Consider the following 275648-nt stretch of genomic DNA (forward strand, 5'->3'; position numbering starts at 1 on the left):
CTGTCCGCCACCGCCACGTTAACAATGACTGTAGCTGAACGAGAGGGCTGCCCGTTGTCCTCCACTATAACAGCCAGTCTTTGCTTCACAGCATCTTTATCAGACACTTGGCGGATAGTTCTGATTTCTCCATTCTGTAAGCCCACTTCAAACAGCGCCCTGTCTGTGGCTTTCTGCAGTTTATAGGAGAGCCAGGCATTCTGTCCAGAGTCCACATCAACAGCCACCACTTTGCTCACCAGGTAGCCCACATCTGCTGAACGAGGCACCATCTCAGCCACCAGAGAGCCTCCAGTCTGGACCGGGTACAGAACCTGAGGAGGGTTGTCGTTCTGGTCCTGGATCAGTATTTTCACACTGACGTTACTACTGAGTGGAGGGGAGCCTCCATCCTGCGCTTTGACGACGAACGCCACCTGTTTCATCTGCTCATAATCAAAAGAGCGCACTGCGCGTATCACTCCGCTTTCTGCATTTACATTAATATATTCAGAAATCAGAGACTCGCCGATTTTCCCGTCTTCCAGAATATATGACAAACGAGCATTTTGGTTTTTATCAGGATCTCTAGCGTTAACGGTGAGAACAGAAACACCCGGAGAATTATTCTCTGCAACGAACGCGCTGAATTCATTTTGTAAAAACACCGGAGCATTGTCATTCACATCGGAGACCTTTAAATTAAAGATCATTTTTGTTGAGAGAGGAGGGATTCCTGCATCTGTCGCAACTACAGTAATGTTATATTCAGATACACGTTCCCGATCTAACCCAGCATCCGATACTAAAGTGTAATAATTTCTCAGATTGGATTTAATTTTAAACGGTGCGTTTTGTTCTATTCTACAGTTCACTTGTCCGTTATCGCCTGAATCCAGATCTTTCACGTTGATGATGCCGATAGTTGTACCAGGAGGAGAATCTTCTGACACGGGACTAGTGAACGACATGACGCTGATTACAGGAGCGTTGTCGTTTACGTCAGTAACGTCGATTATGACTTTACTCGAATCTGTCAAACCTCCTTGATCTCTTGCATCGATTCTCAGTTCATATTTTTTGTCTCTTTCAAAATCTATTGTGCCTGAGACGGACAATTCCCCGGTCACTTGATCTATGGACAACAAATCAGCTACATTGCTCTTCACGTTTGAAAATGAATACGTGATGTAACCATTCGTTCCTCTATCTGCGTCTGTGGCATTAACAGTAATGATATTTGTTCCCTTTGCTGCATTTTCGATCACCGTTGCTTTATAGACGGACTGAGTAAAAGTTGGCGCATTGTCATTAACATCTAAAACATGAATGTGTATATTAACAGTCCCAGATCTAGGTGGAATACCACCGTCTACTGCGATGAGCTTTAACGAGAGGCGGGGAACCTCCTCTCTGTCCAACTGCTTATCAATCACCATCTCTGCGTACTTACTGCCGTCAGGATTTACGCGCTGCTTTAAAACGAAATTACTGTTTGAGGATAAAACTAAATTCTGCAGGCCATTTAAACCAACATCAGGATCCTCTGCGCTATCCAGCACAAATCGCGCACCAAGTTTAGCCGACTCGCTTATGTCTAACATAATATCAGCTTTTTTGAATATCGGAGGATGATCATTGACGTCTAACACTTCTATCGTTATGTGATGCAGCTCCATGGGGTTTTCTAAAATAATTTCGAAGCTGAAGCTGCACGGCGTCACGTCTCCGCAAAGCTGCTCTCGGTCTATTCTGTCCTTCACCACCAGAATCCCTTTGTCTGTCTTCAGCTCGGCGTACTGGATGTTTTCTCCCGTCACGATACGAGCCCGACCAGATCGAAGCCTTTTCAGATCCAAACCAAGATCCTGTGCTACGTTACCGATATGAGAGCCCTTCTTCATCTCCTCTGGTATGGAGTAGCGGATCTGGCAAGCGACGATATTAAAAAAAGAAAAAAAGAAAAGAGACGTTGAAAGATGGGTTCCAAAATTCGAAAGCCATTTGCAGCGAGACTGCTGAAACGCCATGTCAGAAAGAGATATATTCCAAGGAAAATGAAACAAAAATCCTCCCGTCTGGATTCAATAATATCCTGTCTTCGAGATATTATTTGTTAACACGAAATACACGAGCCGGTACAAATCAAACACGCCTTTTCTCTCCGTGGTGTGTTCTCCCGAACAGTGCGCGGATCCTACTTCAATGTGACGTCTAAATATCTGTTCTGCAAGGCAGAGGGAGTGAGCCAACATTTTATTCTTGTTCAACAGCGTCACTTAGAGTCCAAAATGTGAACAATAAATGGAGCTGAATAATGAAAAATATCTAAAAAAAAAAGGTAAGTCAAAACCAAGATGATTACTATTTCTATTTGCAACATTAAAGTTCCATTTTAAACTGACTGTTTGTTATAGTATACTTAATATATTTCCAATAGAAACCGACAACATAACGCATAATAGTACTACTACTATTAATAATAACAATTATTAAAATTATTGTTGTTATTATTGTTATTAATATATTTTTTTTGTCGATAGGATTATGAAAACAGTAATATTCGGAAAAATAAAAATGCTTTTTTTAAAGCAAGTTATGAGAAAAGTGTAGTGGAGCAGCCAGATAAAGAAGAGCTGTCCGTTCTGAAAGAAAACAACAAACGGATCTGCTACCTGTAAGACATTTAAATAACAAAGCAAATTACACCGAAGCTCCGAGTAAATATATTGTGTACGATGGAAAATATATATATATATATATAACAGCTCACCTCTCGAGGAGAGTCTGCTTCATCCAGGATGTTCTTTTCACTCTGTATCCGCTGCATCGTTCCTGTAGAACTGGGGTCCATTATCAGCACGTTCTGACTACCAGCTGTGCCGAACTTACAGTCACTCTTTCTGGAGTCAGTCGTCCTGCACACCTCGTAATTGTACACGTGTGGGAGAGTCCCTGTCCCCAAAGTGTCCGAGTAACGTGGAGGATAATATGGAATGACAGGGAGACCGGAGTGATACAGGATGCGAGACTGTCTCCACCTGTAGATCTTCACTGATATAATAACCACCAAACAGGTGATGAAGAGGAAGGAAACTACAGCCAGAGCCAACACCAGGTAAAAAGTCAGGTTGTCATTGTACTCCTTGTCGTGTGGAAAGTCAGTGAACTCCGACAGCACTTCAGGGAAGCTGTCCGCCACCGCCACGTTAACAATGACTGTAGCTGAACGAGAGGGCTGCCCGTTGTCCTCCACTATAACAGCCAGTCTTTGCTTCACAGCATCTTTATCAGACACTTGGCGGATAGTTCTGATTTCTCCATTCTGTAAGCCCACTTCAAACAGCGCCCTGTCTGTGGCTTTCTGCAGTTTATAGGAGAGCCAGGCATTCTGTCCAGAGTCCACATCAACAGCCACCACTTTGCTCACCAGGTAGCCCACATCTGCTGAACGAGGCACCATCTCAGCCACCAGAGAGCCTCCAGTCTGGACCGGGTACAGAACCTGAGGAGGGTTGTCGTTCTGGTCCTGGATCAGTATTTTCACACTGACGTTACTACTGAGTGGAGGGGAGCCTCCATCCTGCGCTTTGACGACGAACGCCACCTGTTTCATCTGCTCATAATCAAAAGAGCGCACTGCGCGTATCACTCCGCTTTCTGCATTTACATTAATATATTCAGAAATCAGAGACTCGCCGATTTTCCCGTCTTCCAGAATATATGACAAACGAGCATTTTGGTTTTTATCAGGATCTCTAGCGTTAACGGTGAGAACAGAAACACCCGGAGAATTATTCTCTGCAACGAACGCGCTGAATTCATTTTGTAAAAACACCGGAGCATTGTCATTCACATCGGAGACCTTTAAATTAAAGATCATTTTTGTTGAGAGAGGAGGGATTCCTGCATCTGTCGCAACTACAGTAATGTTATATTCAGATACACGTTCCCGATCTAACCCAGCATCCGATACTAAAGTGTAATAATTTCTCAGATTGGATTTAATTTTAAACGGTGCGTTTTGTTCTATTCTACAGTTCACTTGTCCGTTATCGCCTGAATCCAGATCTTTCACGTTGATGATGCCGATAGTTGTACCAGGAGGAGAATCTTCTGACACGGGACTAGTGAACGACATGACGCTGATTACAGGAGCGTTGTCGTTTACGTCAGTAACGTCGATTATGACTTTACTCGAATCTGTCAAACCTCCTTGATCTCTTGCATCGATTCTCAGTTCATATTTTTTGTCTCTTTCAAAATCTATTGTGCCTGAGACGGACAATTCCCCGGTCACTTGATCTATGGACAACAAATCAGCTACATTGCTCTTCACGTTTGAAAATGAATACGTGATGTAACCATTCGTTCCTCTATCTGCGTCTGTGGCATTAACAGTAATGATATTTGTTCCCTTTGCTGCATTTTCGATCACCGTTGCTTTATAGACGGACTGAGTAAAAGTTGGCGCATTGTCATTAACATCTAAAACATGAATGTGTATATTAACAGTCCCAGATCTAGGTGGAATACCACCGTCTACTGCGATGAGCTTTAACGAGAGGCGGGGAACCTCCTCTCTGTCCAACTGCTTATCAATCACCATCTCTGCGTACTTACTGCCGTCAGGATTTACGCGCTGCTTTAAAACGAAATTACTGTTTGAGGATAAAACTAAATTCTGCAGGCCATTTAAACCAACATCAGGATCCTCTGCGCTATCCAGCACAAATCGCGCACCAAGTTTAGCCGACTCGCTTATGTCTAACATAATATCAGCTTTTTTGAATATCGGAGGATGATCATTGACGTCTAACACTTCTATCGTTATGTGATGCAGCTCCATGGGGTTTTCTAAAATAATTTCGAAGCTGAAGCTGCACGGCGTCACGTCTCCGCAAAGCTGCTCTCGGTCTATTCTGTCCTTCACCACCAGAATCCCTTTGTCTGTCTTCAGCTCGGCGTACTGGATGTTTTCTCCCGTCACGATACGAGCCCGACCAGATCGAAGCCTTTTCAGATCCAAACCAAGATCCTGTGCTACGTTACCGATATGAGAGCCCTTCTTCATCTCCTCTGGTATGGAGTAGCGGATCTGGCAAGCGACGATATTAAAAAAAGAAAAAAAGAAAAGAGACGTTGAAAGATGGGTTCCAAAATTCGAAAGCCATTTGCAGCGAGACTGCTGAAACGCCATGTCAGAAAGAGATATATTCCAAGGAAAATGAAACAAAAATCCTCCCGTCTGGATTCAATAATATCCTGTCTTCGAGATATTATTTGTTAACACGAAATACACGAGCCGGTACAAATCAAACACGCCTTTTCTCTCCGTGGTGTGTTCTCCCGAACAGTGCGCGGATCCTACTTCAATGTGACGTCTAAATATCTGTTCTGCAAGGCAGAGGGAGTGAGCCAACATTTTATTCTTGTTCAACAGCGTCACTTAGAGTCCAAAATGTGAACAATAAATGGAGCTGAATAATGAAAAATATCTCAAAAAAAAAGGTAAGTCAAAACCAAGATGATTACTATTTCTATTTGCAACATTAAAGTTCCATTTTAAACTGACTGTTTGTTATAGTATACTTAATATATTTCCAATAGAAACCGACAACATAACGCATAATAGTACTACTACTATTAATAATAACAATTATTAAAATTATTGTTGTTATTATTGTTATTAATATATTTTTTTTGTCGATAGGATTATGAAAACAGTAATATTCGGAAAAATAAAAATGCTTTTTTTAAAGCAAGTTATGAGAAAAGTGTAGTGGAGCAGCCAGATAAAGAAGAGCTGTCCGTTCTGAAAGAAAACAACAAACGGATCTGCTACCTGTAAGACATTTAAATAACAAAGCAAATTACACCGAAGCTCCGAGTAAATATATTGTGTACGATGGAAAATATATATATATATATATAACAGCTCACCTCTCGAGGAGAGTCTGCTTCATCCAGGATGTTCTTTTCACTCTGTATCCGCTGCATCGTTCCTGTAGAACTGGGGTCCATTATCAGCACGTTCTGACTACCAGCTGTGCCGAACTTACAGTCACTCTTTCTGGAGTCAGTCGTCCTGCACACCTCGTAATTGTACACGTGTGGGAGAGTCCCTGTCCCCAAAGTGTCCGAGTAACGTGGAGGATAATATGGAATGACAGGGAGACCGGAGTGATACAGGATGCGAGACTGTCTCCACCTGTAGATCTTCACTGATATAATAACCACCAAACAGGTGATGAAGAGGAAGGAAACTACAGCCAGAGCCAACACCAGGTAAAAAGTCAGGTTGTCATTGTACTCCTTGTCGTGTGGAAAGTCAGTGAACTCCGACAGCACTTCAGGGAAGCTGTCCGCCACCGCCACGTTAACAATGACTGTAGCTGAACGAGAGGGCTGCCCGTTGTCCTCCACTATAACAGCCAGTCTTTGCTTCACAGCATCTTTATCAGACACTTGGCGGATAGTTCTGATTTCTCCATTCTGTAAGCCCACTTCAAACAGCGCCCTGTCTGTGGCTTTCTGCAGTTTATAGGAGAGCCAGGCATTCTGTCCAGAGTCCACATCAACAGCCACCACTTTGCTCACCAGGTAGCCCACATCTGCTGAACGAGGCACCATCTCAGCCACCAGGGAGCCTCCAGTCTGGACCGGGTACAGAACCTGAGGAGGGTTGTCGTTCTGGTCCTGGATCAGTATTTTCACACTGACGTTACTACTGAGTGGAGGGGAGCCTCCGTCCTGCGCTTTGACTACCAGCTGAAGTTGTTTGATTTGCTCATAATCGAAAGAACGAACTGCACTAACAACACCAGTTTCAGAGTTTAAGGACACATAAGTCGAAACTGAACTTCCACTAACCTGCGTGTCCTCCAAAAGATACGAAACTCTGGCATTTTGATTCCAATCAGAGTCTTTTGCACTGACAGTAAATATGGAAGTGCCAGGAGAATTATTCTCTGTGACGGAGGCAGAATAACTGTTTTTATCAAATACTGGAGCGTTGTCATTTACATCAGAAATTTTAAGGTTTAGAGTTGCTGAGCTGGAAAGAGGAGGGGAGCCAAAATCAGTGGCTGTTATTGTGATGTTATATTCTGAGACGGATTCTCTATCAAAATGCTGATCTGAGATCAAATTATAATAGTTTGGCAGCGATGATTCGATCTTAAAGGGAAGTTTTCCAGCAATGGAACATTTTATTTGACCATTTTTCTCAGAATCTACATCTTTTCCGTTGAAAACAGCGATTGTTGTTCCAGGGGGCGCATCCTCAGAGACAGGATTGGAAAACGACATGACATTTATGAGAGGGGCGTTATCGTTTACATCGATGACATCAATTATGACTTTACTAGTCCCTGTAAAGCCACCTTGATCCTTTGCCTCAACCCTCACTTCGTATTTTTTGTTTTTTTCATAATCAATTTGACCAGAAACGGAAATTGTTCCGGTGTTTTGATCAATACTGAATATATCGACTGCGCTTCCTTTCATTTTAGACAAGCTATAAGTAAAGACGCCATTTGAACCGCTGTCAGCGTCTGTGGCGTTTACTGTAACCACAGCAGTGCCTCTCATTGTGTTCTCCGTCACGGATGTTTTATACACCGACTGATTAAATACGGGAGCGTTGTCGTTAATGTCTAACACGGTGATGTCTATATTCACCGTTCCAGATCTCCGAGGAGTTCCTCCGTCAACTGCGATTAGTTTCAGAGACAAACGTGGATGCCGCTCTCTGTCTAAAGGCTTCTGCAGCACCATTTCTACATATTTACTCCCGTCTGGATTTGCGTGCTGCCTCAAGATGAAGTTTTCGTTTGGTGACAAAATATAATCTTGCAACGCGTTTTGCGCCACGTCGAGATCCTCCGCGCTCTGCAGTGGAAACTGTCCTCCAATCAGTGCTGACTCGCTAATTTCTAGGCTGATAGGTTTGTCTTTATTCGGGAAGACAGGAGCGTGATCATTAATATCTAGAACCTCAATCGTTATTCTGTGCAGTTCCATTGGATTTTCAAATATCACCTCGAAGCTGAAGCTGCATGGCGTCACGTCTCCGCAAAGCTGCTCTCGGTCTATTCTGTCCTTCACCACCAGAATCCCTTTGTCTGTCTTCAGCTCCGTGTAGTGGATGTTGTCTCCGTTCGCGATACGGGCCCGCCCCGAACGGAGCCTCCTTAGATCCAAGCCCAGATCCTGCGCTACGTTACCAATGACAGAGCCTTTCTTCATCTCCTCGGGGATAGAATAACGAATCTGGCCACCTACCATGTTAACACAAAGAAGCAGCACCACAAGCAGTCCAAATTGTCGTCGAAATCCGGAATATAATGGCCATTGTGCGGAGTGATATGTACGCAATCTCCGGGCGAACATCGTGCCACAAAAAATAAAAAATAAAATATAAATCCAGTCAATATCCAGGTAATTAGTGATGTGATATATTTTCACTGCATGAGTTGATCTTCACATCTGATCATATCCTGGTCCGTGTGAGATTGCTGGTCCAACTCCTCGATTTAAATACAGAGAGCATTCGTCACAGCGCAGTCAGGCAGAGAATGACTGGATGACGACGCAGAGGAGGAGATCTTTCATTGACCAACAGCGTCCCTTAGAGTCTAAAATATTAAAATGAATCGAGATCCGTACACACCAACACTCTTATTAACGAGGAAAATAATACTACAGCTCTACCTGGAAAACACCATGCAAATAAAATGCTTAAAAAAAAAAAAAATCAAAATCACAACTGGACTGAAGATGAAGCCATGTCATTTTTTGTAAAACGAACATGTCAAGTCATAAATAACAAACACCAAAACCTTATTCTGAAAGAACCATTCCAGCGTCAGAGTTCTGTGTGGTCACGCCCAGCAACTTCCCCGCCCCGATATACACAAATTAGATTTAATTAGAATGAATACAATCGTCAAATTGGAATCTGTCAGAAAACACAATCTATTTAAACGTTCAGATATATGATGACACCATTGTGTAACATGTTGTCAATTTTTACAGGTTAAAAATGATGTGGATATTAAAATATTCCCTCCTAAATATTCCCTCCTATATTCCCTCCTAGAAAAGCGCTATATGAAATCAAGCATTATTATTATTATTTATTTTGCCTTCCAAAGCGCCTGTATTAAGAATTGTAAAAAAAGAATGGTGTGAAAATATGTCTATAAAAAAGCTACCGGTACATGGATCACTTGAAAAAAAATAATGTCAAGAATTCAGCTGCAACACAATACAATTCATCTGTGGAGTTGTCATTGTTGCAATGTGCTTTTTTTTCTTTTTCTTTTTTAAAGATATACTGTGCAATATAAATCCATACTGGATCTGTTATGATGGCAAGATCATATTGTACTGACATCATAAAATGGTAAAAAATAAAAACAACAACAGTGAGGTTAAAAATTTTGGATTTGTTCTTATACATCATTATTAATTTCCAAACTAATGCACACACATGCAGCATTCAAAATCATATGGCATGGATGTGACCAGAGGGCTGAACAGGTTTCACAGATTCCAGAACCTCAGCAGGAGCAGGATTACAATCATACCAGGCAAAGGGGGACACTGTACGTGGTGCTGAAATTGATTTACAATTAATCAAGTAATTTTAAGGATTCAAAACTCACCTCGAGAGGAGAGTCTGCTTCATCCAGGATGCTCTTTTCACTCTGTACCCGCTGCATCGTTCCTGTAGAACTGGGGTCCATTATCAGCACGTTCTGACTACCAGCTGTGCCGAACTTACAGTCACTCTTTCTGGAGTCAGTCGTCCTGCACACCTCGTAATTGTACACGTGTGGGAGAGTCCCCGTCCCCAAAGTGTCCGAGTAACGTGGAGGATAATATGGAATGACAGGGAGACCGGAGTGATACAGGATGCGAGACTGTCTCCACCTGTAGATCTTCACTGATATAATAACCACCAAACAGGTGATGAAGAGGAAGGAAACTACAGCCAAAGCCAGCACCAGGTAAAAAGTCAGGTTGTCATTGTACTCCTTGTCGTGTGGAAAGTCAGTGAACTCCGACAGCACTTCAGGGAAGCTGTCCGCCACCGCCACGTTAACAATGACTGTAGCTGAACGAGAGGGCTGCCCGTTGTCCTCCACTATAACAGCCAGTCTTTGCTTCACAGCATCTTTATCAGACACTTGGCGGATAGTTCTGATTTCTCCATTCTGTAAGCCCACTTCAAACAGCGCCCTGTCTGTGGCTTTCTGCAGTTTATAGGAGAGCCAGGCATTCTGTCCAGAGTCCACATCAACAGCCACCACTTTGCTCACCAGGTAGCCCACATCTGCTGAACGAGGCACCATCTCAGCCACCAGGGAGCCTCCAGTCTGGACCGGGTACAGAACCTGAGGAGGGTTGTCGTTCTGGTCCTGGATCAGTATTTTCACACTGACGTTACTACTGAGTGGAGGGGAGCCTCCGTCCTGCGCTTTGACTACCAGCTGAAGTTGTTTGATTTGCTCATAATCGAAAGAACGAACTGCACTAACAACACCAGTTTCAGAGTTTAAGGACACATAAGTCGAAACTGAACTTCCACTAACCTGCGTGTCCTCCAAAAGATACGAAACTCTGGCATTTTGATTCCAATCAGAGTCTTTTGCACTGACAGTAAATATGGAAGTGCCAGGAGAATTATTCTCTGTGACGGAGGCAGAATAACTGTTTTTATCAAATACTGGAGCGTTGTCATTTACATCAGAAATTTTAAGGTTTAGAGTTGCTGAGCTGGAAAGAGGAGGGGAGCCAAAATCAGTGGCTGTTATTGTGATGTTATATTCTGAGACGGATTCTCTATCAAAATGCTGATCTGAGATCAAATTATAATAGTTTGGCAGCGATGATTCGATCTTAAAGGGAAGTTTTCCAGCAATGGAACATTTTATTTGACCATTTTTCTCAGAATCTACATCTTTTCCGTTGAAAACAGCGATTGTTGTTCCAGGGGGCGCATCCTCAGAGACAGGATTGGAAAACGACATGACATTTATGAGAGGGGCGTTATCGTTTACATCGATGACATCAATTATGACTTTACTAGTCCCTGTAAAGCCACCTTGATCCTTTGCCTCAACCCTCACTTCGTATTTTTTGTTTTTTTCATAATCAATTTGACCAGAAACGGAAATTGTTCCGGTGTTTTGATCAATACTGAATATATCGACTGCGCTTCCTTTCATTTTAGACAAGCTATAAGTAAAGACGCCATTTGAACCGCTGTCAGCGTCTGTGGCGTTTACTGTAACCACAGCAGTGCCTCTCATTGTGTTCTCCGTCACGGATGTTTTATACACCGACTGATTAAATACGGGAGCGTTGTCGTTAATGTCTAACACGGTGATGTCTATATTCACCGTTCCAGATCTCCGAGGAGTTCCTCCGTCAACTGCGACCAGTTTCAGAGACAAACGTGGATGCCGCTCTCTGTCTAAAGGCTTCTGCAGCACCATTTCTACATATTTACTCCCGTCTGGATTTGCGTGCTGCCTCAAGATGAAGTTTTCGTTTGGTGACAAAATATAATCTTGCAACGCGTTTTGCGCCACGTCGAGATCCTCCGCGCTCTGCAGCGGAAACTGTCCTCCAATCAGTGCTGACTCGCTAATTTCTAGGCTGATAGGTTTGTCTTTATTCGGGAAGACAGGAGCGTGATCATTAATATCTAGAACCTCAATCGTTATTCTGTGCAGTTCAATTGGAATTTCCAAAATCACCTCGAAGCTGAAGCTGCATGGCGTCACGTCTCCGCAAAGCTGCTCTCGGTCTATTCTGTCCTTCACCACCAGAATCCCTTTGTCTGTCTTCAGCTCCGTGTAGTGGATGTTGTCTCCGTTCGCGATACGGGCCCGCCCCGAACGGAGCCTCCTTAGATCCAAGCCCAGATCCTGCGCTACGTTACCAATGACAGAGCCTTTCTTCATCTCCTCGGGGATAGAATAACGAATCTGGCCACCTACCATAAAACAATGAAGCAGCAGCATAAGCAGTCCAATTTGCTGTCGATATCCATGACATAACCGCCATTGTGCGCATTGAAAGGCGATAGATCCTCGAGTGATCATCGTGACAAAAATAATCACAGATAGTTTCTTATCAGATATAATAAAAGTACTTTGGTTGTTAAATCCGATTGATTCTTCGATAAAAAAAATCCTTTGACGCTTACAAGAAGGTCCGCATGGAGATGTCCACTCTAAACCTCAGTAAAACGCAGATAGCCTTTTTCACTGTGTCTGTCGGGGGTGGACTGAATGACGGCACAAAATAAAAATGTTTCGTTGACCAACAGCGTCTCTTAGAGTATAAATAGTGAACATGAAATGAGGCGCCTTTGGCAGCAACACTCGTCAGCAGAACACTTATTCTCTTCAGGATTTCTATTTCAGTATTTCTCAAAAATAAATTATAGTAACGATAATAATAATTTCACCAAGCTTTTTTTTCAAGCAAAGAATACATGCCGGCTATTAGATAAAACATTTCCAGGCTCAAATCCAACAAGGGCAACGATTCATGACTGCAGTTAGTCAGGAGGTTAAAAGGTCTTGGCAATTCATGGCTTTAACGGTATAGATATATTTTTGCCTGCATTTACTAAATGAGAGTTGTCACGAGTTGTGACATTGTTTAGATGATTGCTGTTTGTTAGTAAGCACATGATTTTAAATGTGTATTATTAATAAAAGTTCAACAGACTCAGATTATAAACGACGAAGACTGATACGCTGTCCATGGTGCTGAAATAATAAATTCCATCTGGTTAGATTAATGCAAGTACTGTAACGAATACTACTATTTTAATTTATAATGTGACCAAAATAAAACTGCTCTTTCATGAAAAGACGAAGTGAGCCAGTGACAGTTTCAGCACCATGGACAGCATCTCTGAGTACCAAATTTAAACAATGCAGCAAAAACTTGAAAATAAAATACATAGAAAATCGGTGAATAATAATAATAATTTCACTCACCAGAGTTGACATTTTTGAAGAGTTGCCTGTCAGTTGCTTTTCCACCTGTGGTGTATCAGCCCCATCTCCATCCACACTGATTAAACTTTGAGTCATCGGTTGCATATATTTCACGCCACTCTTTCCGGAGTCAGTCGTCCTGCACACCTCGTAATTGTACACGTGTGGGAGAGTCCCTGTCCCCAAAGTGTCCGAGTAACGTGGAGGATAATATGGAATGACAGGGAGACCGGAGTGATACAGGATGCGAGACTGTCTCCACCTGTAGATCTTCACTGATATAATAACCACCAAACAGGTGATGAAGAGGAAGGAAACTACAGCCAAAGCCAACACCAGGTAAAAAGTCAGGTTGTCATTGTACTCCTTGTCGTGTGGAAAGTCAGTGAACTCCGACAGTACTTCAGGGAAGCTGTCCGCCACCGCCACGTTAACAATGACTGTAGCTGAACGAGAGGGCTGCCCGTTGTCCTCCACTATAACAGCCAGTCTTTGCTTCACAGCATCTTTATCAGACACTTGGCGGATAGTTCTGATTTCTCCATTCTGTAAGCCCACTTCAAACAGCGCCCTGTCTGTGGCTTTCTGCAGTTTATAGGAGAGCCAGGCATTCTGTCCAGAGTCCACATCAACAGCCACCACTTTGCTCACCAGGTAGCCCACATCTGCAGAACGAGGCACCATCTCAGCCACCAGAGAGCCTCCAGTCTGGACCGGGTACAGAACCTGAGGAGGGTTGTCGTTCTGGTCCTGGATCAGTATTTTCACACTGACTTTACTGCTGAGTGGAGGGGAGCCTCCATCCTGCGCTATGACGCGGAAGTGGAAATCTTTGATCTGCTCGTAGTCAAAAGAGCGCACTGCGTGTATGACTCCGCTTTCTGCATTCAAAGAAACGTAGTCTGAAACCGGAGACCCGCTAATATCGCAGTCCTCCAGAATATATGAAACACGAGCATTCTGGTTTTCATCAGGGTCGTTACCATTAACGCGCAGTATCGACGCACCTGGCGAGTTATTTTCTGAAATGGAGGCACTGTATGAGCTTTGTGGAAATATCGGAGCGTTGTCATTGACGTCAGAGACCTTAAGGTAAAACGTTCTTTTAGTGAAGAGCGGAGGCGATCCTGCGTCCGAGGCAATTACAGTGATGTTACATTCTGACATATGTTCTCTGTCTAATGCAGCATCAGTCATCAACACATAATAATTCCTGACGTTGGATTTAATTTTAAAAGGAACGTTACCTTCAACTGTGCACGTTACATGTCCGTTTTGACCGGAATCAGTATCTCTAACATTAATTATTCCAATGGTGGTACCAGCAGGGGAATCCTCCGACACGGGACTTGTGAATGACATAACGTTTATCACCGGCGCGTTATCGTTTACGTCAATAACCTCGATCTCAACTTTGCAGGAATCCGTCAGACCACCTTGATCCTTAGCTTCGACCCTAAACTCCACTTTCTTGTCTTTTTCAAAATCAATTTCCTTTCCGACATATATTTTACCAGTCGCTTCATCTATATCGAACAAACTAGCTATACCTGCTTTAGATTTTGTAATTGCATACGTCACTCTTCCGTTTGAAGCGCTGTCTACGTCGGTTGCATTCACAGTTAGGATGAATGTGCCTTTTGGCGCATTCTCAATCAACGCCGCCCTGTACACCGACTGATTAAAGACAGGAGCGTTATCATTAGCGTCGAGAATATTCACATGTATATTCACTGTACCGGATTTCTGAGGAGTCCCTCCGTCCACAGCCAGCAGTTTTAGAGCCAGGCGTGGCTCTGTTTCTCTGTCTAAGTGTTTCTGAAGCACCATCTCAGCATATTTGCTGCCGTCCGGATTAACATGCTGCTTCAAACCAAAATTGTCGTTCGGAGTTAAAATGTAGTTTTGCAGCCCGTTCGCCCCGACATCAGCATCATCCGCGCTCTCTAAAACGAAACGGGATCCAAGCGTCGCAGATTCGCTGATTTCAAAATGCAAGCGGCTGTTCTGGAAAGTGGGAGCGTTGTCGTTTACATCCAATACCTCAATTGTCACCGGGTGCAACTCCATTGGATTTTCCAATAAAATCTCAAAGGTAAAACTACACGGAGTCAGATCTCCACAGAGCTGCTCCCGATCGATCCTCTCATTCACAACCAAAATCCCTTTGTCTGTCTTGAGCTCCGTGTACTGGATGTTTTCTCCAGTCACGATCCGGGCCCGGCCAGAACGGAGCCTTTTCAGATCCAAACCGAGGTCTTGCGCGACGTTTCCGACAAGGGAGCCTTTCTTCATCTCCTCTGAAATAGAATAACGGATTTGGGCCTCAGCTTGTTGGAGAAAAATAAAAATAAAAATAAAAATATGCACTGTCCCTATCAATCGCCATCTTACGCCACTGACTCGACGATGTTCCTTAAATTCCATGTGAAAAACGGGATCAAGCAAGCTGGACAAAGGAATCAAGGATTCAGCTCTTTCAGGAGGAAAACTTCCAACTCGATTTAGATTCGTCTGAGGTGTAAATTAAATATTTTTCCGATCAGCTCCAGCTTGTATGAAACACAGACTATGTGCTATCCATAAACGCAGTAAGGGAGGGATGAGTACAGCCTCACAGGGTACTCTCGAATTCGTTTGCCAGGCAACAGCGTCACTTTGAGGATAAAATATGTAATCTGTATTCAACATATCCAACTCAACGAGCTTGGCATTTAAAATTGATAAAATCAATTTAGAAAATGGCACATTTGTCTATACAGATAAAAAAGGAGCACATTTAATACTATAGACAATATATTTATTTTCAATAATTGATTAAAGAAATTAATACATTAAAGTTTGTGTGATTAAGAGAGATCTATACTTCGTATATAAAAATCAGATATTTTTGCCTGAATGATCAGTAAAAGTTAAATAAAAAAGTGAGAGACAATACGGAATTCAAATGAACTAACATCTCTTTTAAAACAAAAATGATCGTGCACATTGGTAATGTTTCTATGCTTATATTCATACCATACCAAAATAAATATTACCCTTCGAATAGTGCAGTACAATAATCGAACATAGAAAATTCACTAATTTACTAATTTCTAGCAAGTCAGCGAATGCCTCACAAATACTAAATATTTATTCTTATTATTATTATTTAGTAACAATAGTATTAATAGTACTTGAATTTTTTTTTTACCGTCAGTTTAATTTAAAACAAATTTCAGCACCAGGGACAGCAAAGCAGAGCTCCTACCAATCTTTATAAAATGACTTTTAGACACCAATACAGTAACAATTACTGACATCAACATCAAAAGATGTTGCGTTGTCATTAAAATCAGTAACATCTAAAATGACAGCATAATAAGGTAGGCAAGCTATGGTCGATTATGAGAGTGATATTATACCTTGAATGCTTTTTGCGATGGTCCATGACCAATGGATAATGTTTTCTGAGACTTTATTTTATTTTTAATGGCAGAATTTCATCCATAATTAAACTGACTTGAAGCTTTTTTTTTCTCCCACTTAAATCTTTATCTTGGACACTCATCAATGCCGCCACGACTAGAATCATCTGATACGTTACAATAATATGAAGCCATTGCAATTACTGGATTGTTACTATTAACATATCCTATTTCAATTATTAATATGCTGGCGCCGACCACACACCAATGATCCTTTGCTTGAAGATTTATTTGTTAAATTTGGAGAAACCTCGTAATCGATGTAACCAGTGCGTTTAACTTCTCCGACAATGATGAGAAGTAAAACGGAGACTCTCCAATCCATTAAGGATAACCATTTCATCCCATAAATATCCAATCCACAATCGTAGAGCTATCGGTAAGAAATGCCAGACATATTTTGATAAATACACCAACAGATGGTTATTTTCTTCAGTCAGATCCAAACATATGGACAATATCACTGCTGTTTTCCTCTGAATGGAGGAGAAATATTCTGCTGAGGCACCAGCACCACCATCAGATAGAAAATAGGGCAGACAAAGAGAAAGACAGATAGATAGATAATTTATCTGTTTGCTCCTGAGCTAATCTGACTGATACATTCAATGACCTACATTTGAGCAGTAGAATCTACCACAACAGCCATCTCTATTTGAGCATGGTAATACAGATATATTTGTTATCTATTGCAGGTAAAGCATGATGTCTGCACATGAAGGACATGCTGTATAAAACATTTGTTGAATACATTGAATATGAACAAAATATCTGTTAGTACTGCTGCAGAATATGACATTCTGCACATCATGGGTATGTATTATTCAGTTGATGACGGCATGGCTGCAGTCAGCTTTGTAATATTTATGAGGTGTAAAGCCCAGGGTAGAATCATGAAACGCAGAAAAATAAAATCAGTAGCATGAAAGTTCAGACCCAGCATTTGGAAAGATTTGACTTCTATACATCCATCCATTTCATCCATCCATCCATTTCAGTTGGTTGCAATAGATTTTGTTTGTTTTGAAAAAGAGATAGCCAGAGAAAAGAATATAGATCTGTCAGCTGTGCCCATATTGATATTAGGAATTGACTGTGGTGTTGATGAGGCTGTAATACCAAGATGGTGAATTGATGCAAAGTAATGTACTGTGTGAGAAAAAAGGGAAAACATTTAATTATCTTACCTGATGGACCAAAATGGACATTGCATTCCAGGGGATCACATAGAAAAGAGAGAAAAGAATAGACAGTCAAGAGCACAGTTAGTCAAAATGTTCTACGTTTAAATATTGGGTGAATTATTAATTGAATAGAGGTTTGATCAATGTTTTGGACAGAAGTCAACATCAATAAAATCCTCTATTCTAACTGAATAAATATTTCTCTTTCTTAAAATGAATATGCCTAACTTTGCTTTTGAAATACCTACCATATATGCAGTTTTGTTTCATTTTTTTAAGCATACGTCATGTTAGCACACCAAAAACGGAGCCACGTTTTCCTCTGTTAATTGTGTTCAAAAAAGCAAATGTGAATATTAGCAGTGTGTTACCATAAAGGTTTTCACAAGAAGTTAATAACTTTTTAGATATCATCTTATAGGTGAATTTTAGACACCACTTGGATGGTGCTAGCCTTATTATTGTAACTTTTATTATTAAAGCAAGAATCTATGTAGAAACATGAAGTCACATTTTCAGATTAAGAGACCAACTAAACATATTATGACTTTCAAATAAAAATGAGAAGAGATCGATGTCGACATAGCTACCATGTCAGTGATACTAAAACAAATACACCAAAGGTGGTAAAGATTAAACACCCCACTCCTCCGGTCAAGCAGCTTGTGGTCATGTGCATTTCAGCATTTAATATGTATCTAATAAGAGAAAACACACAAAAAAAGCATTCCTTTCAAAATATGTGTCCTATATTTGACAATCAAACATATTGCTGAAATCCTATAATGTGTTATTGTGTCTCAGATAATAAAATAAGAACGCAGTCACAGTCACAGTCACACACACACACACAAAATAATGCGTATTGCATAAGACCACTGTGCAGTCCCACACTAGTGTTTCTTACATTCAAGGTGCATTAATATTTCTCTTTCTATTCATGTAAATTCCGATATGTTTTTCTGTATTGTAAAATAATGTGGATGAATGAGAAATTGATTATTATATACAGTACAATTATTTATTCAAATTAATAAAAAAAAAACTAAATAAAATGTAATTTTCAATTATTTAAATATAATGTTTTTCAATGAATTGTGCAAGATGTATGATTCAATGAAACAGCTGACACTTTAAACTCAACTCTGGAGTAGGGCCATTAGATTTGAATATGGTGCAGGTGCAAGTCTGTGTAAGAATGCAATGATCATTAAATATATTCATTTATGTTGAGGTTATGTCATACTTGAGTCACGAGATCCGGGCCGATCAAAAATCAAAAACAATGTTCTTCAAAGGTTTATTTTTCATCAGCTCACATTCACGGTCTGCTAACAAATATTTTTCAACTCATACCTTACAAGGAAAACCTTTTAGTTTGATGCTTCCATATTTCAAATCAAGTATTATTTTGTGAAATATATTTTCAGTTTGAAGAAACTTGGTTGCTTGACATCAAAAAAGATAAATGCCCATACAAAACCTAAAGTGGTGATGACAATTAAACAAATAGCAAAACTGCTTCTTATAAAGAGGTATACTAAAAGATACAGTGCATGCTGCACATCTAAGTACTTCACAGCTGCAATCGTAGCTGGATAAAACAATCAAACACAAAACAGGTAAGAGATTGACAAGATAAATGGATTTGACACCATCATGGCAACAATGTTCATGCACAGCCATATCGGTCGAAAAAAGGTTCACATTGTAAACAGAAACATCCACAATATTTATTTTCAATGTAACGACCGTGATGAAAACAACTGCAATATCTGACCGAGGATAGTTGAATTCACGCAGGGATCATTTTACAATACATTTAAAATAATGTCATCACCGCTCAGGTGATAACGTAACAAGGTTGTGGTGCACCTGCCCTCACCTTTAAAGTAGCTCGATCTGCACTCGTGCGTCTTAGGGCGCTTTTCTGATACGCAGCGCTTCTTTTCTTTAGCGTGTCAGTGTCTGTGTTTGCGCTGAACCGAAAATCACCTCTCCAAGACCCAGTGGTCAGGAAGGAATCAAAGCGGTCATCGTTCAGTAGAGTGCCACAACGGCTAGCATCAGTGAAAGTAGAGGGGCAGTAGGTCGGGGGGAAAACGGGGAGGGAAGAGGAAGGAGACCGGTAGACATAATTACGCCGGCAGAAGTTACAATAAAGCAGTCCACTTATTAAGAGGATGAAAAGGGAGCAGACGGCGGCCAGGGCTGTCATCAGATAGAGCGTGACGCTGTCGCTGTCCTGTTCTTCGTCTGTAAACTCAAAGAGTTCGTTTAAAACGGGCAGCCCGTCTCCAATTGCAATGGTGACTGTAACAGTAACGGAGAGAGATTCGGGCCCATTGTCAGTCACTAAAACGGAAACAGTTTGTTTCGGGTCATCGTCCTCCTCGAAAGGGCGCACAGTTCTGATTTCGCCTGTATGCAGACCGATCATAAACAGATTGGGCCTCGTTGCTTTGATTATTCTGTAGGACAGCCATGCGTTATGGCCGGAGTCTGCGTCCACAGCAACCACCTTAGTAACCAGGTATCCTCTCGGCGCTTCAGCAGGCACCATGTCTTCAGCCGTGAACCCTGCACTGCTTTGAACAGGATACAGGACGACGGGTGCATTGTCATTTTGATCCTTGATGAAGACATTTACAATACAGGTGCTGGAGAGGGAAGGTTCGCCTCCATCTCGAGCCGTCACTTGGATTTGGAAGTGAGCTGACAGCTCGTAATCCAAGAGACGCGATGTGGAGAGCTCCCCGGTTTCTGAGTGTATAGTAAGGAATGAAGCCGTTTCTGAGTTTGTATCTCCAGATATCTCGTACAGTATTTTAGCATTAGGCCCATCGTCAACGTCCTCTGCTTTCACTTGCATTACAAACGTGCCAACGGGTTCGTTTTCCAAGATGTTGGCAACGTACTCGCTGCGCGTAAAAGTCGGGGAGTTGTCATTTATATCATCAACCACTATGATGAAAACTTTCATGCTGGAGAGGGAGGGGGAACCCGCATCGAAGGCAGTAACCGTGATGTTGTACCCGGCCTGATATTCTCTGTCAAGCACCCCGTCAGTCACAAGCATGTAATAGTTTTTGACATTTGACGCACATTTAAACGGCACGTTGCCGGAGACTGTACACGTGACGTGCCCACTGCTGCCCGTGTCCAGATCGTAAACATTCATCAGAGCAACCATCGTTCCTGGATTGGAGTCTTCAGCCACATTGGTGGAGGCTGACTTTATCTCTATCACTGGCTTATTGTCATTTACGTCAATCACGTCGATTATAAGTTTGCAGTGGGAAGCCTGACCCCCTCCGTCTTTAGCCTGCACATCCAGCTCGTGCGTGCTAACGCGCTCATAGTCAATGGCACCTGCCACCCGAACCTCTCCACTCAGAGGATGAATTGCAATAACTCCCCCCATCTTGTCTGACGAATGAGTGAACGAGTATGATATCTCTCCATAAACACCTTCATCCAAGTCCGTGGCATTCAGTGTTGCTACGACGGTCCCAATGGGCGCGTTCTCACGCACAGTGGCTTTGTACACTCGTTGGCTAAAAACTGGGACATTATCATTGGCGTCCAAAACACGGACATGCATAACAGCTGTCCCTGATCTGACTGGACTCCCGCCGTCAATTCCAATGATTTCCAGTACATGTTCAGCTTGTGCCTCCCGGTCCAAGGCTTTTTTAAGAACTAGTTCAGGATAAGCGTTGCCGTTTATTTGGGTTCCCATTTCAAGTGAAAAGTGATCGTTGAGGCTCAGTTTATATTCACGAACTGAATTCGTTCCCAAATCAGGGTCATGCGCGCTCTCCAACGGAAAGCGTCTCCCCAGAATAGTGGATTCGACTAAATCGAGTTTTATCTGGTCTGCAGCGAACGACGGGCTGTTGTCATTTATGTCAGCAATATCCAAAACTAAGCTGTATGCTTGAAGGGGGTGTTCGAGCAAGAGTTGATACTGCAGGATGCAGACACCGGATTGCGCGCAGAGCTCCTCTCGGTCTATCCGTTGGCTGATCAAAAGATTGCCTGACGCAGTATCCAGTTCACACAGCTGGCGGGTTCCTTCTGCAACAACATGGGCTCGCCGAACGTCAAGCTCCCTCACTTCGAGCCGCAGGTCCCGTGCGACATTCCCGATAACCGAACCCCGCTGCATCTCCTCTGGAAGGACATAACGGACTTCTCCAGACGAAACGCCAAGAAGGAGAACGAACAGCAAAAAACATTGCGACCATTTTAACTTTAAGCGTTGTTCCATTATTAAATAGGTTTTCGAAAACAGATGCAACATCGACATTTACGGCTAAATTCTAAACTATCGACTGAAAATGCGGCTGTAATCTAACGGTTTTCTTCGTCTCCAGCCGTGTTAATCATGCTCTGTTAGAAAAGATGTCAGCTTGGATTCCTCTTTCTCTGTGCCCATTTCAGCACTACTCTCTCTCTCTCGCTCTCCGTCACACGCACACACACACACACACCCACACACAGAAAGAGAGCGAGAAACAGCACCCGCGTACACACCCACGCCTTTCACGATTGCGCATGCCTGCACAGCCCCCGGCACTAATCCAATACTTCAGTTCTGGCACAGTTTCCCGGCATAGAATTAACGAGTCAGGCATTATTAAAGAGCGTCACCAAGAGACATGGGACGATAACTGCAACCACGACCAACAACATCTGGACAAGGAAAATACAGTCCCGTTGATTGGTATGCTGATTTGAAGCTTGATTAAAAGTCTTCTCGTGATATATGTTACAGCTGCGCACAACCCACTAACCAAATTACCGAACATCCACCGACAGCCATGCAGGGTTTAAACAATCTGCATTATTCTTGCAAATTAAATGACCACACTGTTCTTTATATTTCAGTTTCCCTTTGATTTGTGCGTTAAGGCTGTAACCCTGTAACGTGAGGTTAATATTCCTTGGATGTCTTTTTTAATGCATTTTCGTTGTGAATGCAGGCAGTTGCGTGACGTTTATTTTGAAGTGTGCGCTCTTATTTTGTAGTGCAAGGAGAAGTTGCTGTACGCGAGTTAGCGGCATGCAGAGATGAACTGAGCCACACCGTGCTTAGGTGCAACGCTGTTAGTTCTTTGATTTATGTTTCATTAGTCGATCTAATGAAGAGTACAGGAATAAAATTGCCTCTTGATCGTGTTGAAGCAGGCCAAAGTGGTCAGTATTGTTTCTGTTGTCAGTTAATTGCGTTAGCGCGAGTATTATTAATTTATTTTCTCACAATAATGTTGCCTTTCTAATTTGTCTATTTTAGTTATACGGTGTATCAACGAATAAAAAACATCTGTAAAAAGAACTGGAGTCTGAAGTTGAATGAGACGGCGGTCGGACCCGTGTCTGCATGACTGCTGAGATCGTTACGCATGAGGAGCGAGGCCACACACAAGCGGACAGCGCGGTACACGCGGAGGTCCCTCTGTATCTGGAGTTCATCACTGGCCATGTTTGTTAATAATACATAATTACTCAAGTGTTATTGTGAGGAGAAACTCCATAAAATCTTGTATTTTGTGTGAAATCAAATGCATGCTCATGAGGGTCTAGTATTGATTTAAAAAGGCAAATATGATTTTCTCTAGGAAATAAAACATAAAGGCAAAATTTCGTTATCATTTTCTTCATAAATAATTTAGCAATTGTTTTTTTTACAAGAAATGTATAGAAATGGAGACAGTGTTTGATAAAGAGATTAGAGGACAACCAATATCTGAAGAAAACATTGATCATTAACATCGGCAAAAAACCACACACACGGTGGGACATTAAGAAACAGGTGTTCAGAACCAAGAACAGTGAAATGAGGATGACGGACACACAATATTGTGTGTGTGCGTGTGTGTATGTGTGTGTGTGGAACATTCAGACCATCAAATTTCCTGTTTTGACATTTTTTTAAAATGCAATAAAATACTCTTTGCAGTTTAAAAATGTTTCCTCATGTTTAAAAACTCATCTATAATGAAACAGCTAAACAGAAAACGTACACCATAGTAGATGCTATGGGTATATATAGGATAAATAGTGTAGTGGTTTTACATTACATTTGATAGATTTCAGGAATATGCCTACCTGGAATGAATCATGAGACTCATCAAAAGCCTCAGCAAAGTCTGTTGGGCTTTTCCTCAGAGTCTGGTCAGCAGGCAGTGTGTTGTCATTGTATGACGTCACAAACTTGAAGTCACTGGTTCTAGATCCTGTTGTCAGGTATGCGTCATAATTGTAAGCGCTGCGTAAAGTTCCTGTGCCGTCAACGTCTGCGTAATTAGGAGGCAGATAAGCGCCGGGGATGGCGACTGCTCCATCAAACAACAGTCTGGGCTTTCTCCTGTGACAGAACCTCACACCGAGGATGATGATGATGAAGGTCAGAAAGAAGGTGGACACACACACCAGAGCGATGATCAGATAAGACGTCAGTTTGGAATCCTTCTCTTCATAAGAAATGTCCTTCAGTTCTGGCACCTCAGCCAAGTTATCAGAAATCAGTAAATACATGGAGCAGGTGGCGGAGAGAGAGGGCTGTCCGTTATCTTTCACTGACACGATAAGGTTCTGTTTCATGCCGTCAGATTCTGAAATGTCCCGCTGGGTCCTGATCTCTCCGTTGTGGAGGCCAATAGTGAAAAGTCCCGGATCCGTGGATTTGACGATATGATAGGACAGCCAGGCGTTCTGTCCGGAGTCCGCGTCCACCGCTATCACTTTGGACACCACAGAGCCTCCGTTTGCAGCTTTGGGGACCAGCTCGGTCATGAACGAGCTGCCCTCCGGGGCGGGGTACAGGATCTGAGGACAGTTGTCATTCACATCCGATATGAACACACTGACGGTCACGTTGCTGCTGAGCGGAGGAGAACCGTTGTCTCTGGCCGTCACGTGGACTTTAAAACTCCTCAGCTGTTCATGATCAAACGACCTCACAGCGTGGATCACCCCCGTGTCTCCGTTAACGGATACGTAGGAGGACACCGGGGCACCGTTCACCTCACCGGCTAATACAGAATAAATGACGGTACCGTTCTGCCTCCAGTCGGGGTCTCGAGCAGTAACGGAACATAAAGTGGAGCCAGGTTTGTTATTTTCACTCACATATGCGCTGTAGGACTGTTCCTCAAACACAGGTGGGTTGTCGTTGATGTCTGCTACAGATAACTGGACACTTTTAGAGGAGGACAGAGGTGGAGAGCCCTCGTCAGTGGCAGTGATTGTAATGTTGTAATCAGACACTACTTCACGGTCCAGTTGTCCTGTGGTCACCAGAGAATAATAGTTTTTAATGGACGGTACCAACTTGAAAGGGACGTTCTGCTGAATAGAACAGCGGACCTGTCGGTTATTCCCAGAGTCTCTGTCCTGCACGTTAACCACGCCCACCTCTGTACCAGGTGACACGTTCTCAGGTACGGGATTGGTCAGTGACTTCAGGTTAATAACAGGAGCGTTGTCATTCACATCAGTAACGGAAATAATGACTTTAGAATAAGATGAAAGACCTAATCCATCTTTAGCTTTAACGCGGATTTCAAATGATGAAGTACTTTCATAATCTACAGCACCAATTAATTTTATTTCTCCCAATTTACGATTGACACTGAAAACTTTCTTTAAATCTTCAGAAACGTGGACAAATTCATACGTCACATCTCCGTTGACTCCCTCGTCTGCGTCCGCAGCGTTCACTGTGACCACTACAGTATCCAGAGGAGAGTTTTCAGGCAGACTGGCTTTATAGACGGCCTGGCTGAACACCGGGGCGTTATCATTAGCATCCAGCACAGTGACGTGAATGACTACAGTACCTGATCTCTGAGGAGAGCCGCCATCCAGAGCTGTGAGGAGTAAATTAATCTCTTGCTGATTTTCTCGATCAAGCTCTTTATCTAGAACGAGCTCGATTGTGTTTTCATTAGCAGCCAAAATAAAATGATCATTTTTCTTGAGGTTGTACTGCTGAACTGAATTTTTTCCAACATCCGCATCGTGCGCATCCTCTATGACAAAACGAGCTCCCTTTATTGCAGACTCACGAATTTCTATATTGATTAGCTCTTCGTTAAATTGTGGCGAGTTATCATTGATATCTTGAACATGAAGAGTGATGCGATGGAGCTCGAGAGGATTCTCCAGCACAAGCTCGTGTTTCAGGACGCACGAAGCTTTCTCTCCACAAAGCCCCTCCCGGTCAATCCTGTCGGCGACAATCAGTTCTCCGTTACTGAGGTTGATGTCACAGAAACGTTTGTCCGTCCCCTCGGCGTCAATGCGGGTTCTTCTTTTGGAGAGAGCGCCCGTCTCCAGCCCGAGATCCTTGGCAAGGTTTCCAACAACTGATCCTCGTTTCATCTCCTCTGGAAGCGAATAGCTCAGGTCTCCATATGCAGCATCAAAATAAAGGAGGATAAATCCGCACGTTTGGAGCAAAATTACTTTCGATTCCATCATCAATTATTTTCCAAAAATGCACGCAAAAATAATTCGAACCACGACGTAAGGCGAATGGTAGCCGGGACTGAAGGGAGGTTCTCCTTGTAAACGCATAAAATGCAGCCACCGTCCCTTTGCAGCGAGTTCAAACTAAGACGGGTGTATAGCGCCACCGCGAGCCCAACTTACCAATAGCACCAATTAACATCAATATATTTCAAATTTGGTAGCATATATGGATAACTATAGTGCTTATATGAAACACATGTAGCATGGTGTATACGTTTTCTGTATAACTGCAGTTATAGATGAATTTTCAAACATTTAATCAACTGAAGAATATCAAATATAATATTTTACAGCTTTAAAAAAAAAACACATGAGATTTGAGGGTCTAAATCTTTTACACACACACACACACACACACTTTGCCTTATGCTCATTATAACAATGCTGAACTCAAGGAAGGCACATCAGCAGGTGAAGGAATTCCCTGTGATGCTGGGAGCTACAGTGATCCAGTATTTTTGTACTGTAATAATATCCTGCTGCACCAGGTGAGTATTTCCACACCTAATTTCTTATGAGTTAAATGATTTGTTGCTACTCCTCATGAACATTAATATAGAGTCTATACATCAATTTAGATTACATCTAATGGATAGATCGATGTCCATAATCCACATATGAACTGGAACTGAAAACATATTTTTGTTGTATTTTTTCATTTGATATTATCCCTCCATCCATCCATCTTCTTTTAGATGTGAGGACTTCAATCATGTCATCTAAAGCCTTGCAGGTCACGGGTGTTGCTGGAGCCTATCCCAACTGACTATGCGGGTGAGGGGTACACCCAGCATGCGTTGCCAGCGCATTGCGGGACATTTGTTTTTGTATTTCTGTTTTTTGTCTTCATTAAAAAAAAAGGTCAAATTGCGCCGATTACATTTCTGTCATAGTGATTGTACATCTCTGGGCTCATAAACGTTTGAAATATTGAGCGCCTTGATTATTATCAGGACTTCTGATAGTTTACTACAACATAAATACAAATCAAACTGTTTTACTGACTTTCAACAAGACAATCCCAGGTGCATTTAACACTTAGAACAGCACAAGCATTAAAACCACCAGATGAGTAGCATTGCAATATCCAGATGTGCATATTACACGCATGTTAAAGCCCAAAAAATGAGCCCATTGAGCTGTTAAAAACAAATACCTTTGATCACCTGTTGTGGACACTTTCCTCCAATGGATATTGAAATCAAAGGCGACTGATGTCAAGTAACAGCCAAACAAAAGTTGTGCAATCCAGTTCATAATGAAACCGGAACTGAATTAAACACTGCTATGATTCACAATGTTATGAATCAATCAAAGGTCAATCATCCCATCAAGATACTGATGCAGCATAATTAATGCAGATATGCCCACACCATGTCCAAACTAGCAAACCACAATTTCAATCAAATTGTTTTCTGCAAACATTTGTTACGTGCATTTTATAATCACAGCGGTAAAACCAGGAAACAGTGGTAATGACTAAACCCAAACAGAATTTGATCCAAAGAATCACTTCCAAAAAAGGACTTCTTTCAGTGTTTGTAGGTTTTCAACAATTCATCTTTCAAGGTATTAACAAGTTTATGAAACAACATTGCAGTGATAGTCCAGAGATTTACTTTCAAGTCACAAGAATGAATGAACAAATCAGGAGCAATTTAAGCAGCAGGAAGTCAACAACTGATGAAACTCAATCTCCAAATCCTTCCAAAGCAGGTGATACCAGATCGGAGCAAAGCGCTAAGAAAGACACTGATATTGAGAGGCATGCATGGATATATCATGTCAGAGCACAACCTTTCACAGATGTTTCCTCTATTATATGACTTGATAATACACTTTAGCATTAAACACAATTCAAGGCCAATTGCACATAAATCTGTGACTGTCTGACTATATCTCAGTCAAAGAGAAACATGCGTGCTTCAGGTGATGAGTACTTTGCATTCATAATTAATTAATTTGAGTATTCATACCTCAGAACAATCTTCTATGTCTCCAAACACATCAGCAAAGCCTGTTGGACTTTTCCTCAGAGTCTGGTCAGCAGGCAGTGTGTTGTCATTGTATGACGTCACAAACTTGAAGTCACTGGTTCTCGATCCTGTTGTCAGGTATGCGTCATAATTGTAAGCGCTGCGTAAAGTTCCTGTGCCGTCAACGTCTGCGTAATTAGGAGGGAGGTAAGCGCCGGGGATGGCGACTGCTCCATCAAACAACAGTCTGGGCTTTCTCCTGTGACAGAACCTCACACCGAGGATGATGATGATGAAGGTCAGAAAGAAGGTGGACACACACACCAGAGCGATGATCAGATAAGACGTCAGTTTGGAATCCTTCTCGTCATAAGAAATGTCCTTCAGTTCTGGCACCTCAGCCAAGTTATCAGAAATCAGTAAATACATGGAGCAGGTGGCGGAGAGAGAGGGCTGTCCGTTATCTTTCACTGACACGATAAGGTTCTGTTTCATGCTGTCAGATTCTGAAATGTCCCGCTGGGTCCTGATCTCTCCGTTGTGGAGGCCAATAGTGAAAAGTCCCGGATCCGTGGATTTGACTATATGATAGGACAGCCAGGCGTTCTGTCCGGAGTCCGCGTCCACCGCTATCACTTTGGACACCACAGAGCCTCCGTTTGCAGCTTTGGGGACCAGCTCGGTCATGAACGAGCTGCCCTCCGGGGCGGGGTACAGGATCTGAGGACAGTTGTCATTCACATCCGATATGAACACACTGACGGTCACGTTGCTGCTGAGCGGAGGAGAACCGTTGTCTCTGGCCGTCACGTGGACTTTAAAACTCCTCAGCTGTTCATGATCAAACGACCTCACAGCGTGGATCACCCCCGTGTCTCCGTTAACGGAAACGTAAGAGGACACCGGGGCACCGTTCTCCTCACCGGCTAGCACAGAATAAATGACAGTACCGTTCTGTCTCCAGTCGGGGTCTCGAGCAGTAACGGAACATAAAGTGGAGCCAGGTTTGTTATTTTCGCTCACATATGCGCTGTAGGACTGTTCCTCAAACACAGGTGGGTTGTCGTTGATGTCTGCTACAGATAACTGGACACTTTTAGAGGAGGACAGAGGTGGAGAGCCCTCGTCAGTGGCAGTGATTGTAATGTTGTAATCAGACACTACTTCACGGTCCAGTTGTCCTGTGGTCACCAGAGAATAATAGTTTTTAATGGACGGAACCAACTTGAAAGGGACGTTCTGCTGAATAGAACAGCGGACCTGTCGGTTATTCTCAGAGTCTCTGTCCTGCATGTTAACAACGCCCACCTCTGTACCAGGTGACACGTTCTCAGGTACGGGATTGGTCAGTGACTTCAGGTTAATAACAGGAGTGTTGTCATTCACATCAGTGATAGAAATAATGACTTTAGAATAAGATGAAAGACCTAATCCATCTTTAGCTTTAACGCGGATTTCAAATGATGAAGTACTTTCATAATCTAAAGCACCAATTAGTTTTATTTCTCCCAATTTACGGTGAATGCTAAATATTTTCTTCACATCATCAGTCACGTGTCCAAATTCATACGTCACATCTCCGTTGACTCCCTCGTCTGCGTCAGCAGCGTTCACTGTGACCACTACAGTATCTAAAGGAGAGTTTTCAGGCAGACTGGCTTTATAGACGGCCTGGCTGAACACCGGGGCGTTATCATTAGCATCCAGCACGGTGACGTGAATGACTACAGTACCTGATCTCTGAGGAGAGCCGCCATCCAGAGCTGTGAGGAGTAAATTAATCTCTTGCTGATTTTCTCGATCAAGCTCTTTATCTAGAACGAGCTCGATTGTGTTTTCATTAGCAGCCAAAATAAAATGATCATTTTTCTTGAGGTTGTACTGCTGAACCGAATTTTTTCCAACATCCGCATCGTGCGCATCCTCTATGACAAAACGAGCTCCCTTTATTGCAGACTCACGAATTTCTATATTGATTAGCTCTTCCTTAAATTGTGGCGAGTTATCATTGATATCTTGAACATGAAGAGTGATGCGATGGAGCTCGAGAGGATTCTCCAGCACAAGCTCGTGTTTCAGGACGCACGAAGCTTTCTCTCCACAAAGCCCCTCCCGGTCAATCCTGTCGGCGACAATCAGTTCTCCGTTACTGAGGTTGATGTCACAGAAACGTTTGTCCGTCCCCTCGGCGTCAATGCGCGCCCTTCTCTTGGAGAGAGCGCCCGTCTCCAGCCCGAGATCCTTGGCAAGGTTTCCAACAACTGATCCTCGTTTCATCTCCTCTGGAAGCGAATAGCTCAGGTCTCCATATGCAGCATCAAAATAAAGGAGGATAAATCCGCACGTTTGGAGCAAAATTACTTTCGAATCCATCTTCAATTATTTTCCAACACGCTATAAATGCACGCAAAAATAATTCGAACCACGACGTAAGGCGACTGGTAGCCTGGACTGAAGGGAGGTTCTCCTTGTAAACGCATAAAATGCAGCCACCGTCCCTTTGCAGCGAGTTCAAACTAAGACAGGTGTATAGCGCCACCGCGAGTCCAACTTACCAATAGCACCAATTAACATCAATATATTTCAAATTTGGTAGCATATATGTATAACTATAGTGCTTATATGAAACATACGTAGCATGGTGTATACGTTTTCTGTATAACTGCAGTTATAGATGAATTTTCAAACATTTAATCAACTGAAGAATATCAAATCGAATATTTTACAGCTTTTAAAAAAAAACACAACAGGAGATTTGAGGGTCTAAATCTTTTACACACACACACACACTTTGCCTTATGCTCATTATAACAATGCTGAACTCAAGGAAGGCACATCAGCAGGTGAAGGAATTTCCTCTTATGCAAAGGGAGCTACAGTGATCCAGTATTGTTGTACTGTAATGATATCCTGCTGCACCAGGTGAGTATTTCCACACCTAATTTCTTATGATTTAAATGATTTGTTGCTACTCCCCATGAACATTAATATAGAGTCTATAAATCAATTTAGATTACATCTAATGGATAGATCGATGTCCATAATCCACATATGAACTGGAACTGAAAACATGTTTTTGTTGTATTTTTTTCATTTGATATTATCCCTCCATCCATCCATCTTCTTTTAGATGTGAGGACTTCAATCATGTCATCTAAAGCCTTGCAGGTCACGGGTGTTGCTGGAGCCTATCCCAACTGACTATGCGGGTGAGGGGTACACCCAGCATGCGTTGCCAGCGCATTGCGGGACATTTGTTTTTGTATTTCTGTTTTTTGTCTTCATTAAAAAAAAAGGTCAATTTGCGGCGATTACATTTCTGTCATAGTGATTGTACATCTCTGGGCTCATAAACGTTTGAAATATTGAGCACCTTGATTATTATCAGGACTTCTGATAGTTTACTACAACAGAAATACGACTCAAACTGTTTCACTGACTTTCAACAAGACAATCCCAGGTCCATTTAACACTTAGCATTAAAACACCCAGATGAGTAGCATTGCAATATCCAGATATGCTTATTACACGCATGTTAAAGCCCAAAAAATGAGCCCATTGAGCTGTTAAAAACAAATACCTTTGATCACCTGTTGTGGACACTTTCCTCCAATGGATATTGAAATCAAAGGCGACTGATGTCAAGTAACAGCCAAACAAAAGTTGTGCAATCCAGTTCACAATGAAACCGGAACTGAATTAAACACTGCTATTCACGATGTTATGAATCAATCAAAGGTCAATCATCCCATCAAGATACTGATGCAGCATAATTAATGCAGATATGCCCACACCATGTCCAAACTAGCAAACCACAATTTCAATCAAATTGTTTTCTGCAAACATTTGTTACGTGCATTTTATAATCACAGCGGTAAAACCAGGAAACAGTGGTAATGACTAAACCCAAACAGAATTTGATCCAAAGAATCACTTCCAAAAAAGGACTTCTTTCAGTGTTTGTAGGTTTTCAACAATTCATCTTTCAAGGTATTAACAAGTTTATGAAACAACATTGCAGTGATAGTCCAGAGACTTACTTTCAAGTCACAAGAATGAATGAACAAATCAGGAGCAATTTAAGCAGCAGGAAGTCAACAACTGATGAAACTCAATCTCCAAATCCTTCCAAAGCAGGTGATACCAGATCGAAGCAAAGCGCTAAGAAAGACACTGATATTGAGAGGCATGCATGGATATATCATGTCAGAGCACAACCTTTCACAGATGTTTCCTCTATTATATGACTTGATAATACGCTTTAGCATTAAACACAATTCAAGGCCAATTGCACAGAAATCTGTGACTGTCTGACTATATCTCAGTCAAAGAGAAACATGCGTGCTTCAGGTGATGAGGACTTTGCATTCATAATTAATTAATTTGAGTATTCATACCTCAGAACAATCTTCTACGTCTCCAAACACATCAGCAAAGCCTGTTGGACTTTTCCTCAGAGTCTGGTCAGCAGGCAGTGTGTTGTCATTGTATGACGTCACAAACTTGAAGTCACTGGTTCTCGATCCCGTTGTCAGGTATGCGTCATAATTGTAAGCGCTGCGTAAAGTTCCAGTGCCGTCAACGTCTGCGTAATTAGGAGGGAGGTAAGCGCCGGGGATGGCGACTGCTCCATCAAACAACAGTCTGGGCTTTCTCCTGTGACAGAACCTCACACCGAGGATGATGATGATGAAGGTCAGAAAGAAGGTGGACACACACACCAGAGCGATGATCAGATAAGACGTCAGTTTGGAATCCTTCTCGTCATAAGAAATGTCCTTCAGTTCTGGCACCTCAGCCAAGTTATCAGAAATCAGTAAATACATGGAGCAGGTGGCGGAGAGAGAGGGCTGTCCGTTATCTTTCACTGACACGATAAGGTTCTGTTTCATGCTGTCAGATTCTGAAATGTCCCGCTGGGTCCTGATCTCTCCGTTGTGGAGGCCAATAGTGAAAAGTCCCAGATCCGTGGATTTGACTATATGATAGGACAGCCAGGCGTTCTGTCCGGAGTCCGCGTCCACCGCTATCACTTTGGACACCACAGAGCCTCCGTTTGCAGCTTTGGGGACCAGCTCGGTCATGAACGAGCTGCCCTCCGGGGCGGGGTACAGGATCTGAGGACAGTTGTCATTCACATCCGATATGAACACACTGACGGTCACGTTGCTGCTGAGCGGAGGAGAACCGTTGTCTCTGGCCGTCACGTGGACTTTAAAACTCCTCAGCTGTTCATGATCAAACGACCTCACAGCGTGGATCACCCCCGTGTCTCCGTTAACGGATACGTAGGAGGACACCGGGGCACCGTTCACCTCACCGGCTAACACAGAATAGATGACGGTACCGTTCTGTCTCCAGTCGGGGTCTCGAGCAGTAACGGAACATAAAGTGGAGCCAGGTTTGTTATTTTCACTCACATATGCGCTGTAGGACTGTTCCTCAAACACAGGTGGGTTGTCGTTGATGTCTGCTACAGATAACTGGACACTTTTAGAGGAGGACAGAGGTGGAGAGCCCTCGTCAGTGGCAGTGATTGTAATGTTGTAATCAGACACTACTTCACGGTCCAGTTGTCCTGTGGTCACCAGAGAATAATAGTTTTTAATGGACGGAACCAACTTGAAAGGGACGTTCTGCTGAATAGAACAGCGGACCTGTCGGTTATTCTCAGAGTCTCTGTCCTGCACGTTAACCACGCCCACCTCTGCACCAGGTGACACATTCTCAGGTACGGGATTGGTCAGTGACTTCAGGTTAATAACAGGTTCATTGTCGTTTATATCAGTAATTTCGATTATTAAAGTGCCATATGACCCCAATCCCAGACCGTCTTTAGCGCTGATTTGCATTTCATATAATGATTCTTTCTCATAATCAATAAAACCGACTACTTTAACCTCTCCTGTTTTAGGATTCAATGAGAATACTTGGTCTCCTGAAAAGTGATTAAAACTATATGCTACCTCACTGTTCACTCCCTCGTCTTCATCAGTAGCACTGACTGTAATCACCAACGTATCCAGAGGAGAGTTTTCAGGCAGACTGGCTTTATAGACCGTCTGACTAAACACTGGAACATTATCGTTAGCATCCAGGACAGTGACGTGTATGACTACAGTACCTGATCTCTGAGGAGAGCCGCCATCAAATGCTGTAAGCAGTAACATAATTTCCTTTTTCTCTTCTCTGTCTAGTTCTTTTTCTAAGACTAATTCTGCGCGCCCGCCTGTTTTGGATTTTGCGTTTAATTTGAAATGATCATTCTGCTGCAGTGAGTAGCCCTGAACGGCATTATCTCCGATGTCTTCATCGTGCGCCTCATCCAGGAGAAAACGCGCACCCTTGACAGCAGATTCACGGATCTCAATTCTCAGGGATTCCTCTTGAAACTGCGGTGAATTGTCGTTGATGTCCTGAACGCGGATATTAATGCGGTGCAGTTCTAAAGGATTTTCCAACACAAGTTCCTGCTTTAAAACACACGAAGCCTTTTTTGAACAAAGCGCTTCTCTGTCAATCCTCTCTTGAACGATCAAGTCTCCGGTGTTGAGCTTCACAGCGCAGTAATTAACACCGTTATCCTCCGTGTCGACGCGGGCCTTGCGAGCAGAAAGTCTGGACAAATCAAGTCCCAGATCCTTGGCGATATTTCCAATTACAGATCCACGTTTCATCTCCTCTGGCATCGAGTAGCTGACATCTCCGCATACGGGGTGGAGGACGAGAAAAATAGACGCGAGGCCGCAGAGCAGCGCAAATCCATTACATCCCATTGTTCCTGACGAAGAATAATAAATAAAAAAAACGTCAAAGTATATTTAGATCTATCAATCTAGCGATGAGGTCAGAATATAGAACCTTCACACCGTGGCCATTATTCGACTAGTTCCTCTTAGCTGTGGTACAAAAGCAGACTCAGGCTCTCAGATTGCTGAGACAGAAAGGGCGAGTTTATTTCGGGTTTCCTCGTTTCGTGGTACACACTGACACCATGAGTATTTGCTAAGGTACAACAAATGTCCATCGAAGAAAAATAAACGCGTGTAAATCCTGCTAAGAATAATACTATACGATTAATAGTAATTATAATAATCGTTTTATGATATCAGGTCGATTTCATTTCCCGTTTGTGGCTATAAAAGCACTTCAAAAATGGCATTGAATACATTAAAAGTGTGTCTCAGAAAATACTTTAATAAGCAATTTCTGGATTTTTATAGTTTAGACAGAAGCGAACATTTAACACGTGAATAAACTCTTATCGTTATTTTGTCGTGCTTATTATTGTTATTTTTTTTGGAAAACTAAAATCAAGCGACATCAAAATTAGAGCACATCTTGTAAGATTTTGTCTGTTAGAGGAACTTTGACCGTTCTGTTTCTCCCTCTTCATACCTGATGTCCGCGCAAGCGCCTCAGGTGTGATAGTCGAATACAGAAAATGTTTACTGTACTCTAGCAAATGTGGCGTTGTGGTATTTGGGGCAACACGATCGGGTCTTTGCCAACAACGCCACTGTAGGACTTTCCACCTAAAGATCTATTTTTTTCATTCCTTTGGTCCCCAGCTCGTTTTAGCGGGTGTCCCACCCACAGGTCCGCTCACAGTGACGACCAGCACGGAATTTAATAATTCAAAAATCTTTATTTAATCCTCTAAAACAAGCTTCCATTAAAAAACACTCTAAAATCGAATTAATCAACAAAACTAACAAAAGAAAAGGAGAGACAAGGCAGTGACCCTCCACGGCCAACCTGCCTTCGAGACGGGGAAAACACAGATGAGGACGCTGGAACGAGGGAGGGGAAGCACCTATACACGCCCCCCCCCCCCCCCCCCCCACCCCAATCAGTGGCAAATGGGCCACAGGTGCTCTCTCCCACACCTGCCTGCCCAATTAACGCCAATCATCCGGTTACACACATGTTCTGTGCTGACGTCCAATAAAGTCGTTAAATATCCAGTGATATAAAATACAATAGATATTGATTTTAATGTGTGATTTCACAACGACCATGAACTTTACATTACGAAACACCGATCCGTCCGTCCGTTGACCCATAGTATATTAATGGGTAGACGCTACCATCAACATAATTGTTTAACTGACAATTTAAGTTGACATTTCGTCAAAGCAATATTTACAAAGGCGCCTCTTTCTAAGAGACAAACTGAATATTTTTTTTGTTGATATTTGTTTTTAATGTTCAACTCAAAGGTACAAACTGATTACACACAAGCTGCACTATTATATTACATGCACTGCTGTGATACGGTGTCGCACTATGCCTTAAAATGAACAGATAATAAGTATCAATAAAGAGACGGGACTCGCACTGAAACCAGATTTAAAGTAAAGCGGCTACAAAATGAAACAAATGCATCGTAGCGAAACTGGTTACTGAAGTAACATCTGCAGATAATCTCCTGAACCAAAACTGAGTCCGGTGGAAAATGAAAGGCGCAAATCAAGAAGAATGAACAAGACTGCCTGAACAAAACAACCACAGTTCAGAACCAAAGAGAGAGAATCATGGAACAGCAGACGAAACAGAGTGAAAGACAAATCGAGCAAGCACACGCTTTGATGAAAATAAGGCAACACCAATGAATGACAAAAAACGATGTTAACCATCTCAAACCATGACGTAAAAAAACGTATGTTTTACTGTAGTAAGCGCTGTGGTATATGTGGTTGTGTAATTATCGACAGACCTGGTTATTTCACCACCACAAAAAATATATATTTAATATGGGTTCCGCTTTATCTTTTATCATTTTAAATATCTAAAAAAAATATTGTCAAAGGACAGCAATATCCGAAATTATAACTTTTGCAATTCTAGATTTCTTGAGAACAAGTTTCACCTCATACAAATATAGTTAATCCCCCCAAAAAGAAGAATACGGTACAGGGAAAAGGAAACATTTTCATGAAATTATTGTTTCATAAGGATGTTAAAAGGAATTTAGTCGATTTCCTACCTCGGGAGAAACATCATTATCTCCGAATACATCAACGAAGTCGGTTGGGCTTTTCCTCAGAGTCTGGTCAGCAGGCAGTGTGTTGTCATTGTATGACGTCACAAACTTGAAGTCACTGGTTCTAGATCCCGTTGTCAGGTATGCGTCATAATTGTAAGCGCTGCGTAAAGTTCCTGCGCCGTCAACGTCTGCGTAATTAGGAGGCAGATAAGCGCCGGGGATGGCGACTGCTCCATCAAACAACAGTCTGGGCTTTCTCCTGCGACAGAACCTCACACCGAGGATGATGATGATGAAGGTGAGAAAGAAGGTGGACACACACACCAGAGCGATGATCAGATAAGACGTCAGTTTGGAATCCTTCTCGTCATAAGAAATGTCCTTCAGTTCTGGCACCTCAGCCAAGTTATCAGAAATCAGTAAATACATGGAGCAGGTGGCGGAGAGAGAGGGCTGTCCGTTATCTTTCACTGACACGATAAGGTTCTGTTTCATGCCGTCAGATTCTGAAATGTCCCGCTGGGTCCTGATCTCTCCGTTGTGGAGGCCAATAGTGAAAAGTCCCGGATCCGTGGATTTGACTATATGATAGGACAGCCAGGCGTTCTGTCCGGAGTCCGCGTCCACCGCTATCACTTTGGACACCACAGAGCCTCCGTTTGCAGCTTTGGGGACCAGCTCGGTCATGAACGAGCTGCCCTCCGGGGCGGGGTACAGGATCTGAGGACAGTTGTCATTCACATCCGATATGAACACACTGACGGTCACGTTGCTGCTGAGCGGAGGAGAACCGTTGTCTCTGGCCGTCACGTGGACTTTAAAACTCCTCAGCTGTTCATGATCAAACGACCTCACAGCGTGGATCACCCCCGTGTCTCCGTTAACGGATACGTAGGAGGACACCGGGGCACCGTTCACCTCACCGGCTAGCACAGAATAAATGACGGTACCGTTCTGTCTCCAGTCGGGGTCTCGAGCAGTAACGGAACATAAAGTGGAGCCAGGTTTGTTATTTTCACTCACATATGCGCTGTAGGACTGTTCCTCAAACACAGGTGGGTTGTCGTTGATGTCTGCTACAGATAACTGGACACTTTTAGAGGAGGACAGAGGTGGAGAGCCCTCGTCAGTGGCAGTGATTGTAATGTTGTAATCAGACACTACTTCACGGTCCAGTTGTCCTGTGGTCACCAGAGAATAATAGTTTTTAATGGACGGAACCAACTTTAAAGGGACGTTCTGCTGAATAGAACAGCGGACCTGTCGGTTATTCCCAGAGTCTCTGTCCTGCACGTTAACCACGCCCACCTCTGTACCAGGTGACACGTTCTCAGGTACGGGATTGGTCAGTGACTTCAGGTTAATAACAGGAGCGTTGTCATTGACATCAGTGATAGAAATAATGACTTTAGAATAAGATGAAAGACCTAATCCATCTTTAGCTTTAACGCGGATTTCAAATGATGAAGTACTTTCATAATCTAAAGCACCAATTAGTTTTATTTCTCCCAATTTACGGTGAATGCTAAATATTTTCTTCACATCATCAGTCACGTGTCCAAATTCATACGTCACATCTCCGTTGACTCCCTCGTCTGCGTCCGCAGCGTTCACTGTGACCACTACAGTATCCAGAGGAGAGTTTTCAGGCAGACTGGCTTTATAGACGGCCTGGCTGAACACCGGGGCGTTATCATTAGCATCCAGCACGGTGACGTGAATGACTACAGTACCTGATCTCTGAGGAGAGCCGCCATCCAGAGCTGTGAGGAGCAAATTAATCTCTTGCTGATTTTCTCGATCAAGCTCTTTATCTAGAACGAGCTCGATTGTGTTTTCATTAGCAGCCAAAATAAAATGATCATTTTTCTTGAGGTTGTACTGCTGAACTGAATTTTTTCCAACATCCGCATCGTGCGCATCCTCTATGACAAAACGAGCTCCCTTATCTGCAGACTCCTGAATTTCTATATTGATTAGCTCTTCCTTAAATTGTGGTGAGTTATCATTGATATCTTGAACATGAAGAGTGATGCGATGGAGCTCGAGAGGATTCTCCAGCACAAGCTCGTGTTTCAGGACGCACGAAGCTTTCTCTCCACAAAGCCCCTCCCGGTCAATCCTGTCGGCGACAATCAATTCTCCGTTACTGAGGTTGATGTCACAGAAACGTTTGTCCGTCCCCTCGGCGTCAATGCGCGCTCTTCTTTTGGAGAGAGCGCCCGTCTCCAGCCCGAGATCCTTGGCAAGGTTTCCAACAACTGATCCTCGTTTCATCTCCTCTGGAAGCGAATAGCTCAGGTCTCCATATGCAGCATCAAAATAAAGGAGGATAAATCCGCACGTTTGGAGCAAAATTACTTTCGAATCCATCATCAATTATTTTCCAACACGCTATAAATGCACGCAAAAATAATTCGAACAACGACGTAAGGCGAATGGTAGCCTGGACTGAAGGGAGGTTCTCCTTGTAAACGCATAAAATGCAGCCACCGTCCCTTTGCAGCGAGTTCAAACTAAGACAGGAGTATAGCGCCACCGCGAGTCCAACTTACCAATAGCACCAATCAATATATTTCAAATTTGGGAGCATATATGTATAACTATAGTGCTTATATGAAACATACGTAGCATGGTGGATACGTTTTCTGTATAACTGCAGTTATAGATGCATTTTCAAACATTTAATAAACTGAAAAATATCAAATAGAATATTTCACGGCTTTTAAAAAAACACAACATGAGATTTGAGGGTCTAAATCTTTTACACACACACACACACACACACACACGCACACACACACTTTGCCTTATGATCATTATAACAATGCTGAACTCAAGGAAGGCACATCAGCAGGTGAATGCATTTCCTGTTATGCAAAGGGGGCTACGCTACGGTGATGCCAGTATTGTTGTACTGTAATACTATCATGCTGCACCAGGTGAGTATTTCCACACCCAATTTCTTATGAGTTAAATGATTTGTTGCTACTCCTCATGAACATTAATATAGAGTTTATAAATCAATTTAGATTACATCTAATGGATAGATCGATGTCCATAATCCAAATATTCACTGGAAGTGAAAACATATTTTTGTTGTATTTTTTCATTCGATATTATCCCTCCATTGATCCATTTTCTTTTAGATGTGAGGACCTCAATCATGCCATCTACAGCAGCTTTATCTGCCTTGCAGGGGGTGTTGCTGGAGCCTGTCCCACCTGACTATGCGGGTGAGGGGTACAGGATGCGTTGCCAGGGCATTGCGGGACATTTGTTTTTTGTATTTCTGTTTTTTGTCTTCATTAAAAAAAAAGGTCAATTTGCGCAGATTACATTTCTGTCACAGTGATTGTACATCTCTGGGCTCATAAAAGTTTGAAATATTGAGCACCTTGATTATTATCGGAACTTCTGATAGTTTACTACAACAGAAATACGACTCAAACTGTTTCACTGACTTTCAACAAGACAATCCCAGGTCCATTTAACACCTAGAATAGCACAAGCATTAAAACCACCAGATGAGTAGCATTGCAATATCCAGATGTGCTTATTACACGCATGTTAAAGCCCAAAAAATGAGCCCATTGAGCTGTTAAAAACAAATACCTTGGATGACTTGTTGTGGACACTTTCCTCCAATGGATATTGAAATCCAAGGCGACTGATGTCAAGTAACAGCCAAACAAAAGTTGTGCAATCCAGTTCACAATGAAACCGGAACTGAATTAAACACTGCTATTCACGATGTTATGAATCAATCAAAGGTCAAGCATCCCATGAAGATACTGATGCAGCATAATTAATGCAGATATGCCCACACCATGTCCAAACTAGCAAACCACAATTTCAATCAAATTGTTTTCTGCAAACATTTGTTACGTGCATTTTATAATCACAGCGGTAAAACCAGGAAACAGTAATGACTAAACCCAAACAGAAATTGATCCAAAGAATCACTTCCAAAAAAGGACTTGTTTCAGTGTTTGTAGGTTTTCAACAATTCATCTTTCAAGGTATTAACAAGTTTATGAAACAACATTGCAGTGATAGTCCAGAGATTTACTTTCAAGTCACAAGAATGAATGAACAAATCAGGAGCAATTTAAGCAGCAGGAAGTCAACAACTGATGAAACTCAATCTCCAAATCCTTCCGATGCAGGTGATACCAGATCGGAGCAAAGCGCTAAGAAAGACACTGATATTGAGAGGCATGCATGGATATATCATGTCAGAGCACAACCTTTCACAGATGTTTCCTCTATTATATGACTTGATAATACACTTTAGCATTAAACACAATTCAAGGCCAATTGCACAGAAATCTGTGACTGTGTCTGACTATATCTCAGTCAAAGAGAAACATGCGTGCTTCAGGTGATGAGTACTTTGCATTCATAATTAATTAATTTGAGTATTCCTACCTCAGAACAATCTTCTACGTCTCCAAACACATCAGCAAAGTCTGTTGGGCTTTTCCTCAGAGTCTGGTCAGCAGGCAGTGTGTTGTCATTGTATGACGTCACAAACTTGAAGTCACTGGTTCTAGATCCTGTTGTCAGGTATGCGTCATAATTGTAAGCGCTGCGTAAAGTTCCTGTGCCGTCAACGTCTGCGTAATTAGGAGGCAGGTAAGCGCCGGGGATGGCGACTGCTCCATCAAACAACAGTCTGGGCTTTCTCCTGCGACAGAACCTCACACCGAGGATGATGATGATGAAGGTCAGAAAGAAGGTGGACACACACACCAGAGCGATGATCAGATAAGACGTCAGTTTGGAATCCTTCTCGTCATAAGAAATGTCCTTCAGTTCTGGCACCTCAGCCAAGTTATCAGAAATCAGTAAATACATGGAGCAGGTGGCGGAGAGAGAGGGCTGTCCGTTATCTTTCACTGACACGATAAGGTTCTGTTTCATGCCGTCAGATTCTGAAATGTCCCGCTGGGTCCTGATCTCTCCGTTGTGGAGGCCAATAGTGAAAAGTCCCGGATCCGTGGATTTGACTATATGATAGGACAGCCAGGCGTTCTGTCCGGAGTCCGCGTCCACCGCTATCACTTTGGACACCACAGAGCCTCCGTTTGCAGCTTTGGGGACCAGCTCGGTCATGAACGAGCTGCCCTCCGGGGCGGGGTACAGGATCTGAGGACAGTTGTCATTCACATCCGATATGAACACACTGACGGTCACGTTGCTGCTGAGCGGAGGAGAACCGTTGTCTCTGGCCGTCACGTGGACTTTAAAACTCCTCAGCTGTTCATGATCAAACGACCTCACAGCGTGGATCACCCCCGTGTCTCCGTTAACGGATACGTAGGAGGACACCGGGGCACCGTTCACCTCACCGGCTAGCACAGAATAAATGACGGTACCGTTCTGTCTCCAGTCGGGGTCTCGAGCAGTAACGGAACATAAAGTGGAGCCAGGTTTGTTATTTTCACTCACATATGCGCTGTAGGACTGTTCCTCAAACACAGGTGGGTTGTCGTTGATGTCTGCTACAGATAACTGGACACTTTTAGAGGAGGACAGAGGTGGAGAGCCCTCGTCAGTGGCAGTGATTGTAATGTTGTAATCAGACACTACTTCACGGTCCAGTTGTCCTGTGGTCACCAGAGAATAATAGTTTTTAATGGACGGAACCAACTTGAAAGGGACGTTCTGCTGAATAGAACAGCGGACCTGTCGGTTATTCTCAGAGTCTCTGTCCTGCACGTTAACCACGCCCACCTCTGTACCAGGTGACACGTTCTCAGGTACGGGATTGGTCAGTGACTTCAGGTTAATAACAGGTTCATTGTCATTTATATCAGTGATATCAATAATTAGAGTTGAGTATGACACTAATCCCAAACCATCTTTTGCGCTTATCTGCATTTCATATGACGATTCTTTCTCATAATCAATAGTTCCAGATACTCTCACCTCTCCTGATTTAGAATCCAAGGAAAACAAGTTACTTTCATCAAAGACATGATCAAAGCCGAAGGTAATTTCACTGTTCACTCCCTCATCTTCATCAGTAGCACTGACTGTAATCACCAACGTCTCCAGAGGAGAGTTTTCAGGCAGACTGGCTTTATAGACCGTCTGACCAAACACTGGAACATTATCGTTAGCATCCAGCACAGTGACGTGTATGACTACAGTACCTGATCTCTGAGGAGAGCCGCCATCAAATGCTGTAAGCAGTAACATAAGCTCTTTGTTGTCCTCTCTATCCAATTCTTTATTTAACACTAATTCACAGTGTTTTCGTCCAGCTGCTTTCGTATTTACGTTTAATTTGAAATGATCATTCTGCTGCAGTGAGTAGCCCTGAACAGAATTATCTCCGATGTCCGCATCGTGCGCCTCACCAAGAAGAAAACGCGCACCCTTATCAGCAGATTCCTGAATCTCAATTCTCAGGGATTCCTCTTTAAACTGCGGTGAATTATCGTTGATGTCCTGAACGCGGATATTAATGCGGTGCAGTTCTAAAGGATTTTCCAACACAAGTTCCTGCTTTAAAACACACGAAGCCTTTTTTGAACAAAGCGCTTCTCTGTCAATCCTCTCTTGAACGATCAAGTCTCCGGTGTTGAGCTGCACAGCGCAGTAATTAACACCGTTATCCTCCGTGTCGATGCGGGCCTTGCGAGCAGAAAGTCTGGACAAATCAAGTCCCAGATCCTTGGCGATATTTCCAATTACAGATCCACGTTTCATCTCCTCTGGCATCGAGTAGCTGACATCTCCGCATACGGGGTGGAGGACGAGAAAAATAGACGCGAGGCCGCAGAGCAGCGCAAATCTGTAATATTCCATTGTTCCTGGGAGACCGACCATACACGCATGAAAACTATAAAATATAACAATTACCAGTGGTTCCTTCCATTCAACCAAAAATGTGAGACTGCAGTTCTTCACGAAGACGTTATTGTCTGCTGCAGTTCAGTGGGAGAGCCCGCACCTCAATTCGTTGAGATAAAAGGGTGAGCATAACCCGTCCTCTCGTTTATTGGTACACACTGACACCATGAGTATTTCATAAGGTACAACAAGGACATGTTTGGCACGATATTTAAAAATTGTAGACCGATGTGTTTATCTTAATATGTCAGGAAAAAAAAAAGATTTCATTAATTATTTTGAATTTTGTTATTGTGACTGTTGTGTAGAGATACAATTGAACGGTGATGCAAGCATTTAAAGAAATAAGTAGAATTATTCATTTGTCGTCAGTACGTGTTGAGAATGGCTATTTAATTAATTTAAATACTATAAAATTATAATTCAAATATTATATTAATTCAAAATGATGATTAGAAAACGAAAACAAGGCTTGTTTGTTTTTAAAGGGAAAATATTGTTTGTTAATTAGCATTACAAGATGGCTAAGGAGTGAACCTTGCATGGCGCAACATGCTGCCGCTGCTCGCCGGTAACCTTTTTATTTATTTCACTGGAATACGTTTACGATCTCCCGGCACTACAGTCTGTGTGGTCGTTAACCAGCGTTAACCAGCGTTAAGCAGCGTTAACCAGCGTTAACCAGCGTTAACCAGCGTTAAGCAGCGTTAACCAGCGTTAACCAGCGTTACTGTCCTGTTCACCTGCAGTGACGGGCTTACTCCAATACTCGGCTGCTGACCTGCTCCGGCTGCGCTGTCACCTGCCTGGACCTGCGGCCAGCGGCACCCCGCCTCCACCCGGACGTCACCTTCCAGCCCCGCCGGCGATGCATCCACCATAACAGCTCAACAGCAATACAGTCCATCTGGTCCAGTCCCCGACGCCCTCCACGCTCCACCAGCCGGCGTGTTGGCCACAGCGTGTTAGCCCGCCGAGCTCGGTGGGCGAGGCCACCACGACGCACTCAACTTTCTTCGCTCTGCTCAACATCCGCGCACTGACGAGCAAGGGGACATCTCATCCAGGACCTCCGCACCGACCGTAAACTAGACTGTCTCTGTTTAACCGAGACATGGAAACAGCTGAATGAATCCACACTCCGAATGCGTTGATTTGCATACGTCAACCAACCCCGTGGCTACGGTCGAGGAGGATGTCTCGCGATAATTCACCGAATTGCCTCTGCCTATTCCTTTTTTGGTTGTGATATATATTTTGTTTTGTTTAAGTTATATATTTGTTTGTCTCAATCTGACAACCAAAATAAAAAAAACTAATCAAGTGGAAAGTCTCTCCGGTGTCTGAAACTGTGCATGTCTTCAGCTCGTTTGAATCCATTCTCTGCGAGTTGTCTGGTCCCACTCCAACCATCATTGTCTACCGTCCCCCTAAAGTCAATAGTGGTTTGTTGCTTTCCTCACCATCTCCTCTCTCTCAATATCCACATGGACAATATTAACCTGCCTCTCACCAAAGACTTCATGTTGGTAGAGTGGGTCGTCCAGTGATCAGAGAGTCGGTGGTTTGAATCCCAGCTCTGACGGTCTGCATGTCGAAGTGTCCTTGGGCAAGACACTGAAATTACTCCCAGTGGGTCTGGCAGCACCTTGCATGGCAGCAGTCGCCCACTGCAGTGTGAATGTGTGTGTGAATGGGTGAATGTGAGGCCTCATGTAAAGCGCTTTGAGCACCGCGAAGCGGTGGAAAAAGCGCTATATAAGTGCAGTCCATTTACCATGTCTTGCTTAGATCATTTTGGATGTCAGCAGCACACTACTATTCCCACACACTCCAAAGGACACATTTGGACCAATAATTTGTTGCTCTGGTGTCACCCCTCTCAACATTACTGATGTACTATCCACAAGTGCATCACTTTATCATAACATTTAAAGTGAAACTCACTCTCTCCATCTCTTAGCCACCCCGTCTCATTTCATTCAGGAATATAAAGAACATTAACTCTGCCACTCTCACTTCAGTATTCACTCCTCCTGCATCCCAGACATCTCCAATCCATCCACTCCTGATGATCTGGTCTCTCATTAAAACACTGGACTCCATAATATTCTCAATTATCTTGCTCCGTTAAAAACCAGATCTGTTTCTTCAAACTTGTCCTAAACTTCCAGTTGACTTTATTGAACACAAGAACCAACATGACCTGGATATCTCAAAATATTCTCAGATATATCTAAAACTGCATCAACAAAAAAGTATAACAATAAGATCATAAAAACAAGAAAGTTAACCTGGGAAAGAGAACACATACGAGCAGTAGACACAATCAGTTCCAGATCGATCGCTGAGTAGGCTCAGCTGGAATTTAATGATATAATGTATTTCCTACCTCAGGAGAACTGTCACGACCTCCAAACACATCAGCAAAGTCTGTTGGGCTTTTCCTCAGAGTCTGGTCAGCAGGCAGTGTGTTGTCATTGTATGACGTCACAAACTTGAAGTCACTGGTTCTCGATCCCGTTGTCAGGTATGCGTCATAATTGTAAGCGCTGCGTAAAGTTCCTGTGCCGTCAACGTCTGCGTAATTAGGAGGCAGATAAGCGCCGGGGATGGCGACTGCTCCATCAAACAACAGTCTGGGCTTTCTCCTGCGACAGAACCTCACACCCAGGATGATGATGATGAAGGTCAGAAAGAAGGTGGACACACACACCAGAGCGATGATCAGATAAGATGTCAGTTTGGAATCCTTCTCGTCATAAGAAATGTCCTTCAGTTCTGGCACCTCAGCCAAGTTATCAGAAATCAGTAAATACATGGAGCAGGTGGCGGAGAGAGAGGGCTGTCCGTTATCTTTCACTGACACGATAAGATTCTGTTTCATGCTGTCAGATTCTGAAATGTCCCGCTGGGTCCTGATCTCTCCGTTGTGGAGGCCAATAGTGAAAAGTCCCGGATCCGTGGATTTGACTATATGATAGGACAGCCAGGCGTTCTGTCCGGAGTCCGCGTCCACCGCTATCACTTTGGACACCACAGAGCCTCCGTTTGCAGCTTTGGGGACCAGCTCGGTCATGAACGAGCTGCCCTCCGGGGCGGGGTACAGGATCTGAGGACAGTTGTCATTCACATCCGATATGAACACACTGACGGTCACGTTGCTGCTGAGCGGAGGAGAACCGTTGTCTCTGGCCGTCACGTGGACTTTAAAACTCCTTAGCTGTTCATGATCAAACGACCTCACAGCATGGATCACCCCCGTGTCTCCGTTAACGGATACGTAGGAGGACACCGGGGCACCGTTCACCTCACCGGCTAACACAGAATAAATGACGGTACCGTTCTGTCTCCAGTCGGGGTCTCGAGCAGTAACGGAACATAAAGTGGAGCCAGGTTTGTTATTTTCACTCACATATGCGCTGTAGGACTGTTCCTCAAACACAGGTGGGTTGTCGTTGATGTCTGCTACAGATAACTGGACACTTTTAGAGGAGGACAGAGGTGGAGAGCCCTCGTCAGTGGCAGTGATTGTAATGTTGTAATCAGACACTACTTCACGGTCCAGTTGTCCTGTGGTCACCAGAGAATAATAGTTTTTAATGGACGGAACCAACTTGAAAGGGACGTTCTGCTGAATAGAACAGCGGACCTGTCGGTTATTCTCAGAGTCTCTATCCTGCACGTTAACCACGCCCACCTCTGTACCAGGTGACGCGTTCTCAGGTACGGGATTGGTCAGGGATTTTACATTTATCACCGGTGCGTTGTCGTTCATATCAGTGATGTCAATGGTCACCTTTGCTTCTGACGAGAGACCGTAACCATCTTTAGCTTCAACAAACAATTCGTAACTGTTTCCCTCTTCATAATCTATGCCACCTCTCACACTGATTTCTCCAGTTTTCTCATTTAATGAAAAACGCTCTTGTGATTTTTCAGAGATTCGACTAAATTCATATGTCACGTCTCCATTGACGCCTTCGTCTGCATCTGATGCACTTACTGTAATAACAGGGGTATTTATCGGGGAGTTCTCTGCCAACGTGGCTGTATAGACTGCCGCAGAGAAGACTGGGGCGTTATCATTAGCATCGAGGACAATGACGTGTATGACTACAGTCCCGGATCTCCGAGGCGAACCTCCATCCACAGCTGTCAGTAATAATTTTATATCCTGTTTCTCCTCTCGGTCTAATTCCTTGTCTAAAACCAAATCTCCATATTTGGTGCCTGCACTTGTCGTCTGAATACTGAACACAAAGTGAGGGTTTTCTTCCAAAATATACGTCTCAACGGAATTCGTTCCTACGTCAGCATCGTGTGCTGCGTTAATGCGATACCTTGCTCCTTTTAATGCCAACTCGCTGATCTCCAGTTTCATCACATCTTTTTGGAAAATCGGAGCATTGTCGTTTACATCTTGCACTTGCAGGGACAATCGGTGTAACTCCAAAGGCTTCTCTAGTAGGAGGTCGAATTTGAGAACACACGAGGGTTTTTCTCCACAGTGCTCCTCTCGGTCTATTCTTTCCGCAACGACAAAATCACCGCTTTGAAGGTTGATCTCGCAGTATTGTCTGTCGTTACCTTCCACATCTACCCGCGCTTTACGAGAAGACAGTCTGCCCAGCTCCAGCCCGAGATCCTTGGCGATGTTTCCAATCACAGATCCGCGTTTGAGCTCCTCCATTACCGAGTAACTCAGGTCTCCGTGTGCGTAAAGCACCACGATAAAGAAAAAGACACAGCCCCGAAGGACGCCGCTTCCAAACATGGCTCTCAGTATTGAATTGCGTCCTTGGCGATTTTAAAATATATATTCCCACGTATGGAACAGACGCTTTTCGAATTGTGGATGACGTGAATGCTATTTTTTTTCCATCGGCGTGGAATATATGCGGAAAACAAGGGCGGTATAATGGTTGCGCTGCAAAAATGGCTGCATGGACATTTTACTCCTTCGCTGGTCTATAGTGACACCCGCTGTAAATAATACGATACAGCAGTTATACTGAAGTTCTGAAAGTTTTATTTTTTTAGGGATACGTTGCCGAAATGTCAAAATAGCAACATGTTATATGATGTAATAATTAGCTCATTGTATAGCTATAACGTCTCTCTCTCTCTCTCTCTCTCTCTCTCGCTCTCTCTCGTAAAAGGAATGTTCGAAATGTATTCATGAAATAAGTAAAAAGCTCCCCTTCATCAAAACTTCGATACGAAAATGCTTTTGTTATACGGGAATCATTCCAATCTAACCAATCAGCGACTGATCACGAGAATGGCTTCAATATTACACAGCTAACATTTAGCGAATTATTTAATTGTTTTGCTTTTAAAAAACATTAAATCAAAGTATATGTATGATTCAGAGTTCGAATGTTAGATATGAAACATGCTCTTTTCTTGAAAGTAAATTCTTACATCGAACAAAAATCTAAAACGGTTGTTTCAACTGATAGACAGGACGAATAAAAGTGTCAGCATCGACACATGAAAAGAGAAAGCTGAGAATCAGCACCAAGGACAGAGACATGAGAAACAAACGGCACCTCAGGATACAGCGAAACATGCTGCTGTAAACGGTAAAAAAAAAAAAAAAAAGAAACACGGACGAGAGAAGTTTCTCCTCCGGTATCGGCACAACTCTAGAAGATAGGATTTGCATACATGATAGGAAATAGTCATCTGAACAATGGAAGGATAGGAAGTGTGTCAAATTAGAACATTTGAAGCTTTCAACGGGTGAACAATGAATGGAAATTATATCAATGTAAGTGAAATTCAGGCAATTCATCTCAAAGCGATATTGCATTGGCTCTATCGTAAAATAATTTAAAGCAGAGTGTATCATATTTGATACAATCGGCCTTTCAGGATGTTGAAACTTTGAAATCGGAATAATTATTATTTTCTCATTATAATGACGCGTTCAGACGCATCTGAACTTTCGATGCGAACAAATTCCAGATTTAGCCCAAATTATAAAAATGAAAGCACAATTTGATGATTATTTTTTTGACAAAGTTTTCAGAGGGTTTCACGAAGACCTGATTTTATAAAAACAAGATTTTCGTGGCAATCGTTTCATGTCTCAGGCTCCTTAAAGGGTTAAATTAAAAATTGCACTTGTTCCTACCTCAGGCGATCCATCACCACCTCCAAACACATCAGCAAAGTCTGTTGGGCTTTTCCTCAGAGTCTGGTCAGCAGGCAGTGTGTTGTCATTGTATGACGTCACAAACTTGAAGTCACTGGTTCTCGATCCTGTTGTCAGGTATGCGTCATAATTGTAAGCGCTGCGTAAAGTTCCTGTGCCGTCAACGTCTGCGTAATTAGGAGGCAGATACGCGCCGGGGATGGCGACTGCTCCATCAAACAACAGTCTGGGCTTTCTCCTGTGACAGAACCTCACACCCAGGATGATGATGATGAAGGTCAGAAAGAAGGTGGACACACACACCAGAGCGATGATCAGATAAGACGTCAGTTTGGAATCATTCTCGTCATAAGAAATGTCCTTCAGTTCTGGCACCTCAGCCAAGTTATCAGAAATCAGTAAATACATGGAGCAGGTGGCGGAGAGAGAGGGCTGTCCGTTATCTTTCACTGACACGATAAGGTTCTGTTTCATGCCGTCAGATTCTGAAATGTCCCGCTGGGTCCTGATCTCTCCGTTGTGGAGGCCAATAGTGAAAAGTCCCGGATCCGTGGATTTGACTATATGATAGGACAGCCAGGCGTTCTGTCCGGAGTCCGCGTCCACCGCTATCACTTTGGACACCACAGAGCCTCCGTTTGCAGCTTTGGGGACCAGCTCGGTCATGAACGAGCTGCCCTCCGGGGCGGGGTACAGGATCTGAGGACAGTTGTCATTCACATCCGATATGAACACACTGACGGTCACGTTGCTGCTGAGCGGAGGAGAACCGTTGTCTCTGGCCGTCACGTGGACTTTAAAACTCCTCAGCTGTTCATGATCAAACGACCTCACAGCGTGGATCACCCCCGTGTCTCCGTTAACGGATACGTAGGAGGACACCGGGGCACCGTTCACCTCACCGGCTAACACTGAATAAATGACGGTACCGTTCTGCCTCCAGTCGGGGTCTCGAGCAGTAACGGAACATAAAGTGGAGCCAGGTTTGTTATTTTCACTCACATATGCGCTGTAGGACTGTTCCTCAAACACAGGTGGGTTGTCGTTGATGTCTGCTACAGATAACTGGACACTTTTAGAGGAGGACAGAGGTGGAGAGCCCTCGTCAGTGGCAGTGATTGTAATGTTGTAATCAGACACTACTTCACGGTCCAGTTGTCCTGTGGTCACCAGAGAATAATAGTTTTTAATGGACGGAACCAACTTGAAAGGGACGTTCTGCTGAATAGAACAGCGGACCTGTCGGTTGTTCTCAGAGTCTCTATCCTGCACGTTAACCACGCCCACCTCTGTACCAGGTGACGCATTCTCAGGTACGGGATTGGTCAGGGATTTTACATTTATCACCGGTGCGTTGTCGTTCATATCAGTGATGTCAATGGTCACCTTTGCTTCTGACGAGAGACCGTAACCATCTTTAGCTTCAACAAACAATTCATAACTGTTTCCTTCTTCATAATCTATGCCACCTCTCACACTGATTTCTCCAGTTTTCTCATTTAATGAAAAACGCTTTTGTGATTTTTCAGAGATTCGACTAAATTCATATATGACGTCTCCATTGACGCCTTCGTCTGCATCTGATGCACTTACTGTAATAACAGGGGTATTTATCGGGGAGTTCTCTGCTAACGTGGCTGTATAGACTGCCGCAGAGAAGACTGGGGCGTTATCATTAGCATCGAGGACAATGACGTGTATGACTACAGTCCCGGATCTCCGAGGCGAACCTCCATCCACAGCTGTCAGTAATAATTTTATATCCTGTTTCTCCTCTCGGTCTAATTCCTTGTCTAAAACCAAATCTCCATATTTGGTGCCTGCACTTGTCGTCTGAATACTGAATACAAAGTGAGGGTTTTCTTCCAAAATATACGTCTCAACGGAATTCGTTCCTACGTCAGCATCGTGTGCTGCGTTAATGCGATACCTTGCTCCTTTTAATGCCGACTCTTGGATCTCCAGTTTCAACACATCTTTTTGGAAAATCGGAGCATTGTCGTTTACATCTTGCACTTGCAGGGACAATCGGTGTAACTCCAAAGGCTTCTCTAGTAGGAGGTCGAATTTGAGAACACACGAGGGTTTTTCTCCACAGTGCTCCTCTCGGTCTATTCTTTCCGCAACGACAAAATCACCGCTTTGAAGGTTGATCTCGCAGTATTGTCTGTCGTTACCTTCCACATCTACCCGAGCTTTACGAGAAGACAGTCTGCCCAGCTCCAGCCCGAGATCCTTGGCGATGTTTCCAATCACAGATCCGCGTTTGAGCTCCTCCATTACCGAGTAACTCAGGTCTCCGTGTGCGTAAAGCACCACGATAAAGAAAAAGACACAGCCCCGAAGGACGCCGCTTCCAAACATGGCTCTCAGTATTGAATTGCGTCCTTGGCGATTTTAAAATATATATTCCCACGTATGGAACAGACGCTTTTCGGATTGTGGATGACGTGAATGCTATTTTTTTCCATCGGCGTGGAATATATGCGGAAAACAAGGGCGGTATAATGGTTGCGCTGCAAAAATGGCTGCATGGACATTTTACTCCTTCGCTGGTCTATAGTGACACCCGCTGTAAATAATACGATACAGCAGTTACACTGAAGTTCTGAAAGTTTTATTTTTTTAGGGATACGTTGCCGAAATGTCAAAATAGCAACATGTTATATGATGTAATAATTAGCTCATTGTATAGCTATAACGTCTCTCTCTCTCTCTCTCTCTCTCTCTCTCTCTCTCTCTCGCTCTCTCTCGTAAAAGGAATGTTCGAAATGTATTCATGAAATAAGTAAAAAGCTCCCCTTCATCAAAACTTCGATACGAAAATGCTTTTGTTATACGGGAATCATTCCAATCTAACCAATCAGCGACTGATCACGAGAATGGCTTCAATATTACACAGCTAACATTTAGCGAATTATTTAATTGTTTTGCTTTTAAAAAACATTAAATCAAAGTATATGTATGATTCAGAGTTCGAATGTTAGATATGAAACATGCTCTTTTCTTGAAAGTAAATTCTTACATCGAACAAAAATGTAAAACGGTTGTTTCAACTGATAGACAGGACGAATAAAAGTGTCAGCATCGACACATGAAAAGAGAAAGCTGAGAATCAGCACCAAGGACAGAGATATGAGAAACAAACGGCACCTCAGCGAAACATGCTGCTGTAAACGGTAAAAAAAAAAAAAAAAAAAGAAACACGGACGAGAGAAGTTTCTCCTCCGGTATCGGCACAACTCTAGAAGATAGGATTTGCATACATGATAGGAAATAGTCATCTGAACAATGGAAGGATAGGAAGTGTGTCAAATTAGAACATTTGAAGCTTTCAACGGGTGAACAATGAATGGAAATTATATCAATGTAAGTGAAATTCAGGCAATTCATCTCAAAGCGATATTGCATTGGCTCTATCGTAAAATAATTTAAAGCAGAGTGTATCATATTTGATACAATCGGCCTTTCAGGATGTTGAAACTTTGAAATCGGAATAATTATTATTTTCTCATTATTATGACGCGTTCAGACGCATCTGAACTTTCGATGCGAACAAATTCAGATTTAGCCCAAATTATAAAAATGAAAGCACAATTTGATGATTATTTTTTTGACAAAGTTTTCAGAGGGTTTCACGAAGACCTGATTTTATAAAAACAAGATTTTCGTGGCAATCGTTTCATGTCTCAGGCTCCTTAAAGGGTTAAATTAAAAATTGCACTTGTTCCTACCTCAGGCGATCCATCACCATCTCCGAATACATCAGCAAAGTCTGTTGGACTTTTCCTCAGAGTCTGGTCAGCAGGCAGTGTGTTGTCATTGTATGACGTCACAAACTTGAAGTCACTGGTTCTCGATCCTGTTGTCAGGTATGCGTCATAATTGTAAGCGCTGCGTAAAGTTCCTGTGCCGTCAACGTCTGCGTAATTAGGAGGGAGGTAAGCGCCGGGGATGGCGACTGCTCCATCAAACAACAGTCTGGGCTTTCTCCTGTGACAGAACCTCACACCCAGGATGATGATGATGAAGGTCAGAAAGAAGGTGGACACACACACCAGAGCGATGATCAGATAAGACGTCAGTTTGGAATCCTTCTCATCATAAGAAATGTCCTTCAGTTCTGGCACCTCAGCCAAGTTATCAGAAATCAGTAAATACATGGAGCAGGTGGCGGAGAGAGAGGGCTGTCCGTTATCTTTCACTGACACGATAAGGTTCTGTTTCATGCTGTCAGATTCAAAAATGTCCCGCTGGGTCCTGATCTCTCCGTTGTGGAGGCCAATAGTGAAAAGTCCCGGATCCGTGGATTTGACTATATGATAGGACAGCCAGGCGTTCTGTCCGGAGTCCGCGTCCACCGCTATCACTTTGGACACCACAGAGCCTCCGTTTGCAGCTTTGGGGACCAGCTCGGTCATGAACGAGCTGCCCTCCGGGGCGGGGTACAGGATCTGAGGACAGTTGTCATTCACATCCGATATGAACACACTGACGGTCACGTTGCTGCTGAGCGGAGGAGAACCGTTGTCTCTGGCCGTCACGTGGACGTTAAAACTCCTCAGCTGTTCATAATCAAACGACCTCACAGCGTGGATCACCCCCGTGTCTCCGTTAACGGATACGTAGGAGGACACCGGGGCACCGTTCACCTCACCGGCTAACACAGAATAAATGACGGTACCGTTCTGTCTCCAGTCGGGGTCTCGAGCAGTAACGGAACATAAAGTGGAGCCAGGTTTGTTATTTTCACTCACATATGCGCTGTAGGACTGTTCCTCAAACACAGGTGGGTTGTCGTTGATGTCTGCTACAGATAACTGGACACTTTTAGAGGAGGACAGAGGTGGAGAGCCCTCGTCAGTGGCAGTGATTGTAATGTTGTAATCAGACACTACTTCACGGTCCAGTTGTCCTGTGGTCACCAGAGAATAATAGTTTTTAATGGACGGAACCAACTTGAAAGGGACGTTCTGCTGAATAGAACAGCGGACCTGTCGGTTATTCTCAGAGTCTCTGTCCTGCACGTTAACGATGCCCACCTCTGTACCAGGTGACACGTCCTCAGGTACGGGATTGGTCAGTGATTTTAGGTGAATCACCGGGGCGTTGTCGTTTACATCAGTCACGTCTATGATCACTTTGGCATAGGATGTTAAACCCAAACCATCTTTTGCAGTTACACGTAGTTCAAATGATGACGCCGTTTCAAAATCAACGGTGGTGGCCAATTGTATTTCCCCCGTCTTATGGTCAATTGTAAACTTTGACTTTACATCTTCTGATATGTGTCCAAAATCGTAAATCACGTCTCCATTCAGTCCCTCGTCGGCGTCAGTAGCATTGACTGTTAATACCACTGTATCTATTGGAGAGTTCTCAGGCAGACTGGCTTTATAGACGGCCTGGCTGAACACCGGGACGTTATCGTTAGCATCCAGCACGGTGACGTGTATGACTACAGTACCTGATCTCCGAGGAGAGCCGCCATCCACAGCTGTGAGAAGCAGATTGATTTCCTTCACGTTTTCGCGGTCGAGCTCTTTGTTCAGCAGAAGCTCCACAGAATTCGTCCCGACGCCCAGAATAAAGTTATCATTACTCTGTAGGTTGTACGTCTGGACGGAATATTTGCCGATATCTGCGTCATGCGCCTCTTCCATTGGGAAACGGGCGCCTTTGTCAGCCAACTCGCTGATATCTATATTCATTAATTCTTTTTTAAACCGAGGAGAGTTGTCGTTTACATCCTGAATATGCAGATTAATTCGGTGCAATTCTAATGGGCTCTCTAACATGAGTTCCTGCTTTAAGACGCATGCTGCTTTGTCTCCACAGAGGCCTTCTCTGTCAATCCTTTCGGCTGCAGTCAGATCCCCGTTATAGAGGTTCAAGTCACAAAAACGGTTGCCGCCTCCTTCGGTGTCGATGCGGGCCTTTCGAGCCGATAGTTGGCTTGTTTCAAGACCCAGAGCTTTGGCGATATTTCCGATCACTGATCCGCGTTTCATCTCCTCTGGGAAAGAAAAGCTAATATCCCCTCTCGCACGGTGAAAAGAGAAGAGCATCGAAAAAAGCGCACAGCTGTGCAGGAATCTTGGGATGGTCATGCTGATGCCGGTGCATGTGAAAGGGTCCAGCTTTGCTTAGTCCTTTATAAGTGGAGCGAAACAAATGAACGGCTTAAGAAAAAAAATTAACCCGATTCAAACAGATTTCTGCCTCTCTCGTCAACCGCAGCACCTTCGGTCAAATTATGCGTCGACGAATGTGGGTTGATGTCGAGACACGGTCTGTAACATCTGGTGCATGGCGACATCATGAGTTTCTTTCAGAAACTGCATTCTTCACTCATAAAACTGTACAATTTGTACAGTTAAGAATAAGACATATTTGGACAGTAGAAATGTACATGGAAAAGGATTCAGTGTAGTCGAGGCGTGCTAAGATCAAGAAATTCCAAATTATTATTTCGCCACACTCTATTCTCAAGGAACACAAAATAAACTGATATTTGTGTGATTATTTATCTGCATATTTGGAAATAAATATGTGAATCACTAATTGTTTGGTGAACATCGAACCATAACTCATAAAAAACAGAATTATTTTCCACTGAAGACAAATATGCTGTGATTTTTGCAAGGTATTGTTTGGAATGTTTTAGAAAACTATAAATAAAAGTACAATGTCTACTATAAATATAGGCCACAAAAAAGAACATTTCTGCATAAAAGTGATATTCAAAATACTTCAATGAACATAATACAAAACAGAGATGAGTTTTACTGCTGCAATACACAAATGAAGCAGTGGTTGAACATCAAGGACCGAGACACAAAAACCTATGTGTGAGTCTATCCTGTAACTCTGTAAACTGATGGAAGAGAATATCGTCAGTCTAAACTTTTATAACTGCATGACTCTGGAAAATTTGTAAATGGGTTTCTTAAAACAGTCAAGAGTTAAGGATGAATGAAGCTAGTGTGTTTTTAATGGAAAATGAAAAATGACATCCTATAATGCATTGTGTGAGATGCTCGTTTTAAAACAACACAACACAACAAAAAAATAATATATTAACGTATTGGTCTGAATCATGAAGGGGGAGCAACTGAAACTGCAAAATGGCATGTGTTCCTACCTCAAGAGAACCATCACAATCTCCAAAAACACAAACAAATACCGTTGGGATTTTACTCAGAGTCTGCTCAGCAGTATGTCTAAAAACAACAACTCGGTAATGATGTAATAAACAGTGCACTGAATGTTGGCAAGATGTATACGTCATTTATGTAACGTTAGATGCAACACGCATAAAAGTTGAGGGAAGATTGTCCTCGTAATGGTAAAGATGATACCAGTATGATGCGACATTATGCAACAATTCATTCCAAATTCTTGAATGGATATTTCCACAAGTGTTCAAGTCAAACCTGTTGCTAAAACTAAACCATTCACACGTGAATAAAGACAGCAGTGGTTTAGCACCAAGGACAGATACACAAGCACAAAGTGAAACTCAGCAGAACGCACCCAAACATGCTTCTGCAATGCAAGCAGATAAAAACCAAGCATGGACAACAGAACTTCATCTTCCAGCATCGGCACTAATCGAGAATATTTGCTCACGTTACGCAACAGTCATCTGAGAGACAGAAGGTATACTCAACGTGTAAACTGAGAACAACTGAAAGTAACAAAAAGGAACCTTTGAATGAAAATGCTATTAATTGTTAATGTGAAATTCATAAAATACAAATCAAGGCATGTGCTGCATTTTTTAGTTGGTGGAAATAGGCGGAACGTAAACAAGATTTTTTTTTAAAGCAATGCTTTGAGCATTTGCCTTCATCATAAATGTGCTACAATTTGAATAGAAAATTGGACGTGGCCCTACCTCAGGCGATCCATCACGATCTCCAAACACATCAGCAAAGTCTGTTGGGCTTTTCCTCAGAGTCTGGTCAGCAGGCAGTGTGTTGTCATTGTATGACGTCACAAACTTGAAGTCACTGGTTCTAGATCCCGTTGTCAGGTATGCGTCATAATTGTAAGCGCTGCGTAAAGTTCCTGTGCCGTCAACGTCTGCGTAATTAGGAGGGAGATACGCGCCGGGGATGGCGACTGCTCCATCAAACAACAGTCTGGGCTTTCTCCTGCGACAGAACCTCACACCCAGGATGATGATGATGAAGGTCAGAAAGAAGGTGGACACACACACCAGAGCGATGATCAGATAAGATGTCAGTTTGGAATCCTTCTCGTCATAAGAAATGTCCTTCAGTTCTGGCACCTCAGCCAAGTTATCAGAAATCAGTAAATACATGGAGCAGGTGGCGGAGAGAGAGGGCTGTCCGTTATCTTTCACTGACACGATAAGGTTCTGTTTCATGTTGTCAGATTCTGAAATGTCCCGCTGGGTCCTGATCTCTCCGTTGTGGAGGCCAATAGTGAAAAGTCCCGGATCCGTGGATTTGACTATATGATAGGACAGCCAGGCGTTCTGTCCGGAGTCCGCGTCCACCGCTATCACTTTGGACACCACAGAGCCTCCGTTTGCAGCTTTGGGGACCAGCTCGGTCATGAACGAGCTGCCCTCCGGGGCGGGGTACAGGATCTGAGGACAGTTGTCATTCACATCCGATATGAACACACTGACAGTCACGTTGCTGCTGAGCGGAGGAGAACCGTTGTCTCTGGCCATCACGTGGACTTTAAAACTCCTCAGCTGTTCATAATCAAACGACCTCACAGCGTGGATCACCCCCGTGTCTCCGTTAACGGAAACGTAGGAGGACACCGGGGCACCGTTCACCTCACCGGCTAGCACAGAATAAATGACGGTACCGTTCTGTCTCCAGTCGGGGTCTCGAGCAGTAACGGAACATAAAGTGGAGCCAGGTTTGTTATTTTCACTCACATGTGCGCTGTAGGACTGTTCCTCAAACACAGGTGGGTTGTCGTTGATGTCTGCTACAGATAACTGGACACTTTTAGAGGAGGACAGAGGTGGAGAGCCCTCGTCAGTGGCAGTGATTGTAATGTTGTAATCAGACACTACTTCACGGTCCAGTTGTCCTGTGGTCACCAGAGAATAATAGTTTTTAATGGACGGAACCAACTTGAAAGGGACGTTCTGCTGAATAGAACAGCGGACCTGTCGGTTATTCTCAGAGTCTCTGTCCTGCACGTTAACGACGCCCACCTCTGTACCAGGTGACACGTTCTCAGGTATGTAATTGGTCAGTGACTTCAGGTTAATAACAGGTTCATTGTCATTTATATCAGTGATATCAATAATCAGAGTTGAGTATGACACTAATCCCAAACCATCTTTTGCGCTTATCTGCATTTCATATGACGATTCTTTCTCATAATCAATAGTTCCAGATACTCTCACCTCTCCTGATTTAGAATCCAAGGAAAACAAGTTACTTTCCTCAAAGACATGATAGAAGCCAAAGGTAATTTCACTGTTCACTCCCTCGTCTTCATCAGTAGCACTGACTGTAATCACCAACGTCTCCAGAGGAGAGTTTTCAGGCAGACTGGCTTTATAGACCGTCTGACTAAACACTGGAACATTATCGTTAGCATCCAGGACAGTGACGCGTATGACTACAGTACCTGATCTCTGAGGAGAGCCGCCATCCAGAGCTGTAAGCAGTAACATAAGCTCTTTGTTGTCCTCTCTATCCAATTCTTTATTTAACACTAATTCACAGTGTTTTCGTCCACCTGCTTTCGTATTTACGTTTAATTTGAAATGATCATTCTGCTGCAGTGAGTAGCCCTGAACAGAATTATCTCCGATGTCCGCATCGTGCGCCTCACCAAGAAGAAAACGCGCACCCTTGACAGCAGATTCCTGAATCTCAATTCTCAGGGATTCCTCTTGAAACTGCGGTGAATTATCGTTGATGTCCTGAACGCGGATATTAATGCGGTGCAGTTCTAAAGGATTTTCCAACACAAGTTCCTGCTTTAAAACACACGAAGCCTTTTTTGAACAAAGCGCTTCTCTGTCAATCCTCTCTTGAACGATCAAGTCTCCGGTGTTGAGCTTCACAGCGCAGTAATTAACACCGTTATCCTCCGTGTCGATGCGGGCCTTGCGAGCAGAAAGTCTGGACAAATCAAGTCCCAGATCCTTGGCGATATTTCCAATTACAGATCCACGTTTCAGCTCCTCTGGCATCGAGTAGCTGACATCTCCGCATACGGGGTGGAGGACGAGAAAAATAGACGCGAGGCCGCAGAGCAGCGCAAATCTGTAATATTCCATTGTTCCTGGGAGACCGACCATACACGCATGAAAACTATAAAATATAACAACTATCAGTGGTTCCTTCCATTCAACCAAAAATGTGAGACTACAGTTCTTCACGAAGACGCGTTATTGTCTGCTGCAGTTCAGTGGGAGAGCCCGCACCTCAATTCGTTGAGATAAAAGGGTGAGCATAACCCGTCCTCTCGTTTATTGGTACACACTGACACCATGAGTATTTCATAAGGTACAACAAGGACATGTTTGGCACGATATTTAAAAATTGTAGACCGATGTGTTTATCTTAATATGTCAGGAAAAAAAAAAGATTTCATTAATTATTTTGAATTTTGTTATTGTGACTGTTGTGTAGAGATACAATTGAACGGTGATGCAAGCATTTAAACAAATAAGTAGAATTATTCATTTGTCGTCAGTACGTGTTGAGAATGACTATTTAATTAATTTAAATACTATAAAATTATAATTCAAATATTATATTAATTCAAAATGATGATTAGAAAACGAAAACAATGCTTGTTTGTTTTTAAAGGGAAAATATTGTTTGTTAATTAGCATTACAAGATGGCTAAGGAGTGAACCTTGCATGGCGCAACATGCTGCAGCTGCTCGCCGGTAACATTTGTATTTATTTCACTGGAATACGTTTACGATCTCCCGGCACTACAGTCTGTGTGGTCGTTAACCAGCGCTAACCAGCGTTAACCAGCGTTAACCAGCATTAACCAGTGTTAACCAGAGTTAAGCAGCGTTAACCAGCGCTAACTAGAGTTAAGCAGCGTTACTGTCCTGTTCACCTGCAGTGACGGGCTTACTCCAATACTCGGCTGCTGACCTGCTCCGGCTGCGCTGTCACCTGCCTGGACCTGCGGCCAGCGGCACCCCGCCTCCACCCGGACGTCACCTTCCAGCCCCGCCGGCGATGCATCCACCATAACAGCTCAACAGCAATACAGTCCATCTGGTCCAGTCCCCGACGCCCTCCACGCTCCACCAGCCGGCGTGTTGGCCACAGCGTGTTAGCCCGCCGAGCTCGGTGGGCGAGCGCCACCACGACGCACTCAACTTTCTTCGCTCTGCTCAACATCCGCGCACTGACGAGCAAGGGGACATCTCATCCAGGACCTCCGCACCGACCGTAAACTAGACTGTCTCTGTTTAACCGAGACATGGCAACAGCTGAATGAATCCACACTCCGAATGCGTTGATTTGCATACGTCAACCAACCCCGTGGCTACGGTCGAGGAGGATGTCTCGCGATAATTCACCGAATTGCCTCTGCCTATTCCTTTTTTGGTTGTAATATATATTTTGTTTTGTTTAAGTTATATATTTGTTTGTCTCAATCTGACAACCAAAATAAAAAAAACTAATCAAGTGGAAAGTCTCTCCGGTGTCTGAAACTGTGCATGTCTTCAGCTCGTTTGAATCCATTCTCTGCGAGTTGTCTGGTCCCACTCCAACCATCATTGTCTACCGTCCCCCTAAAGTCAATAGTGGTTTGTTGCTTTCCTCACCATCTCCTCTCTCTCAATATCCACATGGACAATATTAACCTGCCTCTCACCAAAGACTTCATGTTGGTAGAGTGGGTCGTCCAGTGATCAGAGAGTCGGTGGTTTGAATCCCAGCTCTGACGGTCTGCATGTCGAAGTGTCCTTGGGCAAGACACTGAAATTACTCCCAGTGGGTCTGGCAGCACCTTGCATGGCAGCAGTCGCCCACTGCAGTGTGAATGTGTGTGTGAATGGGTGAATGTGAGGCCTCATGTAAAGCGCTTTGAGCACCGCGAAGCGGTGGAAAAAGCGCTATATAAGTGCAGTCCATTTACCATGTCTTGCTTAGATCATTTTGGATGTCAGCAGCACACTACTATTCCCACACACTCCAAAGGACACATTTGGACCAATAATTTGTTGCTCTGGTGTCACCCCTCTCAACATTACTGATGTACTATCCACAAGTGCATCACTTTATCATAACATTTAAAGTGAAACTCACTCTCTCCATCTCTTAGCCACCCCGTCTCATTTCATTCAGGAATATAAAGAACATTAACTCTGCCACTCTCACTTCAGTATTCACTCCTCCTGCATCCCAGACATCTCCAATCCATCCACTCCTGATGATCTGGTCTCTCATTAAAACACTGGACTCCATAATATTCTCAATTATCTTGCTCCGTTATAAACCAGATCTGTTTCTTCAAACTTGTCCTAAACTTCCAGTTGACTTTATTGAACACAAGAACCAACATGACCTGGATATCTCAAAATATTCTCAGATCTATCTAAAACTGCATCAACAAAAAAGTATAACAATAAGATCATAAAAACAAGAAAGTTAACCTGGGAAAGAGAACACATACGAGCAGTAGACACAATCAGTTCCAGATCGATCGCTGAGTAGGTTCAGCTGGAATTTAATGATATAATGTATTTCCTACCTCAGGAGAACTGTCACGACCTCCAAACACATCAGCAAAGTCTGTTGGGCTTTTCCTCAGAGTCTGGTCAGCAGGCAGTGTGTTGTCATTGTATGACGTCACAAACTTGAAGTCACTGGTTCTCGATCCTGTTGTCAGGTATGCGTCATAATTGTAAGCGCTGCGTAAAGTTCCTGTGCCGTCAACGTCTGCGTAATTAGGAGGCAGATAAGCGCCGGGGATGGCGACTGCTCCATCAAACAACAGTCTGGGCTTTCTCCTGCGACAGAACCTCACACCCAGGATGATGATGATGAAGGTCAGAAAGAAGGTGGACACACACACCAGAGCGATGATCAGATAAGACGTCAGTTTGGAATCCTTCTCGTCATAAGAAATGTCCTTCAGTTCTGGCACCTCAGCCAAGTTATCAGAAATCAGTAAATACATGGAGCAGGTGGCGGAGAGAGAGGGCTGTCCGTTATCTTTCACTGACACGATAAGATTCTGTTTCATGCTGTCAGATTCTGAAATGTCCCGCTGGGTCCTGATCTCTCCGTTGTGGAGGCCAATAGTGAAAAGTCCCGGATCCGTGGATTTGACTATATGATAGGACAGCCAGGCGTTCTGTCCGGAGTCCGCGTCCACCGCTATCACTTTGGACACCACAGAGCCTCCGTTTGCAGCTTTGGGGACCAGCTCGGTCATGAACGAGCTGCCCTCCGGGGCGGGGTACAGGATCTGAGGACAGTTGTCATTCACATCCGATATGAACACACTGACGGTCACGTTGCTGCTGAGCGGAGGAGAACCGTTGTCTCTGGCCGTCACGTGGACTTTAAAACTCCTTAGCTGTTCATGATCAAACGACCTCACAGCATGGATCACCCCCGTGTCTCCGTTAACGGATACGTAGGAGGACACCGGGGCACCGTTCACCTCACCGGCTAACACAGAATAAATGACGGTACCGTTCTGTCTCCAGTCGGGGTCTCGAGCAGTAACGGAACATAAAGTGGAGCCAGGTTTGTTATTTTCACTCACATATGCGCTGTAGGACTGTTCCTCAAACACAGGTGGGTTGTCGTTGATGTCTGCTACAGATAACTGGACACTTTTAGAGGAGGACAGAGGTGGAGAGCCCTCGTCAGTGGCAGTGATTGTAATGTTGTAATCAGACACTACTTCACGGTCCAGTTGTCCTGTGGTCACCAGAGAATAATAGTTTTTAATGGACGGAACCAACTTGAAAGGGACGTTCTGCTGAATAGAACAGCGGACCTGTCGGTTATTCTCAGAGTCTCTATCCTGCACGTTAACCACGCCCACCTCTGTACCAGGTGACGCGTTCTCAGGTACGGGATTGGTCAGGGATTTTACATTTATCACCGGTGCGTTGTCGTTCATATCAGTGATGTCAATGGTCACCTTTGCTTCTGACGAGAGACCGTAACCATCTTTAGCTTCAACAAACAATTCATAACTGTTTCCCTCTTCATAATCTATGCCACCTCTCACACTGATTTCTCCAGTTTTCTCATTTAATGAAAAACGATCTTGTGATTTTTCAGAGATTCGACTAAATTCATATGTGACGTCTCCATTGACGCCTTCGTCTGCATCTGATGCACTTACTGTAATAACAGGGGTATTTATCGGGGAGTTCTCTGCCAACGTGGCTGTATAGACTGCCGCAGAGAAGACTGGGGCGTTATCATTAGCATCGAGGACAATGACGTGTATGACTACAGTCCCGGATCTCCGAGGCGAACCTCCATCCACAGCTGTCAGTAATAATTTTATATCCTGTTTCTCCTCTCGGTCTAATTCCTTGTCTAAAACCAAATCTCCATATTTGGTGCCTGCACTTGTCGTCTGAATACTGAACACAAAGTGAGGGTTTTCTTCCAAAATATACGTCTCAACGGAATTCGTTCCTACGTCAGCATCGTGTGCTGCATTAATGCGATACCGTGCTCCTTTATCAGCCGACTCTTGGATCTCCAGTTTCAACACATCTTTTTGGAAAATCGGAGCATTGTCGTTTACATCTTGCACTTGCAGGGACAATCGGTGTAACTCCAAAGGCTTCTCTAGTAGGAGGTCGAATTTGAGAACACACGAGGGTTTTTCTCCACAGTGCTCCTCTCGGTCTATTCTTTCCGCAACGACAAAATCACCGCTTTGAAGGTTGATCTCGCAGTATTGTCTGTCGTTACCTTCCACATCTACCCGAGCTTTACGAGAAGACAGTCTGCCCAGCTCCAGCCCGAGATCCTTGGCGATGTTTCCAATCACAGATCCGCGTTTGAGCTCCTCCATTACCGAGTAACTCAGGTCTCCGTGTGCGTAAAGCACCACGATAAAGAAAAAGACACAGCCCCGAAGGACGCCGCTTCCATACATGGCTCTCAGTATAGAATTGCGTCCTTGGCGATTTTAAAATATATATTCCCACGTATGGAACAGACGCTTTTCGGATTGTGGATGACGTGAATGCTATTTTTTTTTCCATCGGCGTGGAATATATGCGGAAAACAAGGGCGGTATAATGGTTGCGCTGCAAAAATGGCTGCATGGACATTTTACTCCTTCGCTGGTCTATAGTGACACCCGCTGTAAATAATACGATACAGCAGTTATACTGAAGTTCTGAAAGTTTTATTTTTTTAGGGATACGTTGCCGAAATGTCAAAATAGCAACATGTTATATGATGTAATAATTAGCTCATTGTAGAGATATAAAGTCTCTCTCTCTCGCTCTCTCTCGTAAAAGGAATGTTCGAAATGTATTTTATGAAATAAGTAAAAAGCTCCCCTTCATCAAAACTTCGATACGAAAATGCTTTTGTTATACGGGAATCATTCCAGTCTAACCAATCAGCGACTGATCACAAGAATGGCTTCAATATTACACAGCTAACATTTAGCGAATTATTTAATTGTTTTGTTTTTAAAAAACATTAAATCAAAGTATATGTATAATTCAGAGTTCGAATGTTAGATATGAAACATGCGCTTTTCTTGAAAGTAAATTCTTAAATCGAACAAAAATGTAAAACGGTTGTTTCAACTGATAGACAGGACGAATAAAAGTTTCAACATCGAAACAAGAAAAGAGAAAGCTGAGAATCAGCACCAAGGACAGAGACATGAGGAACAAACCGCACCTCAGCGAAACATGCTGCTGTAAACGGTAAAAAAAAGAAAAGAAAAAGAAACACAGACGAGAGAAGTTTCTCCTCCAGTATCGGCACAACTCTAGAAGATAGGATTTGCATACATGATAGGAAATAGTCATCTGAACAATGGAAGGATAGGCCGTGTGTCAAATTAGAACATTTGAAGCTTTCAACGGGTGAACAATGAATGGAAATTATATCAATGTAAGTGAAATTCAGGCAATTCATCTCAAAGCGATATTGCATTGGCTCTATCGTAATATAATTTAAAGCAGAGTGTATCATATTTGATACAATCGGCCATTCAGGATGTTGAAACTTTGAAATCGGAATAATTACTATTTTGTCATTATTATGACGCGTTCAGACGCATCTGAACTTTCGATGCGAACAAATTCCAGATTTAGCCCAAATTATAAAAAATGAAAGCACAATTTGATTATTATTTTTTTGACAAAGTTTTCAGAGGGTTTCACGAAGACCTGATTTTATAAAAACAAGATTTTCGTGGCAATCGTTTCATGTCTCAGGCTCCTTAAAGGGTTAAATTAAAAATTGCACTTGTTCCTACCTCAGGCGATCCATCACCATCTCCGAATACATCAGCAAAGTCTGTTGGGCTTTTCCTCAGAGTCTGGTCAGCAGGCAGTGTGTTGTCATTGTATGACGTCACAAACTTGAAGTCACTGGTTCTAGATCCCGTTGTCAGGTATGCGTCATAATTGTAAGCGCTGCGTAAAGTTCCTGTGCCGTCAACGTCTGCGTAATTAGGAGGCAGATACGCGCCGGGGATGGCGACTGCTCCATCAAACAACAGTCTGGGCTTTCTCCTGTGACAGAACCTCACACCGAGGATGATGATGATGAAGGTCAGAAAGAAGGTGGACACACACACCAGAGCGATGATCAGATAAGACGTCAGTTTGGAATCCTTCTCATCAAAAGAAATGTCCTTCAGTTCTGGCACCTCAGCCAAGTTATCAGAAATCAGTAAATACATGGAGCAGGTGGCGGAGAGAGAGGGCTGTCCGTTATCTTCCACTGACACGATAAGGTTCTGTTTCATGCTGTCAGATTCTGAAATGTCCCGCTGGGTCCTGATCTCTCCGTTGTGGAGGCCAATAGTGAAAAGTCCCGGATCCGTGGATTTGACTATATGATAGGACAGCCAGGCGTTCTGTCCGGAGTCCGCGTCCACCGCTATCACTTTGGACACCACAGAGCCTCCGTTTGCAGCTTTGGGGACCAGCTCGGTCATGAACGAGCTGCCCTCCGGGGCGGGGTACAGGATCTGAGGACAGTTGTCATTCACATCCGATATGAACACACTGACGGTCACGTTGCTGCTGAGCGGAGGAGAACCGTTGTCTCTGGCCGTCACGTGGACTTTAAAACTCCGCAGCTGTTCATGATCAAACGACCTCACAGCGTGGATCACCCCCGTGTCTCCGTTAACGGATACGTAGGAGGACACCGGGGCACCGTTCACCTCACCGGCTAACACAGAATAAATGACGGTACCGTTCTGTCTCCAGTCGGGGTCTCGAGCAGTAACGGAACATAAAGTGGAGCCAGGTTTGTTATTTTCACTCACATATGCGCTGTAGGACTGTTCCTCAAACACAGGTGGGTTGTCGTTGATGTCTGCTACAGATAACTGGACACTTTTAGAGGAGGACAGAGGTGGAGAGCCCTCGTCAGTGGCAGTGATTGTAATGTTGTAATCAGACACTACTTCACGGTCCAGTTGTCCTGTGGTCACCAGAGAATAATAGTTTTTAATGGACGGAACCAACTTGAAAGGGACGTTCTGCTGAATAGAACAGCGGACCTGTCGGTTATTCTCAGAGTCTCTGTCCTGCACGTTAACGATGCCCACCTCTGTACCAGGTGACACGTCCTCAGGTACGGGATTGGTCAGTGATTTTAGGTGAATCACCGGGGCGTTGTCGTTTACATCAGTCACGTCTATGATCACTTTGGCATAGGATGTTAAACCCAAACCATCTTTTGCAGTTACACGTAGTTCAAATGATGACGCCGTTTCAAAATCAACGGTGGTGGCTAATTGTATTTCCCCCGTCTTATGGTCAATTGTAAACTTTGACTTAACATCTTCTGATATGTGTCCAAAATCGTAAATCACGTCTCCATTCAGTCCCTCGTCGGCGTCAGTAGCATTGACTGTTAATACCACTGTATCTATTGGAGAGTTCTCAGGCAGACTGGCTTTATAGACGGCCTGGCTGAACACCGGGACGTTATCGTTAGCATCCAGCACGGTGACGTGTATGACTACAGTACCTGATCTCCGAGGAGAGCCGCCATCCACAGCTGTGAGAAGCAGATTGATTTCCTTCACGTTTTCGCGGTCGAGCTCTTTGTTCAGCAGAAGCTCCACAGAATTCGTCCCGACGCCCAGAATAAAGTTATCATTACTCTGTAGGTTGTACGTCTGGACGGAATATTTGCCGATATCTGCGTCATGCGCCTCTTCCATTGGGAAACGGGCGCCTTTGTCAGCCAACTCGCTGATATCTATATTCATTAATTCTTTTTTAAACCGAGGAGAGTTGTCGTTTACATCCTGAATATGCAGATTAATTCGGTGCAATTCTAATGGGCTCTCTAACATGAGTTCCTGCTTTAAGACGCATGCTGCTTTGTCTCCACAGAGGCCTTCTCTGTCAATCCTTTCGGCTGCAGTCAGATCCCCGTTATAGAGGTTCAAGTCACAAAAACGGTTGCCGCCTCCTTCGGTGTCGATGCGGGCCTTTCGAGCCGATAGTTGGCTTGTTTCAAGACCCAGAGCTTTGGCGATATTTCCGATCACTGATCCGCGTTTCATCTCCTCTGGGAAAGAAAAGCTAATATCCCCTCTCGCACGGTGAAAAGAGAAGAGCATCGAAAAAAGCGCACAGCTGTGCAGGAATCTTGGGATGGTCATGCTGATGCCGGTGCATGTGAAAGGGTCCAGCTTTGCTTAGTCCTTTATAAGTGGAGCGAAACAAATGAACGGCTTAAGAAAAAAAATTAACCCGATTCAAACAGATTTCTGCCTCTCTCGTCAACCGCAGCACCTTCGGTCAAATTATGCGTCGACGAATGTGGGTTGATGTCGAGACACGGTCTGTAACATCTGGTGCATGGCGACATCATGAGTTTCTTTCAGAAACTGCATTCTTCACTCATAAAACTGTACAATTTGTACAGTTAAGAATAAGACATATTTGGACAGTAGAAATGTACATGGAAAAGGATTCAGTGTAGTCGAGGCGTGCTAAGATCAAGAAATTCCAAATTATTATTTCGCCACACTCTATTCTCAAGGAACACAAAATAAACTGATATTTGTGTGATTATTTATCTGCATATTTGGAAATAAATATGTGAATCACTAATTGTTTGGTGAACATCGAACCATAACTCATAAAAAACAGAATTATTTTCCACTGAAGACAAATATGCTGTGATTTTTGCAAGGTATTGTTTGGAATGTTTTAGAAAACTATAAATAAAAGTACAATGTCTACTATAAATAAAGGCCACAGAAAAGAACATTTCTGCATGAAAGTGATATTCAAAATACTTCAATGAACATAATACAAAACAGAGATGAGTTTTACTGCTGCAATACACAAATGAAGCAGTGGTTGAACATCAAGGACCGAGACACAAAAACCTCTGTGAGTTTATCCTGTAACTCTGTAAACTGATGGATTGTTATGATTAAAGAGTGACAGAAAAGAGAATATCGTCAGTCTAAACTTTTATAACTGCATGACTCTGGAAATTTTGTAAATGGGTTTCTTAAAACAGTCAAGAGTTAAGGATGAATGAAGCTAGTGTGTTTTTAATGGAAAATGAAAAATGACATCCTATAATGCATTGTGTGAGATGCTCGTTTTAAAACAACACAATACAACAAAACAAATAATATATTAACGTATTGGTCTGAATCATGAAGGGGGAGCAACTGAAACTGCAAAATGGCATGTGTTCCTACCTCAAGAGAACCATCACAATCTCCAAAAACACAAACAAATACCGTTGGGATTTTACTCAGAGTCTGCTCAGCAGTATGTCTAAAAACAACAACTCGGTAATGATGTAATAAACAGTGCACTGAATGTTGGCAAGATGTATACATCATTTATGTAACGTTAGATGCAACGCGCATAAAAGTTGAGGGAAGATTGTCATCGTAATGGTAAAGATGATACCAGTATGATGCGACATTATGCAACAATTCATTCCAAATTCTTGAATGGATATTTCCACAAGTGTTCAAGTCAAACCTGTTGCTAAAACTAAACCATTCACACGTGAATAAAGACAGCAGTGGTTTAGCACCAAGGACAGATACACAAGCACAAAGTGAAACTCAGCAGAACGCACCAAACATGCTTCTGCAATGCAAGCAGATAAAAACCAAGCATGGACAACAGAACTTCATCTTCCAGCATCGGCACTAATCGAGAATATTTGCTCACGTTACGCAACAGTCATCTGAGAGACAGAAGGTATACTCAACGTGTAAACTGAGAACAACTGAAAGTGACAAAAAGGAACCTTTGAATGAAAATGCTATTAATTGTTAATGTGAAATTCATAAAATACAAAACAAGGCATGTGCTGCATTTTTTAGTTGGTGGAAATAGGTGGAACGTAAACAAGATTTTTTTTTAAAGCAATGCTTTGAGCATTTGCCTTCATCATAAATGTGCTACAATTTGAATAGAAAATTGGATGTGGCCCTACCTCAGGCGATCCATCACGATCTCCAAACACATCAGCAAAGTCTGTTGGGCTTTTCCTCAGAGTCTGGTCAGCAGGCAGTGTGTTGTCATTGTATGACGTCACAAACTTGAAGTCACTGGTTCTAGATCCCGTTGTCAGGTATGCGTCATAATTGTAAGCGCTGCGTAAAGTTCCTGTGCCGTCAACGTCTGCGTAATTAGGAGGGAGGTAAGCGCCGGGGATGGCGACTGCTCCATCAAACAACAGTCTGGGCTTTCTCCTGCGACAGAACCTCACACCCAGGATGATGATGATGAAGGTCAGAAAGAAGGTGGACACACACACCAGAGCGATGATCAGATAAGACGTCAGTTTGGAATCCTTCTCCTCATAAGAAATGTCCTTCAGTTCTGGCACCTCAGCCAAGTTATCAGAAATCAGTAAATACATGGAGCAGGTGGCGGAGAGAGAGGGCTGTCCGTTATCTTTCACTGACACGATAAGGTTCTGTTTCATGCTGTCAGATTCTGAAATGTCCCGCTGGGTCCTGATCTCTCCGTTGTGGAGGCCAATAGTGAAAAGTCCCGGATCCGTGGATTTGACTATATGATAGGACAGCCAGGCGTTCTGTCCGGAGTCCGCGTCCACCGCTATCACTTTGGACACCACAGAGCCTCCGTTTGCAGCTTTGGGGACCAGCTCGGTCATGAACGAGCTGCCCTCCGGGGCGGGGTACAGGATCTGAGGACAGTTGTCATTCACATCCGATATGAACACACTGACGGTCACGTTGCTGCTGAGCGGAGGAGAACCGTTGTCTCTGGCCGTCACGTGGACTTTAAAACTCCTCAGCTGTTCGTAATCAAACGACCTCACAGCGTGGATCACCCCCGTGTCTCCGTTAACGGATACGTAGGAGGACACCGGGGCACCGTTCACCTCACCGGCTAGCACAGAATAAATGACGGTACCGTTCTGTCTCCAGTCGGGGTCTCGAGCAGTAACGGAACATAAAGTGGAGCCAGGTTTGTTATTTTCACTCACATATGCGCTGTAGGACTGTTCCTCAAACACAGGTGGGTTGTCGTTGATGTCTGCTACAGATAACTGGACACTTTTAGAGGAGGACAGAGGTGGAGAGCCCTCGTCAGTGGCAGTGATTGTAATGTTGTAATCAGACACTACTTCACGGTCCAGTTGTCCTGTGGTCACCAGAGAATAATAGTTTTTAATGGACGGAACCAACTTGAAAGGGACGTTCTGCTGAATAGAACAGCGGACCTGTCGGTTATTCTCAGAGTCTCTGTCCTGCATGTTAACAACGCCCACCTCTGTACCAGGTGACACGTTCTCAGGTACAGGGTTTGACAGTGATTTCATATATATAACTGGAACATTGTCATTCACATCAGTGATGTCAATCATTACTTTGGAATCAGATGAAAGTCCATAACCATCTTTTGCATTGACTCGCAATTCAAATTTAGAATTACTCTCAAAGTCAAGAGCCCCGATGACTTTTATTTCTCCTGATTTACTGTCGAGAGAGAAAACCTTTTTCGCCTTGTCCGAAATTCGGCTAAAATCATACGTCACCTCACCATTAACTCCGTCGTCTGCATCAGTAGCACTTACTGTAACGACTACAGTATCAATGGCAGAATCTTCAGGTATAACGGCTTTGTAAAGGGCTTGGTCAAATACAGGGGCGTTGTCATTAGCATCCAAGACAGTCACAATTATATTTACGCTCCCTGATCTTTGTGGATTACCTCCATCAGCAGCAGTCAGCACGAAATTAATATCGTGCTCTTTTTCACGGTCAAGCTCTTTGTCTAACACTAACTCGACATGCTTTGATCCATCAGAGTCTTCTCGGACAGATAAAATAAAATGTCCATTCTTCTCTAACGCATATTGTCTTACTGAGTATTGTCCGATGTCGTCGTCATGCGCTTCGTCAACACGATATCGAGCTCCCTTGCCGGCTGATTCGCGAATTTCCAATTTAACTGCATGCTTTGGAAAACTGGGCGAATTATCGTTTACATCCTGGACGTGCAGTAAAATGCGATGCAGCTCCAAAGGACTCTCCAGGACTAATTCAAACCGAAGTAAACAGGACATTTTCTCCCCGCACAGCTCCTCTCTGTCAATTCTTTGACTGATGACAAAATTTCCCGTTTTGAGATCGATGTCACAATAGCGTTGATTGTTTTCCTCAGTATCGATTCGGGCTTTGCGAGTGGACAATTTCGTTACCTCCAAACCGAGGTCCTTGGCAATATTTCCAACAATAGATCCGGGTCTCGTCTCCTCCAGAACAGAGTAGCTGAGGTCTGCATTTGTAATGTGGACAATGAAAGCAAAGCCACATATTAAAATCCAAATTAATGTCCCGTTGTCGTCCATTGTTTGCTCCGAAAGAAACGATTGATTAGAGGCTGATAAAAGGAAAACCTTGTCATAGAATTATGATTCGCCGTTGCTGCAACAATGGCTGCTCTGGGTGTAACGCTCTATGTCTCTTTTGCAGTCGGTGAAGAACAAACCGGCTCACGTCTGCAAGCGAGCAGCGACGCCACGAGTTAAATTGTAATATTACAAATCAAAAACTGAAAGCATTTAAAAACATTCAAGGGTGTGAACACTTCAATGCCACACATGTTCGGACACGAAGTTCAAAGATGTCACGATAATATTATGGGTTCATTTGACGGTAGTATAATATTGAAGCACCAGGGACATCGACTGAATGGCGAGACGCAAATCTGAGAGGGATCTTGTTTGTAATTATCATTCAGATTTAATAAGACTTACTCAATATAGACAATACATATCTTTAAAATTAAGGGTTGATTACATAATTGATTAAATTAAGATATATCGTTCAATAAATATATTTCAGGAACTTCAGTGAACGTTTGGATTTTATTCTTACAGTAAATTAATATCTAAAATCCGGTTGTTTAATTTATTCATTCGTAATTCGTTAGTTAACAGTTTGCTGAAACGAAATGCTGCAAGAAAGCAAATATATGTAGGTCGCATCAACACGTTCAGAATTCAGCGAATTCATTCACAGCATGAAAATTGTATCCATTTATCATCAGGAAATGGGCGAAACAGATCAAGCACCCATTTAGAACATTTATAAATAATCCAGACGGAGTAAAACTTTCTTGTTTCCACCGCCAATTCCAAAAACAATTTGTAGCTCCCGGGTCAAGAAAATGGCTCGTTTACGTCGATATTTTACCAATAACCCCTTGAATTATTAGAGAGCTAAAAAAAATGACAGGGAAAGATATGAACAATTAAGATTAACGTATTAACGAATTAATTATGACATGTTTGTATGCAAAGATACTTCGTGCATGGCCATACGCTTCAAAATAAAGTAACGATCAAATGTTAGATATGTCCTACCTCTGGAGAGACATCTGGTTGACCAAACATATCATCAAAGTCTGTTGGGCTTTTCCTCAGAGTCTGGTCAGCAGGCAGTGTGTCGTCAGTGTATGACGTCACAAACTTGAAGTCACTGGTTCTCGATCCTGTTGTCAGGTATGCGTCATAATTGTAAGCGCTGCGTAAAGTTCCTGTGCCGTCAACGTCTGCGTAATTAGGAGGGAGATAGGCGCCGGGGATGGCGACTGCTCCATCAAACAACAGTCTGGGCTTTCTCCTGCGACAGAACCTCACACCCAGGATGATGATGATGAAGGTCAGAAAGAAGGTGGACACACACACCAGAGCGATGATCAGATAAGACGTCAGTTTGGAATCCTTCTCCTCATAAGAAATGTCCTTCAGTTCTGGCACCTCAGCCAAGTTATCAGAAATCAGTAAATACATGGAGCAGGTGGCGGAGAGAGAGGGCTGTCCGTTATCTTTCACTGACACGATAAGGTTCTGTTTCATGCTGTCAGATTCTGAAATGTCCCGCTGGGTCCTGATCTCTCCGTTGTGGAGGCCAATAGTGAAAAGTCCCGGATCCGTGGATTTGACTATATGATAGGACAGCCAGGCATTCTGTCCGGAGTCCGCGTCCACCGCTATCACTTTGGACACCACAGAGCCTCCGTTTGCAGCTTTGGGGACCAGCTCGGTCATGAACGAGCTGCCCTCCGGGGCGGGGTACAGGATCTGAGGACAGTTGTCATTCACATCCGATATGAACACACTGACGGTCACGTTGCTGCTGAGCGGAGGAGAACCGTTGTCTCTGGCCGTCACGTGGACTTTAAAACTCCTCAGCTGTTCATGATCAAACGACCTCACAGCGTGGATCACCCCCGTGTCTCCGTTAACGGATACGTAGGAGGAAATCGGGGCACCGTTCACCTCACCGGCTAACACAGAATAAATGACGGTACCGTTCTGTCTCCAGTCGGGGTCTCGAGCAGTAACGGAACATAAAGTGGAGCCAGGTTTGTTATTTTCACTCACATATGCGCTGTAGGACTGTTCCTCAAACACAGGTGGGTTGTCGTTGATGTCTGCTACAGATAACTGGACACTTTTAGAGGAGGACAGAGGTGGAGAGCCCTCGTCAGTGGCAGTGATTGTAATGTTGTAATCAGACACTACTTCACGGTCCAGTTGTCCTGTGGTCACCAGAGAATAATAGTTTTTAATGGACGGAACCAACTTGAAAGGAACGTTCTGCTGAATAGAACAGCGGACCTGTCGGTTATCCTCAGAGTCTCTATCCTGAACGTTAACCACGCCCACCTCTGTACCAGGTGACACATTCTCAGGTACGGGATTGATCAGTGACTTCAGGAATATGACTGGTGCGTTATCATTCATGTCGGTAACGTCTATAACAAGTTTTGCGTAAGAAGTGAGTCCCAAACCATCTTTAGCTTGAATTCTCATTTCAAACGATCTGCTTTCCTCAAAGTCAATTTCACCAGTTACTCTGATCAGTCCCGTTTTAGGATCAATTGAGAAAACGTGTCCGTCTTCATCAGACACGTGACCGAAATGATACGTCACATCTCCATTCACTCCTTCATCTGCGTCTGTCGCACTAACACGAACCACTACAGTATCTAAAGGAGAGTTTTCAGGCAGACTGGCTTTATAGACGGCCTGGCTGAACACCGGGGCGTTATCATTAGCATCCAGCACGGTGACGTGTATGACTACAGTACCTGATCTCTGAGGAGAGCCGCCATCCAGAGCTGTGAGGAGCAAATTAATCTCTCTTTGTTTCTCCCGATCTAGTTTATTCTCCAGCACTAACTCAACCTTGTTGTTGTCAACAGCGAGAATAAAGTTATCATTTTTTTGAAGGTTGTACCTTTGAACAGCATTTTGACCTACATCTGCGTCATGGGCTTCCTCCATAGAGAAGCGGTTCCCTTTTTCTGCCGACTCCCTTATTTCCATTTCAATCAAATTGTCTCTGAATTTTGGAGAGTTGTCGTTTACATCCTGAATGAGAAGACTGATTCGATGAAGCTCGAGAGGATTCTCTAAAACCAGATCCACGTTCACGACACACGATGGTTTCTTTCCACAAAGGCTTTCTCTGTCAATTCTCTCCGATGTGATCAAATCTCCAGAACTCAGATTAATGTCGCAGTAGTGTTTCCGAGATTCCTCAAAATCAGTCCGCGGATTTCTTGAAGATAATGTCCTCAGATCAAGACCAAGGTCTTTGACTGTATTTCCAATGATAGAATCTCGTTTCAGCTCTTCTGGGATCGAATAGCGCAGGTCTCCATTGACGAGGTACAGCGATACAATAGAGGCGAGGCTGATGATCAAAAGCATAGTTGATAATCCTTTGTCTTCCATTCCGAGTCAAAAGGCATCCGCAGCGTCAACAACGTGTGTAATGCGAAAACGATTTTGTATAACTTTAATCCAATAATTCATACAAAAAAAAAACGGCACCGCCTCGCCGAAAAATATCTGCAGCATATGTCTATGTCGTGGTCGTGGGTGGAGTGGTGAAAATCTATTTTCCGTCGGACAACAGCGACATCGTGAGTAATTGCATGTATTTATTTTTTCAAGCCGCACAGTTAAATATAATAAATTATGTTTCACGTTGTCTACACTCGCAGCCCTGTGATATTCACCACCGTTAAAATCTATTTTATATGTATGGGGAATATTCCATCCTTAAAAACACACTTAAAATAATTTAAAAAACAAAATGGACCAATCTTGTGAACGCAGCGTTTTTTTTATTTTAGTTTACATAAGAAAGAAGTATAAAGCCGATAAACTATCAACTGTTCGGGATCAATACAAGTGGGGATAGTATATAAACGCAATACTGAATCATTCACTGACACAGTTTAATGGATATATATTGTATGAACATCAGGGAATAATTTCCCGAAAAAAAATTAAACACCAAACTGATGAGACGCAAACTGCTGCAGTGAATTGTTTTGCCAGAGCATGCGAGGACCGATTCAGCACCATGGACAGAGACGTCTTAACACGAGTGAGCACTAATAACAAAAAGGTTAAAACGTTGTGTTTTCAATTGCCATGTATTTTTTCGAATGGGTTAATAACATTCAGCAATATGAACGAAAGACCAATGATACATATATGTATAATGGTGGTGGGATATACCGTATTCCAATATGATTACGATGTCGATGATCAATATAAAATAAAAAATAAAATTAAGAACAACACAAACAAACAACTTCACGTAAATTTAATTAAATGCGTGATTTCCAACTATGCGTCATGTGTCGCTCGTATCACACAGTCCAAGTAAGGAAATTTCACAATAGGGCGAACTAAGAAGAAGTGCAATAAATTATGCTTAACTGGTGACATGTTTATTGAAAAATATATTGTGTATATAAAAATCAGCTACAAAATAATTAAATCCCTTGTCTTTACTTCATTGTTAGATATAACTAATGGTATCATAAACAGTCAGGGCCTTCTACATGATTCGCTTACAGATGTAACTATATAGAAATGTACTCAAAAACTAAACATCACTCTCCTGTAAATTTACAAGACTACAAAAATGAGCTGCACTTTTCTGTAAAGTCATTTCCCGTAATTTTAAAATGCCACAAGGAACTACAAAAATACAATATTTTACTTTTGAAGCAGCTGCCAGGAAAATATTGCAAATGTACAGGTATAAGGAGTATTACTCAGAAAAGGTCAACGAAATGTTATAATTTTAAGATCAGACATTGTGTAAAACGTTATATTAAATATCCAACAGAAAAATGCATGTCAATTGATGTTATTGTAATAGTTTTAGGTTTACAACGGTGAAATATAATAATCACGCTTCAGACCAAATGCAGAACTCTCGTAGCACTGAGGCGCTAAGACTAAACATTGAAAGCGATTAGTGATATACAGTATTACAAAAAGTAAAAAAGAGACCTCTTTTCCCTGATACTTTACTTCACTGACAAAACAGTCAAAGAAAACGAAACGTATTCTGCACCAACGTGATTCAGTGGGAACAGATATTATTGTGGGACCGGACAAGTATGAAAGGTTCCTACCTGTACAGGCGTCTGTAAATCTTCAAAAGGATCAACGAAGTCTGTTGGGCTTTTCCTCAGAGTCTGGTCAGCAGGCAGTGTGTTGTCATTGTATGACGTCACAAACTTGAAGTCACTTGTTCTCGATCCTGTTGTCAGGTATGCGTCATAATTGTAAGCGCTGCGTAAAGTTCCTGTGCCGTCAACGTCTGCGTAATTAGGAGGCAGATACGCGCCGGGGATGGCGACTGCTCCATCAAACAACAGTCTGGGCTTTCTCCTGCGACAGAACCTCACACCCAGGATGATGATGATGAAGGTCAGAAAGAAGGTGGACACACACACCAGAGCGATGATCAGATAAGACGTCAGTTTGGAATCCTTCTCGTCATAAGAAATGTCCTTCAGTTCTGGCACCTCAGCCAAGTTATCAGAAATCAGTAAATACATGGAGCAGGTGGCGGAGAGAGAGGGCTGTCCGTTATCTTTCACTGACACGATAAGGTTCTGTTTCATGCTGTCAGATTCTGAAATGTCCCGCTGGGTCCTGATCTCTCCGTTGTGGAGGCCAATAGTGAAAAGTCCCGGATCCGTGGATTTGACTATATGATAGGACAGCCAGGCGTTCTGTCCGGAGTCCGCGTCCACCGCTATCACTTTGGACACCACAGAGCCTCCGCTTGCAGCTTTGGGGACCAGCTCGGTCATGAACGAGCTGCCCTCCGGGGCGGGGTACAGGATCTGAGGACAGTTGTCATTCACATCCGATATGAACACACTGACGGTCACGTTGCTGCTGAGCGGAGGAGAACCGTTGTCTCTGGCCGTCACGTGGACTTTAAAACTCCTCAGCTGTTCATGATCAAACGACCTCACAGCGTGGATCACCCCCGTGTCTCCGTTAACGGATACGTAGGAGGACACCGGGGCACCGTTCACCTCACCGGCTAGCACAGAATAAATGACGGTACCGTTCTGTCTCCAGTCGGGGTCTCGAGCAGTAACGGAACATAAAGTGGAGCCAGGTTTGTTATTTTCACTCACATATGCGCTGTAGGACTGTTCCTCAAACACAGGTGGGTTGTCGTTGATGTCTGCTACAGATAACTGGACACTTTTAGAGGAGGACAGAGGTGGAGAGCCCTCGTCAGTGGCAGTGATTGTAATGTTGTAATCAGACACTACTTCACGGTCCAGTTGTCCTGTGGTCACCAGAGAATAATAGTTTTTAATGGACGGAACCAACTTGAAAGGGACGTTCTGCTGAATAGAACAGCGGACCTGTCGGTTATTCTCAGAGTCTCTGTCCTGCACGTTAACGACGCCCACCTCTGTACCAGGTGACATGTTCTCAGGTACAGGGTTTGACAGTGATTTCATATATATAACTGGAACGTTGTCATTCACATCAGTGATGTCAATCATTACTTTGGAATCAGATGAAAGTCCATAACCATCTTTTGCATTGACTCGCAATTCAAATTTGGAATTACTCTCAAAGTCAAGAGCCCCGATGACTTTTATTTCTCCTGATTTACTGTCGAGAGAGAAAACCTTTTTCGCCTTGTCCGAAATTCGACTAAAATCATACGTCACCTCCCCATTGACTCCGTTGTCTGCATCAGTAGCACTTACTGTAACGACTACAGTATCAATGGCAGAATCTTCAGGTATAACGGCTTTGTAAAGGGTTTGGTCAAATACAGGGGCGTTGTCATTAGCATCCAAGACAGTCACAATTATATTTACGCTCCCTGATCTTTGTGGATTACCTCCATCAACAGCAGTCAGCACGAAATTAATATCGTGCTCTTTTTCACGGTCAAGCTCTTTGTCTAACACTAACTCGACATGCTTTGATCCATCAGAGTCTTCTCGGACAGATAAAACAAAATGTCCATTCTTCTCTAACGCATATTGTCTTACTGAGTATTGTCCGATGTCGTCGTCATGCGCTTCGTCAACACGATATCGAGCTCCCTTGCCGGCTGATTCGCGAATTTCCAATTTAACTGCATGCTTTGGAAAACTGGGCGAATTATCGTTTACATCCTGGACGTGCAGTAAAATGCGATGCAGCTCCAAAGGACTCTCCAGGACTAATTCAAACCGAAGTAAACAGGACATTTTCTCCCCGCACAGCTCCTCTCTGTCAATTCTTTGACTGATGACAAAATTTCCCGTTTTGAGATCGATGTCACAATAGCGTTGATTGTTTTCCTCAGTATCGATTCGGGCTTTGCGAGTGGACAATTTCGTTACCTCCAAACCGAGGTCCTTGGCAATATTTCCAACAATAGATCCGGGTCTCGTCTCCTCCAGAACAGAGTAGCTGAGGTCTGCATTTGTAATGTGGACAATGAAAGCAAAGCCACATATTAAAATCCAAATTAATGTCCCGTTGTCGTCCATTGTTTGCTCCGAAAGAAACGATTGATTAGAGGCTGATAAAAGGAAAACCTTGTCATAGAATTATGATTCGCCGTTGCTGCAACAATGGCTGCTCTGGGTGTAACGCTCTATGTCTCTTTTGCAGTCGGTGAAGAACAAACCGGCTCACGTCTGCAAGCGAGCAGCGACGCCACGAGTTAAATTGTAATATTACAAATCAAAAACTGAAAGCATTTAAAAACATTCAAGGGTGTGAACACTTCAATGCCACACATGTTCGGACACGAAGTTCAAAGATGTCACGATAATATTATGGGTTCATTTGACGGTAGTATAATATTGAAGCACCAGGGACATCGACTGAATGGCGAGACGCAAATCTGAGAGGGATCTTGTTTGTAATTATCATTCGGATTTAATAAGACTTACTCAATATAGACAATACATATCTTTAAAATTAAGGGTTGATTACATAATTGATTAAATTAAGATATATCGTTCAATAAATATATTTCAGGAACTTCAGTGAACGTTTGGATTTTATTCTTACAGTAAATTAATATCTAAAATCCGGTTGTTTAATTTATTCATTCGTAATTCGTTAGTTAACAGTTTGCTGAAACGAAATGCTGCAAGAAAGCAAATATATGTAGGTCGCATCAACACGTTCAGAATTCAGCGAATTCATTCACAGCATGAAAATTGTATCCATTTATCATCAGGAAATGGGCGAAACAGATCAAGCACCCATTTAGAACATTTATAAATAATCCAGACGGAGTAAAACTTTCTTGTTTCCACCGCCAATTCCAAAAACAATTTGTAGCTCCCGGGTCAAGAAAATGGCTCGTTTACGTCGATATTTTACCAATAACCCCTTGAATTATTAGAGAGCTAAAAAAAATGACAGGGAAAGATATGAACAATTAAGATTAACGTATTAACGAATTAATTATGACATGTTTGTATGCAAAGATACTTCGTGCATGGCCATACGCTTCAAAATAAAGTAACGATCAAATGTTAGATATGTCCTACCTCTGGAGAGACATCTGGTTGACCAAACATATCATCAAAGTCTGTTGGGCTTTTCCTCAGAGTCTGGTCAGCAGGCAGTGTGTTGTCAGTGTATGACGTCACAAACTTGAAGTCACTGGTTCTCGATCCTGTTGTCAGGTATGCGTCATAATTGTAAGCGCTGCGTAAAGTTCCTGTGCCGTCAACGTCTGCGTAATTAGGAGGGAGATAGGCGCCGGGGATGGCGACTGCTCCATCAAACAACAGTCTGGGCTTTCTCCTGCGACAGAACCTCACACCCAGGATGATGATGATGAAGGTCAGAAAGAAGGTGGACACACACACCAGAGCGATGATCAGATAAGACGTCAGTTTGGAATCCTTCTCCTCATAAGAAATGTCCTTCAGTTCTGGCACCTCAGCCAAGTTATCAGAAATCAGTAAATACATGGAGCAGGTGGCGGAGAGAGAGGGCTGTCCGTTATCTTTCACTGACACGATAAGGTTCTGTTTCATGCTGTCAGATTCTGAAATGTCCCGCTGGGTCCTGATCTCTCCGTTGTGGAGGCCAATAGTGAAAAGTCCCGGATCCGTGGATTTGACTATATGATAGGACAGCCAGGCATTCTGTCCGGAGTCCGCGTCCACCGCTATCACTTTGGACACCACAGAGCCTCCGTTTGCAGCTTTGGGGACCAGCTCGGTCATGAACGAGCTGCCCTCCGGGGCGGGGTACAGGATCTGAGGACAGTTGTCATTCACATCCGATATGAACACACTGACGGTCACGTTGCTGCTGAGCGGAGGAGAACCGTTGTCTCTGGCCGTCACGTGGACTTTAAAACTCCTCAGCTGTTCATGATCAAACGACCTCACAGCGTGGATCACCCCCGTGTCTCCGTTAACGGATACGTAGGAGGACACCGGGGCACCGTTCACCTCACCGGCTAACACAGAATAAATGACGGTACCGTTCTGTCTCCAGTCGGGGTCTCGAGCAGTAACGGAACATAAAGTGGAGCCAGGTTTGTTATTTTCACTCACATATGTGCTGTAGGACTGTTCCTCAAACACAGGTGGGTTGTCGTTGATGTCTGCTACAGATAACTGGACACTTTTAGAGGAGGACAGAGGTGGAGAGCCCTCGTCAGTGGCAGTGATTGTAATGTTGTAATCAGACACTACTTCACGGTCCAGTTGTCCTGTGGTCACCAGAGAATAATAGTTTTTAATGGACGGAACCAACTTGAAAGGAACGTTCTGCTGAATAGAACAGCGGACCTGTCGGTTATCCTCAGAGTCTCTATCCTGAACGTTAACCACGCCCACCTCTGTACCAGGTGACACATTCTCAGGTACGGGATTGATCAGTGACTTCAGGAATATGACTGGTGCGTTATCATTCATGTCGGTAACGTCTATAACAAGTTTTGCGTAAGAAGTGAGTCCCAAACCATCTTTAGCTTGAATTCTCATTTCAAACGATCTGCTTTCCTCAAAGTCAATTTCACCAGTTACTCTGATCAGTCCCGTTTTAGGATCAATTGAGAAAACGTGTCCGTCTTCATCAGACACGTGACCGAAATGATACGTCACATCTCCATTCACTCCTTCATCTGCGTCTGTCGCACTAACACGAACCACTACAGTATCTAAAGGAGAGTTTTCAGGCAGACTGGCTTTATAGACGGCCTGGCTGAACACCGGGGCGTTATCATTAGCATCCAGCACGGTGACGTGTATGACTACAGTACCTGATCTCTGAGGAGAGCCGCCATCCAGAGCTGTGAGGAGCAAATTAATCTCTCTTTGTTTCTCCCGATCTAGTTTATTCTCCAGCACTAACTCAACCTTGTTGTTGTCAACAGCGAGAATAAAGTTATCATTCTTTTGAAGGTTGTATCTTTGGACAGCATTTTGACCTACATCTGCGTCATGGGCTTCCTCCATAGAGAAGCGGTTCCCTTTTTCTGCCGACTCGCTTATTTCCATTTCAATTAAATTGTCTCTGAATTTTGGAGAGTTGTCGTTTACATCCTGAATGAGAAGACTGATTCGATGAAGCTCTAGAGGATTTTCTAACACCAGATCCACGTTCACGACACACGATGGTTTCTTTCCACAAAGGCTTTCTCTGTCAATTCTCTCCGATGTGATCAAATCTCCAGAACTCAGATTGATTTCGCAGTAGTGTTTCCGAGATTCCTCAAAATCAGTCCGCGGTTTTCTTAAAGATAATGTCCTCAGATCAAGACCAAGGTCTTTGGCTGTATTCCCAATGATAGAATCTCGTTTCAGCTCTTCTGGGATCGAATAGCGCAGGTCTCCATTGACGAGGTACAGCGATACAATAGAGGCGAGGCTGATGATCAAAAGAATCGTTGATAATCCTTTGTCTTCCATTCCGACTCAAAAGGCATCCGCAGCTTCAACAACGTGTGTAATGCGAAAACGATTTTGTATAACTTTAATCCAATAATTCATACAAAAGAAAAACGGCACCGCCTCGTCGGAAAATATCTGCAGCATATGTCTATGTCGTGGTCGTGGGTGGAGTGGTGAGAATCTATTTTCCGTCGGACAACAGCGACATCGTGAGTAATTGCATGTATATTTTTTCAAGCCGCACAGTTAAATATAATAAATTATGTTTCACGTTGTCTAAACTCGCAGCCCTGTGATATTCACCACCGTTAAAATCTATTTTATATGTATGGGGAATATTCCATCCTTAAAAACACACTTAAAATAATTTAAAAAACAAAATGGACCAATCTTGTGAACGCAGCGTTTTTATTTTATTTTAGTTTACATAAGAAAGAAGTATAAAGCCGATAAACTATCAACTGTTCGGGATCAATACAAGTGGGGATAGTATATAAACGCAATACTGAATCATTCACTGACACAGTTTAATGGATATATATTGTATGAACATCAGGGAATAATTTCCCGAAAAAAAATTAAACACCAAACTGATGAGACGCAAACTGCTGCAGTGAATTGTTCGGCCAGAGCATGCGTGGACCGATTCAGCACCATGGACAGAGACGTCTTAACACGAGTGAGCACTAATAACAAAAAGGTTAAAACGTTGTGTTTTCAATTGCCATGTATTTTTTCGAATGGGTTAATAACATTCAGCAATATGAACGAAAGACCAATGATACATATATGTATAATGGTGGTGGGATATACCGTATTCCAATATGATTACGATGTCGATGATCAATATAAAATAAAAAATAAAATTAAGAACAACACAAACAAAAAACTTCACGTAAATTTAATTAAATGCGTGATTTCCAACTATGCGTCATGTGTCGCTCGTATCACACAGTCCAAGTAAGGAAATTTCACAATAGGGCGAACCAAGAAGAAGTGCAATAAATTATGCTTAAGTGGTGACATGTCTATTTAAAAATATATTGTGTATATAAAAATCAACTGCAAAATAATGGAATCCCTTGTCTTTACTTCATTGTTAGATATAACTAATGGTATCATAAACAGTCAGGGCCTTCTACATGATTCGCTTACAGATGTAACTATATAGAAATGTACTCAAAAACTGAACATCACTCTCCTGTAAATTTACAAGACTACAAAAATGAGCTGCACTTTTCTTTAGAGTCATTTCCCGTAATTTTAAAATGCCACAAGGAACTACAAAAATACAATATTTTACTTTTGAAGCAGCTGCCAGGAAAATATTGCAAATGTACAGGTATAAGGAGTATTACTCAGAAAAGGTCAACGAAATGTTATAATTTTAAGATCAGACATTGTGTAAAACGTTATATTAAATATCCAACAGAAAAATACATGTCAATTGATGTTATTGTAATAGTTTTAGGTTTACAACGGTGAAAAATAATAATCACGCTTTAGACCAAATGCAGAACTCTCGTAGCACTGAGGCGCTAAGACTAAACATTGAAAGCGATTAGTGATATACAGTATTACAAAAAATAAAAAAGAGACCTGTTCTTTCCCTGATACTTTGATTCACTGACAAAACAGTCAAAGAAAACGAAACATATTCTGCACCAACGTGATTCAGTGGGAACAGATATTAGTGTGGGACCGGACAAGTATGAAAGGTTCCTACCTGTACAGGCGTCTGTAAATCTTCAAAAGGATCAACGAAGTCTGTTGGGCTTTTCCTCAGAGTCTGGTCAGCAGGCAGTGTGTTGTCATTGTATGACGTCACAAACTTAAAGTCACTGGTTCGAGATCCTGTTGTCAGGTATGCGTCGTAATTGTAAGCGCTGCGTAAAGTTCCTGTGCCGTCAACGTCTGCGTAATTAGGAGGCAGATACGCGCCGGGGATGGCGACTGCTCCATCAAACAACAGTCTGGGCTTTCTCCTGCGACAGAACCTCACACCGAGGATGATGATGATGAAGGTGAGAAAGAAGGTGGACACACACACCAGAGCGATGATCAGATAAGACGTCAGTTTGGAATCCTTCTCGTCATAAGAAATGTCCTTCAGTTCTGGCACCTCAGCCAAGTTATCAGAAATCAGTAAATACATGGAGCAGGTGGCGGAGAGAGAGGGCTGTCCGTTATCTTTCACTGACACGATAAGGTTCTGTTTCATGCTGTCAGATTCTGAAATGTCCCGCTGGGTCCTGATCTCTCCGTTGTGGAGGCCAATAGTGAAAAGTCCCGGATCCGTGGATTTGACTATATGATAGGACAGCCAGGCGTTCTGTCCGGAGTCCGCGTCCACCGCTATCACTTTGGACACCACAGAGCCTCCGTTTGCAGCTTTGGGGACCAGCTCGGTCATGAACGAGCTGCCCTCCGGGGCGGGGTACAGGATCTGAGGACAGTTGTCATTCACATCCGATATGAACACACTGACGGTCACGTTGCTGCTGAGCGGAGGAGAACCGTTGTCTCTGGCCGTCACGTGGACTTTAAAACTCCTCAGCTGTTCATAATCAAACGACCTCACAGCGTGGATCACCCCCGTGTCTCCGTTAACGGAAACGTAGGAGGACACCGGGGCACCGTTCACCTCACCCGCTAACACAGAATAAATGACGGTACCGTTCTGTCTCCAGTCGGGGTCTCGAGCAGTAACGGAACATAAAGTGGAGCCAGGTTTGTTATTTTCACTCACATATGTGCTGTAGGACTGTTCCTCAAACACAGGTGGGTTGTCGTTGATGTCTGCTACAGATAACTGGACACTTTTAGAGGAGGACAGAGGTGGAGAGCCCTCGTCAGTGGCAGTGATTGTAATGTTGTAATCAGACACTACTTCACGGTCCAGTTGTCCTGTGGTCACCAGAGAATAATAGTTTTTAATGGACGGAACCAACTTGAAAGGGACGTTCTGCTGAATAGAACAGCGGACCTGTCGGTTATTCTCAGAGTCTCTGTCCTGCACGTTAACCACGCCCACCTCTGTACCAGGTGACACGTTCTCAGGAATTTGATTGGTCAGTGAATTTATATATATAATTGGAGAATTATCATTCATGTCGGTAACGTCTATAACAACTTTTGCATAAGAAGTGAGTCCCAAACCATCTTTAGCTTGAATTCTCATTTCAAACGATCTGCTTTCCTCAAAGTCAATTTCACCAGTTACTCTGATCAGACCCGTTTTAGGATCAATTGATAAAACATTTACGTCTTCATCAGACACGTGACCAAACTCGTACGTCACATCTCCATTCACTCCTTCATCTGCGTCTGTCGCACTAACACGAACCACTACAGTATCTAAAGGAGAGTTCTCAGGCAGACTGGCTTTATAGACGGCCTGGCTGAACACCGGGGCGTTATCATTAGCATCCAGCACGGTGACGTGTATGACTACAGTACCTGATCTCTGAGGAGAGCCGCCATCCACAGCTGTGAGGAGCAAATTAATCTCCCTTTGTTTCTCCCGATCTAGTTTATTATCCAGCACTAACTCAACCTTGTTGTTGTCAACAGCGAGAATAAAGTTGTCGTTCTTTTGAAGGTTGTATCTTTGAACAGCATTTTGACCTACATCTGCGTCATGGGCTTCCTCCATAGAGAAGCGGTTTCCTTTTTCTGCCGACTCGCTTATTTCCATTTCAATCAAATGTTTCTTGAATTTTGGAGAGTTGTCGTTTACATCCTGAACACGGAGACTGATTCGATGAAGCTCGAGAGGATTCTCTAAAACCAGATCCACGTTCACGACACACGATGGTTTCTTTCCACAAAGGCTTTCTCTGTCAATTCTCTCCGATGTGATCAAATCCCCAGAACTCAGATTAATGTCGCAGTAACGCTTTCGGGTTCCCTCAAAATTGATACGGGCCTTTCTTGAAGATAATGTCCTCAAATCAAGACCGAGGTCTTTCGCAATATTTCCAACGACAGAGTCCCGTTTCATTTCTTCTTGGACAGAATAGCTCAGCTCCCCATTAACGAGGTGCAGCGTTGACATAAAGGAGGCGACGCAGAGGATCAGAGGAAGAGCTAAGGCTCCTTTGTCTCCCATTCTTAGAAAAAAGACTCGAAAATAAAAACAATTAAAAGTCCTCAAGATATATTCCAAAATTGAATGCAATCGTTCAACGTTTCCGACAGTGAACAAAAGGAAAATAGCCGTGGACTGACGGTAGTCTCCTCCACCAATGCGTAAATAGAGGGTGGATATGTCTGTGTTGCCTTTGTGCTGGCCTACAGCGGCACCATGAGTCCCATTTTGCGTTTATTTATTTATTTATTTGAATTTGAAATTGGCGTCCATGCAGGCTGCGACCTTTTTACTCTCTTCCCCACTTAATGCGCCAAACCTATCCGACCGATGGATAATGGGGTGGTGGTGGTGCTGCTGAAGGTCTGGCAGCGTCGCACCTTTTCAAACTTTAAACGTGACAGACGCTTCCATGTGTTACAAGACATATTTGTTGCCGCGCGTTGATTCCGAAGGTGATGACGTCATTAATACTCGAGTATGACGTTCATTGCTGCATGAGCCTTCATTTCATCTTAAACAAAAAATAATAATAAGCACAATAATACTAAAAATACTTGACGGGACAAGTTGTAGTTAGTACACAACAATTTATTGGAGCAGGAGTGGGAGAGTTATAACATTATACACATTTCACAATTCAGGGCAAAGAAAAGATTATAAAGTCACAATTTACTTCCTGCCGGACACCACATTATGTTTTTGCTACAGCAGATGCATGCAAGTTTAGAGTAAACAAAACTTACATTTCTACTTTTAAATAACTGTCCCTGTATAATTAGATTTAATTACATCATCTATGTTAATTCAAACATGGAACAATTTAATTTTACTGAGCTAAACAATGGCTGTCAGGTTGGGGTGGGTTGTCACAAATCATTGAAGATGTTTTAACAATCCCTGCAGGAACCTGGTAAATATGCATATTCATTGGGTGCGCACAGTATCAGGCGATTGACGAGTGTGTGTTGTTGCCGTGTGCGTGTGTCTCACGAGGCGCGGTGCACGTCCTATCCGGTGCATATATGGACGAGGATGTGTCGTGAGCTCGGTGGTAGTCATGCATATTTTCTGTTGATCGTGGGTCGTGTAATTGGGATAGGATTCTGTTTCAATTCGCTGTCGCTGTATTCGTTACATTATAATTGGTGTATTATCGCTTCTGACACAGAAGTGCTGGTTTTTTGACATTGAACCCCGAATTTAGCCCACATCGGCCCTACATTTAGTCCCCTCCGTGAACCGCAACAATTCCCTGACATGCAACTTAGACCAACTCAATGTTATTATGATTTCTTTTTTACAGAATATCTGTGCAGTGTACAGCATAGACGAGATATATGTGCCTGCCATACTTTAATAAATAAAATGAAAATGTTTAATTTACCACATTCCAATTCTTAAAATAACATATATCCCTGTATTGTAAGTTCAGAATATATCAATGTAAAGTTTTTTCGCAAAAATATTAAATAATGACTGCTCATTTGAGCTGGATTTTAAGACATCTAAAAGGTTCTGAAGATGGACTGCATTTATTTTTACTTATCTATATACCATTAACACTGTTGATTATTATATCACAATTAATTTTGGAACAAGCCAACATCCTACATTTGATGTCCATACTATTCATTATATTTATCGACTGAGTAAAACATCAAAGCTATGAATATATTACATTGCATTTTAATAAATATACAATTTTTCTTTTACTGTTAAATTGTAGTATATGTGCTGTGATACACAAACCAGGAGATGGCGCCTTTGGTCTAGCACTCGAACGGAAAGAACAAGCGCCAGGTGAGAGTTAAATGTTCTTTTCCGTTTTAGAAGGGGGTTGTAATGATCCCATTTTTGCTGCAGGTTCTCCAAATTGTGTTGTGGCGCGGGAGGATTGCTGATGGTGGATGGAGGGGATGGTGAAGAATCCATTGGGTTCACTGGCAGACAAACGGGCTGCTCGCATGCGGTATTTTATTTTCAGTCCTGGAAAAGTCGAGAATTGAAAACGCACCACCGCTACTAAAATTAGTGCGTAAACACATGCATACATCGAGCCAGGTTATTAGAATGGAGGACATATTGTTGTGGCATCTCGTTGTGCTTTCATGTGCAGACTGTCGCCACATAAATTGCAGCGTGCGTTTACAGCCCGCATTAGAATCCATGCATTATTTTGTACTCTGCAGTTCATTTCAAACTTGGCTTTTCAGTGGTAAATACTCGTGATTGTTTTAATATTATAATGTTACATTTCAATAGTATTGCTCTAATTGTTGAAATGTTATTGCTCAGGGCCACATATTCTCATCATCATTACTGTTTCCATTCCACAACATGGATGATGTTTTCAGAGTCACCGGGGCTGGTGAAAAAAAAAAAAAAAAATCAGCCTTGCAACACCCGCAGAGACAAACACATGCACATTCAGTTCTCGTGTTTCCTGTTTATCCTAATATACCTAATCATATCGCATGCATTAAAATTGGCTTCTGCAATTCACAACATAGTGTATGTTCAGAACATATTTAATTGTGTCTTAAAAACGCTGTGACCCTTATATGACCCTGCCCTACCATGCAGTATCCACAGAGATTCACTGTTCTGCAGACCTGCTGGCAGCTCTTCTGATCTGAATTGGTTTGCTTGTTTGTTTACTTGCTTGTATAATTCAAACGAACCAAAATTCACCAGGACATAGAGAACGTTTAAATAATTATCATGGGAATATTGCTGGAGGCATTATCTCTATGTGTTAATGTTTTTTGTTAAATTGTTCTCACACAGATTTACAGTTAAATCAGTGAGGGTTCAGATATAATGTGTGCTATTGCAGTGTTAAATCGGCAACATAGACAATTGTATAAAATATTACATTTTATATAGGTCAGCGTGATGATGTATCTCGATTATGACTTTTTTTATTTTTTACAAACTCACCCACAGGGATACGATAAATCTACTTAGCTACTCTATTAAATTAGATATAGGAAGCTTCCATTCACAAGGGACTGCATGTCTGGACCATCTGCAACCAAAGCTTTCAACAAGGACAAATAGGACATCAGTGCTGGATGGGTCATTCTCATTTGCATTATTGATGAGTTTAAAAGGACCTGCAAAATACAAACATTATGCTAAAACAAAATTTTAATTTGCTTCATAATATACACTATTTTACATTTCTATATTTGTTACAGAATTTAGAAAAGAACGCACTCAAAGATATAATCGCAACAGAAATCTGGATTTTACTCATCTCAATCTGTAAACCTGTTAACAATCCATCAGATAATTTAATAATGCATTTATTGAATGAGAGGAAATGAGCTCCATTACACAACAGTTAAATCAAGACATTCAATTCACATGTTTTATGAAAGAAAACTTTATTGGTGATTTATAAAGAAAACACATTACAACTGTTTCCGTTTACTTAAAATAAAAACAAAGTCAGAAAATAAATGAAATTCACTACTTCACTGTTACAGCTGATGAGCGAGCATACTAAAAAAGGATTTACAACATATCTGGGCCAGTCCGTTTAGGACAGCACATCGCCACCATTGTTCACCACCATACACTGGGAAAGAATGACATTATGAATGCTCACTAAACACAAGTATACACTACATATAGGATGTTTTATACACTGGATTTTTTTTTCAGTTATTTTGTCATTTTTAGAGTGAAAAGGAAGTGATATCTCACCATAGGATCATACATATTTCAGTTACAATATTACAGTGTTAGTTAGATCAACATGTTAAAGCTGGACACAGATATTTGTTATTTTTTGTCTGCTTTTTTTCAATGCAAAAAATCATACCCGTTAAAAGGAAAATAGTAAAACCTGCATTGAAAGGTATCACACTATATAGCATTTACAAATATCTTAACTGGTTTAGTGGATGCCATACAATGTGAAGTGTGAAGATTGAAGTACATAGATGTTTGGCAGACAGAATTACAGAGAAATATCTCCTGTGTAAGTAATGAAGAAAAATGATAATAGAAAATAATAAAATCATAGCCATCTATCTATTTATATATATAATTCTCTATATAGTATGAGTTTCCTTAGAGCAGTACATGCAGCAGCCACTTACTGGACTGACATCATACTGAGTTGCAAACCTTTGGGGACGTGGCAACAAGATACAGGCAAGGGAGGGAAAACAACAAAAGCAGGTATTGAGGGATGTTTGCACCCTGTTTTAAGAACATTTTAAGAGAGGACTGGTGGGATGCAGCTGCAAGTTGGGGATCTAAAGATGACCATATTTTTTTTTTTAACAACTTCAATTAATAGCATAGACATAATATGATGAAGTGCATGAAAAGCCTACACTTGCAATGTACCTGAAGGACCTAAAAGCTAAATCTATAACTGAAGGATCATTAGCAATTATGTTTGTGTAGATGGAGGAGGGGCAATCCATGGCTCCTCTTTTAATTCTAGTCCTCCATTCTTGTATTGTGCCTCATCCCACCTGGTCCCCTCACATCAGTGGCATCAAACACAAAAATAAACAGTGTACAGAGCAGTTAAAAGCAGTAAAGCTTTGTGCACATAGAGAGACATCTGATAAAGGTTCAGGCATTGACCCCAGACTGAGCTTCCCCTGGTCTCATCCACATTACTCCATGCTGTTCCTAGCACACCACAATGTTCAGAGTAGACCAGTCCCAGGATCGATCCTGAGCGGGGGGTCAGTGTGGCGGTTAGGTGCAGTGTCTGAGGGTAAATAGGGGTGGGCATGACACACAAAAAGAAGTTAAAGCTATGAGGAAGAAATGAGAAAAAAAAGCCACAGTATGTAACATTAAATCTCTTTAGAGAATGAATCAAAACAGAACTTCATAATGACATGAAGAGGCAGTCATGTGAGTGGGTGACCATGGAGGAAAAAAAGGTGGTTAGGGGAGGAGAGGTCGGCTTGTGGCAGCTTGGGGCAAGTACAAGCGGGTGAGCAGTTGCAAACTCAAGGTAAGGACCGTTTGTGACTAAACATTCAAAGCGAAAAGCATTAAGCTTTTGCTGCAGCAAGGGGAGAAGAGATGGCGTTATACAAAATCTCAAGATTCTCCTCATATACTATAAGGTTTCATCAAAGTCCACGGACAGAAAGCAGAGTCACATGCCAGCTTGGCCGGACTATCCTGATCCCCAGGACAATGTGACATATCTTCTCATCCCTCCAACTTTCCAGCGTACGCTGCATTCCTCAGTTGGGGCTTTGGTTGGAGATGAAGCGCTCTGTGTCCTTCAAATGCAGTGAGAAAATACAGAGTGATTGCAAATGATGCTTCCACCCTGAGAGAGTCAACATACACATGTGCACCACATCGGTGACTGTGCAGGGACAAAAGCCTTTAGTGTCTAGTTTTAAGCACATTTAGTTGATGTCCGTTGATCGTCTTCTTTTGATTTGCCTATCTGTCCCTAGGTCTCACGTGCTTTCCATTTCTACTTTGCCATGGGAAGTGTATGTATGCATATGAAATATGTGCGCATGCGTGTCTGTGCATGTAGTTGTTGTTGATATGAGGAAAGAGTCTCTGTAATTACCAGAGTTTTCTGAAGCAGTGTCATGTTAGCCATAGTATCAGCAACTCCCTCCCTATGCTATTTACAATTAATGTGTGTCCAGCTGACGTGCATCTGTCTCCGTCTTTGCTGCCTTTCTTCTTTCCCAAAGCTGGCACAGACCATTTTCTAGTTCTTGTACAAAGTAGTTTTCTTCTCTCAGAGAACATCGTAGTCGGGGACGGTGTAAGACAGAGGTGCCAACAAGCCCAGTCGGTTGAAGGAGGAAAAAATAAAAAATAAGACAAGGGCAAAGAGGGCTATTTTTCTTTTTTGAGAGTGTTGACTAACATGAGCAGACTCATGGCTTAGAGGCACAGTGGGGCGAGGAGATGAATAAATTGTTTGTCAAGACAAAAATAAATAATTTACCTCAGAATGGTTCTGAAGTTAAAAAAGAAACTTGATAAAATGTCAAGTTCACTTCAGAAAGCATTTTAAAATGTTGCCAGTGGAAACAGGCAAGGAATTTGGGAAAACAATATGTAATAGCTTTCATGTTTTCATTTTGCTCCATGGACTTTGGTTGGTACCTCTGTTTTCTTTTCTCCCTCTCTGTTCCTCTACTCATCTCCATCATCCTTCCCTTTATCCTTCTTGTCCTTCTTGTCCTTCTTCTTCTTCTTTTTCTTCTTTGCCTCCTCTTTCTTCCCAAATGTGATGAAATCACTCTTGTCATCCTCTCCTCCCTGGTTTTGTCTGATGGATATTATGGCGGGGGAGCCAGGGATGATGAATGCTTCTGGGGGAACCTCACCAGGTTTCAGGTGCTGTGGGGGTGCACCAGGACCGCCGGGACCGTAACGAAAGTGCCAGCTGTTGCTGTCTACACCTGCACCCATTGGAGGGGACACCTCTCCTCCCTCAGCATCTGAAATGAACACAAAGAGATTGGGGTTGGCTCGTTATTTGATATTTATGTTTTATTTACATATTTGGTAATTATAGAGATATCTTAAATACATAAAACATTAGGTTTGTATGCGTTATATTCATCATAAACTGAATGCAAAAGCAAACACACTAAGATTTATGAATCCCTTTGCCTCTCATCTGATGCAGTCTGCAAAATGTTTGTTATGTAAGAAAGATATAATCATTGCAAAAATAATTAAGTGTGGATATTGGAATTATATACTCTAATTTAAATTTGAACTTGGAGTTTGCTGAGCTGCTGTTTTACAAGTTGGGCCACAAGCATAAACAGTGATATAAAGGACAACATAAGAAAAGTGGACACAGAACAAGTTCATCTTAATGTAGTAATGATAGTAACAAACAAACTTACATTGTAAATGAAATATCTTTGGTTTTTGGACTGTTATTAAAAAATAAATAAATAATGAATTTAAAAACGCTACTCTGGGATTTGAGAACTTGTGAGCGCTTTTCACAATTTAAAAATTACGAACAATTTGACCTGAAATGTCCTTATTTTCGCCGACTGACAACACAGCTGCAAGAGCTACGGAGAGAAGACATAATTTGACATAGAGATTCAGAAGATTTGAACAGGACAGACTCGATCCAGTCACTGCATCCTCCACATGTAGACACAGAGACAGCAAGAGTCACATTGAATAACAAGACAAGAGTCTCCTCACAGCTGATAAGCCCTCCTCTGACTTCCCAAGCAGAAACATAACCCTAATTCTATGATCTTAAAAGGAAGGCATAAACAAGACAATGAGCGGAGAGTACAGGTATAGAACGAAAAATGGAGACTAAGCCAGTACAGTCAATCTTTAGAGAGATAGATATAAACTTTATTTATCCTGAAGGAAATTTTGTAAATGTTTCAAGTGCCTCAAGTCTCTTAGACATTACCCGTCAATGCACGATACAATGCAGAACCTTAATGAGACACAAGTGTGCATTTAAAATGTTTCATCCATTAAAAAAATACTACACCACAGAGAGTGATGAGTCATACTGCGAGTAGACAGAGAGCATGCAGTAAAGAAGGGCGAGGTAGCGCTCCCGAAATGGTCCATTAAAAGGAAAATACAAACCATGGAGGCTGGCAGACAACATCAAAGTCTGATGTAACTAAAAAGCTCCCATCATAATATTCTATATAGTGCACTTTTGTGTAGTAAAAAAAGAAAACATAATATAATCCATTAACTGTCTCAAAAATAGAGAAATGTGCAAGTTCTAACAACATATGGAATTTGTACATAAAGGACAACCTTGAGAATATGAGCTACAAATGCATTCCCTCTCTGTTTAGCCCATTTTCCACTCACGTCTGTGTCTCTTCCATCGTTATCACCACACCCACTGATCTCCTCAAGCCAGTCCGGTTTGCCACTGCTTGCTGTCGGCATTACCCTCTCTATTATTCCCTGACCTTTGAACTGATCTCATCTTAATTGTGCCCATAACCGTTCATGGTTCCATTAACATGATTGGGTCCTTCACTGATAATGACCAGGCATGTTAGAGTTGAGGATGGTTTATTTGCTTTATAGTAATATCAGTTATCCTCAACTCTAACTCCCCCCATGCGTCTGTTACTTACATAGTTTTAAACCCCCAGTATTTGACAAGAGTGACCTGAGCAACTCCAACCTATCATTTTGAGATATACAGACTGTCCCTTTCTCACCATCTCCCTCCCTTTTCATCTCTGGAGTCTTCTGTCCACATTTTCAGCATGTTGATTCCATTTGACTCCTCTGTGCTGAACAAGGATTTCACAGCCTCTTAAATCACCCAAGTTTAATTTTGCCACATCTACTTTATTCACCATCAGCCTGTTGGGCAGAAGCGCAGTGGAGTGCAATGCAGTGTTACATAATAAGTCAAGGAGAAGGAGGAGGAGGAGGAGAAGGAGGGGAAAGATGAGGGGCCAGAATGTTCAAAAATCCAGAAATGAAATGCACCACTCACCACCGAAACGGTGGGGGGGAAGACTAAAATTGAATAAAAGATCCTGAAGGTGTGACTCGGGTTTTTCCACATTGCAGTGGGAGGCCAACAGTCAGCCTGGAAACACACTTCTTAAAATATAGCACATATGTGTGCTATCTTTTATGTTTTTGTGAGAGCTGAAAAACGTTTTAAAGAGTCAGTGAGCTCAGGATGGGAGAAATTATAATAATAAAGGCAAGAAAAAAGCTGAGAATAGGAAGCAGAAGGGGCAGTGGCTTTCAGAAACAGTCAGTCCCTGTCAACTTCCAGGCTTTTCTACATTGTCTTTGTGATTGTGCAGTTTTGAAAGAAGATAATGATTCAAACTGCTTGTTTTATTTCTTTGTTAATTGCATCTTTGTTATTTCATTCATCACATAGAGAAATTGCTCAAAATGTGCATCTAAAACCTTTTCCTATTGTGCGTGATGATGCAAACACATCTAAACAATGAGGCTCTGCTGCTAAATGCTACATAGCTTTAAGGGTTCACAGTTAGAGCATTAGATGATAAAACAAAAACAGAGAAAAGACATATTCCTCCAACATATGCTACATTGCTCACCTTTATCCAACATTTTTCCACATATCCTCGGATCTATTTTATATTCCACCTCTGCCTTACCCCTCCACCCCTGTGAATGTTTAATTCACTCTGTCCTCCATCCTGCTCGCTCCTCCATTTTGCCCTACTCTACTCACTATCAGTTCCTCCTTCCATAGTCTGTCACCACTTGGGCTCATGTACACGTCAGTTAACCTATCCCTTTGTCTTGTCCTTCAGCTCCCCATGCCACAGTCACCCTCCCCGGATCCCCCCCCTTCACCACACCATATGTTTGCACTACTCTCAGAGCACCACCCTTTTCCTCTCCCCTGCCGATATTAGGGGCCATGAATGGTTACCATGGAAACTGCATCCTCCTGTGAGCCAGTAGGACGTTAGTAGAGGCATGGTGACAGTGCTTGTGTTGAACGAGAATAATGCTGCAAGCACTCTCCTACTTTCTCTCTCTCTCTCCATCTCGTCTAACCAATCTACCCTAGCAACAGCAACCTAATCCGGCTTCCTCTAGTTCATTTTCTCCAGTCAGTCACTCTGATACACTCCCTCCCTAACAACCTTTGTGTTTTTACATTCTCATCCACCTTTAACATTTAATGCATTCACTCATCTTTTTTGCATTCCCTCACTTTTCAACCAGTCCAGCCCATTCCTGCCTGTGTCTGTCCAGTTATCCAGGGGACGTGGTTGCAGAGGGAGTATAAAAAACAACAACGACAGAGGGAGAGTGTTAGACAGCAAGCACAACCCTGATTTCATTAATATGGGTCTGTTAATCTGGGCGTGGGCTGTGCTCCATCTGTCGCAGCAGGAGCGGCACACAAAGCAGGTTAGACGGGGACTATAGCATCATATGCGATCATATTTCAAAGTCCAAAAACTGTCATCTAACATCGGGTACGCTGTCATTTAGATTTCTCTCATGCTCTAATATTCCTGTCCTGAGTCATCTTTGACTGTTTTCTAATGAGCTCTTTTTTTTTTTTATTGTTATTTTGCATTAATTGAGTAATTTAATATTGGTTTTATTTTTAGTTTTATTTGTATTTTTAAATGTCGATGATAAGGACTTTCAACAGAAACAAGACCGCAAGGGCTTTTTTGAAATGCTCCTCTTAGACAGGATGTTTGACTGTATTTGTACTGTAATACATGCTACTGTGTGACTGTACTTGTACTCCAACATTTTATCTAATAAATATATTCTTCATCATCATGTATGCAAAGCAGGTCACTCGCTCGACTTAAAATAATTTTAACTGTGCATAACCCACTTTTTCAGTGAGACGTGATTTGTTTAAGTAAGTGATTCATGAAACATTCTTACCGGCAGCGCTGGATGCAGTAGGCCAGTTTTGAACCAGGACTCCTTGAGCTCCCTGCATCACTGATGATTCCTCCATGTGCACTGAGCTAGAACAAAAAAAAACATGCCTATATTACAAACTGGAAAGATCTTCTCCCACAGACCTACTTACTAAGTAATGGTAAATTAAACACCATCCATACACAAAGTAATACTTTGTTATACTCAATGTTATGACTGTTTCACATAATCAAACTATCCCATATATTGCTTTTCCATCTCCATGCTCTCGACATGTCAAAATGCTGAAAAATCAAACTCCCTTTTGTGTGGAGTTTGATTTGAGCTGTAGCAAATATAATCCGAGAAAAATGCAATGTTCTGATGAGGATTACAGTATTTTGCCATGCTCTGGATTATGGATTACAGATGGTCGTTTTTAGATTTTCACACTAATAATGTGGGACCTCACTACTGCCCTAATAAAACAGCAACACCACTAAAAAAAAAGGGGGGGGGGGGAACCAATTATAACCACTACACTACCAACTGCCAATCATTTCTTTTTTTAAAGGGAAACAGTATATTTTCTCATGCTGATGATGACATTTTAGCCATACAGATCCAAATCTAAGAATAATTATTAAGGGTCAAAGCTTTTAGATATGATCAGAGCAAAAGCAAAATGTCTAAACGTTTTGTTTTACCAAAATTTCTCCACTTCCAAGTAATAAAAATAAATTAAACAATAGGGATATGCTTACCTCTGCATCACTCCTCCAGCTCTCAGGGAGGTTGAATATCTCCAATCTCCACTCGGCCCTTTAGGCTGCAAAACAGAGTGAGGCAAATTCAGTATTTAGTGAAGGCTAAAACCAATAGAATCTCATTAATAAGTCACGACAAGAACTGCTAATGTATGCCTGTCTCACACATACACACGAAAGCACACAGGCACACATACACACACACAATCATAGCAGTGACATCTTGGGTCTCCAAAGCCCCTCAATGGGAGCCATATGAGGAATTAAAGCACAAGATGCACTCAACCACACCTATTAAAACACCTTCTTCTCATCCTCCACATCCCCACGTCCATACATGTACTTTAACAAAACAGTCTCAGAGAGATTTTTGGGAGGGCTGAAGTCAAACTACTACCTAATCTAAAACCGGACACATTAAAATAGAGGGAAGAAAATGGACAACGCATCACAACAACTGACATATTGTCAGACTTCACCGTCTTTGCTTCTTGTAAATCCTGTACACAAATATGCACGATGCATACAACTTTACAAAATGTTCCGAAATGAAAATCATAATTCAAATATTTGACATTCAGAGAAATTAGATGTAAAACTGAGTGTATAACTAATATGAGGCTATATTTGTTTCTAATACCAACCTGAAGAACTATACCAATCAAAACCAGAACCATACATTTCTCCTGCTCAGCCATGCAGTTAATACAAGATCAATATATAATCCAATTTCCTTTCATACATGAGAGAAGCTCACTTGCTGCTCAAACTGCATTGACCTCTATGAGGCTGCAGTAAACATCCATCACTTTCTAAATCCAATATGTAGTCATAATAAGAAAAGCCTGCTTATTCCTCCTGCAGTCAATCAAACAGAGCTGAATGTGGAGATACAGAATGTTGCAGCATCAGAGACACGTCTTCCTCGACAATGAGGGTGTACTTGATTATTAGAAGACAATCGCACAGCAAGCAGTCAATGTCTTGATCCATGGTTTAGATTCATATTGTGATGAAGGCATTGGTACACAACTAAAAACACAATTTTCTAAAAGCATTTTCTCTAATTTTACCTTTCACACACACAATAAAGAGAAAGAAGAAAACAAACAAAACCGGACTGTCCACAAATGACACAAAATGCCTCTAAATGTCTGCCCTGTTGTGGTGTGCCAGTGACTAAATAGAGCAGCCATTCTCAGCTTACTGGGAGAAATAAAATAAAAAATCACACACACACACACAAACAAACGGATCTGAAACCTAAGCATGTTTGTAGTCTGATATATTGTAAAGAAAATATGTGCATGCAAAGCCAGATTCAGCTGTGATCACACAGTAAAGGTTGACAAATAGGTTGTGAGGGAAATGAATCGTATTGCATGCATGCATTGTATTTTGTCATTAGAAGGGCGTAAATGTCATTAGGCAGAGACAGAAAAATGAATTATGTTGAATATATTCAATTCCTGGCCTTTTACAATGGATTGGTTAATAAAGGCTTCCTGTTTCTGCACTCAAACCTTTTCTCGCCCTATTCTCCATTCTTCCCCCTCCCTCTAACTAAAAAATCCTAGCATGGATACAGAGCTCACACCTCTGCCATCAACACTCGGTCCAATCACCTTTCATCCCCCGCCTCATGTTTGCAGAACAAGCCAATCCACGCACAATACTGATAAAAACATTGCTGCCTGTTAATTATGAAGAAAGAACAAACAGTACTGTGATTTAACAAGGAACGTGTCAAGTATGAACAGAAAACACCTTAATTTCTCTTATCTTCTTAGATAGGATTTTTCTTGCTGCAGACACACCCAGAGAAGGTTTGAGGCAGACACTGGGATAATGTTTGTTTTATCCTAATAGTACTGTTTGTTCTGCTACATGTTAAAAATAAAAATCAGTGTCACTTACGCTTGTGAAAAAAACATGAAACCATGTTAAGCAGCTCTAATGTATGTTAAACTCCAAATCCCCGTTGCATTTACCAATTCTACAACTCTGGCTTACTGCTCAGTACCAGACATGTACGTGATCAGAAGTGGAATAGGATATTTTGGTGCAGTGGGACTGGTGGCCCTTGTCGCTGACAAAGTCTGCACTATTTCCCTAGATGACCACTGTATGCCCTCTGGGCCATCTGGTCTTGATTATTGTGGCACACAGCCCATATCTGACAAATGACACTGGCTGTCTAAAATCACTGTTGCACATTGATTTGAAATATATGGTTTTGGTTTGAAAAGATTGAGGACATAGACATAGAGCTACAGCACTGAACTCACACATCCAGGAAATCATTGTGAGACCACCGGCCCAATCAGACACCCAATTCAAAGTAACCCACAGTTAGGTTTGCCAACATGAGACACAAATGTCCAGATAAATCAACTGCAGCAATCGCTACAGGTAATACAAGGAATATATACAGTATATTAAGTATCTGATATATGTTCACATGGCACAAAAAACAGTCTATCTGAAAATAGCAGAACAAATAATAATAATTATAACACGTTAAACACAAGAACAGATGAAATGTTTCCGCAGTTTCAGAGTCATAAATATCAACTGTAATCCTACATTTAGAAAACCACCCTAGAGCAAAATCCCGACCATAGATGCCAGCTGTGCCTTGTGCATCATTTCCAGTTATGATGCAACCTAAAATAGCAAACACATTGACAAGACCAGACACACACCTGAATGGTAGTTGCATCTGGCATACTGAGACGACGTACAAATATCTGGCTCTGTCCACTGTGACAGGTGACGTAGCCTGAGCCCCAGGTGCCACTGTGCGGCCGTCCGGTGTTGTAGAACATAAAAGTATCGCTTCCCGATGTCGCCGTCAGGCAAGTCTTGTAACAGTACGTTTTGGTCAAAGACCCATTTCCCCGGACTTCAATATAATGTGGCTCCACTTTGAGGTCACGCCGCATGGCCACATTATTGTTTGGTTGGCCTCCACCTCCTGCACTTGCAGCTCTTCCTCCGCCTCCACCACCTGCTGAGGTGCCCCCTTCTGTAGCACTCTTCTTGGATACACAACATGGGGAGCATGAGCCGGGATGTGTGCAATAATCATGGCAACGCACAATAGCCAGCACAAAGACGGTCACCAGAAACACAAAGGTTGTAGCACACAGGGCAATGATGAGGTAGATAGTGACATTGGAAAACATTAGGGGGCTGTTGGGCCTTATGATCCGCTTGGGATCAGGGCTGAACTTTGGCGGCAACTCCATAACATGCACATGGATGGTGGCTGTAGCCGAGAGAGGAGGGAAACCGTTATCCCGCACCAGCACTGTCAAAGTAAAGGAGGTTGTGTTGTCCTCAATGACACGCCTTGTGGTGCGGATCTCACCCGTGTACTCATGCACCTTAAAGAGGTCAAGGTCTGATTCGGTCTGCTCCAGGGAATAGAGCAACCAAGCATTGTGGCCAGCATCACCATCCCACGCCGTCACTTTGCTAACCAACACTCCTGCTTCAGTATTTTTCGATAGTGTCTCTGTAGTGCGGCTCCCGTTGGCATGTGGGTGGACTATCCTGGGAACATGATCATTCTGATCCATAATATAAACATACACTGTGGCAACACGGCTGAGTGGAGGCACACCGTTGTCCTGGGCTTTAACCTGAAAGTGAAACTCTCTGAGCTTCTCAAAGTCGAAGGCTTGCAGGGCGTAGGCCTCACCTGTGCTAGGTTTGATGCTGACGTAGCTGGCTACTGGGATGCCGTGGTTGTTGTCATTGAGGACAGTGTAGGTGATGCGTGCATTCTCTGCTGCATCAGCATCCGTGGCCTTGACGATACACAGTGGTGCACTGGGAGCATTGTTTTCAGCAATGTACACAGTATAGGATGTCTGTTCAAAGCGAGGTGGGTTATCATTCACGTCTGCAACATCCACCTTAAAGGTCATTTGAGATGACATGGGTGAGGTGCCTCCATCCACAGCATTGACAGTGACATTGTAAGATGAAATGGACTCCCGGTCCAGGAAAGCAGATGTCACAATGGTATAGTGGTTCCGGAAGGATGTGATCTTAAAAGGTAATTTCGGGATGATGTCTAGAGTAACTTGTTTATTTGGTCCAGAGTCACGGTCATTCACACTGATTAATGCTACAACCGTGTCAGCCCGGGCATCCTCCCGCACAGGACTTGAGAGTGAAGAGAGCACAATCTCTGGAATGTTGTCATTGACATCCAAAACCTCTACAAATACTTTGCAGTGGACTGCCACAGGTGCAGGGCCCTTGTCCATAGCCTGGATGTACATTTCATAGGAGTTTGTGTCCTCATAGTCTATATTATTCTTCACACGAATTTCCCCCGTCTCTGTGTCCATGGAAAACATATGTCTGACTCTCTCTGGCGTGTAACTACTGAAGGAGTAAAATACATCCCCGTTTGAGCCCTCATCTGGGTCTGTTGCATCTAACTTGATAACAAGTGTGCCCTTTGGAGAGTTCTCGGTCAGTTTGACTTTGTACACTGGGCTGTCAAAGGCAGGCACGTTGTCATTGGCGTCAAGGATAAGTATGTTGACCTTGGCCGTGCCACTTCGCTGCGGGGTGCCTCCATCCATCGCTGTCAGGATTAGCTGATGAGAAGGCATCTGCTCTCGGTCAAAGGGCTTTTTCAGAATAAACTCGATGTGCTTATTATGGGGGAAAGGCTTAATAGACTCCAGGGTGATGTGGTCGTTAGGGCTGAGGAGGTACTGCTTCACGGAGTTGAAACCATCATCTGCATCCTGAGCTCCCTCGACGTGGAACCGCGACCCGGTGAGGGCGGACTCAGACACCTCGAGGTGATACTCTTCTCGGGGGAACTGTGGCGCGTTGTCGTTCACGTCCAAAATCTCCACCTCCACGTTGTGCACCTCCAGCGGGTTCTCCAACACCAGCTCCAGGTTGCGTGAACAGGTGCCACTGGATTCACAGAATGTCTCTCTGTCAATGCGGTCACTCACCACCAGCTTCCCGGTTTTGTGATTGATGGTGAAATATCTCCGGCCGCTGTCCGAAGTGAGTTTGATTCGTCGGGTGGAAAGTTTTCTCAGGTCCAAACCCAAATCTCGGACAATGTCACCAACAAAAGCTCCATTATCCAGTTCTTCCGGAATGGAGTATCGAACGTGTGCATTCGTAAGGCCACTGACGACGACAATAAACAGACAGAAGGAAAAACGCACGTTCACCTTTACGCTGCAACAGCATCGCGCCGTCACAGCCATCCCTGGCAGGCGAAATTTGTAGACGCCGGGTTTGAGAAATCTTTCCACCTTTTCGGCTTGCTGATTGTAGCCCTCCCACCTCATTCAATATGTGGAGGTTGACCACCGCATTCTCTCATGTGCCTGGATAAATTAAATATGCTCCCCGCGCATCCATGTTTTCCTTTGTCTGTACGGACGCTGTTTTTAAATTGATCTCTCATTTGAGCGACGCTGGCTTTCACTTATGCTGCCTGGTCGTCTCTCTATCTCTCTCCATCACGCCCTCTCTCTTTCTGCGATTGCAGATGGCGAAAGGGGAGGGGAGGGGAGAAGAGGAGAGGGGAGGGGAGGGGGGGGAAGGAGAAGAGAGGAGAGGAGAAGAGAGGAGAGGGGAGGAGAGGGGAGGGGGGGCCACTCGATCAAACTGCGCTGGCTGCATTTCAGCACCTCCAATAGAATGATCGAGCACATTCTAATAAAATAAAATAACACTTTGAAAGAGGAAAACACCAGCGATGTGTTTGCACACAGATCCGGATGCCGCACACGGAGCGGCCAGCGTCATCTGCACACCGAGTTCGTTTTAACACAATCGTTTTTCCTCTTTTTTTTTGTGAGCGCCACCGCCCTTTTCATAGTGCGCTGAAAGCTGATTTATGAATCTGCCTGGCCACCGCGTCTTCACTGATCACGTGGGAGTCCTGTATCAAAATCTAAACGATTTCAAGTATAACAGACTATATTTGTTTAAAAAAGACAATTTAAGTGAAGCAACTGTCGGTAATGTAAAGCATTAGTGCTTTTTTTTTTCATTACAGTCTTAGTTTGCATCACTGCAATGCAAATGTGACTACTAAAAAGAGTTGTGTGTCTGATGGGTTTGTCATATTTTCAATTACACTCACTTATTCGACCAGCAGAGACCGGTTGATAATTTATGCTAAAATGAATACAAATAAAAATAATAATCCTTCATAACAAAGCCGGAATTAGTGAGAGAGAGAGAGAGTCCTTTGCTGCACAAAAAAAACAAACATTTTGTGTCATGATTACACAAACAAACTGGGACTGACATTGCAGAAAGGTTTGAAGATGTTAGGGCAGGTGTCAAATTGAATACCAAACTCAACATGCTGTGCTTCAATTGAAAAACGTACTATAAAAAAATAATGAATTGAATTCACTTAAAATCAGGCCAACATGAAAGACGGAAACACAAGTCTGTTGACAAGCTCATCAGAGCAGTGGAGATGCCATATGGGACACATAATCAAGTCAAGCTCAATTTCCCGAAGCCAACAATAATATAAATACTAATTATTCCCAGGAATAATATAGCATACTATCATTAGCATTGCAATATATTCTCTAACCAGGTCAGGCTGCAGAAATCCTGAGCCTTCTTGTTTCAACCTCGCCACTGAATCAAGATTGTCCAACGCCCACAATGTCTTTTTTTTTACCCCTCTCCTTGCGCACTGCCACTCTCACCCACACCCAGTCAGCCCACGGCAATGACAGTGCTTGGCAGGCCGTGAGATGTGGAGAAGACAGTGACTCACTCGGATGCTGCTCATGAATGGCTAGATAAAGTGATTCTTCACACTCTGAGGTGACGAGGAGGAGGTGGTAAAATGTTAGAGTTAGAGAAGCAGCCAATTCTTGGTTGAAAGGACACAAATTGTGATTACGTAAAAGTACCTGATGTTCACAAAATAATCACTTTCTATAGCATTCCTAAGAAGATGGGTGTATTTTAGACTAATCATATAATCTATTTTGCAGTATTTGTGGAAGCATATACTGCAACACTTAATATTTTGCAAGGGTTTCTTTCTCCGGCATGTTTACCTGACTGTGGAGTGATGTAAAAACATTCCCTTGCTAAAGTCTGATGGTCTGCATGTGTAATCTGTAACTGTGACATTTAGTCAGTCTCCCTACGAAGCTGAACTCTGTGTGTAGGTAAAACATCCAAAAAAGGAAATAGGCAATGTTTATCCCATCAACAACAAACACAGGGCTGGTTTTACATCTGACCTTTCCACCTGTCTATCACATTCATCTCACTCCCTCCCCCCTTTCATCTGCGGTGACGTATGCTGCAGCTCTGGAATACCTATTTCAAAGGCATCCATTAAGGGCATATTCCATGCTGCTGAGCAGTGGGTTATTTAATGTTTCACTCAAGGGTGCTGCAGATAAAGTCATCATCATAATTCCTGTCTGTCATGCATAAATGCACCACATTCCATGGTGGTAATTGACTGGTTGGAGTTTACTTGCACTATCTTGTCTTAAAAACAATCATTATATTGATCATCATCATCTGATGACATAGTTTTTTTAACACATTGAAATTCATTAAATGTTTTGCCCAGTAATCTCTCACCAACTCTTTGAAATTCCTACAGCTGTCCATGAGACAGAATCTGCAGATGCAGCTGAGAGGACACAGAGGTCATAACAATGTCATCAGTGGAAACACAAACGCTCATTTATTTTACAGGCTCAGGCAAAACGAGGCTTGGAACTGATAAATATGTGATAGATAAGGGAAAGAGAGATACTTCTAATTTTAACTATTAAAGCTCTTTTTTTCATTCTTTGTCCCATTTTCTGTCATTAGTCCAACATGATCACCATATTAATAACATTTTCTTCAGTAAGAGTTAACCTCATTAATAATGTAAGTGGGCACTCTAAAACCATTCACATTACATCCCCCAAGAGTCTGCTATTTGGAATCCATCCAATTTCTAATGAGTCAAATGACACCAGAGATCCGCAGAGTACTGGATCATAGGTGGGCTATTATGAAGCAAGACTTCTTACTTCACCACCTAAATTACCACATAAAGACAAAAGCACACAGAATACAAACTGAACTAGAAAGACAATCAGAGATTGCAGACCCTCGCCTCCAAAAGACTATTCGATCTTGTGAGACAGTAAACAGGACTTCCGGATCAGAGGGGCCAAACCTGCTCTAGCTTGCTGCTCCGGAACGTACTACAAGACTCCTTCTGGACTCTTTTTCCCATCATGCCATTCGTGTCCCTCCCTCTTAAAGTGACACTTTGCAGCACAGGCACAATTCCAGATGTAAAAATAATTCTAGAATCAACGCCATTCTCGGGGAGGACCGAGCCACGGACAGAACCTTGCTTGTGTAAAAATTTCAAGTCGATTGGGTTACTAGTTTTTGAGTTATGCGCGTGGACAGACAAACATACAAACAAACAAACGGACCCAATTGCAATACCCTCGCCTCCCCTTCGGCGAGGGTAATAAAGGGAGGGAGAGTAATGCTGTATCCCAGGACACAGATAGAGGTGGGGCAGACAGTGAAATTGGTCCCTCTATTGGAATAAATCGGTAGTACAAGGGTTGGACACGTGAGCCTCTCCTCACCGCCCTAGAACGAAACGAAAGCATAATCCAATCTCTCTCTCTCTCTCTCTCTCCATGTGTGTGTGTGTGTGTGTGAGAGAGAGTGAGAGAGAGTGAGAGAGAGAGAGAGAGAGATCACTGCGGTTCTAATCCGTAGCAAGGCACCCACCCGAGTTCAGAGGAGACAAAGCAGTTTGAAGATAAATGATAGTTCAGTTTATCTCTACATGTACACGGTGATTGCCATGCGTGCCAATACCACGTGCTGTAAAGATAGTTGAACTTAATTATTTTATCACAGATATCATTCTTTAATCCATCCAAAAAAGAAAAAAACAAACTTCAATCCCAGCAAAGGTTTTGCAACCACTTTATAACCTTACTGTCAGTCTGGTAAAAACCAATTCAGATTAAACAGACTCTATACTGCAATATATTTAACAAGACAAAATGTTTGTGAAAAGGGATTTGATTGTCCATTTCTATGTCTTCACTTTTCTCATGTACAAGAACTTTCTCAGTTTTAATCCTTTTACTCAGCGGGTGGAGGAAACACCCTCTGGGTATGTTAGTTTGTGATGATCCCATGTGTGCACGGCTATTATAAAAAATAAAGGGCATGAGAGAACTTAAAGCAGCACAAATCCTTCCTTCTGTGCCCCTGCAAGGGTTGAACAGTCCCTTAGTTGTCCTGGTTCATCCTATGAATAAATCAAACTCATTCTTATTGGAGTGCAGAACAATACTATCAGGGAATGCAGGCAGGCTTTCCATACTCCCCTCTTAGGGATCCTCTGGCTTTGTATCCTTGCCGAGAAGGAAAGGCTGGATCCTATGTGGCTGAGCATGACAAAGCTATTCTAATGTTTGCAACACTATCCCAATACAAATAAGAGGGGACATGGATAGAGGGCACTTGGGTTGAAGTGGGGGATAATTTCTTTCTTTATATGTGACCAATTGTAAGCTTGTGATGCTTTCACTCTGCTGCAGGGCAAGCATTGAATGTGTTTTTGGTTCATCTCATCCTCATGAGCTCTAGTTTTGTCACTATCTCATGCTCAAGCCTTCAGTCTGAGCTTTCATATTTGAGACTTCATCTAAACCCCCATCCATTTTAAAATGTATTCACTATGCGCACCACAATCTCTCTCTCTCTCTCTCTTTCTCTCTCTCACCTCCCATTGTGTGCATCCATGTTTCCTTCCTATAGTTGCATATGTGCAGTGTATGCTGGGATGGATAGCTGGGTGGGGGTGGGCATATACTGGCAGCTCCCTGGAAACAGACTAGATCATCATTTCCCTTTGGCTCAGAACAGTCTCCATGGTAACCACGGATAGCAGCACTCACCCCGTTCACACAAAGGACACACCCTTGCGAAGGAGAAAAACAGGAAGTGCTACATAAGATGTGTGTGACAGAGACATAAAGAATAACCAAATTTCCTTTATTCCTGATTCACCATGGTGCTCATATTAAATCCAATGACCTGCTTTTGATCCATCTGCAGAACCCGTGTACATTATCCAGCGAAATTACTGTATAGGTTTTACTGACGGTCTGCAATGCATTGGCTGCAAACCACTCAGCGTCTGCTTCAACCTGGATACTGTAGATAGATTCACAATTTCTTCATGTGTATTTTTATTATTATTATTACTTAAAACGACCAGTCAAAGCACATTAATCTTGGCCAACCCCCCCCACGCTGACACACGATGTTCAAATGATAGCACGAACAGGACAATCCGTGGCTGGGCTGTGACTGACGGGGGGGGGTGCTGGCGGCCCCGCCCAGCCGCAGAGCAGAGTGGAGCGGAGCTGTTACCGAGATCGGTGCTGAAAGCCCCTGCTGCTGCAGCAAGGAGCGGAAAATTACCTGCCCCTCCCCCGCTCACATTCACAGAGAACTGCAGCGTACAGAAGCCATTTCCAACCAGTTTTATGCAGAGACAGCTCCAGGCACTGTTTCAGGAACCACATAGTAAGGAGAGCTTGTATGCATCAGAGACTGTACCGGAGAAAGAGCGAGGTTGCTATGAACAACTGACGTGGCGCATGCTGCGCGCTGCCATCTTTAAATCGCCACCCTGACAAAGATTCACACAGCTCAACCCACCGACGGCAATGTGGAACGTGTCTTTGAAAGCAATGATAAGCCCTGGTTCGATCTCACTGACGCTGACCCATCACCGAATACATGCAGTTATGACAGCTCTGGCTGCGTTTGCTTGGGCTGTACCACTCCCTGAAATGAGGTCACGCCGTCTCGGTGATACTAAGCATCATAGATTCACCACAAAACACTGCACAGCGAGCGACACCGGCAACGTGGACGCATCCCACGAGTGTCAGGAGTGAAAATTGCACATATGGCAGGAAAACACCAATAAGAAGCCATAGATTAAACACGACAAATTAAATCAAAAGAAAATACACGAGTCGCATCTTTGTAATTTGTCAATAGCAAATCGGAATAGCATCGAATCTTCCCATGCGGAAAATTAATAGCGATATATTGGATCGTGTTTACCAGTGGCCTAACATATAGCAATCATGCCTGCAGAGACGAAGTTAATTCCTTGTTAGTTCTCTCAGCTGCTCCCCTTCGCAGGAGTGGCGATGACAGAGAGGGGGAGGGGAAAGAGGTCTGACAACGTGCTGGTGGAGGAAAAGAAAAAGCACCAGGTGCATGGAGCGTATCGTGTCTATGTTGCAAATCTTCACAAATGAAAAACAGAGCCAATAATAATCGAATTACATCAAGCAAACATTACAGGGTGTGTGCAGGCTAAATTTGATAAGGAAAGGGAGATAGGAGTGGAAAAAACGAACAGGTTTTGAGCATTTTTGAGCCGGCAATTTTGCAGTGAGATGAAAGTGCTGGCTTAACCTCAGCATGCAGTCCAAATATCTTGGGCTAAACATCAGAGCCTATCAGACAAACGTGACTGTTGCTGTTCATGATGTTACTCACAAGATTATTTCCATTATATTTTTACTACTTTCTATTCGTGCCATTTATCTGATGTGCTCTGTGGAACGGTGGACTAAAGACTGCACCATTGTGACAAAGAAGTCCATGGATAGAGCCCATGCAAAGAAGACACACAAGTGTAAAAAAGCAGGCTGCATGAGGCACTTATTACACAACTCAACAGAGCTGACAGCTTAACTTTCACTCCGTGTGAGGAGGATTGCATCTTACCTTTTCTGAATTAGGTAAAGTCTGTGTTCTGCTAAAAGTGTCTCCTCCGTTAATACTGATGAGATCACCATCAACTGGTGGAAACGGTGCGGGGAAAACCACTACGTCACTCTTCAGCGTGTCTGAACTGAAACACACGTCATACTGCTGAGTAGATTTCGAGTAGGACCAGCTCCCGTCAGGGTGGGTGGTGATCATGGGGGCGCTGTAGCTGCTGAAACTGTCTGTCCTGTGGCATTTGACAGCTATTAACGTGATGAGGCTCAGCAGAAAGATCACGGACACCGACACAATGGCGATCAGCAGATAGAGGTTTAAATGAGAGAAGCTCTCCTCCTTTACGGGCACATGTCTGAACGGAGTCTGGATGTCAGCTGTGCTTTCAACCACCATCACATCAATAGACACAGTAGCTGACAGGGAGGGTTCTCCGTTATCAGAGACCAAAACCACCAAGGGGTGACTTTTCAGGTCATTGTCACTCATCCTCCTCTTAGTCCTGATTTCCCCGGTGCTGGTTCCGATCCGGAACAGCTTGTTTCCGTTGGGCTCAGACAGGTGATAAGAAAGCAGCGCATTGTATCCAGAGTCTGCGTCCACAGCCCTGATCTTTGCCACAAAGTATCCCACTTCAGCAGAGTAGGGGATGCTCTCACTGTTCACGGAGCCGTGCTCAGAATATGGAGGAAGGATCGCGGGACTGTTGTCATTCTCATCCAGGATTAAAACGTTGACGGTCACGTTGCTGCTGAGCGGAGGAACACCAGAGTCTGTGGCCTGAACTTTAAACTGGAACGTTTTTAACTCCTCGTGGTTAAAAGACTGCAGGCTGACTATATCTCCTGTCTCTGAGTTGATGTTTACAACAGACCCAATCAAACTGTATTTCCGATTATTGTTAATGACTGAAAACGTTAATTTCGAATTTTCATCTACATCGGGGTCATCTGCAGTTATAGCATATATAACGGCGCCCACGGGACTATTCTCCTTGAGGAAAACGTTTATCACAGGATCTTTGAAACGTGGTGCGTTGTCATTAACATCAGAAACGTGCACCGTGACAACACTTGTGCCAGAAAGAGGCGGGTCCCCCTCGTCGATCGCTGTTATTGTTACATTGTAGTGCGACGCACCTTCTCTGTCTAAAGTCCCGTCTACGACCAAAGAATAATGATTCTTGTATGTGTTCTTTATTTTAAACGGAACAGGATTCACTATTCTAACCTGCACGGCGCCGTTTTTATCTGCGTCGTTGTCTCTCACCGTTATAAGTCCGACCATCGTGTCTAGCGGCGCGTCTTCCCTCACTACGTCCACTAACGATGTTACTGTTATTTCTGGTGGATTGTCATTAACATCAATGATTTCAACGAGCACTTTACAATGAGATGCTCTTGGACTTGATCCTTTGTCTTTTGCCTGAACCCGAATTTCAACTGCGTTGCTTTTTTCGTGATCTAATTCACCGTTTACCGTAATCTCTCCCGTCGTAGGGTTAATGGAAAATATATCAACACTATTATCATTGTCTTGGTTAATAAAAGAATACAATATTTCACCATTTACACCCTCATCTAGATCCCGAGCATGCAGAGATATGACAGTCGCGCCATACGGCGTATTCTCGGGCACTACGGCTTTGTACAGCGCCTTGTCAAAAATTGGAATATTATCATTTACATCTTGGACATTGACTGTGATACGCAACGTTCCTGATTTAGGAGGTTTTCCACCATCAACAGCTGTCAGCGTCAATCTGATAACGGACTGTTTTTCACGGTCTAAGCTTTTACGCAGCACCATTTCAGCGGATATTGTCGACTCTCCGCCATTCTGTACGTCCAGGGTGAAATGCTCGTTTGGACTCAGTTTATAGCCCATAACCGCATAGCTGCCGACATCTGCGTCAAATGCTTTCGGTAGCGCGAATCTTTCACCCGAAAAGGCTGATTCAGAGACGTTCAGAATAATTCCGGGTGTCCGAAAAGCCGGCGCGTTGTCGTTTATATCCAACATTTTAACCTCAAAACGATAGAGGTTCAGCGGAGACTTCACAATGGCTTCCAATTCGAGAGAACACTTCGCATTCCGAGAGCAGATCTCCTCTCGGTCTATGCGGTCTTTCACTAAAAGTATCCCACTCTGAACATTCACTTCGAAATATCTTGTATTCGGTCCTGAAATATGAAATCCTCGAGTTTCCAGTTCCTGCATATTTAGATGTAAGTCCTTGGCCAAGTTACCCACAGTGGTACCGGGGCTCGATTCCTCCATAACAGAATACACAATCTGCGCTGCTCCGATACTCCATATGTGAGATAGGTGGAAGAAAAAATAAATCCACTGCCGAAATATAGCGTCTTGTTGCATTGTGTTGGTATCCTATTTGTCACGCTATAGGAGAGGCAATCACCCAGACAGTAACATGACCCTTAAAAAATAAGAATGCTCTGTCCTTCTATACGACGAACAAAGAAGTGCAAACCTTTTCCAGAAGAGAGGAGAGTCACAACGAATCAGTATTTGACCGCTGTGAGCTAATAGCGACATCTTGTGGTAATGTTGGCGTAAGAAGCAAGGAAATCTAAAACAGGGAATATTATTTGATTTGATTTTACACGTATGAATAAATAACTCAGAAATATTTATTTTATACCCAACAACTGAAAAGCAAATATCTGAATGCACTTAAATACAGAATAAGGAGAGACATGGTATTAAAAATTAAGTGTGTATAGATACACAAATGTTGCAAAGGGTTTGAAATTGTTCTTCAACAAGTCACTTATTAACACACACACACACACACACACACACCTGCATCATTGTTAATGACAACACAATAATAGAAGATGTTCAACAAGGCCCCTTGACAATAACACATAGCACCCAAAGTCATCGTACAAGCAAGAACAAGCAGGCTGCAAAGACACTTCTTCCACTATTCTAAAGGACTGCTGAACTGATGTTGATACATTAAGAGAGTCTGCCATAATTTGAAAAGTAATAATAAGAAAATATTGGCAATGATTGCATCTTACCTTTTCTGACTTAGGTAAAGTCTGAGTTCTGCTAAAAGTGTCTCCTCCGTTAATACTGATGAGATCACCATCAACTGGTGGAAACGGTGCGGGGAAAACCACTACGTCACTCTTCAGCGTGTCTGAGCTGAAACACACGTCATACTGCTGAGTAGATTTCGAGTAGGACCAGCTCCCGTCAGGGTGGGTGGTGATCATGGGGGCGCTGTAGCTGCTGAAACTGTCTGTCCTGTGGCATTTGACAGCTATTAACGTGATGAGGCTCAGCAGAAAGATCACGGACACCGACACAATGGCGATCAGCAGATAGAGGTTTAAATGAGAGAAGCTCTCCTCCTTTATGGGCACATGTCTGAACTGAGTCTGGATGTCAGCTGTGCTTTCAACCACCACCAAATCAATAGACACAGTAGCTGACAGGGAGGGTTCTCCGTTATCAGAGACCAAAACCACCAAGGGGTGACTTTTCAGGTCATTGTCACTCATCCTCCTCTTAGTCCTGATTTCCCCGGTGCTGGTTCCGATCCGGAACAGGTGGTTTCCGTTGGGTTCAGACAGGTGATAAGAAAGCAGCGCATTGTATCCAGAGTCTGCGTCCACAGCCCTGATCTTTGCCACAAAGTATCCCGCTTCAGCAGAGTAGGGGATGCTCTCACTGTTAACGGAGCCGTGCTCAGAGTATGGAGGAAGGATCGCGGGACTGTTGTCATTCTCATCCAGGATTAAAACGTTGACGGTCACGTTGCTGCTGAGCGGAGGAACACCAGAGTCTGTGGCCTGAACTTTAAACTGGAATGTTTTCAACTCCTCGTAGTTAAAAGACTGCAGGCTGACTATATCTCCTGTCTCTGAATTAATATTTATAACAGATGTTATGGGAATACCCTTTGAAATGTCATTTAATGATGAGTATGTTACTTTAGCATTTTTTTCTACATCAGGATCAACTGCAGTTATAGTACAGACAGTACCTCCAACTGCACTATTTTCTTTTAAATATACATTAATTATAGGCTCTGCAAATAGAGGGGCGTTGTCGTTCACATCAGAAATATGGAGAGAGATAACACTTGTGCTCGAGAGAGGTGGAGTGCCTTCATCGGTGGCCATAATCGTTACATTATACTGGAAATCCTTCTCTCTGTCAAGGGGTCCATCAACTGTTAATGAATGGTAATTTTTATAATTAAGTTTGAGTTTAAAAGGCACAATTCCAATAATGTTAGCACTGGTGATGCCATTTTTGCCCCCATCTCTGTCCGTCACAGTGACCAAAGCCACCACTGTCCCTATATGAGCATCTTCTTTAACTGGACTCATAAGAGAGGTGATCATGATTTTGGGTGTATTGTCATTTAGATCAATCACCTCCACTAACACTTTACCATGCACACGTTTTGAAGGCGTACCCTTATCGTTTGCCTGTATTCTAATATCATACGCTGTATTCTCCTCATAGTCTATGTTTCCTTTCACAGATATTTCTCCCGTGTCTGGATTAATGGAGAAGACATTTTGTGGATTAAAATTCCCCCTTTCAATAAATGAATACACTATTTCCCCATTTATTCCCTCATCTAAATCTGTCGCACTTACACTCAGTATGGATGTCTGAAATGGAACATTTTCAGTAACCGTGGCTTTATACAGAGGCTGACTGAATACTGGGGCATTGTCGTTTGTATCCATTACATGCACCACTATTTTTAATGTCCCTGACCGGGTGGGTTTTCCTCCATCCAGAGCAGTTAACGTAAGGTGAATAACAGACTGTTTCTCCCGGTCTAAATATTTTTGGAGCACTAATTCAGCAGACTCACTCTGTTGTCCGTCTAATGAGAAATATTCATTAGAGCTGAGCTTGTAGCTCTTTACCGCGTTGCTGCCCGTGTCTGCGTCGTTTGCCACAGGAAGAAGAAACCGCTCCCCGAGAACAGAAGACTCCCAAATATTGAAAATATTCTCTTTTTCAAGAAAATATGGCGAATTGTCGTTAATATCAATGATTTCCACTTCTATGCGATGCAGATGAGGCGGATGGCTCAGAATGGCTTCGATATTCAAGGCGCATTTTGCCGAATTCGGACACAGCGCTTCGCGATCAATCCTATCGCAGACATACAGAGCACCGGTCATTAGATCCACGTCGAAGTATTTCTTAGAATTCCCAGATGCAACTCGTAAATCCCGTTTTTCCAGCTCCTGCACATTGATACGTAATTCCTTAGCGAGATTCCCGGCGACCGTTCCTTTGTCAACCTCCTCAGAAACGGAGAACGAGAGCTGCGCCGATGATCCATGCCATATACAAAGCAAAAATATTAATTGTATCCACAACGGAAATAATAGTCCTCCACGTCCCATCACTGCTATCGAAATAAAACGACATTCGCTTCGAAACATTTCCACTCTTTACGGGAAGAGATGCAGCCTTCGCTGTCCTGTGGCCATTGTGCGTGTGATTCCTGAGAAAGCACGGCGGGGACGTTTCGCTCGGGGAGGAGTCTGGATGATAAAACGAGCTGCACAAATAATACGGTGTCCAGCGACACCGAATGCAAGTCTAGTGTTTCATTATTAAAAATAATAATGTTTTATATGTTCATATGATTAAATGCGTAAAACCTGCAAGATTGGTAAACGGTTTCTGGAGCATACGTAAAAAAATATATATAATCTGCTTGCTACTAGAGAAAAACATAAAGAAAAAATGAAGCATTTTCTGCTATTCAGATATAAATACGAATAAATTATATTCAGACCCGCCACTATAGCACAAAAACATGTCACCAAGATTTCAGCGCCGTGGCATTTTCAGTCTCCTGCAGTACAACGCGTTTACCGTAACTCGAACGTAACTTCTTTCGTGCAGACGACTATTATTCGATTGTTTCGAATTATATTACACACAGAATCGCTATTATCTTTTAAAGAAACATATAATGGATGTAGATGCACTCCACATAAAATCGCTGTTATCTAGCATCAATCTAATTAATATATTATTCAGTGACTTAAATTAAGAGAAAACCTAGATGAGAGATTTACATCCACCAATGTTAACACGCTGTATCACAACCTTATCCGACCATCCAAGAAAAAAAAAATCAGCATTATTGAAAAACACTCGGATATTATAACTCAATAGAATATCTAATATGCTACATGCCACGATAGCGGTCAATCGGTTAAAATCAACTCACCTTTTCTTTATTCGGTAAAGTCTGAGTTGCGGTAAAAGTGTCTCCTCCGTTAATACTGATGAGATCACCATCAGCTGGTGGAAACGGTGCGGGGAAAACCACTACGTCACTCTTCAGCGTGTCTGAACTGAAACACACGTCATACTGCTGAGTAGATTTCGAGTAGGACCAGCTCCCGTCAGGGTGGGTGGTGATCATGGGGGCGCTGTAGCTGCTGAAACTGTCTGTCCTGTGGCATTTGACAGCTATTAACGTGATGAGGCTCAGCAGAAAGATCACGGACACAGACACAATGGCGATCAGCAGATAGAGGTTTAAATCAGAGAAGCTCTCCTCCTTTATGGGCACATGTCTGAACGGAGTCTGGATGTCAGCTGTGCTTTCAACCACCACCACATCAATAGACACAGTAGCTGACAGGGAGGGTTCTCCGTTATCAGAGACCAAAACCACCAAGGGGTGACTTTTCAGGTCATTGTCACTCATCCTCCTCTTAGTCCTGATTTCCCCGGTGCTGGTTCCGATCCGGAACAGCTTGTTTCCGTTGGGCTCAGACAGGTGATAAGAAAGCAGCGCATTGTATCCAGAGTCTGCGTCCACAGCCCTGATCTTTGCCACAAAGTATCCCGCTTCAGCAGAGTAGGGGATGCTCTCACTGTTCACGGAGCCGTGCTCAGAATATGGAGGAAGGATCGCGGGACTGTTGTCATTCTCATCCAGGATTAAAACGTTGACGGTCACGTTGCTGCTGAGCGGAGGAACACCAGAGTCTGTGGCCTGAACTTTGAACTGGAACGTTTTTAACTCCTCGTAGTTAAAAGACTGCAGGCTGACTATATCTCCGGTCTCTGAGTTGATGTTAATTATTGAAGAAATCGGAATATTTTTCGAATAATTATCTAATAATTTGTACGACAATTTTGCGTTACTGTCCAAATCAGAATCAAATGCATTTACAGTGTGAATAACAAATCCTGTTGGACTGTTTTCTTTCACGTAAACATTAATGACATAATCCATAAATCGAGGTGCGTTATCATTAACATCAAACACGTGAACAGTAACGACCGTGGTACTGGACAGAGGTGGATTCCCTTCATCCGTGGCAGTAATGGTGACGTCATAAAGATCAATGTTTTCTCTGTCCAGTGGACCATCGACTACCAATGAATAATCATTCTTGTAGTTGGACTTCAGTTTAAACGGAACAGACCCAACAACATTACAGTGAGTTACACCATTGTTTCCTCCGTCTTCATCACTGACGGTAACCAAAGCAACGATTGTCCCCAGCTCTGCGTCTTCTTTTACTGGGGTCATCAGTGACGTCACTGATATTTCTGGCGCATTGTCGTTCACGTCAATTATCTCTATTAGTAGTTTAGCGTGTGCGCTACGGGGAGTGATTCCTTGATCCATTGCCTGAACTCTAACTTCATAAGCAGGTGTCTCTTCATAGTCTAAAGTCCCCTTCACGCTGATTTCTCCTGTTTCTGAATTTAGACTAAACATATTCGATGGATCAATATTTCCTCGTTTGATAAATGAATACATGATCTTACTGTTCATGCCTTCATCTAAATCTGTTGCATTCAATTTAATGACGAGTGTTGCTGGACTTGTATTTTCTCTGACACGGACCTTATATAGAGATTTACTGAATATTGGTGCATTGTCATTTACATCTAACACATTAATATTTATCTGTAACGTACCGGATTTAGCAGGTTTTCCTCCATCCACGGCGGTGAGAATGAGCTTAATTACTGGCTGTTTCTCTCGATCTAATGCTTTCTGCAGCACCAACTCGGCGGACACTCCGTGTTCTCCACCGCTCTGTACATCCAGAGAGAAATATTCATTTTGGCTCAGCTTGTAGGTCTTTACTGTGTTGCTGCCCGTGTCTGCGTCTTCTGCTATCGGGAGGAGATAACGATCCCCTGTTAATAACAATTCAGTAATATTATATATATACGATTGCTCAGTGAAAACGGGATAATTATCATTTATATCTAAAACATGCACTTCAATCCTGTGTGCGGTCATTGGGTTGTCCAGAACTGCTTGCAATTTCAATGAACATTTTACCGTATTAGGACACAACTCCTCTCTGTCTATTCTCTCGTTAACAAAGGTGTTTCCGGTCCGCAAATCCACGTCCAAGTATTTGTGGCTGTAGCTCGAAACAATCCGTAGATTCCTTGTATCCAGATCTTGGACATTTAAATTCAAATCCTTCGCGATATTGCCAACAACGGAACCTTTGTTCATCTCCTCTGAAATGGAGTAAGAAATCTGCGAGGCGCAGCAGTCACAAAGACAAAGCAGCGCAAGAATAAGAATCCAGGCTTGTTCTTGTTGTCTTCGTTTAGACATCCTCGGTGCAGTAAAGGAGTAAAAGCGAATCAGTCATTAATCCCCTGAGAATTTGATTGATATTAAATCTGATCGCTCCGTCTAAAATCCAGCCGTCCTCCACGCAACGCCGTAAACAGAATGGCGCTTTCAATGGTCGATGCCGATTTCACGTCTCCAAATCCGAAATGAGGAGATTTTCTAGAAATATTCTGATTCATGGTCTCCAACGACATCTTGTGTTGATTCTAAGCAACTACATTCTAAACTAAAGTGTCCAAACACAGTCCAGCTCCTCGCATGCAGTTCCCGGCAAAAACATTCAGAGTGCAGGGAACATACATTAAAGCCAGAAATTAAACACTTAAAAGTCACCACAATGTATCCACAATGACATAATAAATAAAGCAAAGTCGTTTAACGTTGTCCTGCAATAAAAAAAAGTCATGTAATGTGTAATATTAATAACAACAATGTCAACACCAACAACACAACCACCAGTATCACAACGGCGTATAACCTATATTTAGATTTCAAGCCAATCTAAATCTGTGTCGAGGGAAAATTAAGATTTGCTGAGGCAGAAATGAAAGCGAAAGTCAAAACTGGTCTCGACAGCACAGGCGTCATGAATCGTTACTGCAGATCAGGACCCTGGCCAGCGCTCTTGAGTTTCACTCTGCGTGGGAGTGACGCTTTCACAGGAGATTTATTGTCTTTTCCGTATTTTGCACATTCCCTATTTAGAAGTTTTCGAATCTATGTGATAAGAGATTCATAAAAATGTAGATTGTAAACTAGCATCATATATATATGCTTCATATATGCATTTTTTTAATCTTGTTTTTATTCTATATATTTTTTTGAATGGACACGTGTACCTTTGGGACCAACGCAATCAGAACGCAATGCATTCTTCAAAGATTTATAATATTTGTCTTGCTGTATCGAAAAAAACTTCCTCAGCAACTTCAAAGGACAGTGGTGTTCAGAAGAAGCAACATGATCTGATCAAATGAGTTACAAGTGGAACGTAAATGTTTCAATTCTTATAGATGCAAAGTACGTTTAATATTATGTTAAAATAATTTGCATTCTTAAACAACTATTGGAGCATTAGCAAAGTATAGCCTACCTTATCCTGGTTGGGTAAAGTCTGTGTTCTGCTAAAAGTGTCTCCTCCGTTAATACTGATGAGATCACCATCAGCTGGTGGAAACGGTGCGGGGAAAACCACTACGTCACTCTTCAGCGTGTCTGAACTGAAACACACGTCATACTGCTGAGTAGATTTCGAGTAGGACCAGCTCCCGTCAGGGTGGGTGGTGATCATGGGGGCGCTGTAGCTGCTGAAACTGTCTGTCCTGTGGCATTTGACAGCTATTAACGTGATGAGGCTCAGCAGAAAGATCACGGACACTGACACAATGGCGATCAGCAGATAGAGGTTTAAATGAGAGAAGCTCTCCTCCTTTATGGGCACATGTCTGAACGGAGTCTGGATGTCAGCTGTGCTTTCAACCACCACCACATCAATAGACACAGTAGCTGACAGGGAGGGTTCTCCGTTATCAGAGACCAAAACCACCAAGGGGTGACTTTTCAGGTCATTGTCACTCATCCTCCTCTTAGTCCTGATTTCCCCGGTGCTGGTTCCGATCCGGAACAGCTTGTTTCCGTTGGGCTCAGACAGGTGATAAGAAAGCAGCGCATTGTATCCAGAGTCTGCGTCCACAGCCCTGATCTTTGCCACAAAGTATCCCGCTTCAGCAGAGTAGGGGATGCTCTCACTGTTCACGGAGCCGTGCTCAGAGTATGGAGGAAGGATCGCGGGACTGTTGTCATTCTCATCCAGGATTAAAACGTTGACGGTCACGTTGCTGCTGAGCGGAGGAACACCAGAGTCTGTGGCCTGAACTTTAAACTGGAACGTTTTTAACTCCTCGTAGTTAAAGGACTGCAGGCTGACTATATCTCCTGTCTCTGAGTTGATGTTAACAATTGTTGAGACGGGAACACGTTTGGGATAATTGTCTATTAATGAATAAGTCATTTTAGCATTTTGATTTTTATCTGCATCGTGTGCTCTTGTTTGTGCGATAATCTCTCCTACTTTGCTGTTCTCTTTCACGTAAATAATCATTTTGGCATCTGCGAATCTCGGCGGGTTATCATTAATATCAGATATATGCACTGTGACTACAGCTGTGCTGGAAAGAGGCGGGTTACCTTTATCGACGGCAATAATGGTGACGTTATACTGTGACACAGTCTCTCTGTCGAGGACGCCGTCAACGACCAACGAGTAATATTGTTTGTAGTTCGACGTAAATCGAAAAGGGAGCGGAGCTGTGACGTCACAAGAGAGAATGCCATTCTGCCCTCCGTCTTTGTCAGTCACCGTCACTAACGCAACCACCGTTCCTGCTTCGGCACTTTCCTTTACCGGACTCATGAGTGAAGTTATAGAGATCTGCGGTGCGTTGTCGTTCACATCGACGACTTCCACGAGCACTTTAGAATAGCCGCTGCGCGGGGACGCGCCTTGATCCGTTGCCTGCACTCTCAATTCATAGGCATTGTTTTCCTCGTAATCCAATTCAGCCTTAACAACGATCTCACCGGTTTCTGGAATTACAATAAATTTCTCAGCGGAGTTCACATTTCCTCTTTTCATTAAAGAATATCTGATGTCTGAATTAGAACCTTCGTCCAAATCGGTCGCATTAAGTTGTAACACCGTTGTGTGAATGGGCGCGCTTTCACTTACTCTTATCTTATAAAGCGACTTGCTGAAGGAAGGCGTGTTATCATTGACGTCGATCACATTTACAAGAATCTGCATTGTGCCAGACCTCGCTGGCTTTCCTCCGTCTACAGCTGTCAGCGTTATTTTAATGATCGCTTCTTTCTCTCGGTCGAGGGCTTTCTGTAACACTAACTCCGCTGACGCACCGTCTCCTCCGCCACTCGCATCTATGGAGAAATGCTCGTTCGGACTTAATTTGTAGGTTTTCACTGAATTACTGCCGGAATCTGCATCTTGAGCCACCGGGAGCGGATACCGCTCTCCCGAGGAGGACGACTCGGATATATTAAAAACGTGGATTTGCTCAATAAATGATGGCGCATTATCATTTATATCAATCACGGCTACTTCAATTCGATGAATATTCATAGGATGGCTCATAAGTCCTTCTATATTTAAGGAACATTTAGCGAGATTGGGACAAAGCTCCTCGCGGTCTATCCTTTCATGAACAAGCAAAGCGCCTGTTCTTAAATTCACCTCGAAATATTTCTTGCTGTATCCCGATACAATCCGAAATCCTCGTTGCTCCATTTGCTGTGTCGGAATATTTAAATCCTTAGCGATATTTCCCACCTCGCTTCCTTTGTCCACCTCCTCGGAAATGGAGTAGGAGATCTGTGCTCCACACCAGTCAGTAAAACAAAGCATAATAACGCACAGCATCCATTTGCCGTCTCTGTGTCGTCGAATACGCATCCTCTTGTTCAGGCAAACAAACAGCATGTATCCTTTAAAACGGGGGAAATATCCAAGAGACAGTAAAAACCCTCTCCGTGTCAGGACCGGTCTACCCCAGACGAAGTGGACTTCTTACTGAATCCCGACGAAAAGTACAGCCTGTTTCTTGTTTCAACCACAGCATTGGAGTTTTACGTCATAATTGAACACAACTGAACGTGTGGTCTCGAGCGACATCTTGCGGTTCTGTATTAGATCAAAATAAAATATTTAACAATATCTCACGACTCACCACATATTCAGCATTTATTATCGGTTCGATTGAAATAGTGGCAATAAAAGCAGCCTATAATTTTGAGGCTAAATTAAAGAGAGATTAATTTGATCAATGACAACAGCTGGGATGATAATAGCCGAAGGCATGTTGATGTTTATTGATTAAATAAATTACACCAGATAAGACAGTATTTTTAAATAACTGTTTGTGACTTTCGTTCCTGAGTAAAGACAATAATATGCTTCATCTGCCAGAAATCGTTATATAATTTTTTTTTTTTTTTTTAATCTATACTAATATTTAAGAAATAGCGCGAATTTCATACTCAGTATTTACCATCGCATGAACAACGTCTTGTCGACAATGCTGAAACTATATGAAGCGTTTTACCGCGTTTCTTTGAAGACTTCAGAGTTCAGACCAAGCAAAACGTGTATTGAACTCGATCACCACAACAACAAGAGGTCAAACATGCGCCACGAAAAACCAGAGAGCGATCAGCACCATGGAAAACGCCTTTCACACCATGCAGCACCATCCGCTCGTAACGCGGTCTTTCAGGCTTTTTGTGTTAGCTTTAATTAATAAGAATGAGCTCTTTTCAATTGCGGAGGCGACGACACGTGCATCACATTCAGCACATTTTTGAATTGTTAAGAAAAAAACAAGGGAAATTTGCATTGCAAACGGTTTCGAAAAATAAAGAGTGCATCAAAAAGAATAGTTTATGTCTCTTACCTTTTCTGAATTAGGTAAAGTCTGAGTTCTGCTAAAAGTGTCTCCTCCGTTAATACTGATGAGATCACCATCAACCGGTGGAAACTGTGCGGGGAAAACCACTACGTCACTCTTCAGCGTGTCTGAACTGAAACACACGTCATACTGCTGAGTAGATTTCGAGTAGGACCAGCTCCCGTCAGGGTGGGTGGTGATCATGGGGGCGCTGTAGCTGCTGAAACTGTCTGTCCTGTGGCATTTGACAGCTATTAACGTGATGAGGCTCAGCAGAAAGATCACGGACACAGACACAATGGCGATCAGCAGATAGAGGTTCAAATCAGAGAAGCTCTCCTCCTTTATGGGCACATGTCTGAACGGAGTCTGGATGTCAGCTGTGCTTTCAACCACCACCACATCAATAGACACAGTAGCTGACAGGGAGGGTTCTCCGTTATCAGAGACCAAAACCACCAAGGGGTGACTTTTCAGGTCATTGTCACTCATCCTCCTCTTAGTCCTGATTTCCCCGGTGCTGGTTCCGATCCGGAACAGCTTGTTTCCGTTGGGCTCAGACAGGTGATAAGAAAGCAGCGCATTGTATCCAGAGTCTGCGTCCACAGCCCTGATCTTTGCCACAAAGTATCCCGCTTCAGCAGAGTAGGGGATGCTCTCACTGTTCACGGAGCCGTGCTCAGAATATGGAGGAAGGATCGCGGGACTGTTGTCATTCTCATCCAGGATTAAAACGTTGACGGTCACGTTGCTGCTGAGCGGAGGAACACCAGAGTCTGTGGCCTGAACTTTAAACTGGAACGTTTTTAACTCCTCGTAGTTAAAAGACTGCAGGCTGACTATATCTCCTGTCTCTGAGTTGACGTTCACCATTGTAGATAATGGCACTAACTTATTATCGGTGATCAACGAATAGCTCACGTGACTATTTTCACCAACGTCAACATCTGTAGCTGACACTGCCTTCAGTGCTCTTCCTACTGGACCATTTTCTTGCACATACATGTTAATTACAGTTTCTGAAAATCTAGGCGTGTTGTCATTAACATCAGAAACTTCAATTGTTAGGAAACTGGTGTTAGAGAGTGGAGGTTCACCTTCATCCACACATTTTATAGTGATATTATAGTGAGAAACGAGTTCTCTGTCTAAAGGTTCATCAATAATTAAAGAGTAATAATTTTTATAATTTGTCTCCAATTTAAATGGAGCTGAATCCAGTATTTCACATTTCACGACACCGTTTTTGCCCCCATCTTTATCAAAGACTGAAACAAGTGCAATGGCAGTACCGACTTCTGCATCCTCCTTTACTGTCGTCAGCAGTGACGTCACTGTGATGTCAGGCGCATTGTCATTCAGGTCCACCACCTCCACGAGTACTTTACACTGCGCTGTTAATGGAGGCTGGCCTTTGTCGGCAGCCTGCACACGAATTTCAAAGGCAGGACTGGTTTCAAAGTCAATTTTTCCTTTCACTGTTATGATTCCAGTTTCAGAATCGATGTCAAACATGTCTAATACATGATCCTGATCTTTCGCATTCAGAAAATACACGACGTCTTTGTTTGCGCCTTCGTCAGCGTCAGTGGCAGTCACTGCGACGACTGTAGTGCCAACTGCTGTGTTTTCTGCAATACTTGTTTTATACAAGGTTTTTGTAAAGGTTGGAATATTGTCATTTGCGTCCAGAACGTTTATAATTATTTCTGACGTGCCTGATTTCGCTGGTGTTCCTCCATCTACAGCGGTCAACGTGAGTTTAATTAAAGGCTGTTTTTCTCGATCTAATAATTTCTGAAGAATTAATTCTGCTGATACGCGCTCTCCTTTGTGCACCGCTAAAGAAAAATATTCAGTAGGATTTAGTTTGTATGTGCTAATGCCATGTTTCCCTACGTCAGCATCGTAGGCTGACAACACAGGGAATGCAGCGGCGGGCAATATACTCTCGGCTATGTCGATGGTTTGAGATTTGGCACTGAAAGACGGCGGATTATCATTTACATCTACGATATTAACCTCAATTCGGTAAAGTTTCAGAGGGTTACTGATCACAGCCTCTACATTCAATTTGCATTTTAAAGCTGCTGCACAGAGCTCTTCTCGGTCTATTCTTTCAGCCACGTAGAGGAAACCCGACTTCAAATTTACATCGAAATACTTTTTATTTGCTCCAGTTACGATCTGAAACATACGTGACTCCAGCTGTTGCGGATTGAGATTTAGATCCCTGGCGAGATTTCCAACGGATGTTCCCAGGTTTACCTCTTCTGACACGGAATAAGACAGCTGCCCAGAAACCGCCCCCCATAAATCCTCCAAGACAAAAATCACAAGATAAATCCCAAAATAGATTTTTCTTCCTGGCCGATGCATAATTCCAGACAACGGGAACACGGCATCTATCCTCGCGTCGACCTGGTGTACGTAATACTGCGGAAATATCGTTGAATGAGCAAACTATGTCAGACTGTGTTTTCTATTGTCGTTTCAGTTCGCTCCGTGCCTCATTCTAACAAAGCAAACGAAAAAACGATGAACACTTCAATATGGGAGTTTTTTTTTTTCCCGACGTCACCGACCCGCCGCGGTGTTACGGTCCACAGTGTCGCCCCATGGCCGGTAGAAATCACTGCACTGGTTCGAAATGAACAGCAAAACAATTCATACTTGAAAGTTGAAACGATTGGCATTAATCCGTGATCAACAACAAAAACAACGTCTCTTTCATGGCATTACGGCGATGATTTTATACAATTATACTTATTCAATTTTATTATACTTTTATAATGTACAATAGAGTAATTTATTTTAGAAGTTCAGCACTATGGACAGAGTCTGATGTGGCTGGGAAGAGGAATATTCAAAATACATAAGGAGCAACAGTTTGAGCTTACACCTAAAAAATACTAATGGTTATCTTAGTCTAAATAAGCACCAACAATCATTTTCACCTTATTAAATACAGCATTGCATTTAGGCAGGCAAAAGCGCGACAATGACGTAAGTAAAATAAAATGTTTTTTTTTTTTTAAGCGCAAAATAAATGTACCGCTATAGGCTGAATTTCAAGTCGGTATATACGCATGCAGCAGCTGAGATTGTTTTTCAGAAAAAAGCACACAAAAAAGGTGAGAATCTTACCTTTTCTGAATTAGGTAAAGTCTGAGTTCTGCTAAAAGTGTCTCCTCCGTTAATACTGATGAGATCACCATCAACCGGTGGAAACGGTGCGGGGAAAACCACTACGTCACTCTTCAGCGTGTCTGAACTGAAACACACGTCATACTGCTGAGTAGATTTCGAGTAGGACCAGCTCCCGTCAGGGTGGGTGGTGATCATGGGGGCGCTGTAGCTGCTGAAACTGTCTGTCCTGTGGCATTTGACAGCTATTAACGTGATGAGGCTCAGCAGAAAGATCACGGACACCGACACAATGGCGATCAGCAGATAGAGGTTTAAATCAGAGAAGCTCTCCTCCTTTATGGGCACATGTCTGAACGGAGTCTGGATGTCAGCTGTGCTTTCAACCACCACCACATCAATAGACACAGTAGCTGACAGGGAGGGTTCTCCGTTATCAGAGACCAAAACCACCAAGGGGTGACTTTTCAGGTCATTGTCACTCATCCTCCTCTTAGTCCTGATTTCCCCGGTGCTGGTTCCGATCCGGAACAGCTTGTTTCCGTTGGGCTCAGACAGGTGATAAGAAAGCAGCGCATTGTATCCAGAGTCTGCGTCCACAGCCCTGATCTTTGCCACAAAGTATCCCGCTTCAGCAGAGTAGGGGATGCTCTCACTGTTCACGGAGCCGTGCTCAGAATATGGAGGAAGGATCGCGGGACTGTTGTCATTCTCATCCAGGATTAAAACGTTGACGGTCACGTTGCTGCTGAGCGGAGGAACACCAGAGTCTGTGGCCTGAACTTTAAACTGGAACGTTTTTAACTGCTCGTGGTTAAAAGACTGCAGGCTGACTATATCTCCTGTCTCTGAGTTGATGTTAATTATTGAAGAAATCGGAATATTTTTTGCATAATTATCTAATAATTTGTACGACAATTTTGCGTTACTGTCCAAATCAGAATCAAATGCATTTACAGTGTGAATAACAAATCCTGTTGGACTGTTTTCTTTCACGTATACATTAATGGCATAATCCATAAATCGAGGTGCGTTATCATTAACATCAGACACGTGAACAGTAACGACCGTGATACTGGACAGAGGTGGATTCCCTTCATCCGTGGCAGTAATGGTGACGTCATAAAGATCAATGTTTTCTCTGTCCAGTGGACCATCGACTACCAATGAATAATCATTCTTGTAGTTGGACTTCAGTTTAAACGGAACAGACCCAACAACATTACAGTGAGTTACACCATTGTTTCCTCCGTCTTCATCACTGACGGTAACCAAAGCAACGATTGTCCCCAGCTCTGCGTCTTCTTTTACTGGGGTCATCAGTGACGTCACTGATATTTCTGGCGCATTGTCGTTCACGTCAATTATCTCTATTAGTAGTTTAGCGTGTGCGCTACGAGGAGTGGTTCCTTGATCCTTTGCCTGAACTCTAACTTCATAAGCAGGTGTCTCTTCATAGTCTAAAGTCCCCTTCACGCTGATTTCTCCTGTTTCTGAATTTAGACTAAACATATTCGATGGATCAATATTTCCTCGTTTGATAAATGAATACATGATCTTACTGTTCATGCCTTCATCTACATCTGTTGCATTCAATTTAATGACGATTGTTCCCGGACTTGTATTTTCTCTGACACGGACCTTAAATAGAGATTTACTGAATGTTGGCGTATTGTCATTGACATCTAACACATTAATATTTATCTGTAACGTACCGGATTTAGCAGGTTTTCCTCCATCCACCGCGGTGAGAATGAGCTTAATTACTGGCTGTTTCTCTCGATCTAAAGCTTTCTGCAGCACCAACTCGGCGGACACTCCGTGTTCTCCACCGCTCTGTACATCCAGAGAGAAATATTCATTTTGGCTCAGCTTGTAGGTCTTTACTGTGTTGCTGCCCGTGTCTGCGTCTTCTGCTATCGGGAGGAGATAACGCTCCCCTGGTAACAAGGATTCAGTAATATTATATATATACGATTGCTCAGAGAAAACGGGATAATTATCATTTATATCTAAAACATGCACTTCAATCCTGTGTGCGGTCATTGGGTTGTCCAGAACTGCTTGCAATTTCAATGAACATTTTACCGTATTAGGACACAACTCCTCTCTGTCTATTCTCTCGTTAACAAAGGTGTTTCCGGTCCGCAAATCCACATCCAAGTATTTGTGGCTGTAGCTCGAAACAATCCGTAGATTCCTTGTATCCAGATCTTGGACATTTAAATTCAAATCCTTCGCGATATTGCCAACAACGGAACCTTTGTTCATCTCCTCTGAAATGGAGTAAGAAATCTGCGAGGCGCAGCAGTCACAAAGACAAAGCAGCGCAAGAATAAGAATCCAGGCTTGTTCTTGTTGTCTTCGTTTAGACATCCTCGGTGCAGTAAAGGAGTAAAAGCGAATCAGTCATTAATCCCCTGAGAATTTGATTGATATGAAATCTTATCGCTCCGTCTATAAATCCAGCCGTCCTCCACGCAACGCCGTAAACTGAATGGCGCTTTCAATGGTCGATGCCGATTTCACGTCTCCAAATCCGAAATGAGGAGATTTTCTAGAAATATTCTGATTCATGGTCTCCAGCGACATCTTGTGTTAATTCTAAGCAACTACATTCTAAACTAAAGTGTCCAAACACAGTCCCCCTCCTCGCATGCAGTTCCCGGCGAAAACATTCAGAGTGCAGGGAACATACATTAAAGCCAGAAATTAAACACTTAAAAGTCACCACAATGACATAATAAATAAAGCAAAGTCGTTTAACGTTGTCCTGCAATAAAAAAAAAAAGTCATGTAATGTGTAATATTAATAACAACAATGTCAACACCAACAACACAACCAGCAGTATCACAACGGCGTATAACCTATATTTAGCTTTCAGGCCAATCTAAATCTGTGTCGAGGGAAAATTAAGATTTGCTGAGGCAGAAATGAAAGCGAAAGTCAAAGCTGGTCTCGACAGCACAGGCGTCATGAATCGTTACTGCAGATCAGGACCCTGGCCAGCGCTCTTGAGTTTCACTCTGCGTGGGAGTGACGCTTTCACAGGAGATTTATTGTCTTTTCCGTATTTTGCACATTCCCTATTTAGAAGTTTTCGAATCTATGTGATAAGAGATTCATAAAAATGTAGATTGTAAACTAGCATCATATATATATATATATATGCTTCATATATGCATTTTTTTAGTCTTGTTTTTATTCTATATTTTTTTTTTGAATGAACACGTGTACCTTCGGGACCAACGCAATCAGAACGCAATGCATGCTTCAAAGATTTATAATATTTGTCTTGCTGTATCGAAAAAAACTTCCTCAGCAACTTCAAAGGACAGTGGTGGTCAGAAGAAGCAACATGAGCTGATCAAATGAGTTACAAGTGGAACGTAAATGTTTCAATTCTTATAGATGCAAAGTACGTTTAATATTATGTTAAAATAATTTGCATTCTTAAACAACTATTGGAGCATTAGCAAAGTATAGCCTACCTTATCCTGGTTGGGTAAAGTCTGTGTTCTGCTAAAAGTGTCTCCTCCGTTAATACTGATGAGATCACCATCAGCTGGTGGAAACGGTGCGGGGAAAACCACTACGTCACTCTTCAGCGTGTCTGAACTGAAACACACGTCATACTGCTGAGTAGATTTCGAGTAGGACCAGCTCCCGTCAGGGTGGGTGGTGATCATGGGGGCGCTGTAGCTGCTGAAACTGTCTGTCCTGTGGCATTTGACAGCTATTAACGTGATGAGGCTCAGCAGAAAGATCACGGACACCGACACAATGGCGATCAGCAGATAGAGGTTTAAATCAGAGAAGCTCTCCTCCTTTATGGGCACATGTCTGAACGGAGTCTGGATGTCAGCTGTGCTTTCAACCACCACCACATCAATAGACACAGTAGCTGACAGGGAGGGTTCTCCGTTATCAGAGACCAAAACCACCAAGGGGTGACTTTTCAGGTCATTGTCACTCATCCTCCTCTTAGTCCTGATTTCCCCGGTGCTGGTTCCGATCCGGAACAGGTTGTTTCCGTTGGGCTCAGACAGGTGATAAGAAAGCAGCGCATTGTATCCAGAGTCTGCGTCCACAGCCCTGATCTTTGCCACAAAGTATCCCGCTTCAGCAGAGTAGGGGATGCTCTCACTGTTCACGGAGCCGTGCTCAGAGTATGGAGGAAGGATCGCGGGACTGTTGTCATTCTCATCCAGGATTAAAACGTTGACGGTCACGTTGCTGCTGAGCGGAGGAACACCAGAGTCTGTGGCCTGAACTTTAAACTGGAACGTTTTTAACTCCTCGTAGTTAAAGGACTGCAGGCTGACTATATCTCCTGTCTCTGAGTTGATGTTAACAATTGTTGAGACGGGAACACGTTTGGGATAATTGTCTATTAATGAATAAGTCATTTTAGCATTGTGATTTTTATCTGCATCGTGTGCTCTTGTTTGTGCGATAATCTCACCTACTTTGCTGTTCTCTTTCACGTAAATAATCATTTTGGCATCTGCGAATCTCGGCGGGTTATCATTAATATCAGATATATGCACTGTGACTACAGCTGTGCTGGAAAGAGGCGGGTTACCTTTATCGACGGCAATAATGGTGACGTTATACTGTGACACAGTCTCTCTGTCGAGGACGCCGTCAACGACCAACGAGTAATAATGTCTGTAGTTCGACGTAAATCGAAAAGGGAGCGGAGCTGTGACGTCACAAGAGAGAATGCCATTCTGCCCTCCGTCTTTGTCAGTCACCGTCACTAACGCAACCACCGTTCCTGCTTCGGCACTTTCCTTTACCGGACTCATGAGTGAAGTTATAGAGATCTGTGGTGCGTTGTCGTTCACATCGACGACTTCCACGAGCACTTTAGAATAACCGCTGCGCGGGGACGCGCCTTGATCCGTTGCCTGCACTCTCAATTCATAGGCATTGTTTTCCTCGTAATCCAATTCAGCCTTAACAACGATCTCACCGGTTTCTGGAATTACAATAAATTTCTCAGCGGAGTTCACGTTTCCTCTTTTCATTAAAGAATATCTGATGTCTGAATTAGAACCTTCGTCCAAATCGGTCGCATTAAGTTGTAACACCGTTGTGTGAATGGGCGCGCTTTCACTTACTCTTATCTTATAAAGCGACTTGCTGAAGGAAGGCGTGTTATCATTGACGTCGATCACATTTACAAGAATCTGCATTGTGCCAGACCTCGCTGGCTTTCCTCCGTCGACAGCTGTCAGCGTTATTTTAATGATCGCTTCTTTCTCTCGGTCGAGGGCTTTCTGTAACACTAACTCCGCTGACGCACCGTCTCCGCCGCCACTCGCATCTATGGAGAAATGCTCGTTCGGACTTAATTTGTAGGTTTTCACTGAATTACTGCCGGAATCTGCATCTTGAGCCACCGGGAGCGGATACCGCTCTCCCGAGGAGGACAATTCTGATATATTAAAAACGTGGATTTGCTCAATAAATAATGGCGCATTATCATTTATATCAATCACGGCTACTTCAATTCGATGAATATTCATAGGATGACTCATAAGTCCTTCTATATTTAAGGAACATTTAGCGAGATTGGGACAAAGCTCCTCGCGGTCTATCCTTTCATGAACAAGCAAAGCGCCTGTTCTTAAATTCACCTCGAAATATTTCTTGCTGTATCCCGATACAATCCGAAATCCTCGTTGCTCCATTTGCTGTGTCGGAATATTTAAATCCTTAGCGATATTTCCCACCTCGCTTCCTTTGTCCACCTCCTCGGAAATGGAGTAGGAGATCTGTGCTCCACACCAGTCAGTAAAACAAAGCATAATAACGCACAGCATCCATTTGCCGTCTCTGTGTCGTCGAATACGCATCCTCTTGTTCAGGCAAACAAACAGCATGTATCCTTTAAAACGGGGGAAATATCCAAGAGACAGTAAAAACCCTCTCCGTGTCAGGACCGGTCTACCACAGACGAAGTGGACTTCTTACTGAATCCCGACGAAAAGTACAGCCTGTTTCTTGTTTCAACCACAGCATTGGAGTTTTACGTCATAATTGAACACAACTGAACGTGTGGTCTCGAGCGACATCTTGCGGTTCTGTATTAGATCAAAATAAAATATTTAACAATAGCTCACGACTCACCACATATTCAGCATTTATTATCGGTTCGATTGAAATAGTGGCAATAAAAGCAGCCTATAATTTTGAGGCTAAATTAAAGAGAGATTAATTTGATCAATGACAACAGCTGGGATGATAATAGCCGAAGGCATGTTGATGTTTATTGATTAAATAAATTACACCAGATAAGACAGTATTTTTAAATAACTGTTTGTGACTTTCGTTTTTGAGTAAAGACAATAATATGCTTCATCTGCCAGAAATCGTTATATAAATGTATTTATTTTTTAAATCTATACTAATATTTAAGAAATAGCGCGAATTTCATACTCAGTATTTACCATCGCATGAACAACGTCTTGTCGACAATGCTGAAACTATATGAAGCGTTTTACCGCGTTTCTTTGAAGACTTCAGACCAAGCAAAAACGTGTATTGAACTCGATCACCACAACAACAAGAGGTCAAACATGCGCCACGAAAAACCAGAGAGCGATCAGCACCATGGAGAACGCCTTTCACACCATGCAGCATGCAGCACCACCTGCTCGTAACGCGGTCTTTCAGGCTTTTTGTGTTTGCATTTAATTAATAAGAATGAGCTCTTTTCAATTGCGGAGGCGACGACACGTGCATCACATTCAGCACATTTTTGAATTGTTAAGAAACAAACAAGGGAAATTTGCATTGCAAACGGTTTCGAAAAATAAAGAGTGCATCAAAAAGAATAGTTGATGTCTCTTACCTTTTCTGAATTAGGTAAAGTCTGAGTTCTGCTAAAAGTGTCTCCTCCGTTAATGCTGATGAGATCACCATCAGCTGGTGGAAACGGTGCTGGGAAAACCACTACGTCACTCTTCAGTGTGTCTGAACTGAAACACACGTCATACTGCTGAGTAGATTTCGAGTAGGACCAGCTCCCGTCAGGGTGGGTGGTGATCATGGGGGCGCTGTAGCTGCTGAAACTGTCTGTCCTGTGGCATTTGACAGCTATTAACGTGATGAGGCTCAGCAGAAAGATCACGGACACCGACACAATGGCGATCAGCAGATAGAGGTTTAAATCAGAGAAGCTCTCCTCCTTTATGGGCACATGTCTGAACTGAGTCTGGATGTCAGCTGTGCTTTCAACCACCACCACATCAATAGACACAGTAGCTGACAGGGAGGGTTCTCCGTTATCAGAGACCAAAACCACCAAGGGGTGACTTTTCAGGTCATTGTCACTCATCCTCCTCTTAGTCCTGATTTCCCCGGTGCTGGTTCCGATCCGGAACAGCTTGTTTCCGTTGGGCTCAGACAGGTGATAAGAAAGCAGCGCATTGTATCCAGAGTCTGCGTCCACAGCCCTGATCTTTGCCACAAAGTATCCCGCTTCAGCAGAGTAGGGGATGCTCTCACTGTTCACGGAGCCGTGCTCAGAGTATGGAGGAAGGATCGCGGGACTGTTGTCATTCTCATCCAGGATTAAAACGTTGACGGTCACGTTGCTGCTGAGCGGAGGAACACCAGAGTCTGTGGCCTGAACTTTAAACTGGAACGTTTTTAACTCCTCGTAGTTAAAAGACTGCAGGCTGACTATATCTCCTGTCTCTGAGTTGACGTTCACCATTGTAGATAACGGCACTAACTTATTATCGGTGATCAACGAATAGCTCACGTGACTATTTTCACCAACATCAACATCTGTAGCTGATACTGCCTTCAGTGCTCTTCCTACTGGACCATTTTCTTGAACATACATGTTAATTACAGTTTCTGAAAATCTAGGCGTGTTGTCATTAACATCAGAAACTTCAATTGTTAGGAAACTGGTGTTAGAGAGTGGAGGTTCACCTTCATCCGCACATTTTATAGTGATATTATAGTGAGAAATTAGTTCCCTGTCTAAAGGTTCATCAATAACTAAAGAGTAATAATTTTTATAATTTGTCTCCAATTTAAATGGAGCTGAATCCAGTATTTCACATTTCACGACACCGTTTTTGCCCCCATCTTTATCAAAGACTGAAACAAGTGCAATGGCAGTCCCGACTTCTGCATCCTCCTTTACTGTCGTCAGCAGTGACGTCACTGTGATGTCAGGCGCATTGTCATTCAGGTCCACCACCTCCACGAGTACTTTACACTGCGCTGTTAATGGAGGCTGGCCTTTGTCGGCAGCCTGCACACGAATTTCAAAGGCAGGACTGGTTTCAAAGTCAATTTTTCCTTTCACTGTTATTATTCCAGTTTCAGAATCGATGTCAAAAGTGTCTAATACATGATCCTGATCTTTCGTATTCAGAAAATACACGACGTCTTTGTTTGCGCCTTCGTCGGCGTCAGTGGCAGTCACTGCGACGACTGTAGTGCCAACTGCTGTATTTTCTGCAATACTTGTTTTATATAAGGTTTTTGTAAAGGTTGGAATATTGTCATTTATGTCCAGAACGTTTACAATTATTTCTGACGTGCCTGATTTCGCTGGTGTTCCTCCATCTACAGCGGTCAACGTGAGTTTAATTAAAGGCTGTTTTTCTCGATCTAATAATTTCTGAAGAATTAATTCTGCCGATACGCGCTCTCCTTTGTGCACCGCTAAAGAAAAATATTCAGTAGGATTTAGTTTGTATGTGCTAATGCCATGTTTCCCTACGTCAGCATCGTAGGCTGACAACACAGGGAATGCAGCGCCGGGCAATATACTCTCGGCTATGTCGATGGTTTGAGATTTGGCACTGAAAGACGGCGGATTATCATTTACATCTACGATATTAACCTCAATTCGGTAAAGTTTCAGAGGGTTACTGATCACAGCCTCTACATTCAATTTGCATTTTAAAGCTGCTGCACAGAGCTCTTCTCGGTCTATTCTTTCAGCCACGTAGAGGAAACCCGACTTCAAATTTACATCGAAATACTTTTTATTTGCTCCAGTTACGATCTGAAACATACGTGACTCCAGCTGTTGCGGATTGAGATTTAGATCCCTGCCGAGATTTCCAACGGATGTTCCCAGGTTTACCTCTTCTGACACGGAATAAGACAGCTGCCCAGAAACCGCCCCCCATAAATCCTCCAAGACAAAAATCACAAGATAAATCCCAAAATAGATTTTTCTTCCTGGCCGATGCATAATTCCAGACAACGGGAACACGGCATCTATCCTCGCGTCGACCTGGTGTACGTAATACTGCGGAAATATCGTTGAATGAGCAAACGATGTCAGACTGTGTTTTCTATTGTCGTTTCAGTTCGCTCCGTGCCTCATTCTAACAAAGCAAACGAAAAAACGATGAACACTTCAATATGGGAGTTTTTTTTTTTCCCGACGTCACCGACCCGCCGCGGTGTTACGGTCTACAGTGTCGCCCCATGGCCGGTAGAAATCACTGCACTGGTTCGAAATGAACAGCAAAACAATTCATACTTGAAAGTTGAAACGACTGGCATTAATCAGTGATCAACAACAAAAACAACGTCTCTTTCATGGCATTACGGCGATGATTTTATACAATTATACTTATACAATTTTATTATACTTTTATAAAGTACAATAGCGTAATTTATTTCAGAAGTTCAGCACTATGGACAAAGTCTGATGTGGCTGGGAAGAGGAATATTCAAAATACATAAGGAGCAACAGTTTGAGCTTGCACCTAAAAAAATACTAATGGTTCTCTTAGTCTAAATAAGCACCAACAATCATTTTCACCTTATTAAATACAGCATTGTATTTAGGCGGGCAAAAGCGCGACAATGACGTAAGTAAAATAAAATGTTTTTTTTTTTAAGCGCAAAATAAATGTACCGCTATAGGCTGAATTTCAAGTCGGTATATACGCATGCAGCAGCTGAGATTGTTTTTCAGAAAAAAGCACACAAAAAAGGTGAGAATCTTACCTTTTCTGAATTAGGTAAAGTCTGAGTTCTGCTAAAAGTGTCTCCTCCGTTAATACTGATGAGATCACCATCAACCGGTGGAAACGGTGCGGGGAAAACCACTACGTCACTCTTCAGCGTGTCTGAACTGAAACACACGTCATACTGCTGAGTAGATTTCGAGTAGGACCAGCTCCCGTCAGGGTGGGTGGTGATCATGGGGGCGCTGTAGCTGCTGAAACTGTCTGTCCTGTGGCATTTGACAGCTATTAACGTGATGAGGCTCAGCAGAAAGATCACGGACACCGACATAATGGCGATCAGCAGATAGAGGTTCAAATCAGAGAAGCTCTCCTCCTTTATGGGCACATGTCTGAACGGAGTCTGGATGTCAGCTGTGCTTTCAACCACCACCACATCAATAGACACAGTAGCTGACAGGGAGGGTTCTCCGTTATCAGAGACCAAAACCACCAAGGGGTGACTTTTCAGGTCATTGTCACTCATCCTCCTCTTAGTCCTGATTTCCCCGGTGCTGGTTCCGATCCGGAACAGCTTGTTTCCGTTGGGCTCAGACAGGTGATAAGAAAGCAGCGCATTGTATCCAGAGTCTGCGTCCACAGCCCTGATCTTTGCCACAAAGTATCCCGCTTCAGCAGAGTAGGGGATGCTCTCACTGTTCACGGAGCCGTGCTCAGAGTATGGAGGAAGGATCGCGGGACTGTTGTCATTCTCATCCAGGATTAAAACGTTGACGGTCACGTTGCTGCTGAGCGGAGGAACACCAGAGTCTGTGGCCTGAACTTTAAACTGGAACGTTTTTAACTCCTCATAGTTAAAGGACTGCAGGCTGACTATATCTCCTGTCTCTGAGTTGATGTTAATTATTGACGGTAACTGTGCGTTCTTCGGGGAACCCTTCATTAAGTGAAAGGTTGATTTAGCATTTTCCGATGAGTCGGAATCAAACGTCGTTAATGTAGAGATAATAGTATTGATTGGATTATTTTCTTTCACATTTACATTAACCGTAGTTTCTGTGAATCGGGGAGGGTTGTCATTGACGTCAGAAATCTGTACAGTAAAAACGCTTGTGCTCGACAGAGACGGCTCCCCTTCATCTGTAGCTATCACTGATATATCATACACGGAGACACTCTCTCTGTCGAGAGGCCCATCAACCAGCAGAGAATAATAGTTCTTATAGTTCGATTTTAATTTAAATGGCACAGAGCCCATGACGTTACAGCTGGTCAACCCATTTTTGCCTCCGTCTTTGTCCGTGATCGTGACCGTCGCGACAGCTGTCCCTATTTCAGCGTCCTCTTTCACTGGACTCATGAGCGATGAGACGTATATTTCCGGAGCATTATCATTGACATCAATTACTCCGACTAATATTTTGCTATATCCAAAACGAGGAGGAGTGCCTTTATCGCTCACTTGAACACGAATCTCATATGCTTGATTTTCCTCATAATCAATTTGGCCCTTTACTGTAATTTCTCCCGTGTCATCATTCAATGCAAACGTTTCGTCATTATTGGATCGGCCCCGTTCCGTGAAGGAGTACACAAGATCACCGTTAACACCGCCATCTAAATCGGTAGCTGTCAGCGTCAACAAAGATGTGCCAATATTTGCATTTTCAGCAACGTGGACCTTGTAAAGGGATTTACTGAATACGGGTGAATTATCATTCACATCCAGCACGTTAACGAGGATTCGTAACGTCCCTGCTTTGGAGGGTTTTCCTCCATCTATGGCCGTCAGAGTGAGTTCAAGAACAGCCTGCGTCTCTCTGTCTAACGATTTCTGCAGCACCAACTCTGCAGACGCACTCAGGTCACCGGAGCTCTGTGTGTTCAACGAGAAGTGCTCGTTCGGGTTTAATTTGTAGCTCTTTACCGAATTAGCGCCGACATCTGCGTCATGAGCAATCGGCAACGGATGCCTTTCGCCAACGTATGAAGATTCGGACATGTTTATGGTTCTCATTTCTTCCAGAAAAGACGGTGCATTATCATTAACATCGGTAATCACGACTTCAATTTGATGGAGGCTGCGCGGGTTACTCAATATGACTTCGATGTTTAACGAGCATTTTACCGTCTGGAGACAAAGCCCTTCCCGATCTATCCTCTCGCCAACAAAGAGTACTCCGGATTCACGATTTATGTCGAAATACTGTTTCCTGTATGAGGATGTAATCTGAAGATTGCTGGAGTGGAGTTGTTGTACGCTGAGATTTAAATCCTTTGCAAGGTGTCCCACCGATGTCCCTTTGTCCACCTCCTCGGGAATAGAGTACGATATTTGAGCCACGGTCCGGTCGCAGAGACAAAGCACCGTGAATAACACACCCACGACGTAACACCGTTGTTCCGGTACATCCATAGCTGATTTGGCTGAAGCGACAAATCCTGGTTTCTGCCTCTTGTCTTAGCGACATAAAAAAAACGCATAAAAGTCGTTGTTTTATGTGTCCATCCTCGCTTATAGGTCCTCTCTCTATCAGGGTTCGCTCGGCTGTTCGCTTTTTTTTTTTTTTTTTTTACAAAGCACTGTGATGATGACGTTTTCTTTTGGTCATAAAATAAGGAGGGGTATATAGACAAAACATTTGCGTGGTCTACAGTGACATCCCGTGGTACATTAGTGTAAAAAACCCCGACCCAACAAGAGAGACAACATGTTCTTCCTAAGACGGTGGTTTTTCCCGTCGCATTATCAGCACCGCGGACAGCGGTCGGGTTTCGTTACACATGCAGAGGAAAGTAAAACTGTTGGACAGCGATTTGATGCCGTTTTTATGGACTGCATGCCATTTTATAAATACAAGATTGTATCAAGAATTCTACAAAACGCCGTGTAAACATTTGATTATTGTCACAATAAGAAAAAGCCACACTTCGCCGCCAACATCGTAAATGCAGTTAACACGTCACAACCCGAAGCTTTGTCCTATATAACAGGAAACAAACTATTGCGTGCAAAGTATTGCTTGGCAAATACATTTATTTAATCATTCAATCATTTATTAATTTTCTTAAACGTTTATATTTTTCAAGCAATCCCAGCTGAGATAGTAGGCGGAGTATCCACAATTAAAAAAAAAACTCGTCAGTTTATCTCAAGGCCACGTGAAAGACCAACAGCCAATCACATTCAAATTTAGGCAATTAAATGTCAGCAATGTGGCAGAGATATCTGGAAAAAATAATTCTGACATGCTATTTTATGTCCCTAGACCTAGAACCGAACTGTTTCTAAGCTTCGGATAAATATCAAAGGTTGAACTACACAAAGCCAAATATTCGTCCATACGATCTGGAAATATGTAAGTAATTTTGAGAAGATTGTATGTATGTGTGTCACAAAGGTAATTTATTCACTGAATGACCGAAATAGGGAGGAAATCTGAGAGGCTTACCTTTTCTGTGTTTGGTAAAGTCTGAGTTCTGCTAAAAGTGTCTCCTCCGTTAATACTGATGAGATCACCATCAACTGGTGGAAACGGTGCGGGGAAAACCACTACGTCACTCTTCAGCGTGTCTGAACTGAAACACACGTCATACTGCTGAGTAGATTTCGAGTAGGACCAGCTCCCGTCAGGGTGGGTGGTGAGCATGGGGGCGCTGTAGCTGCTGAAACTGTCTGTCCTGTGGCATTTGACAGCTATTAACGTGATGAGGCTCAGCAGAAAGATCACGGACACCGACACAATGGCAATCAGCAGATAGAGGTTTAAATCAGAGAAGCTCTCCTCCTTTATGGGCACATGTCTGAACGGAGTCTGGATGTCAGCTGTGCTTTCAACCACCACCACATCAATAGACACAGTAGCTGACAGGGAGGGTTCTCCGTTATCAGAGACCAAAACCACCAAGGGGTGACTTTTCAGGTCATTGTCACTCATCCTCCTCTTAGTCCTGATTTCCCCGGTGCTGGTTCCGATCCGGAACAAGTTGTTTCCGTTGGGCTCAGACAGGTGATAAGAAAGCAGCGCATTGTATCCAGAGTCTGCGTCCACAGCCCTGATCTTTGCCACAAAGTATCCCGCTTCAGCAGAGTAGGGGATGCTCTCACTGTTAACGGAGCCGTGCTCAGAGTATGGAGGAAGGATCGCGGGACTGTTGTCATTCTCATCCAGGACTAAAACGTTGACGGTCACGTTGCTGCTGAGCGAAGGAACACCAGAGTCTGTGGCCTGAACTTTAAACTGGAACGTTTTTAACTCCTCGTGGTTAAAAGACTGCAGGCTGACTATATCTCCTGTCTCTGAGTTGATGTTGATCATTGTTGATAACGGCAATGAGTTCGTGTTACTTTGTAAAAACGAGTAACTCACCTGACTGTTCTGATCAACGTCAGCATCTGATGCTGTTACAGATTTGATAATTACTCCTGTTGGACTGTTCTCATTCACGTACACATTAATTGTTGACTCTGGGAATGCAGGTGGGTTGTCGTTCACGTCTGAGACGTGTACGTGAATAACGCTCGTGCTGGACAGTGGCGGGTTGCCCTCATCAACAGCAGTGATGCTGATGTTGTACTGAGATTTCCTCTCTCTGTCTAGAGGACCGTCCACCACCAAAGAATAGTAATTCTTGTAGTTTGACTCCAATTTAAAAGGAACATTGTTCGATACTTTACAGGTCACGATGCCGTTTTTACCGCTGTCTTTATCAGAGACTGAAACAAGAGCAACAGCTGTGCCAATGGAAGCATCCTCTTTTAATTTGCTAAGCAGGGACGTCGCTGAAATTTCAGGAGCATTGTCATTGACGTCTAAAACTTCAATGAGTAACTTGGTATGTGAAGTCATCGGAGAGGAAGCTCCGTCACTGGCTTGCACTCGAATTTCAAAAGCATTATTCTCTTCAAAGTCGATGTTCTTTTTATTTGTTACAGTCCCTGTTTTTCCATCTATATCAAACAGATCCGTTAGTTTTCCTTTGCCCACTTTACTAAATGAATAAAACACTTGTCCATTTTGTCCTGCATCTAAATCAGTTGCATTTAACTGTAGGATCGATGTCCCAATCTTCACATTCTCAAACACACTGGCTTTATAAAGCGTTTGACTAAAAACCGGAGCATTGTCATTAATGTCTAACACATTTACCGTTATCTTCATGCTGCCGGATTTAGCAGGTGTCCCTCCATCAACAGCGGTCAGAATGAGATTAATCACGGACTGTTTTTCCCTGTCTAACAATTTTTGAAGCTGTAATTCGACAGTTAAACTCTCTCCTTTATGTGGAGCGAGAGAGAAATGCTCGTTTGGGCTGAGCTTGTAGACGGTGACAGCATTCTTACCGACGTCAGCATCATCAGCAGGATGCAGGGGGAATTTAGAGCCTATTGCTACGTTCTCACTAATGTTGATTATCTGTAATGTGCTGACAAAGGAAGGAGAATTATCATTAACATCAAATATTACAATTTCAACCCGATATATTTTAAGTGGATTATTAATTACTGCTTCTACACTATGTGAACATTTGGGCTCGTCGCCGCAGAGTTCCTCTCGATCTATTCTTTCATTAACATATAGCACACCCGTCTTTAGGTTTACCTCCAAATATTTCCTATTTGAATCCGCAACGATTTGAAACATGCGGGGCTCCAAATCCTGCACATTGATGTTCAGATCGTTGGCGATATTTCCAACAACAGTCCCCAGATTTACCTCCTCTGAGACGGAGTAAGAGAGCTGCCCAGACACCGCTTCCCAGAAACAATCCAGCACGACCAAGAGATAAATCCACGCAAAACCGCTTTTGCTCGGTCGATGCATTATTCCAGAGAGCGACAAAAAAAACAAAAAAATCATGCGTTTAGTTATATCCTTCAGGTAATCCACAACAAAAAATGAAATGCTACACAAAATGGTCCTGCTTTGTTCTCTGTCACCATCTCCCTCTCTTTGTTTCAATCGTCTGAGAAATATTATCTCAATCTGGGAGGAGCCCGGCGCCGCTGAATAAGACATTTAAATGTGAAGGTCTATATTGTCCTCATGTGGACACTTTCAGAACTGCAGCCACCACCAGATACTGAACAAAATAATAATAATAATAATAATAATAATAAATCAAATTACAATTTATAATAACTACTGGACCCTGAAAATGTTAGATCCATCAACAGGAAACGTTAATATTATCACAATGTTCCTATATTTATTTTTTCAAGGCTTGTGAAATTTCTTGAAAAAAACTTCAAAATGACAAACTCCTGAATCGTTCTTGTATTTACATATGATTGTAATAATTTCAACCGTGCATATGAAATCAACAATTCACGGCAGCGTTTCACACCTGGACCTGGTACACAAATGTGCTCTCATGCAAAAATAACTAAAATATTTTATCATCGTAAATCTAATAAAGGGTTGTGATTAATGTACATATTGTCTGTATAGCTTCCACAATAATGACAAGATCTGAGCGAATACACTTGTAAAGCTATTATCAATGTGGTCTAGACATATCGGAGTGAAGGGACCACGGAGAAGCAACATTAGGTTCAGCACCACAGACAGCGATATGTCCATGCACAAGAAGCCTTTGGTTAAAATGTCAAATACATTTATCTGGTGTGTCTCTTCAACTATATCCGAAATTGATCATGATGAAGTGATCTAAAAACCTTTAGTTCAGCGTTGCAAATAACAAATGCAAATGTAAATTGAGAGTATTCAAAAAATAGTTTTGAAACAACACGAATCCAGCAATTTCGATTCACATTCACTCAATAAAATTTTAAATTAGCAGTTAATAATGACGGAACTGTTCAAAGACGATAATTTAAAAAAATATACAGCGGGTATAAAAATTTGTTCCAGTAATTCAAATGGAGGAAAGTTTTTGTCTTCTCTGTTCGCATACATTTCTGTAAACGCGAGATTAGCGCTGGATTGCGGATCAATTCTATGCATTAATACTGTAAACATGTAATTTAGGTTTATGTTCTTACCTTTTCTGTGTTGGGTAAAGTCTGAGTTCTGCTAAAAGTGTCTCCTCCGTTAATACTGATGAGATCACCATCAACTGGTGGAAACGGTGCGGGGAAAACCACTACGTCACTCTTCAGCGTGTCTGAACTGAAACACACGTCATACTGCTGAGTAGATTTCGAGTAGGACCAGCTCCCGTCAGGGTGGGTGGTGATCATGGGGGCGCTGTAGCTGCTGAAACTGCCGTCTGTCCTGTGGCATTTGACAGCCATTAAAGTGATGAGGCTCAGCAGAAAGATCACGGAGACCGACACAATGGCGATCAGCAGATAGAGGTTCAAATCAGAGAAGCTCTCCTCCTTTATGGGCACATGTCTGAACGGAGTCTGGATGTCAGCTGTGCTTTCAACCACCACCACATCAATAGACACAGTAGCTGACAGGAAGGGTTCTCCGTTATCAGAGACCAAAACCACCAAGGGGTGACTTTTCAGGTCATTGTCACTCATCCTCCTCTTAGTCCTGATTTCCCCGGTGCTGGTTCCGATCCGGAACAGGTTGTTTCCGTTGGGCTCAGACAGGTGATAAGAAAGCAGCGCATTGTATCCAGAATCTGCGTCCACAGCCCTGATCTTTGCCACAAAGTATCCCGCTTCAGCAGAGTAGGGGATGCTCTCACTGTTCACGGAGCCGTGCTCAGAGTATGGAGGAAGGATCGCGGGACTGTTGTCATTCTCATCCAGGATTAAAACGTTGACGGTCACGTTGCTGCTGAGCGGAGGAACACCAGAGTCTGTGGCCTGAACTTTGAACTGGAACGTTTTGAACTCCTCGTAGTTAAAGGACTGCAGGCTGACTATATCTCCTGTCTCTGAGTTGATGTTGATCATTGTTGATAACGGCAATGAGTTCGTGTTACTTTGTAAAAACGAGTAACTCACCTGACTGTTCTGATCAACGTCAGCATCTGATGCTGTTACAGATTTGATAATTACTCCTGTTGGACTGTTCTCATTCACGTACACATTAATAGTTGACTCTGGGAATGCAGGTGGGTTGTCGTTCACGTCTGAGACGTGTACGTCAATCACGCTCGTGCTGGACAGTGGCGGGTTGCCCTCATCAACAGCAGTGATGCTGATGTTGTACTGAGATGTCCTCTCTCTGTCAAGAGGACCGTCCACCACCAAAGAATAGTAATTCTTGTAGTTTGACTCCAATTTAAAAGGAACATCGTTCGATACTTTACAGGTCACGATGCCGTTTTTACCGCTGTCTTTATCAGAGACTGAAACAAGAGCAACAGCTGTGCCAATGGAAGCATCCTCTTTTACATTGTTTGACAGTGACGTCACTGAAATTTCAGGAGCATTGTCATTGATGTCTAAAACTTCAATCAGTAACTTGGCATGCGAGATGAGAGGAGAGGAAGCTCCATCACTGCTTTGTACTCGAATCTCAAAAGCATTATTCTCTTCAAAGTCGATGTTCTTTGTATTTGTTATAGTCCCTGTTCTTTCATTGATTGAAAATAGATCATTTCTGCTGAAATGGTCTATTTTACTAAAAGAATATGAAATTTGTCCATTCACGCCTGCATCAAAATCAGTTGCATTTAAGGTTAATATTGATGTTCCAATCTTTGCGTTCTCAAACACACTGGCTTTATAAAGCTTTTGGCTGAATATCGGAGGATTGTCATTAATGTCCAAGACATTAACAGTTATATCCATCGTGCCTGATTTAGAAGGTGCCCCCCCATCAATGGCCGACAATTTGAGATGGATAACAGCTTGTTCTTCTCTGTCTAAAGCTTTCTGCAATAATAATTCGGCCGTTACACTTTCTCCTTTATGCAATTCCAGAGAGAAATGTTCATTTTGGCTGAGCCTGTACGTTTTTATAGCATTTATGCCAACGTCAGCATCATGAGCTCGTTGCAGGGGGAATTTGGCCGCTACAGCTGTGCTCTCGGTTATATCAATAATTTGTGATGTGCTGACAAAGGAAGGGAAATGATCATTTACATCTAAAATTATAATTTCAATCCGGTACATTTTCAGTGGATTATTAATTACTGCTTCTATGCTAAAGGAACATCTGGGCTCGTTGCCGCAGAGTTCCTCTCGATCTATTCTTTCATTAACATAAAGCACACCCGTCTTTAGGTTTACCTCCAAATATTTCCTCTTTGATCCCGCAACGATCTGAAACATGCGGGGCTCCAAATCCTGCACATTGATGTTCAGATCTTTGGCGATATTTCCGACAACAGTCCCCAGATTTACCTCCTCTGAGACGGAGTAAGAGAGCTGCCCAGACTCCGCTTCCCAGAAACAATCGAGCACGACCAAGAGATAAATCCACACAGAGCTGCTTTTTCTCGGTAAATGCATTATTCCAGACAGCGACAAAAAAAACAAAAAACTCATGCGTTTAGTTATATCCTTCAGGTAATCCACGACAAAAAATGAAATGCTACACAAAATGGTCCTGCTTTGTTCTCTGTCACCATCTCCCTCTCTTTGTTTCAATCGTCTGAGAAATATTATCTCAATCTGGGAGGAGCCCGGCGCCGCTGAATAAGACATTTAAATGTGAAGGTCTATATTGTCCTCATGTGGACACTTTCAGAACTGCAGCCACCACCAGATACTGAACAAAATAATAATAATAATAATAATAATAATAAAGCAAATTATAATTTATAATAACTACTGGACCCTGAAAATTTTAGACACATCAACAGGAAACATTGATATTATCGCAATATTTCTTTATTTATTTTTTCAAGACTTGTGGAATTTCTTGAAAAAAACTTTGAAATGACAAACTCCTGAATCGTTCTTGTATTTACAAATGATTGTAATAATTTCAACCATCATATAAAATCAACAATTAACGGCAGTGTTTCACACCTGGACCTACATAAATGTGCTCTTATGCAAATATAACTAAAATATTTTATAATCGGAAATCTAATTAAGGGTTGTGATTAATCTACATATTGTCTGTATAGCTTCCACAATAATGACACGATCTGAGCGAATACACTTGTAAAGCTATTATCAATGTGGTCTAGACATTTCGGAGTGAAGGGACCACGGAGAAGCAACATTAGGTTCAGCACCACAGACAGCGATATGTCCATGCACAAGAAGTCTTTGGTTAAAAAGTCAAAGAAATTTAACTGGTGTGTCTCTTCAACTATATACGAAACAGAATTCAAATCCAAAAATGAAAACACCTTTAACATTACCCTCCAGGAACACCAATAACATACATTTTGTCATCTCGCCTCGGTTTGATCAAAGCCTGAGTCCGATTAAAATTCCGCCATCGCGCTAAACTGCAATCCTAATCTAAACATATATTTTGAAGATGCCAGCATGTACTTTGAAAGTTGATGATGATGAAGTGATCTAAAAACTTTTAGTTCAACGTAGCAAATAACAAACGCAAATGTAAATTGAGAGTATTCCAAAAATAGTTTTGAAAAAACACGAATCCAGCAATTTGAATTCATTTTCACTCATTACAAATTTAAATTAACCGTCAATAACGACGGAACTGTTCAAAGACAATAATTTGAAAAAAATAACAGCGGGTATAAAAATCTGTTACAGTAATTCAAATGGCAGAAAGTTTATGTATTCTCTGTTCACATAAATCTCTGTAAAACGCGAGATTCACGCTGGATTGTGGATCGATACTGTGCATTAATACCGTAAACATGTAATTTAAGTTTATGTTCTTACCTTTTCTGTGTTGGGTAAAGTCTGTGTTCTGCTAAAAGTGTCTCCTCCGTTAATACTGATGAGATCACCATCAACTGGTGGAAACGGTGCGGGGAAAACCACTACGTCACTCTTCAGCGTGTCTGAACTGAAACACACGTCATACTGCTGAGTAGATTTCGAGTAGGACCAGCTCCCGTCAGGGTGGGTGGTGATCATGGGGGCGCTGTAGCTGCTGAAACTGTCTGTCCTGTGGCATTTGACAGCTATTAACGTGATGAGGCTCAGCAGAAAGATCACGGACACCGACACAATGGCGATCAGCAGATAGAGGTTTAAATCAGAGAAGCTCTCCTCCTTTATGGGCACATGTCTGAACGGAGTCTGGATGTCAGCTGTGCTTTCAACCACCACCACATCAATAGACACAGTAGCTGACAGGGAGGGTTCTCCGTTATCAGAGACCAAAACCACCAAGGGGTGACTTTTCAGGTCATTGTCACTCATCCTCCTCTTAGTCCTGATTTCCCCGGTGCTGGTTCCGATCCGGAACAGCTTGTTTCCGTTGGGCTCAGACAGGTGATAAGAAAGCAGCGCATTGTATCCAGAGTCTGCGTCCACAGCCCTGATCTTTGCCACAAAGTATCCCGCTTCAGCAGAGTAGGGGATGCTCTCACTGTTCACGGAGCCGTGCTCAGAATATGGAGGAAGGATCGCGGGACTGTTGTCATTATCATCCAGGATTAAAACGTTGACGGTCACATTGCTGCTGAGCGGAGGAACACCAGAGTCTGTGGCCTGAACTTTGAACTGGAACGTTTTTAACTCCTCGTAGTTAAAGGACTGCAGGCTGACTATATCTCCTGTCTCTGAGTTGATGTTGATCATTGTTGATAACGGCATTGAGTTCGTGCTACTTTGTAAAAACGAGTAACTCACCTGACTGTTCTGATCAACGTCAGCATCTGTTGCTGTTACATATTTGATAATTACTCCTGTTGGACTGTTCTCATTCACGTACACATTAATAGTTGACTCTGGGAATGCAGGTGGGTTGTCGTTCACGTCTGAGACGTGTACGTGAATAACGCTCGTGCTGGACAGTGGCGGGTTGCCCTCATCAACAGCAGTGATGCTGATGTTGTACTGAGATGTCCTCTCTCTGTCTAGAGGACCGTCCACCACCAAAGAATAGTAATTCTTGTAGTTTGACTCCAATTTAAAAGGAACATCGTTCAATACTTTACAGGTTACGATGCCGTTTTTACCGCTGTCTTTATCAGAGACTGAAACAAGAGCAACAGCTGTGCCAATGGAAGCATCCTCTTTTACATTGTTCGACAGTGACGTCACTGAAATTTCAGGAGCATTGTCATTGATGTCTAAAACTTCAATCAATACTTTTGTAAGTGAGGTTAGTGGAGATGAAGCTCCATCACTGGCTTGGACTCGAATCTCAAAAGCATTATTCTCTTCAAAGTCGATGTTCTTTTTATTTGTTACAGTCCCTGTTTTTCCATCTATATCAAAAATATTTGTTTGTTTACCTTTGCCCACTTTACTAAATGAATAAAACACTTGTCCATTTTGTCCTGCATCTAAATCAGTTGCATTTAACTGTAGGATCGATGTCCCAATCTGCACATTCTCAAACACACTGGCTTTGTAAAGCGTTTGACTAAAAACCGGAGCATTGTCATTAATGTCTAACACATTTACCGTTATCTTCATGCTGCCGGATTTAGCAGGTGTCCCTCCATCAACAGCGGTCAGAATGAGATTAATCACGGACTGTTTTTCCCTGTCTAACAATTTTTGTAGCTGTAATTCGACAGTTAAACTCTCTCCTTTATGTGGAGCGAGAGAGAAATGCTCATTGGGGCTGAGCTTGTAGACGCTGACAGCATTCTTACCGACGTCAGCATCATCAGCAGGATGCAGGGGGAATTTAGCTCCAATTGCTGCGTTCTCACTAATGTTGATTACCTGTGATGTGCTGGAAAATGACGGAAAATTATCGTTTACGTCTAAAATGATAATTTCAATGCGGTATAATTTCAGTGGATTTTTAATAACTGCTTCTATGCTCATTGAACATTTTGCTTTGTTGTCGCAGAGTTCTTCTCGATCTATCCTCTCATTAACATAAAGCACACCCGAGTTTAGGTTTACCTCCAAATATTTCCTCTTTGATCCCGCAACGATCTGAAACATGCGGGGCTCCAAATCCTGCACATTGATGTTCAGATCTTTGGCGATATTTCCGACAACAGTCCCCAGATTTACCTCCTCTGAGACGGAGTAAGAGAGCTGCCCAGACACCGCTTCCAAGAAACAATCCAGCACGACTAAGAGATAAATCCACACAGAGCTGCTTTTGCTCGGTAAATGCATTATTCCAGACAGCGACAAAAAAAAAAAAAAAACTCACGCGTTTAGTTATATCCTTCGGGTAATCCACGACAAAAAATGAAATGCTACACAAAATGGTCCTGCTTTGTTCTCTGTCACCATCTCCCTCTCTTTGTTTCAATCGTCTGAGAAATATTATCTCAATCTGGGAGGAGCCCGGCGCCGCTGAATAAGACATTTAAATGTGAAGGTCTATATTGTCCTCATGTGGACACTTTCAGAACTGCAGCCACCACCAGATACTGAACACAATAATAATAATAATAAAAATAATAATAATAATAAAGCAAATTAAAATTTATAATAACTACTGGACCCTGAAAATGTTAGATCCATCAACAGGAGCCGTTAATATTATCGCAATATTCCTTTATTTACTTTCTTCAAGACTTGTGAAATTTCTTGAAAAAAACTTCGAAATGACAAACTCCTGAATCGTTCTTGTATTTGCAAATTATTGTAATGATTTCAACCGTGCATATGAAATCAACAATTAACGGCAGCGTTTCACACCTGGACCTACATAAATGTGCTCTTATGCAAAAATAACTAAAATATTTTATAATTTGAAATCTAATAAAGGGTTGTGATTAATCTACATATTGTCTGTATACCTTCCACAATAATGACAAGATCTGAGAGAATACACTTGTAAAGCTATTATCAATGTGGTCTAGACATATCGGAGTGAAGGGACCACGGAGAAGCAACATTAGGTTCAGCACCACAGACAGCGATATGTCCATGCACAAGAAGCCTTTGGTTAAAATATCAAATACATTTAACTGGTGTGTCTCTTCAACTATATACGAAATTGATCATGATGAAGTGATCTAAAAACCTTTAGTTCAGCGTTGCAAATAACAAACGCAAATGTAAATGCAGAGAATTCAAAAAATAGTTTTGAAACAACACGAATCCAGCAATTTCGATTCATTTTCACTCATTACAAATTTAAATTAGCAGTTAATAACGACGGAACTGTTCAAAGACGATAATTAAAAGAAAAATACAGCGGGTATAAAAATCTGTTACAGTAATTCAAATGGCAGAAAGTTTTTGTCTTCTCTGTTCGCATAAATTTCTGTAAACGCGAGATTAGCGCTGGATTGCGGATCGATTCTATGCATTAATACCTTAAACATGTAATTTAGGTTTATGTTCTTACCTTTTCTGTGTTGGGTAAAGTCTGAGTTCTGCTAAAAGTGTCTCCTCCGTTAATACTGATGAGATCACCATCAACTGGTGGAAACGGTGCGGGGAAAACCACTACGTCACTCTTCAGCGTGTCTGAACTGAAACACACGTCATACTGCTGAGTAGATTTCGAGTAGGACCAGCTCCCGTCAGGGTGGGTGGTGATCATGGGGGCGCTGTAGCTGCTGAAACTGCCGTCTGTCCTGTGGCATTTGACAGCTATTAACGTGATGAGGCTCAGCAGAAAGATCACGGACACCGACACAATGGCGATCAGCAGATAGAGGTTTAAATCAGAGAAGCTCTCCTCCTTTATGGGCACATGTCTGAACGGAGTCTGGATGTCAGCTGTGCTTTCAACCACCACCACATCAATAGACACAGTAGCTGACAGGGAGGGTTCTCCGTTATCAGAGACCAAAACCACCAAGGGGTGACTTTTCAGGTCATTGTCACTCATCCTCCTCTTAGTCCTGATTTCCCCGGTGCTGGTTCCGATCCGGAACAGCTTGTTTCCGTTGGGCTCAGACAGGTGATAAGAAAGCAGCGCATTGTATCCAGAGTCTGCGTCCACAGCCCTGATCTTTGCCACAAAGTATCCCGCTTCAGCAGAGTAGGGGATGCTCTCACTGTTCACGGAGCCGTGCTCAGAGTATGGAGGAAGGATCGCGGGACTGTTGTCATTCTCATCCAGGATTAAAACGTTGACGGTCACGTTGCTGCTGAGCGGAGGAACACCAGAGTCTGTGGCCTGAACTTTGAACTGGAACGTTTTGAACTCCTCGTAGTTAAAAGACTGCAGGCTGACTACATCTCCTGTCTCTGAGTTGATGTTGAACATTGTAGATGAAGGTAATGAGTCTGTCCTACTTTGTAGAAATGAGTAGCTCACCTGACCATTCTGACTAACGTCGGCATCCGCTGCTGTCAGTGTTTTAATCACCGATCCTATTGGACTGTTCTCCTTCACATAAACATCCACTATCGGCTCTGAGAAGTGAGGCGGGTTATCATTGACATCAGAAACATCAACAGTCACGGTGCTGCTGCTGCAAAGAGGTGGGCTCCCTTCATCAGTCGCTACTATAGTTATGTTGTACTGGGCTGTAGTTTCTCTATCTAGTGGGCCATGAACTACCACCGAGTAATAGTTTTTGTAGTTTGTCTCTAATTTAAAGGGTGAAGAATTTACAATTACTGCTTTTGCTGCGCCGTTTTTCCCTCCATCTTTATCCAGTACAGAAACAAGAGCGATAGCTGTACCGACTTCAGCGTCCTCCTTCACTGTGTTTAGTAGTGACGTCACAGTGATTGCAGGAGCATTGTCGTTCCGGTCCACCACCTCGACCAGCACCTTACAATCAGTAGACATCGCGGGCTGGCCTTTGTCACTTGCTTGCGCGTGAATCTCAAACGCGGGATTTTCTTCATAGTCGATCTCACCTTTTACTGATATTGCACCCGTTTGAGAGTCAATCTGAAATAAATCGATAACACGATCCTGACCTTTACTTCTTAATGAGTACTCTATTTCAGAATTCAGACCGTCATCAGTGTCGGTCGCGTTCAGAACTATAATAGTTTTACCTACCGGTATGTTCTCAAAAACACGTGTCTTGTATAAAGGACTGCTGAATACCGGAGCATTGTCGTTAATGTCTAAAACATTTATACTGATCTGAGTCGCGCCCGTTTTTGGTGGATTTCCACCGTCGCTTGCCGTCACTGTAAGCGTTATTGTCGGCTGCTGTTCTCGGTCTAAAGCCTTCTGGAGCACAAGCTGCGCCGATACACTCTCTCCTCCTTTAAGAATGTCCAAAGAAAAATAATCATTCGGACTAATCTTATATGCGTTCACACTATTTTTACCAACATCGAGATCTGACGCCCCGATAAATCCGAACCTCCCTCCTGGCGCTGTACTTTCAGCAATATTAAGAGACTGCCATTTCTCAGCGAAATACGGCGCATTGTCATTTATATCAAGTATGTTGATTTCTAAACGGTACAGCTTCAGCGGACTATTTATCACAACCTCTACATCGACAGTGCATTTCACAGACCTCATACAGAGCTCCTCGCGGTCTACCCTTTCGTTGACGTAAAGGACGCCCGTTCTTAGGTTGATATCAAAATATTTTCTCCTTGCTCCGCTGACAATTTGAAGCCTCCGTGCCTCCAAAACGTGAACATCAAGATTTAGATCCTTAGCGAGATTTCCCACAGACGTCCCAGGGTTAACTTCCTCTGGCACAGAATAAGAAAGCTGCTCACATACTGCATCCGAGCAACAATTCAATAGAAGGACGATTAGATAAATCCAAAAAGAGATCTGTGTCCTCCGCGTCGACATATCTCCAATCAATATGAGCAGTGTGCATCGGGTCTCCAGAAACCAGCCTCACACCAGGGTGACGGACAAAGAGCCAACATCCAGTTCCCTTATCTCTTTAACTACCAACAGACAAAATGTATTCTTGCACTGCATCTCCTTGTAACAAAGCCTCGATGAGGATGATCGTCCTATAAAATTGGGAGGAGTCCAGACCAACCAAGAGGATCATTAAAATGTGATGGTCTACAGTGCCCTCGAGTGGTGACTTGAAAAAACTGCATTCACTATAAAAAAATATAATCACGGCCTCAATCACTTGCATTTATCTGAACATGAAAGTCAAAATGCTTTAACAAATACACCTTCTATTTATTTATATTAAAGTCTCCAATTTAGTATATGAGTATTCACATTATTCAGAACAAGCCATCCATCCAATATCCAATAAAAATAAATAAATAATCGGAAAACCATAGCATATAACACAACTGAAGCGTGACATGGAATATTTTGGCACCTTTTAAACAAATGAATGACATAAAATAGGTGTGTGTTCTCCAGACAGCACGCAACACAGTTATTTCAGCTCCTTGGAGAACGACATGGTTCAAATGAACAAAAGGAAACTTCAGTACTGTCACTAATTTATGTACTGTGCCAACACACGTGTAGAAATGTATTTAGAAATGCAATGTGTACAATTGTTACAAGTTAATTTAATACCATGTAGGGAAAAATATGAAAATGAAATGCATCCGTTATTCAAAACTACCTTTTTTGGTTGGGTAATGTTTGAGTTCGACAAAGAGTGATCCTTTAAAAATAAGGCTTCACCAGGACGACAAGCAGTGAGGCCAACCTGAATAGTAACATTTATGTTCATAGAAGACGGCCTCCATGCAGCCGAGAAACTGCGGACGATGACAGATGTTCCAAATCACTTTTGACAAAACTAACTGCTCCGACACAATTAAAAATACAATATGAATTTAGCCAAATAAGAAAGGAAAAAAAACAACAACTAATTAAAAGATAACCATGTGAAACAAGACAGCATCAGGCTAACGTTTATACATTTTAGGGATAAATACCGGAAACTGAAAGTCATTTTAAATGCGTTGCCTTACCTTCTCCTGGTTGGGTAAAGTCTGAGTTCTGCTAAAAGTGTCTCCTCCGTTAATACTGATGAGATCACCATCAACTGGTGGAAACGGTGCGGGGAAAACCACTACGTCACTCTTCAGCGTGTCTGAACTGAAACACACGTCATACTGCTGAGTAGATTTCGAGTAGGACCAGCTCCCGTCAGGGTGGGTGGTGATCATGGGGGCGCTGTAGCTGCTGAAACTGTCTGTCCTGTGGCATTTGACAGCTATTAACGTGATGAGGCTCAGCAGAAAGATCACGGACACCGACACAATGGCGATCAGCAGATAGAGGTTTAAATCAGAGAAGCTCTCCTCCTTTATGGGCACATGTCTGAACGGAGTCTGGATGTCAGCTGTGCTTTCAACCACCACCACATCAATAGACACAGTAGCTGACAGGGAGGGTTCTCCGTTATCAGAGACCAAAACCACCAAGGGGTGACTTTTCAGGTCATTGTCACTCATCCTCCTCTTAGTCCTGATTTCCCCGGGGCTGGTTCCGATCCGGAACAGCTTGTTTCCGTTGGGCTCAGACAGGTGATAAGAAAGCAGCGCATTGTATCCAGAGTCTGCGTCCACAGCCCTAATCTTTGCCACAAAGTATCCCGCTTCAGCAGAGTAGGGGATGCTCTCACTGTTCACGGAGCCGTGCTCAGAATATGGAGGAAGGATCGCGGGACTGTTGTCATTCTCATCCAGGATTAAAACATTGACGGTCACGTTGCTGCTGAGCGGAGGAACACCAGAGTCTGTGGCCTGAACTTTAAACTGGAACGTTTTTAACTCCTCGTAGTTAAAAGACTGCAGGCTGACTACATCTCCTGTCTCTGAGTTGATGTTGAACATTGTTGATAACGGCAATGAGTTTTTGTTACTTTGTAAAAATGAGTAACTCACCTGACTGTTCTGACCAACGTCAGCATCTGTTGCTGTTATAGTTTTAATAATTACTCCCACTGGACTGTTCTCGTTGACGTACACATGAATGATCTGCTCTGAAAACAGAGGTGCGTTATCATTCACGTCAGAAATGTGCATAGAAAGTAAACTCTTGTTCGAGAGTGACGGTGTTCCTTCATCAGCTGCCACTATCGTGATGTTGTAGCTCGAGACGGTCTCTCTGTCCAGCGGTCCGTCAACTAATAATGAATAATAATTTTTGTAGTTCCTTTCAAGTTTAAGAGGAACGTCATTCTTAATTTGAACATTCACGTCACCATTTTTCCCACCATCCCTGTCAAGGACCGACACGAGAGCAACTACGGTTCCTACATTCGCGTCCTCTTTCATTGACGCATGTAGTGACGTCACAGTGATCTCGGGAGCATTGTCATTTACGTCCAACACCTCTACCAAAACCTTACAGTGAGCAGCCATCGGAGGCTGTCCTTTATCACTGGCCTCGACCCGGATCTCAAAGGCTTTTTTGTCTTCGTAGTCTACTTCTCCCTTAACCGTAATGACGCCTGTTTGACGTTCAATGTCAAAGACATTAAGTACGTGATCCTGATCTTTGCTTCTTAATGAGTACATGATGTCGCCGTTTGAGCCGTCGTCTGCGTCGGTGGCGTTCACAGCCAAAACTACCGTGCCGAGTGGCGCGTTTTCGACAATTTGTGTCTTATACAGTGCTTGGCTGAATATCGGAATATTGTCGTTAATGTCTAACACAGTAATGACGAGCTGAGAGGTGCCTGATTTCGGAGGCGATCCTCCATCCACAGCCGTCAGCGTGGCGATGATCACAGACTGCTTCTCCCGGTCTAATGCTTTCTGCAGCACCAACTCAGCAGACACGCTGACGCCTGATTTATGAACTGCCAAGGAAAAATGCTCATTTTGGCTTAATTTGTAAGAGCTGAGTCCGTTTCGCCCCACGTCTGCGTCAGTTGCTTCAGATAATGTGAATTTCACTCCCGGTAACGTATTCTCTGCGACATACAAATGCTGTTGTTTGGTAGAAAATAACGGGGCATTGTCATTTACATCTGCAATGTCTATTTCAATGCGATAAAGCTTCAAAGGGTTATTTATCACGGCTTCTAGACCCACAGAGCATTTAGGTTCCTCTGCGCAGAGCTGCTCTCTGTCTATCCTCTCACTGACATACAAAACACCCGTCTTCAAATTTACCTTGAAATAATTCTTCTTCGACACGGTCACAATTTGAAACATGCGGAGTTCCAATTCCTGAAACTTAATGTTTAGGTCCTTTGCGATATTTCCAACAGGAGTCCCCGCGATCACCTCCTCTGAGACAGAATAAGAGAGCTGGCAAGACACGGTTTCCCAGTAACAATCCAGTAGAAAAACCGACAGACAAAAACAGAAATAGCTCCATCTCCGTGGCAAAGGCATGTTCCCGTCCCGACGAATGCCGACTCCCAGACACGGCCGATATTTTAGATAATGTAGCAGATGTGAGTTTTTAATAGCAAAAGACACTGCTGTGTTGGCTCCATAGTGCTCTCTTTCTAACAAAGACCGAGAAAATGTACTGCAAAGCCTGTAAAGCAAAGGTGGGGCCTCGCTGGAGCCAGGCGGATGCGCTGACTCTTGTCTCTGATGGATCAACAGCGACGCCACGTGAGAAAATAAGCAACATGCAGATCTCATTTATGGCTGTTAAAGAACATGTACTTCACCATGAAATATATGGATAGTAATTTGTTGCACTGCTGAAGAGCAAAAAGAGTTGTTCCATTTTAGCACCATGGACAGCGCTTTAACGCATGACCTGAATGTTCAGCACCTTTTTCTTCTCATTCCAAATCTCTTTATTATAGAGGCAGTCCTTTGCACGACTGAACCACGGTTCTCTATAACAAACTGTCTGCATAGCCATTTGTTTTTTTATTTGTTGTTTAGTAAAATTTAAAGTCGAAACATACAAATATAAATGTAATAAAAAAAAAAAACTATTAGACTACATTGCATATTTCCCTAGTTCCAAAACAGAAGAGCAGAAGTCCACATTATCATTTTATTCTTAGTTTTCTATAGCAAAAAACGATATAAATTGGACTATGTTGTTCTCCTGCAGAACACATTCATCTGATGTGGTGTAATCACGTACGTTTTTGTATCAATCCACATTTCCATAGAGACAGAAGTCATGCGTTTATGGACGGTCCCTCTTTTGTAATCTGAGGATTAAACCCTGGATTCCAAAACCCCTGTCCTAGTTCCATTCTGCAGAAAACATGATTTGATTTGAAAGTATTAATAATCATCACACATTGAGCCACAGTCATCTGTCCAGAATGCAATAACAACAACAACAACAACAAATAATATTAATAATAATTATAAAAGGAGGACCCTTGTGTTCCCAATTATCCTAATGCAAGGCAAAATAAAATATTACATCACACTGCGAATACACACGAACACACACACGGCCCATGCCTACGATCCAGACAGCCCAGGATGAAATTCAATGATTCATAGTTCATTAGGTAGGTCACTGTTTATACTCCACTCGCCTCTGGGAGTTAGATTCTGGATCATCACTGTTTCATACCCGGTGACACACATGGACCACTGATGCTACACAGTTCATCCAGAACTGCAGAGATAATTTATCTTTGAAGGCCATAAAGCAAACCAGGGATTCTGCTTCACATCCTGCTAACTGCTAATTAATGTTACTTTATTTTAAAAACCACTCCTTTAAAAGAATGAATTACAAAAGTCAAACAAGATTTACAATCAGCACCTGAGAGGAAAGTGATGTCTCTTTCTGAGACCATTCGAAGGAAGCACACTGTCTTATGCTGATGTATGAGATGTTAAACAAACACCTCCTCCTCCTTGATAACCAAATACTGCTCCACTGGGAAGCATCTGCAAAGGAATCAGCTCAATGATCAATAACAGTAGAAACAACAAACCATAATTGCCACACACAGACACATTATTATTACATTTTAATCAAAATTAACTAAATCAACTAAGCTAGGCACAATTTAACGCTTTATTTATAAATGTCATAATCATAAATTAATTTTAAATTCCCTGAGGTTATGATAATTTAATTTGCTAAATAATTAATAGTTAAAGTAAATAGTGGTTATCAGATCCTTGAACACAGGGAACTGTGTCCAATAGATCTAATGGTCAAAAACAACTGTGTCCTCTATTCAAGGTTTCTGTGTCATGTGATAAAGTCCACGCAGGAGCAGCAGGGATGTACCAAGTGCAACGTGATAAAAGGGGACAGAGGGAGTAGGGTGTGGTAAGAGATGGGAGGGGGTAGTACGTATTGGGGGAAGCAGTCAACAGCACTGTTTTATGCACAATCACAGCAACACCAAAGGAATAATACAACATGTCGTGTTCAAATTCAATGATCATTATATTATAACATTCTGAAAAAGAGTGTATTAATAGGCTTATATTGATCATATCCGTGTGAGTTGATGGGGGGAAGGGTGCAATTTGAACATGCTGCAAGGCAAGCGTACTCCTCCCTTCCTCCTCTCCCCTTCTGCACAGTCCTCTTATTTCCATGGAAACGCCATCTGAAGCACATGATGCATGTGTGTGCAACACACACACAGTGTCTCACAAAAGAAGCTGGATAGTGGCTTCATTTTTCCAAAGGAATGAAATAACATCTAAAATGGAATGCAGTGGATTCTGAAAAAAAGAATTATGTCCGTGTTGAATGAATCAAGTGAAATATTTGTGACAATTCCAAACATACTCCGATGCATATACCCTACGAGGCTGTCCTCAGTCAGGCTGCTCATGCGTTTGTAATGTAGCACTGCAGAGGCATATTCACTATGACAGATTGACTTCAGCAGCAGCGCCTGCTTCTCTTTCCACCCCAGAGCCCCACGAAGCGCCTGACCTTTGCAATCAGCCAGAGAGGGTATAGTGGGTTGGGCACTATACCCTCTCTGTGGTAAACGTCTCAGGAGACTATACTCACACATCTACAGTCCACATATTACATGCAGCTTCATGTGACAAGATAGATATGTCAGTGTGCCGTTTTTGTGTGCACAGGCACGGATCATAGCACAAGGGCGGCCTACTAGGTGATGAATGTAGTTAAATAAGTAGCTGTATTTGCTGTAATGAAACAGGAACACATTCTAGTGTGTTTGCATATGATTAACTCAAACTAAGTAGCACACAAAGAAGTGATGGAGATGACACTTTAAAGAGAAAGTCTAAAAAGTGAGAGGAGAAACTGGGAGATGAAAAAACACTGCAACACAGAGGAGCTTGATTGACACACACACAGTTATTTCATTAAGACCGCACAGACAGGGTGTGATATTGAAACTAGAATGGTTAAAAAAGCATTGATTAAAAATCTATTCAGCTTTTCAGATTGTGTCTGGATAAAAATAAACCTTTAAATGCAGGAAGGAGTAATAAGCATTTGTGTTATCTACGTGCAAAAGAGATATAAGCGATGTGAGAGAGAAAAACAGAAAGTCTGTTTGATAAAGTCCATCGTAGCTCACTGAGAATGTCAGGTATAACTAAATCCATGAAAAAATCTGGCCAAATCAAACAGATAACCGTTTTAGTAACATAATCAATATGTTAATAAAACAGGAGGCACACCCAGCTCTGGCAACAGCAAATATAGCAGGAAAATCTGATTGGTCAGCTAGGAAAAAAACGTGACCGTAATAGACACTCTGATTGGCTCAATGTTGTGCCTGGAGACAAAGGCAGGGTCCCATAGACCACCCCTTACACAGGGAACACCCATAATTCAATCACTATATCCTGCCTTGTATCCATGGTGATGCAGCTGCAGCATCTGCCACTGCCCCTCTCCTAACCCCTTTTTAATGAACACAGACACATTATACTGAGAACCGACATTTGTTTCTTCCCCAAATCACAACCAAAAAATAAATAAAAACAAGTTTAAAATTCAACTACATCTCATTATTTTTCTCTGTCTTTCTTCCTTATATTAACAGAAAAAGAGTGAAAATAATAATAGTAATAATATTTTGACAACAGTAACCTAGATTTGTCATTTCAGCAGAGAAGAGGGTTTGAACTCTGACTATTATCAGAATGTAAAATAGGACAGAACCCACTATCTGACTATCTGAGGATCGATACTGACACATGAGTCAAATAACAATACCAGTCAATACACTATACCACACGGGGCAACATGCTAAATGATTGAATATATTGACACACAGACGCACGTACAGCAGTAGCAATTCAATTCCAGTTTTCAGCCACAAGAGGGCGCCTTTTGATTTTTCTTATCAAAAGCAGTATCCATATAAACAGACAGATACACGTTAATGACAGAGGCATAAAATGTTACACAGTCTTACTTTAGATTACTATGCTTGCCTGCTGCATGTGTTCAATCAGTAGTACAGAAGCGCCTGCAGCCTGAGTGCCTGCCACACATTTCCTCTGCATGTGGAAATTAAACCGTCACCTCTCCCAGGTGGGAGAGGATATGTGTATGTGCCTGCACATTTTCAACTACACTGATACATATCAAAACAAAGAGGCAAATACACAGATATATTTCCATATGTCAGTATGCTTCATAGAGCTGCTTCATATGCTGCTATTTACAGGGACAAACTGCACAAACACATGACATGCCTAAACCATTGGTTATCAACACTTTCACTTATTTATGTTTTCCATACATAGGTAAACTATTCATTTTATGAATGTAGTATTGTGGGGTTTTTTGCTGCGTATTAATCATGCTGTGCTGCATAAGAAGTGCACTGCAGATGCAGGTCTGCTGCGTTGGGTCTCAGCACATTTATTTAAATATATATGAAGGGGTCTGAATAATACAGGAGAGTGCTGGTCTGCAGAGAGTCTAATGTTGGATACATGGTGTTGTGAAGTTATTCTGCTTTCCAAAGAAACCTAACTATATATATTTATATTTTATTTAGAAAAATAATGACTTGCCTACATGCTGTTGCTGCTGTTGGAATAGCAAACACCATATGTTATGCTCATGAGATTCAAAACATAAACAGCTGGAAGAAACACTAATGTGCATGCATGAAACAGCCCTGTAATAAATATTGCTTTTATGATGTCATAATAATATAATCAGTTGTTGTTGAAACCTTTTAGATATATGTTACTCTATTTGAATAAGCCTTTGGAAGTCGTCATGTGGGATCTTCTTGAGTTGCTCAACATCTCACTATATAAATGTAGAGGAGAGAGCACATTTTAGAACACCCCTCACATATTTTAACATTAAGTGGAATATATTACAACTTACAACAGACCATATATTGCATTTGCAAAGATTGCTTTCTGTGCTGTTGCCCTTTCAAAGCTACTCTTCATAGCATCATTAAGATTATTCCACCTAATCGCATTAGAGGAGCTTCATAGTAGAATTATCACCTTACACACTTTGTAGAATACCAAATTCAGGACAACTGATAATATTGAGTGTGATGGAGGTGTGGAGGGAATGTTCTGACATGCTTTTCTTATTTAAAACACTTGACAGATTCGTGATAATGTTTAGACGTTTTGAAAACATTGGGTGCAATTCATAAATACATTATATGGATTTAAATCTATTGTAATGGGATCAAAAAGCTTACATTCACGTCAATTTGATTGTACAAACATGCCTATTTTACTGTTCACTAAGCATATTCCTAACAACTCACACATACTTTTGTTCCATACTGACTGACAGTATCAGTACTGTCAGTCCGGCACACAACTCCATTTCACAGCTGGATGACAATCCAAAATGAATTAGGATTAAGATGAGCATCAGTGAGAAAACAAGGATTTAGGAAGCAATTATACTGCAGTCTTATCACAAAAACCTCATTTACATGAATATGCAAACAAGCAAATTAAACTATGCTCATTATTCTGGAATCATCTCTTCATTCCTTTGTTTTTGCACAGATTTTCTCCGTTACAAACTAAAAACTTATTTTACCTTCATTAACTATAATGTGATATTTAGTGCATTCATTCATATATCTACTGTAGGCAGTCCAGTTAGGTGTGTATGATAAATGTATTTTTGATGTTCTTTTAATTATCATTTAAAATAGGACACCATGTCTGATCCATTTATCTGCTATTAAAAGTATGATATCTAAACTTTCAGGCTAAACACATAAATCATGATGGAAAGGTACCGGTAAGGCCCTGATCCCTAGACTACATCTCTTTACAAACTTACATTAAAAGAATGACTCATTCATATAAATCCAAAGCACAGTAGAACACAATCGTGCATTTTCCATTAATCAGTATGCAGTTCTACCCAATCATCATTACCGTATTACCATAGTATGACCTGAAATAAAAATACTCAAACTGATGCTTGCATAAAGCCCAAGGCAACACTCCAAAAATAATAGAGCTTCAAGATATAAACAGACATGATAAAATAAGTGCTGTCAATTAAGCAGTTAACAAAATGTGATAAGTGGCATATGTCAATCCTATAATGAGTGCATACAATATGATATCAACTCAACAAAGCATACAGCCAATACAGTATTGTAAATTATCACCCCAGAATACAATCAGTCATCACCTCAAATCCTATTTTTAAATCAGAGTAAAAATACCTGAAACAACCACCATCTTAATAAACTGAACTGAGCAAAATAGGTCACTTTTCATTTTATTTAATTATTCATTGATTTCAACACAAAGGTAAATATGGATAATGTTGTTCTTCTCAGCAACACATATGTGATATCATGTATATATGAGCATGGAATATCTAAGTGCAAAACAGGCACCAACTGATATGTAAACTAAATGGGAGTGAACGTTGCAAATGAATTAGTCTATTCTCTGAATAAGTCATATTCTGAGTTCACATATAGGACATGCACACAGGCACACTGTCACTCCGATTGCTGATTGCTTTGCCTTTAGGCTTTTAGCCAGTGGCCTTAAATCATTGCATCCCACAGTGTAAGGATTAGACAGAGAAAGGGGAAGGTCCTTTGACATATTAATATTTACTCACAGCTCCATAAAGTGGAATAGAGGAGTATCTGTTCTTCGTAAGAGAGGGGAGACTATGAACAGACTGAAAAAAAAAAAAACAACAACAAGGGAGCAGGATTAAAACAGGTCTGCCATTTTCTACTACCTTGCAGTAGCATACAGACAGAAGGGGGCATAAACTCAAGTATATTGGCAGAGGACATCAGGAAGAGGAGAGGGATGAAGAACACCAGAAAAATGAAGCTATCGGTGTCAGCATGAGAATGAAGGTATATGAAAACAATAAGCTGAGTAGTAGATGTAAGTAAGGAAAGAAAAAGTACATGATGAAGATGAGAAGGAAAGCATATGAAGCTGGAGGAGAGTGGGGTAAAGATAACAAGAACAAAGGCAGACTAAGAACGAGAGTGAGATTCAGTCGGTGGGAGGACAGAGTAAGATATGAGTCAGAGTTACAGCAGCACTCATCTTCCACGCCCATGTCTCATTGTTTTATTCATACACTGCACCCACTAGATCATGAAACATGTAGGACAGTCACCAACACAACACATTTCATTTCATTTGTCTGAGATTCCAGGGCATCACTTAACCAAATCTCCCTAATAAAAGTATAAAGTAAAATCGTAAATGCTGTGGTTTCTGGTTTCTTCTTTCGCTGACAGATGGTTCAACTAAAAATAAAACCAGCAGGCCAACTTCACACACACACACACACACAAAAGAAATGCTGTGAGTGGGAGATGAGAAGAGTCACACTGCAAGCAGCTCACTTAATCAAAATCACATGAATGACCAGAGTGAGACTCATGGGATTCAGACCATTTTAACTCTAAGAAGAATGTTGAGAAGAAATGTCAGGCAGTGGCCTCAGTGTAAAAAACAGGCTCTCTCTCTCTCTCTCTCTCTCTCTGCATCTACGTTGCAGTCATGTCACAACACATATGCTAACAGTACAGTTGTTCCTCCAATGTCCTCTTATTTACATACATAAAGAGAAATAGCTTTAAAAAAGAAACTTAATGATTCATAGAGGGCCAAGCATGTCATCCTTAAAACTCAAGGTGAAACTTGAAATTCCCCTCGAAATCCATACAGTTCCGTCAATACCACGTATACACAGCTTATTGTTTCAACAGTCAGAAAGTCAAAGCCATGAGACTGCACTTGTTAAATCAAGGCCAAGCAATTATCCAGCATGATTAGTGAGGGCATTAGGCTCGGGGGGGAATAGCCACAGGGGAGGAGGAGCCCTGTGACTAGAGCCTGGGTTCCTCTCACAGCCAACATCTGATCCAATCCAAGTGTGAACAGGCATAAATACAGCATGCACCACGAGTGGATGGCGACTGTGACCATATCACGCATCTCCCCCACAGCGAGCAGTGTAGGGATACCACTGCAAGAGGACAATCCTCTTACCATGGCTGCATCCAAAATCTAAGCCACTGGGTCTAGAGTTCCCTCAGTCATTCATACATTCATTAAATCAGACGTAACCTCTAACACATGCATAACCTATAGCATCCCTTAAATCTGCGTCTGAGGGTGCTGGACATGTTAAATTAGGTGAATTTAAAATGGATATTAACCAACTGTGTGTTGATTATTTTTCCACTTAATGACAGTCTGTCTTTTCTCTGACCCTGAGTCAAGTTCAATCCTGCAGACATGCAGTGATGCCTCAAGTACAGTAGCAGATGTTATGGCTGTGAGCACTGGCTTTGAACATGAGCAGTGCAGACGCACATCTGGTCAGATCCCTGTTGATTCAGAAACAACAACAAAAATAATAATTATGTGAGTTATAGCGGTAGCTGCATGGTTGTTATACTTGCATGTAATTAATCATCATTTATAGGCTCAGTCGACATAAGGCAGGACAGGAAATTAACATAACACAGCACACTGAGCTGAACGCATGTTAAACAGCAATACGTTACAATGACACAGGAAGCTCATGCGCACAAATGATTTTCATTAATTATTAGTGCTCATATAGGACTCGCCCTTGTTAACATGCTGGAAGAAGGTCTCGTGGCTTCAATTCAGCTACAGTGGATTCTCAAATGAGGGTAGCAATGTCTAATGTATAGGGTGCATCCGCACCGCCATGAGTCAATGGACTGACACATCATGAAGTGGATGGCTTATATAATGGAGTGGTGGAGAGGACAAAGGGTCAAACCCACTCACATGATATCAGGCTTGAAAGGGAGAAAAGGAGTAAGACAGAAAGATGTAGTGATTTCAAAGATAAATAGAACCTATTGAATTACAAGCCTGTCTTTTACTTGGGTTTATGCTCTGGAACCACAGAAGCCAGAGCTGCTTCTGGGACATGTCCACAAATAATCTATGTATTTATCTCTTTTTTTCTGATATCCAGGTTTGATCCATATACTTATAAGAAATGACTAACGTTTATCAGTTCACACCAGAGCTGCACTGAATTACGTCGTAGTGTTCTGTGATTGCAAAACACTCCGCGTTCACTGTCCAGAACCTCCCAGATATGTACAAGCAGTCCATTGAGTATGTGCTCTATGAAAGCTCCTCTGTATGCTGTCATCTGTGTTGACAATATCCCAAGTCACAAGGAAGTCATCCCATAAACAGGAAAAGTTGAAAATAGACACTTAGTCATTAATGATCTCTATGTATGCATCAATAGATGCAGATAGATCATTAGTAAACTATTCTAAATCATTGAGGCAAATACAGATCTTATTTGGGACAGTAGAAGAGAACTAAATACAGCAGTTTGTTTAACTACATTACAATTTCAAGATAATATTGAACAAATAAAGAAGATAAGTCACTTCCCATCCTCCATATTCACTTATCCGTATCTGCTTGATTCGTGAAAATTAACACCCATGTCAGACTTCCCAAATGTAAGTGATAAAGAGACAGCAAAAAGAGGAGCAGAATAGATGGACACTTAGAGCATGCAATGGCCAATATCAGAAACAAGAGTGCTAAAAACAATGGGCCAACATATTGGCAGAAACAACCATAGATTCATTAAATATAATAAACAGTACAATGAGCTGGAGAGACTGGACTCTCAGTAGTTTTATTTAGTATCAGTATTGTGCAATATTAAACATATTTATTAGCGTTTTAATTCCAAACAGTCAAAGAAAAGCAAGTGGCAATCATGAAATAAATTGACTTCCTACATATTCTCTTCATGCATTTTTTCTTGTCCTTTACATGTCTCCCCCTCTCTATCCACCCACCGCTTTTCTTCTGTGAAAGTGCCTTACAATAAGGTGGATTAGCCCTATGAGAGTATGTGTGAAGTGTCGTGTTTCTGCACAGCTATGAGCACAAGCATGTGTGTGCAAAGTGTGGAGATTAAGATAGTAGCTGTTTTGCTTTTGCACTGCTGTGTACCGAAATTAGATTAACATCATTGCTGCTGACCTCAATGTGAGCGGCACCATCCTCCAGTGAAACTGCGGCAGTAAGAGAGAATGTGCCCTACTGACACACAGCAGCAAGCTGCAGCGTCCACTGCCACAACCCCACAGGCATGAAGCACAGCAATGTGGAGGAAGAGAGCATGCGGCGGAATAAGACAGCTAGACTGCAGAACAAAAGATGGAGGATGATGGTGAGACAAAAAAAAGGCAGCGTATGAAAATGGAAACAAAGTATAGAGACATATCAGCGTAAAAAGGAGGCCAATAGTGGGAAGGGGGAGGGGAAATTGAGAGGAAGAGAAGAGGAATGGTGGAGGGAAGGGATGTGGAGATCAGTAAAACAGAGCAGGCAGAATACAAGTGGAACACATTGTTCCAGACTGACTTTCATATTGCAGCATCTATCCGAAAAGATATACTGCATACGGGACACATTAAAATAGAGCATATCCAGAAATTTGGATAATGGAGTTAGGTATGTGCATTTAGAAAAAAACTGAAATTAAGAGAAAGAGTGGCAGGAGAACCAACAGCACATATATGCACCCCTGCTGTACCAGCTGTGTCTCCTCTCTTTGACACACTGCTTGCCCTGTTATTTTCCCTCCTGATGCCTCTGCATGCAGTTCAATAAGGAAAACACTCTTACCCATGCAACGACTACACACCCAGACACACAAAACAAGGGGCGTGGCACTGGGAAGGTTTTCAGTGGAGACACTCGGCATGCAAACACAATTGCACTGATCCGCTGAACCACCCAAGCAGACAAAGAAACTGGAGCAAACAGCCACACCCCCCCCCCCCCCCCCCAACGGATGCGAGCAGGCAGAGTGAATTTATATTATGATGCTGTATGTACTGTACAGTGGTCCTCTCATGCAGCGATGCATTGATTCAAGCCACCTCCCATGTGCTTGCATTGTGACTGCAGCTGCTCCGCTTGTATTTCACATCACCCCTCCTCTCTCAATAAAAATATCACGGCAATGTAAAAGCAGAGTGATATACAGTTCAGTAAAGACAGCTCTTTGTCACAGTGAAATGGGAGAGGATCAGTGTTTACCAACGTCACCAGACACTTTTTAGGTTCAATGTGATGCACTCATGTTTCATCACATCATTATATATTGTTTTGGCATCTGCTGTCCAGGCACAGCTTAGCACTGCGAGATGCTTCACACACATGCACACGTGAAATAAGTGTGAACTTACAGAGGCAGTCATTGCTGTCTAATATAGCAGTGAAAAAAACTGGATCTAGGAGGTACAGAGACACCGCTCATCTTCTTCACGATGCACAACTACTGTCTTACTGAGCTGATCCTTTTTCTTCTTACATTTACCCCACTCTGGTCTGCAGCTTGTGCTCAGTGGGTCAACATATGCATTCAGCCTTTCAATAAAGGCACATTTTATGACAATCTGAAATACATGCTCGCCTCAGACTGATTTTTTAGATGCAAAATCAAATGTTGACCCAGTTATTTGAGAGAAAAGATCATCCCCATGCTAAAAAAATATCTGATTGGAAGCTCAACATTTCCTGCCTTGGCTTCGGCTTTCATTTCTGCACCATCTGCTGCCTGATTTATTATAGAGACTTCGCTCACATAATCCATGTATTTCTTTCTCAATAAACCCATTTCCATTAACTATTGTGAGGTGTCTATATATGAACCATACAGAAACCGCTTCCCCTTCCCCCCATTCGACGGCTCCCTTCCTCCTCTTCCACTGCTGTTGCTAAGACGGCTGAGAGCAAGCAGAGAGGAGGATCTTCTCATGTGTTGCTATGGGCAACACATGTGTTCAAGAGAGAGTCAGCCCATATACCAAGCATGCAGATCTTCATGTTAGAAAATGTGACCTATTTTTTAGTCAGACGGAAGGAAACTGTTTGCATTCTATTTTTTTTTAATCAATGCTTTTTTTTTATATCACTGTTTCTTGTTTTTCATATTCAAAGCACAAACAGCCATTTGAAATAAAAAAAATACTGAAAATCAATTGTTTGCAGTGTAGCTTAGCTTCTCAACAATGTAGATGAGAAGCTAAATATCCAAACTCCACCTGAGTAGCTGTATATTGTTATTCACGGCACACCAGCATCTCTTTCTATGTTGTGGCTGCAGTCATTCATGGCCCACCAAAGCATTTCAACCACACCAGCGTGCCCAGACCTCCATCAGTAAGTCTCTTGACATGCAACAACCCTAATAGGCAGATGACGAGAACAATAGCATGCACAACTTTGTGAAACACAAAAATCTTCATTTCAATATTGAGAGTTTGAAACTTGAGAAATAAATTATGTTAATTGTAGTAAAACTAAGCTCAGGCTGTTTGTGAGCAGATTCATAGCTCAAATAATTCAAGCTTCAAACTTACTTCTGGGAACAACAAATCACGTACATAATGATAGCAAAATAGTGTGTGGGGGAGTTTAGGTCAGTAAAAAATACCACTTGCCACTGGATATGCTTGCTTATTTCACAGTGTCAGCCACCAAACGAATTAGGCATTTATAATCTATAACAGCCAAGTTTATCATCAATGATGACAGCACCATATATAGCATGCAATATGTACAGTGCAGTTTAAATTATCAACAGCTAAAGTCAGTCAGTGAACTGAGGACATTGTTCTCAGTTGTCTCACTGTAAGGGAAATACAGTAACATTAAGTAAAGTAATCCTCCAATATAATCAGTATAAAGTCATCTATTTACTTAAGAAGAAAAAAATCACAATATTTTTTGTTCCAAAATGCAACTTTGTCGTCACTGTCACAAGAAAGGTATGATTTATCTCGATGTCTGAAGGCCTAATTTAACATATATTTCACAATACTTTTAACCACATTTATCCATATCCACAACAAAATAACTATATTTCACGAGGCTGTAATGGAATTTTTGTATTCTTTTTTTTAGTAGATTTGGATAATGGCAGCACATGAACTTGCAAACTGCAACCCATTATATTATATTACCGGTGTAGATCATGCAGTATATATTATATTATATTATGACTCAATTACATCCCCGGGCTCAGTGTGAACAAACCATATTAACACCTGTGAACCAACAACTTGACTCAAGTCTCATAACACTCAACCTGTTCATTTTTACAGCTTTATGAGATACAGATCAGGTTCTGTATCTCATGTGTCACAAGCTCTCATACCAAAACTGTATTTCAGCATTGCTGACATAGATTATCATTAATTCCAGTGATCTTTCTTACCTCTTCAGAAGTGAGTCTCCTGTCAGGGAGCACCAGAGTGTTAGCCTGGCTGCCCGGTACAATCGTAGATCCAACACTCATCCTGGGTCCAACTAACATGTAGCGTTTGTCTCCAGATCTGTACTGGATGCTGTGACACATTGTCCCATCATAATTAGTCTCTGGGAGATATTTAGAAGTATAGTCGGTGCTTTTTGAACACTGCATTGCAATCAGCACGATGATACTGATGAGAAAAAGAACTGAAACTGAGCCCAAAGTTATCATCAGATAAAGAGTCACATTATTCTCCTCCTCATCCGTTGCAGAACTTTGAACATCAGAAGCAGCAAAAGGCTCTTTGGGCTCCACAACTTTGACAATCACAGTAGCTGTTGCTGAGAGGGAAACGTTCCCATTGTCTTTCACCAGTATGACCAGTTTGTGCTCGGCCTCGTCTGTCTCTGTGAGTGAGCGAAGTGTTCTGATCCGTCCTGTATAGCGGTCCAGACCAAAGAGACTGTGGTCAGAGACCTCCTGCAGTGAAAACAGCAACCAGCCGTTATATCCTATATCAGCGTCGTAGGCTCTGACTTTAGTCACCAAGTGTCCTGCGTTCACGTTGCGGGGAATCTCCTCCACACCTTCAGCAGAACCGTTGGAGCTGACTGGATACAGGATGACTGGAGCGTTGTCGTTCTGATCCAGAATGAACACGTTCACTGTGACGTTGCTGCTCAGTGACGGAGTTCCAGAATCCGTGGCGACAACTTGGAACCGGAACGTTTTCAGGGTCTCAAAGTCAAAACTTTTTAGTGCAAAAATTTCACCATTTTCAGAGTTGATGTTCAGAAATGATGTAATTGTTTTGTCTTCAGCTCGGTCTCTCAGAATGTTATACGATATGAGAGCATTATCACCCTCATCATAATCCTGAGCACTCACCGAAAACAAAGGGCCTCCTGCAGCATTATTCTCACTAACATAAAACGCATGCAACCTTGATGGAAAGTCTGGACTGTTATCATTCACATCTGATATGGTTACACTTATTATCCTCTGAGATGACAGCGGTTGTTCATTACCGTCTTTAGCTATTATTGCTATATCATAGTAAGACTGACGTTCTCGATCCAGCACTGATTTGGTGACTATGGAATACATATTTTCTTGTAAAGACGGTGCTAAAATAAAGGGTCCATCTTCACTTATGTAACAGATTACTTTACCATTTACACCTGAATCATTGTCATTCACACTTATCAATGCTACCGTTGTTCCAGGTTTGGAGTCTTCAGGAATTGCTTTTGAAAAGGACGTCACCTCAATCTCAGGTGCGTTATCGTTCACGTCCACAATAGTTATTAAAACACTTTTTTCTGTTGCTAGGGGGACTGTCCCTTTATCAGACGCTTTTATATCAATTTCATACCTGTCTTTTACTTCAAAATCAATCAACCCTTTAACAATAATCTCGCCCGTTTTAGCATCAACTTCAAAAAGTTTGCGTAATTTATTATTCACATTATTGCCGAATGAATAAATCACCTCCCCATTCATGCCATCGTCTAAATCTGTAGCGTTGACTTGCATGATAGTTGTGCCAATTGGTGCATTTTCATTAAGAACTGCTGCGTATAAGTCTTTAGCAAAAACGGGCATATTATCATTCACATCTAAAACATTAACAATAATTGCCATGGTTCCTGAGCGGGCAGGTTTGCCTCCATCAACGGCCGTCAGCAGTAAACTGTGACTTCTTGCGGTCTCTTTGTCCAGCGCTTTATGCAAATACAGACCAGGAATTTTCCCATCTTCTCCTCTATCCTTCACCTCGAGGCGAAAATGATCATTTTGACTGAGCTTGTACAGCTGAATAGAATACATGTTACTGTCTGGATCACGGGCGCCTTCGAGCTGGAATCGCGCTCCGGGTAAAGCGGATTCTGATATCTCCAAAGTCGTTTCGTTGTCAGAAAAGGTGGGCGCGTAATCGTTCACGTCCAAAACCTCAACGGCGACGTAATGCACCTCCAATGGGGTTTCCAGAACAGTCTTTAAGTTGATAATGCAGGTACTGGTCCGTTCGCACACCTCTTCCCTGTCTATTTTCCGGTTAACGTGCAAGATGCCATCGTTATTCATTCGAAACAGCTGGGGCTCCGTGGACCCTGAAACAATGCGAAATCCTCGCGCATTTAAAGCGCTGACGTGCAGCCCTAAATCCTTAGCGATATTTCCGACAACAGCTCCCACCGCTTGCTCCTCGGGGATAGAATATCGTAGCTGCGCCGAGGCAATGTTAAAAGTCAGGTTGAAGGAAACAATGACAAAGACGAGACGCTCCAACCAAGCTCTTCGTCCTCGACGTGCCATATTGGATGAAAAAAAATAATATATGGATTTCAGGGGCAGGAATTACTCTAGAACCATTATCTTAAACCAAAGATAACAAATGCCCGATATCACACAAAAGCGCAAAAGATACCGACGGCCGAATCAAGCGCTTCAAGCCGCAACGCCTGAAAGCGCAAATCGACCCTGTTTTTTCGATAGAGCTGCAAAAGACTGACGTATAAAAGGAGAATCGAGGGTCGTTCATTTTCAAAAGCAGTGACACCACGCGAGCTGACGGTACAATGCAGAAACAAATGTCCACATATTCATATTTTCTGTGGCTGCCGCAGTGACTGAAAGTCGTCACTATACCTGCTCATTGTGAAACATTAAAGGAAAATGTGAACTCTGTTTCAGAATCATGGAATGGGCAGGCAATATACCAGGTTAAGTATAATAGTATGTTTTTTTTTATTCTAGCTTCCTAAATAAACATGACAGAAATGACAAATGATTGAGAAATATGTGTTAACCAATGTTAGCAGCTGTTGGATTTGTTCATATTTTTAAAATTCAATTTGCTTTAATTAATACTGGATTTGAGGCAGACAGATTTGTGTAGGTGCTTGATGTACAGATAAATGCAGTGTGTGGATTTAAAGTTTTAGTGAGCAAATAATTAACAATATTTTACATACACCAGTGAAAATGTTTTATTTTTTTTTAGAAATACCTTACCTCCTCAGAAGTGTGTCTCCTGTCAGGGAGCACCAGAGTGTTAGCCTGGCTGCCCGGTACAATAGTAGATCCAACACTCATCCTGGGTCCAACTAACATGTAGCGTTTGTCTCCAGATCTGTACTGGATGCTGTGACACATTGTCCCATCATAATTAGTCTCTGGGAGATATTTAGAAGTATAGTCGGTGCTTTTTGAACACTGCATTGCAATCAGCACGATGATACTGATGAGAAAAAGAACTGAAACTGAGCCCAAAGTTATCATCAGATAAAGAGTCACATTATTCTCCTCCTCATCCGTTGCAGAACTTTGAACATCAGAAGCAGCAAAAGCCTCTTTGGGCTCCACAACTTTGACAATCACAGTAGCTGTTGCTGAGAGGGAAACGTTCCCATTGTCTTTCACCAGTATGACCAGTTTGTGCTCGGCCTCGTCTGTCTCTGTGAATGAGCGAAGTGTTCTGATCCGTCCTGTATAGCGGTCCAGACCAAAGAGACTGTGGTCAGAGACCTCCTGCAGTGAAAACAGCAACCAGCCGTTATATCCTATATCAGCGTCGTAGGCTCTGACTTTAGTCACCAAGTGTCCTGCGTTCACGTTGCGGGGAATCTCCTCCACACCTTCAGCAGAACCGTTGGAGCTGACTGGATACAGGATGACTGGAGCGTTGTCGTTCTGATCCAGAATGAACACGTTCACTGTGACGTTGCTGCTCAGTGACGGAGTTCCAGAATCCGTGGCGACAACTTGGAACTGGAACGTTTTCAGGGTCTCAAAGTCAAAACGTTTTAGCGCAGATATTTCACCAGTTTCTTGGTTAATATTTAAAAGCACATCAATTCTACCTCCTCTAATATCCCTTGGAATGTAATATGAAATGTGTGCATTATCACTTGCATCAAGGTCAGATGCTTTAACCGAAAATATTGGCTGTGTTAAATCATGGTTTTCAGTAATATAGAAGGTATATGGGCTGAGTGAAAACTGTGGTCTGTTATCATTTACATCTGAGACAACCACACGTATTATCTTTTCAGATGACAATGATGGGTCTCCAGTGTCCTTTGCAACAATTGCAAGTTCATACAAAGATTGCTGTTCTCTGTTTAGTTGTAATTTGGTCACGACAATAAACATACCATCTTGCAAGGATGGAGATATTGTAAAAGGAGCTTCCCGTAGTATAAAGCAGGAAACCTTTCCATTTGGGCCTGAATCCAAATCATTGACACTGATCAAAGCTACTGTTGTTCCAATTCTGGAATCCTCTGGAACTGATTTAGAATATGATGTAACTTCAATCTCTGGAGAATTATCGTTCAGGTCTATTACAGTTACCATCACAGTTCTGTCTGTGGATAAAGGAATAGTTCCCTTATCTGAAGCTTGTATATCAATTTCAAAGCTTTGATTTTCTTCAAAATCAATCAGACCATTCACCTTAATTTCACCTGTGTTTGGGTTTATGCCAAATAAATTTTGTAAATTATTATCCACTTCTTTTCCAAATGAGTAAACAATTTCTGCATTTGCACCCTCATCCAGATCTGTAGCATTAACCTGAATGACTATTGTGCCGGGGGCCGAATTCTCTTTTAAAACAGCAGAATATACATCCTTTGTAAAAACTGGTGAATTGTCATTGACGTCAAGTACCCGAATTAGTAATTCTATTGTTCCAGTCCTCGCTGGTTTCCCACCATCAATAGCTGTGAGCATGAGCTTGTGCTCCCTCATGACCTCTCTGTCGAGCTGCTTCTGTAAAACCAGAAAGGGCATCTTACGGTCTTCGCCTCTCTCCTTTACTTCTAAACGAAAGTGATCGCTGGGGCTTAATCTATATTGCTGAACCGTGAACTGAGCGCCATCGGGGTCACGTGCAGGTTGGAGCTGGAACCTCGCTCCGGGTAATGTCGATTCAAATATCTCGAGTCGTTTCTCCTTCTCTGGGAAGACGGGGGGGTGGTCGTTCACATCCAGCACCGCTACAGACACGTAATGGATTTCCAGCGGATTTTCTAGCACCGTTTTAAGGTTCAGAACGCACGCGTTACTCCGTTCGCAGATCTCCTCCCTGTCCACTTTCCGACTGACATACAGGACGCCGTCGTCTCTATTCAAGCGAAACAGAGGTTCTGTGGAACTGCCAACAATACGATAGTCTCTATCTTTCAATGTCGCCATATCAATTCCTAAATCTTTGGCGATATTTCCAACAGCGCTTCCTTCTTTTACCTCTTCCGAGATGGAATATGTGATCTGGGCGGAAGGTCCGCTCCAAAACGTTACCAAAGCCACCGCGTAAGCGACGCATCGCCATCCCTCTATCCTCGCCGGGCGTCCGTTCCGTCCCATTGTGTAGAACGCCGAAAAATAATGAGAAAAATAGTTCCTGGATTTTATAATTGCATGATCCAGATATCGACTTCGTTCATTTGCAAACTGCGGTCCACTGTGGAGACAGATGTGGCAGAGATTTGTGTTCGAGCCCTTTCCAAGCGTTTACGCGTATCGACACAATGCAGGGTCGGACCGAACGGTGATGACGACAACGCCAAAAGACACACAATTTGCTACTATATCGACACCATGCGATCCAGAACAGAACTGCCAAAACAAAATAAAAAAATAGATCGAAATAAATCAAAATTCTCAGAATGAGGGGAACAATTTGACTATTCTGAGTATTAATACTGAAAGGTAATGTTAAGGATTTTTTTTTCAGCAATGGAATCCAGTCACAACCAACAATCATTTGAAGAAGCCGAACTGACGAAGTATCTAATTATGTGACAGTTCAAGACAAAACGGCCGCACTTAAAAAAAGAAAAAGAGACTCGATTGGCGCTCGGGCCTAAAAAAGAAATCAGCACCACAGACAGCGACATGTCCCACGTCACAGAGGCTTGTGATCGTACTTCAATTTTGTGGAAAACTACATCAGACCGTAGGTTATCTGCATTCCCACAACAACTAAAGTGCCTTTTTTAATATGCAAACAAACAAATGCGTTGTGACGTTGATAAAATGATGTATTTTAATGCAGGCCGACAATAACGAACAGCCCTTGAAATGAAACAAGTCATAATTTCAATGATTATTGCTTGACAGCTATACTCCATTTTTTAATAAGTTAAATTGTCAAGAACAGTCTCATCACCTGAAGAAAAATGTATGTGCGTATGCAATAAATAATAAACTGTTTGTTTCGTTCTGGGTGCAGCGAACAGCTGCTGCTGTCTGGATGTTTTAGCCTAACATTTAAAGTACCCGGTAGATGTTTAGACTGTGGTACAATTTCAAATATATAGAGTGTAGTTAATAAATATTGCATTGCAATAAACGAATATTTATGTCAAAAATGTTGTGAACAAAGCATTCTGCAACATTCCTTTGCATAAAGCCATAAACAATTATATATGCAGTATACCTATATAATTGTTCATATATTTATTGTAATCAATATTGTTTTCAAAAACGAAAGATTAATGCAGCGATGCAACACAAACTATGGCAATTGATTATTAGTAACCAAATATCATTGGTCATACATATTCCTAACCAAAACTGCCTGAAATTAAAGTATCTTCTTACCTCTTCAGATGCGCCTCTCCTGTCAGGGAGCACCAGCGTGTTAGCCTGGCTGCCCGGTACAATAGTAGATCCAACACTCATCCTGGGTCCAACTAACATGTAGCGTTTGTCTCCAGATCTGTACTGGATGCTGTGACACATTGTCCCATCATAATTAGTCTCTGGGAGATATTTAGAAGTATAGTCGGTGCTTTTTGAACACTGCATTGCAATCAGCACGATGATACTGATGAGAAAAAGAACTGAAACTGAGCCCAAAGTTATCATCAGATAAAGAGTCACATTATTCTCCTCCTCATCCGTTGCAGAACTTTGAACATCAGAAGCAGCAAAAGCCTCTTTGGGCTCCACAACTTTGACAATCACAGTAGTTGTTGCTGAGAGGGAAACGTTCCCATTGTCTTTCACCAGTATGACCAGTTTGTGCTCGGCCTCGTCTGTCTCTGTGAATGAGCGAAGTGTTCTGATCCGTCCTGTATAGCGGTCCAGACCAAAGAGACTGTGGTCAGAGACCTCCTGCAGTGAAAACAGCAACCAGCCGTTATATCCTATATCAGCGTCGTAGGCTCTGACTTTAGTCACCAAGTGTCCTGCATTCACGTTGCGGGGAATCTCCTCCACACCTTCAGCAGAACCGTTGGAGCTGACTGGATACAGGATGACTGGAGCGTTGTCGTTCTGATCCAGAATGAACACGTTCACTGTGACGTTGCTGCTCAGTGACGGAGTTCCAGAATCCGTGGCGACAACTTGGAACCGGAACGTTTTCAGGGTCTCAAAGTCAAAACTTTTTAGAGCCAAAATATCTCCATTTTCACTATTTATATTTAGAAATGAAGTTATTTTATTTTGCTTGCTTCCATCTCTGAGGATGTGATATGAAATGAGAGCATTGTCATTCTCATCACAATCAGACGCTTTAACAGAAAACACGGAGCTTCCTGGATCGTTCCCCTCGGTGACATAGAAAGTATAAGGACTCAGTGAAAACTCTGGACTGTTGTCATTCACATCTGACACCACAACACTGATTGTCTTTTCAGATGATAATGGAGGATGACCAGCATCTTTTGCTTGTATTCTCAGATCATATTGTGACTGTTTCTCTCGGTTCAGAGGAGATTTAGTGACTAATGAATACATTTTGTCTTCGAAGGATGGTGTTATCATGAACGGAACATCCTCATCCATAGAACAAATAATTTTTCCATTAGGACCAGAGTCCAGGTCATTTACACTGATGAGAGCAACTGTTGTTCCAGGTCTGGAATCTTCAGGGATGGAGTTTGAGAATGAGGTAACTTTAATCTCAGGTGCATTATCATTAATGTCAACTATTTTAATAATGACACTTTTCTCTGATGTAAGAGGAACCACACCTTTGTCTGATGCTTCAATTTCAACTACATATATATCTTTGTCCTCATAATTCAATGACCCTTTAACAATTATCTCGCCTGTAAATGGATTTACATCAAAAATATTTAATATATTTTGATTCATACTGTTACTGAATGAATAAACTACTTCTCCATTCAAGCCTTCATCTAAATCAGTTGCATTCACTTGTATGACTGTTGTCCCTACTGGAGCATTTTCGTCCAGCATAACAGAATAAACGTCTTTAGTAAAAACAGGAGCATTATCATTAACATCTAAAACGTTTACTAGAATATTCAGATTACCAGATTTTGGAGGTTTACCTCCATCCAGTGCGGTCAGAACTAAGGAGTGACTTCCTGCTGCTTCCCTGTCTAAAGATTTTTGAACAACCAATATCGGTATTCTGTCACCGTCCCCTCTGTCCTTAACTTCCAATCGGAAGTGATCATTCGGGCTTAGTTTATATTGCTGCACAGAGAAAGGACCGCTGTCTTGGTCGCGTGAAGGTTTCAGCTGAAATCGCGCTCCGGGGAGAACAGACTCCGAAATATCCAGTCGTTTGTCTTCTTCCGTGAATCTGGGAGGGTGATCATTTATATCAATCACTTCCACTCCGACGTAATGGACCTCCAGTGGATTTTCTAGCACGGTTTTCAGATTGATTAAACACGCACTGCTTTGCGCGCACACCGCTTCTCTGTCAATCGTTCGACTCACGTAAAGGATGCCGTCGTTTTGATTCACATGAAAAAGCGGATCCGCAGAATCGGAAACAATCCGATACTTCCTGTCCTTCAGAGTGTTTTTATCTATTCCCAGATCTTTCGCGATATTTCCAACAACAGTTCCTTCATTCACTTCCTCAGATATCGAATATCTGATTTGCGCCGAAGCAACGCTCCACAAAAGCACCGCAGCGACGCAGCCGAGCAAAGATCCACGCGCCCTTCGTGGATTCAATCTCCTTTGTTCCATGGTTAAACCCGAACACATCAGTACTCCTTTAGTGGGATAAAATAAAGGTTGAAAAAACGGAATCTAACAATTTCCAGAATATTAATGCACATTTTTTCCTACATATTCATTATTCGTTGCAAACGAGGTATTCACGAAGACCAGCTGTCCAAATATCGAAGCGAGGACGTCAAGAGGCGGAAACAAAATGCAGTGACGACAAGATTGTCGGCTCCTGACATTCTATATTACACTGACACCGTGCGACAAAGCAGGCTGCCGAAAGCGCAATGAGTTATTTTTTATTTATTTTACGGTGCACTTTTACGCATCGCAAATCACTGAAAAAATTCGACTGGGGTCATTAAAAAGAGATGAGGATAATGTCTTTAGGAGACAAACTTTTCCTTTGAACAAAACTGAAATATAAAGTCTTTTTTAAATGGTGTAGATTGCATTTATTCCCAGTATTGTGTTTGTTCCATCATGCATGGAGCTTTACCAATTACATCACTGGGTTTTTTTTATTTTGAGATTAAATGTTTGCTCTCGTCTGAGAATCGAGGCAAGAAAACCAGACTACATAGGTTCAGCACCATTGGCAGCATCTCAGTTCAGCTGTATTGAGAGAATATATTTTTATGTCTGCTATCAGCAGAGAAATCGTGAACCTGACACTTTAAAATAATTTCTTATGATGTGATGCTGCAGCCACTCAGCAGAGAAACGTTATATTTTGTTCTGTCGTATATGAAGAGCCAATCATTCCCAGACTTATGACATTTTACAGCGATCTTCACTCAAGTTATTACGGCTAGCTTTATTTGTTGTTAATTTTATTTTGTTAATGTTTTACATGGGGGGGGGGGGGGGGTTATCTCTTGTTAACGAGGTGAATTAAGTGTCCATCATGGAAGGACTTTCAATGGAAACAAGACCGCAAGGGCTTTTTGAAATGTTCTTCTTAGACATGGTGATTGACTGTACTTGTACTGTAATACATAGTATTGCTTGACAGTAGCTGTACTGCTCTAACATTCTCTCTAATAAATATTTCATCATCATCAATATGGAAGCAATTTGTGGTTTGACTCGAATCACTATTGTGCAATGTCAATGCTGAAGAACTACATTAATTTGGAGTGATATGTTCTGCATATATCACTTTTAAATTCTGCTGACATATTAAAAAAAATGTCATTTTTTTTAAAGTATTTATTTAGGAGTAAAATAGGTAAAAACGTCAAGCTTTCTTTATTATTGGCTGCAACCATGTGAGGCTTTGTAAGAAAAGGTGTTGCATGTATTTTTAATGTCATTGCATCTCTATTTTGTTGCTGCTGTTTATAGCTTGAGGCAATTTTAATCCATGTGTGTTCAGTATGACAGTCACATTTGTAATACTGTATTTGAAATGTAGCCTCTTATAATGAAACATACAAGTTTTGAGGAACAAAAATATATTCAACAGACTTGCTTAGATGAATCTTACCTCCTCAGAAGTGTGTCTCCTGTCAGGAAGCACCAGAGTGTTAGCCTGGCTGCCCGGTACAATAGTAGATCCAACACTCATCCTGGGTCCAACTAACATGTAGCGTTTGTCTCCAGATCTGTACTGGATGCTGTGACACATTGTCCCATCATAATTAGTCTCTGGGAGATATTTAGAAGTATAGTCGGTGCTTTTTGAACACTGCATTGCAATCAGCACGATGATACTGATGAGAAAAAGAACCGAAACTGAGCCCAAAGTTATCATCAGATAAAGAGTCACATTATTCTCCTCCTCATCCGTTGTAGAACTTTGAACATCAGAAGCAGCAAAAGCTTCTTTGGGCTCCACAACTTTGACAATCACAGTAGCTGTTGCTGAGAGGGAAACGTTCCCATTGTCTTTCACCAGTATGACCAGTTTGTGCTCGGCCTCGTCTGTCTCTGTGAATGAGCGAAGTGTTCTGATCCGTCCTGTATAGCGGTCCAAACCAAAGAGACTGTGGTCAGAGACCTCCTGCAGTGAAAACAGCAACCAGCCGTTATATCCTATATCAGCGTCATAGGCTCTGACTTTAGTCACCAAGTGTCCTGCGTTCACGTTGCGGGGAATCTCCTCCTCTTCAGCAGAACCGTTGGAGCTGACTGGATACAGGATGACTGGAGCGTTGTCGTTCTGATCCAGAATGAACACGTTCACTGTGACGTTGCTGCTCAGTGACGGAGTTCCAGAATCCGTGGCGACAACTTTGAACCGGAACGTTTTCATGGTCTCAAAGTCAAAACTTTTTATAGCCAAAATATCTCCATTTTCACTATTTATATTTAGAAATGAAGTTATTTTATTTTGCTTGCTTCCATCTCTGAGGATGCGATATGAAATGAGAGCATTGTCATTCTCATCACAATCAGAAGCTTTGACAGAAAACACGGAGCCTCCTGGATCGTTCCCCTCGGTGACATAGAAAGTATAAGGACTCAGTGAAAACTCTGGACTGTTGTCATTCACATCTGACACCACAACACTGATTGTCTTTTCAGATGATAATGGAGGTTGACCAGCATCTTTTGCTTGTATTCTCAGATCATATTTTGACTGTCTCTCTCGGTTCAGAGGAGATTTAGTGACTAACGAATACATTTTGTCCTTTATGGAGGGTGATAACATGAACGGAACATCCTCATCCATAGAACAAATTATTTTTCCATTAAGATCAGAGTCCAGGTCATTTACACTGATGAGAGCAACTGTTGTTCCAGGTCTGGAATCTTCGGGGACGGAGCTTGAGAATGAGGTAACTTCAATCTCAGGTGCATTATCATTAATGTCGACTATTTTAATAATGACACTTTTCTCTGTTGTAAGAGGAACAGAACCTTTATCTGATGCTTGGATTTCGACTACATATCGGTCTTTCTCTTCATAATCTAAAGAACCTTTAACAGTTACCTCTCCTGTTACTGGATTTATCGCAAAAATATTTAATATATTTTGATTCATACTGTTACTGAATGAATAAACTACTTCTCCATTCAAACCTTCATCTAAATCAGTTGCATTCACTTGTATGACTGTTGTCCCTACTGGAGCATTTTCATCCAGCATAACAGAATAAACGTCTTTAGTAAAAACAGGAGCATTATCATTAACATCTAAAACATTTACTAGAATATTCAGATGACCAGATTTTGGAGGTTTACCTCCATCCAGTGCGGTCAGAACTAAGGAGTGACTTCCTGCTGCTTCTCTGTCTAAAGATTTTTGAACTACTAATATCGGTATTTTACCGTCTTCTCCTCTGTCCTTAACTTCCAATCGGAAGTGATTATTGTGACTCAGTCTGTACTGCTGTACAGAGAAAGGACCGCTGTCTGGATCGATGGAGGGTTTCAACTGAAATCGTGCTCCGGGCAGCACGGATTCCGAAATTTCGAACGTTTTTACTTTTTCCGGGAAAACTGGAGAATGGTCGTTAATATCCATCACTTCCACTTCCACGTAATGGACCTCCAGTGGATTTTCTAGCACGGTTTTCATATTGATTAAACACGTACTGCTTTGCGCGCACACCTCTTCTCTGTCAATCCTTCGACTCACGTAAAGGATGCCGTCGTTTTGATTCACAACAAAAGGCGGATCCGCTGAACTAGAAACAATCCGATACTTCCTGTCCTTCAGAGTGTTTTTATCTATCCCCAGATCTTTCGCGATATTTCCAACAACAGTTCCTTCATTCACTTCCTCAGAGATTGAATATCTGATTTGCGCGGAAGCAACGCTCCACAAAAGCGCCGCAACGACGCAGCCGACCAAAGATCCACGCGCCCTTCGTGGGATCGCTCCTCTTTGTTCCATCGTTAAACCCGGAAAAAATATTATTCCATACACGAGGATAGTGCACAGTACACGTTATAAAAACTGTACCCAGCAATCTCCTCAAAGTGAATATCGACTGTATGTCTCCATGTCCATCATTTGACAAAAAAAAAGGCATTCACAATGGCATGAGCGCAAAAATGTCTGTGCAGATATCGAAGCGGGGATGTTGTGAAGAGGTGGAACGAAAATGCAGTGACGACAAGCTCGTATGCTGCTGACTTTACTTTACACTGACACCATGCGACAAAACGCATTGTTGCTGAAGACCAGATCGTTTTTGGAGTGTGTTTTATACATAGTACAATATTTCACATCTAGAAACAAAAAGGAAAACTCGGGGACTCATTAAAAATATAGCTGAAAGAAGTGCTCAGTAAACAACAACGAAAGTCCTTCAGTTAAACCTCAAAAGATAAAACCATTCGGGATGTTCAGAATAATAATATTCGTCATTATTTCGTTTCTCATATAATGGTTTAATATATTGTACTCAAGAACCGACTTTTTCTGAGGTTGAATTAATGTTATAATCTGCATGTATTTATTTTTAAATAATGCAGCTCAGAAAGTAGCATCGGTAGTTTCTCCCTTGAGCCGGTCCCAAGCCCGGATAAATGCAGAGGTTTGCGACAGCAATGCCATGAGGCGTTAAACTTTCAGAATGAATCATGCAATCGGCTAAAGGTTGATTTGCTGTGGCGAACCCTGATAGGACAAGCCGAAAGAGGAAGAAAAATAAGAAGAATATATGTTATAATGTGTTACCCACGTAAGGAAAATGGGAACCGATAAGAGGCTCAGCACCATGGACAGTAATTCCTTGTAAATCACATCTCCAAGAGTATTACCCAATCATTAGGCAATACATGAGTAATAAAGATAAATGGTACCAGTCAAAAAACCTCAAAAATATATTTTCATCTGAAGAAAAAACGTTTTCCAACAATTTAACAAATATATATATATATATATATTTTTCCAAGTTCAACAAAGTAATGCATCACACTATAAGGGAAGATTATTTAAAGTTTAAATTTCCTGTTGCTATCTTTAAGATCTGAAATACTTATTCATATATCAATACAGAAAACACAATTTTAAGTGAAAATAAGGCAAGACAAATATTTAGGTGCGGCTTACCTCCTCAGAAGTAAACCTCCTGTCAGGGAGCACCAGAGTGTTAGCCTGGCTGCCCGGTGCAATAGTAGATCCAACACTCATCCTGGGTCCAACTAACATGTAGCGTTTGTCTCCAGATCTGTACTGGATGCTGTGACACATCGTCCCATCATAATTAGTCTCTGGGAGATATTTAGAAGTATAGTCGGTGCTTTTTGAACACTGCATTGCAATCAGCACGATGATACTGATGAGAAAAAGAACTGAAACTGAGCCCAAAGTTATCATCAGATAAAGAGTCACATTATTCTCCTCCTCATCCGTTGCAGAACTTTGAACATCAGAAGCAGCAAAAGCCTCTTTGGGCTCCACAACTTTGACAATCACAGTAGCTGTTGCTGAGAGGGAAACGTTCCCATTGTCTTTCACCAGTATGACCAGTTTGTGCTCGGCCTCGTCTGTCTCTGTGAATGAGCGCAGTGTTCTGATCCGTCCTGTATAGCGGTCCAAACCAAAGAGACTGTGGTCAGAGACCTCCTGCAGTGAAAACAGCAACCAGCCGTTATATCCTATATCAGCGTCGTAGGCTCTGACTTTAGTCACCAAGTGTCCTGCGTTCACGTTGCGGGGAATCTCCTCCACACCTTCAGCAGAACCGTTGGAGCTGACTGGATACAGGATGACTGGAGCGTTGTCGTTCTGATCCAGAATGAACACGTTCACCGTGACGTTGCTGCTCAGTGACGGAGTTCCAGAATCCGTGGCGACAACTTGGAACGTGAACGTTTTCAGGGTCTCAAAGTCAAAACTTTTTAGAGCCAAAATATCTCCATTTTCACTATTTATATTTAGAAATGAAGTGATTTTATTTTGCTTGCTTCCATCTCTGAGGATGTGATATGAAATGAGAGCATTGTCGCTCTCATCACGATCAGAAGCTTTGACAGAAAACACGGAGCCTCCTGGATCGTTCCCCTCGGTGACATAGAAAGTATAAGGACTCAGTGAAAACTCTGGACTGTTGTCATTCACATCTGACACCACAACACTGATTGTCTTTTCAGATGATAATGGAGGATGACCAGCATCTTTTGCTTGTATTCTCAGATCATATTGTGACTGTTTCTCTCTGTCCAGAGGATATTTAGTGACTAATGAATACATTTTGTCCTTTATGGATGGTGATAACATAAACGGAACATCCTCATCCATATAAAAAATAACTTTTCCATTCAGACCAGAGTCCAGGTCATTCACACTGATGAGAGCAACTGTTGTTCCAGGTCTGGAATCTTCAGGGATGGAGTTTGAGAATGAGGTAACTTCAATCTCAGGTGCATTATCATTAATGTCGACTATTTTAATAATGACACTTTTCTCTGTTGTAAGAGGAACCACACATTTATCTGATGCTTCAATTTCTATTTCATATATATATTTGTCCTCATAATTCAATGACCCTTTAACAATTATCTCGCCTGTAAATGGATTTACATCAAAAATATTTTGTATATTTTGATTCATACTGTTACTGAATGAATAAACTACTTCTCCATTCAAGCCTTCATCTAAATCAGTTGCATTCACTTGTATGACTGTTGTCCCTACTGGAGCATTTTCATCCAGCATAACAGAATAAACGTCTTTAGTAAAAACAGGAGCATTATCATTAACATCTAAAACGTTTACTAGAATATTCAGATGACCAGATTTTGGAGGTTTACCTCCATCCAGTGCGGTCAGAACTAAGGAGTGACTTCCTGCTGCTTCCCTGTCTAAAGATTTTTGAATGACTAATATCGGTATTTTACCATCATTTATTTTGTTCTTGACTTCCAATCGGAAGTGATCATTCGGGCTTAGTTTATATTGCTGCACAGAGAAAGGACCGCTGTCTGGGTCCCGTGACGGTTTTAACTGAAAGCGTGTTCCGGGTAGAACAGACTCCCAAATACCCAGTCGTTTGTCTTTTTCCGGGAAAACTGGAGAATGGTCGTTAATATCCATCACTTCCACTTCCACGTAATGGACCTCCAGTGGATTTTCTAGCACGGTTTTCAGATTGATTAAACACGTACTGCTTTGCGCGCACACCGCTTCTCTGTCAATCGTTCGACTCACGTAAAGGATGCCGTCGTTTTGATTCACATGAAAAAGCGGGTCCGCAGAATCAGAAACAATCCGATACTTCCTGTCCTTCAATGTGTTTTTATCTATTCCCAGATCTTTCGCGATATTTCCAACAACAGTTCCTTCATTCACTTCCTCAGAGATTGAATATCTGACCTGCGCCGAGGCAACGCTCCACAAAAGCACCGCAGCGACGCAGCCGACCAAAGATCGACGCGCCCTTCGTGGATTCAATCTCCTTTGTTCCATTGTTAAACACGAAAAAACGTCTACTCCACGCACCAGTATAGCGCACACGTTCCAAAAACGTAATCCAGCAAAATCCCGAAAGCGATTTTTTCACATTTTCCTACATAATAAATTGTTTCCAAAAAAAGGCATTTACAATGGCACGATCGCAAAAATGGCTGTGCAGATATGGAAGGGGGGATGTTGTGAAGAGGTGGAACGAAAATGCAGTGAGGACGAGATCGTGTGCTGCTGAATTTTAAGTTACCCTGACACCATGCGACAAAAACTCAGCTGGCTTCGTGGTATGTTTCATGAAAGGAAAATTATTTCACAGCTAAAATCAAGGACGATATTGGATTATTCAGATAAAAAATATTTAGAGAGGGAGTTCTCAATAAACAAACACCCATTCGTTCCTTCAAACAAACTTCAAAATGAACGCCTTCCCAGATGCAGTATGTTAGTATTGTGTTTTCACATCTCAAATCACGGAAATTACGTCAATATATGAAAGATTAAATACAAAAAAACCGAAAAGGGAGGAAAAAAGTCAGCACTAAAGACAGAAATTGCCACCCTCTGACCTCATCATATTTGTTAAACGATAATACTAACTGAAAACAAGTGTGCAGTCATCCACCTTCAACCAGCAAATCTGCTCAAACTGCCACTCAGCACCGTTGACAAAAAACCGAAACAAAAACGTTTTGTTGTGTATAATAAATAAAACATGTGTAATTCCAAGAGATGGCAGATTAAACACAAGTTACTGAAATCTGAACAGAGCCCAATGAAATAAAGCATGCCATGAATGTGGCAATAATAAAAACGAATTCATCATGTTATCATACTTCCAAATATGTCAAAAATACTTTTTACTGCAATACTTGTCATTCACATGCAATTAAAAATAAATTACTTACAAGCTGTGATTTCTCCAAACACTTCAGACACATTTATATTTTTCCTAAGTTTAAAAATGCCAGACAGTACTGATAACACATGGTTTATCATTCAAAATCATACAAAGGTTTGGGGTCACCCAGGTCAGTTCCAGAGCTTCTCGTACCAGCTAAACTGTTTTCAGCTGTGCTAACATGATTGCACAGGGTTTTCTACTCATGCATTCGGCTTCTGACAATGAGCAAACACATGGTGCAATCAGAACACTGCAGTGAGAGTTCCTGGAAATGGGCCTTGATACACCCACGTAGATATTGCACCAAAAAACAGACATTTGCAGCTAGAAAAGTAATTTACCACATAAGCAATGTATAGAGTGTATTTCCAATTACTTTATAGTTATCTTCATTGAAAAACAGTGTTTTTCATTCAAAAATAAGGGAATTCCGGAGTAACCCCAAACTTTCAAATGGTAATGTATATCTGAAATACATTTCCTATTTTTTTTTTAAAGCTGAAATATAGTGCTTTAGCTCAATGCAGTCCTTGTGATTGTTGGCATCAAATCACAGCACACATGTTAGTTTGTTTCTTACCTCTCCAGATGCGCCTCTCCTGTCAGGGAGCACCAGCGTGTTAGCCTGGCTGCCCGGTACAATAGTAGATCCAACACTCATCCTGGGTCCAACTAACATGTAGCGTTTGTCTCCAGATCTGTACTGGATGCTGTGACACATTGTCCCATCATAATTACCGTAATTCTCGGTGTACAAGCCGCTACTTTTTTCCAATATTTTGAACCTTGCGGTTTATGCAACGACGCGGCAAATTTACGTATATTTTCCCACTTTCTTTACGAGCCGTGTTTCGTTAAAGACTATTTATTTTCGTTACAAAATTAACGCCCGCCCGCCCGGAGGGAAAGCCCCGCTTGCGCGTAGCTGGGGAGATCTGCGAGAAGGGCCCGGCGCTCGTCCAGAGTCGCCGCCGCCGGACCGCCGTACCCGGTCCCCGCCGCCTGTCCGCCATCCGCTACGCGGCGTCGGACGCGCCGCGTAGCGGGGAAGGAACCCACCCCCTCGACCTCCCGGGCGTCCCCACCCCTGCCGCACCACGCTCCCGCGGACGGAGGATGAGGGGCACGGGGGCAAGGGGGACGGGGACACCCCGCCAGGCGGGCGCGCGCGCCGCGCAGCCTCCGACGGGCGGAGAGGGGAGGGCGACGGGGCGACTGCTCCCCCAGCCGCGGCTCGAGCCCAGCTCCGCTTCGCACCCCAGCCCGACCGACCCAGCCCTTAGAGCCAATCCTTATCCCGAAGTTACGGATCTGATTTGCCGACTTCCCTTGATCTAACATGCCAGAGGCTGTTCACCTTGGAGACCTGCTGCGGATATCGTTACGAGCCGTGTTCCGTTAAATATCATTTGTCTCAATGCACTTGCGGCTTACGAATATGTGCGGCTTATTTTAGTACAAAATATATATTTTTTTTAATTCAGTGGGTGCGGCTTTTTCACAGGTGCGCATAATAGTTCAGCAATTACGGTAGTCTCTGGGAGATATTTAGAAGTATAGTCGGTGCTTTTTGAACACTGCATTGCAATCAGCACGATGATACTGATGAGAAAAAGAACTGAAACTGAGCCCAAAGTTATCATCAGATAAAGAGTCACATTATTCTCCTCCTCATCCGTTGCAGAACTTTGAACATCAGAAGCAGCAAAAGCCTCTTTGGGCTCCACAACTTTGACAATCACAGTAGCTGTTGCTGAGAGGGAAACGTTCCCATTGTCTTTCACCAGTATGACCAGTTTGTGCTCGGCCTCGTCTGTCTCTGTGAATGAGCGAAGTGTTCTGATCCGTCCTGTATAGCGGTCCAGACCAAAGAGACTGTGGTCAGAGACCTCCTGCAGTGAAAACAGCAACCAGCCGTTATATCCTATATCAGCGTCGTAGGCTCTGACTTTCGTCACCAAGTGTCCTGCGTTCACGTTGCGGGGAATCTCCGCCACACCTTCAGCAGAACCGTTGGAGCTGACTGGATACAGGATGACTGGAGCGTTGTCGTTCTGATCCAGAATGAACACGTTCACTGTGACGTTGCTGCTCAGTGACGGAGTTCCAGAATCCGTGGCGACAACTTGGAACTGGAACGTTTTCAGGGTCTCAAAGTCAAAACTTTTTAGAGCCAAAATATCTCCATTTTCACTATTTATATTTAGAAATGAAGTGACTATATTTGCTTTGCTTCCATCTCTGAGGATGTGATATGAAATGAGAGCATTGTCGCTCTCATCATGATCAGAAGCTTTGACAGAAAACACAGAGCCTCCTGGGATGTTATTTTCAATTATATAAAATGTGTAAGGGCTTGATGAAAACTGTGGTTTGTTGTCATTCACATCTGATACGGCAACACTTAACGTCTTTTCAGTTGAAAAAGATGGTTGACCAGCGTCTTTGGCAGTAATTGTGATATCATATCGGGAATCCTGTTCCCTATCTAATTGTGATCTGGTGACAACAGCATATATATTTTCTTGTAATGATGGAGATAAAGTGAAAGGGACATCATCATTGATTGTACAAATTACTTTCCCATTGATTCCAAAGTCTACGTCATTGACACTAATCAGGGCAACTGTGGTTCCTATCTTGGAGTCCTCATTAACAGTGCTAGAAAAAGATGTAACTTCAATCTCAGGAACATTATCATTAACATCAATAATATTAATCATAACACTTTTGTCTGTTGTGAGTGGAGCTGAGCCTTTATCAGATGCCTGAATGTCAATTTCATAACTTTTACTCTCCTCAAAATCAATCTGTCCAGCTACGTTAATTTCCCCAGTGTTTGCATCAATACTAAATAAATGCATTATTTTTGAATCAACTTCTTTGCCAAATGAGTATATTATCTCACCATTTGCGCCCTGGTCCATATCCGTTGCATTTACTTGAATCACTATAGTTCCAACGGAAACGTTTTCTTTGAGCGTGGCAGAATAGAGTTCTTTGGCAAACACTGGTGAGTTGTCATTTACATCAAGAACTTCCACAATTATTTCTATAGCGCCAGATTTCGCGGGTTTTCCTCCATCAACGGCAGTCAGACGCAGCTCATGCCTGCCAGCTGTTTCTCTATCCAGCTGCTTCTGTAGAACCAAAAACGGTACTTTACGGTCTTCGCCTCTGTCTTTCACTTCTAATCTGAAATAGTCGTTAACGCTGATTTTATATTGTTGAATGGAGAACTGGCCTACATCCTGGTCTCGCGCAGCCTGCAGCTGAAATCTTGCTCCCGGCAAGGCCGACTCAGAAATCTCAAGCCTTTTCTCTTTTTCAAGAAAAACAGGATTGTGGTCATTTATATCAAGTACTTCCACGGCCACGTAGTGGATTTCTAGCGGGTTTTCTAGCACGGTTTTTAAATTGAGCAGACATGGAGTGATCCGGTCGCACACCTCCTCCCGGTCTATTTTTCTCTTCACAAACAATACGCCATCGTTTTGATTCACCTGGAAAAGGGGATCAGTCGAGCCCGTTACAATACGATATCTTCTGTCTTTTAGTCCACTCTTATCAAGTCCCAAATCTTTGGCTATATTTCCCACAATCGTTTTTTCCGGAGCCTCTTCGGATATTGAATATCTGATCTGCGCAGAAGCTCCGCTCCACAGAATATCCAAAGCAACCATGAAAGCAAACCAACGCCGCCGCTCCCACCCTGATATGCGTCTTCTTTGTTCCATGATTTAAAAGCGATGGGAAGCAGTCCAGTAACCCCGTCGATACACGAACGGGATTCCGTGCTTCTTGACTCACAAAAATGCCCAAGATCCTTCGAAACAAAAAACGCCTACAATATAATGTGCGCTTTGCTGCCCACCGCGATCCTGCATGCGCTCAACTACGCTCCATGAGAAAAATGCAAAAGCCTTGGTTCACATAAAGCTTCTGACGTAAAATGCAGCCACACAGAATCATTGAACGACACTGGCACCAAGTGTCCACTTTGTTGACAACATGCAGTTTCGGTACAATATGTAAACGATCAAAGCGAATTAGAAAATTCGGTCCATTTATGGGCAAAGATGAGCCGCACATTAGGACCTGTCATAACATTGAGCTTTACATGAGCGTTTCAAGCAATGAAACATAGGTTCGTATTTATCTAGAATATACGTGTATTATAAAGTAGACTCACATTGTGTGAATCTTGAATTTACATAGTTTTATTTTTTTCAATTGACTGGATTTTATTATAATAAAATAATTATGAATAGTTTCCCATTATTGTTATTCTGTTTTCCACATTATTTCGAAATCAACATCATCTTTCCCCTATATTATACTTGATGTTGGTTAAGTTTTTATTATTGTTATATATTTGTTGTGTTTACTCCTGTCTGTTTCCTTATCTTAACGCCCCTTTTAATTTCGTTTTCTCCGTGAGTGCAACTTTTTTCGTTTCATCCAGCTCTTGTAAATTACAAAGTCGGCATATGAATTAGTCGCTTGATGGTGAAAATAAATAATAATAATAAATACTGCTTGCTAATGTAAAAAAAAAAAAAAAGAAAAACATTTGTGTAAATACGGAGAAGGGAGGATGAATGTGTAGATTCGCTGCCAATCCAATAGAAAATTGTCATCACTTACATTTAAAAAAATAAATATGGTGGAAATGGGAAAATATAAAAATATTTAATATTAATCTTACCTCTCCAGATGCGCCTCTCCTGTCAGGGAGCACCAGAGTGTTAGCCTGGCTGCCCGGTACAATAGTAGATCCAACACTCATCCTGGGTCCAACTAACATGTAGCGTTTGTCTCCAGATCTGTACTGGATGCTGTGACACATTGTCCCATCATAATTAGTCTCTGGGAGATATTTTGAAGTATAGTCGGTGCTTTTTGAACACTGCATTGCAATCAGCACGATGATACTGATGAGAAAAAGAACTGAAACTGAGCCCAAAGTTATCATCAGATAAAGAGTCACATTATTCTCCTCCTCATCCGTTGCAGAACTTTGAACATCAGAAGCAGCAAAAGCCTCTTTGGGCTCCACAACTTTGACAATCACAGTAGCTGTTGCTGAGAGGGAAACGTTCCCATTGTCTTTCACCAGTATGACCAGTTTGTGCTCGGCCTCGTCTGTCTCTGTGAGTGAGCGAAGTGTTCTGATCCGTCCTGTATAGCGGTCCAGACCAAAGAGACTGTGGTCAGAGACCTCCTGCAGTGAAAACAGCAACCAGCCGTTATATCCTATATCAGCGTCGTAGGCTCTGACTTTAGTCACCAAGTGTCCTGCGTTCACGTTGCGGGGAATCTCCTCCACACCTTCAGCAGAACCGTTGGAGCTGACTGGATACAGGATGACTGGAGCGTTGTCGTTCTGATCCAGAATGAACACGTTCACTGTGACGTTGCTGCTCAGTGACGGAGTTCCAGAATCCGTGGCGACAACTTGGAACCGGAACGTTTTCAGGGTCTCAAAGTCAAAACTTTTTAGCGTTAAAATATCTCCACTTTCACTGTTAATATTTAGAAACGAGGTATGTAAATGTTCCCTGCTTTTGTCCCTGACTATGTGATATGAAATGAGCGCATTACTCCCATCGTCGTCATCACGGGCTACCACTGATAAAACTGACGCTCCCGGGTTGTTGTTTTCAGTAATATAAAAAGAGTATGGGTTCTGTGAAAATACCGGACTGTTATCGTTTACATCTGACAAGGCGATGGTTATCGTTTTTTCTGACGTTAAAGATGGTTCACCTGCGTCTTTACCTACTATTGTTACGCTGTATTCCGATAACTGCTCTCGATCCAAAACCAATTTGCTGACCAAAGAATAAAAATTATTTTGTAAAGAGGGTGTGAGCATGAAGGGCATATCTGGACTTATGTAGCATAGAATCTTTCCATTATCACCGGAGTCAAAATCTTTAACACTAATCAAGGCCACTGTGGTTCCCGGTTTTGAATCTTCCGGGAGCGCGCGCGAAAAAGACGTCACCTCAATCTGTGGTGCGTTGTCGTTTACGTCATCAATCTGTATTACAACGCTTTTCTCTGTAGCAAGTGCTGCCACCGCTTTGTCGGATGCCTGAATATCAATTTCATATCTCCTGCATTCTTCAAAGTCTATAGATCCCGCTACTGTAATTAATCCAGTCAGTGAATTTAAATCGAAATGCGCGCGTGCTCGTGCGTCCACGTCGTTTCCAAAAGAATAAACGACCTCGCCGTTTGAACCGTCGTCCAGATCCGTTGCATTAACTTGAATAACAGTCGTACCCAGAGGAGAATTTTCTTTTAGCCACACGGTGTACGACTCCTGGCTGAAAACAGGAGGATTATCATTGACGTCAAAAACCTCGACAATGATGGTCATGTTGCCAGACCTCGGCGGCTTTCCTCCGTCAATGGCTGTCAGAAACAACACGTGTGATTTATGACGTTCTCTATCAAGTGGCTTTTGAAGAATTAAACTCGGGGTTTTACGATCTTCACCACGAGCCTTCACTTCCAAACGGAAATGTTCGTTATGGCTCAGTTTATACTGCTGAACAGATAACGAGCCACTGTCAGCATCACGAGCAGCTTGTAACTGAAATTTTGCTCCTGGTAATGCAGATTCGAAAATTTCTACTGTCTTTTTTTTCTCAGGGAAGATCGGCGCATGATCGTTTACATCCACAATCTCTACTATCACATAGTGAACCTCCAGTGGGTTTTCTAAAACGACTTTTATATCGATCAGACAAACCTTGCTTCGATCGCACTCTTCCTCCCTGTCAATTTTTCTGTTCACATATAAGATACCGTTGGCCTGATTAACGCCAAAGGGAGGTTGTGCCGATCCGTCGACAATACGGTACCCTCTTTCCTTCAGCGTCGTCTTATCAAGACTCAAATCCTTAGCAATATTCCCAACAGCAGTGTCTTCGTCTACTTCTTCGGAGACAGAATATCGAACTTGTCCCGAAGCTCTGCTCAATAGCAAAACCATCATATACACAATCCATGTTGTCTGTTGTCTCCGTCCCTCGCGTCGTCTTTGTTCCATGATAGCAGGGTGAAATATAAAAAAAAAGAAAAAAACAGAAAGCGGATTCAAAGAGCTGTTGTCGTATATTAAAACGAAAAGTCCCCCCGTCGGATTCGTTAACGTCCTTCATCCATTATTCCACACAGAATAAAAAAAATCGAAAATAAATGGTGTATTCAAGCGGTCAATGCGTAAAATGCTCCGTTTGGGATGGGTTTGAATGGACGCTTCCTCTCGGTATGACAAAAATACACGGACACGTTGTCGTTATACTGACACCAAGTGATAGAGAATCACACTGCAATACGGAAATGTATATACAATAAATATATATTATATTATATTATATTAATTTTTTTAACTTTGCACTTTGAACCACTTTTTTAGAAATTGCCATGATCAATATACGCGTATAAGAAAACAAGAAAAAAGGCCAATAAGTGTGCAACACTTTAATTGGGTTATATCATGCATGCTTGCTTCAAATGACAGCGTGTCTTTATGATCCACAAAGAAGACTTGTCAGTGAATGTTTCAGCACCAAAGACAGCGACGGCCGTCACCGAAACCACAAGAGCTATTTAGAAGAACATAAAAAAGGAAATGGATGACATAATAATTCTGAATATTTATTTTGGCAAAAATAATTTAGCAAATTAACTATGAAGCACATCATTAAGCCATCTGTATCGAAATTAAAATTCGGATATGTGAATTTATCTGATATTCAGCTTCCCTTAATTGCATGCTTATCACAGATCAAACTTCACTCCAAAATTACTGAGGTGCATACAAACGAAATCCAATGACCTCTCGGTATCAATTAAACGAAAACAATTTAACAAAAAGGACGAAATACTTGTTTTAATATAATCCACAGAAAAGCTGAATCTGCTCAAAGGACCAATCCAAGAATCTATAAAGCAGCCAGTATAGCTGTAGCTATAGTTTCGTAGCCATCTTATATACATTGATTATAGATTATTGAAAGGAAAAGATAAAAAAAATGATATCGTGTGTAACAGGTGTAAAGGAAACACACTTTGCATGCAGTAAGACATTGCAGATAAAATTAAGATAAAAACGTACAAGCGTGATATTTCTTACCTCCTCAGATGCGCCTCTCCTGTCAGGGAGCACCAGCGTGTTAGCCTGGCTGCCCGGTACAATAGTAGATCCAACACTCATCCTGGGTCCAACTAACATGTAGCGTTTGTCTCCAGATCTGTACTGGATGCTGTGACACATTGTCCCATCATAATTCGTCTCTGGGAGATATTTAGAAGTATAGTCGGTGCTTTTTGAACACTGCATTGCAATCAGCACGATGATACTGATGAGAAAAAGAACTGAAACTGAGCCCAAAGTTATCATCAGATAAAGAGTCACATTATTCTCCTCCTCATCCGTTGCAGAACTTTGAACATCAGAAGCAGCAAAAGCCTCTTTGGGCTCCACAACTTTGACAATCACAGTAGCTGTTGCTGAGAGGGAAACGTTCCCATTGTCTTTCACCAGTATGACCAGTTTGTGCTCGGCCTCGTCTGTCTCTGTGAGTGAGCGAAGTGTTCTGATCCGTCCTGTATAGCGGTCCAGACCAAAGAGACTGTGGTCAGAGACCTCCTGCAGTGAAAACAGCAACCAGCCGTTATATCCTATATCAGCGTCGTAGGCTCTGACTTTAGTCACCAAGTGTCCTGCGTTCACGTTGCGGGGAATCTCCTCCACACCTTCAGCAGAACCGTTGGAGCTGACTGGATACAGGATGACTGGAGCGTTGTCGTTCTGATCCAGAATGAACACGTTCACTGTGACGTTGCTGCTCAGTGACGGAGTTCCAGAATCCGTGGCAACAACTTGGAACCGGAACGTTTTCAGGGTCTCAAAGTCAAAACTTTTTAGAGCCAAAATGTCTCCATTTTCAGAGTTGATGCTAAGAGTTGAAGTCATTTTATTGTCATGGTTTGCATTTCTGAGAATATGGTACGAAATAACGGCATTGTCTCCCTCATCACGATCAGACGCACTGACAGAAAATGCACAAGCTCCTGGGGGATTATTTTCCATGATGTAGAAAGAATATTGTTGCATTGAAAATACTGGCCTGTTATCATTCGTGTCTTGTACAAATACACGGATTGTCTTTTCGGATGTTAAGGCTGGTTCGCCTGCGTCCTTCGCGATTATTGTGATATTATATATGGATTGTTGTTCCCTGTCCAGCTCTGATTTCGTGACGACAGCAAACATATTCGCTTGAACTGAAGAAGTTAATTTAAAAAGGCTCTCTTGGACAACATAGCTCATTACTTTCCCATTCACTCCAGAATCTAAATCAGTAATGCTGATGAGCGCAACCGTCGTTCCTGGTCTCGAGTCCTCTGCAACAGCGCCTGACAACGATGCGACTTCTATCTCTGGAGGATTGTCATTTATATCACCAATTTCAATGAGAACACTCTTATCCGTTCTGAATTGAATACTTCCCTTATCAGAGGCCTGTATGTCAACGTCGTAGCTATCTTGCTCCTCGTAATCCACGCGGCCTGTCACAATTATCTCCCCAGTGACAGAGTCGATGTTGAACAGCTCGAGAATTTTACCTTTAACATTAGCTCCAAATGAATAGACAACGTCTCCGTTCGGACCGTCATCCAAGTCGGTGGCGTTAACTTGAATGACTGTGGTGCCGACTGGGGCGTCCTCTCGTAGCACGGTTGCGTACGTGTCTTTGGTAAACACTGGCATGTTGTCATTTACATCGAGAACATCCACGTATATTTCAACCGTACCGCTCTTCGGCGGGTTTCCACCGTCTATAGCCGTTAACACCAGTCTGTGACTGTTTTTCGCCTCCCTGTCGAGCTGCTTCTGCAACTGTAAAATCGGAGTTTTACCAGTTCTTCCACGGTCTTTAATCTCCAAACGAAAATGCTCGTTCTGGCTGATTTTATACTGTTTGACGGAGTTTGTTCCACCATCCGGGTCGTACGCGTTTTGCAGCTGATATCGCGCCCCGGGCAGCGCAGACTCCGAAATCTCTAATCTCTTTGTTTTTTCTGGAAATGTGGGGGAGTGGTCGTTCAAATCAGTTATCTCCACGGTAACGTAATGCACCTCGAGAGGGTTTTCGAGAACCGTTTTTAGATCGATTAAACACGTAGCGCTCTCCTTACACACCTCCTCTCTGTCGATTGCATATCTGGTATAAAGCGCACCGTCGTTTTCATCTACCTTGAAAAGCGAATCGGTTGGACCGGACATAATGCGAAATCCTCTCTGCGTCATCAAATTCAAGTCTATTCCCAAATCTTTAACGATATTTCCGACAAAACTTCCCTCTTGCAGCTCTTCGGGTATCGAGTACCTCAGTTGTGCCGAGCCTCCTTTGAAAAATAAAAGCAAACCCAAAACGCAAAATAGTCGCTGTAGCCATGTCTCCCATCCTCTTTGTCTCATGCTTCGAGGTAAAAATCCCAATCCAAATGCGTCCATAATTCTCTTCTTGTCTAAAACGCAATCTCCATCAGAGCAGTAAGAATACTTATATCTTCCTGCAAAATGATTATTTTAAGAGACGCTCAACAATCAGCGCTTCGTTATTTGCAGCGTGTAAGCCAATTCATTTCTCAGCAGACTGGATGTACATGCAGGGACCGGTTCATTGGACCTGAGATGATGAGGCGCCATACTGATAAGGTACTGCCACCGTGTGAACGTGCGTAATAATGCATCTATCACGTTAAAGTGAGCAACAATAATTATCACAAATCATTTATAAAATAAATTCTTCATATGGTTCCAGTTTGTTCAACATTAAGCACCATGTCAGAGAATTAGCGGCAAATGAACTACGGAATTGAACATAAACAAGAACTATGTCTCCAGATGTTCACCTTGTTACCATTATCATTTCTTTCATTATCTGTAATGGTTTCTGTGACACTTTCTTATATATTACACGTATCATCTCTATATTTCAACCACTGCATTGCAATCATATAGTGATATTGATTACATAAAGTAATGAAAAGTAACCAAAACCCATGAGCAGAAAAAAAGTCATGATATTATCCGCATCATCTGTTGCTGCACTTTAAATTAACAGAAGTTGCAAAATAGATTTTGGCTCAAAAAGAACTACAGTAGCTGCTGATTTCCATTCTCTTTGACCCGTATGAGCAGTTTATGCTCAGCCGGGTCTGTGTGTGAGTATATTAACTGTTCTGATCTATTCATAATATGATAAATTAATGTTTCAGCACTAAGGACAGAAAAAACCACATTCAGCAAAATCACTATATAGCAACATTAACAATGAATATTGTCACATTGTTAAAGCCAATCCACACTTGATTCATTAAAAAATAATTTGCTTAAAGATGTATGGACTGAAAAGTAGGATTTTGTTTTATGAAAGAAGGCCATTGCTGCACTTTTTGTCTTAACAGAGCCCTTAGTATTCGGAATCCCATGATGATGATAAAGAAAATTATTCAGTTATTCAGTAACAAACAACATATATTAGTGAGATGCACAAAAAAATATAGGCCAGAGCTATATAATAAAAATATATGTTTAATGTGTGGTTAAATTATAATCAGGCAATGTGAGAGTCTTACCTCCTCAGTAGTACACCTCCTGTCAGGGAGCACCAGAGTGTTAGCCTGGCTGCCCGGTACAATAGTAGATCCAACACTCATCCTGGGTCCAACTAACATGTAGCGTTTGTCTCCAGATCTGTACTGGATGCTGTGACACATTGTCCCATCATAATTAGTCTCTGGGAGATATTTAGAAGTATAGTCGGTGCTTTTTGAACACTGCATTGCAATCAGCACGATGATACTGATGAGAAAAAGAACTGAAACTGAGCCCAAAGTTATCATCAGATAAAGAGTCACATTATTCTCCTCCTCATCCGTTGCAGAACTTTGAACATCAGAAGCAGCAAAAGCCTCTTTGGGCTCCACAACTTTGACAATCACAGTAGCTGTTGCTGAGAGGGAAACGTTCCCATTGTCTTTCACCAGTATGACCAGTTTGTGCTCGGCCTCGTCTGTCTCTGTGAATGAGCGCAGTGTTCTGATCCGTCCTGTATAGCGGTCCAGACCAAAGAGACTGTGGTCAGAGACCTCCTGCAGTGAAAACAGCAACCAGCCGTTATATCCTATATCAGCGTCGTAGGCTCTGACTTTAGTCACCAAGTGTCCTGCGTTCACGTTGCGGGGAATCTCCTCCACACCTTCAGCAGAACCGTTGGAGCTGACTGGATACAGGATGACTGGAGCGTTGTCGTTCTGATCCAGAATGAACACGTTCACTGTGACGTTGCTGCTCAGTGACGGAGTTCCAGAATCCGTGGCGACAACTTGGAACCGGAACGTTTTCAGGGTCTCAAAGTCAAAACCTTTTAGAGCAGTGATTTGTCCATTATCAGAATTTACATTTAAGAAAGACTTTACGTCATTTTGACTCCCTTCTCTCATGATTTGATACGAAATAGCTGCATTGTCATTCAGATCTTTATCCGTTGCACTTACAGAGAATATTGGAGCTCCAGCAACGTTATTTTCGACCAGATAAAACTGTAATGGACTTTGGGAGAATTGTGGTCTGTTGTCGTTTACATCTGATATCTGAATATTGAGACTTTTAAAAGTCAATAAAGGAGGTTCACCACAGTCAGTGGCTTTTATGATGATTTCATAACCTGACACCTGTTCTCGATCCAAAAGCCCTTTTGTTACAACTGAATATGTGTTCTCCTTATAAGACGGTTTTAACTCAAATGGGATTTCCTCAGTTATGTTTAGGACAATTTTTCCATTCACACCAGAGTCTTTATCTGTGACACTAATAAGAGAAACAACTGTGCCACGTTTTGAGTCTTCAGAAACTGTATTAGACAGTGATGTGACTTCAATTTCTGGAGCATTATCATTCACGTCTTTAACATTTATGATGACTCTGCACCTGCTTGTTAATGGTGGTGTCCCTTTGTCAGACGCCTCAATATATAGTTTGTAAATATTGGCTTCCTCAAAATCCAACCCTCCTTTCAGTTTAATTTGTCCACTTAAACTATCCAACTCAAATGTGTCATAAATCTTACGTGATAATGTTTTGCTCAGCTTGTATTCTACTTCCCCATTCAGCCCTTCATCTGGGTCTATTGCGTTCAATCTTGTAACTGTAGTGCCAATTTTCACGTTCTCATATATTTCTAATTGGTATATATCCTGACTAAACATCGGACTATTATCATTACTATCAAGAACAATAATGGAAACATTTAATTTGCCAGACCTTTGTGGTTTTCCGCCGTCAACTGCTGTAACAAATAGCAAGTGTGTAGTCTTCTGTTCTCGATCTAGGGACTTCTTTAGCACTAAAAATGGTATTTTATCATCATCAGTTTGGCTAACGTCAATTTCGAAGTGATCATTTGACGTTATTGTATATGTGCGAATAGAGTTAACGCCAGCGTCGGGATCACGGGCCGCGTGCAGTTCGAATCGCGTTCCGGGAGATGTATTTTCTGCTATTTGAAATTGCTGCTCTTTTTCTGGAAAACTGGGAGAATGATCGTTAACGTCAGTTATTTCCACAACGACGTAATGTATTTCCAAAGGGTTTTCAACGATGATTTTCAGTTCAATTAAGCATGCGCCACTTCCCTGACACACCTCTTCTCGGTCAATTTTCCTGCGGACCTTTAACGCACCATTGTCCGGGTCAACTTCGAAATAAACGTCGTTAGATCCAGGCACGACGCGGAACCGTCGATCGGTCAGAAATGGTTTATCCAGACCAAGATCCTTAGCAACATTTCCAACAGTGGTTCCCGCTTTAGTCTCCTCTGGAATGGAGTATCTCAGCTCAGCGCAATTTCGCTCGACGAAAATGAGCAGGACGCCCAGATGAAAAACAATCCAACAACAGCCATTTGATCCATGCCGTCTGTCGCCTCCCATCTTGACGCAATACGTCCAAGATGGAGCCCGTTTGTGCTGAAAATCAAATCTACGTATTCGTCCCACACAGCATCACGCGTTTCGCGCACGCAGGACGCGATCTCGCTGGACCCGCGTGTTAAAATGACGCGTCTCTGCTGTGATGTGCCAAACAAAAGCTCACACATGGGAGGGACCGCGAGTCGTCTGTTGCCCAATGAATGTAACAGTGACACCAGGAGGATATCAAACATCCTCGAAATAAAATGCTACCAAATAAACATTAGTCAGATAATCACCGAGGAATGTTTAAACAAAACGGCGATTAAGCAGCTTGTGGGGGGGGGCGATCACAAATGAGTATCGTTCTGCACACCGCTACGATATTCTTGCGTTTATGTGATACGATTATCCCAGCACAAAATACACGAAAACATTGTGACGTAATACAACACGTGACCGTCCATGAAAACAAGGAAGTCGCTGCCTTTCAGGACCATGGAGAGCGCTCCAAAACCGGCTGACATGCAGCTGACTCCTTAATCATTCATTCATTTTATATGACAGTAAATAGGAGCATCTGAGAACAAAATCATCACTTCAGTGTGTAGCTCAGTAGGGTTCCAATCTATTTAATAATTAAAAATGATCTGAGATAAAGGTTATAAAGGAGAAATGAAGTTGGATATGTTGGTATTTTCTCAATACTTGTTCAGTGTTGTATAACACAGTCAACAAAAATAACTTGCAAATACATAGTTGCATATCAGGAGGGGACTCTTGCAGGAATAAAGGAAGGTGTGCCCAAAACAATTCCACCATGAAGAGTGAAAAAAAAAGGGTGAGGACAAAGTAGAATTTGCCTCAAACAATTCTGGACATGGTTTCAAACTTCAGAAAACGCCAAGAATAGCAAGTCTTACCTCTTCAGATACGCCTCTCCTGTCAGGGAGCACCAGAGTGTTAGCCTGGCTGCCCGGTACAATAGTAGATCCAACACTCATCCTGGGTCCAACTAACATGTAGCGTTTGTCTCCAGATCTGTACTGGATGCTGTGACACATTGTCCCATCATAATTAGTCTCTGGGAGATATTTAGAAGTATAGTCGGTGCTTTTTGAACACTGCATTGCAATCAGCACGATGATACTGATGAGAAAAAGAACTGAAACTGAGCCCAAAGTTATCATCAGATAAAGAGTCACATTATTCTCCTCCTCATCCGTTGCAGAACTTTGAACATCAGAAGCAGCAAAAGCCTCTTTGGGCTCCACAACTTTGACAATCACAGTAGCTGTTGCTGAGAGGGAAACGTTCCCATTGTCTTTCACCAGTATGACCAGTTTGTGCTCGGCCTCGTCTGTCTCTGTGAGTGAGCGAAGTGTTCTGATCCGTCCTGTATAGCGGTCCAAACCAAAGAGACTGTGGTCAGAGACCTCCTGCAGTGAAAACAGCAACCAGCCGTTATATCCTATATCAGCGTCGTAGGCTCTGACTTTAGACACCAAGTGTCCTGCGTTCACGTTGCGGGGAATCTCCTCCACACCTTCAGCAGAACCGTTGGAGCTGACTGGATACAGGATGACTGGAGCGTTGTCGTTCTGATCCAGAATGAACACGTTCACTGTGACGTTGCTGCTCAGTGACGGAGTTCCAGAATCCGTGGCGACAACTTGGAACTGGAACGTTTTCAGGGTCTCAAAGTCAAAACTTTTTAGAGCCAAAATGTCTCCGTTATCATGATTGATGTTAAGAAATGATGTCGCTTTATTTCCACCAGAACCTTTGTCTCTGACGATGTGGTAAGTGATCACAGCGTTTTCTCCCTCATCACGATCAGACGCGACTAATGAAAACACTGATATTCCAGGAGTGTTATTCTCAGTGACATAGAAATTATATTTGCTCAGTGCAAATTCCGGACTGTTATCATTTACATCAGTCAAAACGAGTCTTAATGTCTTTTCTGATGTTAAATTTGGTTCACCTCCATCTTTTGCGATTATTGTCACATCATAAACTGATTTATGTTCCCTGTCGAGCTTCGATTTTGTTACGAGGGCGAACATGTTGTCCTGTACGGATTGTGTTAATGTAAAAGTTGCATCGCCTTTTACAAAACTAACAACTTTTCCGTTCACCCCAGAGTCCAAATCCGTAATGCTGACAAGCGCTGCTGTTGTTCCCGGTCTGGAGTCCTCTGAAATGGTGTTGGAGAATGACGTCACCTCGATTACAGGTGCATTGTCGTTTGCGTCTTTTATATTCACGGTCACGCTTTTATCCGTTCTTAAAGGAACAGCGCCGCTGTCGCACGCTTGTATGTCTATCTCATAGCTGTCATCAACTTCGAAATCTAATTGTCCTTTGACGATTATTTCACCTGTGCTCGGGTCCACATCAAACAGGTCGAGCACCTTGCTGTTTACATTACCCAAAGAGTAGCTAACATCTCCATTTAATCCGTCGTCCTTATCGGTGGCATTTACTCTCAGCACTGTTGTTCCAATTGGCGAGTTCTCTCCTATTTCAGCGGAATATACATCCTTTGTAAACACTGGCGCATTGTCATTGATATCTAAAACGTCTATTAGCATTTCCATTGTCCCTGATTTCGGAGGTTTGCCCCCGTCCAGGGCTGTGAGCAGCAGTTTGTGGCTGCTGCGCGTCTCTCTATCTAAGGAGCTATGGAGCTGCAAAATGGGCACTTTGCCATCTTTTCCGCGATCATTTACTTCTAAACGAAAATGATTATTCTGACTCAGTTTATACTGTTGAATGGAGTTTAACCCCGCATCTGGATCAAGAGCAGCGTGCAACTGAAATTTCGTTCCGAGCAAAGTGGACTCTGAAATTTCCAGCCTTTTTTTGTTCTCTGGAAACGAGGGCGAATTATCGTTGACGTCTAACACTTCGACTGCAACGTAGTGAATTTCCAGTGGGTTCTCCAGCACGGTTTTAAGATTTAGCAAACATGCACTCGTGCGTTGGCATATTTCCTCTCGGTCAATTTTACGATTTACATATAAAATTCCATCATTTGTGTTTACCTGGAAAACAGATTCAGTCGAGCCAGAAACGATGCGAAATCTCCTTGAATTGAGTATATTTGCTTCTATTCCCAAATCCTTTGCGATATTGCCAACGGCGGTGCCTTCTTTGACCTCTTCGGATATAGAATATCTGATCTGGCCCGATGTTTCACGTAAAATCAAGATCAAAGTCAGCACGAGGGGAATCCATTTCTTTACTCGTCGAGGTGGATATTGTCCGCTTCGTTCCATTAATGGATGAGAACAGAACAGCAATTATCGGAAGACTGTGTGCGTGTTCGTCAGCCGAATGAAAGTCCGATCTGTGCGAGGGTTGGAATAAACGAGAAAAGCTCTGAAATAATTACGCACTGGGTGGGAGGTCTGTCCTCTCCTATTACATCTGTCTCACAAACCTTTGTTTAGTGGAAAGATGTGCTTTCTGGTCGTTTGCTGCCACCATGCGATTCATACAGATTTATATCAACTCAAAACTGTAGATTGCATGCCGATGCACACGAAAATTAGATTTCCTGGTTATGTGCCATGAAGTTAAATATAATTTCATTTTAAAAGGGAAAAATAGGAAAATATACTTATTGTCTTAACTTTGTATTTGAATCAACAACACATGATATATTAAATATGTTCACCACGAAACCCGAATGGAAATAATTATTTCAATAATTAGTTATTTTTTGACCAACATTTGATGGATTGAGATTTACTTTAAGGCAGAGGCCTCACGAAGACATAGCAGAAATACAAATAACTAAAATTAAGTTATATATAGCATAAAAGGTTGATTTTTTTTATTCACAGCCAAGTAATTACTGTCAGTAATTCTCACTCGTTTATGATTTGATGATTAATGTGTGCAAAATCATTTAATATATTTAAACTTCTTACCTCCTCAGTAGTACACCTCCTGTCAGGGAGCACCAGAGTGTTAGCCTGGCTGCCCGGTACAATAGTAGATCCAACACTCATCCTGGGTCCAACTAACATGTAGCGTTTGTCTCCAGATCTGTACTGGATGCTGTGACACATTGTCCCATCATAATTCGTCTCTGGGAGATATTTAGAAGTATAGTCGGTGCTTTTTGAACACTGCATTGCAATCAGCACGATGATACTGATGAGAAAAAGAACTGAAACTGAGCCCAAAGTTATCATCAGATAAAGAGTCACATTATTCTCCTCCTCATCCGTTGCAGAACTTTGAACATCAGAAGCAGCAAAAGCCTCTTTGGGCTCCACAACTTTGACAATCACAGTAGCTGTTGCTGAGAGGGAAACGTTCCCATTGTCTTTCACCAGTATGACCAGTTTGTGCTCGGCCTCGTCTGTCTCTGTGAATGAGCGAAGTGTTCTGATCCGTCCTGTATAGCGGTCCAGACCAAAGAGACTGTGGTCAGAGACCTCCTGCAGTGAAAACAGCAACCAGCCGTTATATCCTATATCAGCGTCGTAGGCTCTGACTTTAGTCACCAAGTGTCCTGCGTTCACGTTGCGGGGAATCTCCTCCACACCTTCAGCAGAACCGTTGGAGCTGACTGGATACAGGATGACTGGAGCGTTGTCGTTCTGATCCAGAATGAACACGTTCACTGTGACGTTGCTGCTCAGTGACGGAGTTCCAGAATCCGTGGCAACAACTTGGAACTGGAACGTTTTCAGGGTCTCAAAGTCAAAACTTTTTAGAGCAGTGATTTGTCCATTATCAGAATTTATATTTAGGAAAGACTTTACGTCATTTTGACTCCCTTCTCTCATGATTTGATACGAAATAGCTGCATTGTCATTCAGATCTTTATCCGTTGCACTTACAGAGAATATTGAAGCTCCAGCAACGTTATTTTCGACCAGATAAAACTGTACTGGACTTTGGGAGAATTGTGGTCTGTTGTCATTTACATCTGATATCTGAATATTGAGAGTTTTAAAAGTAGATAACGGAGGTTCACCACAATCAGTGGCTTTTATGATTATTTCATAATGTGACACCTTTTCTCGATCCAAACGGTCCTTGGTAACAACCGAATATGCATGTTCCTTATAGGATGCCTTTAACACAAAAGGAACATCATTTGTAATCTGCGAAATTATTTTTCCATTCAAACCAGCGTCTTTGTCTCTCACACTGATAAGTGAAATAATAGTTCCAGGCTTCACGTCTTCAGAAACTGTGTTTGACAGTGACGTTACTTCTATTTCTGGTGGATTATCATTGACGTCTATTATCTTGATAATGACTCTACATTCACCTGTCAGTGGAGGCGTTCCTTTATCTGATGCCTCAATATCCAATTCGTACACGTTGCTGTCTTCGTTATCTAAGATTCCTTTAATTCCAATCTCTCCAGTTAATTTGTCCAAATGAAAAACATCATAGACTTTTTTATTGAGAGTTTTACCAAAACTATATTCAATATCTCTGTTCGGTCCTTCATCCGGATCAGTAGCATTCATTCTAAACACTGAAGTTCCGACCGGAACATTTTCTTGTATTGAAATTCGATACATTTCCTGTCCAAACATTGGTCTGTTGTCGTTACTGTCGAGAACAACAACAGAAACATTTAATGTTCCTGATCTCGGAGGTTTTCCTCCATCCACTGCTGTCACCAGCAGCGTGTGTTTGCTCCTTTGTTCTCTGTCTAACGATTTTTTCAGCACTAAGAATGGTATTTTACCAGAATCACCTTGACGAATATTTACTTCGAAATGATCGTTAGATGACAACGTGTAAGTGCGAATAGAATTAACTCCCGCATCTGGATCACGTGCGGTGTGCAGCTGAAATCTCTTTCCCGGTAAAGTATGCTCGGCTATTTCAAATATCTGCTCTCGTTCAGGGAAAACAGGAGAGTGGTCATTTACGTCAGTAATTTCTACCATTACGTAGTGTATTTCCAAAGGGTTTTCAATGAGGACTTTTAGCTCCATGAGACAAGCGCCGCTGCCTCGGCAGAGCTCCTCTCTGTCGATATGCTGATGGACGAACAACGCCCCGTTATTCTGATTTACTTCAAAAATAGCCTCCTTGCTTCCAGCTACAACCCGTAACCGTCGATCGGCCAAAGAGGCGACATCGAGGCCAAGATCCTTCGCAACATTTCCAACAGCAGCTCCCACTTCCACCTCCTCTGGAATAGAGTACCTGATCTGAGCCAAAGTCTGTTTTCCGACAAGCAGCAGGAGAGCCAAATGAAAAGAAATCCAGGAGCAGTCTCTCCTTCGCGTTTTAGAATCAGTCCCCATCGTGATCCGACAGCACACAAAGCGTCTGTTGATCGGAAATCGTTTAATCCAAAGCGTCAGAGCAAAACATATTCCCGGAAAGCCCACGACATTCACACCGTCGCTGGTGTGTTCGATGCAAGTGTTGTTACTGATGAACAAAAGGATCGCGAGGGGAGGATCAGACTAAGCTTTTGGTTTTTCCAATGTAATGGCGACACACAGAGGTTATTATTTTAAAATATTTCCACAGGCTTCAGAAGAAAAGTGCGGTCTCCTCTCTGCGGCTCCCTCGCTCATTCTCACTAATTACTAATGAACGTGATAATGGTCATTTATTATCGAGTTGCGGCAGGACGACGTCTCACAATTTATCACAGTGGACATCTGATCACTTGACAGCCTTTCTGTTGAACACCGATAGTCTTAGAGACCTCCGTATACTTGAACAGTTTGAGAGAAACATGGGGTGCAAAAATTGAAAAAGCAGGCTTCCGACCAATGTTCCCTTCCCTCTAATTATTCATGCGTCTGCGCAAACACACAAACTCCCTGAGCAGCCCCTTGGACAACTTTGAGCAACATCCTAATAATACATTTTATTTTAAACGCACTTTACATATGAAAGCAAATCTCAGAAGTGCACAATAATATAAACATAAATAACATAAAAACAAGAGATAAAAATCAACAAATAAAACATAAAATGAACAAGCCTCGGATGCACTGTGGTCCCGCGAGAGTCCTGGAAAGCCGTTTAAAATTGCGTCTATTAAATGCGTAAAAACATGTGAATCTCATCATTAGCTGGAGCAGCCTGTCACCGGTCACTCACTGACTCACAGTGGAAAATAGCACGGAATTAATTTTTACGTGTTTATGTTATTTTAAATTTAGGTTGGATTTTTTTTTTGTGCGCAACGTATATTTTCGCTGCGCGAAGACCGTATCAGCTGTGCGTATCGCACTTTAGAGGGAACGTTGCTTCCGACAAGTCCTCGATTAGTTTCGAAACAGAAGAAATGTTTTGTGGGGAAAAATAGAGTTTCTAACATTTAACTGACATCGCTATCAGAGTCAAAGGCTGTTATTAAAGAAATGATTAACTATTTCATGTTAAAATGAACGCGCGTTTGTCGTGTGTGCGTGCGTGTGCGTGCTGGGGGGTGACTGCGCACAAACTAAATGACTGCATCCTTAATTTTCTTTATACATTTACACATATGTGTGAGGACTGTGTGCTTAGATTTAAAATGATGATCGACTCTGTTCAAATCCTTATAATCTTGTGACAAATATTTCATAAAAAACATTTAATGGTTGAGAAACACAAGAAGACAAAAAACGCTACATATATAGTAAATAACTCTTTGCTTAATTATGTTGTGTAAAACTTTGTTTTTCATCTTACCTCTCCAGATGCCGTCCTCCTGTCAGGGAGCACCAGCGTGTTAGCCTGGCTGCCCGGTACAATAGTAGATCCAACACTCATCCTGGGTCCAACTAACATGTAGCGTTTGTCTCCAGATCTGTACTGGATGCTGTGACACATTGTCCCATCATAATTAGTCTCTGGGAGATATTTAGAAGTATAGTCGGTGCTTTTTGAACACTGCATTGCAATCAGCACGATGATACTGATGAGAAAAAGAACTGAAACTGAGCCCAAAGTTATCATCAGATAAAGAGTCACATTATTCTCCTCCTCATCCGTTGCAGAACTTTGAACATCAGAAACAGCAAAAGCTTCTTTGGGCTCCACAACTTTGACAATCACAGTAGCTGTTGCTGAGAGGGAAACGTTCCCATTGTCTTTCACCAGTATGACCAGTTTGTGCTCGGCCTCGTCTGTCTCTGTGAATGAGCGAAGTGTTCTGATCCGTCCTGTATAGCGGTCCAGACCAAAGAGACTGTGGTCAGAGACCTCCTGCAGTGAAAACAGCAACCAGCCGTTATATCCTATATCAGCGTCATAGGCTCTGACTTTAGTCACCAAGTGTCCTGCGTTCACGTTGCGGGGAATCTCCTCCACACCTTCAGCAGAACCGTTGGAGCTGACTGGATACAGGATGACTGGAGCGTTGTCGTTCTGATCCAGAATGAACACGTTCACTGTGACGTTGCTGCTCAGTGACGGAGTTCCAGAATCCGTGGCGACAACTTGGAACTGGAACGTTTTCAGGGTCTCAAAGTCAAAACGTTTTAGCGCGGATATTTGCCCGTTTTCAGAATGAATATTTAAAAAGGATTTCATCTCATTGTGGCCACCGTCTCCTCTAAATATTCGATATGATACTACAGCATTGTCGTTTATGTCTTTATCAAACGCCGTTACAGAAAATATTGTCTCGCCCGGAGGATTGTTTTCTGACATATATAGGTCCAGTGGATTGTGTCGGAATTCTGGCCTGTTATCATTAACGTCTGACACCTGAAGACTCAGCGCTTTCGATGTGGATAATGGCGGCACGCCATGATCTGTCGCTGTTATTGAAATGTCATAATGTGACACACTTTCCCTGTCCAAATTTCCTTTTGTCACTAATGAGTACATATTTTCCTTAAACGACGGTTTTAATTCGAAAGGTGTATTCTCAGTCAAACTGCATCGGATTTTCCCATTCAGGCCGGAGTCCTTATCTGTTACGCTAACAAGAGCAATGACAGTCCCGCGTTTTGAATCCTCCGGGACCGTGCTGGAAATTGACGTCACATCTATTTCTGGCTCATTGTCGTTGACGTCTTGGATTTTTATAATGACTCTACAATCCGTTGTCATCGGAGGCTGGCCCCTGTCAGTGGCTTGAACGTCTAACTTGAACACATCAGCTGTTTCATAGTCGACGGTTCCTTTTACTCGAATTTCGCCCGTATTTGTATCAAGACTAAATAGTTGCAACATTTTCGAATTTACATCGCCACCGAACACGTATTCGACATCCCCGTTGATTCCCTCGTCTAGATCCGTCGCATGGACTTTAATTAAAACTGTGTCTAAAGCAGCGTTTTCCTGTAGGATCACAGAATAGACCTCTTTTAAAAAAATCGGTCTGTTATCATTAATATCCAGAACCTTTATAGTAATATTAAGATTTGTTGACTTTAGCGGTGCGCCTCCATCCATAGCAGATAAAATCAAGCTGTGGTTTGTTTTCTGCTCTCTGTCCAAAAGCCTCTGCAACACTAAAAAAGGAATTTTATCCTCACCCCTATCCCGAATTTCAAGATTAAATATTTCGTTTTGACTGAGTTTATATCGCTGAACGGAATTCAGCCCAACGTCGGGATCACGCGCGCCCGGTAACTGAAATCGAGCTCCCGGTAAAGTAGATTCTGCTATTTCTATTACCTTCTCCGCCTCGACAAATGTCGGTGCATGATCGTTCGCGTCCGTTATCTCCACCGTGACATAGTGGACTTCAAGCGGATTTTCCACAACAATTTTTAGATCTAATAAACAAGCAGCATTTGCGTCACACAGCGTTTCTCTGTCGATGTTCTTATGGACAAACAAAACGCCATTGTTCGGGTTTACCTCAAACAGCGCGTCCCGTTCTCCGGACACAATACGAAATCGCCTGCTCCTCAATGCACTGACATCAAGACCCAAGTCCTTGGCAACATCACCAATTATAGTTCCAACTTTAACTTCCTCCCGAGTGGAATATTTAATTTGCGCTAAAACCGGCTCACCGACAAAAAGCAGCAAGGAGAAAATCAGAGGAGGCATCAGAGACATCCTTCTGCCTCGTGTGTCCTTTGTCCTCGTTGGTGTACTCATTTGAAATATAATCCACGCATATCTTCGATTTAAAACACCACAAACTGTCGTGAAATTAAAAGTCGCGTAATCAAGTTCACGCAGAAAAGGTGCAAATCAAGACTCGGAGCGATGTCTTTCCTTGCGGTCAGGCTGAACACATGCAGATTTGAAAGAGGCAGCGCCTATAATGTTGGTTGAAGCATTAGCCGTTCTCCTGTGTAACACTGGCACCTCGTGGATCATTCGATGTTATTTAATCTAAAAAATGAAAACGTATTAAACGTGAATCAATTCAAAAAGGGCACATCCGACTGGAAATTTAGACGGGCTGAATTTAAGTATGCCAGCCTCTACCAACATTATAAGGCTAACAACCTGCTGCAGGTACACCACCGTAAAATAAGTCACCATGGGCAATAGATTATATAACCTGCAACATTTCACTGTCATTCATGAAAAGCACGTGTAGGAAAATTTTCAGCACCATGGGGAGAGCAAAGAAAGGCACAGATGGGCGTCTTTGACTGTAATGATCAAAGTATCTTATCTAGATTCGTTTAAATAAATGCAAATGTTCTGAACAGTATGAGCATGAATTAGACTTTAATTTGCACGTCAATGACTCGGTTGAAAAAGAGCAGAGAATGAGTTTTAGTAAATTATCACCTTACCTAATTTTCTACACGAACAGATAAGCCACATAGGCAAGGTTATTTAACAAACATTATATATCATGCTTACCTCTCCAGATGCGCCTCTCCTGTCAGGGAGCACCAGAGTGTTAGCCTGGCTGCCCGGTACAATCGTAGATCCAACACTCATCCTGGGTCCAACTAACATGTAGCGTTTGTCTCCAGATCTGTACTGGATGCTGTGACACATTGTCCCATCATAATTAGTCTCTGGGAGATATTTAGAAGTATAGTCGGTGCTTTTTGAACACTGCATTGCAATCAGCACGATGATACTGATGAGAAAAAGAACTGAAACTGAGCCCAAAGTTATCATCAGATAAAGAGTCACATTATTCTCCTCCTCATCCGTTGCAGAACTTTGAACATCAGAAGCAGCAAAAGCCTCTTTGGGCTCCACCACTTTGACAATCACAGTAGCTGTTGCTGAGAGGGAAACGTTCCCATTGTCTTTCACCAGTATGAACAGTTTGTGCTCGGCCTCGTCTGTCTCTGTGAATGAGCGCAGTGTTCTGATCCGTCCTGTATAGCGGTCCAGACCAAAGAGACTGTGGTCAGAGACCTCCTGCAGTGAAAACAGCAACCAGCCGTTATATCCTATATCAGCGTCGTAGGCTCTGACTTTAGTCACCAAGTGTCCTGCGTTCACGTTGCGGGGAATCTCCTCCACACCTTCAGCAGAACCGTTGGAGCTGACTGGATACAGGATGACTGGAGCGTTGTCGTTCTGATCCAGAATGAACACGTTCACTGTGACGTTGCTGCTCAGTGACGGAGTTCCAGAATCCGTGGCGACAACTTGGAACCGGAACGTTTTCAGGGTCTCAAAGTCAAAACTTTTTAGAGCAGTGATTTGTCCATTATCAGAATTTATATTTAGGAAAGATTTTACATCATTTTGACTCCCTTCTCTCATGATTTGATACGAAATAGCTGCATTGTCATTCAGATCTTTATCCGTTGCACTTACAGAGAATATTGAAGCTCCAGGAATGTTATTTTCGACCAGATAAAACTGTACTGGACTTTGGGAGAATTGTGGTCTGTTGTCGTTTACATCTGATATCTGAATATTGACAGTTTTAAAAGTAGATAACGGAGGTTCACCACAATCAGTGGCTTTTATGGTTACTTCATAATGTGACACCTTCTCTCGATCCAAATGTTCCTTAGTAACTACTGAATAAATGTTCTCCTTATAAGAAGGCTTTAATTCAAAAGGTAAGTCTGATGTTAAGCTTGAAATTATTTTCCCATTCAAACCAGCGTCTTTGTCTCTCACACTGATAAGTGAAATAATAGTTCCAGGCTTCACGTCTTCAGAAACTGTGTTTGACAGTGACGTTACTTCTATTTCTGGTGGATTATCATTGACGTCTATTATCTTGATGATGACTCTACACTCACCTGTCAGTGGAGGCGTTCCTTTATCTGATGCCTCTACATCCAGTTTATAAATGTTGTTTTCTTCATAATCCACTGATCCTTTTACTCTGATCTCTCCAGTTAATTTATCTAATACAAAAACATCATAAACATTTTTCTTCAGAGTCTTACTAAAACTATATTCAATATCTCTGTTCGGACCTTCATCAGGATCAGTAGCATTCATTCTAAACACTGAAGTTCCAACCAGAACATTTTCTTGGATTGAAATTTGATACATTTCCTGTCCAAACATTGGTCTGTTGTCGTTACTGTCGAGAACAACAACAGAAACATTTAATGTTCCTGATCTCTGAGGTTTTCCTCCATCCACTGCTGTCACCAGCAGCGTGTGTTTGATCCTTTGTTCTCTATCTAACGATTTTTTCAGCACTAAGAATGGTATTTTTTCTTCATCACTTTGACGGATATCTATTTCAAAATGATCGTTAGAAGACAGTGTGTAACTGCGAATAGAATTAATGCCCGCATCTGGATCACGTGCGGTGAGCAGCTGAAATCTATTTCCTGGTAACGTTTGTTCACCGATTTCAAATGCCTGTTCTTTTTCAGGAAAACAAGGCGAATTATCATTTACGTCCGTAATTTCCACAGCTACATAATGTATTTCCAAAGGGTTTTCGACGATGACTTTTAGCTCCACGAGGCAGACACCGCGGCCCTGACAGAGCTCCTCTCTATCGGTTTTCTTTCGGACGTATAGAAACCCATTGTCCGGATTTACCTCGAAAAACGTCTCCTTGGATTCAGAAACAACGCGGAATCTTCGCTCAAGCAAAGAGGTGACGTCGAGTCCAAGATCCTTCGCAGCATTTCCAACAAGAGTTCCTTCTTTTACCTCTTCAGGAATCGTGTATCTTATTTCTGCCGATGCCCGCTTTCCGAAAAACAGCAGTAGCGCCAACTGAGCAGCAAAACGAGAGAATGCCGTTACTCGAATTTTCCTTTCAATCCACATCGTTATTCAACACGACTGTAAAACCCGTCTATGTTGTGAAATGTCCAAAATAAGCCGTTATGTATCACAAATCTACAAATAATACACCACGATCCCATCGGGTGGATTCAAACCCTCCTCTCTGCTTTTTTTTCAGGGGGCAAACAAAAGCTGAGTGAGAGGAGGGACAAAGATTCAGTGGTTTACATAATGTAATACTGACACCCAGAGGTTTCTACCAAAGGACAAAGCGCTGAATATTTCAATTGCAGCCCGACAGCGTCGTCGTAAAATGTTCCGGTTGCCAAGAAAATTATCCTCAGCGTGTATTAGTTTATGTTTAAAATGGTTCCTTTCTTTATGGGTCCTGGGGGCGAAATCATTTGCGTTTCAGCACCATGGATAGGGATCCTAACCAGACGTCTGCCAGTACTTATCGACAAGAAAACAATTCATCCCGTGTTCACTTCTCATTCAAGCAGAAGGGAGAGGCCAGCATATAACCGCATTCTCAACAACTAATACAAATGGTTTTGTTGTGTTTTTTTATTTTTATTTTATTAACGAAACCTTTACCCAAACTTCGATATGTGACGACCTTGGAATGAGAGCGGAACTAAAACATCTTGCACACTCGGTGAGAAAATATAAAGTGTGGTGTTTGAAATGTGATACTGAAAACGAATTATTGCACCTATAATTTAGGTATGTTGTGTTCTTCAGCGCGCAAACAGCAAAGAAGATTTTCCATTAAAAACGAGCAATGAAATTGCACTTTTCTTTGGTCACAATGAAATATATACTGGTCCAATGGAAACAATAATTACTGTTGCTGGAAAAAAATCACTTGTAAATAAGTTATACTGAAACATAAAAAATCTATATTCGACTGCATGTGACCGAGTTTAACTCAACATTTCGACCGTGTTTTGTGTATTTGGAAAATAAAATAATTGATAAAAAAAAAAACATATGTCATCAGTAACAACACAGCGACAGAATGGAAAGCATGCACATAATTATTTTTTTTCTTCCACATTGTTTTTAAGCTCTTACCTCTCCAGATGCGCCTCTCCTGTCAGGGAGCACCAGAGTGTTAGCCTGGCTGCCCGGTACAATAGTAGATCCAACACTCATCCTGGGTCCAACTAACATGTAACGTTTGTCTCCAGATCTGTACTGGATGCTGTGACACATTGTCCCATCATAATTAGTCTCTGGGAGATATTTAGAAGTATAGTCGGTGCTTTTTGAACACTGCATTGCAATCAGCACGATGATACTGATGAGAAAAAGAACTGAAACTGAGCCCAAAGTTATCATCAGATAAAGAGTCACATTATTCTCCTCCTCATCCGTTGCAGAACTTTGAACATCAGAAGCAGCAAAAGCCTCTTTGGGCTCCACAACTTTGACAATCACAGTAGCTGTTGCTGAGAGGGAAACGTTCCCATTGTCTTTCACCAGTATGACCAGTTTGTGCTGGGCCTCGTCTGTCTCTGTGAATGAGCGAAGTGTTCTGATCCGTCCTGTATAGCGGTCCAGACCAAAGAGACTGTGGTCAGAGACCTCCTGCAGTGAAAACAGCAACCAGCCGTTATATCCTATATCAGCGTCGTAGGCTCTGACTTTAGTCACCAAGTGTCCTGCGTTCACGTTGCGGGGAATCTCCTCCACACCTTCAGCAGAACCGTTGGAGCTGACTGGATACAGGATGACTGGAGCGTTGTCGTTCTGATCCAGAATGAACACGTTCACTGTGACGTTGCTGCTCAGTGACGGAGTTCCAGAATCCGTGGCGACAACTTGGAACTGGAACGTTTTCAGGGTCTCAAAGTCAAAACTTTTTAACGCAGATATTTCACCAGTTTCTGGGTTAATATTCATGAATATCGCTGTCTGTCCTTTAATACCGTATGTTAAATCTGCGTTTTCATTTGAATCGTTATCCGAGGCAGTGACTGAAATTATGTTTTGTCCAGGAACGTTATTTTCAGACAGATAAAGTTCGATTGGATTGTGCAGAAATTCTGGAACATTATCATTCACGTCTGACACATCGATGCTCAGAGTTTTGAACGAATACAACGGAATCTCTCCGCCGTCTTTAGCCGTTATTTTGATGTCGTAATGCGAAACTGATTCTCGGTCCAAACGTTTTGTCAAAACCAGCGAGTACATATTATCTTGAAATGATGCTTTTAGCTCGAATGGCACGTTGTCACTTAGACTACATGTGACTTTGCCGTTTAATCCGGCGTCAAGGTCTGTAATACTTATAAGAGAAACCACAGTTCCAATTTTTGAGTCTTCCGCTATCGTGTTCGATAGGGAAGTTACCTCGATCTGAGGTTCGTTGTCATTTTCATCCAGAACTTTGATGATCACCCTGCAGTCAGTACTCATTGGAGGCTGACCTTTGTCAGTGGCATGGACGTCCAATTTAAAAATGTCTTCTCTCTCAAAGTCAATTTTTCCTTTTACTCTAATTTCACCAGTGTTTTTATCCAAACTAAACATGTCATAAATCTGTTTGTCAAGTTGACTGCTGAAAAAATATTCAATAACTCCATTTGCACCTTCATCCGCGTCAGTTGCGTTTACTCTAATTACGCTCGTATCCTCAGCCACATTTTCATGCATTGTTGTTGAATAAACTTCTTGGCTAAATGTAGGGTGATTATCGTTAGAATCCAGAACGACAACCGTGACATTGAGCGTCCCTGACCTCCGAGGATTTCCGCCGTCGGCTGCCGTCAGAACGAGTTTATGCTCGTTGTGTGTTTCCCTATCTAAATACTTCTGCAGGACTAAGAACGGTATTTTGTCCTCTCCACTCTCTCGAATTTCGATGCTAAAATAATCGTTTGGGTTTAATTTATAGACACGTACAGCATTGACAGCAACATCTGGATCGTGCGCAGTTGGCAACTGGAAACGTTTACCAGGAACAACGGACTCGGAAATTTCGAACGTTTTTTCTTGCTCTTTAAAGCTCGGAGAATTATCATTAACATCTAGGATTTCAACTGCCACATAATGTATTTCCATGGGATTCTCCGCTACCATTTTTAGATTCACTAAACAGGGAGACGCGTTTTCGCAGAGCTCTTCTCGGTCGACGCTCCTGTGCACATACAGGACGCCATTGTTCTGATTTACTTCAAACTGAGCATCTTTGGTTCCCGAGACGATACGAAACCGCCGTCCCTCCAGTGAACTGATGTCCAATCCTAAATCCTTGGCGACGTTTCCAATGACGGATCCAACTTTTACTTCCTCTGGAACTGAATATTTTACCTGAGATGAAACCCGCTCCACAAAGCCGAGCATCACAGAAATACGAATGAACATCCACAACTGTTCTCTTCGCCTTTGTTGTCCGGCTCCCATCGTCTCAATTTAATTATTGTATCCACTCGCAAGTCCTTTTGCGAAATATGCTATTATCTAAGCCACACGATATGAAGTTGGCTCGCATTCCATGCGTTCGGTATATCGCTAAATAAAACAGAAACGCTCGTGACAGCTGAAAAAGGCGTCTTTGTTTCGACCTGAACAAATCATCACGGAAGGGCCGGGCCAACGCGCCAACGCCGGTGTCTGCTGGTCTGACACTGACACCTCGTGGACCGAACACATTTTAAAATAATATTCGAATAAAATAATTAATACCTATAAGGGTAATATTAATAATCACCGTTTTTTTATGCAGTTTGGATATAAATAATGTTTTATTTTCCTCGTGGTTCATCGTTCCTTTATTTTTCAGTTGCATGACAATTATAAGAAAATGTGCTTCGTTTACTTAAAGAGCTGCACGAACGAATAGACATGGAACATGTTAATAAGAGGATGATTCGTTTTCAGATTCCACACACTGCATATGTGGCGTTGGGCATATGGGGCTAAACGATTGTTGCCAAAGCCGACAACGCCACTTCAGGACTTTCAACCTGAAGATCTATTTAATTTGTTCCGTTGGTCCCCAACTCGCTTTAGCGGGTTTCCCCAACCACAGGTCCGCTCACACTGAAGACCAGCACGGCAGTTACTAATTCAAAACATTTATTTAAGACTCTAAAAACAAGCTTTGCGTCAAAAACACTATAAACACGCAAAAGAAAAGGAGAGACACGGCAGTGACAGTCTACGGCCAACCTGCCTTCGAGACGGGGAAAACACAAATGAGGACGCTGGAACGAGGGAGGGGAAGCACCTATATACGCCCCCCCCAATCAAGATTCAAGATTCAAGGATAATCAGTGGTAAATGGGCCACAGGTGCTCCCTCCCACACCTGCCTGCCCAATTAACTCCAATCATCCGGTTACACATACAACGGATAAAAAAAAAAAAATCTTAATATTGGGCGTAGCAAAGATAAACTGTGAAACACAGTGGTGGCATAAGAAGAAGCATTACCAACGAATGACTCCATTAAATCCGTCAATTACCGCAAAGCTTTAAGTGTTGCTTTATATTCGGACATAAAATTCAGCGCATTAGAGCAAATCATGACGTCCAGTGCAATGGAGAGCGCAATTGGTTTGTAAGAACATCTGTCCTTGAAGTGGCAAAAAAAAATAATCCTAAAACGAAAAAATATATAAAAAAATAAATAAATCCGAACAACAGTGTGACAAATGAGCAGCACTCCAAATCCGAGGCTTGCGTTTGGATCTAAATCAGCTTTATTGTCGCAGATATGTGTCGTAGCATGGACATGTTAATATGCAACATTTTACTATATTTAAACAGTAGTGTGCTATTGCTCTGCTTTTGAAGATAGTCGTTCGTTCGTTCAGCCTTCAGCCGTTTATCTGCAGTGACGGATCACGGGTTCGACTGGAGCCCATCCCACTAATCCCAGCATGCAGGGCCACACGAAAGGCAGACAACCATTCACGCTCACACTGTAGGAACAACTTCGGAGCGAACAATCCACCTAAAAGGCTTGTTTTAGAAGCAGGAGAACTCAGGGAGAACATACAAACTCAGCATGGAAAAGCCCCAGATTGAACCCGAACAGTGCTATCCACTGCGCCACCGTCATGCCCATGAAGGTAATCATATCAGTAAAAATCATTTTCATCTATAGACTGTCGCAAATTATGAGCAAGTGTAAGAAGTATAAATTAAAAATTAAATGTATCGGCTTACCTCTGCAGACACGCCTCTCCTGTCAGGGAGCACCAGCGTGTTAGCCTGGCTGCCCGGTACAATAGTAGATCCAACACTCATCCTGGGTCCAACTAACATGTAGCGTTTGTCTCCAGATCTGTACTGGATGCTGTGACACATTGTCCCATCATAATTAGTCTCTGGGAGATATTTAGAAGTATAGTCGGTGCTTTTTGAACACTGCATTGCAATCAGCACGATGATACTGATGAGAAAAAGAACTGAAACTGAGCCCAAAGTTATCATCAGATAAAGAGTCACATTATTCTCCTCCTCATCCGTTGCAGAACTTTGAACATCAGAAGCAGCAAAAGCTTCTTTGGGCTCCACAACTTTGACAATCACAGTAGCTGTTGCTGAGAGGGAAACGTTCCCATTGTCTTTCACCAGTATGACCAGTTTGTGCTCGGCCTCGTCTGTCTCTGTGAGTGAGCGAAGTGTTCTGATCCGTCCTGTATAGCGGTCCAGACCAAAGAGACTGTGGTCAGAGACCTCCTGCAGTGAAAACAGCAACCAGCCGTTATATCCTATATCAGCGTCGTAGGCTCTGACTTTAGTCACCAAGTGTCCTGCGTTCACGTTGCGGGGAATCTCCTCCACACCTTCAGCAGAACCGTTGGAGCTGACTGGATACAGGATGACTGGAGCGTTGTCGTTCTGATCCAGAATGAACACGTTCACTGTGACGTTGCTGCTCAGTGACGGAGTTCCAGAATCCGTGGCGACAACTTGGAACCGGAACGTTTTCAGGGTCTCAAAGTCAAAACTTTTTAGCGCAGTAATTTGCCCGGTTTCTGAATTGATGTTGAGGAATGACGTCATATCGCCTTGCGTCCCATCACCTCTCACAATGTGGTATGTTATTGCTGCATTTTGATCAAGATCACCATCAGCAGCACTTACAGAAAATATTGATGCTCCCGGGACATTATTTTCTACCAAATAAAGTTCGAATGGATACTGGCTGAAAACGGGTCTGTTGTCGTTCACATCCGACACTTTAACACTCAGGCTTTTTACAGTCGACAGCGGAGGCTCGCCACAGTCAGTGGCTGTTATTGTGATGTCATAATGAGATACACTTTCTCGGTCTAACCGTCCTTTTGTGACAAGAGAAAACATGTTTTCCTCAATAGAAGGTGTCAAATCAAATGGAACATCATTTCTGATTTTACATATAATTTTTCCATTGAGGCCCGAATCTCTATCAGTCACACTGATGAGAGAGATAACGGTACCAGGCTTGGAATCTTCTGGAATTAAGTTAGACAACGATGTAATCTCAATATCTGGTTTATTGTCATTCACGTCTTTTATATTTATCACAACTCTGCTTTCAGACGTCCATGGTAATTGTCCTTTATCGGAAGCCTGCACATTTAGTCTATAGACCTCTGTGTCCTCAAAGTCCACATTTCCTTTTACTCGAATCTCTCCGGTGACGTTGTTTAATTCAAATGTGTCGCGCACATTTTTCTTTTGTGTTTTTCCAAACGCGTATTCTACTTCGCCGTTCAGCCCTTCGTCTAAATCTGTGGCGTTTAATTGTATTACAAGAGTTCCCCTCGGTGAATTTTCATCTAACGACACAGTGTATATATCTTTACCAAACACGGGGCGATTGTCGTTTACATCCAACACAGTGATAGTTAAATTGAGGCTCGCAGATTTGGACGGGCTTCCCCCATCGAAAGCTGTAATCACTAAACGATGTTCCGCTTTTTGCTCCCTATCCAAAGGCTTTTTCAGCACGATGAATGGGATTTTCCCCTCCTCGCTATCTTTAATTTCACTGTCAAAATAATCATTGGAGCTTAATTTATACAATCGAACAGACTGCGTACCGATGTCAGGGTCCCTGGCGGCATGAATTTGGAAACGAGTACGCGGAGGAATATGCTCCGCGATTTCCAGCCGCTGCTCGCCTTCTGGGAAAGTCGGCGAATGATCGTTAACGTCCGTTATTTCAACTCCAACATAATGTATTTCCAGTGGGTTTTCTGCGACGATTTTCAGGTTTATTGAACAAACCCTGCTTCCATCACAGAGATCTTCCCGGTCGATATTTCTTGCTACTAACAGAACTCCATTGTGATTTAAGTGAAATAGATTATTATTCGGCCCCGAAACAACGCGAAATCTCCTGGATGTCAAACTACTGATATCAAGTCCTAAATCCTTGGCCACGTTTCCAACAGCGGATCCCACCTGCACCTCTTCCGGGACGGAATATTTCAGTTGAGCCAAAATATCCCGTCCAAAGCACAGCAACGAAATCGCTGCAACCCACCAGCAGTTCGCTCGGAGCCTTTGTCCTCGTTCTTCCATTGTCAAGACGGAATAAAAAAAAATATTGAAGCAAAATAGTAGTTCCAACGTTCACCGAACCAGCCCGATTAAATCCATGTGATTACTATCAAAGATAAACGCATATACACTCAAACATTAACCGATGTTTATATTATTTAATGCATAAACGGAGACTAGTCCGAAGCCAGCAATGCACCATTAGATATAGACCAGGGATGGGCAGGGTCTGTATAAAACGAATATCACAGCCCATTAGGCCATACTGACACCATGTGGCCAGTGGTTTACGGACAGATGACATATTTGCACTAAAATAATTGTTTGGCTTCCCACTGAAAAAGTAGATCCAATAATTGTGTGTTCGACTATAGCATGGAGCGTTTGTCTCCAGAGCTGTGACACAGTGTCCCATTACAATTAATCTCTGACAGATATTTAGAAGTATAGACTGTGTATGCTTTTTTGGTCACTGAATTGCAATGATTCGATTCGTAAAGGCGTTCGTACGAAATCATTTGCGTTTCAGCACCATGGATAGGGATCCTAACCAGACTTCTGCTTGTCCTGACCGACAAGAAAGCAATTCATTATGCAGAGTTCAATTCTCACTTCTCATTCAAGCAGAAGGTCGAGGCCAGCAAATAAACACATTCTCAATAACTGTAGTACAGGATTCGGTTGCTTGTGTATAAAAATATCCAGATCTTTACCCAAACGTCGGTATTTTACAACCTGGGAATGAGAGTGGTAAATCATATCGCACGCTCGGTGAGAAAAAAAATTGGTGTGCTCTTATATCTTATCCTATCTTATCTAGACTAGGATAGATAAAACCATCAGATTCTTGTAATGTGCTGACGGTCAAAATTTATGGCCGAGGTGTCTGAAACGTGTTACGAAAATCGAACTATTGCATCTCGTCAGCGCGCAAACAACACAGAAGATTTATATTAAAACTGTACTGCATCGCGAGTTCTGTCGACACAGCAAAGGAAAGTTCTACGGTGCGGTGACAGAGTTTAAATTGCCATTTCGACAGTGTTCTATATGTACTTAGAAAATCAAATAATTGATTAAAAAAACCAGCATATGTCATCAAACAACACAGCGACAGAATGGAAAGCAGATCATTGTTTTTTCTTTCACATTGTTTTCAAGCTCTTACCTCTCCAGATGTCTCTCTCCTGTCAGGGAGCACCAGAGTGTTAGCCTGGCTGCCCGGTACAATAGTAGATCCAACACTCATCCTGGGTCCAACTAACATGTAGCGTTTGTCTCCAGATCTGTACTGGATGCTGTGACACATTGTCCCATCATAATTAGTCTCTGGGAGATATTTAGAAGTATAGTCAGTGCTTTTTGAACACTGCATTGCAATCAGCACGATGATACTGATGAGAAAAAGAACTGAAACTGAGCCCAAAGTTATCATCAGATAAAGAGTCACATTATTCTCCTCCTCATCCGTTGCAGAACTTTGAACATCAGAAGCAGCAAAAGCCTCTTTGGGCTCCACAACTTTGACAATCACAGTAGCTGTTGCTGAGAGGGAAACGTTCCCATTGTCTTTCACCAGTATGACCAGTTTGTGCTCGGCCTCGTCTGTCTCTGTGAATGAGCGAAGTGTTCTGATCCGTCCTGTATAGCGGTCCAAACCAAAGAGACTGTGGTCAGAGACCTCCTGCAGTGAAAACAGCAACCAGCCGTTATATCCTATATCAGCGTCGTAGGCTCTGACTTTAGTCACCAAGTGTCCTGCGTTCACGTTGCGGGGAATCTCCTCCACACCTTCAGCAGAACCGTTGGAGCTGACTGGATACAGGATGACTGGAGCGTTGTCGTTCTGATCCAGAATGAACACGTTCACTGTGACGTTGCTGCTCAGTGACGGAGTTCCAGAATCCGTGGCGACAACTTGGAACTGGAACGTTTTCAGGGTCTCAAAGTCAAAACTTTTCAGTGCGTAAATGGCGCCGTTGTCTTCATTTATGTTTAGAAATGAGGTTGCAGTTGGAGCAGGACTCCGGTTAAATGAATATGTCACTGCTGCATTTTCAGGTCCATCATCATCTGCTGCACTCACGGAAAACACCGACATTCCAGCTTTGTTGTTTTCAGTCACATAAAAGGTGTATGGGCTTTCAGTGAATCGTGGACTATTATCATTAACATCTAGCACCTCCACCTGTATCACCTTCGTGGATGAGAGGGCGGGGTTCCCTAAATCCTTAGCCGTTACTAAAATATCATACGTCTGTGCAATTTCCTTATCTAAGTTACTCGTGGTGACCAAGGAGTAGGACTGTCCGTCAGGAGATGCCTTTAAGTCAAAAGGTAGCTGACCGGGCACACTACACACCACCTGTCCGTTAACACCCGAGTCAAGGTCCGTCACGCCCATCAGCGCCACCACTGTGCCAGGAGCTGCGTCCTCTGGAATGCGACTGGAAAGCGATGTGATGTCAATTTCGGGCGAGTTGTCGTTCACGTCTTCCACGCGAACAACCACGTTGCAGTGCGTAGAAAGAGACACGACGCCTTGGTCCGCAGCCAATACTTTCATCTCGTATACCTGCTTTTCCTCGTAATCCAGGCCTTCCTTCACCGTTAGTTGGCCCGTTTTACTGTCCAAATCAAAAGGCTGTGATCGAAGTCCTCTGATTTTACCCCGTAATGAATATTCTATGTTGCTATTTACACCCTCATCCGGGTCAGATGCTGTGACCGTCAGCAGAAGCGTCCCAGCAGGTGTGTTTTCCTTTATTGTTGCGGTGTATTTCTGTTTATCACACGCTGGCGGGTTGTCATTGACGTCAGATAGATTAACGGTGATGTTAATAGTGCCTGATTTTGATGGCTTTCCTCCATCTGTGGCTGTTAATAATAAATAGTGTTGAGCGATTTGTTCTCTATCTAACGCTCGCTGTAAAATTAGGAATGGAACTTTTCCATCATCCCCAAATTCTTCTGTTTCCAGGCGGAAATACTGATTATGGTTTAGTTTATATGATTGTAATGAATTTAATGCAACGTCCAAATCATGCGCGCCTTCAATTTGAAATCGAGATCCGACTATGGCGGACTCCAGCACCTCTAATGTGCAGTTTTCTTCAGGAAATTTTGGCAGATTGTCGTTTACATCAAGGATCTCAACTATAACTTGATGCATCTCCAGAGGATTTTCCACAACGGCTTTTAGATTTGTGACGCATGGAATAGTTTTTCCACACAACTCCTCCCTGTCTACTCTAAGATTCACGAACAAAACTCCATCTCTTTGGTTTACCTTAAACAGATCGTGCTTTGTTCCGGATACAACGCGAAGATTCCTGTCCGCCAATCTTCCAAGATCTAATCCAAGGTCTTTCGCAACATTTCCAACCACCGACCCCAGTTTTAACTCCTCCTGGGTGGAATATCGTATTTGAGCAGTTATTCCTTCAAAATGAGACAGAAACGGCAGTCCAAGACAATAATAAATCCACACAGCCTGAGCCAGCCATTGTCCCGCGGTGTCCGTTAACGCCATTGTGTGCGAGAATCCTTCAAAAATCCGTCAATAAAATGATCCTCTCATTCGATATTTTCTCGAACGGATGTTAAACGATAAATAAATTCGGTAACCCTTTTTTTTCTGACCGAAGAATGAAGGCTGTTCAGTCCGTATATGAACGCCTCTCTTTGAGTTATAACTGAATGCACATGCACCCTGCATGCGTGACCAACAGTCTAACAGCACCACCAGTCGTTGAGGACGGCGCTGTGCCGTCAAGACGCGCTTTCCTATATTTTGTGTGTGATTTAGCAATAATATATTTTTCGCCATGAGATGCAGCATCCCTTTATTTTATTTTAGAAATTAAATTCTAGTTGGAATTGTTTTTTACATTTATTTCATTGATGGTCCGACAGCAAAACAAAACAAAACAATAAAAGCAACAACAAAAACAACAACAACGATACTTAAGAAACTTCAGCATCTTGATTGACCTGTGGGCAAAATGATATTAACGGAAGAGCAAAATAAAAATCGAAATTAATTCCTGAGTTATGTTCGCAAATAATTGCAATTAATTCATTCAAGATATCGAAAAAATCTAACGATCCCGAGATTGTCATGGTGGTAAAGGAAACGAAGATAAAACCAGATGTTGTTGGTAACTTGAAGTTATTAATTACCACGAGTCTATTACCGCGAGGAATAAACAGAACAAAACTGAGAGGACTCGCTCAAATGTGATGACAGCAAACTAAGACAGTTCCTCAAACTATAAGAATAAATACAAGAGGGAGACAGCACCCCGATGTCTGTGTGTCTGCACGGTGGCGCAGTGGATGGTGCTATTTAGAGGCTGAAGACGAGGCGATTCGTTTTCGTCAGGTCTTCAAGATGAATAAAATTATTGATTTATATATCAATACTGATAACGTATAAAGGAAATGTGTTTAGTAGTCATTATGCTGGTGATGATGCAGATAATAGTTTCTGATATATTTTGCTTCCACTGCGCTTTTCTGAGCACACTCCCACAACCACCCTTTTCTTATGCGGTGGTGAGCACCGACATCTTCTGGATTGAAACAGAAAATGCATCTGTCATCATGATGACTCATTATCACTGCAGTCTTCATGCGTAACGGAATCGTACCGGTCTTGTAAACCTTGCAGGCACCTACCGCAGTGCAGAAGTATGAATCATATATAAACTAAAATGAAATTACCAAAGAACAGAAGCTATGTGTGACCAAGATGCTGCAAAGAGCATTGGTTATGGAATTAGGTCAAATGGACACATTCGCTTTTACACATGAGCGCTACGCCCTCTGCGTCAGCTCCGCTTATTTCTGATTCCATCGTTCCTTCCATGCTACCAGAATCCCTTTATTATCAGAGGTAGCGATGATATTTTCCAGAGAATGCTCGTCTGCGGGATGCTGCACCATGAAGTGAATGGGGGCGGGGGGGGGGGGGGGGGGGGGGGGGCTGTTAGAATATTGAATCACAGGCTGCTTGAAAGCGCACACTGCGAGCTCCAGGGACCAGACGTCGCTCGTCGCCATGACAACGCTGCTTCGATTGGTAGGTCGTAACACGTGGTGCTGAAAGCAAGTCCAAAGCATGCAGGAAGGACGGAAAGAGAGGGGGATGGAGCAGAAGCTGTGAATGCTGCAGAAAGACTCGTGTAATAAATACACTGCTACGTTTTCCACTATAAGTTGTGGCATAATTATTCCGTAAAGAATGTGTCAGGGGAATTGAATGTGCAAAGCAGCAGGGTAATCGACTTGTCAAATACATACAGATGCTTTCACATTACAAATTAGATTTTTATCTTCAGAACTACAACATCAAGTTTATTACAGCTTGATGCATGATCCATTTGTAAAGTGAGTGAAAAATTCACTTTGAATGAGAAAAAACTAAAAAATCCTCAGTTTGTATACACAGTGAATGTTTGTAGGGCCTTTTGGAGTGAGGAATAATGAGTGCATCGGTCTCTGTGTGTATCCACATCCATGGTCTTCATCTCCAGCCGCCACTCCCCACATGACCTCGTCTCTCTGGGGAGATGAGATCATGTGTGATCATCATTTGAAATTCAAATGAGGCATATTGTGATTGCTCTTTTCCCCAAAAAATGTTAGTTAGTTTAAACCAGTTTCTTTGTAGTATGATGATCTTGAGATAAAAATATAGATATATAAATTACAGTTAGAATCATATACTGCTTAAATAACTTTTTCACACTAGGCAGAAGTGACGTGTGGTGAGGTTTACAAAATGTATGCTTCTCATACATGCTTTCTTTACAGACCCATATAGTAGAAAATAACACCTGCAGTCAATTCAGTGAATGAAAGGTTTGTTTCCAATTCATCTGGAAGATAGGACTCCTTTTATAGACTCTAGACCCACCTCAAACCTGTTACAGTATTGCAAATGAAGAAGACAGACAACAGACCATAAGGTATTGAAGTAGACATTTAATTTAGTTTAGACTCTCTTCACATAGTTTGTCTCACCTTTTAAACTGGACCAGAACCATTATTTAATTTACAGTAATGCAGCTGGACCGACGCAATGTTATGCAATACTCGAGAAATTCAGAAGTCCATTGTTAAGTGTTTGTACTGTTTTGGTTATGTTCCTTAAAAGATTGTACAGACTCGACTATGACATAAAGAAAGCTCACATTAAACAAGATAGTGCATACTGTACGATGAAAGTAACACTATAAAAAAGACTGTGCAAGCTTGCCTGCAACATTACCACTTAATAGAAATAACACAACGTGAGCTACACTGAGCGATTTGACTGCATGATGTCTGACTCTTTTGTTGTTTCACATTTGGCTCAGTAATCAGAAATCAGATGGCACAAGAGTTCTTTCCACATTGGCATTAAATCTATATATGAATAGGACATATTTACATACACAGATACACAAGATACTGTATTTATAAATCAGTCACATCCATGTCAGAATTGACTTGCTGCATATGAGATGCATCCGATCTTCCATAAGTAGCCGGTAATACACATGAGCACAGCCACAGCAGTTATGCACTTGGTAATAGTAAGTAAACATTAATATATTATGTTCAGTTTAGAGTTTTCAGATTGTGACACAACAATTCAGAAGACATTGATACTGAGGAACTTCCAAACTTTGCCTTAAAATAACTGAAAGTGAATGGTTGTGTTTGCAATGTATACACATCAACCATAACGACTCGCCAATCAATCTGTCATCATAGTATTAAAAGTCAGAGTTGAATGATGCACACTCTCCACTCATGTCCACGTGACCACAAAATTCAAGCAGACTGTAAACTAACTCCTTGTGACAATAAACATGTTTGTTGGAGCAGATGAGATTATGCTGTTTGATGATCTTATACAATTCAGGACAGAAGTACTACGCAATACTTAGTTGTGATCCAATTAAACTACAATCATCCATCCTGTTTTGAAAAATTAGGTATAACCACAGAGAATGGATTGCTCAATGTCTTTTGTCTAGATTCATCAAAGCACTGCAAGTTGTCCATGCAAAAAGTAACTGAAAGGCAGGTAAGTAACAGCTAAAGGCATCACTTTTATCCGTTTAATGTACTGTTCAATTCATCTCCTTGAACGCTCATGTATATACTTAGGCTTAGTTCATATACAGTTCAAAAAAAAAAAAAACAGTCAGGCAGAAACATCAAACCACTAAAAACTACCACAGTTATAAAATACCAGTGCACTTTTTTTTCACACTTTAAAATCACAGGTTGGTGCTTTTCTGACAATGAATTTGTGCCGTTTCATTTCTATGATAGATGCCTTGTAAGATTTTACAGAACATGATGAAGCACAGAGGTTAAACACGAGATACCAAACATGTGTGTCATTTTGGTCAGTCTCTTAAAAGCCATTTCAACATCCCCATGCCCAGGTAGAAGCTTCTTCGAACATCCACTGTGTTGTTTTGTGTGCAGTCTGCTCCTTTGTGGATATACCCTCTCGTGTGGTTGAGTGTGTTTGAAACCATGCAGTCTCATCATGCATATTGAACAGACAGAGAGATCATGTCGAGTGGCTTTTCATGTGCTTAAAGAAAGAGAGGGGAAGGGTTTGGTCACTGATCAGTCGCCATAGTCCATTTTGGTCACACATTGTGAGACGCAACGATCAGACTGAGCAGGATAAACATAGGGTGGGTAGATATAAACAGATGTTCTCTTCTCTGTGACGTTTTCCCGTCAGCATCATCCCGATACACAGCTCAAGTGTTGGCCTTACATGGAACTGCTACTGCTGGCGGTGGATGTCTGCCAATGAGACAAGAAAACAGAATAAGTCCTGGGAAAGAACCAGCGCAATGGCAGCCTTGTGACTGGCCAGAATGGCATCTCATGCAGCCGATTTCTGTCACTCAGATGAGGGGCTTCAGGCAGAAGGCACTGGGTGAAATGCATCCTTGAACATGTAGTGGTGAGGTGGCAGGGATTTATAAATGATACCGGCATGCTCACAGACTGGTTGCTAGGAAACTGGGTGACTGTTATTTCACTCCTGTATGAAAAAAATGGATCAGAATTCACACTCTAGCAGGCAGAAAATGTGAAAGTGTTATGTGTCTCCGATGTGTGACCAACCCAATCATGTCAGAACAACATATTCCATCCCCATGTATACACATTTAAAAACAGAACATATACTGTACTCCTAAATCTATCAGTGATGGATAAGTAGGGGATGAACACAGATTAATCTTCACATGCACAGAATCATATTGAGAGCATTGTGATTGGGTTAAAAGCATATCCGTATTTGATTGATGTGTGTCAACAGCGAAAGCCAGAGAGCGGAGAATATTAATTTAGCAAATTACAAAATAGTGGGGTGAACTGAAGGATTTCATTTAGATCTGTGATCAGTGAGCTTCAGACAGGACAGCAGATGTCATCAGTCTGTATTAAAAAATCAATGCTCTATGAGCTCAGCAGACAAGCTCGGGACCCACAATACGTGACGCACACGTTGTTCACCAATAACAGTGACGAATACAGATACAGGGTTTATAATACTTCATCTGGATCACCACTTTATACAGTCTGAAGAATGGATAACAGATTGTTAGACTTGGTGCATTAGCCTGTGTTATTGCTATGCGCAGTCTTTGTCCCCTAAAATAAATACAAAAATATCAAGGACATGTCATTAGTCATTGTCATAATATAAAAACACTTTGAGACAGGTTAGAAACTCAGACTAGTGATGAAGCCATTGTCAATTATTCTAGAAATTACATTTCATTGGGCTTAAAGCACAAGTCTCTGAAATTAGTTATTTTATCAGGCAAGAAAAGGTTGAGGAGATTTGGTCAACTATGTGTGGGGTCAACTGAACGATCATATTATAATTTCAAAAAACAGTCTTCTCTGAAAGAAACAAGATAAATAAATAAATAAATAAACTGAGAACACAGCAAATAAAAGAGAACAGCTCAAACACTGATATTCGTAACACAGTCATTTAAAAGGGCATCCAGGGTGGGGGAGTGAGACTCCAGCATACCTCCAGCTGCAGAGTGGGCATCCCTCATTTAGGGTACTTTAGAGCAGGGAGAAAGAGAAACAAGCAGTTCAATGGTCAAGTCATGGCAAGCACAAATATAATTCCTTGTGTGTGTATCCTGTGATCAGAGTCAGTGTTGAGGCTTATCCATTCCAAATGAGTAAAAAAAAAAAAACATGTTTAAACATTGAGCAACATCACTCTCTTCGCAGAAATATACTTACCGACTGACAGACACAGAGAGAAAGGGTTAGGGTTAAGGGATCAACAGATCGATAAACAGACTAACAGAAAGGTAGACAGACAGACAGATACATTTGCAGTGTAGTTGTTAAAAAAAAATGCCAGAGAGAAAGACTGAGATGCTACAGAATCTGACATTGAGCCAGTGTTTGAAAATGTCACACGGAAAGTGCATTTCACACCATTAAACAAACAAACAAACAATAAGAAAATGTACAAAAACTCTTGTAAGTACACTTCTCCAGCTACCTGAGTGTTCGATCCGTATTAAGTGGATTACATTATGATTGACTTTCTAGGATCCTTAATGTACTCGTTACTGATAGAATGGCAAAGTGTGGAAAATCTTTTGTAGTAAAGAACCCCCGCCCCCGCCTAAAAAAATATGTAAGACAAAACAGAATAATTGACACTACACCAGTCAAGAAATTAGGCATGAACCACTTTAATAGCAGAGCAACCACTTTTCTTGAGAATTGGCTGATGGCTGAATCTGTGATAATATGAGCATTTTATACCTGCAGAGTAGAAGCTGCTGAGTCGCTCGTGTCTGTCAGTCCCGTTCCTCTCGGTATGCTGGACACGATGTATCTGGAGCCCTTTGGTACAGGCTGTCTAACCACCATCTTTCCTTTCCTGGTCTCAGCCAGAAACAGACTGTACCAGTAGGCATCGTTGGAGACCAGCGTGGAATCTGCGATGGTGGAGTTCCTCTCACTGATCACACTGTTCCTGCAGGGAGGAGCAGCTTTGCTGGCCTTGGGTTTCTGACACTTCAGCACGATGGTGACCAAAATGGTGATCAGCAGGAGAAATAACACCGAGCCCAGACCGATGACCAGATACAGGTTTAGGTCTGAAAAGATGTCGTATTGCAGAGGCACCTCGGTCATGTCAGAGTAGGCCTTCACAGCAGTCTCCACGGTGGACAGCTTGATGGTGACTGTAGCAGAGAGAGCAGGCTCGCCGTTGTCCTTGGCAACAACAACCAGTTGCTGGTGGCGTGGATCTCTGTAACTGAACATCCTCATAGTCCGGATCTCTCCGTTGTATTGGTCCAGACTGAACAAGGTGGCATCAGCCACCCGGAGAAACTGGTAGGTAATCCGAGAGTTGTGCACAGAGTCCACGTCTAAGGCTATCACCTTGGCAACCAGAGAGCCTTTGTCAGTGGATCTGGGGATCTTCTCCTCCACCACCGATCCATGCGCACGCCACGGAGAGACAATAACCGGAGTGTTGTCATTCTGGTCCACAATAATGATGTGGACGGTCACGTTGCTGCTGAGTGGAGGAGAACCAGAGTCTCTGGCCTCGATGTGGAAAAGAAAATCCTTCTCGATCTCATAGTCAAAAGTTTTTAGTGCGTAAAGATTACCGTTCTCTGGATTGATGGAGAACAGCATGGACATGGAGGTGTTGGCTATCTCCTTCTCCAGGATGAAATAAACTAGATACTGGTTTTCATGGAGGTCAGGGTCAAAGGCAGAGAGGGAACTGAGCAAGGCCCCGGGTGCGTTATTCTCCATCACACGTATGCTATAAAAGGACTGAGGGAACTGTGGAACATTGTCGTTAACATCCAGCAGTTCTAACGTCATAGTTTCATTGTCAGACAAAGGAGGAGAACCTCTGTCTGTAACAGTGAACGTGATGTCATATTCTGGAACCTTCTCCCGGTCTAACGGCTCTGACACCACAAGTTCATAATAGTTATCAGACGACTCCCTCAGCTTGAAAGGCATATTAGCTGGAATACGGACATCAACCACTCCGTTGTCTCCTGAGTCTTTATCGCTGACACTAACTACAGCTATCACTGTGTCTAATTCTATGCTTTCAGCCACCGGACTCTGAAATGATTTAATTGATATTTCTGGATGATTATCGTTCATGTCTGTCACCTGGATTGTCAGTTTACACTGTCCAGATAAGGAGTTAGGCCCCTTATCACTGGCAATGACCTCCATTTCATACAGCTTCAAATCTTCATAATTAATCATCTCTTTCACTCTGATTTCACCGCTGTCTGGTTTCAAGCTGAACATCTGTTGGGTTCTCTCTGATGTATACAAACTATAGGAATACATGATGTCAGAGTTAGACCCTTCATCTAAATCCGTAGCGTTTAGTTTTATCACGAGACTTCCTGTCGGAGAGTTTTCCATCACGTCTATGACGTAATGGTCTCTGTCAAATGAAGGGGCGTTGTCGTTCACGTCGAGCACGCGCACAATGATGCTGGCTGTACCTGTGCGCGTGGGGACTCCGCCGTCCACAGCAGTCAGAATCAGATCATGAACAGCCTGCTGCTCTCTGTCTAAAGCTTTTCTTAAAATCAAATCCGCAAACTTCGATCCGTCTCTTCCTGTCTGGATTTCGATGGAGAAATGCTCGCTTGCGCTCAGGTGGTAATTTTTCACAGAATTCGTTCCGACATCTGGGTCTGCAGCGTTATTCAGAGAGAATCTCTCTGCAACGGGACTCGATTCAGAGATGTCCAAATGCATTGTTCCTCGACGGAAATGCGGAGCGTTGTCGTTAATATCCGTGATTTCCACCTCAATATTAAACATTCGTACAGGATTTTCAATTGTAGCGTCCAGTTTAAGAAAGCACGACGTAGTTGTCTTCGAGGGACACAGAAACTCTCTGTCTATCCTCTCCAGAATAAACAGCTCTCCCGTGTCTTTGTTGATGTCAAGGTATTTTTTGTTGGCGACCACATCCACGCGCATTTTTCTTTCCTTCAGCGTCTTCACATCTAACCTCAAATCAGTGGCGAGATTCGCAACCACGGATCCTTCCTCCATTTCTTCCGGAACAGAATAATGAGTGACGGCGAACACCGCGCTCATTCCGGCAGAAAGAACGAGAAATGTGAAAACATACCCTCTCCTTTGGATCAGTGCGTTACGGTGCGCCATCCTTGCTTCGATAAAGATTTGAACTGTTTCGCGACGCGAATAAATAAAACCCCGTCCCTGTTTGATTGAACACGCGAAACGATGCTCTCCACAGGATACGTCTCCTCGGTTGGAGACCAATGACGTTCATCTCATAAATTCTGCTGCAGTCCTTCGTCCAATAAAATCGCGTGAGAATGATGAGATCATCGTGAATGTTTTTTCACAGCGAGCAGCGACAAATAACTCTTGCGTTAGCCTTTGAAACTTATTATAAACTATAACAAACAAAAAAACGCATTGCTCTGAACAAATAAATAAAGTTGAAAGGGAAATAAACGTTTGTGTTTTTCCAATGACGGCTTCTAAACGTTTGCTTCCTGGTCGGGAGGTGACATTATGAAAATACGGAATATAATTTCAGTTTCCCTCTATAATGTATTATCAGTAATTGATTAATGGCTTGTTTATTGTTAGTATTATTAATAATAATAATATAGGACACAGTAATGGTAAGGGGCTTTTAATACTGCAGCTGCGTTCTCTCGTGTTCCGTCATTTACGCACGGCGGTCTGCGCGTAAAACCATATCACACGTGCAAAAATCAAGTATTCGGATGTTTTTTTATGATGAAAAGCGTCCGAAAAGTATTTTTTAAACAATATTTCAGTGTCTCTGACGTCTTGTCTAATAATTCCAGCCTAATGTCTGCAGACACTTCGAGACTGAGAGACCAAAAATTGACGATAGTCTATTTAGGAAAAAGGTCGCTTATTTAACAAAATACCTGTTGAAGCTCAAAGCAAGAATAATATTAAAAGGAGAAACAAGAAGTGGTGAACAAATAATTTGTTCTCCTGACTTTGAGAATCAACAGTGTGAGGATACTTTGACATTAGTAAAAGTCCTCCATTCAGAATTTAAAACAAGATAAAACAGTAAAGATTGATCAGACAAAGGTATACGCATAAGTATCAAAAGAAGTGTCAAAAAAGTATCAGAAAATGTATATTTTCACTTTCAGAAAGTTACATGATGTAAGCTTCAGGATCTAAAAGAGGAGCAGGTTACATGTCGATACTGTTCTTATAAGGTTACCATTTTGGTTCACATATTAGTATCATGTCCTGCATGGATGTAAAGACATTTGACATCCACTTTGTGAATTAACACTGACAGTTTTACAAAGGATGATTGGTTCTCTTTGACATGCATTAAAAAAGGATGTGTATTAACTTTAAATGAGATTAGAGAAGATGAAAAATTCTGATGTGTGAACAGAAGTTGAGCACTATTATCAAAATGATCATTTGAGGAGTTTTTAATAAATCGCTTTGTAAATCTCTGTATAATCCATGAAAAAAAACTTTTTTTTTCCTCTCATACCTGCAGAGTAGAAGCTGCTGAGTCGCTCGTGTCTGTCAGTCCTGTTCCTCTTGGTATGCTGGACACGATGTATCTGGAGCCCTTTGGTACAGGCTGTCTAACCACCATCTTTCCTTTCCTGGTCTCAGCCAGAAACAGACTGTACCAGTAGGCATCGTTGGAGACCAGCGTGGAATCTGCGATGGTGGAGTTCCTCTCACTGATCACACTGTTCCTGCACGGAGGAGCTGCTTTGCTGGCCTTGGGTTTCTGACACTTCAGCACGATGGTGACCAAAATGGTGATCAGCAGGAGAAATAACACCGAGCCCAGACCGATGACCAGATACAGGTTGAGGTCTGAAAAGATGTCGTATTGCAGAGGCACCTCGGTCATGTCAGAGTAGGCCTTCACAGCAGTCTCCACGGTGGACAGCTTGATGGTGACTGTAGCAGAGAGAGCAGGCTCGCCGTTGTCCTTGGCAACAACAACCAGTTGCTGGTGGCGTGGATCTCTGTAACTGAACATCCTCATAGTCCGGATCTCTCCGTTGTATTGGTCCAGACTGAACAAGGTGGCATCAGCCACCCGGAGAAACTGGTAGGTAATCCGAGAGTTGTGCACAGAGTCCACGTCTAAGGCTATCACCTTGGCAACCAGAGAGCCTTTGTCAGTGGATCTGGGGATCTTCTCCTCCACCACCGATCCATGCGCACGCCACGGAGAGACAATAACCGGAGAGTTGTCATTCTGGTCCACAATAATGATGTGGACGGTCACGTTGCTGCTGAGTGGAGGAGAACCAGAGTCTCTGGCCTCGATGTGGAAAAGAAAATCCTTCTCGATCTCATAGTCAAAAGTTTTTAGTGCGTAAAGATTACCGTTCTCTGGATTGATGGAGAAGAGCATGGACATGGAGGTGTTAGCTATCTCCTTCTCCAGGATGAAATAAACTAGATACTGGTTTTCATGGAGGTCAGGGTCAAAGGCAGAGAGGGAACTGAGCATGGCCCCGGGTGCGTTATTCTCCATCACACGTATGCTATAAAAGGACTGAGGGAACTGTGGAACATTGTCGTTAACATCCAGCAGTTCTAACGTCATAGTTTCATTGTCAGACAAAGGAGGAGAACCTCTGTCTGTAACAGTGAACGTGATGTCATATTCTGGAACCTTCTCCCGGTCTAACGGCTCTGACACCACGAGTTCATAATAGTTATCAGACGACTCCCTCAGCTTGAAAGGCATATTAGCTGGAATACGGACATCAACCACTCCGTTGTCTCCTGAGTCTTTATCGCTGACACTAACTACAGCTATCACTGTGTCTAATTCTATGCTTTCAGCCACCGGACTCTGAAATGATTTAATTGATATTTCAGGGTGGTTGTCATTCATGTCTTCAACAAGGATTTTTATAGTGCATTGTCCTGATAAACTACTGGCTCCATTATCAGTTGCTACAACTTCCATATCATAAATATTAAAGTCTTCATAATTTAACATTCCTTTCACAGTAATTTCGCCACTGGAAGGATTCAGATTAAATGTTTGCTGCGTTTTCTCTGACGTATATAAACTGTATGAGTAAATGATTTCTGAATTAGAGCCCTCATCTAAATCCGTTGCGTTGAGGTGAATAACAAGGCTTCCGATTATTGCGTTTTCCAGTATTTTAATATTATAACTGTCTTTGTCAAATGTAGGTGAATTATCATTCGTGTCTAAAACGTGAACGATGACGCTCGCAGTGCCGGAACGAGCAGGCGCGCCTCCATCTATCGCCGTGAGGATTAGATTATGAACGGCGCGCTGCTCTCGGTCTAAGGCCTTCGTTAAAATCAGATCGGCAAATTTTGATCCATCTCTTCCTGTCTGAACTTCGATATTAAAATACTCACTTTCACTCAGATGGTACGTTTTGACTGAATTACTTCCAACATCGGGATCAACTGCATTGCTGAGAGAAAATCTCTCTCCTTTCGGCGTCGCTTCAGAAATGTCTAAATGAATGGCGTCTCTCCGAAATTGTGGGGCGTTGTCATTCATGTCCAAAATTTCGAGTTCAATGTTAAAGATTCTCAGAGGACTTTCCAGGATGACCTCAAGTCTGAGATAACAAGATGCTGAAGATTTTACAGGACAAATATATTCTCTGTCGATCTTCTCTGCAATATACAGCTCGCCAGTCTCTTTGTTCACGTCCAGATATTTCTTATTAGCGATGATGTCGAGACGCATCTTCCTCTGATTCAGTGTTTTGACGTCCAGACTCAGATCGTTAGCGACGTTAGCGACAACGGATCCTTCTTTCATCTCCTCTGGTATTGAATAATGAGTCATTGATGTCGATGCGTGACGAAAGAAAGAAAGAAGAAAAACGAGCTGCACGCACCAGTTCCAAGACTCCATTGTTACGACGGTCTTCGTTGTTGTTGTGTGTCCGTTCACCGCGTCAAATGATTGAATTTACGATCCCAGCAATATCGGGCAATCGGCGGACGGTCACGATCCCGAAAATCTGCACACGCATCTGATCCTGCTGATTTGCCAGCTTTCCAGCTCGCCTGTGTTTTCTCTGAGGTCAGTTTCAGCACCGAGGAGCTGTCTGGCTGTGAGCCAGTCTGCACTGGTTAAAACGATTCACAATCATGGCGATCATGAACTGGAATTTTACTGAGAAAACAGCGCCATCCTGAAGAGAGTACACAACTATTTTAACTTTAACATCGGATACTTTTAAAATCCGTCCATTGTTCTCAACATGACGTTTCAGTTTCGAATTCAAATTATAAGGCTCACACAATGTGTTCATTATTATATTTTAATTAATTGTGAAATATAACGATTTTGAAGAACGTTTGGCTCAATCATGTTTATAATATTTATTTCGATTTTTTTTTCTCTTCTAAATACCTTTCTGACCCGTGTGGTTCTCACGGTGCAGGTACTTCTATCTTGCGATTGATACAAGATTTGTAAAAAAAAAAAAACAAAAAAAAAACACGGTCTATTTATTATCATTGAGAGGTACCAAGCACCGCCCATATAACCATGACATGAACTCTTTGAAGCTGAACGAATAATCTACAATTTACAAAAATAAAATAATTTAATATTAGTGACTGCTGAGCATAAATGCAAAATCGTTGGACTCTCACCTGCAGAGTAGAAGCTGCTGAGTCGCTCGTGTCTGTCAGTCCTGTTCCTCTCGGTATGCTGGACACGATGTATCTGGAGCCCTTTGGTACAGGCTGTCTAACCACCATCTTTCCTTTCCTGGTCTCAGCCAGAAACAGACTGTACCAGTAGGCATCGTTGGAGACCAGCGTGGAATCTGCGATGGTGGAGTTCCTCTCACTGATCACACTGTTCCTGCAGGGAGGAGCAGCTTTGCTGGCCTTGGGTTTCTGACACTTCAGCACGATGGTGACCAAAATGGTGATCAGCAGGAGAAATAACACCGAGCCCAGACCGATGACCAGATACAGGTTGAGGTCTGAAAAGATGTCGTATTGCAGAGGCACCCCGGTCATGTCAGAGTAGGCCTTCACAGCAGTCTCCACGGTGGACAGCTTGATGGTGACTGTAGCAGAGAGAGCGGGCTCGCCGTTGTCCTTGGCAACAACAACCAGTTGCTGGTGGCGTGGATCTCTGTAACTGAACATCCTCATAGTCCGGATCTCTCCGTTGTATTGGTCCAGACTGAACAGGGTGGCATCAGCCACCCGGAGAAACTGGTAGGTAATCCGAGAGTTGTGCACAGAGTCCACGTCTAAGGCTATCACCTTGGCAACCAGAGAGCCTTTGTCAGTGGATCTGGGGATCTTCTCCTCCACCACCGATCCATGCGCACGCCACGGAGAGACAATAACCGGAGTGTTGTCATTCTGGTCCACAATAATGATGTGGACGGTCACGTTGCTGCTGAGTGGAGGAGAACCAGAGTCTCTGGCCTCAATGTGGAACAGAAAATCCTTCTCAATCTCATAGTCAAAAGTTTTTAGTGCGTAAAGATTACCGTTCTCTGGATTGATGGAGAAGAGCATGGACATGGAGGTGTTGGCTATCTCCTTCTCCAGGATGAAATAAACTAGATACTGGTTTTCATGGAGGTCAGGGTCAAAGGCAGAGAGGGAACTGAGCAAGGCCCCGGGTGCGTTATTCTCCATCACACGTATGCTATAAAAGGACTGAGGGAACTGTGGAACATTGTCGTTAACATCCAGCAGTTCTAACGTCATAGTTTCATTGTCAGACAAAGGAGGAGAACCTCTGTCTGTAACAGTGAACGTGATGTCATATTCTGGAACCTTCTCCCGGTCTAACGGCTCTGACACCACGAGTTCATAATAGTTATCAGACGACTCCCTCAGCTTGAAAGGCATATTAGCTGGAATACGGACATCAACCACTCCGTTGTCTCCTGAGTCTTTATCGCTGACACTAACTACAGCTATCACTGTGTCTAATTCTATGCTTTCAGCCACCGGACTCTGAAATGATTTGATTGATATTTCAGGGTGGTTGTCATTCATGTCTTCAACAAGGATTTTTATAGTGCATTGTCCTGATAAACTACTGGCTCCATTATCAGTTGCTACAACTTCCATATCATAAATATTAAAGTCCTCATAATTTAACATTCCTTTCACAGTAATTTCGCCACTGGAAGGATTCAGATTAAATGTTTGCTGCGTTTTCTCTGACGTATATAAACTGTATGAGTAAATGATTTCTGAATTAGAGCCCTCATCTAAATCCGTTGCGTTGAGGTGAATAACAAGGCTTCCGATTATTGCGTTTTCCAGTATTTTAATATTATAACTGTCTTTGTCAAATGTAGGTGAATTATCATTCGTGTCTAAAACGTGAACGATGACGCTCGCAGTGCCGGAACGAGCAGGCGCGCCTCCATCTATCGCCGTGAGGATTAGATTATGAACGGCGCGCTGCTCTCGGTCTAAGGCCTTCGTTAAAATCAGATCGGCAAATTTTGATCCATCTCTTCCTGTCTGAACTTCGATATTAAAATACTCACTTTCACTCAGATGGTACGTTTTGACTGAATTACTTCCAACATCGGGATCAACTGCATTGCTGAGAGAAAATCTCTCTCCTTTCGGCGTCGCTTCAGAAATGTCTAAATGAATGGCGTCTCTCCGAAATTGTGGGGCGTTGTCGTTCATGTCCAAAATTTCGAGTTCAATGTTAAAAATTCTCAGAGGGCTTTCCAGGATGACCTCAAGTCTGAGATAACAAGATGACTTCGCAGAACAAATATATTCTCTGTCGATCTTCTCTGCAATATACAGCTCGCCAGTCTCTTTGTTCACGTCCAGATATTTCTTATTAGCGATGATGTCGAGACGCATCTTCCTCTGATTCAGTGTTTTGACGTCCAGACTTAGATCGTTAGCGACGTTAGCGACAACGGATCCTTCTTTCATCTCCTCTGGTATTGAATAATGAGTCATTGATGTCGATACGTGACGAAAGAACGAAAGAAGAAGAACGAGCTGCACGCACCAGTTCCAAGACTCCATTGTTCCGACGGTCCTCGTTGTTGTGTGTCCGTTCACCGCGTCAAATGATTGAATTTACGATCCCAGCAATATCGGGCAATCGGCGGACGGTCACGATCCCAAAAATCTGCACACGCATCTGATCCTGCTGATTTGTCAGCTTTCCAGCTCGCCTGTGTTTTCTCTGAGGTCAGTTTCAGCACCGATGAGCTGTCTGGCTGTGAGCCAGTCTGCACTGGTTAAAACGATTCACAATCATGGCGATCATGAACTGGAATTTTACTGAGAAAACAGCGCCATCCTGAAGAGAGTACACAACTATTTTAACTTTAACATCGGATACTTTTAAAATCCGTCCATTGTTCTCGACATGACGTTTCAGTTTCGAATTCAAATTATAAGGCTCACACAATGTGTTCATTATTATATTTTAATTAATTGTGAAATATAACGATTTTGAAGAACGTTTGGCTCAATCATGTTTATAATATTTATTTCGATTTTTTTTTCTCTTCTAAATACCTTTCTGACCCGTGTGGTTCTCACGGTGCAGGTACTTCTATCTTGCGATTGATACAAGATTTGTAAAAAAAAAAAAGAAAAAAAAAAAACACGGTCTATTTATTATCATTGAGAGGTACCAAGCACCGCCCATATAACCATGACATGAACTCTTTGAAGCTGAACGAATAATCTACAATTTACAAAAATAAAATAATTTAATATTAGTGACTGCTGAGCATAAATGCAAAATCGTTGGACTCTCACCTGCAGAGTAGAAGCTGCTGAGTCGCTCGTGTCTGTCAGTCCCGTTCCTCTCGGTATGCTGGACACGATGTATCTGGAGCCCTTTGGTACAGGCTGTCTAACCACCATCTTTCCTTTCCTGGTCTCAGCCAGAAACAGACTGTACCAGTAGGCATCGTTGGAGACCAGCGTGGAATCTGCGATGGTGGAGTTCCTCTCACTGATCACACTGTTCCTGCAGGGAGGAGCTGCTTTGCTGGCCTTGGGTTTCTGACACTTCAGCACGATGGTGACCAAAATGGTGATCAGCAGGAGAAATAACACCGAGCCCAGACCGATGACCAGATACAGGTTGAGGTCTGAAAAGATGTCGTATTGCAGAGGCACCTCGGTCATGTCAGAGTAGGCCTTCACAGCAGTCTCCACGGTGGACAGCTTGATGGTGACTGTAGCAGAGAGAGCGGGCTCGCCGTTGTCCTTGGCAACAACAACCAGTTGCTGGTGGCGTGGATCTCTGTAACTGAACATCCTCATAGTCCGGATCTCTCCGTTGTATTGGTCCAGACTGAACAGGGTGGCATCAGCCACCCGGAGAAACTGGTAGGTAATCCGAGAGTTGTGCACAGAGTCCACGTCTAAGGCTATCACCTTGGCAACCAGAGAGCCTTTGTCAGTGGATCTGGGGATCTTCTCCTCCACCACCGATCCATGCGCACGCCACGGAGAGACAATAACCGGAGTGTTGTCATTCTGGTCCACAATAATGATGTGGACGGTCACGTTGCTGCTGAGTGGAGGAGAACCAGAGTCTCTGGCCTCGATGTGGAACAGAAAATCCTTCTCAATCTCATAGTCAAAAGTTTTTAGTGCGTAAAGATTACCGTTCTCTGGATTGATGGAGAACAGCATGGACATGGAGGTGTTGGCTATCTCCTTCTCCAGGATGAAATAAACTAGATACTGGTTTTCATGGAGGTCAGGGTCAAAGGCAGAGAGGGCACTGAGCAAGGCCCCGGGTGCGTTATTCTCCATCACACGTATGCTATAAAAGGACTGAGGGAACTGTGGAACATTGTCGTTAACATCCAGCAGTTCTAACGTCATAGTTTCATTGTCAGACAAAGGAGGAGAACCTCTGTCTGTAACAGTGAACGTGATGTCATATTCTGGAACCTTCTCCCGGTCTAACGGCTCTGACACCACGAGTTCATAATAGTTATCAGACGACTCCCTCAGCTTGAAAGGCATTTTATCTGGAATACGGACATCAACCACTCCGTTGTCTCCTGAGTCTTTATCGCTGACACTAACTACAGCTATCACTGTGTCTAATTCTATGCTTTCAGCCACCGGACTCTGAAATGATTTAATTGATATTTCAGGGTGGTTGTCATTCATGTCTTCAACAAGGATTTTTATAGTGCATTGTCCTGATAAACTACTGGCTCCATTATCAGTTGCTACAACTTCCATATCATAAATGTTAAAGTCCTCATAATTTAACATTCCTTTCACAGTAATTTCACCACTGGAAGGATTCAGATTAAATGTTTGCTGCGTTTTCTCTGACGTATATAAACTGTATGAGTAAATGATTTCTGAATTAGAGCCCTCGTCTAAATCCGTTGCGTTAAGGTGAATAACAAGGCTTCCGATTATTGCGTTTTCCAGTATTTTTATATTATAACTGTCTTTATCAAATGTAGGTGAATTATCATTCGTGTCTAAAACGCGAACGATGACGCTCGCAGTGCCAGAACGAGCAGGCGCGCCTCCATCTATCGCCGTGAGGATTAGATTATGAACGGCGCGCTGCTCTCGGTCTAAGGCCTTCGTTAAAATCAGTTCGGCAAATTTTGATCCATCTCTTCCTGTCTGAACTTCGATATTAAAATACTCACTTTCACTCAGATGGTACGTTTTGACTGAATTACTTCCAACATCGGGATCAACTGCATTGCTGAGAGAAAATCTCTCTCCTTTCGGCGTCGCTTCAGAAATGTCTAAATGAATGACGTCTCTCCGAAATTGTGGGGCGTTGTCATTCATGTCTATTATTTCAACTTCTATATTAAAAATTCGAACTGGGTTTTCCAGAATCATCTCCAGTCTGAGAAAACAAGATGCTGACGATTTAAAGTTACAAATATATTCTCTGTCAATCTTCTCTGCAATATACAGCTCACCAGTCTCTTTGTTCACGTCCAGATATTTCTTATTAGCGATCATGTCGAGACGCATCTTCCTCTGATTCAGTGTCTTGACGTCCAGACTCAGATCGTTAGCGACGTTAGCGACAACAGATCCTTCTTTCATCTCCTCTGGTATTGAATAATGAGTCATTGATGTCGATGCGTGACGAAAGAACGAAAGAAGAAGAACGAGCTGCACGCACCAGTTCCAAGACTCCATTGTTCCGACGGTCCTCGTTGTTGTGTGTCCGTTCACCGCGTCAAATGATTGAATTTACGATCCCAGCAATATCGGGCAATCGGCGGACGGTCACGATCCCAAAAATCTGCACACGCATCTGATCCTGCTGATTTGTCAGCTTTCCAGCTCGCCTGTGTTTTCTCTGAGGTCAGTTTCAGCACCGATGAGCTGTCTGGCTGTGAGCCAGTCTGCACTGGTTAAAACGATTCACAATCATGGCGATCATGAACTGGAATTTTACTGAGAAAACAGCGCCATCCTGAAGAGAGTACACAACTATTTTAACTTTAACATCGGATACTTTTAAAATCCGTCCATTGTTCTCAACATGACGTTTCAGTTTCGAATTCAAATTATAAGGCTCACACAATGTGTTCATTATTATATTTTAATTAATTGTGAAATATAACGATTTTGAAGAACGTTTGGCTCAATCATGTTTATAATATTTATTTCGATTTTTTTTTCTCTTCTAAATACCTTTCTGACCCGTGTGGTTCTCACGGTGCAGGTACTTCTATCTTGCGATTGATACAAGATTTGTAAAAAAAAAAAAATAAATAAAAAAACACGGTCTATTTATTATCATTGAGAGGTACCAAGCACCGCCCATATAACCATGACATGAACTCTTTGAAGCTGAACGAATAATCTACAATTTACAAAAATAAAATAATTTAATATTAGTGACTGCTGAGCATAAATGCAAAATCGTTGGACTCTCACCTGCAGAGTAGAAGCTGCTGAGTCGCTCGTGTCTGTCAGTCCTGTTCCTCTCGGTATGCTGGACACGATGTATCTGGAGCCCTTTGGTACAGGCTGTCTAACCACCATCTTTCCTTTCCTGGTCTCAGCCAGAAACAGACTGTACCAGTAGGCATCGTTGGAGACCAGCGTGGAATCTGCGATGGTGGAGTTCCTCTCACTGATCACACTGTTCCTGCAGGGAGGAGCAGCTTTGCTGGCCTTGGGTTTCTGACACTTCAGCACGATGGTGACCAAAATGGTGATCAGCAGGAGAAATGACACCGAGCCCAGACCGATGACCAGATACAGGTTGAGGTCTGAAAAGATGTCGTATTGCAGAGGCACCCCGGTCATGTCAGAGTAGGCCTTCACAGCAGTCTCCACGGTGGACAGCTTGATGGTGACTGTAGCAGAGAGAGCGGGCTCGCCGTTGTCCTTGGCAACAACAACCAGTTGCTGGTGGCGTGGATCTCTGTAACTGAACATCCTCATAGTCCGGATCTCTCCGTTGTATTGGTCCAGACTGAACAGGGTGGCATCAGCCACCCGGAGAAACTGGTAGGTAATCCGAGAGTTGTGCACAGAGTCCACGTCTAAGGCTATCACCTTGGCAACCAGAGAGCCTTTGTCAGTGGATCTGGGGATCTTCTCCTCCACCACCGATCCATGCGCACGCCACGGAGAGACAATAACCGGAGTGTTGTCATTCTGGTCCACAATAATGATGTGGACGGTCACGTTGCTGCTGAGTGGAGGAGAACCAGAGTCTCTGGCCTCGATGTGGAACAGAAAATCCTTCTCAATCTCATAGTCAAAAGTTTTTAGTGCGTAAAGATTACCGTTCTCTGGATTGATGGAGAAGAGCATGGACATGGAGGTGTTGGCTATCTCCTTCTCCAGGATGAAATAAACTAGATACTGGTTTTCATGGAGGTCAGGGTCAAAGGCAGAGAGGGAACTGAGCAAGGCCCCGGGTTCGTTATTCTCCATCACACGTATGCTATAAAAGGACTGAGGGAACTGTGGAACATTGTCGTTAACATCCAGCAGTTCTAACGTCATAGTTTCATTGTCAGACAAAGGAGGAGAACCTCTGTCTGTAACAGTGAACGTGATGTCATATTCTGGGACCTTCTCCCGGTCTAACGGCTCTGACACCACGAGTTCATAATAGTTATCAGACGACTCCCTCAGCTTGAAAGGCATATTAGCTGGAATACGGACATCAACCACTCCGTTGTCTCCTGAGTCTTTATCGCTGACACTAACTACAGCTATCACTGTGTCTAATTCTATGCTTTCAGCCACCGGACTCTGAAATGATTTGATTGATATTTCAGGGTGGTTGTCATTCATGTCTTCAACAAGGATTTTTATAGTGCATTGTCCTGATAAACTACTGGCTCCATTATCAGTTGCTACAACTTCCATATCATAAATATTAAAGTCCTCATAATTTAACATTCCTTTCACAGTAATTTCGCCACTGGAAGGATTCAGATTAAATGTTTGCTGCGTTTTCTCTGACGTATATAAACTGTATGAGTAAATGATTTCTGAATTAGAGCCCTCGTCTAAGTCCGTTGCGTTGAGGTGAATAACAAGGCTTCCGATTATTGCGTTTTCCAGTATTTTTATATTATAACTGTCTTTATCAAATGTAGGTGAATTATCATTCGTGTCTAAAACGCGAACGATGACGCTCGCAGTGCCGGAACGAGCAGGCGCGCCTCCATCTACAGCGGCGAGGATTAGATTATGAACGGCGCGCTGCTCTCGGTCTAAGGCCTTCGTTAAAATCAGCTCGGCAAATTTTGATCCATCTCTTCCTGTCTGAACTTCGATATTAAAATACTCACTTTCACTCAGATGGTACGTTTTGACTGAATTACTTCCAACATCGGGATCAACTGCATTGCTGAGAGAAAATCTCTCTCCTTTCGGCGTTGCTTCAGAAATGTCTAAATGAATGGCGTCTCTCCGAAATTGTGGGGCGTTGTCATTCATGTCTATTATTTCTACTTCTATATTAAATATTCGAACTGGGTTTTCCAGAATCATCTCCAGTCTGAGAAAACAAGATGCTAAAGATTTAACGTTACAAATATATTCTCTGTCGATCTTCTCTGCAATATACAGCTCGCCAGTCTCTTTGTTCACGTCCAGATATTTCTTATTAGCGATGATGTCGAGACGCATCTTCCTCTGATTCAGTGTCTTGACGTCCAGACTCAGATCGTTAGCGACGTTAGCGACAACGGATCCTTCTTTCATCTCCTCTGGTATTGAATAATGAGTCATTGATGTCGATGCGTGACGAAAGAACGAAAGAAGAAGAACGAGCTGCACGCACCAGTTCCAAGACTCCATTGTTCCGACGGTCCTCGTTGTTGTGTGTCCGTTCACCGCGTCAAATGATTGAATTTACGATCCCAGCAATGCCGAACCTTAATTAACAAACTCGATTCGAAAAATATCCACAGACGATCGACCCCGTGGATTTTTCTTTTTTTTTTTTTGGCTTCTAATACACTCACTGAGGTTTCGGTGTCGCGGTTCAGCACCGCTGAGCTACCCGACAGTCCGCCAGCAACGCAATCAAAGATGCACTGTGATGACGATGAGTCGTTGTCCTTTTACTGACAAAACAGCGCCATCCTTTAGAATAGATTGTGCACACATTTCTCAACGCCATGAAATATCATGAACCCTTAAAATCCATACATTTTCATCAATGTGATGTTTTTTTTTTACTATATTATTCTCATTTATTATCACTGTCCTTAACGTTTTGAAGTTGAACAACCAATCTACAGTGTATAAAATCACACTTATTGTATGTAAACTCATTTAAAAAATATATTTACAAAAAAAGTTGGACACATTTCTCTGAAGGACCGGAAACAATAAAATGTAAATTAAGATGATAACTTTCGAAAGCTGAATGACTTCAAACAACGACCAATATTAAAATCCCACTTTAAATTTATGTAAATTAATGTAAAAATGACAGAGATGGACTCTCACCTGCAGAGTAGAAGCTGCTGAGTCGCTCGTGTCTGTCAGTCCCGTTCCTCTCGGTATGCTGGACACGATGTATCTGGAGCCCTTTGGTACAGGCTGTCTAACCACCATCTTTCCTTTCCTGGTCTCAGCCAGAAACAGACTGTACCAGTAGGCATCGTTGGAGACCAGCGTGGAATCGATGGTGGAGTTCCTCTCACTGATCACACTGTTCCTGCAGGAAGGAGCTGCTTTGCTGGCCTTGGGTTTCTGACACTTCAGCACGATGGTGACCAAAATGGTGATCAGCAGGAGAAATGACACCGAGCCCAGACCGATGACCAGATACAGGTTGAGGTCTGAAAAGATGTCGTATTGCAGAGGCACCTCGGTCATGTCAGAGTAGGCCTTCACAGCAGTCTCCACGGTGGACAGCTTGATGGTGACTGTAGCAGAGAGAGCGGGCTCGCCGTTGTCCTTGGCAACAACAACCAGTTGCTGGTGGCGTGGATCTCTGTAACTGAACATCCTCATGGTCCGGATCTCTCCGTTGTATTGGTCCAGACTGAACAGGGTGGCATCCGCCACCCGGAGAAACTGGTAGGTAATCCGAGAGTTGTGCACAGAGTCCACGTCTAAGGCTATCACCTTGGCAACCAGAGAGCCTTTGTCAGTGGATCTGGGGATCTTCTCCTCCACCACAGATCCATGCGCACGCCACGGAGAGACAATAACCGGAGTGTTGTCATTCTGGTCCACAATAATGATGTGGACGGTCACGTTGCTGCTGAGTGGAGGAGAACCAGAGTCTCTGGCCTCGATGTGGAAAAGAAAATCCTTCTCAATCTCATAGTCAAACGTTTTTAGTGCGTAAAGATTACCGTTCTCTGGATTGATGGAGAACAGCATGGACATGGAGGTGTTGGCTATCTCCTTCTCCAGGATGAAATAAACTAGATACTGGTTTTCATGGAGGTCAGGGTCAAAGGCAGAGAGGGAACTGAGCAAGGCCCCGGGTGCGTTATTCTCCATCACACGTATGCTATAAAAGGACTGAGGGAATTGCGGGGCATTGTCATTAACATCCAATAAATGCAAATGAATGGTCTCATTGTCAGACAACGGCGGTGTCCCCGCATCAGTTACAACCAGTATGATGTCATATTCAGCCATTGATTCACGGTCCAAGGGTTCAGACACTATAAGCTTGTAATGCATGGCTCTTTCCAATGATTGGTTAAGAATAAAAGGCAGATTCTCATTAATCGATAAGCTCACATTTCCGTTCTGCCCGGTATCTCTGTCATCTATGCCGATCAGAGCAACGACACTTCCGACTGCAATGTTCTCATCGAATGTATTTTTAACAGATTGTATGGTAACATCCGGGTAATTATCGTTCATATCGATCACATGGACGATGAGTTTGCATTGCCCCAGTAAGGGTTGCGCTCCTTTGTCTCTTGCCTCGATGTGCATCTCATAAAACGTCATATCCTCATAGTCAATAGTTCCCTTCACCGTTACCGCCCCTGTTTTCGGATGCAGCGCAAATACGTCTTGTGTTTTTTCTGACGTGTAAAGGGTGAATGAATACACAATTTCTGCGTTGAGACCATCGTCGGGATCCGTAGCGTCGAGCTTCATCACCAAGGTTCCGACGGGAGAATTCTCTGTCATATTAATCGCGTAAAGCTGCCTGTCAAACCGAGGAGGATTATCGTTGGTGTCTTGCACTTTAACAATTACGTTGGCGGTACCGGAGCGTTCAGGGACCCCGCCGTCCAACGCCGTCAGCACTAAATTATGAACAGCGTTCTCTTCTCTGTCTAAAGATTTGGTCAACACCAAATCAACGTATTGAGTTCCGTCGCTGCCCGTCTGAATTTCGATCGTGAAATGTTCACTGACGCTGAGTCTGTATGTTTTAATTGTGTTCATTCCAACATCTGGATCCGCTGCGTTCGGCAGGGAGAATCTCTCCCCCGGCGTGGCAGATTCGGAGACGTCGAGCTCGACTCTGTCCCGTCGGAAATGCGGAGCGTTGTCATTTATGTCCGTTATCCCGAGTTCAATGTTGAAGATGCGCAACGGGCTTTCTATGACCACATCAAGCTTTAGAAAACAGGACGCTAATTTCGGACAGAGAAATTCCCTGTCCATCTGTTCCACGATAAACAACTCCCCTGTCTTTTTGTTGACATCTAGATATTTTTTATTATGGAAAATATCAAGTTTTACCTCGCGTTGAGCCAAACCTCCAGGCTCAAGTCCTAAATCCGCAGCGAGATTGGCCACGACGGAGCCTCTCTCCATCTCCTCGGCGATGGAGTACCGTGTCACGGACAAAGCGCCGGGCGCTGCGCACAAGACAAAGACAGTGGTCCAAAAATGCATCCTTTCGTCAGCAGAAAAATCAGTGCGGTCCAGATTCTAAAAGCTTGATGTTGTTCTGGTTTATCAAATCTAACCAAATGTCTTGCAAGGTCTGTCAGATTGTATTCTTAACACAGAAATAAAAAATCTCATCTCCCTCAAAGCTGCGTCCTGCACACTTTAGGAATGGGTGCATCATGGTAGGAGGAGAGAAGTATTTTTCTTTATGGGCAACACTGACACCATCTGTCAGAGACACATTTGTACATTGTGCAGAAGCTGCTGTGTTGCTTTGTTGTCAAGGAACAAAAGAAATACGGTTTTATGATAGCGAACGAGCGCCGTTTTGATGTAACATGGATGGATGTCAATATGACAATATCATTTATTTAAGTGAGAATTTGTGATAACGATGTGTATGAACATGGAAAAGGTGGGAATGTGACAAATCTGATGCGACTTGAACGTATCATTTGGAAGGGGGGGGAGGGGAGGCGGGCTATTACTTTAGTTTCTACCTACTGAAGACATCAAAAATACGAAGCAAGACATTTGGAATTATGTAACTAACAAAAAAATGAGGAACTATAAATATGTTTTACATTTTAGGTTCCTCAAAGTAGAAGCCCTTTGCTTTGATGACAAATTTGCAAACCACTTAACGAGCTTCATGACGTCATCATCTGGAACGGTTTTCCCCTCCCCTGGTGAGCCTTGTCAGGGTTACGACCGGCTCGGAGTCGAAACTCAATGAGGAACAGAACCCAGATAGAATTTCAACAAAAATGCTATTTATTCATAATAACAACAAAAAAGCTGGGACAAAAGGAAGCAATGGGCGGATCTGGTGATCTGCTGCTCTGGTGCCAGGGAGCTGAGGAAAACGAAGAGAAGCGAATGGGCAGCAGAAAGGGAGGGGTTTATATAGGCCGAGCACACAACCTCATACAGGTGTGCACAATCACACAGGTAGCAGCCCATCAACACAGCTCTGGAAGACAGAGATTAGTGGAAACAGCGATATATTGCTAATACATAAAATTAACATATTCACAATGTATAAATGCATGGACGATAGCCTGTGCGCTGGCTTTCTTTCTTTGCTTAAATACACGAGCAAATATTTTCTCATCGACATCACCCTAACCCTAACCAGTAAAGTACACTTGCCAACAAATGTCAATCAGCATAACATTATTTTTTATATTTGCTCTTTTTTTGCAAAAGTATCAATAGTTCATCACCCGCTAGCCCTATCTGCAATAAGGAGCCACAATAATATTGTGTTGAATAAAGTATGTTTCTCGGATCTTTTCCATAAGGGAATATCTGTATAATTTCAGTTGTGGAATGGGTTTCAGTCTGTGGTATTTTTAATCCCTTTTTATAATGATAATAAACACCAGCTGATCGAAAATTCATTTAACTCACAGAGGATAGAGGATATTTTTTTTTATCTGCCTCTCCTGCCAAAGTTTTTGTCCCACAGTCAGATTCACATTCATTACCTTATTGCACGGGTGTCCAAACTGGAGGGTCGAGACGTTGCAGGTTTTTCTTCCAGCCAGTCACTAAAGAAAGTGATTTTAATTATCAACACCTCCTTTAATTTGAGAGAAGAATCTCTTTAGTGAGATCAGCTGCTGGAGAGATGGTTGGAAAGAAAGAAAGAAAACCTGGAGTGTCTCAGCCCTCCATGGAACAGTTTGGAAACCCCTGTCTTGTTGTAACCAGCTCCTTTAAATTTTATGACAGTCTTTATTATTACTTCATTACAAATCTCCAGCTTCTGGTCCGAGACTCAAAATTTACTCGGGAAAAAATAATGTGTAATGATTCTTACTCAAAGACGCCCTCTGCTGGACAAATCCACTTCGTCATCATAGGCATTAGTCATTGTTAATAGTGAATCTCATCCAGTCTTTAACGTTCTGCTGAAAACAAATCCGAGAAAAGCAATTGTATGCGGTCAATGATAAATTTTATTAATGCACATTATTTCACACTGGAATGTAAATGGATCATCAGCATCCTTGTACGATTTTCCATGACAACAACATTAATTGTTATTCAACCAGCAATTTACTCAGTTTTTCATTTGTATACATGTTTGAGGTAAATGTCACTTTATAAGTATTTAGTTTAATTCAGTCATTTGTGTAACAGTATTTGAGCACTATATGATAATGTATTACTTGCAGATTAAGATGTAACATAAATGATCATTTGTGATGTGTATTGCTAATATATACGACCTCTCCATTTTATGTGGTTAAATTTAGATTTAGGTTGACAAGCAGCTAAATGTTTTGCTTATAAATGCTTTAGTAATTCAGTAGCATGACTTATTGTGTAAAAATAATAGGGCCTTCTTTTTGCTGTGGGGGTAGTTTGAAGAAGAAGAAACTTTAAAATACTTTAAATGTACTTTTTTATAACCATTAATCTAATATTTATTTGCAAACTCATTGAAAGCTAGATTGCCCAGTTGGTGTTCTTAATGTTGTTGTTGGAGGAAGACCTACCACACCAGTTATAAAGCCGGAAGCGCCCTCTTGTGGATGATTGGTGACATTGCAACGTATTTGAGAAAGAACCACTGGTCAAGAACAATTTCAGCACCATGGTAACGGACAGTTCCCGGTGGAAATGACCACCGTGCCTAAGAAATACAGTATCACACTCTAGATTGGCTATAATTTCACCAATCACTACAATATATTTTATTACAATTTCATTAACCACGGAGATTAAAATAAATATTGTATATAGACGTATATGCAAGAGTGATGTTTTTTTATGTGACGTGTTTTCATATGAACTCTATCTATCTATATTTATCTTTAAATATAAAGATAGGCTCACTGCTCCAGGAAAAACCCCACATAACGAGAATAAAGCTCCATTCCTTGCTCATATAAAAGTGCCACAGCCCTGTCTATGGATCACCTTATACCCTCCATGTTCTCATGGGGACACACATTTCCTCATTAACGCAATTATTTGGAATCTAAGCCATAAAACGACCCAATTATCACATTCATTTCTGGCCGGTAGCCAACTCTCATCTGTTGATGGTAGGAACTTCCCTTAGATGCAGAGCAGCGCTCCTAATCTCACTGTGTAGCCACTATGCAATGACAATAAAGGCTTTTTATCTATCTATTCTATCTCTATTTCTAAAAGGGCACAACGAGTGAGAAGTTTCAGGCCTCGTAGCTCACATCCAGGTGTGACATTTGGAGCCGGGCGCCCCTTCCACTAACACTCGTGCTCTTGAGCTTAATTAAAGTGTTTTTTTCGAGTGAGGAGATTCTCTTTGTTCGGCTAATGAACCCCACTGTTCTCTGCGGGCAAATGAAAAAGCAAGCAGTCAAATTAGCATATGTTAGCATTTTTACCATGTTTATTCCTTCCCTGTGGAAAACAGCTTACCAAGGCGAAAAGCTTTCCATCCTTGCAACGGTATAGCGGTGGAACATTTCCGTCCCGAAATAATTGACTGGAGCTAATTATAAGCATTGATCTCGTAAACGTAAACGCTTTGTGCTTCGAGTGCGTGTTTGAGCGCGTGCATGTGTGTTGGTTGGGTTTTGGTGTTGGATCAATTACTGAAGTGTTTAAGATACTTCAAAGACCATATGGAAAAAATACTTTATTTTCATAAATGTCTACAGTACATGTGTGGGGACGATCCCCCCGTCTTTACAGCGGTCTGCATCATGTTGCAGCTTGCATATACATCATCACACTATTGGTCATATATATTCACACGAGCTCTGTTAGCAAATCAACATAGAAAAAGAAGATGTTGTTCAGAACATCAAAAATATAAATCCAAGGATGTGCAAAAATATTGTCCACTAATGTTTTTTTCAAAATATTTTGGATGTAACTGCTGCTCCAGTTTGATTGTCTAAATAATAATAACAATAACAACAACAACAATAATAATAATAATAATAAGCGGACACATATATTGGCCTTGTTACATAAATAGCCATCACGATTAATTTCCTTTCCACATCAAAAGGCTTGTTGATTCGTTATTTCTCAGTGAACTGCACATCCTCTGTACTTTTTTCACGAATCTACCCTTTGTACGTCACTATGGCCTCTGCGTCCATGTTCACAGGAAAACATCATTCATTTTATCACCCATCCAGACAATTATTGAGAAGTCAGTCATTATATAGGTCATTATTTATAATCGCTGCCTCTCCCTGAGGTGACATCTGAAGACGGCGCCTCTTGCCAAAGGTGGAGAAGGAATTGTTGACGTCCAGCTCACTTCGCTGGGCTGCTGGCCTCAGGGTGCAGAAACCTGATGGTGTACCGGGGATGTACACGTTGTGGTGATAGTCAGGTGGTGGGTGTGGGTGGGGGTGGGGATGGGGATGGGGAAGGGGGTGGGAGGGCATTGTTGGCTGCTGCTGTTGAGGTGGAGGTGTGCACCGAGGAGTCCAGGGGCGAGAGGGGACCCCACTGGGTGACGTAGACATTTTGTAATCTGGAGTATTACATAGATAAGAATAAAGGAACAAAGAAACTGTTTAATGTGACAATTTTCATTCATATTTCACTTGAATTCCGGTTTTGGGCAATCAGGACTGTGAACTTGGGCATGCAACAAAAGCATAAGCACAGAACAGAGCAGAGCCATAATGATGTGCATGAATGAATTTAAAGCTCGTTCATAGTGGAGTTGAGGTAAGACTATCTTGCAAACATGGATATGTGTGGTGTGGTTTGCATTGTTTACATAATCTAGTAAATCCAATCATAACCTCATATGAGTGTTGTCATTATAAAGGCTGTTTGTTGCTCTCACCTTTCATTCCTTTCATGTGAGTACCCCAGGTCCAGTACTGCCCAGGTGCCAAGGAGGTGACGTAGTTTTCTGGGTCGGCGTGCATGGCCTTCCGCATGAGCGTGCCATCCATGTTGATGGAGTTATAACTGCAAACAAGATGCCATTGTCTGTCGTAAAATGACACCACACTCAGCAGCATCTGCTTTTTTATGTGAGCGTCTATCCTCGACATCAATAATATCGAGACACAATTTGTTCACAAGTCAAAACCGGTACCTTTTAATAGAGGAGTTCTGGTTTTTAGTGAGGGTCCAGTCTGTGTTTGGTGCCTTCAACTGTAGGAGAAAAAAAGAAGGGCAAAATAATTTCAAGCAAATACAAACGAGGAAAATCCCCATCTCACGAGTATCATAGAGTATGTTCAGATGTATTTATGAAGGATGCCTCGGTTAGTAATTTTCAATCAAAACAGTTTTGATGTCAGTCTTAAATCGGCAGAGGTCATTCATCAATGATGCGAGCAGAGTTCTATCTTTATCCTCGCCCTGATGTAGAGATATGATTCTGTTTCCCGTGGATCGTGGCTGCCGCCCTGTGGACGTTTGGCAGCACACATTTTTTAAAGAGCAGAGACGCCGTTGCCTTCAGCTCCGACCCGCCTGTCACTTAGTTTTGCTTTTATCCTCTGTGGCGCAGCGGGGGGGGGGAAGGAAGAGCTCTGGGTCGGTGTTTATTCCGGGTCTCGTATAGTATGGCTTGCACGCTCTATTAACTCACTTAAAGTCGTTAGCGGGCAGAATTGTGACGTTAGTGTATTATTAGAATCGGTATTCAAAATACACCCCTCGTCAGCTGCGCACAAAACCAATTAGAACCCCACCGGGATGAAACGAAACATGATCTTAATCTTCAAAGGAAACCGTAGCAGGGAGGAAATTAAGAAAATTACCCGCGTCATTGTTTTGTGGATTTTATGCATCATTCTACATTAATATTTGCTTGCCGCTCCTCGAGCAAGGTTTTTAATTAAAAAGTCTCACCGAAACGCCTTGAAAAGTTTGCGGTGCTTGCAGCTGTGATCAACACGCGCATAGCATGCAGGCACGTGCACGTGCACGCACCTGCCCTTCACATGTCTTACACGCTTGGGTGTGCGTCTAATTCCCTTTTCACCTCCCATTCATCAACGTATACTCGCGCCCGCGCGTGTACTTGCGACGCTCAGATAGTTTCATTGCGACTTGCCTTTGAAATGTAACGTGTCACCGACGACCTCGGGACGTCTCGCGTGGGTGACGCTGAGGGACGTCACCGGGTGAATTAAGTGGGGACCAATTAAAGACGGGAAGGACACTTTCTCCTATAAAGGAGCAGAGCTGCGGGGCGGGACAATCAGCGTGACCTCGAAGTCCCCTCGTGTGGCCAGAGGTGTGTGTGTGTGTGTGTGTGTGTGTGTGCGTGCGTGTTCGTGGGTGTGTGTGTGGGTGTGTGTGTGTGTGTGCCGATGACCGAGCTGACATGTCTCGGTCTGCCTGGTGGACTCGGGTATATCATGGCTCCGAGTCTTTGTCTCGCAGCGATTCGGTTGGCAACGAGCAGGAGGCGCGTATTTACGCGAATTAGAAAACACTGGATAGACATCATGCCATCTTAAATTGCCCTTTCTCCTTGTCTCCATCCTTCCCCCTTCTTCTATTACACCCCCCTCCTTCTCAACATTCGCCCTCCCCCCATCTCTCTCTCTCTCTTTCTCTCTCTTCTCTCTCTCTCTCCTCTCTAACAGAGGACAACGCTGTTGTCGATCTAAAGGCGGCCCACGTCTCCGTCCGGCAATGTCCTTGCACCCCCCCCCCCCCCCCCCTCCTTCTCCACTTGCCCCCTCCCCTCTTGATGCCCTTCCTTGTCTCCCCAAAACCGACTATTTGCCATTTTTCATCAATAATGGACAGCCCCCCCCCCCCCCCCCCCTCTTGCGAATACGACACATTGTGTGTAGTATAATGGTTCGGCTCCCCTTTTGCCCTTGAGGTATAGTTAATGAGGTTATCTCTCCTATATTATTAGATTAAGGTCAAATCCGAATGGTCGAACAACTGTCTGAACCGATGTAAATACATTCACCCATTCACCTTGCCCCTCACGTGCGTAACCTTGACTTTTCAAACTGCTGCTGCACGCATGTGTGTTGCATAAATATACATCTTGCATGTCACAAACAATTAAAAACTATGAATTGCTTGAAGCTTTTCCACGTGTCATGTCTTTTCTTTTTTTTAAAAAACCAGAACGGCGCAGATACTCATCGCCTCTCGGGTTCCTCTCACGCAGTAATTGATATTTCCATTTCGCCTCTACTCGGATATTAAGACCCGATCTGTGCGCCTCGCAAAATGGGATTTCACGATTTCATCACCGTGTCAATTAAAATGTAATTTCACAACGTTTCATTTTCATTTCCAGGGTGCCAAACATTATGATAGGCTGCGCGATTAGGAGAAATCAGTGGCATAATTAGGAAAAACTAATCGAGACGAAATGATGTGGAGCAGCAGACTGAGCAATAAAAGAAAAAAGAAAAAAGACAAGACAAGAAAGAAAACCTGAGTTTGAATCTGTCTGTTTGGTTTGACCTTCATGAAGTGTCACATTCCTTGATTATTCATTAGATTTCAAGATGAGACAGATGAAAGCCCTTTTTTTAATCAGTTGGTAAAACAGATTAACATAAATTCTAGACGTGATGCTGAATTCACTGTACCTCGTTGGGAGTAGTTGCTCCGTTGTTCACAGATGCGCTCCGGCTTTGCGCGTTCCACGAGCTTTCCGCGCTCTTCGCCTCGTTGTTCCTCGGCGTGCTACCGGGGCTGCACGGCTTCAGAAACATAAAGTCACTTTTGGCTGACTCTGGAGTCTGACACACTTTATAGCAATACGCCTGTGAGAGACTGCTGTTTCCATTCACCTCCATACAGTTCGTGGGCACTTTGGCCGCGGATGAAATCTGCAGGTTGATGTTGGATTTTTTGAACACCTCTGGAGGCGGCTCTGACTGAAATCCCTCGCAGCAGCAGCAGGCGAACGGGGGAAGGTTGTATCCGCTGAGAGTCTCCCTGTCCTTGTAACACTTGACAGCAGCCAGCACGATAATTGCCGCCAGGAAAATTAAAGATATGGTGCTCAGTGACACGATCAAGTAGAGAGCGAGGTTTGAGGGGGGCTGTGGGCTCAGTGTGAGGTCTCCCAAATCTGACAGAGACTCGGGTGCGCTGTCTACCACCGTGAGGACAATGGAGACGCTGGCGGAGAGCGGCGGCTGCCCGTTGTCCTTCACTAATATTACCATTCTTTGTCTCGTTGCGTCTTTTTCCACGAGCCGGCGAATTGTCCGTACTTCGCCCGTGTACAGAGCCACGCTGAACAGTCCGGGATCTGTCGCCTGTAACACCTGATAGGACAGCCGGGAGTTCTGCCCTGCATCCGCGTCTAACGCCGTTATCTTGGTGACCAGATATCCAGCGTCTACCGACCGCGGAACCACCTCGGTGGCCACGGTGCCGTTTCTTGGAAGCGGGGATGCGACGACAGGTGGATTGTCGTTCTGGTCCAAGACAAACACGTTGACTGTGACGTTGCTGGCGAGAGGTGGGAAACCAGCGTCCTGCGCCTGGACCAGAATTTGAAAGTTTCTAAGTTGCTCATAATCAAAAGAGCGTAGCGCGTAAATGTTGCCATTGTCCGAGTTGATTGAGACATAAGTGGACACGGGCATGCCCTGAATCTGACCATCCAGAATGGAATAAGACAGATAGGCGTTCTGGTTGGTATCGGGGTCGAATGCGGCGACAGAGCAAATGGAAGCGCCGGGGGCGTTATTCTCCGTCACATAAACCGTGTATGAAGGTTGAGAGAAACGCGGGGGGTTGTCATTAATGTCAGACACCTGAACGAGGATGGTTTTTCTCGTGGACAGGGACGGGGAGCCCACGTCTCGGGCTGTGAGGGTGATATTGTACTCAGATACAGCTTCCCTGTCCAGAAATTTACTTGTAACCAAAGTATAGTAGTTTTTAAAAGATGAATGGAGCTGAAAGGGGACGCTGCTCGGAATTTGACAGTCGACGTTCCCGTTCTCTCCCGCGTCCCGATCCATGACGCTAATAACCGCTATCACCGTGCCCGGCGGCGCGTCTTCCTGCACGGGGGTGGAGACAGATGTGAGGATGACTTCGGGCGCGTTGTCATTTACATCCAGGATGTCTACCAGCACTTTGCTGTGGACCGCCACAGCCGAGTGTCCGCGGTCTTTCGCCTGCACGTACAGCTCATACACGCTCGCTTTCTCATAGTCCACAACGCCCTTGACTCTGATTTCACCCATATACGGGTCCACGTTGAACAGTTCGCGCACCTTGAGGGGTGCGTGCCCACTAAAGCCGTAGGTCACCTCCCCGTTCGAGCCCTCGTCCAGGTCTGTGGCGTTCAGCTTCACCACCAGCGTCCCCCTCGGTGCGTTTTCCACCAAGCTGGCGCGGTAAATTGAGCGGTCAAACACGGGCATGTTATCGTTTGCGTCTAACACTGTAATAGTTATCAGCGCTGTTCCAGAACGTTCCGGCGACCCCCCGTCATAGGCAGTCAGAGTCATTTCGTGTTTTTTATGCTGTTCCCGGTCCAATGGGGTGTCCAGAACAAGCTCAGCAAACTTGCTTCCATCGTTACGCGTCTGGATATTCAGTATGAAGTGCGCGTTTGCGCTTAGCTGGTAGGAGCGCAGGGAGTTGGCGCCCACGTCCTGATCCTGAGCGCTCTCTAACGGGAACCGGGAACCAGGCGCAGCCGACTCTGTGATGTCGAGATTAAACTCGCTCCATGGGAAACTGGGGGAATTGTCGTTCACGTCTAAAATCTCCACTTCCACTCTGTACAGTTCTAACGGGTTTTCAATGACGACCTGGAGGTGTAAAAAGCAACTGGGGCTTCGTTCACACAGATCCTCTCTGTCGATTTTTTCGTTGAGGAAGAGAATACCATTCTCCAAGTTCACTTCTAAATACTGCCTCTTAGCTCCGGAGACGATACGAAACCGACGAGCTGACAGTTTTGCGACATCCAAGCCCAGATCTTCAGCGATGTTACCGACGAAAGCTCCATGCTCCAGCTCTTCGGGAATGGAATACCGAATTTGTGCAAGAACTAGGTCCACTACGCACGCACAAAGAAGCAGACATATAATCAGTCCAGTCACCGGTACCCAACTGCATCTGTAAAGTCTGTGATCCATTTCAGCGGCGCGCGTAAAGTCCTCAGCCAGACATCATTTGGGTTATAAAATTAGTGCTGCTAAAAATAATTAAGGCTGAAATTAGCGTCTGTCCCAGATGAACAATGATCTTTAGATAACTTTGTGGGACGGCCAAGCTGCAGAGACAGAAGATGACAGCAGAGAAAAGTGAAAGGACCTATTTTCTTCTCTATTGTGCTCCGCGCGCAACGCCGGAGCTTTGATATTCCAGTGTATAAGACACTCGGAGGAACTGGTGGGGAGGCGCATGTGTGTGTGTGTGTGTGTGTGGCGGAGAGAGAGAGAGAGAGAGAGAGAGAGGGGGGGGACGCTCAGCTCCGTATTGGAGGACGCCGAGTCTAATTACTGAGGACGTTTAACCCTTTCGTGTCCTCACGTCTGTTCCTTTGACCCATTAAAGAGACGAGAAGGCGTAAATTTGACACTATAGACATCAGAGCCAAAGACAAATTGTGTTGTGGGTGTCGTGTTCTAGGCTGGACAGATTTCCAATCCAAACCCTAAACAGAAGTTCAGTTGCTTCAGATTCAGCCTCCAATGATTATCATTATTATAATAATATCTGATATGATAAACTATAACCTGAGGCTCCACTGTTACATGTTGCAATGTTAGACATAGGCCAGTGACTGGTAATCTCCTGGACTTTATTAATCTTCTTCATGCCAGTCCTTTGAAGATGAACACACATTGAATATACACCCTCATTTATCAATCATCATACACAACATTTGGATTAAAACATTTTTTTAATGGGTCAGGACATTCATTTTTAATCAACATTTAAATGAGCGAGAGCTGCAGTTCGGCACTTAAAGTGATTGCAGTGGTAATCGCGTACGGGTGATGAACTCATACAAATGCGCATTACACGAGTTTATGTCGTTAAAGTTGCCCTGAACACGCATTATCATAATCAACATAAAAGCATTGTCGTAAAGCTTCAATCACGCTTGGCTCTGATCAGGTATTACAGGAGGGATTTTGATACATATCCCGAAACATTGACAATCTGGGGATGACAGAAAAGGCCAGTATGAACTAGTGGATGAGCGTAACCCCACTGAGCATTATAGTTTTGATAGGACAAAGAGGACATCTCGAGAGTCACGCAGACTGTGGCTCATGTTTGTTCACATCTAATCTTTTCCCTGCTAATCCTGTTGAGTTAGAAAAGCACTGAACCACAGAGAGTGAAGGAGAAAGTGAGAGAGAAACTAAAGGACGCCTTTGTGAAGTCGGGTTCGTGTCTAGACAGACACGAGTTGCATTTTAATGGAAAATGATGTGTTGAATTCTGAAAGGACTGACGCCACAGCCTCGACCCCCCGCTCCCCCGAGCAACGTTATTATATAGCTATAGGAAAGAAGTTGGGTGTGACGTAGTAGCAGATGTGAGGAGAAGAGCCATGAAAGAAATATTTAAAATTCCCAAGAGGAGCATTTTATTCCGCACTAGATGCAACATTGTCTGTCAACTGCCCCGCAATCCGAGCACTATGGATGCTGTGCCAGAAATTGGGCTGATGGTTGGTCCCTTATCAGGATAATTATGGACACCAAGAGACACTGAGGTCTGATGTTGTGTGAATCTTTTCACTTGACGAAAATCAAACGGGGCTGGTGGGACTATACTTACATTTGTAAACAGCGGTTACTGGTAACACTACGGAATGCAGGGATGTGGGTGCAACTTTTGTATAGTATTGTGTCAACTCTATTTCTAGCAGAGGTCACGAGTTCAATGTCACTATTACTGAATGGGCACAAAAACTGCCCCTAACCCCTCAAAAAAGCCGTCTCCAAACACACCATTCTCTTTCCAGGAAAAAAAAATAAAAAAAATCTGCAGGTTTAAATAAGTAGGAAACAAAATCTTCTTACAGATTTAACCTCAAGCAGATGGTTAAGCTTCTCCAGAAATGATTATATTTCTGGAAAAGGAATAAAATCACCACCAGTTCTATTACTTCCCCCTTCTTTTTTAATTAACGGAGTGAAGGATTACTGTGCAGCTATCCGGGATCAACCGCGTTCTCCGACGGAAGAATACAAATGTTTAGTGATAAATAATCCCAAAGCACTCCGGCCGGCGGTCCCTCGGTGCCCGTTACATTAACATGCGTTACACGGAGCATTAATCCGGTCTCATCCGCCCCTATCCCCCCCCCCACCACCACCCCTTTGTCGGACAGAGACACAGCCAGCCCATTACGTTTTCTGAACCACCGTTTAACAACCGCCTGACCGTGACCTGTTCCTCCGCTGTCAGAGGAGAAGAAGGTGGTGGTGGAGCGGAAACGGATTCATGGTTGGAAACGTCCCTGAGTTTAATGAAGCGTAAAGTTATATAGCGAAAGTTAAATAGTTATAATTAGGTGGGTTATTTGTTAAGTTTCATTTGACCCACAAGGAGCACAGAGGTCAACTGATGCTTTTCATTTGATTTGTGATCTGGTGGCGCCATCTCATGGTTGCTGTTCGTTCATGTTACAATTTGTAGAAAACATGACGATCAGTGATTGTCTCAACAATAAGAAGTTTTTTTTTTCTTTTTAAAATGTATTTTTTTATCTAAAATTGGTGAAGTATGTCAGTTTAATAATCAGCATCAACATCCAGGGACTGTCTGTGTTTCTATTTGAAGGTGGCTCCTTTGCATATCTTTCAGTAAATCTCTATGTCACCGCTAATCATCGTATAGAAATTGCAGTCAGCCACTAAATGGGGGATTAGTTGTATTGTGACGTTGTTTATACAAGGAAATATTTGACAATAATGCTATTTTATAGGCCACATTGATGGGATTAATATGGGATTAAATAATATAATCACCCAGTCATGCAGGAATATCATTCAGAAAAGCAGTTACATTGATTTAAGGCTCATTTATAGAGAAACACCGAAGCGCCGATCAGGATTTAAGATTCTGTTAACATTAGAAGCCAATTTTCGGACTCTGCTGTGGCTTCAATGGTCTTTGCGTTTATCTTTGATCCTATTCCGCCATCTATCGGATATTTTCTGTCATATCATCTGCTCAAGTGGCTGTTTTCTGCAATATAATGAACTAAATATACAGAAACATCACGTACATTTAACGCATTTTGAGTATTCTTAAATCGGATTCATTCTGTGATTGAATAGTTCTAAAAAAAAAAGACATTCATCCCATAGTCTATAATCAAACTCCCTAAAATCATTTTGTAGCGATCATCTGATGAAAGAGTTGATTGATGTACATTGGATGAATTCAGATACAGTAACTGAGACTGTTTTAATAACCTTGAAATCTCGTTATTTTGAAAAATAAAAAGTGAGTTTCACTTGTATAAATAGAGGAGCCAAACCGAACGCTGATGACTGGGTTCAGTTCAAAGGTGGGCAAACCAAGAAAACAACATCATGAAACAGAGCAGAGAAATGAGCGCATGCTTAAATATTACGGTGTGGAGTGAACGCGGGCAGACAGGTGCGCCACTTCCTGGAAAGACGCGAGTGATGACGTGTGGAATGAATGAGTTGTCAGTGACGTGAAAGGATCAACCTGTTCCACAACGACTAAAAGATCATTCCTCAGAAATGGACCTTGATGTCTCGGATTTTTACTCATTCTGGCTACTTTTTTTGTTCAAGCGGGAAAATGTTCATGGGAAAATGTATCTATTATGCATATCTGAGGTCATTCTGCAGTCATGAAGGTGAAACCCGGCAATTTCACGGTCGGTTTCGGTTTTGAATTACGTCATTGTTTTTTAAAAATAATCGGGGTTTTGCCACGCTGGCATGAAAAATCCACTAAGGGGCGTTAAAGATCAATAATAGACGGGACATCTTCTACCTCCCATGAACCAAGGCCCATAGTATAGTATAGTATATCCTCTTGCGTGTACAAAGGTCTGTGCATGTGTTTGTGTGTGGTGGTGGGGGCTGAAGACACAAAGACATGAGAAAAGGGAGGTTGAGGTGACTTCCACAATTCCCATAATATCCAGTTGAGTGCATTGTTCATTGTGTCACCACAGCATCAATCAAACAGGGGAGATAAACAGAAAGACAGAGCGAAGGGCACAAGGTGGGAGGTCACACAAATCAGAGATATGTGCAAGAAATCATGCCGCAGGAGGGGAGATGACAGGAGATAAGGTGACGCAAAGGAAGAAAAGCGAAAACCATCAGAGAGAGAAAGTAAAAGATCAACTGCTGAAGTTATATTAAAACAGAAAGAATGGATAGGGGAAAGAAGAGGGATAAAAAAAAGAGGGAAAGAGAATGAATCGAGAGTTTGGTCCACATGCTCCTCAGCTGTGTAAACTTAAAGTCTCTACTGCTTCTCGGATTCCCCCGAAAAAAGGGGATATTTATAGGAGGCTGGCAGATGCAGTGAATGGACCCTTGCTCTGTCACACCCACTAATATTAGTGTTATTACTTTATATGTGCAAAAATGGAAAATGTCAGCAACCCGAGAGGCCTGCGGAGACAGTGTGTGCATGCACAGTGTCTCACTCCTTTTTAATGTGTGTCTCATCGTGTTCCTGAAAAGAAATGTCTGCTTCATGAGATTCAGCTTTCATATGAAATGGGCAAAAGAAAGAAGGAAGAAGATCAAATTAGAGAAAGACCAGAAAAAACAGGGAGACACTGGCATGTATTGAAGGGTGTAACCTGATATACCGAGCTTATTAAAGCTGTCAGTGCAAAAGAAGGAAAGAGAGGTGGAGGAAAGCGAGACAGAAACAGACACAAGCACATATTCCAGCTCCAGATTATACGATTCCCGCAATTTGCAGACATGTTGAAACAGACTACACACACACACACACACACACACACTCAAACGCACGTGCACAAACACACAATCACACAGGTCCTCTTCACCTTCACAGTTGCACACGCAGGCACACATGCAGAAACACAAACAGTCTGATAGACATAACAGACGTGCATGCGCATGCACACATGCTGGGAAGAGAGGAAATTCCAGCGGGAACAGGTGGGAGTGGTGATAGCAATCTATCAGGATTACTTTGATCTTCCCCGCGCTTCTGTCACCACTGCTGAAGCACACAGGATGGATCAGGCTAGGTTCTGATTATTCATAATGTCCTTTTGCACGCCAAGATGTAACGCCAACACTTCAACAACACATGTGCAAAGTAAATTGGTGGCTTCAAGGCAGCAAGTATACAGCACATCAGATTGTTTGTCCACATTGGCAATGAACTGAGAAGCATGAGTTATACAACGCTGACTGTACGACCAGGCTTCTGTGTGTTCTGTCCAAAGTAAAGCAGAGACAGAAGGACAGCGGTGTTTCTTTGCGCGCTAAGATAAAAAGTGATGCGACGCTGGCGGTGTTGAGGGAAGCTCTGAGGAACTTGAGCTATAACTGTGAGATCAAAACAATCACCGTCATTGTGAGCACAGTCATTTTTAATGGTTTTATATGTTTTTATTTATTTGAGTGATTGAAGACAAACTCAAGGAAGGAAAAGAAGAGGGAGACAGAGAGGAAACAGAGACATGGCTCTGGCACATAATGTAGTGTCTAATGAGGACAGAGGTCAAAGCTCAAGTGTGTGTGTGTGTGTGTGTGTGTACGTGTTCACACGTGTGTGTGAGACCTCGGGATCACTGGTGTCTCATCTCAAAGAAGAAATTATCCACCTGAATGTTGTTATTATCAGCCAAGGCTGTGTGTGTGTGTGTGTGTGTGTGTGTGTGTGTGGTTGTGTGTGCGTGTGTGTGTGGGTGTGTGGGTGTGTGTGAGCCAAAACTGGGTTGAGAGTGGAGAACCCCTGCCTGAGGGGGCCATAAAGACAGCTAATTAACAAGTCACATGTGCATGAATGTGTGTACCAAATCCTTTTAATTACACCCCTTCTCTTCTTTTGTCTCTCTTCTCCACCCATTCCCACCTCTACTTCCCCTCTCCACCCTTCCTCCAACCTCCTCTCCTTCCACCGTTTCCTCCAGGTCTTTTTATGGAGAGGAGGGCCGATATTAATGACCCCCTAGGTAATTAGCTACTTTCAAGCATATAAAGTCATGAATGGAGACCTGCCCATGAACAGGTTTGCACATAAACACATTGGTCAGCTCACAGCGAGTGCTGCATGGCCCAAACCTGACCAGAAATCGAGAAAACATGCAAGGAGGGGAGGGGCGGGGGGCAAAATTACTCGTGACGAAAACCGTTTGCAGAAATTATTCATTTCCCTCCTTTTTTATGTTTTCCTTGTGCTGACTCTACTCTCCTCCCTCTCCCCAGTCTCCCCCTTGCACTCACTCTTTCCCTCATGCACATTCCTCTCCTTTTTGCATATCTATTGCTCCCCCCGCACTATACCTCACCGTCTTTTAAAGCAACTTTCCTTTCCCTCTCTCGTTCTCTCTTTCTCCACCTCATCCCCGCCTTCCCCCTGCTACCTGACATCGTGGCTTGATGCCCAATGAGTCACACCTCTGCTAAAATCATCAGAGATGGAGGGAGGGACGAAAAGAAAGAAATCGTCGGGAAAAGAGAAAAAACAGGAGAGTGTGACAGAGAAAAATATAGAAAATAAAAATGGGAGGAGAGAAAGTCAGAGAGGCAGAAAGAGCGAGCCTCTGGGGAGAGAAGAGAGCATAGAGTGCGTTTAACTTTTTGACTCCGGTAGTCAGTATGTACTTGTCAGTAACAGTTAGCCTGTGGACAACAACACTTTCCACACAGTCTTTAGGCACAGACCTGCATGCACACAGACATGCACAAATGTAGCCACGCAATGACATCGTGCAGAGGCACACCTGCATGCTCTGCAGGCGCACGCATACATACGGCAATCAGACATGCAAACAAACCAGAGTAGAAAGTGTGGCTGCAGCCCTGCCTCTCTACATCATCCTCCCCCCCACCCTTTCTAGCCGTTGCCCTTGGATACCACACAAACACTCCCTGTTGGGCAACACTGGGAGTCAGGAGAGGACGTACATGGATCACACACCTCCCTAAGCGCTACAGTTTGAAAGCGGTTGCGTGTGAGTGTACGTTTACATTTCGTGCATATGTTTTATTCACAAACTATTGTATTTTTTGCGTCACCAGTTTCTCAGGTCTGTGCTCAAACAAACAGCAGTCATTGTTTGTAACATTTCAAATAAAAGTGAGATTAAAAAAAATTAAAGCAAATGCTATCAAGGATTTAACTCATTATAAAAACTATGTGGGTACAAACAAATCAAAACACATGGATTAGCGGCGTGTCAAAGTATTTTTTTATGCAGTATTTTTTTCTCTCAACCTGCTTCTTTCTCCGGTCAACCTCTACCCCTGAACTGTGACATTCACTTGCTCATCACAGCTGCGGTTCAGGCTTTAACAAGGCTTGTTTTATGAACCCCAAGGGATCGCTGCTGGATGTGTGGATGCCGCCATGCACCATGTGCACCACGTGCACGGCAACATCGAACAGGGTCGTTTCTTGCATTAGTGCGCCTCATTCAAGCAAGCTCATGCATCTGATAAAAAAAAAGGCTTATCCTTTTTGATGTTGAATCAATAGGTTTGCTGAAATGTAAATCAATCAGCTCTGCTGTTTCTCTTGTAAAGATCCTTAGGATATTCTTATCACCGCATGTCCAGCTGGAAGGGAACTAAGCAGGTTTCATGTTTCCTTTATCTCATGTTTTACACTCAGGGATTCATTTTGACTTTAGGGAAACTACGGCTGAAGACTCTTTAGTTCCTTTACAAATGGCACAGCCTATTCAGCTTTGATTGGGTCAATCCTAACTGAAGCCCCAGGTTTAGGAAGCGGAACAGGCCTCTACCCATAGCGGTAATGTTTTTAAAGCCATACCAGCCAGCCACAAAGCTCCTTTTGACCTTTGTACGGAACACACCAGACAAAACCTTGGAAGCCGTCCGCTGAAAAGCACATTCCCCAAGTATTTCTCTTTTTTCTTCTTTTTTTTACAAGTGTGGGATGGGGTCGAACAACAATTACGGTAAAATGTGACTAATATGTCACAGACATGCTGGTGTGTTTTTTTCCTGACCCACTCTTTTTTTCCCTTTTCCATCCATCCTCTTTTCTCGTCTTGAAAATTCTTCCCTTTCACTTCAAACCCCTGTAATTACAAACAAAAGCCCTGACTCTTCTCCAGCTGAAACAATGATAATGATGGAGCGTAGTAAGTGTGTGTGTGTGTGTGTGTGTGTGTGTGTGCCTTCATCAAAGCGGTGTTGACGTTGATGGGTGTAGAGAAATATGTGGAGAACCGAGAGGATTAACACAATCTGGGCACGAAGCCCCACAACTTGGAGAATGTTGTGTGTGTGTGTGCATGTGTGTGTGTGGGGTGGGGGGGGGGGGGTTGCATATGTTGACTGTCTTGATAGATAGCAGCGATCCAACACACAGCTGCTCCCTGAGCTTGGCATTTAAACGAGGTAAATGGAATACAGAGAGTGACAAAACAGACAGATAGAACAGCAGAATCCGGAGCAGTCGGCACTTCTTGTCATCAACAAAACAGATATGAGCACACAGAGCTTGTGTAAGGCCGAGACGGCATCCTGACCTTGGACATGGTTCCTCACCTTTCAACGAAATTAGACACAAACATCATTCAACACTTCACACTCCGGCACCCGACCGTGTGGCTGAGCATTATGCACAACATGCAGTGTTGTGTGTTGCAGCGGTATCGAGGCCACATGTATGCACGGTTGCGAGGTAGAGTGTATACTGCCTGGTTGTGTTTGGAGCAGGCCCAGGCCAGAGGAGCTCAAAGCACTGAATGTCATCATCAGAGCTGTCGGAGAGCCAAGCAGTAATCACACCCAGATCACCTACACACTCACGCCAACTTACAACACCAGTCACACCAGAGTAGTGTGTGTGTGTGTGTGTGTGTACGTGTGTTTTCTGAAAAATGGGGAAACTAATTGAGAGGGAAAAAAGAAAATGAAAGACAAGAAGTATATGTGCATGGAGCAAGTATGAATCCTGTGTTACCGTAAAATGCGTGTGTGTGTGTGGGGGGGGGGGGGGGGGGGGGGGGTGCAGACACGCATGCAGTCATATTGTGAGGAGTGAGTGAAGACTGCGAATGTGTGCGCTGTGAAGAAGAGAGGACGGTGGGTGGGTATTTTCTACCCTTTCTTCCTCCCTCTCTCCATGTCAGTCTTATATCCCACCCCTCTATTTTCCATTTTTACATGCAGCTCCAGATGTGAAGGCAGTGAAATATTGAATTACAGAAATTGGCTTGTTTCTGCACTTTGGCTATATCAAAACAACCCAGCCTGTCCTGACCTGAGACACACACTCGCTCTCACATTCTGATTATCACATTTCAAACTGTGTATGGCACACGCTGCAGGTGGAGGAGCGCAGCACAGCAAGGCTTGTTGCTCGTGAAACAGTCGCACTCGTTCCAGTGGGTCAAACTTTCTTATTACTTGCTTTCCTTTACACATTCTGCATGTAGTCTGCATAAGAGTCGAGCAATTAGCACAGTGGGTTCATAAAGCTCTTACAGATGTGGGCTGTAGTCCCTGTAAATTCCAATAGATGCTGACTTTAGAAACAACCCTATGAATTTAATATAGCATTCAATGACATCAAAAATAAAATAGTATAAGACATGAAAAGGCATGTCAGAGCAACTGCGGCAGTGAAATTGAATTAATTTATCTATCGTATTATTATGTATACTCTGACCTTTGGCCAACACTGTGTCGCAGTGGGTAGTGTTGTTGCCTCACAGCAAGAAGGTCAGGGGTTCAAATCCGCCTGGGACTTTTCTGTATTGAGTTTGCATGTTCGCCCCATGTCTGCAGGGCTCTCAGGCTTCCTCCCACCACCAAAAGCATGCAATATTGGTGACTCTAAATTACCCATAGGCGTAAATGTTATTGTGGTGGGTTGCAATGTCGGCTGGGATAGACTACAGCTGCACCAGTACCCTAAAGAGGATAAGCTCTGAAGGAAATTAATCAACTTCTCTTGTAATATGGCATGTCCTCTGTAAGAAAGGCTTATTGTGGTTATTATAGGTCATATTATAGGGTTTATATTGTCATTTGCGCAACTTCACAATTTCTCTTGGCTCGTGGAATCATGTCACTTTGAACAGAAAAAAACAATGGTCAGCCTTTCAGTCTATTTACATATATGAATCAATCTGAGTTATTATTATTATTTTCAGAAGAGTTATGCATAAATAATAATTAACATTGCTGTGACCACATGTAATTGTTGTTAGCGATGTGGGCATCCAAGATGGCTGCTTCTCCTGTTTATAAAGCAGGCCGCACACTGTCATCAAAGGTTAACAGCATTTGCCAGCTAACATTACAATGCTTTTAACATTGCCCAGATCATATTCACTCCTCTCTGCACATGTTGTTCTGAAAGTGCAGCCCTCTGGTCTTCTCCTCCGTAAACCTAGTGCTATGCTGGGGTTGCACATGAATTTCTGATTGAGCGTAGACAACCTGATAGCAGTTTAGGATCAGAGCAGAGTTAACACACTGTCAAATGCCATGCAATGAGCACCTACACAGGGGAGAGATGAGAGTAACATGTGAGCGTATGTCGAGTGTGTGTACTTCTGAGCAAAGTATATGTGAAGAGTTCCTGTGAAATGAGTGCGTATCTTGTGTGTGTGACTGAAGTGTGTGTGTACGTCTGTTTGTGTGTGTGAGGGCTACCCTGCTCAGGGCATTGACTGAATTGTTTCCACATGTGTCTTAATGCAGACTTCTGGGCGGGTTCGGAGGACAGGGGAGGAGAGGGGGCTGCTATACTTGGTGGGGGGGGGGTCAGGTTTCATAGTACAGCACATCTGGGCTGTGAGGGCAGAATTAGATTTCCCACGACTGAAAACACATAGCTTACACACACTTACATGCGTCTGCACACACCTTTATGAAATGTGATTGATGCACAAACATCTGTGATGTGTAAGAGACAAGCATGTGCCCCCAAACACAAAGTGTACATGCATACACACTCTGCTTCCATGCACACTGTACAACCAGCTATACGGTTCCTCATTTATGTTATGCAAGTGCAGTTTGTTGTGTCATGCTTTTTAACCCTGGCCTGTTTTATCCTTAGAAAACACACTCTTATACATACACACACACACACACACACTCAAACAGCACTTCTTCCCTGGCACAGCTGTCCCAAATGCTGCGGGCACACAGGCGTTTCACTGGCATGACACATGGAAGGAAAATCTGAATGTGTTCTCACTAATCATTCCCCTATTCCACCCAGAGAGAGAGAGAGAGCGAGAGATGGACAGATGAGTGAAAGGACAGCCTTTATCAGGTGTTAATAGGTGCAGGAGGCAGGAGAGAAAACAAAAATGCATGATAAAAGCACGTTAGAGGTGAATGTATAGAGAATGAGGAAGAGAGAGAGACATGGAGTGAGAAAGGATAAGTGGGGGCGTACCAATTCTATAAATGTTTAATTGTCAGCAGGTTTTTTCATGTTAAGAAACAGAAAGGAAAAAGAGCGTACTTAAACAGCACAAAATCTGTCTAGAGCCCCCAAATCTAATTTACACAACAAACAGAGGGAAGAGAGAGCAAAAAAACAAAGGGGGAAAATGCTAATTGGCTACAGTCGGGCATGTCTGGCCTGAGATAAAAGAGGAAGAGGACAGAGAATGATGAAGAAAGAGGTAATGAGTGAGTGCCAAGAGAGACAGTGAAAATGGATGGATGGAAGGAAACGGCATGGGCCATTATATGACCCCGATTCAGCCCTGAATGCTTGCTATTCATTTCACATGAACACAATGCCAAACAACATAGCAGACACTGTACCACGTCATCAACATCATGGATCTTCTGAATTTTATGACAGCAACACATCTAAAAAAAAATATATATATGTTGGGCTGGGGGCAACAACAGGCTGGGAAAGTTTGCGAATGCTCAAAATATACCTCGTTGGAACATTCCACAGGTAAGGAGGTTAATTCGTAACAGGTTGTAAGCAAACAGTTTGTCAAATCAGGACTCTAGTAGCTATCAACAAAGCGCAAGCTATATATATTAGCAAAATCCAGATGTGTTGCAGACTTCTACGGGTAAACCTGTGCAAAGTTCAAAGTGTTTTTCAGAACTTGACAAAAGATTTACAATTCCCTTTTTTTTTTAAAAAAAAAGGGGGAACCAAATTTAAGCATTAATCATCCAGGGAAGTTACCCACGGTTTGGATCTGGTCAGTCGCTACTGTTCATTCACTGTTTCAGCCTGATCTCCACTGCAGTAGTATTTCTACATCTAGATGCATAGACTTCGAATGGAATTCATAAATGAGTCAGATTGGATTTTCCCAGCTGTGCAGAGGTTTGGCGTTGTCTGCCGTACTGGTGCAGGAATACTGGAACAGTTTTCACTTGGCGAGTCCTTCCTGAATTGAAACAACTCTCAAACTCAACCACTGCAGAAAAAGGCTTAAAAGTCTACTGGTCCCTGGCGCAAAAGTGTACTTCTTACTCCCCCTCACCTCACCCCAATTTGTCTCTCACTCTGTATATCTCTCTCCTGTTCCATCACATTCTACACCTCCTCCAACCTGCCTCCCCTGTGTTTTTCACTTGAGCTTATTCCTGTATTACCCAAAATCCTCCCAACGAGCCGCGTACGGAGAGCCGAGGCCAAATGTCGCAAAAGGAAACGTGATACCAAGTTAATAGACGAGAGTTGTCCAGAGGAAGGCCAGCATTTGACTTGTGTTCATCCAGCCTTGGCTGGATGAGGATTTGTGTGTTGTGGCTAAATTAAAGGTCGGGACATTCTTATGAAATCTCTTTCTCGCTCTCATCTCTGTAACACAGACCTGTGTATGTCTCCAGGCTGATACAGCATATGTCCCGTGTTAAACATATTACTGTTACACAAGAATCTGGGGCAGAGAACAACAACACTTGCTAAATATGTTGTTTATTGAAGTTAAAAGTGCATTCAATGGTGGTCATGAATCCGGCTTGAGAACTCTCATCTCTGATTGACCATGAAAACAAAGCAGTCTTTTAAAGAAAATAAACCCAAGTCAGGTCACCGGTGGAGAAATCGCCTTCGGTGTATACCGGACTAGGTTTGGACTCGGTCCAGAAGGAGAACAGGAACGCAGGTCAGGGGGTGCCATTTTGCGGGAGGTCTGTTTGGAGTCTGCTCTGTGTGTGTTTTTGTGTTTAGTGCGGTTTAGTCAGTCTCCGATTTACAAGCATTTAAGGCCCCGCTGCTGGCCGCTAGCATTTTTCATTTAGTCGCAGCCTTAGGCCATGTCCCAGATTGGAGACTTCTCCACAACACACTGCTTCCCTCTACGCAGAGCCGCTCCCCTCTTCATCGTCTGGTCTGGTCTGAGGAGATGAGGACCTCCTGGTGACCCCAAAGCCTGCAACGCACACACTCATTCTTGCACATTTCTATATGCGCACTACAAACTGATGTAGAAAGCAGACATATTTCTGCTTTTGTGCACAAACACACGAGGAGGGCAAGAAAACACAGACAGATAGGCAGACGGAACACACGCAGACAGACAACATGTGGAGCAAGTCCACTATCTAATTCCACTAATGCGAAGAAATCTGAGGAGACAGACAGGTATGGCATAGCAGACATTAGAAACACAGAGACATGCATACTAGTACACAGTTATGTGTTCAGGTGGGTTCACTTGCAGACAGATACACAACGAGACCCCTAACTGTAGTCCTGCATGTGCGCACACACTTGAACACATAGATGCATGATCACCACATTTGCACCTACATGCATCAAAACAGGAATGTTGGCATACGCACACAGAAACACACACATGCACAGTCGGTGTGAGTGTGTGTGCCCAAACACACCTGTGGTTTGAGGCCAGCACAAAGAAAACTCTTTAGTCTTTGCACTGTCTGTCTCACTTAAGTTGAAGAGGACCTGACAGAAAGCGAAAACACACTTTCACATACACACCCGCACTCTGTGATGAGTATACTGGAGTAAAAGACCTGACTAAGCTGAATTCATCCCTGCTCCCCTTTCCGATTTTCCATCTGCCTCAGCGCAGGAGAACCTGTGTGCCCACCATACACACACACACCACTCTTCAATTTCTCAACTCTGGCTGTGACACTCCTTTAAATACACACATACACACACACACACACACACATTGCTAATCCCCTGCGTCAATCCCAACAGTATTCCTCTGTTTTCTATTTGCTGATTTCTTTCCATGCAGCTTCTTGGTATTCCATCTTCTTTCGTTCTCACACTTTCTCCAACTCCAACCTTATCTCTTTTCAGTATTCTATCATTTCTATATCTCCTCCCTCTGTCCCGTTGTTATTTCTG

At 42.7% G+C, this 275648-nt stretch overlaps 51 protein-coding genes and 2 pseudogenes across 51 annotated transcripts; all 53 read right to left on the minus strand.

Moving 5' to 3' along the window:
- Positions 1-281: 281 nt before the first annotated feature.
- Positions 282-8268, minus strand: LOC137914264 (protocadherin beta-16-like; the record flags this gene model as incomplete). The annotated part of the gene is made up of 7 exons (XM_068757866.1): positions 7985-8268; positions 5923-6691; positions 4800-5077; positions 2753-3527; positions 1630-1907; positions 855-954; positions 282-425 (listed from the first exon to the last, which is right to left on the minus strand). Coding segments are annotated over exons 1-7 (2628 nt in total), but the record flags the coding sequence as incomplete, so codon positions are not given.
- Positions 8269-9528: 1260 nt separating this feature from the next.
- Positions 9529-12098, minus strand: LOC137914207 (protocadherin gamma-A7-like). Its single transcript, XM_068757812.1, has 3 exons — positions 11713-12098; positions 9651-10419; positions 9529-9600 (listed from the first exon to the last, which is right to left on the minus strand). The coding sequence occupies exons 1-3, from the start codon at positions 12096-12098 to the stop codon at positions 9529-9531; spliced, it is 1227 nt and encodes a 408-aa protein (XP_068613913.1).
- A 770-nt stretch (positions 12099-12868) lies between these two features.
- LOC137914208 (protocadherin gamma-A2-like) lies at positions 12869-15434 on the minus strand. The gene is made up of 2 exons (XM_068757813.1): positions 13034-15434; positions 12869-12921 (listed from the first exon to the last, which is right to left on the minus strand). Exons 1-2 carry the CDS (start codon positions 15432-15434, stop codon positions 12869-12871), a joined length of 2454 nt encoding a protein of 817 aa, XP_068613914.1.
- A 4067-nt stretch (positions 15435-19501) lies between these two features.
- On the minus strand, positions 19502-21931 carry LOC137914209 (protocadherin gamma-A2-like). The gene has a single exon (XM_068757814.1). It carries the CDS (start codon positions 21929-21931, stop codon positions 19502-19504), a length of 2430 nt encoding a protein of 809 aa, XP_068613915.1.
- An 839-nt stretch (positions 21932-22770) lies between these two features.
- On the minus strand, positions 22771-26145 carry LOC137914210 (protocadherin beta-15-like). The gene is made up of 2 exons (XM_068757815.1): positions 23825-26145; positions 22771-22894 (listed from the first exon to the last, which is right to left on the minus strand). The coding sequence occupies exons 1-2, from the start codon at positions 26143-26145 to the stop codon at positions 22771-22773; spliced, it is 2445 nt and encodes an 814-aa protein (XP_068613916.1).
- Positions 26146-28169: 2024 nt separating this feature from the next.
- On the minus strand, positions 28170-31419 carry LOC137914212 (protocadherin beta-15-like). Its single transcript, XM_068757816.1, has 2 exons — positions 31378-31419; positions 28170-30548 (listed from the first exon to the last, which is right to left on the minus strand). Exons 1-2 carry the CDS (start codon positions 31417-31419, stop codon positions 28170-28172), a joined length of 2421 nt encoding a protein of 806 aa, XP_068613917.1.
- A 1147-nt stretch (positions 31420-32566) lies between these two features.
- Positions 32567-34951, minus strand: LOC137914213 (protocadherin gamma-A11-like). The gene has a single exon (XM_068757817.1). The coding sequence runs from the start codon at positions 34949-34951 to the stop codon at positions 32567-32569; it is 2385 nt and encodes a 794-aa protein (XP_068613918.1).
- Positions 34952-37137: 2186 nt separating this feature from the next.
- On the minus strand, positions 37138-39537 carry LOC137914214 (protocadherin gamma-A4-like). Its single transcript, XM_068757818.1, has one exon. The coding sequence runs from the start codon at positions 39535-39537 to the stop codon at positions 37138-37140; it is 2400 nt and encodes a 799-aa protein (XP_068613919.1).
- Positions 39538-41544: 2007 nt separating this feature from the next.
- Positions 41545-52555, minus strand: LOC137914215 (uncharacterized). Its single transcript, XM_068757820.1, has 3 exons — positions 50191-52555; positions 46421-48828; positions 41545-44046 (listed from the first exon to the last, which is right to left on the minus strand). Exons 1-3 carry the CDS (start codon positions 52553-52555, stop codon positions 41545-41547), a joined length of 7275 nt encoding a protein of 2424 aa, XP_068613921.1.
- Positions 52556-53272: 717 nt separating this feature from the next.
- LOC137914216 (protocadherin gamma-A9-like) lies at positions 53273-56301 on the minus strand. The gene is made up of 2 exons (XM_068757821.1): positions 53926-56301; positions 53273-53299 (listed from the first exon to the last, which is right to left on the minus strand). Exons 1-2 carry the CDS (start codon positions 56299-56301, stop codon positions 53273-53275), a joined length of 2403 nt encoding a protein of 800 aa, XP_068613922.1.
- Positions 56302-57824: 1523 nt separating this feature from the next.
- On the minus strand, positions 57825-60485 carry LOC137914217 (protocadherin gamma-A11-like). Its single transcript, XM_068757822.1, has 2 exons — positions 58092-60485; positions 57825-57839 (listed from the first exon to the last, which is right to left on the minus strand). Exons 1-2 carry the CDS (start codon positions 60477-60479, stop codon positions 57825-57827), a joined length of 2403 nt encoding a protein of 800 aa, XP_068613923.1. The 5' UTR covers positions 60480-60485.
- A 2288-nt stretch (positions 60486-62773) lies between these two features.
- LOC137914218 (protocadherin beta-15-like) lies at positions 62774-65314 on the minus strand. The gene is made up of 2 exons (XM_068757823.1): positions 62930-65314; positions 62774-62779 (listed from the first exon to the last, which is right to left on the minus strand). Exons 1-2 carry the CDS (start codon positions 65312-65314, stop codon positions 62774-62776), a joined length of 2391 nt encoding a protein of 796 aa, XP_068613924.1.
- Positions 65315-65977: 663 nt separating this feature from the next.
- On the minus strand, positions 65978-69037 carry LOC137914219 (protocadherin gamma-A9-like). The gene is made up of 3 exons (XM_068757824.1): positions 66662-69037; positions 66079-66095; positions 65978-65981 (listed from the first exon to the last, which is right to left on the minus strand). The coding sequence occupies exons 1-3, from the start codon at positions 69035-69037 to the stop codon at positions 65978-65980; spliced, it is 2397 nt and encodes a 798-aa protein (XP_068613925.1).
- A 1547-nt stretch (positions 69038-70584) lies between these two features.
- On the minus strand, positions 70585-73242 carry LOC137914220 (protocadherin beta-15-like). Its single transcript, XM_068757825.1, has 2 exons — positions 70852-73242; positions 70585-70599 (listed from the first exon to the last, which is right to left on the minus strand). The coding sequence occupies exons 1-2, from the start codon at positions 73240-73242 to the stop codon at positions 70585-70587; spliced, it is 2406 nt and encodes an 801-aa protein (XP_068613926.1).
- A 1002-nt stretch (positions 73243-74244) lies between these two features.
- LOC137914221 (protocadherin gamma-A12-like) lies at positions 74245-76641 on the minus strand. The gene has a single exon (XM_068757826.1). The coding sequence runs from the start codon at positions 76639-76641 to the stop codon at positions 74245-74247; it is 2397 nt and encodes a 798-aa protein (XP_068613927.1).
- Positions 76642-78161: 1520 nt separating this feature from the next.
- LOC137914223 (protocadherin beta-15-like) lies at positions 78162-80738 on the minus strand. The gene is made up of 2 exons (XM_068757827.1): positions 78348-80738; positions 78162-78167 (listed from the first exon to the last, which is right to left on the minus strand). Exons 1-2 carry the CDS (start codon positions 80736-80738, stop codon positions 78162-78164), a joined length of 2397 nt encoding a protein of 798 aa, XP_068613928.1.
- A 1002-nt stretch (positions 80739-81740) lies between these two features.
- On the minus strand, positions 81741-84137 carry LOC137914224 (protocadherin gamma-A12-like). The gene has a single exon (XM_068757828.1). The coding sequence runs from the start codon at positions 84135-84137 to the stop codon at positions 81741-81743; it is 2397 nt and encodes a 798-aa protein (XP_068613929.1).
- A 1672-nt stretch (positions 84138-85809) lies between these two features.
- LOC137914225 (protocadherin gamma-A12-like) lies at positions 85810-88176 on the minus strand. Its single transcript, XM_068757829.1, has one exon. The coding sequence runs from the start codon at positions 88174-88176 to the stop codon at positions 85810-85812; it is 2367 nt and encodes a 788-aa protein (XP_068613930.1).
- A 4454-nt stretch (positions 88177-92630) lies between these two features.
- LOC137914265 (protocadherin alpha-C2-like) lies at positions 92631-104611 on the minus strand. Its single transcript, XM_068757867.1, has 5 exons — positions 102062-104611; positions 99354-99418; positions 98611-98696; positions 94336-94673; positions 92631-92950 (listed from the first exon to the last, which is right to left on the minus strand). Exons 1-4 carry the CDS (start codon positions 104609-104611, stop codon positions 94366-94368), a joined length of 3009 nt encoding a protein of 1002 aa, XP_068613968.1. The 3' UTR covers positions 92631-92950; positions 94336-94365.
- A 6556-nt stretch (positions 104612-111167) lies between these two features.
- On the minus strand, positions 111168-113570 carry LOC137914226 (protocadherin alpha-5-like). Its single transcript, XM_068757831.1, has one exon. It carries the CDS (start codon positions 113568-113570, stop codon positions 111168-111170), a length of 2403 nt encoding a protein of 800 aa, XP_068613932.1.
- Positions 113571-114056: 486 nt separating this feature from the next.
- Positions 114057-116644, minus strand: LOC137914227 (protocadherin alpha-12-like). The gene is made up of 2 exons (XM_068757832.1): positions 114242-116644; positions 114057-114068 (listed from the first exon to the last, which is right to left on the minus strand). Exons 1-2 carry the CDS (start codon positions 116642-116644, stop codon positions 114057-114059), a joined length of 2415 nt encoding a protein of 804 aa, XP_068613933.1.
- Positions 116645-117161: 517 nt separating this feature from the next.
- LOC137914228 (protocadherin alpha-3 pseudogene) lies at positions 117162-119820 on the minus strand (annotated as a pseudogene).
- Positions 119821-120904: 1084 nt separating this feature from the next.
- Positions 120905-123307, minus strand: LOC137914230 (protocadherin alpha-8-like). Its single transcript, XM_068757833.1, has one exon. The coding sequence runs from the start codon at positions 123305-123307 to the stop codon at positions 120905-120907; it is 2403 nt and encodes an 800-aa protein (XP_068613934.1).
- A 970-nt stretch (positions 123308-124277) lies between these two features.
- LOC137914231 (protocadherin alpha-8-like) lies at positions 124278-126677 on the minus strand. Its single transcript, XM_068757834.1, has one exon. The coding sequence runs from the start codon at positions 126675-126677 to the stop codon at positions 124278-124280; it is 2400 nt and encodes a 799-aa protein (XP_068613935.1).
- A 198-nt stretch (positions 126678-126875) lies between these two features.
- Positions 126876-129821, minus strand: LOC137914232 (protocadherin alpha-3-like). The gene is made up of 2 exons (XM_068757835.1): positions 127446-129821; positions 126876-126938 (listed from the first exon to the last, which is right to left on the minus strand). The coding sequence occupies exons 1-2, from the start codon at positions 129819-129821 to the stop codon at positions 126876-126878; spliced, it is 2439 nt and encodes an 812-aa protein (XP_068613936.1).
- Positions 129822-130907: 1086 nt separating this feature from the next.
- On the minus strand, positions 130908-133310 carry LOC137914233 (protocadherin alpha-8-like). The gene has a single exon (XM_068757836.1). The coding sequence runs from the start codon at positions 133308-133310 to the stop codon at positions 130908-130910; it is 2403 nt and encodes an 800-aa protein (XP_068613937.1).
- A 971-nt stretch (positions 133311-134281) lies between these two features.
- Positions 134282-136681, minus strand: LOC137914235 (protocadherin alpha-3-like). The gene has a single exon (XM_068757837.1). The coding sequence runs from the start codon at positions 136679-136681 to the stop codon at positions 134282-134284; it is 2400 nt and encodes a 799-aa protein (XP_068613938.1).
- A 198-nt stretch (positions 136682-136879) lies between these two features.
- Positions 136880-143233, minus strand: LOC137914236 (uncharacterized). The gene is made up of 3 exons (XM_068757838.1): positions 140861-143233; positions 137449-139863; positions 136880-136942 (listed from the first exon to the last, which is right to left on the minus strand). The coding sequence occupies exons 1-3, from the start codon at positions 143231-143233 to the stop codon at positions 136880-136882; spliced, it is 4851 nt and encodes a 1616-aa protein (XP_068613939.1).
- A 1169-nt stretch (positions 143234-144402) lies between these two features.
- Positions 144403-146790, minus strand: LOC137914237 (protocadherin alpha-8-like). The gene has a single exon (XM_068757839.1). The coding sequence runs from the start codon at positions 146788-146790 to the stop codon at positions 144403-144405; it is 2388 nt and encodes a 795-aa protein (XP_068613940.1).
- A 1159-nt stretch (positions 146791-147949) lies between these two features.
- Positions 147950-150525, minus strand: LOC137914238 (protocadherin alpha-4-like). The gene is made up of 2 exons (XM_068757841.1): positions 148153-150525; positions 147950-147964 (listed from the first exon to the last, which is right to left on the minus strand). The coding sequence occupies exons 1-2, from the start codon at positions 150523-150525 to the stop codon at positions 147950-147952; spliced, it is 2388 nt and encodes a 795-aa protein (XP_068613942.1).
- A 1174-nt stretch (positions 150526-151699) lies between these two features.
- On the minus strand, positions 151700-154093 carry LOC137914239 (protocadherin alpha-8-like). Its single transcript, XM_068757842.1, has one exon. The coding sequence runs from the start codon at positions 154091-154093 to the stop codon at positions 151700-151702; it is 2394 nt and encodes a 797-aa protein (XP_068613943.1).
- An 812-nt stretch (positions 154094-154905) lies between these two features.
- LOC137914240 (protocadherin alpha-3-like) lies at positions 154906-159547 on the minus strand (the record flags this gene model as incomplete). The annotated part of the gene is made up of 3 exons (XM_068757843.1): positions 154906-154986; positions 155203-157507; positions 159519-159547. Coding segments are annotated over 3 exons (2415 nt in total), but the record flags the coding sequence as incomplete, so codon positions are not given.
- An 11187-nt stretch (positions 159548-170734) lies between these two features.
- LOC137914241 (protocadherin gamma-A11-like) lies at positions 170735-173239 on the minus strand. Its single transcript, XM_068757844.1, has 2 exons — positions 170885-173239; positions 170735-170755 (listed from the first exon to the last, which is right to left on the minus strand). The coding sequence occupies exons 1-2, from the start codon at positions 173237-173239 to the stop codon at positions 170735-170737; spliced, it is 2376 nt and encodes a 791-aa protein (XP_068613945.1).
- A 684-nt stretch (positions 173240-173923) lies between these two features.
- LOC137914242 (protocadherin alpha-5-like) lies at positions 173924-176296 on the minus strand. Its single transcript, XM_068757845.1, has one exon. It carries the CDS (start codon positions 176294-176296, stop codon positions 173924-173926), a length of 2373 nt encoding a protein of 790 aa, XP_068613946.1.
- Positions 176297-176692: 396 nt separating this feature from the next.
- Positions 176693-179893, minus strand: LOC137914243 (protocadherin alpha-8-like). The gene is made up of 2 exons (XM_068757846.1): positions 177536-179893; positions 176693-176722 (listed from the first exon to the last, which is right to left on the minus strand). Exons 1-2 carry the CDS (start codon positions 179891-179893, stop codon positions 176693-176695), a joined length of 2388 nt encoding a protein of 795 aa, XP_068613947.1.
- A 1456-nt stretch (positions 179894-181349) lies between these two features.
- LOC137914244 (uncharacterized) lies at positions 181350-187241 on the minus strand. The gene is made up of 2 exons (XM_068757847.1): positions 184884-187241; positions 181350-183725 (listed from the first exon to the last, which is right to left on the minus strand). The coding sequence occupies exons 1-2, from the start codon at positions 187239-187241 to the stop codon at positions 181350-181352; spliced, it is 4734 nt and encodes a 1577-aa protein (XP_068613948.1).
- Positions 187242-188342: 1101 nt separating this feature from the next.
- On the minus strand, positions 188343-191879 carry LOC137914246 (protocadherin alpha-8-like). Its single transcript, XM_068757848.1, has 3 exons — positions 189672-191879; positions 188723-188887; positions 188343-188357 (listed from the first exon to the last, which is right to left on the minus strand). Exons 1-3 carry the CDS (start codon positions 191877-191879, stop codon positions 188343-188345), a joined length of 2388 nt encoding a protein of 795 aa, XP_068613949.1.
- A 154-nt stretch (positions 191880-192033) lies between these two features.
- LOC137914247 (uncharacterized) lies at positions 192034-198646 on the minus strand. The gene is made up of 4 exons (XM_068757849.1): positions 196295-198646; positions 195440-195459; positions 192851-195260; positions 192034-192084 (listed from the first exon to the last, which is right to left on the minus strand). The coding sequence occupies exons 1-4, from the start codon at positions 198644-198646 to the stop codon at positions 192034-192036; spliced, it is 4833 nt and encodes a 1610-aa protein (XP_068613950.1).
- Positions 198647-199445: 799 nt separating this feature from the next.
- LOC137914248 (protocadherin alpha-8-like) lies at positions 199446-202136 on the minus strand (annotated as a pseudogene).
- A 900-nt stretch (positions 202137-203036) lies between these two features.
- Positions 203037-205427, minus strand: LOC137914249 (protocadherin alpha-8-like). The gene has a single exon (XM_068757851.1). The coding sequence runs from the start codon at positions 205425-205427 to the stop codon at positions 203037-203039; it is 2391 nt and encodes a 796-aa protein (XP_068613952.1).
- A 50-nt stretch (positions 205428-205477) lies between these two features.
- Positions 205478-208451, minus strand: LOC137914250 (protocadherin alpha-8-like). The gene is made up of 2 exons (XM_068757852.1): positions 206085-208451; positions 205478-205498 (listed from the first exon to the last, which is right to left on the minus strand). The coding sequence occupies exons 1-2, from the start codon at positions 208437-208439 to the stop codon at positions 205478-205480; spliced, it is 2376 nt and encodes a 791-aa protein (XP_068613953.1). The 5' UTR covers positions 208440-208451.
- Positions 208452-209820: 1369 nt separating this feature from the next.
- LOC137914251 (protocadherin alpha-3-like) lies at positions 209821-212157 on the minus strand. Its single transcript, XM_068757853.1, has one exon. The coding sequence runs from the start codon at positions 212155-212157 to the stop codon at positions 209821-209823; it is 2337 nt and encodes a 778-aa protein (XP_068613954.1).
- Positions 212158-212848: 691 nt separating this feature from the next.
- On the minus strand, positions 212849-215277 carry LOC137914252 (protocadherin alpha-8-like). Its single transcript, XM_068757854.1, has 2 exons — positions 212923-215277; positions 212849-212860 (listed from the first exon to the last, which is right to left on the minus strand). The coding sequence occupies exons 1-2, from the start codon at positions 215275-215277 to the stop codon at positions 212849-212851; spliced, it is 2367 nt and encodes a 788-aa protein (XP_068613955.1).
- A 1023-nt stretch (positions 215278-216300) lies between these two features.
- Positions 216301-218589, minus strand: LOC137914253 (protocadherin alpha-8-like). Its single transcript, XM_068757855.1, has one exon. It carries the CDS (start codon positions 218587-218589, stop codon positions 216301-216303), a length of 2289 nt encoding a protein of 762 aa, XP_068613956.1.
- A 1477-nt stretch (positions 218590-220066) lies between these two features.
- Positions 220067-222767, minus strand: LOC137914254 (protocadherin alpha-3-like). Its single transcript, XM_068757856.1, has 2 exons — positions 220419-222767; positions 220067-220171 (listed from the first exon to the last, which is right to left on the minus strand). The coding sequence occupies exons 1-2, from the start codon at positions 222765-222767 to the stop codon at positions 220067-220069; spliced, it is 2454 nt and encodes an 817-aa protein (XP_068613957.1).
- A 1135-nt stretch (positions 222768-223902) lies between these two features.
- On the minus strand, positions 223903-226278 carry LOC137914255 (protocadherin gamma-A5-like). The gene has a single exon (XM_068757857.1). It carries the CDS (start codon positions 226276-226278, stop codon positions 223903-223905), a length of 2376 nt encoding a protein of 791 aa, XP_068613958.1.
- A 6293-nt stretch (positions 226279-232571) lies between these two features.
- Positions 232572-234917, minus strand: LOC137914257 (protocadherin alpha-C2-like). Its single transcript, XM_068757858.1, has one exon. It carries the CDS (start codon positions 234915-234917, stop codon positions 232572-232574), a length of 2346 nt encoding a protein of 781 aa, XP_068613959.1.
- Positions 234918-236346: 1429 nt separating this feature from the next.
- On the minus strand, positions 236347-238743 carry LOC137914258 (protocadherin alpha-C2-like). The gene has a single exon (XM_068757859.1). It carries the CDS (start codon positions 238741-238743, stop codon positions 236347-236349), a length of 2397 nt encoding a protein of 798 aa, XP_068613960.1.
- A 178-nt stretch (positions 238744-238921) lies between these two features.
- On the minus strand, positions 238922-241808 carry LOC137914259 (protocadherin alpha-C2-like). Its single transcript, XM_068757860.1, has 2 exons — positions 239493-241808; positions 238922-239026 (listed from the first exon to the last, which is right to left on the minus strand). Exons 1-2 carry the CDS (start codon positions 241806-241808, stop codon positions 238922-238924), a joined length of 2421 nt encoding a protein of 806 aa, XP_068613961.1.
- Positions 241809-242052: 244 nt separating this feature from the next.
- LOC137914260 (protocadherin alpha-C2-like) lies at positions 242053-244946 on the minus strand. The gene is made up of 2 exons (XM_068757862.1): positions 242625-244946; positions 242053-242157 (listed from the first exon to the last, which is right to left on the minus strand). The coding sequence occupies exons 1-2, from the start codon at positions 244944-244946 to the stop codon at positions 242053-242055; spliced, it is 2427 nt and encodes an 808-aa protein (XP_068613963.1).
- A 244-nt stretch (positions 244947-245190) lies between these two features.
- LOC137914261 (protocadherin alpha-C2-like) lies at positions 245191-248084 on the minus strand. The gene is made up of 2 exons (XM_068757863.1): positions 245763-248084; positions 245191-245295 (listed from the first exon to the last, which is right to left on the minus strand). The coding sequence occupies exons 1-2, from the start codon at positions 248082-248084 to the stop codon at positions 245191-245193; spliced, it is 2427 nt and encodes an 808-aa protein (XP_068613964.1).
- A 666-nt stretch (positions 248085-248750) lies between these two features.
- Positions 248751-251183, minus strand: LOC137914262 (protocadherin alpha-C2-like). Its single transcript, XM_068757864.1, has one exon. The coding sequence runs from the start codon at positions 251181-251183 to the stop codon at positions 248751-248753; it is 2433 nt and encodes an 810-aa protein (XP_068613965.1).
- Positions 251184-255343: 4160 nt separating this feature from the next.
- LOC137914263 (protocadherin-10-like) lies at positions 255344-261256 on the minus strand. Its single transcript, XM_068757865.1, has 4 exons — positions 258734-261256; positions 256252-256310; positions 255994-256121; positions 255344-255672 (listed from the first exon to the last, which is right to left on the minus strand). The coding sequence occupies exons 1-4, from the start codon at positions 261254-261256 to the stop codon at positions 255344-255346; spliced, it is 3039 nt and encodes a 1012-aa protein (XP_068613966.1).
- Positions 261257-275648: the final 14392 nt, after the last annotated feature.

Source organism: Brachionichthys hirsutus, unplaced genomic scaffold, assembly GCF_040956055.1.
Source record: "Brachionichthys hirsutus isolate HB-005 unplaced genomic scaffold, CSIRO-AGI_Bhir_v1 contig_1476, whole genome shotgun sequence".
Lineage (NCBI taxonomy): Eukaryota > Metazoa > Chordata > Actinopteri > Lophiiformes > Brachionichthyidae > Brachionichthys > Brachionichthys hirsutus.

Excerpts from the sequence above, each read along its gene's own strand:
- LOC137914207 (XM_068757812.1), bottom strand. The coding sequence starts at position 12,098 with ATGATCACTCGAGGATCTATCGCCTTTCAATGCGCACAATGGCGGTTA. Across the intron at positions 10,420-11,712 it reads ATTGAACTGCACAGAATAAC|AATACTGATCCAGGACCAGA; the intron begins GATTGAGGTTCT and ends CGTCAGTGTGAA. Across the intron at positions 9,601-9,650 it reads AAGCAGACTCTCCTCTCGAG|CACCACGTACAGTGTCCCCC; the intron begins GTGAGTTTTGAA and ends AATCAATTTCAG.
- LOC137914208 (XM_068757813.1), bottom strand. The coding sequence starts at position 15,434 with ATGGAATTTAAGGAACATCGTCGAGTCAGTGGCGTAAGATGGCGATTG. Across the intron at positions 12,922-13,033 it reads GGTGGAAAAGCAACTGACAG|AGATGCTGTCCATGGTGCTG; the intron begins GCAACTCTTCAA and ends TTTGGTACTCAG.
- LOC137914209 (XM_068757814.1), bottom strand. The coding sequence starts at position 21,931 with ATGGAACAACGCTTAAAGTTAAAATGGTCGCAATGTTTTTTGCTGTTC.
- LOC137914210 (XM_068757815.1), bottom strand. The coding sequence starts at position 26,145 with ATGGAATCGAAAGTAATTTTGCTCCAAACGTGCGGATTTATCCTCCTT. Across the intron at positions 22,895-23,824 it reads GCTGACCAGACTCTGAGGAA|AACGCAATTAACTGACAACA; the intron begins AAGCCCAACAGA and ends AATACTCGCGCT.
- LOC137914212 (XM_068757816.1), bottom strand. The coding sequence starts at position 31,419 with ATGCGCTGGCAACGCATGCTGGGTGTACCCCTCACCCGCATA. Across the intron at positions 30,549-31,377 it reads GTGTACCCCTCACCCGCATA|ATGGATTCGAAAGTAATTTT; the intron begins GTCAGTTGGGAT and ends AAATAATTGAAG.
- LOC137914213 (XM_068757817.1), bottom strand. The coding sequence starts at position 34,951 with ATGGGATGTAATGGATTTGCGCTGCTCTGCGGCCTCGCGTCTATTTTT.
- LOC137914214 (XM_068757818.1), bottom strand. The coding sequence starts at position 39,537 with ATGGATTCGAAAGTAATTTTGCTCCAAACGTGCGGATTTATCCTCCTT.
- LOC137914215 (XM_068757820.1), bottom strand. The coding sequence starts at position 52,555 with ATGTTTGGAAGCGGCGTCCTTCGGGGCTGTGTCTTTTTCTTTATCGTG. Across the intron at positions 48,829-50,190 it reads CTTTGCTGATGTGTTTGGAG|GACGCAATTCAATACTGAGA; the intron begins GTGGTGATGGAT and ends AAAATCGCCAAG. Across the intron at positions 44,047-46,420 it reads GTCGTGACAGTTCTCCTGAG|GAACCACTGGTAATTGTTAT; the intron begins GTAGGAAATACA and ends GTTGAATGGAAG.
- LOC137914216 (XM_068757821.1), bottom strand. The coding sequence starts at position 56,301 with ATGACCATCCCAAGATTCCTGCACAGCTGTGCGCTTTTTTCGATGCTC. Across the intron at positions 53,300-53,925 it reads ATGGTGATGGATCGCCTGAG|CTTTCTCTTTTCATGTGTCG; the intron begins GTAGGAACAAGT and ends GCTGATTCTCAG.
- LOC137914217 (XM_068757822.1), bottom strand. The coding sequence starts at position 60,479 with ATGGAATATTACAGATTTGCGCTGCTCTGCGGCCTCGCGTCTATTTTT.
- LOC137914218 (XM_068757823.1), bottom strand. The coding sequence starts at position 65,314 with ATGTATGGAAGCGGCGTCCTTCGGGGCTGTGTCTTTTTCTTTATCGTG.
- LOC137914219 (XM_068757824.1), bottom strand. The coding sequence starts at position 69,037 with ATGACCATCCCAAGATTCCTGCACAGCTGTGCGCTTTTTTCGATGCTC.
- LOC137914220 (XM_068757825.1), bottom strand. The coding sequence starts at position 73,242 with ATGGACGACAACGGGACATTAATTTGGATTTTAATATGTGGCTTTGCT.
- LOC137914221 (XM_068757826.1), bottom strand. The coding sequence starts at position 76,641 with ATGGAAGACAAAGGATTATCAACTATGCTTTTGATCATCAGCCTCGCC.
- LOC137914223 (XM_068757827.1), bottom strand. The coding sequence starts at position 80,738 with ATGGACGACAACGGGACATTAATTTGGATTTTAATATGTGGCTTTGCT.
- LOC137914224 (XM_068757828.1), bottom strand. The coding sequence starts at position 84,137 with ATGGAAGACAAAGGATTATCAACGATTCTTTTGATCATCAGCCTCGCC.
- LOC137914225 (XM_068757829.1), bottom strand. The coding sequence starts at position 88,176 with ATGTCAACGCTGCACCTCGTTAATGGGGAGCTGAGCTATTCTGTCCAA.
- LOC137914265 (XM_068757867.1), bottom strand. The coding sequence starts at position 104,611 with ATGGCTGTGACGGCGCGATGCTGTTGCAGCGTAAAGGTGAACGTGCGT. Across the intron at positions 99,419-102,061 it reads CAGATGCAACTACCATTCAG|CCTAAAGGGCCGAGTGGAGA; the intron begins GTGTGTGTCTGG and ends TCTGTTTTGCAG. Across the intron at positions 98,697-99,353 it reads GCTGGAGGAGTGATGCAGAG|CTCAGTGCACATGGAGGAAT; the intron begins GTAAGCATATCC and ends TTTTTGTTCTAG.
- LOC137914226 (XM_068757831.1), bottom strand. The coding sequence starts at position 113,570 with ATGCAACAAGACGCTATATTTCGGCAGTGGATTTATTTTTTCTTCCAC.
- LOC137914227 (XM_068757832.1), bottom strand. The coding sequence starts at position 116,644 with ATGTTTCGAAGCGAATGTCGTTTTATTTCGATAGCAGTGATGGGACGT.
- LOC137914230 (XM_068757833.1), bottom strand. The coding sequence starts at position 123,307 with ATGCGTATTCGACGACACAGAGACGGCAAATGGATGCTGTGCGTTATT.
- LOC137914231 (XM_068757834.1), bottom strand. The coding sequence starts at position 126,677 with ATGCATCGGCCAGGAAGAAAAATCTATTTTGGGATTTATCTTGTGATT.
- LOC137914232 (XM_068757835.1), bottom strand. The coding sequence starts at position 129,821 with ATGTCTAAACGAAGACAACAAGAACAAGCCTGGATTCTTATTCTTGCG. Across the intron at positions 126,939-127,445 it reads CTTTACCTAATTCAGAAAAG|TGCAGTGATTTCTACCGGCC; the intron begins GTAAGATTCTCA and ends ATTTCGAACCAG.
- LOC137914233 (XM_068757836.1), bottom strand. The coding sequence starts at position 133,310 with ATGCGTATTCGACGACACAGAGACGGCAAATGGATGCTGTGCGTTATT.
- LOC137914235 (XM_068757837.1), bottom strand. The coding sequence starts at position 136,681 with ATGCATCGGCCAGGAAGAAAAATCTATTTTGGGATTTATCTTGTGATT.
- LOC137914236 (XM_068757838.1), bottom strand. The coding sequence starts at position 143,233 with ATGCATCGACCGAGCAAAAGCGGTTTTGCGTGGATTTATCTCTTGGTC. Across the intron at positions 139,864-140,860 it reads CTTTACCAAACACAGAAAAG|AGGCAGAAACCAGGATTTGT; the intron begins GTAAGCCTCTCA and ends CGCTAAGACAAG. Across the intron at positions 136,943-137,448 it reads CTTTACCTAATTCAGAAAAG|TGCAGTGATTTCTACCGGCC; the intron begins GTAAGATTCTCA and ends ATTTCGAACCAG.
- LOC137914237 (XM_068757839.1), bottom strand. The coding sequence starts at position 146,790 with ATGCATTTACCGAGAAAAAGCAGCTCTGTGTGGATTTATCTCTTGGTC.
- LOC137914238 (XM_068757841.1), bottom strand. The coding sequence starts at position 150,525 with ATGCATTTACCGAGCAAAAGCAGCTCTGTGTGGATTTATCTCTTAGTC.
- LOC137914239 (XM_068757842.1), bottom strand. The coding sequence starts at position 154,093 with ATGTCGACGCGGAGGACACAGATCTCTTTTTGGATTTATCTAATCGTC.
- LOC137914241 (XM_068757844.1), bottom strand. The coding sequence starts at position 173,239 with ATGGCACGTCGAGGACGAAGAGCTTGGTTGGAGCGTCTCGTCTTTGTC. Across the intron at positions 170,756-170,884 it reads GGAGACTCACTTCTGAAGAG|GTTGAGTGTTATGAGACTTG; the intron begins GTAAGAAAGATC and ends AAAAATGAACAG.
- LOC137914242 (XM_068757845.1), bottom strand. The coding sequence starts at position 176,296 with ATGGGACGGAACGGACGCCCGGCGAGGATAGAGGGATGGCGATGCGTC.
- LOC137914243 (XM_068757846.1), bottom strand. The coding sequence starts at position 179,893 with ATGGAACAAAGGAGATTGAATCCACGAAGGGCGCGTGGATCTTTGCTC. Across the intron at positions 176,723-177,535 it reads GGAGAGGCGCATCTGAAGAG|ATACTTCGTCAGTTCGGCTT; the intron begins GTAAGAAGATAC and ends TCACATAATTAG.
- LOC137914244 (XM_068757847.1), bottom strand. The coding sequence starts at position 187,241 with ATGGAACAAAGGAGATTGAATCCACGAAGGGCGCGTCGATCTTTGGTC. Across the intron at positions 183,726-184,883 it reads GGAGGTTTACTTCTGAGGAG|TTAACGATGGAACAAAGAGG; the intron begins GTAAGCCGCACC and ends TTTTTTCCGGGT.
- LOC137914246 (XM_068757848.1), bottom strand. The coding sequence starts at position 191,879 with ATGGAACAAAGAAGACGCATATCAGGGTGGGAGCGGCGGCGTTGGTTT. Across the intron at positions 188,888-189,671 it reads AATATCTCCCAGAGACTACC|AATTACGGTAATTATGATGG; the intron begins GTAATTGCTGAA and ends TTGTACACCGAG.
- LOC137914247 (XM_068757849.1), bottom strand. The coding sequence starts at position 198,646 with ATGAGACAAAGAGGATGGGAGACATGGCTACAGCGACTATTTTGCGTT. Across the intron at positions 195,460-196,294 it reads GGAGAGGCGCATCTGAGGAG|TATAACGACAACGTGTCCGT; the intron begins GTAAGAAATATC and ends ACTTGGTGTCAG. Across the intron at positions 192,085-192,850 it reads GGAGAGGCGCATCTGGAGAG|AAGCTTTATGTGAACCAAGG; the intron begins GTAAGATTAATA and ends ATTTTACGTCAG.
- LOC137914249 (XM_068757851.1), bottom strand. The coding sequence starts at position 205,427 with ATGGAACGAAGCGGACAATATCCACCTCGACGAGTAAAGAAATGGATT.
- LOC137914250 (XM_068757852.1), bottom strand. The coding sequence starts at position 208,439 with ATGGGGACTGATTCTAAAACGCGAAGGAGAGACTGCTCCTGGATTTCT. Across the intron at positions 205,499-206,084 it reads GGAGGTGTACTACTGAGGAG|ATCGGACTTTCATTCGGCTG; the intron begins GTAAGAAGTTTA and ends ACCCTCGCACAG.
- LOC137914251 (XM_068757853.1), bottom strand. The coding sequence starts at position 212,157 with ATGTCTCTGATGCCTCCTCTGATTTTCTCCTTGCTGCTTTTTGTCGGT.
- LOC137914252 (XM_068757854.1), bottom strand. The coding sequence starts at position 215,277 with ATGTGGATTGAAAGGAAAATTCGAGTAACGGCATTCTCTCGTTTTGCT.
- LOC137914253 (XM_068757855.1), bottom strand. The coding sequence starts at position 218,589 with ATGCTCGGCTTTGTGGAGCGGGTTTCATCTCAGGTAAAATATTCAGTT.
- LOC137914254 (XM_068757856.1), bottom strand. The coding sequence starts at position 222,767 with ATGGAAGAACGAGGACAAAGGCTCCGAGCGAACTGCTGGTGGGTTGCA. Across the intron at positions 220,172-220,418 it reads GGAGAGGCGTGTCTGCAGAG|TGTGAGCGTGAATGGTTGTC; the intron begins GTAAGCCGATAC and ends TTGTTCCTACAG.
- LOC137914255 (XM_068757857.1), bottom strand. The coding sequence starts at position 226,278 with ATGGCGTTAACGGACACCGCGGGACAATGGCTGGCTCAGGCTGTGTGG.
- LOC137914257 (XM_068757858.1), bottom strand. The coding sequence starts at position 234,917 with ATGAGCGCGGTGTTCGCCGTCACTCATTATTCTGTTCCGGAAGAAATG.
- LOC137914258 (XM_068757859.1), bottom strand. The coding sequence starts at position 238,743 with ATGGAGTCTTGGAACTGGTGCGTGCAGCTCGTTTTTCTTCTTTCTTTC.
- LOC137914259 (XM_068757860.1), bottom strand. The coding sequence starts at position 241,808 with ATGACTCATTATTCAATACCAGAGGAGATGAAAGAAGGATCCGTTGTC. Across the intron at positions 239,027-239,492 it reads CAGCAGCTTCTACTCTGCAG|GATGGCGCTGTTTTCTCAGT; the intron begins GTGAGAGTCCAA and ends TACTCTCTTCAG.
- LOC137914260 (XM_068757862.1), bottom strand. The coding sequence starts at position 244,946 with ATGACTCATTATTCAATACCAGAGGAGATGAAAGAAGGATCTGTTGTC. Across the intron at positions 242,158-242,624 it reads CAGCAGCTTCTACTCTGCAG|GATGGCGCTGTTTTCTCAGT; the intron begins GTGAGAGTCCAA and ends TACTCTCTTCAG.
- LOC137914261 (XM_068757863.1), bottom strand. The coding sequence starts at position 248,084 with ATGACTCATTATTCAATACCAGAGGAGATGAAAGAAGGATCCGTTGTC. Across the intron at positions 245,296-245,762 it reads CAGCAGCTTCTACTCTGCAG|GATGGCGCTGTTTTCTCAGT; the intron begins GTGAGAGTCCAA and ends TACTCTCTTCAG.
- LOC137914262 (XM_068757864.1), bottom strand. The coding sequence starts at position 251,183 with ATGCATTTTTGGACCACTGTCTTTGTCTTGTGCGCAGCGCCCGGCGCT.
- LOC137914263 (XM_068757865.1), bottom strand. The coding sequence starts at position 261,256 with ATGGATCACAGACTTTACAGATGCAGTTGGGTACCGGTGACTGGACTG. Across the intron at positions 256,311-258,733 it reads GAGCAACTACTCCCAACGAG|TTGAAGGCACCAAACACAGA; the intron begins GTACAGTGAATT and ends TTTCTCCTACAG. Across the intron at positions 256,122-256,251 it reads CAGAACTCCTCTATTAAAAG|TTATAACTCCATCAACATGG; the intron begins GTACCGGTTTTG and ends TCTTGTTTGCAG.